Below are 217,881 nucleotides of genomic sequence, written 5' to 3' on the forward strand. Positions count from 1 at the left end.
GTATATTCCCCTTTCAGTCGCTTTAATTAAGAACCCCTATAAAGTTTTAGTTTTGTATGGTTGCATGAAAACACATCTGAAGTTCTAGTTTTGCAAACTATTTCTCTGTCAACACGCTCTTAAAGACTCCATCTTTACCCTACGCAAGCTCAAGACCCGGAAATACTTAACACTTGTAACCAGAGAAGACACCACGCCATTGTTGGTAACAAATTAAATGCACCTTATACTACACGACTACGCAAACGCATATCTAGACAGCTATACACACTCTGTCACTTTGTAGCTATAAAAAAGCGTCCAACTGCATGGGCCAAACTTAACTAGGCTACCAGTTGCCCCAAGATAGTTCGTGCTGAGCCTGTTGTAGGCAAACATACTTTGCCAAATACTGTCATGCATGTTAATCTCATTATCTTTCGGGAGATTTCGTTATTTTGAAATTGAGCTTGCTCCAACTCTCCATGCTGCTGATTCGCCTCCTGAATTTGCACCTGAAACAAAGGATCCTGAGGGGGAAAAATATTACTCCAACATTCTGGGATGCCGATTCGCACGGAATTAATATTATCAGATACAGTGAGGATGAAAGCGTAATTTATTTATAATATGATGTTGAATACACGCGGTCATCAGATATGACAAACTACTGAAAATAGTATTGCAAAGAGAGGCTTTCAATCATCGATTAGACCAGGGGTCGGCAACCCTGGTCCTGGAGAGCCGCAGGGTGTGCTGGTTTTTATTTTCGCCTTAATACCAGCAACCGATTCAGACCCAAGAAACCAGGTGAGGGGAGTTAACTGTGTAATCGATTCTATTAATCGATCAATTAAGTGCAGAGTAACAACGAAAGCCAGCACACCCTGCGGCTCTCCAGGAACACGGTTGCCGACCCCTGGATTAGACTAAAGAGCCTTGTTTTCCGTTATAGAATGGATTGGCGACAACTGGTGGATCTTGATAGAAATTCAGTTATACAATATTACATTCAAATTTCATCCTGCAGGAGGCAATGCAATTACCAACAAACATTGCGTTGTGAATTGTGAATATAATTATTGAAAACTCAAATCATTTTTAATTTAGGATAACTTTTGTTTTAGGCGGCACGGATGGTGCAGTGGGTAGCACCTCACAGCAAGGAGGTCCTGGGTTCGTAATCGCCGTCGGCCGGGGCCTCTCTGTGCGAAGTTTGCATGTTCTCCCCGTGTCTGCGTGGGTTTCCGCCCACAGTCCAAAGACATGCAGTTTAGGCTGATTGGAGAGTCTAAATTGCCCGTAGGTATGAGTATGTGAGTGAATGGTGTGTGTGTGCCTGTCCAGGGTATATTCCTGCCTTTCGCCCAATGTATCCTGGGATAGGCTCCAGCCCCCCTGCGACCCTGTTCAGGATAAGCGGGTTCAGATAGTGGATGGATGGACGGATGTTTTGTTTTAATTATAACGTTAATGGAAACAAAAATGTCAAAAGGCTGTGTTTCACTGTATTGCTCGGGCTGCACCATCGTACGTTTTCCGATCACTATGTCACTATGATCGGTGTCTGAGGGAATTCATCGGTCTTCCTCGGACCCCGGGAACGACACCGCCATAGCACATGGAGATCGAAGAAATCACGATGTGCTGACTGAGCTCACGCAATCCTCCAGCCTCAGCCTCCCGGCAACTTGGATTACAGGCGCACGCCACCCGCGCCCGGCGAAAGACAAGGAAGTATTTTAATAATTGTACTTCAACACATGTGTGACGTCACACAAGTCTTTCTTCTTCTTTATTTATATTTAACGGCGATTTGCAAACGATTTGTGCATTACCTCCACCTACTGAATATATTACGTGATCTCTAATTTATTATACAGTGTTCTCCATAACGTTTGGGACAAAGATTCATTACGTCATGATTTGCCTCTGATTGCCACAATTTATAATTTGGAATCACGTGTTATCATGTGATTAAAGTGCACATTCTCAGATTTCATTGAAGGGTTTTTAAAAAAAATAGATTTTGGATTCACCATGTAGAAATTACAGTAGTGTTCATATGTACAGTCCTTTCCAAAAGTATTGTTTTTCCTGTACTCTGAAGACAATTGAGTTTGAGGTCAAAAGATGTGCATGAGATGACAGATCCAAATTTCAGCTTTTATTTTTATCTAGATTTGTGAAACAACTTGGAACATATCACATTTTGTATCAGACCACCCAATTTTTAGATCAGCAAAAGTATTGGAACATGTGACTGACAGGAGTTTCTTGTTGACCAGATGTGTCCTGTTCGATTGGTTGGTTAAACAATAAATAGTTCTGTATGGCAACTCTTGGTTTTAGCCTTGGGGTTTGCCTGTGAAGTCTGCATTTGTGTTAGAAAAGATAAACCAACATGATCCAATACCATGAACAATACACTTGTCTCATAGCCATCTTTTTTTCTCAACCCCAAATGTAGGAATTGGCCTAGCTGTTCCAATACTTCTGGAGGGAACTGTAGTCCCTCCATTTCAGGGCACCATACCGTTTGGGACACATGGCTTCACAGGTGCTTGTAATTGCTCAGGTGTGTTTAATTGTCTCCTTAATGCAGGTATTACAGAGCTCTCAGCACTAGTCTTTCGATCACCTTAACATTAACATGAGGACCAAAGTTGTGCTCATGAAAGTCAAAGCAGCCATTATGAGACTGGGAAACAGGAATAAAACGGCTAGAGACATCGGCCAAATCTTAGGCTTACCAAAATGAGCTGTTTGGAACATAGTTAAGAAGAACGAGAGCAAAGAAAAATCCCTAAACACCTGTCCCTCTACTGCTGCACAGTCTAGTCTAATAATCATTGCTACATTAGGGTGGACAGAGATCAGTGCCAGTTTTTAGTGGTGTTTCCACTGCTGTATTTATATTTTATTTTTTTATTCTAGAAACAGTACAACAACGCCCTTACGCACACAAGGTGCATCATAGAGCGGACCATTAGACAGCTCAAGCTTCTGCTGTCCACCGTGAGCTGTGTATGGAACCTGCAAGGGCTAGTGTGAGTTATTCTTTTCAATCTGTCTCAGAACAATCCTGCCACTGAAGAAGAGTATGTGTTGGAGGAAGAAGGGCATGGACGTGCCGTGAGAGATGCAATAGTTACCTTCACCTTGTGGTTATTTGGTACGCCAGACCACCTTGCAAGTAAAATAAGCATAACCCAGTCAGCCATGTGATAGTAAGCTATCATTTATTTTATGTTAAATCAAATGCATTTACAATAAATAACATACAGTTTGCCAGGCAGTTACATAGCCTTAATGAATAACACATTAGTCTATGTAACTTTACACTAGCTTTCCCTTTTGATAGCTAACGTTAGCTAGCTAGCTAACGATAAGCATTCCTATAAGCATATTCCAATAAGCAAGCTAGCTAACATTAGTAGCCTAACATTGGCTAACATAAACCTGTTAGCTAGCTAGGTCACTAACAAGTGTATATATCTAGCTAAGTATCTTGTCTGAAAAGTCACAGAAATATAAATTATGATTTTGGTTGACTAGTTATATGATAATGGAGGGATAGTTATATGAGCAGTTTAAGATTTATTTAGCTGATTAACATTGCTTACCATACTTTCAGGTTCTGTTCTGTTACTAAAACCGTGCCAATTGAAATGTCTCTCATAGCTTGTGTGGTGGCTTGCTCTAGAGCAGTCCTTCTCAAATAGTGGGGCGCGCGGTGCGATGCCAGGGGAGGCGCGTGTGACCCTGGGGAACATGCTTTTTTTTTGCCGTACTAGAATAAAGTGTAATTGCACATCCACTACAATAGTTGGCAGTGGCGCTCTCATTGTCAGAGTGTGCGTAGGGAGTATTAGCTCTATGGTGTAGGGTTTTTTTTTTAACTTGCCTAACTGTGTTCCGTCTACAGTCTCCGTTATTCAACATAACAAAACCCTCAAGAGACAGCATGAAAAAAATGTTAACAGGGATGAAAAGAAAGGCGGAGAGAGACGAAGATAATGAGACCAAAGAAAGTCACCCGAAAGCTAAGACGAGGAAATATGAAGAAGCGTATGTAGCGCTTGGCATCACTGTGACTACAGTGGGAGAAGAGGAAAGACCGGTGTGTTTACTGTGTCTAAAAATGCTGGCAGCGGACAGCATGAAGCCAAATAAATTAAGGCGCCACTTAAAGACATTACACCCCAATCACGCTGAAAAGCCGCTGGAGTTTTTTCAGCGAAAACGTGCCGAATATTGCCAACAATCATCCCGCTTTGTGAATGCTACTTCAGTAAACCATCGAGCACTGTTAGCATCATATAAGGTGGCGTACCAAATTGCTCAGTGCAAAAAAATCTTTTCTGTTACAGACTAAAAAACAATGTTAATAAAGTTATTCTTTGTTGTAAGTTGAACTATATTTCTTTCTTTTTTCTTTTCTTTAATGTTAATAAGGATACAATGTTATGCAGAGGTGTACTTATAACAATTTTATAGACAAATGATATTATTTATAGTCGCGGCGGGGAGTGGGGGGCGCGAATTGTTTTCCTCTTGCTAGGGGGGGCGTAACAGAAAATAATTGAGAAGCACTGCTCTAGAGTAACTGAAAATGTCTATATCTATGTCTAGGCTTATAGTTTATATCTCAATGATCAGAAATACAGTATATTATTGTTGCAATAAATATTATAACGTGCAAACATTTTTACCAAACATACTCTCTCATGTGTTTCTTAGGTTTTTATATTTTAGTCTTGATGGTACACATATGCCCTTCAAATTCAGCCATTATCCATGTCCCTGCTATGTGTTGCCACACAGTGAAACAGCTTTATGAGTTTTGAAAACAGCCCTGGGGGTAAAGGGTTAACTTCATGTGTAAGAAGAATTGTTTTTCAAAAACTATAAGCACATATTATTTACACAGATTTCAGTCTCAATTTACACTTCCAAAAATATTTTAAATATAAATCTAGATCTCCATCAATTGAACCCAGGTCATAGTTGCTTGAATTATTCAATCAGCACAAATAAAAGGGCAAAAATGAGCTCTGCTGTATTGGAGAACACTGGCTGATGTTGTTGCAAGAAACAGGGAAGGGGGTGCAAGAGAAGGAAGTGGATGCAAGAACAAGGAGGGCAAATATCTGACGAAACCTGGGTGCCTTTTGGTTGACCATGTGATCAACATTGGTTTATCCCTAGGTACACTGGGGTCAAAGCAATGGGTAAAGTTCAGCTGGATCTCAGCCACTTCACAGTTGCCTCTATCATACATTTAGAAATGATAAATTAATTTATTTGGCAATTTACTCTAACATATCATTACAATCATTGATTATAATACTACAGACTACCTAATGTATACTACTACAAAGGGACCAAAGTCAAATTTCCTTGACACACTCTCCAATACTCTCATATCACCTGATCTGGAGGACCAAGATGGGCCAGGGCAAACCATGCATGTTGTCATAAGTTCACAACTGGTATGATGAAAACTCAAAAACCCAAACCTTACTGCCTTTCCTTAAACAAATAGAGATGATCATACTGCCCTACTCCCAGCAACGGAGATACTGGGGAGATACTGGCAGAGTCATGCTGATTTCTCCCTCTGCTTGGCCAGGGAAAATATCTCTTGTGATCTAGATTTAATTATTTGGCCTAGTCAAGTGCAGAAATGAGACCTTGAATTTTTTTTTGCTTTTGTATTTTGACTTTGTGTTTTTCATCCCTACTTCACTGTAAATTGGAAAACAAAAAACAATCTCACTATTCTTTTTATAATTGATGTCTGTTTACTTAAATAATAATTTGGACTGATGTGGTTACTGTGCTGCGTTACACATTACAAAAACAAAAAAACAAAACAAATACTGACAAAAATTTTCATAATCATTTGATGGTTGTGTGAATGAATTGGTTGCAAAGTGCAGTTGAAATTGTATTTCCCTCTAGGGTCTTTCAGCGCACTTATCCCTTGTTATGGGTATGCACTTTGCACTTTGATAAGACTGTCTGCCAAATGCCATTAATTTAATGTAATATCCTATTCATTTTTGTGGTCAGACACAGGGGTTAAACTAGGCCTAGATGAGATTGCATCCATTAAAAATGATGATGGTGCCCAGTCAATATCAGTTTTCAAATAACAGTGGGATGGCTGACCTGTAACAGAAAAACAATATCTGGGGAACCCTTTGTGTGTTCTCTGTAGGACTCAACATAGCCAACGTAGCACAGTAACCTTCTGGCAGCCACTGGTTTCCATTCATTTCCATATGGTATCTACTCACAGAGTTGCTTGAGATTAGTTATTTATTTTTGTCGATGTTATGTAATTGTTGCATTTTAAAGTGTGGATTAACAAGGCAATAAGTTCCACCCAATATTTACATTATCAAATTGAGGACGTTGTCTGCGCTCTGTCAGCCACCACAATATCATTATCAATATCAATATATGTTAGTTCAGGGAGAAAAGATATATTGGTAAATTTTCCCTGCAAATCCACACCCACTTCAGTTTTATCCAAGTACACACAAATAAGTTTGCAGTCTCAACACATACAGTTGTGTTCAAATAAATAGCAATCCGTAAAAAAAAAAAAGTCCAAATATTTGTCAATAGCTTTTATTTGCATATTTCAAATGTAGTGGAAACATTACACATTCAGTTCCAAATCAAAGCATTAACAAATTTTATCAAGTCTGCGTTATTCTTTTACAGGAAGCAAAGAAAAGGAATATTAATAAAAGTTTTAAAAATGGCAGTGTCAACATTTTTCAATTCAAACTCAAACATTACTGTATACACTGAAGACATTTTTAATGATTTAACTTCACTTTAATTTACTGAACTAATATTTACTTGCATAACCATTGTTTTTGATAACTACTGCACATCTGCGTTGCATCGAGTCAATCAACTTCTGGCACCTAGAAACTGGTATTTCAGCCCTGGATGAACAAGCTACATTCCACATTTCCTGTGAATTTTTAGGTTTTGCTTCAGAAACTGCATTTTTAATGTCACTCCACAAGTTTTCAATGGGGTTGAGGTCGGGGGATTGAGTTGACCACTCCATTACCTCAATCCTTTTTGTCTGGAACCAAGATATTGCTCGCTTATTCGTGTGTTTTTGGTCGTTGTCTTGTTGACATCCATTTCAGGGGCATGTCCTCTTCGGCATATGGCAACAAAATCTCTTCCACTATTTTGGTGTATTCAAACTGATCCATGATCCATGGTATACGAACCCAACACATACCATGATTTTTGCACCACCATGCTTCACTGTCTTCACAGTGTACTGTGGCTTGAATTTAGTACCTGGGGGTCATCTGATGTACTGTCAACGACCACGAACCCGAAAACAACAATTTTGCTCTCATCTGTCCACAGATAGTGACACCATTTCTCTTTGGACCAATCGATGTGTTCCTTGGGAAATTTGAACTGATTCTGCACAGCGATGGTGCTTTACTATCTTGCTGATAGCTTCGCTTCGATCAAACGTCTTCTGACTCTAACAGTACTTACAGGTAATTGTAGATCATCTTTGATCTTTCTGGAGCTGATGAATGGCTGAATCTTTGCCATTTTGACTATTCTTTGATCCGTTTTAACAGTAGTTGCTTGTTTTCTTTCACGTGTTCCAGGTTTTTGTTGCCATTTTAAAGCATGAAAGCATGAAGCATAAAACATTTTAGCTGATCCTGTAATTTGCTTCACTTCTTCATATATTTTCCTCTCTCAACCTCTGAACAATGTTTGGAATGGCCCATTTTACTTAGCAATTTAGAAGGAAATATATTTTATAACAATGTGTGAAACATTTGCTTCAATTCTTCCTGAATAAAGGACAATTAATGACACCTGTTTTTTTCACAGAATGAATGTATTCTCTAATTAAACTCCACACTGCTATTATTTTGAAAATGCCCCTTTCAATGAATGAGTCAGTTACTCAGAACAAGCAGTGTGCATATCATGACTGTTGGGTCTGTTGTTTTTCTATTACACTGCTACATCTACAAGTAAATTATTTGCCATGCAGAAATATCACTACTAATAAAAACAGTGGTTCATCAGGTCACTGATGTTGTACTGCTATTTTCTTGAACACAACTGTGCAAATTATGGGATCACCCTTAATTGGCACATATTTTTGACCACTTGCTGAGTGTTGTTAAGCCAGCTCAGTGCTGACACTGAATAACACTACCATAGTGAAAGCTACTCTAAAGGTTTGTCAGGCTTCAGAACAACAAACCCAATTGTGAGACCACAGAAGTTCAGGTTTATTAACCTTAGTGCAAGAACCAGCAAATGGGTGTAATGCAGATCAGATAGTTTGTAATCGATAATCCAAGGTCCAGTAGCCAGGCAAACTGGGGAAATAATGAGAGGAAACAAGAATCAGGTGAGGATAACAATCAGGACGTGGAACACAGGTAAAACGAATGAGAATGAATGAACTGACCCAGACTATGAAAGAACAGAGGGTGATAAGAGGCGAAAATGCTGGGGACCAAAATACAGATAACAGAAAACAACGATCATGACAAATTTGATATACTGGAATTTACAGTAAGAAAATAAGACATACAGTACTGTGCAAAAGTTTTAGGCAGGTGTGAAAAAATAAAGTAAGAATGCTTTCAAAATGAGAAATGTTAATAGTTTATTTTTATGAATTAACAAAATGCAAAGTGAGTGAACAGAAGAAAAATCTAAATCAAATCAATATTTGGTGTGACCACCATTTGTCTTCAAACCAGCATCAATTCTTCTTGGTACACTTGCACAAAGTCAGGGATTTTGTACGCATATAGTCATGTGTGATTCACCAATTATACCAAACAGGAGCTAATGATCACCAATTTACTATGTAGGTTGAAACACAATCATTAACTGAAACAGAAACAGTTATGTAGGAGGGTTAAAACTGGGTGAGGAACAGCCAAACTCTGCTTCCAAGGTGAGGTTGCTGAAGACAGTTTAATGTCTGAAGTCATACACCATGGCAAGACTGAGCACAGCAACAAGACACAGGGTAGTTATACTATATTAGCAAGGTCTCTCCCAGGCAGACAGGGGTTTCCAGATGTGCTGTCCAAGCTCTGTTGAAGAAGCACGAAGAAACAAGCAACTTTGAGGACTGTAGACACAGTGGTCGGCCAAGGAAACTTAGTGCAGCAGATGAAAGACACATCATGCTTACTTCCTTTCGTAATCAGAAGATGTCAAGCAGTGCCATCAGCTCAGAATTGGCAGAAACCAGTGGTACCCAGGTACACTCATCTACTGTGCGGAGAGGTCTGGTCAGAAGTAGTCTTCATGGAAGAATTGCGGGCAAAATGCCATACCTCTGACGTGGAAAAAAAGGCAAAGTGACTCAACTATGCACGAAAACACAGGAGGTGCAGAAAAATGGCAGCAGATTCTCTGGACTGATGAGTCAAAATGTGAAATATTTGGCTGTAGCAGAAGGCAGTTTGTTTGTCGAAGGGCTGGAGAGCAGTATAAGAATGAGCATCTGCAGGCAAATGTGAAGCATGGTGGAGTTGGGGATTTAGTCAGAATTAATGATCTCCTCAATGATGAGAAGTACCGGCAGATACTTATCCATCGTGCAATACCATCAGGGAGGCATCTGATTGGCCCCAAATTTATTCTGCAGCAGGACAATGACCCCAAACATTCAGCCAATATCATTAAGAACTATCTTCAGCGTAAAGAAGAACAAGGAGTCCTGGAAGTGATGGTATGGCCCCCACAGAGCCCTGACCTCAACATCATTGAGTCTGTCTGGGATTACATGAAGAGACATAAGCATTTGAGGCTGCCTAAATCCACAGAAGAACTGTGGCTAGTTCTCCAAGATGTTTGGAACCACCTACCTGCCAGGTTCCTTCAAAAACTATGTGCTAGTATACCTAGAAGAATTGATGTTGTTTTGAAGGCAAAGGGTGGTCACACCAAATATTGATTTGATTTAGATTTTTCATCTGTTCATTTCTTCTGTTCATGCATTTTGTTAATTGATAAAAATAAACATTTCTATTTTTGAAAGCATTCTTATTTTACAGCATTTTTTCACACCTGCCTAAAACCTTTACACAGTACTGTATATCTATTTGGTAACCACACAAATATTGCATTGAAATATCCTCAGGCAGACTGCAATAGAATAATAAGAGTTAGTATAATTTGTATAGTTCTTGAAAGAGTATGAATAAAATCCATGGTACATAGAGAAACCAATCACATGGCCACAGCCAAGAAATATAAACAGACTCACAGTGCCCAAATAATTGATTAACTGGACAAAAACAGACTACAGTCCCCTCACTCTGCACTGGGAGTAGTGACACAACTCAAACAATAATACTGCCATAGGTATAAAGATGAAAGATTCGGCAATATATACAGAGAATAAGTCTGAGGATGCGTATAATCAACTAATCAGTGAGGATGATAATGAGCTTAGAATAGAGGAACATCCTCACCTTGGCCACCCAGATACAAGACACAAGGGTAAGGACAATTTTGTATTTGTGGATTAATTTATACCACATGTAAAATATATAGAAGTATACTAACTAGACCAGGATTTATTTCTGTTCATTTCCAACTATCAGATTGAGATTAATTCAGTTTGTGTACTACAACTTCATGAATCTCCCCATTCATGGAAAAACCCAGAAATAAATACCAAGGAAGCATATTTTTGAAAGTTTGAAAGCTGCAGAATTTTGCTTCTGGTTATATTGCATTTTATTTCACATTTTATTTGGGTTTCAGTTTTTTAGTTTGATTATGGGCAAACCACAGTTAGGAAATCCGTCAAATAGCACAGAATACTAAAACAATTTAGAAAATTATGAATGTTATTTTCTACAAGTTAAGGATTTTGTTGCCAAATTACACTAATTTGTTATCTTTGCAGTTACCTCAGTGTTTGTTTTTAATGGACTTTGACTACCATTCTGAAAAAGAACACAACGTTCATTTTCGCAGAATATGGAGTTCTTCTGAAAAAGATTGACAGAAGTAAAACATTTCCCTCCTAAAAATGTATGAATGGAGGACAATTTCCTTTTAAGTGAAATATTTCTGAACAGAAGAACTATAAGACTGCAAGACATAGACAGGGGGTGTGTTCCTTCAGTAATTAACAGCTTTTGATATACTTTTTCCCTACAGGTCTGGAATGTGTTTTGTTTTTTGTTTCAACCAATTACCCTGTCTTCTTTAATTAGCAGTAAACAGCAACACTCATTCATCACATAAATAGACAGTTCCTTTCTGGCACCCTTCATTAACCACTTAAGTATCACCCCTTTCATGACATACCCAAAATAAAATGGTGAGAAATTACGTTATGAATATGACAACTGTCCATTGTGTTGTGGGAAAAATAATTGCAGCCAATTTTGACATTGGGGGGGGGGTGTTCATGATTTACTAACCCTTACAAAGAGTCCCAGGACCATTTGATGCAAAACCCTGTCATCAACCACCAGATTTTACTATACGTATGATGTCCTTGTTTCCACAAATCTTGTATTAGCTCAGGCAACATTAGCTCAAGTGGTAAGAGTGGGTGTCTGGCAGTCGGAGAGTTGGAGGTTAGTCCTGGGAAAGAAATCTAACCCCCCAATTGCTCCCAACAAGCTGATTTGTGCTTTGGCAGCCTTTCGCCATTGGTGTGTGTGTGTGTGAAAATGGGTGAATGAGAGGCATTAATTAAGTAATAATCTTCAGAGTAAAAGAATGAGCCCAATATTAATTTGCTTTCCATTTTTGCAGTTGTAAACGAACCCAGCTCTCAAACTTACAGGTTGACTGCAGTGATCCTTGGGATACTGTGCACTGTATTGATGAGCACCATCATTGGCCTGTGCATCAGCTGTGAGTATGAATCTGCCCTAAAAGGATGTACAAGCTCTTTATCAGTCACAGAGTAACATATATGAAATGTATTTCCCTCACAGACAAAGGACTCAGTGAGAAGCATATTGTTATGTCACAAAATTCATCAGAGACAAACAGGAACCTAGAGCAACTGAAAGCCAACTATGACCTGCTGACTGCAGCCCTGGTGAAGGTACAGAAAAACTTCCAGGAAGAGGTCAGTGCCAAGGACAGCATGCAGATTGAGAGAGACAGGGAGAGGAAGAGGAAGGAGCTCCTGCAGACACAGACGGAGGCCCTGATGAATGAGCAAAAAAACCTGCAGGCTGATATCACTATGAAAGGTAATATGGAATGTGGGTCAGGAAGGATAAGTCTAATATTTTACCAAAAATTAGAAATATGAAGTACACAAGCACCATCATTGATATCTGTCATGTACTGTCCTTCCATGTGCTTTGAATACAGAAAAAAGCTGTTCACGTTGTCCAGTGGGATGGGTGCTGCTGCAATCCTCCTGTTATGTCTTCTCTGACACTGATAAAGTACTGTCTTGGAATCTGGGTCGTGAGGAATGCAAAAAAGCTGGAGCTGACCTGGCAGTGATAGACAGCCAAGAAAAGCAGGTTCAACTCTCTTCATGTTGATCTTCGCACTATATTTAAGGCTAGCTGGAGGAATTAAATATATAATTTATGCTGCCCATAAACTCCATTCACAGTGCTATTATTTTGTAGTTAGATAGTTATAGTTAGAAATCGTATTCATTCTTTCATTGATTTGAGTTATTTTATCAAATTTGTAAATGAGGAAAATTAACATAACATTTTTTGATATCTTTCTGGTGCCTCAAATGCTAATGTATATTGTTGGACCATGTGAGCACTGTGAATGAGTTTGGATACAGTTTTGAAAGGAATGCAATAGAAGGTAAATGCTGTTCTCATTCTTTGTCTGCATATCCAGGAGTTTATCTAGAGCATCTTAAAGGGAAAGAGACAAAGTTCGACATCCTGGCATTTGAATGGATACTGGATAGGACTACGCGATGTTCATACAGAAGGAGAGTGGAAATGGGTGGATGGAACAGAGCTTACCAAGGGGTAAGGGCTGTTAAGACAACAGCAAACATGTCCAAACATGCTGGCCTCACATAACAACATCACCTGACAACACCGCCACTCCCGCTGCCCTCTCATCCTCCTTCTCCTTCTCGCACACTCCCCGACCTTCCGGCCGTGGCGGTGGTACTGGTCTTTTAATTTCCCCCTCGTGGAAATTCTCTGTTCTCCCCCTCTCTGACCTGTCCATATCCACTTTTGAATTCCATTCTGTTGCAGTATCCTACCCTACTAACCTTTTCATTGCAGTTATCTACCGCCCTCCAGGGCCCCTGGGAAACTTCCTTGATGAGCTAGACACCCTTCTCAGCTCCTTCCCTGAGGATGGCACCCCACTGATTCTCCTTGGAGACTTCAACATCCACCTAGAAGCCTCCCAGGCTGCTGCCTTCCTACCGCTAATCCACTCCTTCGGCCTCTCCCTGCAACACTCTCCTCCAACCCACAAGGCGGGCAATGTCCTAGACCTTGTCTTTGTGAGGAACTGCTCATGCTCCGATTTCACGGTTACCCCTCTGCACACATCTGATCACCACTTCATCTCATTCTCCCTCCCTCTTCCTCCCCATCCTCCTCCCCCTCCTCCCACCCACACTTCCTCAGCCCGCCGAAACCTCCGCTCCCTCTCACCCTCTTCCTTCGCCAGCACCGTCATCGCCTCACTCCCCCCTCTTGAATCCTTTTTCAGACTCCCCACTAACTCTGCATCTGCCACCCTCCTTTCATCTCTCTCCTCCTTTGCTGCTGATGACTTTGCTGATTTCTTCGATGAGAAGGTCACAGTCATCCGTAGATCCTTTACAACCACCGCCCCCCTCACTGTGCCCTTCCCCCCCTCGAGGCCCATCCCTTCCTTTTCCACTTTCTCCCCCCTTACAGACTCTGATGTTTCTCAACTCCTGCTCTGCCACCGCCCTACAACCTGTGCCCTTGACCCTATCCCCTCTTCTCTTCTCCAAACTATCACACCTGACATTCTCCCATTTGTCAACTCCTCCCTGTCTTCCGGCTGTTTTCCGGCATCCTCCAAGAGGGCCCACATCACTCCGCTGCTAAAAAAGCCTACTCTGGATCCCTCCATCATCCAGAACTACCGCCCGGTATCTCTTCTTCCTTTTCTTTCTAAAACTATAGAACGAGCCGCTTCTACTCAACTTTCTTCTTTCTTTTCTAACAACAACCTGCTCGACCCCCATCAGTCTGGCTTCAGATCGGGCCACTCGACAGAGACTGCGCTCCTCTCCGTCAGTGAGTCACTCCATGCCGCACGAGCAGCCTCCCTCTCCTCTGTCCTCATTCTTCTAGATCTCTCTGCTGCCTTCGACACTGTGGATCACTCCATCCTCCTGTCTGCCCTGTCAGCAACGGACATCTGTGGCACAGCCCTGGACTGGATTGAGACCTACCTCTCTGGTTGCTCCTTCCATGTTGCCTGGGCTGGTTCGGTATCGACACCTCGGCCCCTCGCCACAGGAGTTCCCCAGGGCTCAGTCCTAGGCCCGCTTCTTTTTTCTCTTTACACTCGCTCCCTTGGCCCTGTGATCACTGCACATGGGCTATCCTACCACTGCTACGCGGATGATACCCAACTCTTCGTCTCGTTCACGCCGTCTGATACGCAGGTTTCAGCCCGTATCTCTGCTTGCCTGAGGGACATCCAGAGCTGGATGGACAACCACCATCTAAAGCTCAACCCAGGCAAGACTGAAATGATATTCATCCCTGCTAAAACCTCTCCCCATCTGGATCTCTCCATTTCCCTCGGGGATACCACACTCACACCGTCACCCAGTGCAAGGAACCTCGGTGTGGTGATGGACAGCAGACTGTCCCTCTCCGAGAACATTGTGGCGGTGACCCGGTCATGCAGGTTCTTCCTATACAACATACGGAGAATCCGCCCCTTTCTCACCCCCTACTCGACCCAGCTCCTGGTCCAAGCGATGGTTCTGTCCCGCCTGGACTACTGCAATTCCCTCTTGGCTGGCCTCCCAGCATCTGCCATCAGACCCCTCCAACTCATCCAGAATGCAGCAGCTCGTCTGGTCTTCAACCTTCCCAAATACTCACACGTCACCCCCCTGCTTACTTCCCTCCACTGGCTGCCTGTCATGGCTCGCATCAAATTCAAAACATTGGTGCTAGCTTTCCAAGCAGTTAAAGGGTCTTCCCCAGCTTATCTACAAAAAATCATCAGACCCTACACCCCTGCCAGACCTCTTCGTTCAGCCTCCACAGGCCGCTTGGCACCTCCCCCTCTCCGAACCTCCACATCACGCTCACGACTACTGTCTGTTCTGGCTTCACGGTGGTGGAACGAACTCCCCGTTGAGGTCAGAACTGTAGAATCTCTCCCCACCTTCAAGCGCAAGCTGAAGACACACTTCTTCAAGCAGCACCTCTCCCCATCCCTCCCTACCTCCCTGTGAACCTTAATTGTTGTCTCTGTGACTTGCTTTGTGTATCGGTATTTTTAGTTGGCTAGGTAAGCAGTGTTTGGATAGTTAACTTTGGTCACTTTTGCTCTGTTTGTTTGTTTGTTTGTTCTCAAAAAAAGAAAAGGTAAAAAAAGGGCCCTCGTCCTTATCTTTGTTGTACAGGTAGCAGTTGAAATTGTACTTCCCTCTAGGGTCTTTCAGCGAACTTATCCCTGGTTATGGGTATGCACTTTGTTGTACGTCGCTCTGGATAAGAGCGTCTGCCAAATGCCAATAATGTAATGTAATGTAATAACCATGATACCTTTATCATTGTATGTGCCATCCCCAGAGTTTTGAAAGAATCCTAGGCCATGTAACACTCCTGATGGGTGGCTCTACTGTTACAGCTGACGATTTAAATCACAGTTGGTCGATTGACAAGGAGACATGTTTCACTCATTGCTCCATTCATTTTGAAGGTGTCAGGATAATTTCAAAGTTCAACTTGACTCAGATGTTTATTGATTACTTATTACATTATGTCTCTATATACCTCCCAGCAACACCAATTAATTTTTGAATATTATAATTGTTGTTGATAGGAAGAGAAGCTTTGCAAATTCTGATTCTACTCTGGTTTAAAGGTTCTGGTTTGATGGGGAACCTAATGACAATTACTCGGCAGAAGATTGTGCAGCTACCTACCCAAAAGAAACTCCCTTAAAAACCTGGAATGATGCTCCATGTGACTTCCCATTGAAATGGATATGTGAGATAAAGTTACAGGAGCCCTAGACATCACTACATATTGTATAATAATAATAATAATAATAATAATAATAATAATAATAATAATAATAATAATGACTACAATGAGCTCCATAAGCTTTGGTACAAGGACTGTTTTTCTAGATTTGTAATCTTTCCCATTTCTCAGTCTCATAATGGCTTCATTGACTGTCATTGGTACAACTCTGGTCCTCATGTTAACAAACTCCTATAACAGACTCAGAAGTCATTTAAAAGCCTGGAATTAAGACTAGAAACTTGCTTTCTTATACTTGCATTTTGGAAGCAATTTAATACATCTGACTAATCAGAAAGGGCTGAGAAGTCAATTACTTTTGGAGTCCTGACTGGAACACAATGAGACTATGAGACCCTACAATATGAGAAATAATGTGAAGTTAATAGAAAAGACCAAGTTATAATAAGGTATCATATAAATTACATCACATGGGCCTATTATAGGAAATGGTACCTATAGCATATCATATATAAATTATGGCTGATAGCCTAATATTTAACAGTAGAATTGCAAAATATAAAAGCTTGAAATATATTGTAGGTTATTCTATTCAATACATATGACTTACTTCCATAACCTTGTCTACTTTTATAGCTGAGTTAATTAAAGGAAGGTTCAAATGAATGGTAAAAGGACTGCATTTATGTTTATTATGCTTTTGTCCAAAGCGATTGTCTTGCTCAGGAATACTTTGACACACCCAGGGCAGGGGATTGAACCAGCGATCCAGACAACCACCTCAAAAGGCCTATTTTCCCAAAAAAAATTTCCACTCATATTTTGATGTTCAATCTATGCTATATATTGTTTTTCATAATATTTTCTGCGTTTCATTTTATTTTATTTTTTTAGCAAAGAAAAATCAAAGATGTAAATGTTTCTATTGCCTCAACAATGCTCTGATATACTGCACCCTCATTTGGCAACTGCCCAAACATTTATCATTGGTTAATCCACTGTGGAATGTACACTCAGTGATCACTTCATTAGGTAGACCTGTACACCAGCTTGTATATGATTGATGTATTTAATCAGCCAATCATATGGCAGCAACTAAATGCATGAAAGCATGCAGACGTGGTGAAGAGGTTCAGCCGTTTTTCAGACCAAATGTCAGAGTGGGGAGGAAATGTAATCTAAGTGACTTTGACTGTGGAATAATTGTTGGTGCCAGACAGGGTGGTTTCAATATCTCAGAACAGAACACACACAACAATTTCAAGAGTTTGCAAAGAAAGGTGTGAAAAAAAACATCCAGTGAGCAGCAGTTCTGCTGGCAGAAACGGAAATGAGAGGGGTCAGAGGAGAAGGTCCAGACTGGTCAAAGCTGATAGGAAGGTGACAGCAACATAGATATCCACGCATTACAACAGCGGTATGCAGAAGAGCATCTCTGAACAAGCAATGTGTCAAATCTCTGTGAGGATAGGCTACAGCAGCAGAAAACGTAAAAAGTATAAAAAATAAGTCTAATGAATACCTAATAAAGTGCTCACTGAGAGTATATCGCCCTGTGTTTTCTTTGTTGTGTTGTACTCTTCCTGGTGCCCTGTATGGCAGAGTTTTCCCCCATATATCAAGGATATCGGTCCTGGGGGACCCCTGTGTAAGCTGGTTTTTGTTCCAACCACAATTGCAAGATATGACTTACTCTGAAAGACGTATGTGACAAACAAGCAGTCAAACCAACATTATCTATTTGTAGCTAATATTAAATAAGCACTGTCCAACCTTAAATAAATCATTTTGTTTCAATGTGTGTGGCTGTAACATGTTACATTAATGTGATGCGATGAGTGAGTGTCAGATTATGAATGTTCATGACGTTTGCTTGTGTGACGCAATACGCCATCCTGCAAACCGATTTATTCAAAGGCCAACTGAAAAATAAGCGTTTAGAAAGAGCCCAAAGATTGCCAGCTGCCTGTTGGAACCTACACAGCCAAGAAAATGTAAACAGACTCAGCTCCCACTCACCTAGTGCCAACATTATTGATTAACTGGGCAAACACAGACTACAGGCCCACTCCACACACAGTTGTGCCACAAACAGAACAATAATACTGACATAGACAGACACAAAAACACAGGATCCATTGGTAGATACAAAGAATAAGCCTGAGCATATGGATAAGAAAGTGACCACTGAAGATGTTAATGAGCTCAGATTTTCCCACTGCTACTCCAAAACAAGGGACAAAGGTAAGGGACATTTTTGGTTTGTTGGTTCATTTGTGCTCATGAATGGAATGTTGTGAGGTTTGTAGTAGATATTTACCGTTAACAGTCCTCTGTGAAATTTCAGTGTTTATGAGGCTGAAAAGAATCAGAGGTAATGGTGGATGATTTTGCGATTGGTTAGATTTTTTAATGTGAATCCATTGTCTATTTATTTATTAATTAGATTGCCTGCAATCCTCAATTATGGCATCTCAATAATATGGCATATTTGTAATAATAATACAAACCATGCCATATGCCAATACCAAGGAAGAGAAGAATATTAACAAACTATATTCTGTAACTGTTGGGATCATTTTGATACAGCCTTTTAGATGTAGTCTTATGTTAATATTTGTTTGTAGTGGACTTTTAACACTGCCACAATGTCAAAAAAGGATATTGGTAGAAAGATTGAGTTTGCCAGATTGAGGAGGCGCTATTCTGTAGAAATTTTGCATGGATGGATTTGAAGAAAATGTCAAAGACACATTATTGAAAGAAAAAAAAAAACTTGATTCTGGAAAAAGTTGTAGATCTGTTGGAACAGGATAGCAAAAAATAAAGTTGAATTATGGGATCTCCTGGGCCTTATTGTTGTCTAAACAACAGTTAATCCAGAGCAAAGTATAAAAATACCTTAAACGTCCAACTCTAAAATCTGCCAATCATCCATACAAGTCAGTATTCTGATCCCAGTAAGTCTCAATGGAGCCAGACCCACCTCCACATGCAGATAGTTGACCCAATTGACTCGAAAAGAACTCTAGCAAATACCACGACAGGCGAAGTGGAGAATTTCTTGTGAGCGGTATAAATGCATGCATGGAAAAAAATTTCTGCTGAAGGGGAAAGGCAGCTATGTTAGCTATGTTATCTACATGGTGGTAGAGACATTTGCCATTTGTTGCAACCAATACACAAAGCGATGTAAAGCTGAAAACAAATAATTAAAAATAAAAGCGACAAAGAATGTGTGAGTATGTCTGCTTATGTGACATAATTTTGCTGGGCAGTAGGCTAGAGCAACCTGAAGCCCACTGGTGGGCCAAGGCCCTTCACTTCACATTGCTCAAGGGGGGAATTGGCCCCTGCCTGGCCCCTGCCGAGTCAACTGCCTTGCTTTGGATAAAGGCATCAGCTAAATAACTTCAACTGAAAAAGACATGATTCCATGATTATTGTAAACACAATGAAAGGAATGAAATCCTGCGTAGTATGCCTTTAAGTCAGAGGGCCTGCTCGCCAAAGCCATGGAATGACAACACACCTGAATGTACTGGCAGCAATTGCCCTGACACAGAATAGAGGAAGTGGTCCCCTTCTCTAGCTCTTTCCCCTTTTCTTAAATAAGCTCAGCTTGGTCACCTGTGAGAACATAGGAGACATTGAGAGTTCTGACAGCAAGGGCCCAAATCCCAGAAGGAAGCCTGGTGAATGGAGGCTGTGAAGTGGACTGGAGCCCTCTCTGAGTGGGGTTCATTTGTCAAACTGTGGAGGGTTCAATTGCTGGGGATTTCTTATTTTTGAGGAAATGTCTTTGACTTCTAGGCTGGAGAAGCCGTCTTGAAGTCAAGCAGGTCATTGCGATGGTGTTTCCTATGCTTATCACAGGCAGGAGGGACTGACTGGGGAAAGCTGTTTTCTAGAGCCTCGGGGAGGGCCCAGGAATTTCCCATCGTAAATGTCCCTCTCATCAGCAGGCTTCTGGAGGGCTGGCCATTACATTTTGAGACCTGTTCACAGCCCACTTGTACACCTCTAAAAGCACTGTGTGGGCTAGGGTGCTTGCCATTATAGCAAGTGTTATTTGGGCTGGAGGAATAAAGTCCTCCACACCTGAATCATTTAACATGACACACATTGTTCTCTGTCATCTCTGTCTCTACAAACTGTTCCCTAAAGAAAAATGGAATTTTGGAATACCAATATTACTATTTGTACAGTCCAGTAGATGGTGCTATATGTTTTTTTATTGGTTTATATGAAGGAAAAATAAGTTTAGGAGACAGAAGTGCTCTGTGTGCCTTATTTTCCACCTTAAACACTGCTTCATATTTCATACTGAATTGCTTTTATTTTGATACACAAAAACCCTGGCCAAGAGGACAAAATTGCTGTGCTGGGATACTGGTGTTCTGCTTGGTCCTCAGGGGTGGATTCCTCCACTGAGCCTACTTCCTTTTTCCTACAGTCATTTAGCTCTCATTGTAGAATGTGCACAGTAAATAAATCAACCTAATACTATTTGACATCTTCCTGCATCCAGTTTTCATGGTTAGAGCCACAAACGGACCCAGCTCTCAAATTTTCAGGGTGACTACAGTGATCCTTGGGATACTGTGTGCTGTATTGATGGCCACTGTAATCGGTCTGTGCATCAGCTGTGAGTATGACCCTGCCCTTTTCATAAAAAAGTTGTTCCTTCCTATTGTAGGGTAATCTTAAAGAAATCTGTTTGAATAATCGATGTCTGTCCCTCACAGTTAAAGGACTCACCGAGAAGCACATTTTACTGTCACAGAATTCAGTGGCAAACAACAACCTGACGCTACTGATGACCAACTATGCCCACCTGACCTCAAGCCTCATGACGTTGCAGACAAACTATCAGGAAGTCATCAGTTTCAAGGACAGCATGCAGAGAGAAAGAGATAGGGACAGGCAGGTGCAGAACCTTCTGCAAGAACAGAAGGAGTCCCTGCTGAGCAAACAAGCAGAACTTCGTTCACGTGTCACTGAACTGGGTGAGATGGATTGTAGGCCAGAATTTCTCATTTTTGAACAAATGTTCAAAATACAAAGCACACAAGCATTGTCATAGATCTATCTCTATTGTCTCTATTAGAGCTGCTTGACTATGGCAAAAATCATAATCACGATTATTTTGTGTCAATATTGAGATCACTTATTTAAACTTTATTTACACACTTTATTCAGCTTCTTAGAAAACATTTTTTTTAAACAGTGGATTTCCTTTAAGGTGAAATATAATTGAACTGAGTTAAAAGTAAAAAATATGATGAATATAAAATATGACTGTGGGTGATGTTTAGCACTGTGTGGTCTTTGGGAAAAAAACTGTTTGGAGAACTGTCATCTTCATTTTGAAATCTACATTGATGTAAGGAACTGAGAGGCCATGTAAGGCCCGAATCACACCAGATGCGCCGCATAAGCGTAGCAGAATCGAAATGACAAGTCGCAGGCATTCTGTAACACAGTAAACGTTCGTCAATGCACAGTCCACCTGTGTATTCTCGAGGACAGCTCAGAAACTGTTTCCAAAATTCAAGGGCCTCAATTTAGCTAGGGGCAGCCCTGGAAAGATACCATTCATTTATTGGGGCTATGCATTGACATTGAAATGCGTTGGCTCTCTGGAGTTGTTCTCCACTACATATGCCACAGTATGTGTGGCCTTGGGGGAGGGGTGCAGCTCAAACAAATCTTCGATATTGATTTTCTTGTTTTCATAATTGTGGGAAGCCTAAATTGCAATTGGAAATCAAATTTAAATAATCACCCAGCCCCTAGTCTCTATCATCTACTTTATCATTTATTTACATTTGGTTTGAATACAGAACAAAGCTGTTCACGTTGTCCAGCGGGATGGGAGCTTCTGCAGTCCTCCTGTTATTTCTTCTCTCCGGTTGATACTCGTGAAAGGCTATCATGGTATCAGAGTCGTGAGAGATGCAACACATCTGGAGCTGACCTGGTGGTGATAGACAGCCAAGGAGAGCAGGTCTGGTTCTGGATTATTTTATCAACATGAAAGTCATATGAAATGTTCATCTTCACTTCAAATAAATGTAAGACAAGGTGGGGGAATTAAAGATTTAATTTCTGCGGCTCATCAACTACATTCCCAGCACTATACATTACATTTACATAATTTATGTCAATGTTTGTCCTAAGAGACACTGAGAAGTTTGGAAATTTAAATATAATATATATATACAGTCAGGTTCATAAATATTGGGACATCGACACAATTCTCATCTTTTTGGCTCTATACACCACCACAATGGATTTGAAATGAAACGAACAAAATGTGCTTTAACTGCAGACTTTCAGCTTTAATTTGGGGGTATTTACATCCAAATCAGGTGAACGGTGTAGGAATTACAACAGTTTGTATATGTGCCTCCCACTTTTTAAGGGACCAAAAGTAATGGGACAAACTAACAATCATAAATCAAACTTTCACTTTTTAATACTTGGTTGCAAATCCTTTGCAGTCAATTACAGCCTGAAGCAGTCTGGAACGCATAGACGTTGGGTTTCATTCCTGGTGATGCTCTGCCAGGCCTCTACTGCAACTGTCTTCAGTTCCTGCTTGTTCTTGGGGCATTTTCCCTTCAGTTTTGTCTTCCATCCATTATCTTAACCCGCTTATCCTGAACAGGGTCGCAGGGGGGCTGGAGCCTATCCCAGCATACATTGGGCGAAAGGCAGGAATACACCCTGGACAGGTCGCCAGTCCATCGCAAGGCATACACACCATTCACTCACACACTCACACACTCATACACTCACACACTCATACACTCACACACTCACACCTATGGGCAATTTAGACTCTCCAATCAGCCTAACCTGCATGTCTTTGGACTGTGGGAGGAAACCGGAGTACTCGGAGGAAACCCACACAGACATGGGGAGAACATGCAAACTCTGCACAGAGAGGCCCCGGCCGACGGGGATTCGAACCCAGGACCTCCTTGCTGTGAGGCGGCAGTGCTACCCACTGCACCATCCGTGCCACCCGCAGTTTTGTCTTCAGCAAGTGAAATGCATGTTTAATCGGATTCAGGTCAGATGATTGACTTGGCCAGTGCATAACATTCCACTTCTTTGCCTTAAAAAACTCTTTGGTTGCTTTCGCATTGTCCATCTGCACTGTGAAGCGCGGTCCAATGAGTTCTGAAGCATTTCCCTATTGCCCGAAACACTTCAGAATTCATCCTGCTGCTTTTGTCAGCAGTCACATCATCAATAAATACAAGGGAGCCAGTTCCATTGGCAGCCATACATGCCCACGCCATGACACTACCACCACCATGCTTCACTGATGAGGTGGTATGTTTTGGATCATGAGCAGTTCCTTTCCTTCTCCATACTCGTCTCTTCCCATCATTCTGGTACAAGTTGATCTTTGTCTCATCTGTCCATAGGATGTTGTTCCAGAACTGTAAAGGCTTTTTTAGATGTTGTTTGGCAAACTCTAATCTTCCTGTTCTTCCTGTTTTTGAGGTCTTCCTGTTTTTGAGGCTCACCAATGGTTTACATCTTGTGGTGAACCCTCTGTATTCACTCTGGTGAAGTCTTCTCTTGATTGTTGACTTTGACACACATACACCTACCTCCTGGAGAGTGTTCTTGATCTGGCCAACTGTTGTGAAGGGGTTTTTCTTCACCAGGGAAAGAATTCTTCTGTCATCCACCACAGTTGTTTTCCGTGGTCTTCCAGGTCTTTTGGTGTTGCTGAGCTCACCTTTCTTTTTAGGAATGTTCCAAACAGTTGATTTGGCCACACCTAATGTTTCTGCTATCTCTCTGGTGGGTTTGTTTTGATTTTTCAGCCTAATGATGGCTTGCTTCACTGATAGTGACAGCTCTTTGGATCTCATATTGAGTGTTGACAGCAACAGATTCCAAATGCAAATAGCACACTTGAAATGAACTCTAGACCTTTTATCTGCTCCTTGTAAATGAGATAATGAAGGAATAACACACACCTGGCCATGGAACAGCTGAGCAGCCAATTGTCCCATTAGTTTTGGTCCCTTAAAAAGTTGGAGGCACATATAGAAACTGTTGTAATTCCTACACCGTTCACCTGATTTGGATGTAAATACCCTCAAATAAAAGCTGAAAGTCTGCAGGTAAAGCATATCTTGTTCGTTTCATTTCAAATCCATTGTGGTGGTGTATAGAGCCAAAAAAAGGAGAATTGTGTCGATGTCCCAATATTTATGCACCTGACTGTATATATATATATATATATAAATATATGTATATATATATATATATATATATATATATATATATATATATATATATATATAAATTGTGAATAAAGAAAATTAATTGCCCAAATGATAAATCATTTTGGGTATCCTTGTGGTGCCTCAAATGCTAACGTATCTTGTTGGACTATGTGAGTACTGTGAATGAGTTTGGATACAGTGTTGAAAGGAATGCAATAGAAGGTGAATGCTGTTCTCCTGTTTTGTGCTGCACATCCAGGAGTTTATCCAGAGAATCTTAAAGGGAAAGAGGGTAAGCCCTGGCGATTGGTTCTCAGCAGGATACTGGATAGGAGTGAGCGATGTCCAAACAGAAGGAGTGTGGAAATGGTTGGATGGAACAGAGCTGACCCAAGGGTAAGAGCTGTGACGATGACAAATATGTAGTGACAAGTTTCATGTTATTTAAAAATAATCAAAAGCATTTTCAAGAGTGGGCCCTGTGCTCAGTGTTGCAACAGTCATTGAAGCTGATTGTCCTGTCAGACACTTGATTGTCTCGCAGACAAGTAAATTATTTATTTGAATGTTTATTGAGTGCAGATCAGCTCTGCAATTACCTCTTGCAAGTGACCTCATTGATGAATTGCTAAACATTGTTTTTGCAAGGAAGAGAATGTATTCTTATACCCATTCTGCACTGGATTGAAGGTTCTGGTTGGACGGGGAACCGAATGATCAGCAGTCTAGAGAAGATTGTGCTGGTACCCACAAAAAAGAAAACCCCTTAAAGACCTGGAATGATGCTCCATGTAGCTACCCATTGAAATGGATATGTGAGATGAAGATGAATGAGCCCTAGACATCATACACAAAATAATAGTGGCTGGGGTTCTATATCTGGAGAAACATTAAAATATATCACCTTAATCCCCAAAACCCAGCAGTTTTTCAGAAACTGCTGAAGAATACAGGACACTAAATATACACATCGAACAGCTTTTAGGATGAGTAAAATGTCAATGCTATGATTTATTGAGCAAATTAATCCATACAAACACGCACAAAGAAACATCTGAATTTGCAATTACAAAAAATGCAGTGCTCTCAACCCAGAATTCAGAACTGATTCAGAACTGGAATGCAAGTATACCGCCCACAGTAGGGCCACCAAAAACACCATTTATTAATAAGAATATTAAATATATAATATATATTAATATCAATGTAACACCACAATTGCAGAAATCACCATGCCTACCAGGAGACTGTTGAGCAGTTAACAGTAGCTGAATGTTTCATTAGGCTTCCCTTCAGTGCCATCCAAAGAAAACTCCCACATTTCACACTACCCTCCAGTCTACCAGTAAGTCCTGGTCAGAACATCCACTGTTCAGCCATCACCATGAGAACCACCCTCCCCAGCACACACAGTGGCAGGAGTATTATTTCTTAGCGCAATTGCAAGTGGGCATGCCCTAATGATTGTACTCGTCATTTCCGCAAATAGGTCTCATGTAATGGTCCTTTTTAAGCAATATTAAAGAAATAAGGTCCTGCTGTAATTAGTCCTCTCTAAAAAAAAATATGGTTGAAATCAAATCAGTGCTGTCATCATGATATGTAACTTAATTTTGTATTCCCTAATTTAGTCTAATTTTGTTGTTTTTGTCCTGCATAATTGTATTCATTATTCATAAGAATCTGGATCACTTGCCAATGGGACTGCAACAGAAAATTAGCTCTGGAGCTAAATCTGGCCCTCCATGCATTGATGTGACTACTGATATGTTGATTGCTGTGCACGGTCTCATATATATAAATAAAGACGGTTATCTTTAATTTGAGGGTATTTACATTTATTTCCACGGTTCTATCTGTATAACTTATTTTAAGATGGCATTGCTTAGTTCCTTATTTGGTAACACGTAGGCGGTAAAACAAGTGTGCGGGTCCTCACCTTCTCTGCATTTTGGAAATCCACACACTATAAGAAATATGGTAATGTCAATGTCCTTTTCACAACAAGTGTCCAGCAGACCAAATGCATAATAGTTTCTCATTCTAAAAATGTGCCAACTCAGAGAAATGTTGATAGAATGTCCATTGTTTTGCAATGATCATTGTTGTCCATGTAGCCGATGTATATTTCTACAAGAGTACTAGTTCTAGAAATTATATTATCTATGTTTTGTATAGGCTCTTTCGAACATGATAAGCCCTAAGTACACCGGTCTCTGACCAGTATTTGGCAGAGAAAATGTGCCACCCCGATCCGTGTGTAATAAAATTCAGTATAAGTATTGAAGTGACAACTAAAAAACTTCTATCAGTGGACTTCAATTCATATATTAGTATTCAAGATGGTATTATTGTGATTATTGTACTTATTTCTTATTATCTGCTCGACCTGTTGTTGTCTGAGGATAGTTGCAAAAAGAGGGAGTTCGGGACAGAGAGGTTGGGGAGGGCGACAGACAGGGGGAAGTGCAAACCCTTTTTTTCAGGATAAAAAGTGTTGTATAGTTTAGTATGCACAATGTATTTTACACTTTATAAGATCCATAATATCATTTCATTTCCATCTGTCCTTTTGGAGTCTCCAAATGTCCTTTTTGGGAAACTGCCAAGACATCGACTCGAAAAAACAATGCAGAATGCTAATTTTTAGTGATATTGTCCTCAAATTTAAAAGGGGATTTGTCCAGTGTTGTGACTTGGCTCCATTGTGTTTCTAAGTGCACCAGCTACAATTGAATACAAAAACCCCAAGACACAAAACATTTACTTGTGTCAAGGAAAGGGGCAATACTTTAGGAGTTAAAGATCTGGGATTACAATTGTGATTGGAACGAAAACCAGCAAACAGCAAACCCAGAACTGAGTTTGGAAACCACTGGTCTAAAATATGAAACATGGAACAAATAACATTATTTCACCTGGAAGCGGAATATTCCTTAGGCCATTTGGGAATGAATAACCCTTAAGAATTCAAGCTTTCTGTACAGTATAATGTTTTTTGAAGTATTCACTGTTGAAGGACAGTGTTAGTTTTCACACAATACCAAATATACTATAAGAATAATATTAAAACACAGTAAATATACAGCAATACACATACATTTAATATTGAAAATATATTAAATGCGAAGCATATGACATCCATGTACATTTAATGTCAGTACTGACAAGCATCATTACCTTTTCTGCTATCGTGTATCCAACATTCAATTCAAATATATTTTAACTCTACTAATAACAATATACATTTTCTAGAATGAAAACCAGAATACCACTAAGCAATAAAGGACAAAATGCTGTTAAGTAGACATGTAAACTACATTCTGAAATACTTTCTGTACAGTAGGCTAGCAGACCATGTCTATGATGTCATATAGCACAGTACTAAATCAATCTCATACAGGTGGTTATAGCTCTCTGTGATATCAACAGTCCCACTGACAAACTCTGTAACATTATACATACATACATACATATAGCTGCCTCTGTGAGGCGATCTATGTGGTCAGAGTACAGAAAAGTGCTGCCGCAAGTTTTTGAGGATCTGCTGAGTGTCCACATGCTCTGGGAAGGCATCCTCCGACTTCTGGGCGGCCACGTAGCTGCTCTGAAGGTCTCCCAGCTGCAAACGTTATAGGGACAAATGTATGCATCAATATCTCCCAGCCCCAGTGTGAATGATCTCATTTCCTCAATATATTTTACTTCAGATTTACATCATTCAATGCACATGCCTTACGTGCAAAATGTTCAAAATCAGATGATATCCTACTTTACCTAGCAATGCTAGCAATAGGGCAGTTGTGGATTAAGCAATAAAAGCATCCTTTTACCGTGTCCGAGAGAGTTGACAAGTTGAAGTGTGGTTCATACATGTGAGGAGCCAGAGAGGCTGCAGTCTGCAAGAAAGCTTTTGCCTGTAAAAAAAAAGGAAAATATAACGTCAACATACCCAATAGCTTAATGAATGAAATTACATTTGTTTGCAAGGTGCACTCTGTGAGTTCTTAGTATCCCAACCGACGTATTCTCACCAGTTGCAGTTTTATGGACAGAGAGATTTCTTGAACAGACCTGCTCGATTCGTTGCTTGCGGAATTCCAGGACAGCCAGGTTATTATACGCTTCAGCGTGGTCGTTGTTGTTGGCCAAAGCCAACTTAAAACACTGGTATGCCAAAGTTAACTCCCCTATTCCCTAAGGAATTAAAATAAACACACGTGCAGGTTTGTAAACCGTTGGTGTGCACCATATAAAGTACAACAACAAAAGTAAACTTAGGACCGGTCTTGGGGTGTTTAGATTTTTCCCTAATACCCACTATGTCAAGACAGAGTTTTGCTCCAGTTTTAAGAGCTGTGGCTTCAGTCCACAAAGTGAGCATAAAGTTTGGTTGTGGAATTGGTGCAGGCACCCAGTCAAACAGAGTCAGTAGCACTGATGATACTAGAACAAACTAGGAACTCTCCTTTTCTGTACAATCTGTGGCAAAAGATGTTCTGCCCTGCGGTGATGCTGTCTACGGGAAACATTTTTGTTGTCTAAAAAGTACACAAAATAAAGGTGCTCTTGTGTATGCATATTTGGGGTTGCCAGATCTTGATGCAATTGGGTCATAAACCAGAACTGATAAGAGTAGATCACATGACAAATCCATAATTAGTTAGCCTAGACAACGGTTATAAGCACATGAAGACAAATCATGAAAACATGAGGGAAATCACCCACCACAGCCACATGTCCCAAATTGTACCAAACATCAGCCAGCTCCTCATCATTGGCCACCAGGGAAAGGGCCCTTTCAAAGGAGGACAGGGTCATGTCATACTGCTGAGCATAGAAGCAGCACAGACCCAGGTTATTGTACAGCTGGCAGTTGTACACCCCCATTTGCAGCAGCCGTCTGGAGAGAGAGAATGAGGGATAAAGATCTGGATTAAAGATGGATAGATACAGATTCCTTTATTTGTCGGTTCGGAAATCCTTTTTGTACGATACAGTCATCCGAGAACATGACACAAACAAGGCAACATATCCCCTTGAATGGCATACTATGCAGGATTTATTTCTGTGCTTCCCTCCTGTGTTTACCATAAAAAGCGTCTATGCCCCCATGCTCAACCCCGCCTAGATCCCAAAGATGACAAAGCTGACCCACCTATACATTTAATTCTGGCTTGCAGGCGGTAGCTTTGTAACACCGTATTGCAGGCTACCATGTGATAGTTGTGATGAGCTAAAAAAACCATTGTCTAATATGATTCGAAAACATCTGCTTAATTTAGTTGTGGCTTTCCACACAAGCCATTGAGCTAGCTATTTAAGTGACGTAACCCGCATTTGTATTTAGTTAGTAGCAAGCAAAGTTACTGCAATCGTTTCTCAGAATTACAACAATAGCGCATTCATACTGTACCAGTCAATCGGTCACTCGCATAAGTACACATGCTCACATCATAAATACATGCAAGGTATTGGACAAAACTGAACACAGATACAGGTTGCCAGTGTATCATAGTAATGACTGGGCATGTTTGTTTCAAAATATTTTAGGTGAAAATACTGCATATTATGCCTTTAATGTACCTATAAGCTACATCAACTGCAGCACAACTAATGTACACAACACAATAGAGAAACACAATAGAGAAAAAATTTGGACACATGACTTGGATGTTACCGCAGTGTAAGGAATTTGATTTAGTCGCGGGGAGGAAAGACTTTATTATTATTTTTATCTGACTTAATTTCTAATCCGGTCATGTGAAGATTTGTGTGAATACAAGTTAGCATACTGTATATGTGCATTGGCTGGGGTGTGCTGAAATAATGGGTGGCATGTTACAAAAGAAAGCAGAGATCAAGAGTTGTTTCCCTTCATGTGGGTAGCTCACTTACGGGTAAAAGCTGGGCAGTGGCTGGGCGTTGGGGGAGATGTTTTCCAGTTGGGCCACTGTTTCATATACAGTACGATACATGTGGCAGCCTTTGTGTTAGCACAAGGACAAATATATACTACAGTCATAAATATCTGGCAATATGTGCTGGCCATATTTTTTCATTCATGGCCTTCTCCCCTTTCCCCTGGTAGATGTACTGTATCACCCTCAGTGTAGTGGCGTGGTGATGCTCTCTCATGAGAACCGTAATGACTCACTATAAAAGATCTGCCAAGTCTCCAGCTAGATCAGAGAGAAAGCGGCACAGGAAGTGTTCATATCTCATCTACATATAATATATCTCAAAGGGACCCTAAAATTACAACCCACATCTGGCTGTGCCCTGAGTAGGAGCAGGTCATTCCCCTACCTGTAAAAGCGCAACGCGATCTCGGGCTGATCTGTGTAGAAGTGGTTGCTTCCGATGCAGGCAATGGCCTCCACATGCGTGTTGTCCTGCTTCAGGACGTCTTTGTAGTACTCTGTGGCTGAGGGGATGTTGTTCATCTCCTGCTCAAACAGGCCAAAGCACGACAGTGACAGTGACAATCATCCACGTTAAATAGGAGTTGTAATATATTCCACAGAACATACAAAGGGGCATTTTGTAGGACTTTACTGTTATACATACCTCATGAATCCGAGCAATTCCAGTCAACAGGGTGACTTCTCCCGGAAAGTAATCCAGGCCTTGCTTGAAGAGGTTCAGAGCAGTTATTGGCTGATCCAGACGCTGATAGACCTGTTTCAGAGCACACATACTGGAATGTACTGATTCTGAGCAAATTATATCACAAGAGATTATAAAATTATGAAAAAACATTTTCATAAATAAATCATTTCAATTTAGCACTTGTGCCCAGTTGTCTCCATGAAACACCACTGTCACCTTCTTTCACATCAAACTCCAATGCGACAAATTACAGCTCAGCAGGGGAAATTTGCTCGGACTGAATGTTACCTTGGCCAGGTAGAGGTATGTGTCCACAAACTCCTGGTGATTGAGTGCAGACCTGAACTGTTTTTCAGCTTCACGGTGTAACCCCAGTCTGTTTATAAAGACAGCCCATAATTGTGACACAGCAGTGTGACAGATTCACTCATTTTCATTTTCCAGGCAGCATGACCGTCATTGTAATTTTACCTATAGTAACACTTTCCCAGCTGAACTTTCCACCACCAGTCCTTGAACTGAGCATGCTCAGTGGCCAGGGCAGCTAGATCCAAGGCCTGCATTAAAAAGAAAAGACTGTGTGTCGGTACATCTTAACAGAGCGATTTCTCTCATGTAATATCCAGTCATTTGAATTACTTAGGAGTGTCAGGGCTGTAGCCAGTGGTTAAAGTAGATAGGAGTTTTTATCAGTCTGGTGCCATTCTCCTGGAGCACCCACTCTGAGAATCTGTGCTTTGACATTCATTTGCAACTTACGTTTTTAACATCATTTTCATGATGGAAGATGTATTCAAACAGGGTCTGAAATAAAAACATACGGTGAAATGATAGATTAAGGTACCTCTGTAAAACAATGTGATATATTACATATATTATATAAAAAAATATTTAAAAAGAAATTCAGGCTAACAGCACAAGGAAGAATCTGAACAAAGAGTGAGTTAACTGTTATTCCTTAATCAGCCTCACAGATCCATTGTAAATCTGCTAGTACCTTGGATAGATTGGGCTTCTGGGCATACTTTGCCAAGTTTAACCTGGACAGGTTTATAAACGGTCCTTCTGGGTTCGTAAGCATGGAAGCCTGCGGAAACAGAAATGGGGGTGCTGAGTACGGGACATCCATCTCTCACCATAATCACTGAAGATAGTTAGTGCTCGCAGAACAGCAAGCTTCCTTAAAATCCCAAAGAAAAGAAAAGGAGTATCTGAAGACAGAATACACACAACAGATAAAGCTCTCGTGTCGGTTAACTGGCATACACATTTGAACAAGGCTTTCATCCTGGAAGGATGATATACATTCATGGCAAATGGTAAAATTGAAATAAATGTGATGCCCTCTAGGCCAAGTAATGGCAATTCACTGTTTTACAGTCACTGTAAGGGCCTAGACTGAGCAGCTGTGGACCGGTACCGTTCCCAGACGGACAAATCTCCCAGAGGCGCTGGTGACTGGCCGGGCAGTGTGCGCGGTGCGGGGTGTCTTGATGGCCTGCTCCATGGTACCTGGTCTCCCAGACTGTGTGCTGGGCCTCACGAATCCTGTGATGGGCCGTCCTGAGTGAGTCGTGGGCCTATGGCAACAATCAAACATCGGAGCGCTAACTGGGCAACATGATATTCACAGCCTATATTCACATGCATGCATACAAATATGTGAAAAGATTTCATGGCCAAATTATTATCAACTATGATGTCTCATTAAATATAAGACTGATGAGTGTGACAAACTGAGTAGAATACCAGTGAGCTGCATGAAAGAGATACAGTGCAAATATATAACATTGCAATACATTACAAGCGCAACAACAGATTTCATATCGGGATGGAGTGACTGATCGGATGAAGGAAGCTGAGCACATCCCCAAATGCTAGGTACCAAGTCAAAGATAGACCAAGTGTGTTTCAAATGAGACATTTTAGTGAGACATACCTGACTGCCGGTGTAGGTCCACCTCCGTGGCTTGTCCCTGGCAGCCTGAGGGAGGTTCCAGGGCCTGAAAATCAGGGGCAGGACATATCTACCTGGAGCAGTTATGGAGAAGAACTCTATCCAGCTTGGTGGGGAACCAGTTGGAGGTTCTCCACACACAGAGATGCAGATGATGTTTTGAAGAAGATGAAGGAGAGATCATATGGTGGGTACAGCACTTACGGGCGACCTGGGCGATGGAGCTCTCGTCCAGCATCATCTCGGCGATACCCTCCTGATCCACGTCCACCTCATCGATGTACACCATCTCCGTCAGAGCGCGCGTCTTCAGGCTCCAGGCGGCCTATCCACAGCCATTACAAATTAGATTTCAACCTGCCACTCGCCCAACATCACCAACATTCCTGTCCTCTGGCAGTGGGATTACTGTGATATTCACATTTTGGAGACTCAACTGTCTAATTCCCACAGTCAGCTCAATGCGTAGTCCACCTTGCTTTGAAGAACTGTCAACATGAAATAAAAGGAGAGGCGCCCTCTTCACGATCATTGCAAAGTTCTAGCTCACATACTCAGCAATCAACAAGGAAAGGCAACACTAATATACTGAATTTGTTGTTCTTTATAACCGAGACTTGTGATGCATCTCACCGCACAGCTTCACTAAGTACAGTATCCCCAGGGGTCTTTCGCCCTGGATATCAAGGAAACCACCTGGAAAGAAGATTCCTTGTACAATTAGGCATAGGTTTAAGAGTTGGACCAACAGGTGTATTTCATCCTCTGTGAGGTTTAGTACCTTTTTAGTATAAAAAAAGATAACCTGTTGCCTGAAATACATTATATTCCACTATTTGTAATTTCACATAGCATTTTTTCCCATCATTTTTCTATGATGCTTAAATGTTAATATGAATTTCTCAAACTAAATTCATCCATCCTGATGTTGGCAAGAGAAAGCAATGTGATTTTGGCATGATTCACAAAGTCTTCCAAGGAATTTCAAAAGACAAAATGCTCTAAAAATAAGAGCCTTTTTATTTAGCAGTTAAAACTAAAAACCCTAATAAAATACCATTCCCTTTTGTTAAAGCAGGTGATTATCCATTACAAAAATTGCCATTGGTTGTATTTAAAATCCTCTCCCATTGTCATCTTGTGAGAATCTCCAACATATTTTATTCAGAGTAAAGACTCGAACTGCAGGAGCGAGTTCAGCTCTGCTGTATCTTGCTGTTGTTGTGATACTGCAGATGTAAGAATCTCATTATGTTCCACTCAGGAAACCAAGGGAAGCAGCATTATTGAATTATACTCAGTTCGTCTTGTCTAATCACATCTTTCCAATTAAATTAGATTAATAAAAGCTCATTTTCAGGACCATATATGCATTCAACCTACAATAAATAATCTAATAACGCATCAACTGACAAAGCACAACCAAAACGAAGGCACCACGAAGATGTATTGCAGATTTTAAAAAAATCTGTCCCATTAAAAATGTACACGGGTTGTCATCACCTTGATGCACTTACAAATGAATGCTCGCACAAGGAAAGTCACAGTGATTCACACAGTACACAAGACTAACACAGGGAAAGAGGACTAGAAAGACCATTACCTCAGAAATAAGTGACAGAGTATCCATCTCCTTTGAATGAAAGCAGTGAATGGAATGGCGAAAGTACAAGAATAAAGATATGGAGGATAGAAATGAAGGAAAATACCTTATTTCAAATAACAAACGTGGACAATGTAAAGGAAAGCAAAAGATGTCAAAATGATTAAGATGGGAATATATTGTTTACTGGATACATAAGCAAAATACATTGTCTGGCTAAAACGTTAATGAATAGACGAGTTTTTCTATGGCATATGGAGTTTAACCAATTAAAATGAGCTAACTAAGTTCGCTAGTTTGTTTGTTGTCTTAGAAAATGAACAGTTAAGATACCTAGCTAAAGCGAACATTCTGTGTTGAAAAAATCCAGTTATCAGACAGTCATTAGCTAACGCGTCACATCATACAGGTGGACGCGAGCTACCAAAAGATAGCTAGCTAGACAGGTTGTAAAAGTACTGCGCTAGTTTATTTACATACTCAACTAAGGTTAGTCAGTTATTTGAACACCAAACGTTAATATACCTGGTCATATGGAGTATCCTCTAGCATCTTGGTACAGACCTCGGAACACTGCTGAAACTTACGTCTCCTAAAATAGCTCCATGCCAGAAAAAGTGGATCCATAGGTACTTCCATTGCGCTCATTTCAATTGCTGTTTTTTTTTTTTTTTTTTAACACTTTGTTTATTGTACGATACAGTCTACGGATACAGTACAGGCTGTAGGTTAGTTGTTATTTTTTCACTGCCGTGCATTAAGCACTAAGCACAGATAGCGTCATATCACTCCCAGCAACGGAGAATGAGGTCCTTGCGCAGAATAGCAATCCACAGATTTGCCTGACCAAAGAAGATAATATAAATATACATTTTACTTCGCCACTACACAAAATGATTTAATACTGATAGAAATATTATATTTTAAGTGTTCGCAAGATATATGTTTCAACATTTATGGTGTCAAACGATGATGATTTGACACCAGAATTCTACATTTGAAGGTGGCAAATTAGCAGCATCATCATCACCCTTGTTTCGAGGGAAGCTAAGATCCTTAGAAAGATCCTCTTAGGGTTTACGTACTATTCGTTTTCCTTCAGCTGTAACGTTTGTATTTACTTTTTTCGGTGGAAATGTCGTAGGCCTACATGAGAAGTTACATGACACTAAAAAAGCGGTTTAAAGTGGTTTATCGAAGATATCTCGCTAATTTAGCTCGCTAAAGGATATTGGTTAAAATGAAAAGAAAGGGGTTTGTAATCTTGGATGTCATGACATTACTGAATTAAGTATTATAACGTCACCTTATATAAGCAGTGAATTGTGTGGATTTAAGTTTATTCATTCGTTTACGTTATAATTATTGGCGACTGAAATCTGATTTCCATTACTTTTCCGAGTTTCTGCACAAGAAAGAAGGCATTTTTTAAGTGGGCTATGTACCCGTCAGCAGTAGGCCTACATCACTCACTAAGCTGATCTATGGTAGTGGTTCCCTCAAATACCCCAGCTGGTCCAGGTGTTTTATGTGTTCCACCTCAGACACCTGATGCAACTAATTAAAGCCTTGATTAGTTGCAGCAGGTGTGCTTGAGATATAACGCATGAAATACCAAGTTAGATGCCTTTCTTATTAATTTCATTCTGTACCAGCATGCTGTACGATAACAATGGTACTGATTAACAAACAGTCTCGGGCCACTTTAACTGAAATTAGTCCAGCACTAAGATTAATCTGTCTGTGATACTGGCCGTTCCTGTCTCGAAAAAATATTCACAAAGGAAAATGGTGTAATAATTCCCATTGTCAGCTCAGTCCTTAGTCCCTTTCTGTACCTGCTTTGAGGAACATCTAACATGCAACAAAAAGACTGGCATGCCTACAATACAGCTCATATAATGTATTCAGCAATCCACAAGGCAAGATGATAATAATGTTCCAAATTTACCATTGGGTATTCAAAAGATTTTGGATGAAAATCTCAAAGTGTCTCAGAGTGACTTGAAGAATTATAAAAAATTACCCTGCGGTCTCTTGACCTTAATTAGTAGACCCTTATTAGTAGTCGTGTTGATCTGAACCTGAATATAATTGGTAAAACAATTTTGCAGTGTTTCCACTGGACCCACACAAATTCGTTGCTTTCCACAAAACTACAAATAGTAGGCTACCACTGGCAAATTCACAGCTCCCGTATGCCTAGCATCCATTAGAAGCAAGATAAAGAAAACATCAGCAATATGCCCTTAGCAACAGCGATTACCAAGTGAACCAAGACTTGAATTAATTTATTTAGACAAACGAAATAACTGCTAAAATGCAAAAAGAGAAAATAAAACTATTCTCGCAACTAATTTGTTTACACAAAACGTTGATGAACACATTAACTCGAATGACAAACTTTATATCGACTAACAGTTGTTCAGCCTTATAGATAGGGTGAGGGAAGTACCATAGACTGACAGCCGTCATAGCATCCCCGCCGCAAATTATTCGTGAGAGAAACCGATTTCAGCTTGCAAGAGGACTCCGCCCGCCTGGGATTGTTATTGGGCAGCGAACTTTCTTTCATTTGACTTGGGAATCTCTGGGGATTTGATTGGACAGATTGTTAATCGGTCACCAGTGATTCCTATATTTTGGGCGGTGCTTGTAAACTAATGCGAAAACTCCATGTTTATAGGATTTGACAGGGGCAGGAGTCTGTCTTGAGCGGAGCTGCTCGCGCGGGGCTGGAGTGGGCAGAAGTACAGCGGTGCTCGGTAGCTGTAAAATAAGTGCTAGGTGGACGATTTTAAAAGACAAGCCGCCCCTGGAAACGCGGCAATATGCATTAAGACTATTTTCAAAAAACATACTGCACTTTGGACTAATTTAAATGCCGTTTAAGCGAAATATTGAGTGTTCATTTAGCCTAAGTGCAAGATGCACTGATATTAGAGGCAACATATGAGGGATTGAATGAAAGGTAGTGTCGTGAATGATCAAATATCAAATACTCGCGTTGGAGAGAATTAATAACGGACATGGCTGACAGAACAGCACCGAATTGTCACCTGCGGTTGGAGTGGGTCTACGGTTACCGGGGGCACCAGTGCCGCAACAACCTGTACTACACAGCGGCGAAGGAAATAGTCTATTTTGTCGCCGGTGTGGGAGTAGTTTACAACACCAGAGAACACAAGCAGAAATTCTACTTGGGACACAATGATGACATAATCAGGTAACCCGGCATCTAGAATTTTAAACCGTTCTCGTCCGTATGCTACTGTACAAATTTCGATTTCACATTTCGATGCAATTTCACAGATTCTGATGCAACCGGGGATCGCAGGGTTAGCTATAGCGAGCTAGCTAGTGTTTTTAGCTGTCAAGTAGCTAGCTATAGACATACTAACACTGTGACCACTTTTTATCGACTAATTTTTCAGTATAGGAAAGGAAGCTATAACACTACCGCTTTTTCGACCAAGTTAACAGGATAGCTGGCACGATGGTAGTTATAGTTAACCTTCAGGAACTACAGAAGCTGGACAGCAACACGGAGGTTTCAAGTTTTTTCTGGTAGCGTACAGCATCAGCAGTCGTTCGGACACAGTGACGGACCATGTTTCCTAATCACTGATGGTTTTAGGTTTTTTTATTTATACTTTGTGAGGTGATTTTAAAGATGCTTTTACTGTGATAATTTATTGATTGCAAATGGTCCGTTCCATAATGTTATATTTAAGTGATCTATCTACCGTTATTTGCCAAGAGAATAAGCTGCGTGCTGCATGAGTTTAAACATTTATTGCATTAATTCCATTCACAGTTGTTTACGTTGAAAAGACTGACTTAGCAAGTTTGGCCGCCTTTGAGAAGTGAATTCTAAGTATTCTAGCACGTTCTGGGAGTTTCCCACGAATTAGCCTTCAGACCTGCTTCAATACCTGCTTCCGTGGTGCCACTGGAACGTGTTTGATTGTGGTTTAAGAGCTTGTTTGTCAGAGATATGGACAGATAATCTGAGTGAGAGTGTGACAGCCTGGTTGAACAGAGGAACAAGGGTCATTGGGGGGCAGTGGAACAGGAGCTGAAGGAGCTCTTTGCAAGGGACAGGCAGCCTGGACCAGGATTGAACCCTGGGCTATGGACTTGCATTTTCTGTATGGGATGCACACACTGGACATTCAGGCTCTCCAGCATTTCTGACTCAGGAATAAGGTTAAAATGGAACGATGCACCAGGTAGTATCTGAACTGCTCCATCAATCTCCCTTATATGAATGACTATTGAAGAATATGGTTGTGCATGGTCAATGACACTTAAACCAATAGTTGTGCTTGTGGTAAGCCCCTATCAGTTGAGGCTTTGTGTGACCCCTGACATGGTCAGTCAGAGTGAACCAAAGCCTCTTGTCACTCATTTACCACTTGGTACTCTGTCATCCATGCTGCCATGAACTGCTTCTAGGACTGAAACAATAGTGACCTCAGTGTTGTTTCCCCCTGCTGTACAGTTATTGAATTCACTTGCAATATAAATTGTTTTTATGACTATGACTATCTTCATTGTTGTTAGAATATGTCCAACTATCTGGGCAGCCCCCATTACAGTTGCTTAAATATGAACAGCATGACAATTTCTGAATTATTCAAGGTGATGTTTCTCATTCATGGGTTTATGAGCCTGGGATTTGAAACCACAACCTTCAGATCACATAACAGGATGCTTTTTTGAAGTAGAATTCTTTCAGTATTCATCATTCAATACAGCCTGATGTTAAATGTTACTCTGCTGTTAAGCAGTTTGTTGAAATGTATCTGTAATGGGCCCTTGAACTTAAAGGATGCTAGACATATGAAAGTACATTTGCATCTTTGTTTAGCTGTAAAAGTGATCAGCAATGTGATTTACATTTATGTACACTTGATTTAGCGTGGAATATTGTACTGTTTTGCCAACTCTGGCCTGAACACTGTGGTGCAAACATGCCAGCCAATGTGCTTTCTGCCTGGTTTGGTCTTAAAATGTGAAGAAATACCCTGTCATCTTATTAACATTTATCAAAATTGAAAGGCATGGTGATGAGTAGGCTTTTACCACCCACATATTCATGATATATTCATCAATCAGCAGTTGTTAAAAGTAATTTCTGTTTTAGCAGTCCATTGCATGTGTAATTTAAGCCAGTGTGTGATCCAACATTTAAAATGACTACATTCAACATATTCATCATGGTTTTTGTAAGACTGAACAATTACAAAAGCCTGTTTTTGACACTTCGTGTCAAGCTGTAGTGTTAATAAATCATAGATAAAACTATTGACATTTGTTTTCATAATTGGCAAATTTACTTGTTCATCCATACACATTATGAATATAGTTTGATTTGACATACTGACTCCAAAATGTATTAAAAGGAACTATATAAAAATGTTGAACAAGGCAGTCTATTCACGAACAATGATTGTAGTTACCAATGTGTTTCATCACCATTATGATGAAATATTCTGATATATAATATATCAGATATATATATATATATATGATATATATATATTCTGATATATTAAAGGGTGCGTAAAAGCACAAAGACACAAACACAATACTGCAACGCGAGCTATATAGCCTAGCTCCGTGAAGCCGGCCACCTGCTCGTGTTATAAAGGCCCCCATTCACCTCGTGTGAGTGCGGCCGGTGTATTTCATTGCACAAGCCTACGATGATTTACAGTGACCTCCCTCCACTCATTGTACAGGTCACCTGGGAGATGGCTGGGGTTATATACCTTGTCGTTAGTCAGCTGGCTCCTCCTCTGCATTATTCAGTGGGCGAGAGAGCGTAACCCGGGATTGCCTTGCGTGCGGAATGCTCTGTTCAAAATGGCATGTATGAGGTGACGCGTCTCTGATTACATCGGCCAAATAAACGCATCCCTCCACCCATGGGAAGAGCGTTCAGTCTTCATGCATATTGCACGTGTGTGAATGCGGCACATCTAGCCTACATGGCACCGGCTGCTATGCAGTGTTTCTCAAGCTGTGGCGTTTAGGGTTTGAGGTTGGTTTCAGCACGCACATCCTGTGTATGGTTTGTGTTGGGCTATCTTCACATCTCCAAAGTATGAAAAAGCTTCTCATCTGTCTCGTTCATTTAGGGGTCCTAAAGCGTGTACCCAAATTACAAGGCTGGACATTGAACTGGATGTTAATGTAGAGGATACTGTAGCTACAGATTCCCTCTGAACTGCGTACTCTACATCCATCAATGTTGAATTTCTAGATTACCGGCTAGTTTAATACCTGAACTGCTACCATCTCAACATATAGGCCAGCGGAGGATGGGCATCCGCCTATAGCCGGGTTCCTTTCAGGATTCCTTCCCATCAGGGAGTTTCTCGCCACTGTTTGAGGTTTTTTCTCCCACTAGGGAGTCATTTGCCTCATATGCTGTTTGGCTTAGGGCTGGTATTTCCCATTTTCTTCCCTGCTGTTACCATGTAAAGTGTCTTTGGGACAGTCTGTTGTGAAATAAAATTCAATAAAATTGAATTGAATGGAATGTTTTGTATGAGTATAACATAAACATCTCTATACACTGGACCAGGAAGCTTCAAACTCAAATGTAGCTGTGTTCCCATTTCTGCTGGCAGTTGGGTTACAGTAATACCACTGCAAATGAAATGGCTTTTCATCTTGCATCAGTACAGTATGTATTATGATATGGCATGCAGCCTTTTCCCATCGATTCGGACTACTTAAGAAGGCATTAGTGCAGACCTCCGTTACTTAGAGCTTTATGCATTGCCCATGCTTCAGGAAACAAGCCAGTAATGTGTTTTGACAGGCAAAGTGATCAATCCCAAACTCAACTGAGATCAATAGCAGAGTTGGAACTAAAGCCTTGGATAAAAAGAGGTCTGTAGTTGAGATTTCCCAATTGCATCGCCGAAGCATAAGTACAGTATATTACAGCAACAGCGTCTCTCATAATGAATACTGAGTGTCATCTTCGGCAGTGCTCCCTCTAAAGGGAATCTACGGCCCTCCGTGGTGACCCTTACTCAGAACTCATATTAATGCTTATCCTACATGTTCATGGTGTTTGCAAAGCTGGTGCCGTGCTGCTGGTCTGTGCTTTGGGTTTTCATCAGATGATGTATAGAAATGGCGCACATCATTCCCTGCTAATCGCGGCACGCCGACTCCAGGTCCAGGCAGGGCGGTGACCATGACGCTCCGCCGGCGTTCCGCTTGTTGCTCTGGAGACGGAGGCTCCGCGGGCGGAGCGGCGGGGCCTCCAGATGTCGGGACAGGCGGCTCACGTTGCGCCCGCTGACGTGGAAGCGATGGGGCCCTCAGAACAGCGCCGTTTCTGCTGCCTTCCTATGCCGACGCGACAATAAGTAGCTACGCCGGTATTGAGTGGTCTGGGTCCAGCACCTCAAATAGTTTGCATTGACTGTAATGCTCCTGTGTGTGTGGGAGCATTTTCCCAAGTATGTACAGTATGTATATGAGTGTGTGTGTGTGTGTGTGTGTGTGTGTGTGTGTGTATGTGTTTTTGTGACATCCCGTTTTGGGTGTTATCGGTTAACTTGCCCCCCCCCCCCCCCCCACAGCACTGATAGCTGTGTGAATCTCTTAACTCTTCCATCTCAGTCTCAGTGTTCATGTTTGCAGAGCCGCCTTTGATGAATAGATCCATATGTGTTCCCTAAACTCCAGGAAACCTGATGAAATGTGCCCACCGCATGACAGCATCTGTAGCAGGTTGAATTGCAAGTCGATGTATTTTTGGACTCTAGAGGGAGAAGCAGCAACACCCAGGCGCCCTGTAAGTGTAGTGCCATCCGTCAGTGAGGATGTAAGGAGAGAAAGGGAGGGAGAGAGAGAGAGTTCATTGCTAGCTGGATTAGATGGAATCAGCTGGATGCTTCAGAGCCATTTGTTTTGTTACATCTTTTACGAGGGTGGGTCAGGGGGGTAGGGGCAGGGGCAGGGGGAGGATTGAGGGAGAGGGAATAAGGGGCTGGTGTGGCCTTTTTTCTTGTCAACCATGGGGCTCTAATCTGAGGAGCCAGCTCACCGTTTCCCTGTTTGGTGTCTGCTCCACACCTTGTAAGCCACATGCATTTGCATGCACTCACTTCTAATGTAATCCTTAATCTGCACTGACCCCTGATACACTTTAATGTAATACTGTCATTGAGGGAGGGCTGTGCTTCTGCTCTGCTCTAATGGCACAACCGCGGTCCCCATCCGATTTCACTTTTATTTCCTTGTCTGCTTTATCTCATTTCCAAGCTTCTCTGGAAATATTTTCCGATGGTGCATTTTGCGGTTTTTAAGATATCGGATGGCAAACCTGAATTGATTCATGTTAGTTGTGGCCCTCTGGTGTGGTTTCAAATTTTTGACTGTTGTGCTTTCTGCTCGCTATGCCTGTAGGCTGTGTCTTCACCATGCTACTCTGCTGCCCCATATAGCATATAATGCATATAACAATGCCTGGAGAATGCCAAGACCAGTGTCACTGTTAAATGCAGGACTCTACCCTGAAAACAGGAGCATGTACAGTATATTCACAGAAATGATGCATCATAGCCGCTACACTATGCGGCCTGAGTCTGTTCCTGTGATACTAATGGTGGGGGACAGGTATTCTGTCTCGGCTGGTTCAACATTTATTTATGCGGTCGAGACCTTGAATCTGTGCCCTTTTTGGCCCTTTGAGTCTGGGATCCCTCTACGTATGCCACAATCATCCATTCATTCATTATCCCAAAGCTGCTTATCTTGGCTGGGGTCAGCACAAAGCCTGGACCAAGCCCCATCCCCCCAGGCTAGAACACTGACTCTCCTGCATATTCAAGTTTGTTTTTTTGTTTTGCTATGAAATGTTGTCTGGAAGGGCTGCATCAGGATCACGTAAAATCCCGGGGCAGGATTTGAAGGATGTCACAACAAAGATGAAGCCTTTGACGTGGATGTCCCAACAAAAGTGCCTTTGCTCAGAAAAAACCCCCCCAAAAAAACGCACTGTCTGTGTCCTTATGACTGTCTGCGTTTGTGTCCAAACTCAATAAGGACCTCCTACCAGCCAGAAGTAGGACCATCTCAAAGTTATTATCAAACTGCTTGATTCGACATCTTGTTATGTGTCACAGAAAATATTTTAACATATTTTTAAAGTTTTGAAAAATATTTTATATTTTTATTCATAGTGGATTTAGTCAAATGTTTTATGAGCTCTAATCCTGTTGAGCTCTTACTGCATCATGGGGTGGAGCCTGGTATCTGCCCGTTTATTTTATTGAGGCTACAAGGATTTGGATAGGCTGTTGTTTTGATATCAGTCTTTAAGCAGGACTATACATAAAACATGCTGCAAGTAATAGCCCCTTCACCCCCTACCCACAGTGTTTTTTTAAACCAGATCAGGATGCGCCACAGTTGTATGGGTAATGCCCAAATCGTGAAGGTGCAACTCAATGTTTTCCCCCACCCCTTGTGCAGCAATATGTCTTAGCATACAAAACAGCCTTGGCCTGAGGACAGGATGTCTGATGAGGAAGAAGGGAGATCAAAGAAGCGTCTAGAGGCTGTCTGAGGCCTCTTTTTTTTGCAGTGGAGAGCATCAAAGTTTAAAATAGATCAGTGATGGGGCCTTTCTATTCTTCAAGCACTCTAGCTTAGCAGACATGCAGGAAAATTTCTCATTGGTTCAGATGAAAAAATTCAAACATAGCATTTGTACTGTTGTCAGTTACATTGTTGTCTGTAAGAACAACAGGCCTTGGAGTACACAGCCGTTTGTGTGAAGTCCTAGTTTTGTGAAAGGACTAATTTGTCCATGGAAATGTGCTCCCACCCAGTGAAACTGAAGACAGAATTGCTCAGACATGCTTTTGGTTTAGGCTGTCTGCTGAACCTGCTACACACTGTCATTCAGTCTTTTGGTCTCATCTGTCATTGACCTAGCTGAGGACAGCCTGGACACTGTTTGGGAAATATAATATAGTTATTACATTAATATAATTATATATAATAATTATAATTGTATAAATATATAGAATTTTTGTTTGAAAGAATGTTTTCTCCTAAAGGTGTCCCTTTTCACTCCATATACAGCTGTCTCCAGACTTCAATATCAACTTCAGTGGAAACAAATGTCATATTGTGAATTGTAAAATGGAGGAAATGTTTGTCATATTATGCAGTGGTGATAGAGTAGTGTTGTTTTCTCCATGTCACATCTTCTCTGAAGAATTTGATGATGACATTGTTATCATAGGAAATGACAAATAGAAACTTCTGTGACAAACTGTTGCAAAAGTACACTTCTGATATGTATGCTTACTTTTTAACCTCTTAAATATCGCCCCTTTTCTTGACTCAAGCTTGAAAATGTCACCCAAAATAAAATGGTTACTATTCTTGAACCCTTTTGACTACAGGCATAAGGTAATGAATTGGGATTTGTTATCCAAGACTCAGAATTACTCTAAATACCACTAAAGCAAAGTTGCAGAAACACAGTGAAAGAGGAAGCTTTTATCACTGAAAAGATTTTCTGTATTTGAATGGATACATATTATTGTGGCTGTAACTGATGTGGTTAGAAGCAGAATGGAGCCATAGCCACAACAATGGACAAATATCCTTTGATGACAATATAATCAGAAATGAGCATTCTGTATTTGTTTTTTCTAAGCTGTGTCTAGGTAGTTTTCCAAAAAGGACATTTGGAGACTCCAAAAGGACACAATGAAAGTAAATGATATTATGGATCTTATGAGGCGTAAAATACTGCATTTTGCATCCTAAACTATACAGCAAAAAAGGGTTTGCACTTCCCCCTGCCTGTCACCCTCCCCGTACCTCTCTGTCTCAACTTTCCTCTCCTTGCACTCTTATCAGACAGCAACAGGTGCAATACTGTCAATAATAACATGTTGGATACTAATATATTCATTGAGGTCCAGTGATTGAAGTTTTTGTAAAGTACCTAATCCCCATCAACAAGTCAGACACATTCCTCAGTTTCACATGTTATTTATGTCAATAAAAAGTACCTAATCCCCATCAACAAGTCAGACACATTCCTCAGTTTTACATGCTATTTATTACTCAAAAGCAGGCTGGCTCCTTATCTACAAGCTTACTGAATAATACTAAAATATTTTGAGAATGTATTTACATGCTCACCCTATTTAAAATGGGGTCACGTCACTGAAAATGCCCTCTATTGTGGAGTCAAATGTGTTTTCACTGTCTCGAGAGATTCCTTGGAAGTCCTCCAAAGGAAGTCTTCTATTTAGACCTAGGCATTGCAAAATATATTTTTTTGTTGTAAAACGTCAACCTTTTTGCCATAAATGTCGGGAACTGTTTTTGCCGAAGTGTAATAGTCTCCTAGTACATATTGAAAATGCTACTGTTTTGTTATGCAGGCGAAAATTGCCCAATTGTTGTTTTATGCAAGCCTAACAAACTATACACCGCTGGGAACGTAATGTCATTAGCTAAAATGCTTTTCAGTCTTCACTTCAATAACATGCACACATTCTTTGCTGAACAGAAGTTACACAGTAGTTGATTGCGCACGGGTAGGGGGAATGCCTATACTTAACTGCATTTGGGTTACTGGTCAGGGAAGATCTACGTGAGCTCACGGTGTTCCAGAGCACCTATATAAAATGTAGGTACAAGTACTGTACTATGCAAGTACTTTTGTAGTACAACACTGATAATCCCTCCAAAGAGGTCCCCCCCATGTTTGTTTTGCCATGTTACGAAGTAAGGTACTGTTGTCTGTAAAGGAATGGAATCTTAAAATAGGTTACACAGATGGAACCGTGAGTTTTAACACTTTCAAATGGTATATCCTGTTACCATAGTGATTGAAAATTGCACCGTGAAAAAAGGAATGAACGCAACAAAAAAAAACGTGAGGTTAAACATATAAGGGGTTAAATGCATAATTTAATTATTTAAATTGCACCTAAATATAGCCACCAGTTCACATTTGTAAGCAGTGAAGTGTCATCATCATGATCATTATCATCATATGGCATCATTTTCATGGAAGCAAATAAGTGAGTAGTACACAGCTGTGATTTGGTCCATATCATAGCACTCCAGCCCCTGCAGCAGTTGTCTCATGTTCAGTCGTCCAAAAATATTTTTCATTAGATGCTTGTAATATCAACATAGAATATATTAATTCATAGCAGGGATCCTTAACTCACAGTTCTCGAGAGAGGAGAACTGTTGGTTTTCCACCCTCCCTTTACCTCGAGTCAGGTGTGAAGACTGGCCAATCAGTAGCACCAGAGAAAAGAGAACCAGGACTGAATTTGGATTTGAGAGCCAGATGACCCCTGATTTATAGCCTTCATAAGCATCATTAATGTAACAACACATTGAGATCATCACAGGACCTGACTTGCCCTGTCACCCTTAGAAGTGCTGGTCTGTTTTCTCCAGTATGTTTGTGTTTATTTGGCCATTTTCTAGCACTTCAGTTTGATGACCTTTTAAGCAGTTGGGGAATACTAATGCAGTCTCTCTTGGATATATAAATTATATTACACTATATGTACCATTCTGTATATAAATTGTGCAATGCAAAAATTAAGATTGATTGATTATGTTGCATTATGAAAAAGTAGGCTTATTTGAATTCTGTATAACCAGAGAGGATATTTGTGCGACATCAGCTCCAAGTCACTTTTCGATTCAGTTTAACAGGCTACTGATCATTGTATCAATTATTTAAATGGCATTTTCTAGATGTATAGCCTAGTTTTTGTGTTGGGAGTGTGGAGCAGGTTAAATAGCCACTGTGTTCAGAGGCTGTTCAGATTTTGGCTGATCTCGGTGAGGATCTGGGATTATTGGGTGGTCATGGGGGTCTGCCATTGTAAGATGAGCTGTTGTGTTGTGAGTGATTGGCAGAGGGATGGATGCTAAGCTTGACAACCAGAACAAGATGCTGGGCCTGTGTTCCACTAACTTACTGTTAGGGAGCAGGATCGCATTTGCTGTGTGGTGTTACCTAGAGTCCTATAACAGAGGATTTGTTGTTTCATATCAGTGGCAAATCCCGAGTGCCCTTACTCTTTAACTGTTGGGTTGAGGACAGTGAAATATAGAGTAACTGAGACCGAATTGCATCAGTGACTCCTGACTCTTAAAATCGCAGTCTTACTGCATTGCAGCTGTACCGCAAAACCATAAAGTGAGATGGTACATTTTTTCCAGCGGGTCCCATCACAGACAAGAAGTTTTTGGGGGAATATCCAGTATAATTCTGAGTAGCTTTCTCACTGATAGATGCTATATATGATGCGTTATTGGCGAGTGGATTAGGCGTGCTTTATCGAAGCCAAGGAAGATAAACTGACTTTTATAAATGTCCTCACCTTCCTTATAATCCCAAGCAAGAGCAGACTGCTGCTATAGTATGGATCAAACAAGTCCTGGAGACCAGCCATAGACAAAGGAGAAGAGTGTGTGTATGCGTGTGATAGACCATGGTTTTCTGTTTGTCAGTGTTTGTGCATACCAGTGTGTGCATGTGTGCGTTTGTGTACGCGTACACACATACATGCGCATGTGAGGAACTGGCCCGAGAGTGATTCATAGCTCATCTCTTGATATGACAGTTGTCTTCCTTCCACATACTGCCAAACCAGAACAGCAATCACTGTAGAACCATGATGCAGGGCCTTTGGGAGAAAGATCTGTATTCAGTGGATGTGGGATGGTCGTGACAGCATTTGCTGTGGAGAATTGCAAGCTTATTTTTAATTCAAGGTTTTTTTTGTTGTTGTTGTTGTTGCTGAAAATTAACATTTGGAGCGTATGACTGCCAGCATAAGGGTATAGATCCATTAGAAATCAAGAAGTGCTATAAATATTCCTTCAGTTTAAATCTGCCAGTCAAATTGATCTTGTCCATGTGGTAGAAATCAATTGAAAAGACCAATAAAGTAATGTGGTGTACATTTGCATTTTGGACAGACCATATAAATAACAAATTTCGGGCAAACTGAGAGGCACCATCCATAAAGTGCTTGAATCAGCCAATAAGAAATATGAACCAAAAGGGCATTGGTTGATGTGTTAATGTCATGCAGAAACAGACCAGTAGAAAAGAAGAGGAGACCACCCTATCTCCAGTCATTGTATAGCTCTCAATATGGCCGCATCCTCTCCGGTGACTGCTGGTTACAGTGTAACTGCTGTTACATTGATGGATAGTGTGTTTTCCCTTGATGTGTGTGACCCTTGACCCGAGGTCACGGCGCTGTGGTTTCACTGCGATACGCTGATACCCATGCGAAATACCTCTTCCTGGAGTTAAGATCTTTACTCCGGAGTCCTCCTCCTCCCCGACACACTCCCTCTCCCAGTCCCGTTCCGGTCGAGCTGCCGAATCGGGTGACCCGCCCGTGCAGGACTCACGGAGCTTGGCAGGCGGACCGCCGAACGGCCGTATTTCAACGAGGGAGACGGCGCTCTGCAGTGCACCACTGCTCTGTTCATTTGTTAAAAGGGATTGCCCAATTTCATTAGCTAATAGAAATGTAATTGAAACGGTGATGTTATTGCGCCAGAGGGACGGAGAAGCCAGACCCTGGCCATTAATAAAAAAGTGTACCGTGCAGGGAGGGGGGGAAGAAGGACAGAAAGATGTGATTTTTTTTCCTGCTCTAAAAGGCTGGGAAGACTCATTAAAAAAGCCCCCCTCACAGATCTGCGGGAAACAGGAAAGCTATTTTCTGAGCCCACTTATTGCAACCAAGTGATACCGCTGCCTGCAATATGGTGCAGCAATCAGCCACAGTCCAGGAGACCTTACAGGTACTGCACTTAACAGTACTTGCTATGCCTCTTGATGTGATTTTTGCATTTTACAAAACCAAAAGAGCACCCACTGTTTGAGAGGTTTGTGTATATTTTTGTACAAATGGTCGGCGGAGAATTAACCGTTGATTTGTAATCCGTAAATCTATAAATGGTCATTAAAATTCAGCTTGGTCTGAGTGAACTCAGACATGGCTGTTCTCGATGATGAGGAGAGGCTACTGGAGCACTGTGGCGAGAGCACAACCCCCCCCCCCCCCCACCCACCAAGTCCCAACGGCACATGTCATTCGATGGCTAAAAGAGGCAGACACATAAAATATTTCTATCTCCGCATTTGCATAACTCCGGTTTCAATCCCCACAATGGAATCCAGCTCCGGAGTATGACTCCTGTGTGATGTGATTTCCTTTCAACAGTGGCACGGCAAAGCCTGCATCTCTCTCTCACACGCACTCTCTCTCCCTCTCTCTCTCTCTCTCCCTCTCTCCCCCACTCATTTGTCTCTTTCATTTTGGAGGCAACTGCCTTTTGTCTGGCTACGGACAGGATTAATGTTTATACGTGCATATGTGTGAAAGAACATGTGCGGAGGTTTATTGGATTTTGTAATTAATGTCCATAGGATGCAGTGCCGCAAGCTGTTTGGTGGATGCTTCTCAGTGCCGGGGTGTTGCACAATCCACTCATGGGTTCTGCAGTGGTTATCCCTCTGATTTAACAAGTCCGTTCGGGGGCCCGCTAATAGGGATGTTGAAAAGCAAGATCCAGACAGCCGTAGAACGTAGGGCATTCCGCTTTTCAGTATCCATTAGCATCCGCGGAGAAAGCATTACTGCACTTGCACACAAACGTCGGCAGACAGACGACAACACGGACCTGGTTTTAATTCACAGTTTAATTGTGGTACTGGTCGTAATTTACACGGGCCGTTTTCAGTTAGAATGCACAGGTGTTATTTCCGTCAGTGTGTCGCAGTGCCCATTCAGCCCGGATGTATTTCAGTGCACAGTGACTGAGCTGAAGGAAAAGGCGGCATAATGTCCTGCTCTCAGCCCGGGAAATGCAAGGCAGAAGGCTGGGTGGAAAGAAGAGTGCCTCCTACACAGCCCACTCAGTCAACTGCATTAGCTACTGCAGAAGGGGTTTCTGAGAGGGACAGTGGTGATTTCTACATGCAGATACCCTCAGTGAGCACTTTATTAGGTGTTTATTAGAATTATCTTTTAGATTTATTGGTCTTCTGCTGCTCTAGCCTATCTACTTAGAGATTTGACGTGTTTGTGTGTTCACAGATGCTCTTCTGCATACCACTGTTGTAATGAGTTTTTATTTGCGTTACTATCACCTTCTGGCCCTTCTCCTATGACCTCTCATTAACAACACATTTTTGCCTGCAGAACTGCTGCTCACTTGATGTTTTTCATTTTTCATACCACTCTCTGCAAATTCTATTGACTGTTGTGCGTGAAAATCACAATTTCTGAGATACTCAAACCACCCTGTCTGGCATCAACAATCATTCCACGGTCAAAGTCACTTCGATCACATTTCTTCCCCGTTGGTCTAAACAACAGCTGAACCTCTTGACCATGTCTGCATTCTTTTATGCATTTAGTTGCTGCCACATGATTGGCTGATTAAATAGTTGCATTAACAAGCTGGTGTACAGGTCTACCTAATAAATTGCTCACGGAGTGTATGTTCCAGTGGTTTAGTGCAGTGCTCAGACTTACGAGCCTTACGTTTTCAGTTATCTGCGGATGGACGGCTCTGACAATACAGTAAGACTGCCTAAATTCACATCACAGCATACCGATTATCAGAGCACTCCGTTAAAATGAGGTGACACTCTAAACTGAGTTTAGGCAAAGTTGAAAAAAAAAGACAGCTGGATTTTTAGGTTATTGTTTTTTTATAGCATGTTGTCCCCTGTGTGGGTCTACACAAGCGGGAGAGAGATAATTGGTTAATTGTGATGGCACAGTTCTGTCAGCGCAGCCAGAAGAACAATAGTTGCCGTTCTGTCTCATATTTCTGAGAAAGCAGGATGATGAACCCCGAACAAAAGGAAGCTCTGAGAGGGATGCACTCCATTGAGCTCACACTGTACTGAATGGATATCTTTTGTCTGAATAAAACATGCCTCACTCTCATTGTGTACAGTGTGTGAGCTTCATATCTGGGGAGGGCAGTGGATTGCTGTCTTTTTGAATCCCACTGCACTCCACCCATCCCCCTTGAGTAGAAGATTCGCTATAGCCCATCTGTCCTCTGCCACACTCATTATGTTTTAAGGAGCTGTTTCATTTGGATCCCTCCTTCAACCACACATCCATGCAAGTTGCCACTGGTAACACAAAGCTTGAGAGGACCGGTGGACCCAATGGTGGCCCAACCAATCAGAGCGGCCAGTCTTGCCTGGAGCAGCACTGACATTTTCTCCCCAGCAGGATATGCAGAGGTTACGGGTGAATTTAACTGTAGAAGTGGGGATAATCACCTACACCCCCAAACTGAAGTAGAGGAGTATGACGTGGCCATTGGGACTGTATCTTATGCTTTATATGGAGTAGACGGGAGGGACGAGGATGGATTATGCTCCTGTATTTTGTAAATAAATGTGCATAAATGCTTCCTGAGCTTTTCCTGTCTGCTATTGCTCTGCAGGCTAACCGCATTAGTGGCATGGCTGTACTTATAAGTAGAGTGTGTGGATGGTGGTGGAGGGGATTATAAAAAAATAACATGTGCGAAGCAAAAAAATCTGAAGCCGCAGAGGCTATTTCTGTAGCAGTGTATGTCGCTTTGTGTGTAGTCGTCAGTGCGGCAGGGCTTAGATGTACACACACGACAGCGGGCCCAGCATGGTTTTGGCGTGTTAAAGGAATGGGAAACACAAACAAACAGAAGACAAAAACCTTGTGCCTGTGAACATAGTGAACAAGAAGAGTCCTGCACACTGGACCAGACTTGCGGCTTAATGATGTGAATCCTATGAGCTTTGGTTCCAAAAGCCATAAATTGTAAGACAAGTGGCTGATAAACAGGCAGGGTGCACTCATTGACAGGCACATTTCAGGGCTTCATATCGTCCTAGTGATACAAACAGTGGTTAAATAAGAGTAGTTTGATGCACTTTATCTCACATCCTTGCCATGCCAGTGCAATGCAGCGTATATGGAAAAGAGATGAATGTCTAATGCCTTCAGGATGTGGACTTTTAAGGTAGCACTTCAAGGTTGCCAGATTGTAATTTTGATGTACAATTATTTAGCAAATTACAATTTATTTTATAAAAAATAATAGTCTCTCATATCTGCCTTCCATAATGCAAATCAGTCAATAATTTTGGGGCCCTGTAAACATTTCCTGTTACTTGTTTTACTTGTTTTAGCTTCAGATATTTTATGGGAAAGGAGGAATTTAGCTCCCTGAGACAATATGGGCCTAGCAGAATGATACAGAGTAATGAGCTTATTCATGCATGACTAGAGCAGCCCATTTCGTGCTGTTTTTAGCAAGAAGTAGTTTTTAAAGCCTGCTTTAAATTTTATGGCAAGCAATTAAAGGACATATTTGAAACTTACAAGGCATTCATTTTCAAAGACTGTTAATATGAAAAGGGCTACTCTAGTTAAACTGATGCAAGAAATTCCAAGCTGATACCAGGGTCTGATGTCAACCTACACTTGTTTCCTTACCTCTGCGTTTACAGTTAAAGTACAAAATCTCTGTTTTACAAGAGTTCAGTAACATTTTTAACATTGCTATTTGTTGCTTCACTGGGAGAAATGTATCTGGTTTCATGGATGTGCATCATCTGTTTAGTAATGACATAATGTTCCTAAACAGTCTGACCTTGGATGAAACATGTATTTTGGGAAAAGCTGAGACCCAGGAACAGGTCCTTGTGGGACTCCATATTTCATGCTAGTAAACATTTGACGGAACCTGTTTGATCTCTATGTTTGATTGAGCACATGACCCGCTATGCCAACAAGACTGGCTGATAAAGTAGCACTCACTTTAATTGTGTAACCTATATGACTTACGTCCAAAAGGGCCAGTACAAGAAACATATTCTATCACAGGACAAATCCTGTACACCTTATAAGAGCAGTTATGTACATGATAATATAATTGGAACTCAAATAAATCAGTGAGTGTTTCGCTATTGTCTCTAGGAAGATTAGAGTTTGGCCTATTTGGACTTTACCTCATTCCTGGAGGAATAAAATAAGAATATGAATATGAAAAGTGCATCATGGAATAGACAAAGAAAGACAAAAAGGGTTATATCACATTACATTGTTAATCATGTTATCCAAGATGCATTAGCTAACAAGTATAAAAAGTCAAAAAGTAAATGGCATTTATAAAGTAGGAATAATTGCTATTCTCAGACATTGTTGTATTGGTTGTTTTAAAAGTAAAACAACCAATTTTAAATCCTTAAACCATAATGTGTGAAGTTTTATTTATTGTTGTCTCACTAACTGTGTGCTATGCTCCAGTGTGTCAATAAAATGCCGTCCACCAATTATCTGACACAACAGAGTCTGGCCCATTAAGATCACGCTATTTCCAATGTTATCACCGTACAATAACCAGAACATTGCTCTGTTTGTAAATGGTGTCAACTTGTAATTACCATGTTTTGAAGGACACTGCAGGTCATGATGTGAAACACTTGCTAGTCAACTGACATAAAGAGTCCTGCCATCCAGTCCTTCCATCCAGGAGTGTCTAGAACCTGAAGATATCTGGCTCTAAATCTTGTTACTGCTCAATACAGCTGCCCATATTGATGAATGTGTCGTATCACACCACAGAAAAGCCCTCACAGCAGAAGGTTGTAACTCTAAAGGGGGGATTGAGCTGTTGATCTTGCAGCATGTCTACTTGTGCTAACATAGGGAATGAATCTGTGGCATGGTGACAGGTGAAACAAGTGAGTAGAGGATGAGACAAAAAAGGCAGTTAAATGGTCCACTGATGTTTTATTGCTCCTCCTCCAGGGGTTTGAAAACAAAAGCCAAACACAACATACTGTCTTTGTCACACAAAAGAGGGCTGATAGATTAGAAGACACCAACGCACACAATCATAACAATGTGGCTTTATCCATCCCAGTCTGTCCCCCAAAGTGATAGCCAGCTGTGCGTTTCTGCCTGGCCTTACAAAAGCCATGAGACACACCCGTGCTGATTATCATCCTCAGGTGTGCGCCTGCAGGTGAGACTACCTCTGTCCAATGTCCTGAAGCCATCCCCAGCTCTGGGATTCAACAGGGCGGCAGCCGAAGAGGAGGAACAACACCTCAGCTCCTCCCCCACACCACTCCAGCATCACAAGCTCATTTTCCTTTGGTGCTGCGGGCCAGTTGCCAGGCTGCCAATCGGTGACTGGCTTTTAGTCTGTCGCCTTCCTCTTCCTGTGCACGTTCTGCTCGTCCCCTCAGTGGAACGGAACCGTACGGAAAGCAGAGCACCAGGGAAGGAGCAGCGTGTGGCAAGCGAGCGTTATTTTGCTGTGGCGCAACAACATTTCTCAGGGATCAGCATGCGTGCGTCTGAGATTACGATCGTTCTGCAGCGCGCAATCTCTGCTGACCAATAATCCCCACAACCCAGGCTGGCTGTGCATTGTACTGTGAAACCACACGCCTGCTATGTTCACACAGCCCCTGAGGGGAGGAGGCACAGCAGTTATGTTTGTTAAATATGGCCTATATGCTGAGCAGATTGCACACAGTGCCATAGAGGGTATCTCAACTGCATGCAGGACTCTTCTATCTTTATGTATAGAGCCTAGATCTTTTTCTCTGCCTCCAAATATAATTTTTTAAGTGCTTAGATATGGTTATGTAAGTCAGTGGCGATGTCTGGTCGGAGCACCTATGCTACAGAGAAGTGAAGAGATAAGATTAAACCCGGCTCCTATTAGAAGAGGCCTTGCCTCTGATCGGTGCTGTTCTTCAAGTCTATATTCCAGCACTGCTATCAGCTCTCTGAAGCCTCATCACTGAATAGGGGAATTACAGCACCAGAGTAAAGAGCCATTTGTGATCCATGGTAGTGTGGGAAAAGCAATCTCTGATAAAATGCAAATGAGACTCGCTGTACAAATTCCCGTTACAGAAGATGAGAAACACCCCCGAAAAAGAAGCAGCCTTCCGTCCGTGACCTGCTCCCTGAAAACTCATCGCCAGTTATAATCTCTGTGAACTGCCTGAAAGCTTATAACCAGTTATAACCTCTGTGACCTGCTGCCTGAAAGTGTATGACAACTATTATAACCTTTGTGGCCTGCTGCCTGAAAGCTCATGACCATAGTCGTAACCTTTGTGAACCCCTGCCTGAAAGCTCATGACCACAGTTATAACCTATGACCATTGACCCAAATATACACTGCAATTAGAATGCCTTTTGCCAGTGTTACATTTGTGGTCCAGTTGGCAGTGCTGGCTCTCCTACTGCTCTTGTATGTGCTGGAGAGAGCTGAGGCGCAGTGTGAAATGCATAACAGGACAAGGCAGGGGGAAGAATTGCCCAGTGAATCGTTCAGCCCTGCCTATGACTTAGCCCGCTGCCGCTGTGAGGGGCTGCGTGTGTGAGACTGCCGGCTGTCGCTCAGCCGAGGAGCGCGCCTGGATCTGGAGAGAGGGGGGAGGCACATGGCGGGGGGGTTACGCAACCCGCTGACACCTCGGGGGTTCCTGCGAGCTCGGTGCAGAGCAGAAGACGCGATGCTATGGTTGCGATAATGGAGGCAGCGTGCCCTGTGATCACGTCGTGACACGTGATGATCATGTCCCCGCAGCCATGGAGGGAAGGGGGGGTTTGCAGAGCTTTGTGTTCCCCTGGGGGGAAGCGGCCCTGTTCAGACTCACTTGGCACCTTTTTATGTGCACCATGCCCCCCCCCCCTCACCATGGTTTGTGGCTTTCTAAAAATTGGTCGCCATCCTGGTTCAGTTCAGCTTGCAGTACAGTTCCTGTTACAGTCACATGAGGTTAGGAGAGCCAGTGGAGGTTAGGAGATGAGGTCAATGCTGCTCCCCACTCTAAAACCTGCAGGGACTGACCTCTCACACCATCACATCTGGTACCATTCACCCGGCCCGCCAGTGAACCAGGCAGTGATGGGCGGGCAGGGCCTGCCCTGGGTTTCGCTGCAACTCCCGTGTCAGTGTTGTGGGACGCTGCATAGGGGATGTCAGTCCTAACACCCCCCCAAACGCCCCTCCCCCCCAAAGCCTGTCTCTGTCACAGCTGATGGTTTCCTTAGCGCCACGGGCTCCTCGTGCAGATGGAGGAAGCTGCTGAAAAACCCGCCAGAGTTCCTCTCATCCGGCTGGCAGATGGATGGAATCGCAGCGAGAAACACGACTGCTTGTTTGTTGCTTTATGTAATACCAGAACAAAGCCGCGCGGTTCATATCCCAAACTGAAATAAGCAATAAGAACAGGGACATGAACAGCAGCGTCGGTGAAAAGCACAACAGTCTCCTGATAGGAGCTTATAAGTCACAAGTGCGTATGTAGTCTTTTTTATTGTTATTTTTTTCATTTGTTCTCATGCCTCCACACTCTATAATTTAGCAGTCCTGTGGTTAAGGAGTTGGAATTTTCCCTTTGATGAAATGTTTTTTATTCAGAAAAATTTTCATACAGAATATTATGTATCTTTTTTTTTTTATTTAGCTGCAGCGAAGCCAGCCAACCACTCATTTTTGAGCTAGAGATAAATCAAGTTTTGAATTGTCATTCAAAATTAGTACCCTGGGACAGCATGGAATATCTCTGTTAACAATATTGGATAAAGTTACAGCCACTTGGTTCCAAAACTGATTTGCAATAGGGAAATCCCAAAACATATCCCTGTGGGCACAACTCACGCAAGCTTCTTGATGTGACGTTTTCTAGCTGTTATGTACACCATTGAGCCAAAACATTACAACATTGCCTAATATGCTGTTGGTCCTCCGCAAGCCACCAAACCAGCTCTGACCCACCGAGGCATTGACTCTATCAGACCTCTGAGGATGCCCTGTGGTATCTGGCACCAAGACGTTAGCAGTAGATTCTTTAAGTCCAGTCGGTTGCGAGGTGGAGCCAGCACATTGCACATACAGTTTTCTGTGACTGCCACAGTAACCCTTCTGACCAGATAGGATAGCTTAGTTGCCCTTGCGCAACGATGAGCCTTGTGTACCCAACACCCTATCATCAGTTTGTGGTTTGTCCCTCTTTGGACCACTGTCAGTAGGTGCTCACCAAAGTTGACTGGGAGCACCTTACAAGCCTTGCTGTTGCAAACATGCTCCAACCCAGTTGTCTTGCCATAACAATTTGGCCCTTGTTGAAGTCACTCTGGTGTTTATGTCTGCCCATTTCTCCGACGTTGACTACGGGAGCCAACAATTTGCCTACCGTCTAATATATCCCAGACCTTGACATGCATTGTTGTTATGAGATAATCAATGTTATTCACTTCATCTGTGAGTGGTCATAATGCTTTGGCTCATCAGTGTATATTCTGTGAACAAAGTTGATGTAGTGTATGAGCTGATGATCAGGATTGTTAGATGCACATGAAAGATTGCTTCAAATGATATCCCAAGGAATTACATCATTACTAGTAGATAGATCTTTATTCCAAATTGATTGGATTGCAAGGGGTTTGTAAGAGGCTCTAAGGAGAAAGAGCCAATATTAAAGCCGTTGTTCTGTTTCTCCCATCCAGCATGGTATGTATTGCATGTGTGGGAAGCTCTGTTCTCCAGGGCTTTCAGTTTCAATGCCAAATGCAAATGTAGGTAAAAGTAAAATGATGTACCAGGTAGGATGTATTGTGATTTTAAATCCTGGAACGTACAGAGGCCATTTTACTCAGAGAATGTAAGAAAATAATTCCCCGTGTTCTCCGTTTAGGAAAGGAGAAACAATGGGAGTCTGTTAACAGTGTATAGCTATGAAAAATTGGAAAGGAGTTGGAATTTAATGCTGAAAGTTCTTGTCAGACTTTGGGATTCTACTGCATGTGCAAGCTGAACTGAAAAAATACTGCAAGCTGTAAAAGATGGAAACTGGAGAGAAGTGCCAGTATACTTAAAGCTTTGAAGAAATTCAGTGTTATAGGTGTCTACTATGTTGCATTACAGTTCTCTGACCTCAAGAGCAAGATAAATAAATTTGGGAGGCAAAGCAGCTCAAAGAGTCAGTTTCTAGCCAAGAAATGTAATTCTGTGCAAAATAAATCCCAATAACCAAGACCAGTGTTGCAGGCTAAAATAAAACACAAAACACAGCTATTTTGTTTGCAAATGTGAACAATGTTCAATTTAATCAATGCGTGATTAAGGGATTATAAGGGACTATATTTTTCAACATGTATCAATTTGTCCTGTGTACATACCTACTCTGATCTACAAGCCCAATTCCAAAAAAGTTGGGATGCTTTGTAAAATGTAAATAAAAACAGAATGCAATGATTTGCAAATCTCATGAACCCATATTTCATTCAGATTAGATCATAGAAAACATGTCAAATATTTAAATTGAGAAAATGTACCATTTTAAGGAAAAAAGTAATTTTGAATTTGATGGCAGCAACACGTCTCAAAAAAGTTGGGACAGGGGGCAATAAAAGGCTGGAAAAGTAAGGAGTACTAAAAAGAAAGGAACATTTTGCAATTAGGTTAATTGGCAACAGGCCAGTAACATGATTGGGTATAAAAAGAGCATCTTAGAGAGGCAGAGTCTCTCAGAAGTAAAGATGGGCAGAGGATCACCAATCTGTGAAAGACTGTGTCTACTAATTGTGGAAAGATTTCAGAATAATATTCCTCAATGTAAAATTGTGAAGACTTCTACAGTACATAATATAATCAAAAGATGAAGAGAATCTGGAGAAATCTCTGTGCGCAAGGGACAAGGCCGAAAACCAATACTGGATGCCTGTGATCTTCGGGCCCTCACAAAAGCCTGCATCTCTGATGGTATGTGGGTGCATTAGTGCCTATGGAATGGGCAGCTTGCACATCTGGAAAGGCACCATCAATTCTGAAAGGTATATAGAGGTTTTAGAGCAACACATGCTCCCATCTAGACAACGTCTTTTTCAGGTAAGGCCTTGCATATTCCAGCAAGACAATGCTAAACCACATACTGCATCTATTACAACAGCATGGCTTCGGAGAAGAAGAGTCCGGGTGCTGAACTGACCTGCCTGCAGTCCAGGCCTTTCACCAACTGAAAACATTTGGCGCATCATGAAACGAAAAATAAGACAAAGAAGACCCTGGACTGTTGAGCAGCTAGAATCCTATATCAGACAAGAATGGGACAACATTCCTCTCCCAAAACTCCAGCAACTGGTCTCCTCAGTTCCCAGACGTTTACGGACTGTTGTTAAAAGAAGAGGGGATGCTACACAGTGGTAAACATGGCCCTGTCCCAAGTTTTTTGAGACGTGTTGCGGCCATCAAATTCAAAATTACCATATTTTTTCCTTAAAATGGTACAATTTCTCAGTTTAAATATTTGATATGTTTTCTATGTTCTATTCTGAATAAAATATGGGTTTATGAGATTTGCAAATCATTGCATTCTGTTTTTATTTACATCTTACAAAGCGTCCCAACTGTTTTGGAATTGGGCTTGTAATACCTAGATATTTATACCTTTTTCAGATTCTCAACTACTGCTCTATTGTTTCTATTGTGTGTTTCTAACCTGTCTTCCACTCATTTGCCATAGATGTGCTTCTAACATATGGAGAAGCAGTAAGTAATCATTTAGTGCAAAATTGAAGGGGGCCTGCTTTGTGTTTTCATCCTTTCTTTTTATGAAGGGTCTGACAGACCGGTAGGCAGATCTGATTAACCAATCAGCAGCAGCTGTTGGGCTGGTCAGTGTGGGAGCAGCTGTGGAACAGAGAGAGGATTATTTTTGAACAATGACACAACTGTCACTGTGCTGTGCCACTGTGCTGTGCCTCTGACATACTGTATCACTGTTACTCTGTGATGTGACACTGTGCTGTCACCCTGTGCCGTGACTCTACAATGATAAAACAGACACTGTCCATTTCTTTCTTACTCCCTTTCTTTCTATCTCCCTCTAACTTTCTATCTGCCCTCTCCATCTATTCTCTCCCCCTTTTAGTATTCATCAGTTTGTATATCTTTCTCTGTATTCAGAGAAGGGTCATGAAAACCACAAAGGCCTATGGGTACATTAATGGAAAGTGATGGGGCTGGAAGCTGGCAGCTATTCCCAACTGGCCTATAATGTGCATTTCCAATTACAAACTTTGAGTTGCACTGCTTCCAACACTGAGCACCAATGTGGCGTATGGACAGTCTAGGGCCATTTTCCCGTAGACCAATCACAGCCAGCATCTCTAATTTAATGCCCAGTCTGAAGAGGGGCACGGAAAGCACAAGGCCATGACCTTGTCTTTGCAGAAGTATGTGTATAGCGTGACTTACCTGACCCTGCCCCAGGCTCACCTCTTGCTGCAGCTCAAAGCTAGCAAATTCCCACCCCTGTACTCATTATCTCACCAGTAGCCTGAGGCTGCTCACATCATCTGAATTCCAGTGCTGGGTTCATTACATCATTCCTTCTGCATGGAGCTGGGGAAGCAAAATGAGCGATGATGACAACACTGTGGTGAGGAGGAGGACAGGAGCATTGCCTGTTGTGTTGGTGTGCTTCCAAAGGAATCTGAGTCTGCGAATCACTTAACCACCTACTGGCTTGACTTGTTCAGGCTTTTGAACTGCTTTTCTACTGAAGCAAATCTCGTGATGCTTTCAATGAATTCTATTTGAACTTGGAGTGCCCATCGGCCATTGCCTTTTGATACGGCCGCGGTGAAAGCTCTCTGATGATGAGCATATAAGGGTCATATAAGGGCACAACCTGTGATGGAGTCTGTGTCTCTCCCTCTCTCTGACTGTAGTTTATCAAGTGAGATTTGTAAATAAAGAAATCACACAGAATATTAAATACATGGCATTTCATGACTGATCTGTTGTCATGAATTCTGTTCAGGTACTCATTGTATGTTTGTGGCGTGGGCTAATTTTTGCAATGAGCGGGAGGAAGTGACGAACTGGAGACGATGGAGAGCTGGCCTGCACTCCCCTGCTTGTTGCATTTTGTATGAGGGTTAAATGTCGTCTACCTCAGTATCTCTCCCTTTCGTTCTCCTTACTGTCTGTTTCTCTCTCTCTCCCTCTCTCTCTCTCCAGTTTAGCCCTGCATCCGGAACGTGTGCTGGTGGCCACCGGTCAAGTGGGCAAGGAGCCCTACATTTGTGTGTGGGACTCCTACACAGTGCAGACGGTGTCCATTCTCAAGGACGTGCACACGCATGGAATCGCCTGCCTGGCCTTTGACCTCGAGGGACAGGTACTCTCATACATTCAACATAAAATGCATGTCTGTACATGTTACTGAGCGACGAGATTCTTAATCTGTTCTTGGTTGTACATTTACACAATCAATATGAAGATACATTTTCACAGCTGCACTGAATTTGTAAGATCTCATGCATTGCTTGTGGTGCAGACTTGGCTGTTTATGGATGTTTCTGGTACTAGAGATATTATGTTGAAAACTGCAACAAAGTGCTGGAGTACAATTGTCTGTGTGTACACACACCCACACGCGCACACACACATGCAAACACGCACACACACACAAAACTGTTCACCAAAGCACCCCTCCAAATAATCAATCAAATGGATGCCTTTTATTTTTTAGCAGCTTTCTGCTGGTCTCAGCTGGTGTAGTCCAATTATGCTGCAAGTCCAACAAAACACATTTTCTGGTGGCTCACCTGGTGGCTTTCAGCTGGGATGAGAGGATCCTAAGAAAACTGCAGTTTAAGAGTGCCACCATCTCTATACTGATTGGAATGCTAATTATGGTGTTGGGCTCCCAAGTTCAATCAGGCTATCAATAGACCGGGGCAGTGGAAACAGCTGAATGGTGAATGGAGAAACTCTTCCCCCTATCTTCCTGTCTGGAGCTTCAGCGCCCAACAGAAGAAAGTGTTTAAACTCTTTATACACTTGCTTCGGCATTGAGCAGTGCAGCCTGGCTATTGCCAACTCTCCAAGGGACCCTTGCCAGGGTTGACGTGCCCTCTGTTGTTGCTACAAAATTCACATTTCAAAAATCAATATTTCATGGACGTGAAGCACTCTGTTTATCTCGGTGAATACCTACCTCTGCCCATTGGCTTTGCCTCCTACATAAGGATTATGTACCATGAGTGTTTACAAATCATGACTGGAAAATTTGCATATGCTCTGAAAACATATGGAGAGTGCAAGGTTCTGGGGGAATTATGAGTCATTTTGACTGCAGCACTGGCTGTGCACCTCTGGCTTTATTTGACTTATGTGTTAAGAGTCTCAGTAGCCTGAGATAAAGAAACAGGTTCAGGTCTCCTCCATTAAGCCATTTTAACCAGTTCATTTAAAAGTAACCTTTTTCTTTATTTTTGTTTAATTTTATGTGACATGAAAATGTGTTATCAGTGTACAGTGGACTCAGAATTATTGGCACCACTGGCCGGCAATGCACCAAAAATGATTAAATATAAACAATAGAATTATTGAGATAAACTAAAATACTATACTTTATTCATGTTTCAGGGGAACCAACCAAAATCAAACATTAATTGATTAGATAAATTTAATTCATTTCATCCAAATCACGGTTGTATATTTATTGCCCCCCCCCGGTTTAGTACTTGGTGAATCCACCTCTGGCAATGATAACAGCATGGAGTCTGTTACTGTAATGTTTGACTAGGTTAAGGAACACATTTGGAGGGATTTTAGACCATTTCAGACCATGACCAGACCATGCAGATCCTTGGAAGATGGGTTTGTGCTTATGAACTGCCCTCTTTAGTTCAGCCCACAGGTTTTTAATTGGATTGAGGTCCGGCACCTGAGGTAGCCATTACAAAACATTTTGTTATCATGGAACCATTTCTGTTTGCATGCTATGGGCCATTGTCTTGTTGGAAAGTCCACCTAAAGCCAAATGTCAGTTGGTCATTTAAATTATGATTGAATGAAGGTGCTGTGGTCAAATTAGACCAAATATCTTAATAAATATCCCTTTTTTTGTGCATTGCCATTTAGAGCCTGTATTTGAACTTGGATTTGTGGGATGTCAATTTTGTCTGGAGATTCAGAATGCCCTTGCTGTACTTGAAAATAAACTAGAATGGAGAGTCTCAGTTATCCCATTTTATTTAACTTCTTTGTATATTATGTACAATAATGTATTCTGACCTAGGTCAGGTTCATTTACCTGGACCCAGAAAGATGAATAACTGGTCCATTCTCGGCATTAAATATAATATACAGTGCCTTTGATCTTCAGCACACAGGAAACACAGATTCCTCAAGCACTGTTTGCCTAGGCTGTTTATTTTCCCCAGCAGAGGGGAAGATTTGCAAATATATTGACTCCAGAGCAGATCCACACAGAATGCAGTGAATGGTGAAGGGCGCTGGATTAACTTTATTGTCAATATCCGAAACAAATAATTACTTTGTGCAATGGGAGTGAGAATAGCTACCAGAGGACATGCAGAAACACATCCTTTACAAAAAAAAAAGACAATTAGCACACATCTCTTTGTACACAGCTAATGATTCTTAGTGAACAACAGGCATATTCAGACTTCTCCTTGGTGATGTAATCCTAAAGGAGGCTTAGGAGGCTCTTTAAAATAACTTTTCCACTCCATAATGGTGACGGAAGAACAACCGCACACAACAACCACAGGCGCTTTAGAGGAAGTAACCAGAAAGGCAACAAGAAATGGAAAAATAATAGAGGATACAGAAGAACACCGGATAAAATAACGGATTCCTTCTCGCAGAGAGTTATTAATTCATGAAACAACATAGCCATTCCTCTGTGGGATGGGAATTATGTATACAGTATGGGCTATATGACCTGCTATTGTCATATACTATCTTATGTACATTGCCTGTGCTTTGCAGTGTCTGGTGTCAGTGGGTTTGGACTCGAAGAACACGATCTGTGTATGGGACTGGAGGAGAGGAAAGGTGCTTGCTGTGGCCCCTGGCCACACAGACAGGGTAACATAACACTCCCTGTTTTGTTCACGCACTCGGTATTGATTACATGTCGCACCCTAAATTGTTTTCATGCTTCTCCAAACAAAACACATACTCACAGGAGACATAAATGTGATAGGGTTTATTGATTATGGACACTCAAGGCCAACTGTGTGGAAGCACTAAATTAATAGGAATAAATAAAAAAAAGATAATATTCGATGCTGACTGAAAACTGCACAAAATTGAAAAAGGAATCATTAGAATGCCCACCAATGGTGTAAATGCATGGGGAATAATAGTTTTTTTTTTTTTTTAACTGGAACATTGCTACCAAAAACAATCTCATGGTAGAACATGGGGCTCTGGCCTGCTGTTACATATATTTTAACATAAGCAAAGTCATAGAAAATAATCGCCTGTTTGTTCCACATATGATTCTAATAGAATAGGAGTTATTACACTGAATGAGACCATATGGTGATACCCGCTGGTTGTCTCATTGCTGCATTGCTTTGTTGAGGAGCGATCTTTTTAAATACATATGTTGCACTTAAGCAATAAATATATTTATGGAGGTATCTTTTGTAAAATACATGTCTATTGAAAAGCACTGGGTACCTAGTCAAAAAATACTAGGCAAGATATTCCCAAAAAAGGGTAGCCTGTAGCCTAGTGGTTAAGGTACATGACTAAGGCCTGGAAGGTTGGTGGTTCAAGCCCTGGTGCAGCCATGATAAGATCCGCACAGCTGTTGAGTCCTTGAGCAAGGCCCTTAACCCCACATTGCTACAGGAGGACTTGGCCCCGTCAGCTAAATAACAAACAAATCTGTTCAGTATTTCACCCGAGGGTAGGTTACATTTACAGTAAAATGTGAGGGCTTAAAGAGATGCAGATTTATTCATTAATTTGCGTTTATTGAATATTTTGTTCATTGAATATTGTCTAACTTTCTATAACACGTCAATGCGGAGTGTTTTTTGGTAACTGAGTTCATCAATCTCCAACTTTTCTGATCTATAAGATATGAAAACAGTCTAATTACATTGAGATTGAATTGTCCATTATTGTTTAGGCCTATATTTAGTTGACAAAACATTTCTTCATATAACGCATTTTCATATATGTATATGTGTTTTGTAATTCTTTTGGCAGATATTTGACATATCATGGGATCTGTACCAGCCAAGCAAGCTTGTGAGCTGTGGAGTCAAACATATCAAGGTACAGTTTGTTAAGTTTAATCAACTACTGAAAAATATAAAGCAAGGAATGCTCTTTATATGCAAGAAATGGTGTGAATTCAATAGGATAGATTGGTCTTTGACCAGACTGGTGTAATGGTGGAGCTTTTTGCATGGTGTCTGAATAACATGTAATTTATGGTCAATATGGTTGTTATTCAACACATTACATAGAATAGATCATAGCCCACTACAAAATGAATTTTTGCTAAGGGCCTACTTTAACACATTAAGGTTTTTTTTTAACAATCCTTTGTTATATTTGCAGGCTCCTTGCCTTGTATTTCAGGTGTAATGCATTTCATAGGGCTGGATAAAGCAATGCAGATTGATTCCTGTGCTCAACTTTGCAATAAAAATGCCCTACCGGAGACATTATGACAGACCTTGGGACCTGTCTTCTTCTTCAGCGTATAACCAAGAGACGAATGTTCAAATTCACTTTTCATAGTGCCTGTGGATACTCAGGCTGCAATATACGCAGAGAAACCGAAGTCGATGACTCAAATGGGGGAAATTTTCTTCTGAAAGGATCTATTCAAGTGAAATATGGAGAGTGAGGAAAAATAGTTCTCCTCCACTGAATCCAAAGTTTGAAGTGTTATTCTCTTTTTCATAGATTCTGTGGATTCGGCAGAATGCTGATAGTTTTGTAAGCATACTTGCAGATGTTTTTTCTTTTAGTTATTATAATTCAGCTATTCATAACTTCCTGACAAGTGATGCTGCATTGAGCAGTCTGCCTTTTCAATACATGCCGAGAATGCAGGAATGTTCAGTGGAGTAGGCCGAACTGGCTATTGCATCTGCAATGCAAGATTCAGTAAGGCCTTACTGGGTGTTTTTTTTGTTTTTGTTTTTCAAAAAAGGTTTATCACCTCTGAATAATACATCTCACCTCAGGGGTTTATGAGACCGATGCTAATGTTTTTGTATGAAATATAATCAATTTGAGAATGGAAACAGTGGAACTGTTTATCTTTGGTCTGACCTATTTTTCCTTGAAAGTGTTTTTTTTTTTTCTGGTGAGATAATGTCTTCCATTAGCTCTCTTAATGGTCGAATGTGAGGTTCCATATACTGAATCTCAAGCTGGGACACGAGTTTATTTTGCTGTTGTTTTTCTGTGCTGGGAAGCCTGACATTGTCTCACTTCGATCTGTAATGTCTTTCCCCCTGCCCATCTGACTGCATACACAAAATACTTGCAGCCCCTCTACCCCACACTGCCACCCCCTCCCCCCCCACCCTTTTGCTGGCTTTTGCGGTGAACCCATTCCTGTGGCCCAGGGTTTGGGCCACATAATTCCACAGTCATTACCCTGCGGACCATGTGACATCTGCTCCCCAGCCCAGCGCCAGGATGACGATTACGATGCCCCACGCATCCAGGAGATTTAGCGGCATTAATCCCCCTTGCAGCCACAGACGAGGAGAGCTCACTGTGGCGGCTTGCTGATTTCCCCACTCAAATGAAAAACAATAACTGCCAGAACGAATAATGGACTATAACTTTGACCGGAGTTTTTCCTACTGCGGCATAGCCGGGCTTCTGCACTTACAGAAATGTGTTTGGCGCTCGCCTGGGTCGTTTATCACGGGGTTGATTAAGGGGATGGCCTCTGGGTTTACTGCCCCCTTTGTCAGTAATCTGTCGGGTCTTTGTCTAGCGGCAATCTCGGGTCTTTGTCTCGCGACAGTGGAGATATTGCCGTCCCGACTTTTGTTTCCATGGTAGATAAGCCAGTGCAGGGTGCAAATTGGGCCAGGGCTACTTGGAAGGATGGTGTCAAAATAGACTGGTGCTTTCAAAGAATACCTTTTTGCAGAAGCTGTAGGTTAGTAGCCAGGCCCGTTCGGAGGGCCCCACTCCCGTGCGTAGCGGCCGGTTGTGCCAGCAGTAATCTGGGGAGAACAAGGGAGGCCGATGATGAATTGCACCCACTCTGCGTTGATTAAATTAAAAGGTTTTTTCCCCCCGGAGCGGAGCCATTGAAAAGGGTCGTGATTCACGGTGGCGTGTGACCAGGCCTGCCGCAGATCCTGGGCCGGGTTCCCACTTCCCAGAAGCGGTGCCTGCTCCGCTCCTTGGGAAAAATCGGGATTTCGGCGTTCACAAACATTACAAATATCAAGCTCATCAGTGTGCCTCGTCGGTCGACGTCACGAATGTTAAGTCTTTATACGGTGCTATTTAGCTTTCATTCACTTTACCGCAGAGGCTGACTACACTTACTAAGCCTGCAACCCAATTATTCAGCAGCTGCATCGTCTCTGACTCACCCCGTATTAAAATGCGGCCCGCAAGAAAAGGTCATTTTTTACGTGCGTCAAAATATGAGTTTGCTGAGCAGACTGTGAGGTGTTCAGATTTATGTGTGCAGATGGGACTTGCGTGTGCTTTGGCCCCATGATCCATTTCCGGCCCTCGCGGTTCGGATACGCCTCTGTCGTCATTCTGTAGTCACACTCGAGCTGCTGTTGAATATGTACCAGCAGCCTTGGCCATTCTGCTGCACAGACTTCCTGTGTCATTTTAGCAGATTGCTGTAGGTCTTTGCTTGTTCACTGTGAGATACGCTGAAGAAAGGCGGGGAGAACCAGAGGCATGTAATGCTTTTCTTCTCCTGTGTGATTAGCGGGGTGTCCCCTGGGCCTGTCTTGCGGAGCTGTTTAAACTTCGTTATCTCTGTAATGGATTTAGGCCAGAGGGATGTTGCTCCAGCCCCTCGGAGAGTGGGTTTTTATAGGGATGCTGCCAGCTAGACCTCCTTTTCCTGTCTGTTTGCAAACCCGGCGGTTCATCCCCCATCTGTACTGCAGTGTCGGAGGGGATTAGGTCTCTCTCTCTCTCTCTCTCTCTCTCTGCAAAAGAAAGTGTTCAGACTGATTGAAGTGCATGACTATGGATGGGCTTGCATATACATCTCTCTCTCTCTCTCTCTCTCTCTCTCTCTCCTTATCTACCATACCCAGAGACCCCTGTCCTGCAGTGACTTATCCATTCTCCACGCAATCTGGGACACCCCTGCTGCACCCCTCCCCGATACCCAGAGTCAGCGGTGTTGCAGCAGTGGCCACCCCAGAACTTTAAAAGCTGTTGGACACGCGCACGTCCGCCAAATAAAATCAGCAGCGACAATTGATAGCTGGCGATAGCGCTGTCATCGCCGCGACACTGGGCCTTTTACCTTGATTTCCCATCAGGGAGATGTGCCTCACCTCTGGCTTCCACAGACACACCATGGCTGAAAAAAGAAAACCACACCGTCTCTCTCACAGCGTTACATTGCCTAGACCCGCGCCGGGTCACGTTCTTTGCACACCCACACTATTTTCCAGATTTTATGGCAAGCTGCTGTAGTTATCTATCTGGGATGCTAAAGGTGGCTCTGTTTCACACAGATCGGTGTGACTGAGTGCCACCAATGCTGTTCAGAAGCACGACACCTTTCCGTTCCTGTGAGTGTGAGCGCGTGATTTGGGTGGCGGTAGTCCCTGTTCTCTGGCATGCCCATGTATTCTTCGTGCTTAGCTGATGTTGGAGGGCTTTATGGGTAAAAAAGGTGGGGGTGTCCTCTTTGTGAAGAGCTGCCTAGCTGCAGGCACCAGTGCAGCTGCCTTCAATCAGGAGACAATTACGAGCAGAACCAGATCACTGTGGTGCTGGCCTGTTCTGTGCTCATGTCATGCCTGATCGCCCCAACAGATACCAGCCGAATACAAAGCACATGGATTGCGTGCTAATGTTTTTCGCCATTATCGTGACCTTTTACATTATTTATTATTTAGCTATTAGTCGGACACCTTTTTCCAGAGCTCTGGGACACACATTCGATTTGGACTCACAGACGGGCCGGGCCGTTTAGAACCGGAATTCACCACATGCCACCGCGTGTTACTTCACTGGATTTGTGAAGTCTGGTTCTAACATTTCAATGATTGATAGAAAAGTGGAGTAGCAAGGCAGAATGTATTGTATTTTGTTGTATGATTGCTGCGATTCTCGGTTGCCTCAGGAACCTACAGTGGTGCTTTATTGATCCCGCACATCTTTTCTTGCTGGTTCGGGAGTGTATTTTTATGTACAAAAAAGGCTGTTTTACATCCATTATTAAAAGTGACTAACAACTGTTTTCAAAGACAAAGTACAGTATTTCATGTTTACAGCTATGTTATTATACTGTGTGATTTATGGCTTCTATTTTTTCTATGGGTCTCAATAGGTGTGCAAGTGTACAGTGAGCTCCATAATGTTTGGGACGAAGATGTTTTTGTTTTTGTTGTTATTCGGCTTTGCGCTCCACAATTTTTGATGTGTCATCAGACAATTCCCATGTGGTTTAAGTGTACATATCTCATCTTTTATTTTAGAGTATTCTCACACACTTTAGTTTCACCATGTCGAAATTACAGCACTTTTTGTGCATAGCATCCCTATTTCAGGGCACTTCAATGTTTGGGAAATAGTAATGCTATCATGCATTAGTAATGCTATCATAATACAAGTAATCAAATAACACGTTGTCACTTCTCCTTTCTATGCAATTTTTGCTTTAAGCCTATACTGAATGCCTCAATGACTGCTTGAAGATCCCTGGGTGTGACCAATAGACATCTCCAGGTGCTGAGTATCTCAGTGGTGATTCTCTGGCAGGCCTGTAATACCGCTTCAGCTCCTGTTAGCTTTGCGTGAAAGTTTTCTCCTCAGCATATGAAATGCATGTTCAATTAGATTCAGATCAGGTAAATGACTTAAATTGACTTGGTAAATGGTTGGCATTTATATAGCGCCGTTATCTGAAGCGCTGTACAATTGATGCTTCTCATTCACCCATTCATACACACACTCACACACCGACGGCGATTGGCTGCCATGCAAGGCACCGACCAGCTCGTCAGGAGCATTTGGGGATTAGGTATCTTGCTCAGGGACACTTTGACATAGCCCGGGCGGGGGATTGAACCGGCAACCCTCCGACTGCCAGACGACTGCTCTTACTGCCTGAGCCATGTCGCCATGTCGACTTAATGACTTAACTTGAAATGTTGTTTGTTGCTTTAGCAGTATGTTGTGGATCATTGTCTTGCTGGAGGATGAGGTGCCATCCAATAAGTTTGGAGGCATTTGGCAGATTTACACTTCAGAAATGTAAGGGGGAAGCCTGTTTTCTCAAATGGTATGAGTGGCTCACCTTTTATTTAAAGTAACAAAGCAATTGGGTTTCAGTTGGATCCTGGTAAATGGCCAAGCCTCTTTGTCATTTCCCACCATTAAAATAGCCTTCACATGTCTTATATTTTAAAAACCTGGTTAGTATCACTGTTCCTTGAAGGGCATTCATGCTCGTTTAATGAAAAAATGCCGACACTTCATCTTTTTTTTTATTCTTTAATGTGGATATGACATTGATATGTTGTTCACTGTACAGGTATATCATGGCTTGACAGGTTAAACCAAGGGGAAAATGTCCCTTTCCTCACGTCGAATATAAATCTCAAGCATAAAATTCCCGAGATAATGTCATTTGCTTTGTCCTGACTGCACTTGAATAGTTTCATTTTTATAATATGATCAGGGTATGAATTCACTTGTACTTGAGGGACATTAAAGATTTCCTCTGCTGCCATGTTAAATGTATGGTTTACTATATGATAATAGAGTATAATCATACATTAACACGGGGATTTGCAATTAATATTATTTATTAATAATAGAGAGAGTGGCTGAGAGTTGCGAGACTGGTGCTGGGTGAAAAACATTAGGCTTTGAAAGATGTCTCATTTTCACATGGTTACTGGCAGTGTGCGTTAACACTCACAAAGGTTAACCTGCATCATTATTGATGGTGTGGCATTAGGCGGTGTGATTAATCCCTCACAGCATGATTAATTGAGGATTAGAGACCGCATTAAATTTCATTGATTTCTTTTGTCCCTCCCTCGCTTTCAGTTTTGGAGCTTGTGCGGCAACGCTCTGACCCCGAAGCGTGGCGTTTTCGGCAAAACCGGGGATCTCCAAACAATCCTCTGCCTGGCCTGCGCTCGAGATGAGGTCACTTACTCGGGCGCGTTGAACGGCGACATTTACGTCTGGAAGGGGATTAATCTGGTGCGGACTGTGCAAGCTGCCCACGGGGTAAGTACACCTTTTGTTTGTCAAGCTGCCATGTTTCCAGTCGCTTTATTGCGGTTCCACACCACAGATATGCCTGCGGTTGATTACATTTGCACAGCAAGGCAAGTTAACTGCAGTTCATTTGCAGTCGCATTAAGAATGAAAGATTAAGATTAAGAATTAATTAAGAGTTAATTATCTTTGGGTGTATTGCATCACTGGACTGAAATTAGGCCTGGCCGTAGACTCTCGTCCTGGTTTAACACTGCTGGAGTCCTCAACATGACCGAGCGACTCTTCACAGCATCAGCCATCTTGTTTAAAGGTCAGAAATGGTGCAAATGCACACAGACTAGAGCTGTCTGAAATGTCCCAGGTGGCCACTGGGCACCCCTCTCAGTGTCCCGTGAATGGAGGCTGCGAGACCGCGCTTAGCGACGAGGAGCAGGTTTTTCGGACTGCGAGATGTCATCCCACAGTTAATGCCGGCTTTCGTTTTGTACTCCAGCCCACACACATCCACAACAGGCAGGCACACACACACACACGCATTCACAGACGCACACACCGCACTTGTGCGCTACTGTACGCCCACATCATCGCGGAGGCCGCGGTGTGCGCACGCCTACTCGCGTCTAGCTCGCCTGTTCACGGCGGTTATGTAACCTGCACATGTATTGTGTTTGTGTAAAATCATAGCCATGTGCAAACAGGAGCTCATCACTGGACAAAGCCAAGCAGTCAGACAGAAGCTTTTGAAGCTCGTAGGGGGGGGGGGAAAGGCTTCTGTCGGGGAGATGCAGCGTCCGCAACATCTGCCCCCTTAATACTTGTGACGGGTGGGGATCAGCATTTACTACATGGGATTAAAGTGTGTCTATGAGCTCAACAGCTGGATGCTGGGCGGTGGGGGAAGGGACTGTGTGTAGCTCCTGTCTGTTCCCTTTGTGTACAAGGCCTTGTTCCAGGCGACCTTCATTTCTACTACATTCACAGCTTCCCCTGCGCGTCCAAACGCACACTGTCATTCCTACAACATCCAGTACTGTGCCGCTTTTATGCAGTGACACTGTCATTCCTACACCATCCAGCACTGTGTCGCTTTTATGCAGTGACACTGTCATTCCTACACCATCCAGTACTGTGTCGCTTTTATGCAGTGACACTGTCATTCCTACAACATCCAGCACTGTGTCGCTTTTATGCAGTGACACTGTCATTCCTACAACATCCAGCACTGTGTCGCTTTTATGCAGTGACACTGTCATTCCTACACCATCCAGTGCTGTGCTACCTTTATGCAGCAGCTCCTTTTTTTTAGATTTAAAAGAGGGAGGTTTGTGCCGTGGTCTCAGTAATTCAGCGTTGCACGTTTGCTGAGGCTAACGCGTTGTCCTTCTCCGCAGTCGGGTATTTTCAGCATGAACGGCTGCGAGGAGGGTTTCGCCACGGGGGGCCGGGACGGCTGCGTCCGGCTCTGGGACCTCAACTTCAAGCCCATCACAGTGATCGATCTCAGGGAAACGGACCAGGGATATAAAGGTGACGTGTTTTTCCTCCGCTCCCCTTCTCCGACCAAGCTTTCTGCCCTTCTCCCCTGCCGCGGGGAGCTGGCCTAAACCACCGGCGGGAGACGAAGGGAAGGGAACGCGCCGATGCGAATGAGAGATCGTACCCAGCCGCCTTCCTCTCGCTGTTTTCTCAATTGAGTGAGGAAGGAGATGAGTCCAGCTTGTTTTTACGTGACCTCTTAAACAATGGGAAATGAAATGGAAATAATGAATTGGTGATTAACTGATTACGTAAAAGCTTGTTCTGAATCCCTAATTAGCAATCTGTCTTTCTTCCCCTCTCTCACACTGTTTGACCACAGTAACTAGAGGTGAAAATTGCAGAGGTGGGTAACAGCTCTGAGAGCACGTTAAAAGGCTCTGTCCCCATTACTCTGTGCATAATAGTCCCTATTGTTATTTATGTCTGTTATTCAGTCAAAAACATCAATGTATCTTTGTACATATAAATATATCCTGTGTAACGTAAACTCACTGTGTTACGAACAGAACAGTGGCCGCTTCCACCAGAAGCTAATGTCCTTTCAATAGTTTTTCTTCCGAAGAATGTGGTTTATGATTATGGTTGCTTATTGACTATCTCAGACACTAAAACACTTTGGTTGATGTAAATTGGACCGCTAATTATAGAGAAAACGAGAAATAACTGCACAACGTCCCTGTGTTCAGAAGACCGTGTTAGCTCACGATGGTCCAAACACTGCCGTATAAGCCTGCTTAGTTCATAGTCTTCTGTTAGCAACAGCTTCCCCACCACAGTGTCACAGTGGAGCAGTGTTATCATGTCACTGTATGCTGAAGTGGATCATGTGTGTGACTTGTACCAAGTTTTTATGAAAACAGAAAGAATTATACTTTACACACACAAAAACCAAAGCTGAGCTGGAAGTATTTTTTTTTGTTATTCGTCATGAAAGTTGCACTGCTTGGAACATGGTGAGCTAACTTGGTGTTCGGAACACGGTGAGTTTACGTTATATGCATTAGCTATATGTTTATATGTATATGCATATCTCATCCCCTGTTTTCCCACGGTACACCTCCAGCAGAGTAAAGACTGTGTCATGCTGTTTTCCTCCTGTCGTCTGAAAATCCCTGCAATGTGCCTTTGAGTGGCTTCTCTCCGGTCCGTTCTGACTGGCCCCCCTCTGTGTGTGTGTGTGTGGGTGTGTGTATGTGTGTGTGCGCGTATGTGTGCGTGTGTGTGTGTGTGTGTGTGTTGGTGCGTGCATGTGTCTGTGCACTGGCAGGGCTATCTGTACGCAGCGTGTGTTGGAGGGGAGACCACATCCTGGTAGGTACCCAGGACAGCGAGATTTTTGAAGTGGTGGTCCACGATCGCACCAAGCCCTTCCTCATCATGCAGGGCCACTGTGAGGGGGAGCTGTGGGCACTGGCCGTGCACCCCACCAAGCCCCTGGCCATGACGGGCAGTGACGACCGCTCTGTCAGGTGGGTACCACAGCGCCCTCTACTGATCCCTGACAGGCACTGTTCCCTCTGTAACAAAGCCCTGAGTTATAGCCCTTCAGCTAGAGCCCAATTAAAGAATGATACCATTCAGTCAATGTCAACAGAGCTTCACTGTATCTCCCATATAGCTATGCTGAATTATTCTCTGCCCTATTGCTGGTGCAAGATGTCACCCTCACAAAAAGCGCAGAGTGGAGGTTAGGGTACTTGGCAACAGGACACAGGCTAATCGAGTTTAGCCCTTCTTTTGAATCCAGGCAGGGTCAGTGTGTCTCGCACAGCGAGCGTTTGGCAGTGAGCACAGCAGCAAGGTTGTCTGAAGAGAAATGAGCAGTAACAGCCAGGCGAGAATAAAATGGTAAATAGTTGGCATTTATATAGCTCCTTTATCCAAGGGCTGTACAATTAATCCTTCTCATTCACCCATTCATACACACACTCACACACCAACTGTGATTGTTTGCCATGCCAGGCACCAACCAGCTTGTCAGGAGCATTTGGGGGTTAGGTGTCTAGCTCAAGGACCCTTCGACACACCAGCAACCGCCAGGCGACTGCTCTTTCCGCCTGAGCCAATGCTGCCCCTTATAGTCACATAGGAATCCGCTGGCCTTGACGTCCCGTGTAAAAGCGTCGCTCTGTCTCTGCAGGATATGGAGCCTCATTGACCACGCCCTCATCGCGCGCTGCAACATGGAGGAGCCAATCCGCTGCGCCGCAGTCAGCACCGACGGCATCCACCTGGCTCTGGGCATGAAGGACGGCTCCTTCACCGTCCTCAGGGTCAGGTAAGGCTCGACCGGACCTTGAGGGAGGGACTTCCGGACTCCTGCCGGCCTGCACTGCACATGAAGGTCGTGCTTCTATCCGCTCTGAGTCCGGGTCTGTGTGACTCAGAGCGGTGCGCTCAGCCCAGCATTGGTAAACGAAATGCCAGGTTGTCAGAGCCTGGATTCATCATCGCACAAAGAGGCCAATGACTCATTGCCTGTGTCACAGTATCACTGCCGAGCAGGAGATTCACATCAAATAAATATGCTGTCCGTGAGGTCTCCACCTACTCCAAAAAAGACTTGCGTGAAACACTATGTATATTCATCAAGTAATATGTTTGTATCTGCTTTGGCCTGAAAAACAGATTTGTGTTGGTTGGCACGATTATTTAAAAACTAAAATGTCCTCCACCCATGCCTCTCTCTCTTCCAGGGACATGACTGAGGTGGTGCACATCAAGGATCGCAAAGAGGCCATCCACGAGCTGAAGTACTCCCCCGACGGGGGGCACTTGGCCGTGGGCTCCAACGACAACTCGGTGGACATCTACGGCGTGGTGCAGCGCTACAAGAAGGTGGGCGAGTGCATGGGCTCCACCAGCTTCATCACGCACATGGACTGGTCCACCGACAGCAAGTATCTGCACACCAATGACGGCAGCGGCAAGAGGCTGTTCTACAGAATGCCAAGTAAGAACTTCACTTCACCTAGCAGGGGCAAAATACCTCAAATTGCATCTTACGAAGGCTATAGCTGCCTGTTTTCTAATCATGTGCCTAGTGCAGTGGCGTGGCTGCTATATACAGCAACAGGATCCGGACCATTGTTTCTTGTTTCTTGTGCATTTCTTGATTATTCTTATTAGGTGTACTTGGGTTATTCTCGTTACAGGCAGAAGCTTGAATACAAATTGGTACATTACTTATAGATTTTTGTACTGTTGCGGCAAGGAAAGTGCAACCATGTTATATTTAATGATGCCACCCATAGGCTTACAATTTACACTGGTCTGCCATGCACAAGCTTTAACCTTTAACATCTCAATTTTTATATACTTTATATCACAACAATAAACAGTAAACATAGCTTCCCATGAATGGTAGCATTGGAATATAGTAACATCCATATAGTGAGATCTCCAAGGTCTTTTTTTAACCATCGTAAGGTGACTTTGCTCAGTGCTCAGGAGGCCACTAGATAAACAATTCCTTTCCTCCTTGCCTGCAGCTATTCATGGTGTGGCCTCGGCCTCCCTCAGATGGCCAGCTTATTGATTCAGTTGTTCCCAGTAATCACATTTCCTTCCACCGCTCATTTCTTTCTGCCCTCGCTCCTCTTTCTCAGGTGGTAAGGAGGTCACCAGCAGAGAGGAGCTGAAGATGATGCAGTGGTCCACCTGGACATGTGTGCTGGGGCCTGAAGTCAACGGGATATGGCCCAAGTACTCCGACATCAATGATATCAACTCGGTGGACGCCAACTTTAGTAGTCAAGTATTAGTAACAGCCGACGATTATGGATTGGTTAAACTGCTACGATATCCTTGCGTGAGGAAAGGTAAGTGTCTTTTTGCCTTTTTATTTTATCCATGTCTGTATGTTGCTTACTACTACTTCTACTACTATGCTTTTATGTACATTGTTGTCCTTTCTCTTAGGTGCAAAGTTTAAAAAGTATTTAGGTCATTCTGCCCATATAACCAATGCCAGATGGTCACATGACTATCAATGGGTGATCACTATTGGTGGAGCTGACCACTCAGTGTTCCAGTGGAAGTTTATCCCTGAAAGGAAATCTAAAGAAGCCCTTCATATAGCACCTCAAGGTACAGCTTTGTCCCATCCCACCTCCTGCTCTGCACTGACTGTCTGGATATCTGGAGATGGGTGCTCCACAGCACTACAAGCATGGCACTGATTTACACATATCTGCTGTCACCGGCATGCCCTTTCACTCCCATCATACGACCTACATACATACTAAACATACCATCCACATAAGTGGGTGAATTTTTATGGTTTACTTAAAAAAGGTCCCAATATATTAAAGCCAATGAATGATCTTTTACCTCATCACCCGGTTGCCATGCAACCCATGGCCTGCTGGGATTACCCAAGTTGGTTTGATTTGTACTGTCGCCTCCTTTGACAACCCATACAGTGGCCCCAGAATGTAATATGGTAAGAGTTCATGGTATGGACTCACCGTTCGTCATTTGTGGCAACAGTCAGCAGTGATATAAGCAAATTAAATGAAAGAAAATGTCTTTCATTAGTATTAAAAGCTCATGGTGTTGAGCATACTGTCAATGGCAGGATGAAGAGCAGAATTGGGGAAACCCATCAGCTGAAGATAGCTCAGTTTAATTTTCCTAATGGTATAAATATTTAATGCTACTGGTTGCGTACCCACTCTTGTTATTCTCCATATCAGCACTTCCCCATGTCAGTTTGAATAATAGCTCTGTGAGATTGAGTGCCGGTTGCTCGCAGAAGACTGATGGTCCACTTGATGGATCGGAGACGCCACCTACAGACAGTTCCCTTCTGTCCTGCTTGGCTTTTACATAATGAGAAATGATAGTCCCTGACTTTCTAATGGAAGTCTGCATTTTTTGCACTGATACTTAAGGAGTATAACATTTTTTTAATTGGGCAAATGGAGGTAGTGGGACGTTCGGCCTTCAGTTTGAAATCTGTGGCTTTGCTCTCCCCTTGCAGAAACGCTGGCGGACTCCAACAGCGAGGAATCAGACTCGGACCAATCAGACGTGCCGGAGATGGACTCGGAGATTGAGCAGGAGACACAGCATACTTACAGACGCCAGGTTTGTGTTACAACGCTCCTCTTTCTCTCAAAACAATGGTAGGCCTATTGTAGATAGGATTATACCAAACGCGTCTATTGGAATTTCACACATTCATCCACATTGCATTTTTTTGTATTTGTGACTGGTGCTTGTACAAATTTGTGTGTATTTGTTGAAATTGTGCTTTCCATCTCTATCCATATTTATATGCTATAAATATCTTATCTGCCAGTGTAGCACTCTGGGAAGACCCCATGTTTGAAATATGGAATACAAAAACATTCTCACTTCACCCCAGAGGTCAGCTTGTTATGGTAGAAAGACAAAGAGAACAGACCAAGACAGTATCCTGACTGCACCCCAATGTGAACCAGTAGCACTCTTCTCAAATTTTAATGAGCCTCAGGAAGATCTCTGGAGGCCCAAGAGGAGAAGATAGCAGAGAGGCTCTGTTCTCCAAGAAGTTACAGCTTATGATACTTTGATTTGCACACCCATGGTACAATGTCAAGGATTAAGACGGGAGTGGCAATCCCACTTCAGGCTGTCAAGGTTAAAAATGGCTCCTTAGTGCATAGCGAAGAAAATAGTTTGATAGAGTTAATCAGCCCGCAGGTGTTATATAATATTCTTTCATCTGAAAAGATGTGTGCGAGACTGGAAAAACTATGAGGAAATCAATCCATTCCTATGTGTTCAAATTCAATTCAGATCCAGTCACAAGATGTGGTTGTGAATTAAATGCTTTTATATCAAAGAGTAGAAAAAAAATCACGTGCCGTACGTCACCAGTTTATTGATTTTGAAAGAAACTCACTACAGAAATGTTTGCCCAGGAATGTAGATGTAGAAGATTACTTTTGAAAGTCTGGTGCCTGCCTACTTTTAAGAGTTGCCAAAATTGTGTAAAAAATGTTTGTACAAATTAGGATAAAGGGATAAAAGCCCTTAATTTGTGACCTTGCACTTGAAGACTCATTACCAATTGTATTGAGAGTGGTTTCCTTCCATGAGCAGGTCTATAAAGAAGATCTACCTCAGCTCAAAGAGCAGTGCAAGGAGAAACATCGGATGATGGCCACCAAGAAGCGGGAGAGGGCACCTACAAGTGGCGTGAGGCTCCACTTCATCCACGGGTAAGAACACTGCACCACCCTCTTTAAACAAAAGAAAATAGTCATACCAACAATGGATAGCCTGAATGTGTAGCCAAGCATATTCAATGAGACAGAACATCAATACACACACATAAACAAACCAGGAGGAAAATATTCTTGAAGCCATTCTCTGATCACACAGCAGAACATTAGCAGGCCAAGTATACAATCAATATCCAATAAAAAGTTTTAAGCACTTTTGTGCTTGAGTAGGCAGCCCCTGATCCTGAGGTTTTACGTATTTTTTTGTGTTTTGTGTTTTGGATGGAACATGTTGCAGTACTCTGGTCTTAATCTCAAATTTGGTGACAATTACGCCTCCTACAAGGGACAAAAATGAAGTACATTTGAGGATGTAGCAGAGTCCAATGTGTGCAGCACTACATGCTGTTCTCCTGGTCTGCTCCAGTTACAGAGGATACGATTGCAGGAGCAACCTGTTCTACACCCAGACGGGGGAGATTGTGTACCACGTCGCAGCGGTTGGGGTTGTGTACAACCGGCAGCAGAACACACAACGTTTCTACCTGGGCCACGACGATGACATTCTCTGTCTGGCAATCCACCCCCTGAAGGACTATGTAGCAACAGGCCAGGTATGGATAGAGACAACCAGTGATTCTGTGAAACTAAGCAGATCAATACATTTGTAGTAACAAAGAAGACCTAAGTATCAGCTATGAAATGGTATTTTCTATTATTTCTCTAGCAGCATGCCAGTAGATTCTGGTCTCCGACTCTGTTGTTCAATGATAAACATTTTTTACAAGGTTGTATGAGGCGACTATGGCCACAGTGTTCTCATATAAACTCTGTGTTGAATTTATACTGGACATTTTACTGTGTAGTAAAGTTCAAAAGGTCTGATCAAGTTTGATTCCTCTGCAGTTACTGGGCTGGAAATCATTTAGGGGAGAAAGTTGTTAGTCACTGTGTGTTTGAAAAAATTTTCACCCATTGGTTGACCAGGTGGGCCGAGATTCCTCCATCCACGTATGGGACACGGAGACACTGAAGCCCATGTCGGTGCTGAAAGGGTATCATCAGTACGGAGTGTGCGCTGTGGATTTTTCTGGTACGTGCTCCTGCACTGAACTTGCTTTGGCCATGGTGTGTACCTGAGCTTGTCATCTGTTCATGGGGGTAACATAGCTACCATAGTTAGCATAGCATATCTGCTTGAGGGGAACCAGACATGGCTAAATCCCTGCAGTCTGACTCAGCCTGATTTAAACTGAAGACAGGGGCTGTGAGCAGAATTCCTCCCAGCGCCTCAGTCTCTACAGAGGATTAGAGAGCGTGGCGGCTTCTGCCAATTAGATGCCAACACTTAATGCTGTCTCCTTGCAGAGCTCTCCTTGTGCCCACCCTGACATCAGTGGTGCAGTCGTACTCATCTTCTGGGCTTGTAATTGGCTCTGAGCATTGTCAAGTTCTGCCCGTCGTATCAAACCGTCTTTGAAACCAGTATGCCTTAGTGACAACACACTTGGTTGTTGCCGGGCATGTTGAATGGCCTGTTTCTGTGTTCACGACAGCGGATGGCAAGCGCTTGGCATCAGTTGGGCTGGACGACAATCACACCATTGTGCTCTGGGACTGGAGGAAGGGAGAACGGCTGTCCGCCATCAGGTGAGCACAGTTGGTGTTCAGTGGCAGTTGAATCTGTTTATTTTCTGGGTAGTCATTTTACATTTAACAACAAATGACCGTTATTGAGGGGGGGTAGGTGAAGAAACACAAGGTTTTCAAACACGAGGTTAGTCTTTAATTGTGCCTCAGATTGGCAGAGTCAAGAATTCTCTAAAGTAGGATATGTCCTACACATTAGCTGAGTGTATTGTCTGAAATGTGGGATTGTATTAACCAGTGGGAGATGATGTGGTCACTACAGGCTTTCTAATCCTTTAGCACAGCTCGTGTTTACTGCTGTTATATGGCAGGCTCTCTTCTAAGCCTTACCTCCTCTGTGCTATCCAAATTTTTTATCATTGGTGTGGGTGGAGCCTCATTGAGTATCAAGAGTTATCGTCATTCAGTGCTCATTTGCATTTTTACAAATACGTGAATCTGTCACACTTTTTATATCACTGCTCACAGAGTGTGTCCGGCTAACAAATGGATTTTGAAAAGCAGACGCTAAAAGCACTCGGGTGGTCTATTGTGCACAATTTTCACTGAATCCCCTGGAAAGGCTGAACACAGAGCTCCTCCACTTTTAGCGTGATCATTTATGCATGAGGCCACAAATTGAACCTGCTGCACCACGCTAGGCCTTTGCAGTGATTGATTAACAGAGCGGAGGGGGGAAGCTCGTCTGTAATTCTCAAGCTTTTCATCTTTGAACATCGCCCACTTAGCCCTGCCATAATAAAAGAGAAAGATCGTCTTTGGACTGGAGTAACAGGGTGGCGGCTAATTGTCCAAAGGGACACCGCCATTAAGACCCCGCTGTGTCCCAGATCACTTAACCGCAGCCCTGTTTAACTCTCCATGTCTGGCTATCACATGCTGTGCCCTGAGATGCTGTTTCACCCTGAGGCCCATAAGGGCACACAAACAGCTTGCCCTAAGCTCCTTTGCAGGCTCTCTGGAGCAGTGTGCTGAGGCAGGTGGGTTAAATGGACTAGGCAGGGCCTGTCTTGCACAGAGCAGCCTGGTCTCTCCGCTGGGAGAGAGAGGCAGCTCTGCCTTGCCCTGCCACAGACTCCCATCACTTCAATTACACCTGCACCATATTCTAGCATGTTCCATTTGAGGATATGTTGGCCATAGATCTTACATTTTGAGAAATAATATCATCACAGTTATTTAAGTTTAAGTTACTTAACTCCTGTTTGTCTTTCTCTTCTGGAATGTGTGCAATGAAGGTTAGGGGACAGGGCTGTGTAGGTGTAGGCTACAGTGCGTGGAAGTTTAATATGAGCATATGCTATTGCTGAATGTATAACTTATAGAAAAGAGAAAGAAGAAGCGAAAAAAAGAACTGCCCTTTAGATGAACTAGAGCATACATGACTGAAAACGTGTGTATAAGATGTTGTTGGTTTTTTTTTGCTGACAAGCGGAACATCTGTGGTTTAGCCACCTGCACTAACAACAAGTGCCCTTTTGAACTGCCTATAACAGGCATGTTTTTCTCATCTCAACTCAGGGGGATTTTTTCATATACTCATAAGTGCTATAAAGAGCTTGCGGTTGCCTTGTCCCCAGAGATGTTTTGTACTCCTAAGCGGAGAGATCTCTCCTTGCTTCATGTAAAAAAGAAGCCGTACAGCCCTAAATAGAGAGCGATTTTTCCAACTGTGCTTTTACATTTACACATTTATTCTACAGTGATTTATAATTTATGCTACACCATGTCCCTGACTATGTGTTTGATAAATCATTGTGATGCAAACTGAACAAAACCTGTTCAGTGACAATTTTTTAAAACTCTTGAGAAAAGATAGAAGGTAATATATTATTGCTGTTCTTTCTTGAAGGGGAAGCAAGGATAAGATTTTTGTCGTCAAAATTAACCCATACATGCCTGACAAGCTCATCACGGCTGGGGTGAAACATATGAAGTTCTGGCACAAAGCAGGTAGGATCACATCTAAATTCTTTGTTTTATTGTACATTTTTAATGCTACAATGGTACAGTACATGACTGGGACCTGGAAGGTTGGCAGTCCCAGCAGGAAGATTCGCACAGCTGTTGGGACCTTGAGCAAGGCCCATAACCTTGCATTGCTCCAGGGGAGATTGTCCCCTGCTTAGTCTAATCAACTGTCCCTTTGGATAAAAGCATCAGCAAAATAACAAATTATAATTATAATTATAATGTAACTAATGCATGATAGACACATTTGGCAGCAGTGGAACTGAACTACTTTGGTAAATCTATAGAGAAAACACAATATGCTCCACCAGGGAATATACTGTGGGATCGGGTTTCAGTATTTTGAATAAGATACTGGAGAGTACTATTACTATTACTATTGGTAGGTTTCAGTGAAGTGTAAAGATTTGAACTGACAATACGAGGGGTGATAGATAATGTGGATAATGGAGGCTGGCTAGTGCAAAATGTGGGGAACATTTTAGACGTTTTGTAGCTTAGAGCACCTGGAGTTCCCAGGCAGTCTCACCAACCCAAGTACTGTTCTAGCAAGGATAATCGCACCTTAGCTTCTCAAGCTTGGGATGGTGTGCCCACAAGCCAAGCCAGGTGAGCCACCTGCATGCAGTGTTTTGTAGGACACCCTTGAAGAGATACTGCCCCCTACAGGAGGGGGTCTGATCGGGCGGAAGGGAAACATGGGGAAGACGGAGACCATGATGTGTGCAGTGTACGGTTGGACGGAGGAGATGGTGTTCTCAGGGACCTGCACGGGGGACATCTGCATCTGGAGGGACATGTTCCTCATCAAGACGGTTAAGGCACATGACGGACCTGTCTTCAGCATGCATGCCCTGGAGAAGGTAGGGAGTTAACCAGGGCTCTGTCCCCTTAGTAGAGATTAACAAAGCTCATGCTGCATTGAATCATTCCTGGCCCAGCTCTTAGTGCTGCTTACAGAATATCTTTCACTTACAACTCAAAGTGTCTCAGTGCCTTCAAAGTGTTATTGAGATGGGTCATTCATTCATATGCAGTGGAGATGTTGCATCCCTTGAGCCAGGTTGGACGCTAGAAGAACACATCTTTTCCTCTGTTCAGTGTTCACTTGTGTTTCCCCCAGGGCTTTGTAACGGGAGGAAAAGACGGTGTGGTCGCTCTGTGGGATGACACCTTCGAGAGGTGCCTGAAGACCTACGCCATCAAGCGGGCAGTCCTGGCCCCTGGCTCCAAAGGCAAGGCTCTCAGTTTTCATTCCAATTTGCGTGGGTTAGATTAAATTGGATTGTCGATCAATAACTTTGAAAGCCAATTAGAGGTTTAATGTTAGAGCACTAAAATGATGAAACTAATGGGCTTGCCTTTAAGGGAGACTGTTCTTATATGGACTTTAATTTGCAGGAATTTATGTGGCTTCTGTCTGGCTCCTTAGGCTTGCTGCTGGAAGACAACCCATCTATACGTGCCATATCGCTGGGTCATGGTCATATATTAGTGGGTACGAAGAACGGTGAAATCCTAGAAGTGGACAAAAGTGGTCCCATTACTCTGTTAGTTCAGGTAAGGAGTTTGTGAAAATGGTTTGATGCAGTTGCACAGCGAGGGCCGGGATTCGCGCCCCGGTCCTGCCTGATCCGAGTATGGCCGGCACATGAGGGGGCCGCAGAATTGGCCCGAGGGTGGGGGAGGGACTCCGCAGGGAGAATCACCACATACAAGCACCCCTGATAGCCCTGGAATCACGGTCTGGGGCTTGAGGCAACGCGGCTTGAAGAAGGCGTGACGATCTCCTTTCGGCTGCTGGGTGGCAGGGTTGTAGCAGAGTTTCCTCAGCAGTACATGGACAATTGAAAATAAACAGGGTACAATTGGCCACCAAATTAGGAGAAAATGGGAAAAACAAAAAACATTCTGGCTCCACAGCACACCTGTCCCATGATAAAGTTAAAATCTACTTTACATAGTTTATAAAGTGCTCAGAAAACAAATTGTACTAAATTTAAATGCACATGTAATATCATGTATATTCTATATTAAATGGATGTGCATACAAATTTAAAGCTCATTTAAATCACATGTTATGATGTTATAGAAACATCTCACAGATGCAGATTATAATTTTGAAATTTGGTCCGCGTGGAACCAAGATATGAACAATGAATACACACAAATACAAACACGATCTTACAGTTTCTTTCTTGTGAGTAATTTCTGTCCTGGACTTGTCAAACAAACCCTCCCTTGGTTGTGAAATTCATGGATTTTTGCCAGTGGCCTGCCCTTGTTTGGCAGTGTCCAAGTTCACCTTAAAGTCCCTCTGGAAAAAAGCACGGGTGACACCATTGCGACAGGGACTCTGCTGATGTCATCTTTAATTTTACAGCTAGCTGGCAAGCTTCCTTCCCTCTGCCAAAGTGCTTTTTCCAATAGAATGTGCATAATTGCCAGTCCACTACTACATAACTGGTGGCAGTGTAGAATTTACAAATCAGTTTGATCCTGCCTGGCTAGCTCTGGTGTTGCTGAATAACATATTTACTCTCATCTAGAACTGGAATCTGACAGAACACCAGCACTCTCTATCCTTGTAGCAGGGCCATATGCAGATGGTTTTCTATTTAGCTAGTATCCCAAATCTGCATCCCTGGAAAAGAAAATCATGATTGGATGCCTTGAGTGGTCTAATTTTGGTCCAGAGACTGATGTTCCCATTCAATATATTGCTGGAACATTGTGTAAGTCATCAGGTAAGAGCCTCCGAGTGGCCCATTTCATTGAGTTTTTAATGAATGACAGGCAGCAGCTGCCTGTGACTGAAGCACTTATGAAGCCGGTTCAGGTTAGGCCAGGCTATTTTGGTCTGAATAGAAGACAGGCATTCTGTAAGGTCAAGTTCCGTGCCTATTTGTCTTGCCTAGCTGAGACTAACTGTTCTCCCAGATTATTGTGATGATTGTTGCAGAAACTGTTACAACTGAAACTGTTACAACTTTTTAAAAAATGCAGTCATGCATTAAATGAGCAGATGACCACACGAGCAAACAATTCCTGCTCAGCATTCCTGTCATGTGGAAAATCGCCTCTGGGGGAAACTGTCTTTCCCTGTGGATCTCCTGGAGACCTCCTGCATGGAAAATGGAATGATGCTGCCTTTCTCCTGATATCGTCCTTGACCCATAGAAAACCCCTGCCTGCTAATGTAATTGACTGCCTCGCAGAATGCTCAGAGGCAAATGCCCTACTTCATGTGAGTCACTGGAATGGTAGCGAGGAGGCGTATTGAGGAGGGGGAGAGGACGGGACTGGGGGAGGAGGGGGGGAGGCACTCCCAGAGGCCCCATTAGTTTTCCTCCTTTGCAGGTTTTTATTATGTGCTTGAGAATGGCAGGTTGAGCGCCCCTGGCAGTGCGCCTGGCGGGTGGGGCGGGAGCATATGGTGTATCGCGGTAAGCTGACCAGCGTGCCCTCTGTCCTGCGCCCTCAGGGCCACATGGAGGGCGAAGTGTGGGGCATGGCCACCCACCCCCACCTCCCCCTCTGCGCCACCGTCAGCGACGACAAGACCCTGCGGATATGGGACCTCTCCCCCAGCCACTGCATGCTAGCCGTGCGGAAGCTCAAGAAAGGTAACTTTAAGCAGCCCTCCGGGATTCTTATATTTTCTTTTTCTTCATGTTTTGATTTGTCCTTTTCCCTGGATTCACTTCATGTTATCCATTTCTTCCTGAGCCAGCAACCTTACCATCCCTCTCCTGCCAAATGGCTGTTGCTCTGCTTGGGCTTGTGTGGGCTTGGTTAGTACTTGATGGGTGGACTCCTGGGGAAAATCTTCTGTCTAGTCTAATATGCCCCAGTGCAGTGATAAAAACACTGCTGTAGGAGATACCATCTTTCAAATGAGATGTTAAACCGAGATCCTGACTCACTGTGGTCATTAAAGGTCCCATGATGCTCAATCACAGAGTTGGGGGTTTTCCAATATCCTGGCCAAATTCCCAACCTGGCTTTCACAAATTGCCACCAGATCATCCCCCAGATTCCTCTCCACCTTAGCTGATATGTGGTGAGTGTTCTGGTGCAAAATTGGTGATGGCATCATCCCCCTAAAAAGCGCTTTGAGTTTTGAAAAAAGCACTATATGAATGTAAGGAATTATTTTGATGATTCATAAGTCATGAGTCAGGCCCATTGGCTGTTTAAGCATGAATGGGACCTGTAGATTTTCTCCCTTCATTCCTCCATCATTGTGTCTCTTAAAATCCATAATCTGCACTCATTTTGACTTTGTAAAATATATGCCCACAGCATTTATATTATATATAGAAATATAATATACAGTATATCATTTAGGCACACTTGCATAGTTAAGGGCCTATAGACACACTACATCTTCATTGAACTTCATAATCATTGTGCTGTCTTTGGCACACTGCATTTCTGCATTTTCTCTGCCTATATCTCCATAAGTATAATTTCAAAACAACCTCTGAGACAGGTTTAGCTGTAGCATTGTTAAAAACATTTAAAGGTCAGGGGCCCAGTTTTTATAGAGACATGACTTCATCTCATGAAGTAAGCACCCAACTGTGAGGTAGTGGCTCTCACAAAGAGGTCCCCTGTGATAGTGGCAGCCCCTCAGCCGGGCCTATTTTTACTCTGTGCCTCAGAGAGGAAGTGATGAAACCCCTCATTTGTAAAGGACTTCCTTTTAAAGCTGAAATGCATGAGAGCCAGTGTCTGTAAAAAGAGAAATACAATTGTAATTGAATACAGCTGAATTGAATGGATACATATGTAGTCTTTAGGTAAGGGTTTGTGTTACAAGATGCCATATCTTCTGTCTTTGTGAGAGACACATAGAGTAAATAAGAGAAAATAATGTATTTGGTATTTGCAGTTTTTGTCAGTGCTGTCATGATGTGCACTTTATATTCAACCAAATGCCACCAGTCCCATTGGTCTTATGCTCTTGATCAAAATGCTTCACTTGGGTTGGTTGGAGCTCTTCTAACTTCATGAAAGCCTTTATGTGGTTTTAGTGTGGTGTTGTTTTACAGCAGGTTTGGGCCATTTCAGTCCTCAAGAGCTGTAAAACTTCTGGTGTTGCTTATTTGAAAAGGTATTCAAATTCAATTAATTTGTCTGGACGGCAACACAAAATTAAAGTTGATTCTCAGCACTTGCTGAATAGAGAACCAGCCCAACTCTGAAGGCCCGAGAAGTGCGTGCTTGGTCACTAGGCTGAAGTGTGCTGCTCCCTCTCCCTAGGGGGTCGCTGCTGTTGTTTCTCTCCGGATGGCAAGGCGCTGGCAGTTGGCTTGAACGATGGCAGCTTCATCATCGTCAACGCTGACACCCTGGAGGACCTGGTCTCTTTCCACCACCGCAAGGACGTCATCTCCGACATTCGCTTCTCGCCAGGTCAGCTGAGGGAGGGTCACCAAGCAGGCACAGCGTGCCATTGGCTACTGTTCTGATGCCAAAGTAGCTTCCCCTGTCCCCTTTCATTGGTCTCATCTCAGACATTTTTTTGTTAAAAAGAGGCGGTTCCATGTTTTTCCCCTGCTGTTAGGAGAGCAGACTTCACTGAGAGGTGACCCAAATTCTGCCAGCGTCTGTTAAAACAAGGCCAGAAAACAGTGCCGTCTAGGATTGAAGGAGGGGCGGGGGGGAGGGGGGTTGTTTAAAAGCGAGTGAGGGGAGCAAATGAAGGAGTGCCAAAAATAGCCCATCTTAACCCTCGTCCTCTAGAGTAGTTAACCTTAATCCCTGACACAAAAGGATCTGAGTATTATAGCTGATACCAGGCTCCACACTGCTGATTTCACTGTGGAATAAATCTGTGCTCTGCAAATTGCATTTCCAATATTCAGAGTAGGCATTATAGTTCCTTGTGGAAATGGTGCAGTGCCATTTCATGGTTCAGAGGGAGCATGCAGCAAGTTTGCATTTAGAAAATGTGCATTACCATGGGAAGAGGAACGCTCTTTCATATCACTTTGTTTTTGCACTTTGGTTTTTAATCTGTCTTTTTTCAATCTATTTCAATTTGGTGAAAAGACTTACAATAGTAGCCTACTATTTGCACCAGTGTTTCTCTGCAGACTTGCTCATTTGCAGCTGCAATGTCTATGTAGAAAGTGGAGGAATTAGGCTACAATATCAGCTTCTCTCATGTATAAAATTGTATCATTTTTGCTCCTTGTGGGATTAGTGCAGACTTTCACAGTTGCTCTCATTTTCTGATCATTTTTCACTAGGTTTTGTGGAATTACAACTAAAACAGTATGTCTGCTTTCTATATAGGTGCTGGGAAATACCTGGCGGTGGCCTCAGCAGACAGCTTTGTGGACATCTACAATGTGATGAGCAGCAAGAGGGTGGGAGTCTGCAAGGGGTCACTGAACTACATCACGCATCTGGACTGGGACAAGAGAGGTACATGCAACAATCTGAGCACAGCAGAGCAGTACTAGCACTGCCAAGAATGTACCACAAATGCCTCGGAGCCTTGGATAGTGATGCTGGCATTGGGCGGCCAGGTTGTAGGCATGAAACAAAATAACCTTTTATCAAATTTCACAGTGAAAGAACCTGGGGCTTGAAAAGGTGTCCCTTTATCGTGCATCCCAAAATTCCATTATTTTCAAAACAGCCTGCTCCATAATTAACCTACCGGATTATCTGACACCCTCAGTTAAATGTCAGCATCTAATCGAGATGTAAAGTTTAACTTCAGCACAGTACACCAACAGTATGTCCGGGACACAGCTGCAGACTGCTTCATTTCCCCCCCATACATCTCTATCCTATAGACTAACGCCCAACATGGTCTTACTCGGACCTATTGATACATACGTACAAGGAGAAAAGGAGAAAATTTAGCTTATAGTACATCAAGGCCCACTGAGCCCCGCTGCTTATATAACTGTACTTGTGGGCTGATCGGCTCCATGGGAAAGCTGTATGACAGTCTTCTGTATTCCCAAGAAGAAAAACACATCAATTAAATTTATTATGAAAATCTTTGAAATATGGCAGTGATTTGAATGTAGTTTTTGTTTCTTGTGCTCAATAATTAGGGAAACTTGACTTGTATTTATATTCATCAGCATACAAATCATAATTGCATTGAGTGTGTCATCTTATGCCTACCTAGTTGGCGGAAAGCATTCTCACAATTTTGCCACAAACTTCTAACTTAACATTATCTGGATGCTATATGCAGATGAACAAGTCTGCTTGAAGCCGGTACTTTCGCATGCATTATCTCTGTAAGATTGCCCATGAAAATTGATCACAGGATCTGTGTATGGTGTAATTTTGGCCCTCCCAGTCACCCTTGATGAATTGGTAATGCTAATTTAGTATATCACTGACGTCATGTAATTTAATGTCATTTGTATGCTGCAAACGCCCAGGAACACAATCTCTCCTGTCTGTTTTCCCCGGCCTTGCTTTAACAGGGAAGCTGCTGCAGGTTAACACGGGGGCCAAGGAGCAGTTATTTTTCGAAGCTCCCCGGGGCAAAAGGCAGACGATTCCCGTCGCTGAGGTAAGCGCAGGTGCCGGGAGGCGGCAGAGCAGCACAGTGGCTACCGTTGTCCTACTTTTCCTTCCCCAGGACCCGAGGACGGTGCGGGAAGGGCACTCCAGTATTAACATGTCCCACTTTTCACATCTCTCTGTCGTTCTAATTTTGGCACTTACGGAGGGGGTAGGTTCTGGGGGACAATCGCAGGGGCGGTTGGGGGGTTTGGAGTGGGGTGATCCTTCTAAAATTGGAGCAGATGTGGGCTTTTGGAGTAGAGGTGTGACGTCAAAGACTATCAAACTGCTAGGACCGGTTTTGAAGAAGAACGTCCCATCTGCCCTTTGCTTCTCTCTCCCAGGTGGAGAAGATCGACTGGAGCACCTGGACCTGTGTGCTGGGGACACACTGTGAGGGCATTTGGCCAGTGGTCAGCGAGGTCACGGAGGTCACTGCAGCCTGTTTGAGCAACAGCAGAAAGGTTCTGGCGACCGGCGATGACTTGGGTTACGTCAAGCTGTTCAGGTATCCTGTCAAGGTGAGATCATATGTTTTATTACCTGTTACCCGTGAGGATTTTCATTACTAGCAGGCAGAGGCCGTGAATCATTTAGACTGCGTTTCACCCTCAGGGCAAGTTCGCAAAGTTCAAGCGCTACGTGGCACACAGCACCCACGTGTCCAACGTCCGGTGGAGCCATGACGATGCGCTGCTGGTGACGGTGGGTGGTGGGGACACGTCCCTCATGATCTGGACCCATGAGCCCGAAGGCCACCGAGAGGCTCGCCAGTGTGACAGCGAGGAGTCGGACATCGAGAGCGAGGACGACGGGGGTGAGCGAGAGGGACACACTCACATTTCCACTGCCGCCATCTTGTAACCGTTACTGCCGTTAAGGGCTCTAAGGGCTGCAGCACTAAGAAATAAGAAATAATGAAAAATGCTTGGGCATTGACTGTCAGTAATATTGGCCCATGTATCAATTTCCAAAGCCTTTCACAGCTTCAACTTGTGTTCGTCAGTTGGTCTATTGAGGCAGATTGCAAAGCCTGACACTGCTCTCGATGATTGAAGTCCTTGATCTAGTGGAAAGATCTAACGGAGTGTCTCTGACAAGCCTTCTGCTCATTGCTGAGGCTCAAATCCCAGATGTTCACTCGCTCTGTGACGCAAGAATGAAAAATACCGTTGGCTTCAATGTTCCTGTGCAGGGTATGACAGCGATGTGATGAGGGAGAATGAGATTAACTACACCATCAAGGCCTTATCCACCAACGTGCGCCCGATGTCCGGGATAAAGCCCCACCTGCAGCAGAAGGAGCCCTCAGTGGATGAGAGGTAGCTTCCCCCTCGGGCAAACGCACTGAACACTAGTTGCTACACTCAGGCAAACGCACTGAACACTGGTTTCTACACTCAGGCAAATGCACTGAACACTGGTTGCTACACTCAGGCAAATGCACTGAACACTAGTTTCTACACTCAGGCAAACACACTGAACACTGATCTCTACACTCAGGCAAACACACTGAACACTGATTTCTACACCCAGGCAAACACACTGAACACTGGTTGCTACACTCAGACAAATGCACTGAATTCTGGTGCCTAATGTTCTGTGGGAGAGTAGCGATGTTCGTTCTGCGCCCACTAGCTGGCTTTAAACTGACACTTAATCCGTCTCCTTTTAAAACTAAACCCTTGTGCTGCTGTTCCTTTGAAAATATCCTCATCTCTCTTTCCTCTCCTTTTCTGTTCTTCCCTTCTTCTCCTCTTTCCTCCGACCTGCCTTCCTGCATTGTCCTTTGCTTCCATTTGAAGGCAGGGGGTAGTAAGGTAAGGTTATAAGTAAGGAAGCAGAGCAGCATGCAAATTAGTGTTGTTCAGTCTTCAGATCAAACGGCTTTGTTTTATTAGTGTAGGACATAGGCCTATTATTAGACCTGTGTCCTCAGTTGAACAAGCACTTTGAAGTTGCTAAGCCCAAAAGCCTAAGCAAATGAATTTTGCGCAAAGAATACTAAATTAATTAATTACATTCAAATGCATCCAGCCTTTTAACATAACAACATATTTCAAAAGATCACCTATTTTTTTCAGATCACAATTTATCTCTCTAACCTCAGCTTCAAGAAGGCCATAGTGATTGTATGCTATACTCCTGCTGTCACATTTAAAAACTCAGTGTAAGCCTTCCATCAGTGGTCAGGTTCCAGACATATCAAGTGATAAATGCCACGATCATGTGACAGACGTCTACAGCAGTTATAGTGACAGTTTTGTGCGTCTGTGACTAGCCCTGCTGAGATCTGGGTGTATGTATGTGTGTATTCTGTGTCCCCAGTGACGTGCATGTTGTATTGACCCCGGGGGCAGTGGTGCAGACTGAATGAATCCCCTGATTTAATGTTCCTCTCTCTGTCTGTTTCCTGCTGCCATGAAGGGGGTCCAGGTAAGCTCCTTCAACCTTCTCAGTATCTCCATTTGTTCACTTAGAACTGTCATTGTCCAAGCCTTTACATCTGTGTTTTCAGGCCCAAGAAGAGACCCCGGGTTGTATTTTCATATCATAAATTTGATAATGTGATGACAACCACTTTCATTACTGAGAAACTAACCAAGATTTACCAAAAACTGAACTAGAAGATGGCACTCAGTAGAGCGCATACCTCCGCCAAAACTATTGAATTGTCAAGATATGCCAGTATAATATAATATTCATCCATGTCACATTGCCACCTTGTTTCACTTTTTATGAATGTGCCTAAAACGGGGCATGAGAGTTTCCTGTTCTAGCCACTATTAAGGATTTTAGCTGGTTATCACTCCACCACGTAGCCAATTAGCGCTATATTTGTTCAGTGGCCATAAATGAGCTCTCCAGCACCTCCATTTTGTTGGATTGGGCCAATAATGTTGGCTTTGTGTGCTAATAGGCACGCTCTTTCTTTGTGTGTGAATCAGCACTCAAAGTTTTATGGAAAGTTAATTTGTTCTTCTTTGGCCCACGGTCAACCAAAATGTAATGCAAAACACTTCATAACCTTTGGCGATATCCTGCAGACGGGCAGACGGGATGGTATGAAAACACTACTCCCATCAAACCCATTTGGCAGAGGTAACAATCCAAACAAGCCAAAGGTGACAGTGGCAAAGAAAACCAACTCCCTGGCTGGCATGTGTCTGAGAGAAGAAACCTTAGCAGGAGCCAGACACAAGCTGGGGAGCGCATCAGGGTGGATTCAAATCAGTTTTCAGTGCTTCAGATCAGCCCAGGACAGGTTGCCCCGAGTGTCTCAACAAGTGGGGCAGGGGTCCCAATGGTGGAAATATCTGCTCACGGCTTCTCCAGAAGGTTCATTCATGAGGGAGAAGCTGCGTCTCCAGGAAACAGGTGGTCAATGTAGGACGGCGTCTGTGTTTTTGAGAACAAGGCGCCCTGTGTGCCCTGAATCAGCTATTCAAATTGAACAGGCCTTTAAAATGGTGCTCCGTGTGTACTTTAGTTAATTAAGTGTGGGAAAGGGTGTGCTTATGTTTGCTTTAACCAAGAGACTGCCTGTTTCCTGAAGGGAATGAGCTGTTTGCACTGTCTTCTGCATGGTAACATGGCGTCCTGTGCTGCAGAGATTTGATTTAGTTCATTAGCAGTCACTGAACATGCAGGGCATCAGTCAGCTCTGAGCCTTCATGTTCACTCCGGGGTTCTGTCTGTGATGAATAAAACCCAGGGGGGCATTTGAACTTTCAATAAGAGCTTGTCAGTGTCTGACTTCAAACTGGGCCCCGGGGCCACGGCATTGCCTTAAAACAGATGGGCTTCACGTCTTCGTAACCACAAGCCCAATAAATACAAAACTGTGACTCTGACTGTGAGTTCGTTATCAGCACGCAACGCTGCGATCAAATATTAACGGTGGGATTACGGGGCACAGCTCGGCGATAAACACAGCTTTCAGCATGAGAGGGAGAGCTGGTTACATCATGATGCACCACACTCCCACAGAGACCCTGAGTTTATAGTACAAGATGCACAAGAGCAGTGCACAAAGCATTAACATGCACGCTTTATGGAACCGTTTATGCTATTACATAAAACCGGTATAGCTTTACAACTGGAAGATGGAATGAAGTCTCTTTATGGTGTAAATTTAAGTTAATACAAAATGAAAATGTTTATGTATTCCTCTTTCTGTTGTCTTTTAATCGATTTTCCGTATTTTTCTGTTCTGGGCTGGTAAACATACTGGGGATCAATTTAAAATGACATTAATCCTGTAATGTTTTTTTGATGAATGGGTGGTATATTGTGTTGGAGGCCAGTCATGTATACGGAAAGAGCAATGGACATTTGAGTGTGTCACAGAGTGTGGGCTTGTTTTTCTGCTTTTGCTGAAGGTGCTGCTCAGTGGTTGAACTGGGCCCCTCCCAGTAGGGCTACTAGTGGTAGAGAGTACAGAGAGTTGTGATGTACATTACTGTAAGCAATGCACAGAACAAGAGTAATGGGGGTGGGTGGTTGAGATAATGATAGAATAAAATGGTTAACACTATGCTTACTACCTGTTTAGGATATTTAACAAAGGATATTAGAAACAGGAACCAAAAGAAAAAACTTACAAATTGCCCAGTCAACCCAAACATAACTCAATCACCTTTACATTTACTGCACAAACATTGCCCCGCAATACACCGCATTCTCTCGAACTGCGCCACATGATGCATCATACTCATACTCTACCCTAAGGTGAGAGAGAGAGAGAGAATGAGAGAGAGACAGAGAGAGGGAGGGGGAGAGAGAGAGAGAGAGAGAGAGAGAGAGGGAGGGAGGTTCACAGTCTGACCCTTGCCTGTTTGTGATGGGTGACAGCAGACCAGCTCTTCTTATTCCCAGCTCTGTGTTGCAGACCGCCGGTCAGTAGGGCCCTGCCACAGCCAGAGAAGCTGCAGACCAACAACGTGGGCAAGAAGAAGAGGCCCATCGAGGTGTGGGCCCTGTCTCTCTACACCAAAGTACCTTCTCATTAACCATGAATCATACAGTGGTGAATAATATTCTAAGAATCTAAGGAACAAAAGCAAAAATACACATTTTGGAGCTCTTTTTTTATCTCCCTCCCTATGAAGTTGACTTCATGTTCAAAACCACAACCTGGAGCTACCTGGAGACAAACTGGCCTTTCTCAAGTCATACAGCCAATTGATTCTGATTTCATTGATTAGTTTACCCTTCACTAATTTTCATCACCATTTGGTTAACGAGTCATAGTTGTTAGTATTCTAGGGGGCACTGTTTACTTGGCATCGGTCCCACAGTAGCACAACAGGGGCTTTTATCTTACTTGACTTAAATTAAATTGTGATGCAGTAGCTTTCACTGACAGCCGCTGCTTTCATCCCGCTTCGCCTCCGTTATTAGGTCTGACCCTGTACGGTCTCTCCCACAGGACCTGGTTCTGGAGCTGGTGTTTGGTTACCGTGGCAACGACTGCCGCAACAACGTCCACTACCTTAACGACGGCGCAGACATCATCTATCACACGGCCTCGATCGGTGTGGTCCTCAATCTGGCAACAGGTGCGCAGCACAAAGTCGGCCCTGTGCGTCGCGGGGGGGGCGGGGTTTTGGAGGCAAAATCCCACCGCCTGTTTGCTCACAACTCACCTGTTTTGCTGAACCAGAAGAGTTCACGTGAAGGCAGTCGTTGAATATTCATGAGGCTGTGACATTGGTATTCTGATGGCATGTCTGTATGTAGGATCATTTTAGCTGACATGCATTCTGAATTAAAAATTGATCTAGGCCTGCCTTCACTGTGAGAGAGTATTATCCTCATGGGAACTCTTAAACAGACACAGGAGACAGGGGAGAGTGCTCAGGCTTGTTAAGGGAAATTAGCTGTCTGTCTGAGCGAGCTGTGATTAGTCTTTGTTTTTGAGAATGGCACAATTCGTCTTTGTACTGCTTTTGAAAACTGGTTTTGTGTATGTGTGTGTGTGTGTTTACACTCATATGCATATGCATGGGTTTCTGTACGTGTGTGCACTGGAATGTATATATGCATATGCATTCACTGAGCACTTTATTAGGTATTTATTAGACTTCTACTGCTGTAGCCTATCCAGTTATGATGCGTGTGTCTTCAGAGATGCTCTTCTGCATACCACTGCCACCAACAATAATTCTATGGTCAAAGTCACTGAGATCACATGTTTTCCCCATTCTGATGGTTGATGTGAGCATTAACTGAAGCTCCTGACCCGTATCTACATAATTGTATGCATTGCACTGCTGCCACACAATTGGCTGATTAGATAATCACATGAATGAGTAGGTGTAATAAAGTAAAAATGTTCCTAATAAAGTTCTTGGTGAGTATATGTGCATATATGCGTTTGTGTGTTTGCGTGTAAGTGTGCACTGGAATGTTTATGTGTATATGTGTGTGTTTGTGTCCATGTGTGTACACTACACGTGTTTTCTCTCAGCCTGCCAGAGTTTCTACATGGAGCACAGCGACGACATCCTCTGTCTGACCATCAACCAGCACCCAAAATTCCCCAACGTGGTGGCAACTGGCCAAGTAGGTATGTTTGTGAGAAGTTTACCATACCTGACACTGACCTCCCTTACAGAGTAATTCTTCAATAGCTCCCCTGCCCTCTTTGAGTGCGCTGGGGCAACTAATGTGCATTATCACAATCTCCCTGCGGTTGAGTGTGCATTCTGAGGCACATCCCTCAGTGCCTGCAGAAAAACAGCAATGCGTGTTCAATATGTGCTCGTCTGCTGTTGTTATTTAACTTACACAACCGTGCACTGATCCGAAGAACAGCACAGGCATCGGACGTCACGTAAAAAAGTAGTGTCATAACTAGTTCAATGTATTTGTCCCCAATGCAGTGTTATTTAGCACACCCCCCTGGACAATATCATTTTTTTACAAGAGCAATTAACTCTTCAGCATTCTCACCCTCAGGCTTATTTGCTTTGTTAAAAATGGTATAATTGAACTTGTCTTAGAATGGACAGTTGTCTGTCTACCTGCCTGTGTCCACTCACTGGTGCTTTCTTTGCTTACAGGTGATTCTGGTGATATGTCAGGTAAGGACACCCTGAATACTCAAGTGCAAATCCACCACTGAACCAGTCAGGTCCAGAACGTGCTAACTGTGTCCCAGACTCAACTGATTACTCTGCATTGCAACTCAATTGTTACTTTATTCATACTCATTTGACCACAGTACAATACATGCATATTACTTGCAAGCGCTGGGCCTCGCAGTTGCCCTGTTATGAGTGTCTCTGCTGTAAACAGACATCAGTTGGCCGCGTCTCCAGCTCTCCATACTCCTTTAATGTCCAAATGATGAGAACAGCTGGCTTCACTTGGACGTTTTGCAAGGATCATGTTTTAGCTGTGCTTGGCAGGATATCCAGGTAGGGTGCAGGAGTGTGCCTCAAAACATTGCTTTCATCTTTCTGGATGTGTTAGTTTCCATCCACTGCCACCTAGTGGAGCACTGGCTTCAACCATGTGTATTTTACACTACCTTGAAGTGACCTGCAGATGCAAGGTCAGTAAGCCCACAAAATAGGAGGTATTGTACATTTACCATAAAATGAGTATTCGTAATTATAATAGACAGCAAATCTGTATACTGTGCTTAGGACATTGGATATGCCCTGGGTAGAGTTCGGAAATAATATCTTGGTAACACTAAAGTTACATGAATTGGTCTTAGATATGGGCCCTTTTTTTAGTGTATTCTTTGTCTTCTTACTGACTGTATTTCTCCTCTTACTATATGTTAATACTGTTACATGGCATAACGAGCAGGACAGTTTTTGAATTTATATAGTGATTACTAGTTGCTCTCTATTTTTACTATCGTTTATAGCAGTTCTATGTATTGTGTCGTGAGCCACGGACCCCTTGCCGAGCTCAGACCTCACGTTCCCACGAGCAGTACCTCACCATGAGGTGTCTCGGGGACAAACTCAAGTACTCCGAACGTTCTGGAGCCCTGGTAAGTTCTACTGAACTTCCAGCCCAGTCTCGAAGTGAAGGGTGTGATGCAAATCTGGTATTCGATGTCCTGTATTCAATGTATTCCTCTAAAGAATCTTTATCACATATGAGTTATACAGATTACAGTGTAAATATCATTTTTCAGTTTGCTGATCACATGCAAGTTACATATACCCCTTTAGCTCTTTCTAATTTACCTTTCCACCATGATGTTTAAAAATCAAGGTACACCCCTCAAATACCCATCCTCTTTGGCCTTAGCCTTATCCTATAGCTCCCCCTTCATGGAGATAGAAGCTACTGAACTTCCATTAATACAATGGGTACGAACACCCCTAAAGTCTACTACTTATTTATATCGTATATAGTATCTTACTAAAAAATAAAAGACATAAAAATGAAAGGAAACATATAACGTTGAGCTTCTATGTACTACTTTTCCTACTTTTACAAGTAATATAGATTATAATTACCACCCATGCCCTAAATATAGCCATCTCGTTTTCTGCGGGATTTGATCCCTCCGCCTTGCTGTTGATGAGCTCTTTGAACAGCTGCATTGGTTTGGGAATCTGGGGCAGGATCAGGACCCAGACTTTCGAAAGACGTGACTTTGCATTTCGTACTTCTCCTGCCTGTTGTATGGGATGTGCACTGGTATGTCTTCGAACACGTCGGGGGGGTTTTGCAGTGCAGCCGCAGCATATGCCTCTCCTCACTGACACTGAGGTTAGGGGGGGGAGGCTTCAGGTTCTTGCGTGGGTCCAGCAGGAAGGTGTTCTGTAGCGTGGAGGAACCCCGCGTCCCGTCTGTTGGCCTCCAGGTGCAGTTCACAGCTCCAAGCATGTCGTAAAAGCCCTTTAACTCTTTCACCAGCTTTTCTATATGATGAGGGATGCGCATGAACACCTCTTCGACATCAGTCCCGCTGCCACAACTCTTGGGCTGAGTCCGCACCGCGTACGTCACTCCTCTCTCCATATCCATATCCTGGAGTGGCGCGCAGAGGGAGCGCGCCACTCCAGCTTGACTACAGCTGTCCTGCGTTGCTCTCTCTTCAACAGCCCATAGATATCTTCTGAAGCAAAATTCTAAGATGCTATCCTAAGGTCTAAAAGCTTATTCCTTATATATCCTTTTGCATACAAAAGTGTACCTTTTTGATAAGAAATGTCCCCAATATATCAAGCGGGAAGACATTTATCTCTTATGCAACTTGTTTTTTAATGACCATATTCATCATTTCTGTTTTTCCCACTGTCATTTTCTCATACCTCAAAAGAAATTTCCCCAATACTTTATCTCATGTGCCCCTCCGGTTGGGAATTTCCACCATCTTAATATACGAGCTTTTTTGTATTTTTTTAAGGAACCTATTCATCACTGGTGTCTGTGTCAATTTCATAGTCTCTCCTTGACTTCCTCCACACCTTGATCTCATGCAAGCCAGAAGTTAGTGCCTGCCACCATCTCAATACACTCTTCAAGTGCCCCTTTTTGTGGCGCCTTAAGGGATCTACAAAGGACATCCAGCTAATAGCTGAGTGTAATTCATCATTTAACTCCTCCACTGTTAGTCCTTTGACTCTATCCGATAAATTATTTGTGCTATAATCAGGAAGGCCCTTGAAGCTTCTTAATCTTCTTTCGGTATTGACATCCCTTCCGTTTTCCTTATTTTTTTGCTTTAGCCAGGCATTGTGCCCCTCCCCTGTAGGGTTGGGGTATTCTCAGTCAGAACTTTAACCTTGCTCCTTAAAACCCTAAATCTAAGTCCCCCGACTTCAGACTCCTCCGCTGACAAGTATGGCTGCTCATTATCTCTGAACCACATATTTTTCCTCTTACGGGCGTTCTTACTACCACCTCGATAGCGTGTGCGAGGGGTTAAAAATGCATTCCTTCCTAACCCATCCCCCGTCAATCTCTCATCAGGGGGGCCTAGGGCTGGGTCCTCGACAATTGTACAGCAGTTCTATATATTGTTTGTTTACTGACCTCTAGTGTTTTCTGTTTTTCTTGCATTCAGATTTATCCCTGAGCCCTCCCACTTTGCACAGCTGTGGTCAATCACCTTAATGACACCCTTAGGTGTATATATACTACTGTTGTTTGTTTCTCTTTTCATGTCTGCCCTGATGAAGGCCACTATTTGGCCGAAACATGTTGGCATTTTTTAGTGTTCAACTATGAACTAGCCTTTTATAATAAAGCTGTTTTTTACTTCATTGGAAGAGTGCCTTGGATCCACTTCTTTCGCTCTTTTAACTGGATGGTTTCCCCATGTTTTGGACCAAAGAGCACCTTCCATTATACTTTTGACTTGAACGCCGTAGCCCTCCTCCTCTTCTGTTTTTACATGAATTGGTATTAACTAATGTAGTTGTTAACTAACTAACTACTGATAAGTCTGTACAGCTTTGTTAATGTATTTGTAATGTCGTTGCTAAGGAAACGGCTTTGTTTGTTGAAAAATAACTTCAGGAAGGAAAAGATACCACGGCAGCAAGCTCTTCAGAAAAATCAGACTTTATTGGCACGTGCACAACAGCCGGTTCGAATCCGCAGACTCCAACCTTGAATATCAAACTTAGACCCATTTTATGCACTGTTCTTATCTCAACTCCTCCTATAACATTCCAAAAAGCATCAGCTGACTTGGCTGCTTTACAAGGATTTAGAACTTCTCGGTCCTGAAACCATGGTGGCGAATCGCCCCATTGACTTCCTAAAAAATAAAGGCTTTTATTACATACATCTTGCTTTGTGAGCTGTTTTTTTTAACAAAAAGGAATCTTTAAAATAGGAATAATGTAAAACACGGTGTTATTCAATACATGGTGCTTTCCAGTACTTTCTACGGCCTATAAATCATTTTTTGTACTTTCCACAGCATATTAATCATTTTTGGTACTCTCCACATCATGTGAATAATTTTGCTCAACTTCAGATTACACATGGGTCACTTATGCACTTCTAACAAAAATTTATCAGCAGTAAATCATAGAAAATATAAAGACATACTAAACAGCAGTGAATCATTGAAAATATACGATATACTAAACATTTGATTTATACTCTCTTCTGAGTAAATGTACTTCTTTAGCCTGATGCATTTTTTGCACTCGTTTACACTGTGTTTTCTTGCGTTTTCATAAGCTCAGCTGTAATTAAATGTTCTAGGTTCATTTGATTTGATAACAAGCAGCATACATGTGATATATTGATTACAGGCCGTATATATATATATATATATATATATATATATATATATATATATATATACTTTTAGCATAAATCATCGAGAATTCTGGAGGAACCAGCTTGCTCATTAGGGCAGAGTCTGATTTTGACTTTGCAAGTAATGAATCACAATAAGGAGGGAGATCTCTTGTTCCGTGAATTTTCCCTACAGTACATCATTAGTTCATGTTAACAGCTACATTACTTAATGCATATGATATTGGAATGACAAAAACTGTTAATGTATTTGTTAATGGTTAACTAATTATAGGTTTATATAATGATTTGCTAATGTATGAATATTAATATAACTAATACATCAGTCAGTACTTAACAAATACATTATCTAATGAAAAGTTAATGTCATGCTTAATTAACCCCATAAGTCTAATACGAGCCAGATTGGATTTTATTTGCATTCATTCCTTTTTCCACGGTGAAATTGTCAATCGATATGGTCGCAGATATACTGTTTGCAAGCATTAAAACTCACAGCAATAACTCACGAAAGGTAGTGTGAAGAAGCGCTGGTCCGCTTTCTCCACCGAGTTTCGGTCACCCTAGAGCTCTCGCACTTCTGCCTGCTTACAGACACAAATCTCTCCCGCAAATCAAGACTCGCATCGGATTTTTAAATCACGTGAGGGAGACAGTGTATAGCTCTGCGTCCCTGCTTGCTTCTGGACAATATTGTTCACTCAAATGGCAGCTTCGCCGCGGAGTGATACTTCAAATAGAACGTAAACAAGCATTAGAACGCACATCCGTGGTATATAGAAAATGTATCACTGCTATGAACCAATCAGTTTGCGAGATATCTCTGTCCTACCCGTTTTATAATCATATGTTTGCCCTCTGACGATAACAGTGAAAAACGGCATTTTCAGTGACTTGACACCGTTTTATATAGGCGAGCATCTAAGTACGTTTTCTAAATATTGTATTATGAATCAGTATGCTTGTAATAATACTAATAATAAGGTGCAGGCTTGCTTTTTAAAAAATGGCATGTGAAATTGAGGGATGTTTGACTTGATGGGGGTTGGACAAAACGTTCAATCAATGTATTTGTATACTAAATGTTATTGTAGTTATTACATTATTGGCAGACACTCTTATCCAGAGCGAAGTACAGTTGATTAGACTAAGCAGGAGACAATCCTCCCCTGGAGCAATGCATGGTTAAGGGCCCAACGGCTGTGCGGATCTTATTGCGGCTTCACTGGGTTTAGAACCACCAACCTTGTGTGTCCCAGTCATTTACCTTAACCACTATGCTACAGGCCACCAATTCGTTATTTTTAACAATATCCTGGACCTGTTGTTTCCTGAGGGCAGAGCAAGGAGAGGAAGGTTGAGAGGGAGAGGTAGGGGGAGGGTGATGGGCAGGGGGGAAGTGAGAACACTTTTTTTCAGGAGCATTTCAGGAAACTTCTTCTAGGCTAAATTTAGTTTGCAACAGTATTTTACACCTCATACACTCATAATTTCATTTGGTCTGGTGCTGTTGCTCTATTTTTAAGCCCACCAGGCACAGCCACAAGAGTCTGTATAGACCTGAATTCTTCTGAACTGAATTATTCCGCGACAGGTTACCTTTCAGAAGAGAACATTGTGCCTGTAGTCAAAGGGTTCAAGAATAATAACCATTTTATTTTGGGCATGTCATTTCCAAGCTTGTGTTGAGAAAAGAGGGTGACTCTTAAATGTAATTTTACATCATTAATTCATGAATAAGAGCTACATTAGGTAATGCCACTTCGTGGACCTTAGTCTGACCACTTTCTCTGCTGACTAAGAGATTTCAACAGGAAATGAATGTCACCATTGGTCACCTTTTTTTTAACTGGTGAATGACAGTAGCTTGTCTCCTTAGCTACCGTTGTTCTTAACTGGTGAATGACAGTAGCTTGTCTCCTTATCTGGCCTTGTTTTTAACTGGTGAATGACAGTAACTTTTCCCCTTATCTGGCCTTGTTCTTAACTGGTGAATGACAGTGGCTTGTCTCCTTAGCTACCCTTGTTCTTAACTGGTGAATGACAGTGGCTTGTCTGCTTATCTGGCCTTGTTCTTAACTGGTGAATGACAGTGGCTTGTTTCCTCCCTCAGCTACATCACCGTCCATCCATGTGTGGGACGCCATGAACAAGCAGACTCTCTCCGTGCTTCGCTGCTTCCATTCGCGGGGCGTCTGCTCCGTCAGCTTCAGTGCCACTGGGAAGCTCCTCCTGTCTGTGGGGTTGGACCCCGAACACACCATCACCATCTGGAAGTGGCAAGAAGGTGCAGTATGCATATGTATTTTTTATGTATTTTATTTAAATTAAGCCACTATTTAACTGGTGATTGATCAGTTCTTGGGAAAAGAGTCAAAGTCCGGGGCTGGTGAATAATTTGTTTTCTTTATTGCAATGATACTCTGGTCCAGAAGAGCAATGCATAAAACAAAGCTAAAAATCTCTTGGTCATACAAATGTTTTATACCATTTCAAAACTCGTCATAGGAAGGAGGGGGAGAGAAGGGCCAAGTCCAGTCCTTCCTCTTTCATTCAGCAGCAGCCCCTCCCAGACTGCTGAGCTCAGCTTTCTGGAAAGGACAATATGTATCCTGTTGTTCTGTGCACATATGTGCAAATGCACACTTCTTAATAAATGTGAAATAAATATATATTTGTAATCAATGAAATGCAACAACACACTTAAATCAAAGGAATAATACATCGGTTAAACATTTTCTTTAAGCACCATAGACATATGGTGATTAGCGCAAGAAGTCCTTTGTTCACAGCCCCTCAACTGGATAGGCCAATTAAGAACAAAGTCTTACTTAAATTGACAGCCTGGCAAATGCCCACAAATGGAAGGGAAGATCCTTGAAATTCCAATCAGCACCATACATTGAAGTGAAAACCCATGTGATAGTACAATACAGGATTAATGATACAAGAGATGTTATGAATCTCTTTCTATGTGGAACAGCATTTACTATCATTCACATTTATATTAATCTGTTTCACTATTAATATGTACAACACTACAGAATTTAAGATGTAGGGTTTTCTCAGTTTGTGATGATGATGTAGAGATGTGAATAAACACACAACCAGCTAGATTGCATGTACACCAAAACTTTAATTGCGGCTCAGTAAACCCTTAAGGCTGGGAAACTGCTGCACACTGCTTCGAAGTTTCCTCTCAACGGCTTGGTCCTTTATAGTTTAAACAACTCACTCCTCCTCACTCCCTCCCACACATTCCTACCCAGACTTTCTTATCCAAACATAGAAAAGGAGAAGCGGACACTGACCCCCTTGAGGAACTGTATAACAGTACTTGTGGCCTGTTAGGCTCCAGTGGAAAGTAGTATGACAGTCACCTGAATTCCCAAGAAGAAGAACACAGCAATGAAAGTCCTTTCGTAAAATTGCTCAAGATTATCTCAGGCATGCAGAGTGGAATGTATCGTAAAATCCATACATACCCATCACTGTAACAGTTCATGTAAGCCTTGTCATTTGAGGATTTAAGTTGAACCTGCTTAGGGGCTGCTGGGAGGCTCATGGGGTTTTAAAGCACTGTTATAGTGCATGGATGGGCCTCGCGGTCTGCCATCAAATCCTATCCATGCCCGTGCCAGCAGCACAGGTTTAAGGTAGGCTGGGATTTTCATCTCGTCACTCCGGTGATCCACATCTGTCCATATTGCTTGGAAAGGAATGGACCACTCAAAGAAAGTATTACCCTTTCTAAATTGTGCAGTTCAAAAACATTCCATGCATGGATGGATTGCCATCCTGGTGGTATGATTACCTGTTATCAGTGTCAGTGCAGATGAGGATTACACCCATGAAAGGACCGATGAAGATTAGATGAATATAGGGTGCATGTGGCAATAGATGAACATCAGGACTAAATTAGTACAGTGTACATTTAGCAACAGAGGTACAGAGAACACTAGTGGCCTGTCTTTCCCAGGTGCCAAAATCGCTAGCCGGGCCGGGCACTCTCAGCGCATCTTCGTGGCAGAGTTCCGCCCGGACTCCGACACCCAGTTTGTGTCGGTCGGGATCAAGCACGTTCGGTTCTGGACGCTGGCCGGCCGGGCCCTGCTCAGCAAGAAGGGCGTGATCAGCTCCATCGAGGAGGCCCGCATGCAGACCATGCTGTCTGTGGCGTTCGGCGCTGTAAGTCCAACACTCTTTTACAGCACTTCCAGAATTAGGGTGCAGAACATCAGAGGATGGGCTCAATTTACCATTCTCTTGTCGACTATTCAGAATCCTCCTTTAGGTATTAATATTCACCATCAAGCCATTGCAAGTAGTGAATTATATTTTTGCACCAGCTTTAGAAGAAATGAAATGTCACTCGGTAAGATTTGCATAAATTCCTGATTTCAAACTGTACCTAAACATAAATTAGCTGTACTGGCATTTATGTCAATTTAGTGCTTATGCATAAACTGCAGATAATGATTTGTTTCAATCTGATGAAGTCAAAACCAATTAGCATAAATATTTAATCGCTGCACCCATGGAAGGAGCGCCTAATTTGACAAACTAGCCTGGAAGCAAATAGAAATGCCTGTTGAATATTCATCATGCCTCTTTGCCTCTTTGATCTTCTGATTGACATAATTTGATAATTAGTCGGTTCTCATAACTGTCAACTTTGTTTTTGCAATGCTTCTCTGCTCTCTCTTAGGTCACTAGATTAGTGCAGGTTTGTTTTCTTTTCAGAATAACTTGACATTTACAGGTACCATAAGTGGGGATGTGTGTGTGTGGAAGGAGCACGTTCTAGTGAGAATCGTGGCCAAAGCGCACACAGGTCCCGTTTTTACCATGTACACCACACTGAGAGACGGGCTCATTGTTACCGGAGGCAAGGAGCGACCGTGAGTACTGCGCTCTCCCCGTCTCTGCTCTTTCGTCCAGGCTTGCCTGCGGGCAGGGTCTGAAAAATGTATATACTTTTGAAGTAGCCACTTGAAATGCTGTTGTTTTTAAGACCACAGGAATTCACGACTTTGCAACCAGCCGGCACCTAAAAAAGTGACCACATAAATGTACTGTCAGTTCCAGAACCAAGACCAAAAACCATATTATTTTACTGAAGTTGTTCATGCTAAATTAAATATTATTATGAATATGAAAGCATTATGACTATTTGAGTATTAACAATTTTCTCAAATTTACCGAAGGTACTGCATGCTTCACGTTCAAGCGTGACACCAAAGCTTGCCCCCTAAAATCTCTGGCTTTGTTTCAAAAGTACAAAATGCTGTGTGACGATATGCAAATGAGAAAATGGTTCACCGGTTTAAGTGCACTTTGTAATAAGACAGTGGGAATGGTGGTCAGGAGCTTGGAATGGATGAGGTCGAGTGATGGGAGGGGTGCCAGATGATGAGTTTGCTGGTCCTTTGCAGGTCAAAGGAGGGAGGTGCCCTCAAGCTGTGGGACCAGGAGCTGAAGCGCTGCCGGGCCTTCCGCCTGGAGACGGGTCAGGTCATAGACTGCGTGCGCTCTGTGTGCAGGGGGAAGGTAGGTCTGCCTGCTGGGGTAGAGCCCAAAGGGGATGAGGGGGTCCGAGCACCACCGCACACACTCACAAACCTGCCTGTTTGTTTTTGCAAATGACTCGGCATGCTAGTCTGAATTCTGGTCACATTTCCCACTGGGTTACCCCAAAATGGACTTGTGTCTTTCTGGCAGAAAGAACACTTGGCTGCTCTCAGTCTTGCTTGGCACATAGTTGAGTAGCTGGTACAGAACCAGGAGGCTAGGATCTGTGCCGGGAATTTGCGAAGAACAAAATAGACAATTAATGAATGAATGGTGAATGGGGACTTCTGTGTTAGGCTGCATCAACTGCATTCAGTACTGTCCATAAACTGGTTGGGACAAAGTTTTTTGAATGTTTTTTGTCTGTTCTAGAACTCAATTGCTTCCTGATTACTGATAGTGATTATTACAGTAGCCTACATCAGCAGCATTATAATGCTCAGTTAAGAATTGATTCTGTGTAAGATATTTGAGATCTTAAATGGTCAAAGGGTTAATGGGTCTGCCCATTGCCTGACTGTTATTTCTGCTCGTGGCCCTTATTGCCTGTACAGGGTAAAATCCTGGTGGGGACACGGAATGCAGAGATCATTGAGGTGGGGGAGAAGAACGCGGCCTGCAACATCCTGGTGAACGGCCACATGGACGGACCCATCTGGGGCGTGGGAACCCACCCCACCCGAGACGTCTTCCTGTCCGCTGCCGAAGATGGCACGGTGCGACTGTGGGACATCCCTGAGAAGGTCCGTGCCCTCCAGTCTGCCCCCTGGGCTCACAGCGAAAGGATAAGATCGTATATATACTCTACATACCTTAATAATATGGTTGTTGATTGGCATATGCAAATTAAGCACTAGCCCTTGATTCAGCCATGTATTTCACAGCATTGAATCATGTCTGTGTCAGCCAGTGTCAGTTGACAGAAACCCAAAGTAAAGGCAGCACAACTCTCTAGGAAGGTTCCAGAATTTGTGACCTGCTCCCTGATATCCATGAGCAGGCAGGCATCTCCTGGAATGCTCAGTGGAGGTCTTCTGCAGATGACATGATGCATTACCTTCTTATAGACCTGTACAAACTATTCCTAGCAGCCCCCTCACCAGTCTGCGCAACCCATGACTATTCTCTATTTCTAGAGGAGTTCCTGATGTTTCAAAAGAGCAAGCTCTTGTTTCGATCGAAACTATTGTTGGCCGGGTTTGACGGGCTTTCTGCGGTCTTCGAAATAGGGTCAAAGTTTTGGCGTATCTGCTTGAACTAACTTTAAAGCTCTGTTGTGTTTGTCAGTACAGGTCTAAATACTTTTCTATGAGCATATACGATATTATGACATTCTTCCACACTCTCCTTTCTGCTTTTGGTTTGGGGGAAACAGAAGATGCTCAACAAGGTGAACCTGGGCCATCCGGCACGCACAGTCAGCTATAGCCCCGAGGGCGACATGGTGGCCATTGGCATGAAGAACGGGGAGTTCATCATCCTGCTGGTCACCTCGCTCAAGATCTGGGGCAAGAAGAGGGATCGCAGATCCGCAATCCAGGATATCAGGTTATACATTCAGACTATAATAATAATATTTCATACATAGCCTGCAGGTGAGGTGACACAGACCTTGCTGTCCTCACCCCCAGGTTCAGTCCAGACTCACGCTACCTGGCGGTGGGCTCCAGTGAGAACGCTGTGGACTTTTATGACCTGACTCTGGGTCCAGCACTTAACCGCATCAACTGCTGCAGGGATGTCCCCAGCTTCGTCATGCAAATGGACTTCTCTGCAGACAGCAGCTTTGTCCAGGTATGTGTATGAGTGTGGGCTCAGAAATGCACATTACACCTCCATTTAATATAAAGGTTCAACCTCACCCACAATGGAGACAATCTGCTTCCAGAAAAAGTAAGGGTGGGTCTACTGAAGGTGTGGTGATGGTCACCAAATCTCAGGTGGGAGGTTAACAGGATTATTGCCCAATTCCTTTGCATGTTCAGAAGATTTGATAAACAAGTTTTCTTACATCAGAAAATGTTTCTGCATTGTAAGCAAGACAAGTCAACATATCTCCAGTAATAATGAATGTATGGCTTCTATGAGTGAGATTTCTAAACTGCATTCCTTCAAACAGTTGTCCACTGGTGCATACAAGCGGCTGGTATACGAGGTGCCTTCAGGAAAACAGGTCACTGAACAGGCAGTTATTGACAGGATCACCTGGGCCACATGGACTAGGTAAGTAAATGGCCCTTATTGCCAAATCCCTGGGCTACACACGCTGCATTAATTATTTCTTATTATGGTGATGATGGAAATATATCATAATCTCAGGCAATCATGCCATCACCTATTTAATATTTCTAAATTTCCAACACTCCTTTTGACTTGACTTTCCCAAGAGCATGTATTTAAATGTCTTAATTGTTTCTTTAAAAATGTAATACAATTTATAAGTGACACCCCAATCCAGTCTTATTTCGCCATGTCCTTATTTCAACATTTCCTTGCCTATCGCAACAGAAGAGGAAAAAAACAGACATTGGTGTGGCTTAACTGTTTGTTAGCTGAGTTCCTGCCGTTCATCCAGTGTCCTAGGTGATGAGGTGGTGGGGATCTGGTCTCGCAATGCTGACAAAGCAGATGTGACCTGTGCCTGTGTCTCCCACTCTGGACTCAACATCGTCACAGGCGATGACTTTGGAATGGTAAAGCTGTTTGACTTTCCATGTCCAGAAAAGTTTGTAAGTATAATCTGTGTTTATGATACGCTGGTTGTGTTTTGTGTGAATCATGCATATTACCCCATGTGAAAAAATAGTATACCCAGCATACTTGAAATTAACTTTTAATTATACTTCATGTACTCTGAAGTATAAAATAGTACACTTCAGGTATACTTCAACATACTATTTTTTCACATGGCAATGTACTGCAGTAAAAATAAAACGTTTAACTGTAAAATGATAATGACAAGTTCTGTTAGCATTGTATTTGTTACTTTTTATACTTGGGAAATTCGGTTAACAAACCTATCTAAGGTTAATTATTTTATTTAGACATGCTAAGGGTAATTATACATGCATATTTTTACTTGAAGGGTTTTAGTCATGCTAATGTCTACCTTTGATACTTTGCTTGTGCCATTCTAGTTATTTTATTTTTGTGCTTTAACTTTTATTGTAAGGTTAGTTATTTATTTACTCAGCTACGCATTTACACATGAGTATTTGTTTCACTGATGAACTATGACAATGCAAGTTTAAAGTGTTGATTTCTGTTGAAGCAGTTTGCATTTTCTCCATTGCCCTTTCTGTCTCTGTACCGAGTGTATTAATAACACGGCTTACACACACAACTGTATCAACAGCCGCTACATCCCATCTATCCTTTCCATTCTTCTCCATCCTTACAGACTTTATTTGTTGTTTTTTGTGGTCTAGCTGGGGTGGTCAGTTGCAAATGAGCTCTCATGTTCCTGCAGGCTAAACACAAGCGCTTTCTGGGGCATTCTGCTCATTTGACAAACATTCGATTTACAAGTGGAGACCGTTATGTTATCAGCGCCGGTGGCGATGATCGAAGGTAATCCGCTGATTTTCTTATGCACTTCAAACCTAAGACCAGTGTATGTGTCCCTGGACACCCCTTCATGGAACTGCCACTTGTTAGGTACTCTGTGGCCTTCAACAATGCTGGATGTGTATGAAAGAATAAGACACTAGTGTTCAGTGTCTTTGTTTGGCATTTTTGCAATGTCAGTGATTATCTGCCGTTTACTCCCGTTTTACTCCCACAGCCTGTTTGTCTGGAGGTGTATCCATGCCCCTCACTGAGGCACACTCTGAGTACAGAGGGGCTGCATGGGCTATTCCAGCATGGCTGAAGAGCAAGAACCCACAGCTGGACAACTGCATGTAAAAGGGACGTCAAACCTGGCAGCTAGCACCTACAACAGTGACTTAAATTTACTGCGCAAGACTGGGCATGTGCACACAAGTGTCATTTTTGCGAATGTACTGTCTATTGTAGTGTTCTTTCCGGGGAATCAACACTGCAGTCTGGTGGAAAGCAGTCTGCTTGGGGGAAAAAACTACAAAATCAGACACAAGACCTCAAGAGTCACCATCCGTCTCCATCCTGTACCCTGAAGAACATTCACAACCCTTCACTAACTTATAATTTGTTTAAGTTTAAGTTTTGTGGTTTATCTTGTATTTGGCAAGTGTGTGTATCCTTTTCTTTGGGTCTCACCATTTTAGTGGCACAATGGTGCTGGTTGGTCTGATTCAGTAAGAACAATGAACATGCCATTTTTTTTTTAACAACGTAGCAAATATGATTAGCCTTAAACTTCACCTTTTGTGTGTGAAACAGATGGTTGCTTGCGTGACATTTGTTTTGATGTAAGTTCACCTGTTCTTTTTGTTCAGGAGTGTTTTGAGGGTTTTTTTTAATTATTATTGTTGTTATTATTATTATTAACAAACTCCTGTGGCCTTCTTCCTGAATGTACCATCCGAGTTCTATTTTGGATGTTAGCATGCCAAAGCATACTATGCACTGTACACCTGACCCTGTCACTGTGGTAACCCCAATGGTTTGTTCATGTAACTGTGCTATTTACCTGTTGAACCCAAAACCCTGATGTATCTGAATCTAAAAAATATGTGAACTGAAATGTAGCATTTTTGGCTTGTGCAGTAACCCTTCATGATGTACGTATGCGAGTTTGTATGCGAGTGTGTTCTGCGTACATGTGCATGGCTTACCGGAAGACAATCCCTAACCAACCAAAATCCTCATAAATTAAAAAAAGAAAAGAAAAAAAAATAGTTTAAAAGGAAGAAAGTTTGACATTTTTAATGCAATGTTGATTTTTTTCCCCCTTGGATCACTACTGTAAGTGTGCTGCTATACCTTTTTTTTTTTTTTAAGTTCACCCATTTTAAATCAGACTTGAATTAAAGGGGGGCAGCATTGGTATTGTTTTATGGCTAATAATATATTCTACTTTTAAATATCTGCCCATATGATATCCATTCCTTGAGCTGTTCTTTGGAAATTCTGGAGTAAGCAGGGAGGCTTGATCCATACGAGGTTGCGGAGCGCAAAACCACAAAAAAAGACTAGACATGCTGGAGACGAGACAGAATCTTAGACACTAAATTCGAGTAACCAAAATTATCTTTCACCAAATTAAATGGTCATCAGTGTCCACTGACATAAAAAGACAAATCAGAAGAAACTGTACAGCAACCCCCCATAAAGCATAGCCAAATCATTCAAGACAATGTTCTGATTGACTACTCCTCCAACATAACATCCAAGTCACAACCCTAGTCCATGAAAAAGCAATCATCTCAATTGGATCTTTTACAGAACAGTGTAATATTACAGGCATTTGTATTCCATTCCATTATTTCAGACCTGGCTTAAAATGGTTGAATTTTATTATACACATATTAATGTGAAACTGAAGTATTGTATTGTAGCTATTTTTGAAAAAGTTAAAAGTTTCATTTTTTCATGAACAGATACAACATTGTTCAACAGGAATGTTTTATTGAGGAACAGTGAAAAGCAACTTGAAAAAGTGCAAAAGTTCTTTATTTTGCAATTATGTATACAAGTTAATGTGTTCAATTTTAATTTTCCTGAGATCAATGTACATATCATTTGTAAAGACATTCTTTTGTATATTTTTGTGAAATGTTTCCTAAATCAATCTTTAATAAAAAAAGAGGAAACTTTGATTTCTAGTCTTTATTCTTCATTGTGGAGTACATAAAGCTGATTTTAAAAATAATACCAGTGTACATACAGTATTGTACACTTAATACATTCTGTCATATGGTTATGAACATACAAATGTCTGTAAGATATCTGGCTGGTGGGTGGCTCATCCTCTTCAGATGTTGTGGTCATCAGTGCATGGATGGGCTCCATATTCTGCATTAAATCTGGACTCCACCAGTGACAGCTGTTAGCGGCAGCCTTGACCAGGGATGGGAGGGTTTCAGCCCGCGCATAAGTCTCATTGTGCAAAAGCAGTCCCTGCTGGTTGATCTGGTGCTCAAAAGTTTGCAGTCTTCCTCCGACTTGATGTCTGAGCAAGCCTGACTTTCGAAAAGCGCTGTGATAAGACGTGGCAGCTGACATCATGTGCTTCGAAGGAGAGCGCATTTTGAATGGCCAATCATGTGATGTGGGCACGATTGGCCATTCCATTTTGGAGAGAAAAAACATTAATAAAAAGCGTTGAAAATATTTATTCCAGTCAAAAAGAAAAAAGAGCTAGCCATATTCACATTTTTGTCCAGTTCAGCCATTTAACTAAAAGAGAGAAAGAAAACAGTAATTAGCAAATGCAAAGCATCCTCACTCATAAATGGCTAAATTCAAAGCCAAAACTGGTATGCAAATCTTAGGACACCTGTATGTGAGAAATGAGTATGCCATACACTGCAGTACATTTACATGACAACATTGTTGAACGTGGATTCAAGTGACTTGCACACCATTTGTGTTTGGTACCCCTTGGGCATTTACAACTGAGCACATACCTGTTTTGTGACGTGTATCCTGGTAGCACAGGCGGATGGTAAAAGTAACAGTCGGCCCGTTTACACCTGGTTGCAAACCGGCAAGGCTGGGGAGATTGAGCATTTTAATAAAAAAAATACAGACAATGCTTAGTTATGAAGTAGCCCACTGCACCTGCCAAAAACACCACCTGTTCTCATCATACAAAACTTTGCACTAAGTTTTCATATTAACAGGCACTCTACAATCCTTTCACAAGATTAAGCCCTCCACAATAAACCGTTTATGGATTTGCAGGCACACAAATCAAAAACGACTCTTACTTTTGGGTGATAAAATGGGCAGTCCATCTTCTTGCACTCTGGGAAGAAGTGACACAAGTCAGGAGGCATCTTTGCGTCTAAAGAATAAATTGGTCAATAAATATCCGAAGAAGCGCGCAATAAAAACAAGCATGTGCGAAGATAAATCAATTAAATATTTTTTTATTGTGTAAATATGACCTACCCAGCTTGGATGAAGAGGTGACACTTCTCTTACTGTTGTGTGTGTAGGGGCAATCCACTCTGGTGCACTGACCATTGTACTTGCAGTTTGGGTGAATGAAGAGACATTTGTCCCCAAAACTGCAGTGAGGGAAGGTTCTAAATTTGAAAAGATAGGCACGATTGTATTAAATGATTGAATGATGACATTGCATGATTGAGTATGTAAGCCTGACTCATTGCTGTAAATGTGGTATAGCAGTATGCAGCAGGGCTCCTGGTGCACTCACTTGCACTGCGTAGTGGGGTGGTGGTACGAGCACTTGTCCCTGCTCTCACACGCAGGCCAGAACCTGCAGCGCTCTAGAACCTTCCGCCGTTTCACTCCCACTGAACCGTTCTCCTCTACAGAAAAGACCACACCGTAGGAGGTACAAATAGTTATGCAAAGTGTGACATTTCTCTTTCGTTTCAAACGAACAACCATTATATTTTGAACGGCCATTACATCAACCAGTAAATTTTCAGGAAATCCATGTGAACAAAAACTATTTCTAGAAAAGCTGTCCGTGCTGGGCAGGGGGGTAGGAAGATGGACGGAGATGACCTTATTCCCAAGGTTAACTTTTCACTACTATAGAAGTGTGAGATCATGCACAAAAAGCCTTGTAAAATAAAATGTCTGCTTGATAAGCCAGACATTTTGTTGATTTAACATTCTCTTTTGCCGCTGTTGACCACAGCTGTGAGAGAACCCAAAAATGTCAAGGACACACTGCAAGGGAGGTTGTCCCCCCCCCCCCAGCACAGTGCTGGAACAGAAGCCGCTCCACAAGATTCATCTATCCCCGCTGTGACTGCTGGCATGTAGAGAGCTATCCTCCTGCGTTTTAGCTCATTTCAGTTGAACTTTGGCCGCTGTGACATAAAAGCGCTCTCTCTGCCTCCAATTTCATTATGCACAGCTGACGTCATAGCGCTCCGACCGCAAACACCTTTAGCTGAACACACTATACAATACAATTCATACTGTTCTCAAAAGTGTGAACAGTATGACTCACCGTCAGAGCAGTATAACTCCCTCTCACCTCCTCCCCCATCATCCTTTAAGTTCCTCAGAGGACTGGGAGCCCCTTCTAGTGTCACAATGAACCTGGGACTGAGACTCAGAGAGTCTCTCTCATCCAACCTGCAAAGAGGGGAATATATCCAAAGACAGGTTATACAGTCATATAGTCTATAAGTAATATAGTTATATTATTTACTCAGAATCTTGTTCTAGGTTCAGGCTCAACTTTACACATGCATTTTGGGAACAAGAGAAAATATGTGAAATGAAGTTCAAGTGATTTCAAGTAAAACTTCAAGAAAGAGCAGAATTTCACATTAGAATTTCACTCAAGTGAAGGTTTCAGTTTGTAAAAGCTTCACAGTAGATATGAAATGGCAGCAAACGTGTACCTGCACTGGACTATTCGTTGGGGGGAGACCAGGACTTCCTCCCCCACTCTTGTGGATAATTTGCTTCTGATTGAGCCTCCTACTGGTGGCTTCCTTGGGATGAAGTCATGGGCATCATTGGGTCCTCCCATCTCAGACTCTAATGATTTCAATAATGTAGTATTATACATCAGAATATGCTACAGACCACAGGGCACATACAGCAGTGAACATGGCATGACATGGTTAGATATGATTTGCATACAGATACCTTTTTAACCACTGTGCATTACTTTAACATGTCAAAATAGCTGCTTCTTGAGTGAGTAAATGGAAGGAGAACTGGAACTTTTGTCCCTGGTGGGCTGTGGCTCTCTAGGGGCCAACACAAGCCCCCCCCAGGCTTGAGGCAGGTGGTGCCCTTAAATCAGCTGGAGGGCAACAGCACAACAGCACATTCCAAGTCAAGGCCACAGCACAGGCAAACAACCCAACAGCACCTAGATGAATGCTGCACACAGTCTGAGATGATATGCCCTCATAGAAATGCTAAGATATACCCTTGTAGATATGATAGATATACCCTTTTAACCTATCATTCAGTGAAGAAATGGTGACCGTACGGTTCCTAAATTATGAAGCGGGAATGTGACAGTAAAGCTCCAGTCATCCTCAAATTCTTCTTCGCTCTTCTTGCGGTTGTGTTGATCCCTCACCTGTGTTGCTCTGCAGGTACTCCATGGAGCCCAACATTCGGAGCTCCCTCCTCCTGGGCATCACTTCCTGAAGTCACATTCAAATGGACCGAGCGTGAAATGTCAAATTAAATTAAATAAACACTCATTTTCATAGTCTGTCATATAGTCAACAGAGGGTAAAACGTGTATAAAGGGTAACCTCAGTCATACAGCTCCAGAGAAGACCTATTTCACATCTAGGTAACCTTATGCCTAGAGCGAGGCAATGCCCTCAAAAGACTTTCTCCCCTGCCCTTATGTATTTACATGAAAAGGACAAACAGGACTTAGGTCTACAGGACACTGCACCACACAGCACTCACCTCTCTGGCACCCCTGTCCTTTCTCGCTCTGGAGACCTTCTCCCCGGTAGGGCAGCCATCCCGCAGCCTTCTGTAGCCGTGCCGCGGTCGATCTACCCCCCGGAGCACTTCAGAAGCTCCGTAGCCGTGGATACAGTCTGGGACCTGACAGGGGCTGCCCTGGTGTCCTGAACCCTGTGAGCGCCAGTCCAAAGCACAGGGGACCGGGACTCCCGGCCTCAGGTCAGGCCTGCCCGTGAAGTCAGCAGCAAAGTCCTTGTCTGCCTCTGGCTCAATGTGAGAGCCGAAATGGCGGTACAGACGCTCCATCGGAGGCTCAAGTGCAGGCAGGCCCTTCTCTGTGAAGCTCTTCCTGAAACAAACCATTCAAAACATTTCAACATGTCTTTTATAGCTGTTGGGAGACCATACCTGAGCATATCTGTTTAGCAACTGTGTGTGTGTGTATACTCCAGAATATGTTTAGGTGTTGTATTGTATATGAGTTTATGGATTATGGATTCATGTGTATGTATTGTATGTATTATATTGTCCTTTTATTCAGTGTATCCTTTATTTTGGGCACTAGAGGCAAAACAAATTTCAGTGTCAACAGAACAATCAACTCACAATCTAATTAATTGACTACTGGCATAATAACCACTGTAAGGGTAATTTTCTTAATTGACAATGTGTGTGTTAACATGGAGACAATCACGTGATTAAAAATAACCTTTTATTATAATCATTATTGCAAATTAGACCATGTATGCTGGATTAAGTGCTTAGGAAATATGGTTTATAATACATATGGATTTAGACTAAGAATCTTCCCGTCTCTCTCAAGCAGACAGACAGCCGGTGCTTGCACATTCCAATTTTATGGCAAGGTCGGAGTTTATCTGGAGACTAAACACAGATAATCCTAGGTTGTCAGCTGCATGTCGTCCTACTCTATGTGTTTCGGTAAGCCCTCTCACTTTCTGTGTCTATTTGCAAATAAATAAAAAAGTCTTACTCCAAAAAAATGTTTGTTTTGCTGTGGATCTGTTTGATCAGACGATTCTCACCGAGATGTGAAAAGGGGATTTTCCTAACACCATACATATACATTTGTATTCCATGGCATGCCTGATCTACCCAGATTCACATTGGTAAAATAGTCAGAGCAGGATCAATTTTCATGCATATTTCAGTGTAGTGCCTTGCAAATTCGGGTGGAAACTAGTGCTTACAACCCCTTTACTGTTTCTCTCCAAGATAACTAAATTCATCTTTCTTATTAAACTACACATATCATTTAATTCAAGTGTATTAGGTGATCATCCATTAACACAGAGGCAGAAGCAGGACTACACATGGTAACCTGGATAGTAATATTCCACTATACTGCAAAATGACAATTTACAGCACCTGAGCTGGGCATCCATACTGTTGAAGTACATGCTGGATAGGGAGGGGGCCTGCAGCTCTTCCCTTCTCCTGTCGGCCTGGCCCAGCTCCTGTCCATTTCCAGTGGAAAAACTGGAATCTGCCTGGAGGTAATGGGGTCTCAACAAACCTGGCTCTGTAGATACCAGCACACCATTCAGTAACACACACACACACACATACACACGCATGCATGCACTTCCATCACTTAGACATTTCACATGAACACATTATCTGATTAAAAACAGCTCTCTGTGTGCTCTCAGGCCGGGTTTCTGGACATCAGAGGGAGTTACAGCAAACTATCCCCCTGCCCTTTCTTGTTCTGACATGCAAAGCATACTGGAGAGGAACAGTTCAAATGACTACCTTAAACCAGCATGCAGGTGTAAACAACGCGTAGTCACACTTTCATTTCACTAGCGCACATACAACCATAGTTCAATTTCATTGTATATGTTGTGTAATATTAATGTGGTTTAGTAGTATTAGACCATTGGCTCCTGCATCTTCTTTCTTTCAGCACAAGCAACTCTCCTGTACTCTTATCTGAATACCAGGAGAGGGGTCAAGGATGTGATCTCTGCATCTGGTGCTCTCCTCTCCAGAGTTTGTAATGAAAATATCTGACCTTCTCCCTCAGGTGCTCCCAGACAGTGCTCTCCCCAATCCCTTCACAATTTCATTTCCTTTATCAAGCAAGACTATTTCACCAGACAAGCTACTTACCAATAGCCACTGAATAAAGTTTTTCTAAGACTCCATGTAGCCTGCAAGGCAATCACATAGATTAAACTTGATTCTAAAGTATTATTTTACTACAGTTTGAGAAAGAGAGGATTGATGACTGATTTCATTTTGATTACCAATGAGTGAACTTGACAGAGTCGCGGCCAAGGAACAGAGAAAGGTCTTCTGCCATCTGGTGGACATCCTTCTTGTTGGCCACCAAAACCATGATGTAATCAGTAAGCTCTTCGTCTGTACAGAAAACAACAATTAGCCTAACGTGATGTTAAGAACACAAACATAAACGATTATCTATGGAGCATTGTTTCTGACTTACCAACATTAGGGCCAAGTTCCTGTAGTTTTCTCTTTATTGTAGCCTGAAATAATTAAATTATTTTTGATTGGATACACAGCGGAAACCACCCGTTTGGTAACTTAGTACTAAGTTAGCTAGTTTTCTTATTGCCGCTACTTACTTGAGCTAACATGACCAGTTAGTATAGCAAGGTAGCTGTCAAACATGAGCAAGCAGCACATCTTAACCATTCTAGATGTTAACAGGCACCCAGATAACAAACTCGCGAAATACAATGTCCAATGAAGCTTGATAGACGTAACTGTAGCTAAGTTAGTTGCAAATACATTCAAACTCTCGGACCTTATAGGCTAACTAGTTGCTTCGCGATATTACAGTTTTTATTTAAGTTAAATTAGCTAGCTAGGCTATCTGGAAAGAACAAACTCAATACATTCACTTACCCGTATACACTTCCTTAAATCCGTGCCAGTCTCCATAATTTTCGTCACCTCGCTATGACTTCCAAAATTAAGCTATAATTTAAAATGTAACTATAACGCTTAACTTTACGTCGGCAAAGCGCTTATCTAGCTACATATTTATTCATCACGTCGTCGAACTTGCCAAACTACGTCGTAAAAAGGAATCGAAGTGCATACTGGGTAGGCGTTTACCTTGGTCGCTGGAGGAGTCCGTATTAAAATTATACCAGAGATTACGTTACATTGATTCTACTGTCAGTCTATCGTAGAATCTAGGTTATTGTCTGCAAATGGATAAGGGTCTTAATAGTTTTTTTTTTGGTTTTGTTTTTTTGTGACCATGCTTTATATTAATTGTATGTCAGCTGAAATACAGAATATTAATTTTATTTTCATGTTGCTATTCTAGCCAACCTCAATTGTGTGTGTGGGCGTGTGAAGACTTTTTTTCCGCAGTTGTGTCAAATCCACTCTTTGGTATTGAAATCTAAAATTAAACGAATCGTCATCAATTCTTCCGATGCATGAATTTGAACAAGAAGTTAAACTGTAGCATTTTGTCTTTTAGTATCAAGGTTAATCTATACGATTGCCTTGCAAGCTATGTCGTGTCTAGGAATTGACAGAATTCAAAGTCCAATCTCGAATTTATAGAAAACAACTCCATGAGGGAAAAGACACCACGGCAACAAGCTCTTCAGAAAAGTCAGACTTTATTCGCACAAGTGCACAAAGCCGGATCAACTCTGCAGAATTGAACCTCGATTGTCAGTTTTGCACCCATTTTATACACTATGTTCAACATCACTCCTCCTAAAACATTCTTAAAAACACCAGCCGGTCTCCGTTGCGCCACAATGATTTAGCACTCTTAGGTGCTAACATCATTGTGGCAATCGCTCAAAGACTTTTGCTTTGTAAGCTGTTTTTTAACAAAGAGGAATGCAAGCCATGGTGTTATTCTGTACTTTCCAATTGTCCTTGACATATATGATATATTGATTATAGGCCACATATATATTGGTATACTTTTGGCATTAAGCATTAAGAGTTTGGAGGAACCAGCTTGCTCAACTCTAACAGTTTGACGGTTTCGTCTGATTTTGACTTGTGACTGATTATCATGAAAAGGAGGAAGAGCGTCTTGTTCTGTGAATTTTTCCTACAGTCTTAGAAATACTTTTTTCAACAACTTTGTTGTTTGTTTTCATTTCTGGGCCTCATAAAGGCTTCCTTCACTGTCATTGGCAAAACTCTCATCCTCATGTTGACACGCACCAATAACAGACTACAAAGGCAATCAAAAGCCTAGAATCAATAGAATATACTGAAAGCTTATGTGTACTAAGGAAGTGAATGAATACACCAGACTAATCAGAAACAGCTGAGAAGCCAACTGTCCAATTACATTTGGTCACCTAAAATGGGGGGGGCGACTATGTATAGAAACGGATGTAATTTCCACAAGGACCCCCCCACATATTCTGAGTGATCACCTGTCCCAATGACTCCCCATACCATTACAGATCCACCATGTTTAACAGTTGGAAATAGACATTCTGGGTTGAAGGCTTTCGTTGGCCTTTTCCACATATAAACTCACCCAGAGGTGGGGAAAAGAGTGAAAGACAAGACATCATCACAACTAGCATCAATTTACATTTAATTACATATCATAGCAAGAAATGCAGGATTTTTTTTGGTCAAAATTACCACACAAAATGTATGAAAATAAGGTTACAAAAATGTGGGAGTGAATAGTAAATCTGGGAAATATCAAAACATAGTGTCTGATTGCACATAGTGAAAGGAGTTGTAGACAATACTTCCGCAATATTTAGGTGAAAAGCACTATTTTATTTTTTGTTTCAATGATCCAGTCAGTGAACACTGTATTACGTATTTATTAGACTTCTGCTGCTATGGCCTATCATTGACTAGCTTCATTGTCCTTTAAAATGTACAGCCCAAACAAGTGTTAGAATTCAGGTTAGTAAGCAGACATCCTTCAGTTTACCACTCCTTTAAATATTTTAATTTACTTTGAGAAAACTTTGAAAAGCAATATAGCCTATTTACATTCTTGAATCACATATTACACAACAACACCATCAGGTCAAACGTATCATCTGTAATTTTATATGATAACTGTCCACTGAAATTGTTATTACAGAAATTGTGTACAATGTATATATACAATGTTTATATTACCTGAAATAGATACTGGCACAATGTCAGTATTTGGAGTAAGGTTGACTTCAACCTACCATCCTAGAATCAAATTTTTAGGTCGTAATTCTGAAGTCATTGTTTGGACAGAAGATTAAATGATATGCTCTTCAGGCCCTTATCACTTGAAATTGGCAAATTCCTCAAAAACATGCAGCCACTTCACATGGAAAACAACCAATGACCATTGGTTGAACCCATGTCTGGTCTGCTTAATCACCACACCTTTGGGTGGAAATGTTACAATAGAGAATATTCAAGTTTCACACAAGGCAAGTGAGAATGACCTATGTCCTGGACCCCTGCATTTGTGCACATGTTGGAAAAACTGCGGACAGGGCATTGACAGAGGGGGCAGGGAAGCCCAAAGCCCTCACACTTTGATGGAGAAGGAGGTGCCGCAGGAGCAACCGTGGTCAGCCTGGGGGTTGCGGGCGATGTGAAAGGCGGAGCGGATTAGCTCTGCGGTGTAGTCCAGTGTGGACCCCTTCACAAACTCCAAACTATCCTGATCCACAACGACTCCAACACCATCCTGCTCAAACACCCTGGGAGGGAGAGACAGAGGGGTACATTACATTACATTCTTAGCATTAATCAACTGACACAATTTACATACTATCCATTTCTACTGAAGTTAGATAGTAGGCACAAGAATGCTCGAGGGTAGAACGGTAGTTCCCTTCCTGGGAATTGAATGTACAAACTCACAGTTACGAGCTCATCTATCATGCGACACTACCAAGCCACTGTGGATGTTAACAAGCTAAAAACAAGCCCTGCTCCTTAAGCATTATTTCATATACCATCTCATCAATAAGGATGTCTTCCTACATGTAATTGCTAATTATTGTAAAAGTGTTAATCAAGCAAAGACATGGAATAATTGGGGAAATTAAAATGGCATAATTACCTATCATCCTCACTTATCTCTTTCTCAACGAAGAACTTGTACTGGAACCCAGAGCAGCCGCCACCTTCCACCTGTATTCTCAGGTACTCCCCTTTCTCCATGACTTCTTTCAGCCTCTGTAAAATCAAGAAGCATCAAGCTGTTAATATAACACATTATTCTTGTTGCCACCCCCTCATTCACGTGATGAATGATGTCGATAGGCCGCAGCAAGACTCTGCTGAGGTATCTGGGAGGGAACTCAGCTCTGAGGGTCCTTGTGTCACTAGCATTTTGCATAAAGTTTTAGGAACCATTGCTGTTCCTGATGGTTCTTGCTGCAGTGTCCACTACCATTTCCACCATCACTGGCTTCCCAGTTGTTGAGGTCAATCCCAAAGGCCAACATGTCTTTTCTGACCACATCTCAAAAGCATAGCTTTGGACAGACAAGGGATATATGCATCTCAAAAGCATAGCTTTGGACAGACAAGGGATATATGTGTGCCCCCATAGAGGATGTATTTTAAGAGACAACCATTCTGTCCAAAAAGGCAGCTCTGTTTCAGGATGAAGAGGATGTTGGCCAGGTTGTTACATTACATTACATTATTGGCATTTGGCAGACGCTCTTATCCAGAGCGACGTACAACAAAGTGCATACCCATAACCAGGGATAAGTTCGCTGAAAGACCCTAGAGGTAAGTACAATTTCAACTGCTACCTGTACAACAAAGATAAGGACAAGGGCCATTTTTTTTTTTTTTTTTTTTTTTTTTTTTTTTTTTTAACAAACAAACAAACAAACAGAGCAAAAGTTACCAAAGTTAACTATCCAAACACTGCTTACCTAGCCAACTAAAAATACCGATACACAAAGCAAGTCACAGAGACAACAATTAAGGTTCACAGGGAGGTAGGGAGGGATGGGGAGAGGTGCTGCTTGAAGAGGTGTGTCTTCAGCTTGCGCTTGAAGGTGGGGAGAGATTCTATAGTTCTGACCTCAACGGGGAGTTCGTTCCACCACCGTGGAGCCAGAACAGACAGTAGTCGTGAGCGTGAGGTGGAGGTTCTGAGAGGGGGAGGTGCCAAGCGGCCTGTGGAGGCTGAACGAAGAGGTCTGGCAGGGGTGTAGGGTCTGATGATTTTTTGCAGATAAGCTGGGGAAGACCCTTTAACTGCTTGGAAGGCTAGCACCAATGTTTTGAATTTGATGCGAGCCATGACAGGCAGCCAGTGGAGGGAAGTAAGCAGGGGGGTGACGTGTGAGTATTTGGGAAGGTTGAAGACCAGACGAGCTGCTGCATTCTGGATGAGTTGGAGGGGTCTGATGGCGGACGCTGGGAGGCCAGCCAAGAGGGAATTGCAGTAGTCCAGGCGGGACAGAACCATCGCTTGGACCAGGAGCTGGGTCGAGTAGGGGGTGAGAAAGGGGCGGATTCTCCGTATGTTGTATAGGAAGAACCTGCAAGACCGGGTCACCGCCGCAATGTTCTCGGAAAGGGACAGTCTGCTGTCCATCACCACGCCGAGGTTCCTTGCACTGGGTGACGGCGTGAGTGTGGTATCCCCGAGGGAAATGGAGAGATCCAGATGGGGAGAGGTATTAGCAGGGCAGAACTGCTTAATTCTGATCTTGTAGATGGAAGCTGTTGAGTTTCTTATCTTGATAATTATCAGGTGTCCACATTTCTCTGCCATACAAGCATATGCTCAGGATACAGTGGGCTCAAGAATTATTGGCACCCCTCACCAGCAATCCACAAACAAGGCTTTAAAAAAAAGAATAATATAATTATCGAGAAAGGTAATACACCAACATGTGCCAAATACTGTACTTTATTAATGTTTCAATGGAAACAACCAAAATCATAACAATCATTTAATAAAAAATAAATTTCAACAAAATCAAGGTTTCAGAATTATTGGCACCCTTCACCTAGTACTTAGTGCAACCACTTCTGGCAAGGATAACAGCATGAAGTCTCTTCCTGTAATTTTTGACAAGATTAAGGAACACATTTGGAGGGATTTTGGACCATTCCTCTTTGCATATCCTTTCAAGATCCTTCACGTTCTTGGGTTTGTGCTTATCAACTGACCTCTTCAACTCAGCCCACAGGTTTTCGATTGGATTGCGGTCTGGTGACTGAGATGGCCATTGCAGAACGTTGATTTTGTTGTCACGGAACCATTTCTGTGTGGATCTTGAGGTGTGTTTTGGGTCATTGTCTTGTTGGAAAGTCCACCTACGACCAAGTCCCAGACTTCTGGCAGAGGGAACCAGATTTTCAGCCAAAATTGCCTGATACTTGCTGGAATTCATTATGCCATCAATCCTAACCAGTGCCCCTGGACCTCTGGAATTATAACAGCCCCAAAACATGACTGACCCACCACCATATTTCACTGTGGGTATGAGGTGCTTCTCCTTGTATGCATTTCTGTTCCTACGCCAAACATACCGATGCTGTGTCTGACCAAAACATTCAATTTTGGTCTCATCTGGCCAGAGAACCTTGTTCCAGTCATAATGTAAATTACATCTGGCAAACTCCAAGCGCTTTCTTCTGTGTCTTGTGGTCAGAAAAGGCTTTCTTCTGGCAACCCTTCCAATGAGGCTGTGGTTATGGAGGTGGCGTCTGATGGTGCTTGAAACCTGGTGACGCCAAGATGCCACCAAGGCCTGCAATTCTTTCACTGTGATCCTTGGGGATTTTGTTGCTTCTCTCACCATTCTCCTCAGTATCCCGAGGGGCAAGATGCAGTTGCGTCCTCTACCCATGAGATTTTCAACAGTTCCATATCTTTTGAGCTTTTTTATAATTGCTCTGACAGTGCTCAGTGGTATATTCAATCGTTTGTGAATTTTCTTGTAGCCATTACCACGTTTATGAAGGTCTACGACCATCTGCCTCTTTTGAACTGCCAATTATTTTGTTTTCTTCATGGTGTTGGATGACAAAGGGATATTGCATGTGTGTTACCTCATTTTTATACCCTAGTGAAACAGGAAGTGATGTAATCACTCAATACAGTTCCTTAACACATAGATAAACTTAAATAAGTGGAATTTAATACCTGGTTTAATTTTGGTAGGTGTTATTTACAATAATCTTTAAGGGTGCCAATAATTCTGAAACATTGATTTGGAGGAAATTGATTTTTAATTTTGGTATTTCGAGTTTGTCTATAAATATATTGTTTGTTCATTTTCTGTCAGGGGTGCCAATAATTTTTGAGCCCACTGTATATCATAATAGCACCCATTTTACCATGTGTCCATGGTTTAGCTTTGTTAAAACTTTGCGAAAAAGATAAGATAAAAATAAATTGAGAGATGCATGTTGTATGTTGGCATTGTGATTGTTGGCACAGTACCGACCTTCACACATGATTCACTGAGCAATACTTTATCTTGGGATGTGCTGCTTTCCACTTGCTTCTCCTGAACCGAGGAGCTGCTCCAGCGCAGTTTTGAAGATATAAGATTTTGCGGATGTTGCGTACCTCGAGCCAGCACAGACTGGCTTGGACTAATCATCCGAGAATACACCCTGTGAATATTTAAAAAGGAAAACGCATTATGAATCACATTCTCTATGAATGACTACCCATATAGTTAATTCACTACAGGTATTTACTCTTGTATTGTTAAAATGCAGAAAAATGACTAAATTAATATTTGAAAAGGTTATCCAGCTAGAATAATAAAATAGATAAATACGTAACGTCAGCGAATATTAGCTACTTTCCCTAATTTAGGGTGCTCTTTCCAAAACGAACCAGAAGTTAGCTGGCTAGCTGCTGTTTTATGCAAGTCAACGATGTCAGTCGGACGATGATATAACAACGACTGGGGAAATCAATCACTAACCGTTACCTTCCACGAATTCTGAAATACAAAAGTAGCCCTATAATTGGACGACGATTAAAACGACAATGTATAGTAAGCTAAGAAATTAAACCTCAAGGTTGTGTAACAGCTTGCTAGCTTGGCGGATACACTGCTAGTATTTATATTTCTGGTTAGCTAGCTACCTTAACCATCAACCAACTAATTTCTTATGAAAGCATTTCGATAGCCAATATCTTACATCCCGCTATTTTAGGAAATTCCACACAAATACCAATTTTATTTACCTTCCTATACAACATGAAGTCCTTGCTAAATTGAACATAGCTCCTCGAATTAATGACATCTTCCATAACAATCAACGTCAACCCGTACCGACGCAGCTAACTTCACTCCGGGGGCGTAGCTAGCTAATAATTGGCTTTGTAAGATGCCAGTCTTATCGCAGAGTAACTTCTTTGGTTTATGCTGAACAAACTAAACAACAATGGCTAGGATTGGTTAGTTTTCTGTCGGTGGGTACAGCCCATTCAATGTAAATAGATTTCATCCAGACTCGTGATCAGAACAGGAAGTAGGGAGTGTTTGTTGCGAAGCCACGAGAAACTGAGGTCAGTGCAACTAGTTTGGCTACATAAAGTTAAACGCCTTTAAATGTATGCCTTTGTACGGGTAAATTTCGGTTAAATTAATTAATTTTTGTTGGGCACGGTTTTGTTTACATTCAAAGGTGTGAGTTGTTAGAGTAAAGCTACCTCAACGTTACTAAGTTAAATCTGCTTCGGTTTCTGATTATTATTATTAGTATTATTTATTTATTTTATTTTTTTAAGTTGTAACTAGTTGGGATTCGGAACTAATTCTTGTCATTTAAATTAATTTACTAACGTTACTTGAAACGGGCGAAAACTTGTTGATGTATCCAAGTGATTATCCAGTGCTATTTTAGTCTCTACTTTAAAGCCCAAGAACTTTGCTATGATTCACCCACAATGTGATTTTTCATTTACTTCTGCCTGGCAACATTTTTTCCTTTTTGCAATCGTACATGGGTGATTGGTTAAATGTGTCGTAACCTTTGCTTTTTCGAAGTTTGCTGGATGTTTTGTCAAAATATAACTGTCTCTTTGAAGCCTCCACCGATAAAATGGAATTTCGTGTCGTCTTCATCTGCCTCTCCCTCTTCGTGCTCACCTATGCGGAACCTGTAAAGTACCACGATTGTGGTAAGTACTGCTACACTGGTCAATTTTACTTCAACTCAGTTTATCGAAACTACCAGGCTTTTAAGAGCGCCTGACTCGTTAAATGACCGAATGTGGCTATTCTGGCTACATCAACAACAAAAAATCCTGGCTTGACACATTCGTCCTGAAGTTAAGCTATCTGCACATTCACTTCCTCAGTTTATGAAAGGCTGTATTTTGCTCAGTCCACCTTGTGGTAGAACGCAAAGATTATAAGACTTTTGATCAGCCCATTTGTTTATGTGGATCGTTCCTGTCCCACCATTTGAAGTTTTAAAGTAATTTTTATTTTAACTATTGCATTTCTTAAAATGCAGACTCGAGATGAACATGGAACAGATTTTTTGTATAAGCTGCTGTTTGCTTTGGTATCACTTTGAATTAGGATAGTCACTGCCTAGAAATGTTTCACAGCTATTTGAAGCCTTTTTGTATGTTCAAACATCATTTCCTCTCGCCAGGGTCTACTGAGGGAAAGGTCTCCATTGTTGACATTGACCCATGTCCAACACAACCTTGTGAGCTCAAAAAAGGAGAGTCCTACTCCGTCAATGTGACTTTCATCAGCGGTAAGGCATTATGTTACATTACAAGACATTTAGCAGATGCTCTTATCCAGAGCGATGTACAACGAAGTGCAGATCAAACACAAGTACAAGTGGGAGGAGGACCCGAGAGGACAGTACGGTTCTGAGTCCTAAGACCAATTGGCATCTACAATTTAATGGGTTATGTAGTATTCATTCTCCTGTAAAACCTGAATTGCTTGCAATTGACATGGCTCAGGCAGTAAGAGTCGTCTGGCAGTCGGAGGGTTACCGGTTCGATCCCCCGCCCGGGCTGTGTCCCTGAGCAAGATACCTAACCCCCAAATGCTCCTGACGAGCTGGTCGGGGCCTTGCATGGCAGCCAATCGCCGTCGGTGTGTGAGTGTGTATGAATGGGCGAATGGAGAAGCCTCAATTGTACAGCGCTTTGGGTAAAGGTGCTATATAAATGCCTGCCATTTATCATTTAACTTCTGCAGATGATGAAAGCCAGAAAAGTACCGCAGTGGTCCATGGTGTGATTGCTGGTCTACCTATACCTTTCCCTATCCCTGTTGCTGATGGCTGCAAGTCGGGGATTACCTGCCCCATTCAGAAGGGAACAACCTACAGCTATGTGAATCAGCTGCCAGTCAAGGCTGAATACCCTTCAGTAAGTATAACTTGTGCTCAATAGAAGTTGCTTGTCTTCAGAATAGGAACAAAAATGAGAATTTGATCTTGTTCCACTTCCTTATAATATATACTGAAAATAGTTGTCTGCTCTGTATGTTAATAGCTGCCAAAGTTTAGTTCTGTTTAGTTTTGACTAAACTGTCAAATTTGTATTTTTTTTTATAGATCCGGCTGGTTGTGAAGTGGGAACTGATGGATGATTTGAAGCGAGACCTATTCTGCATATTGTTCCCAGTCAAAATCACAAGCTAAGGGCCATTGTCTTTTCTGTACTAAGAGGGAAATTCTATGTTGTAGTCCTGGATGTCCACTAAGAAAATGATGTTTCCTTTCTATTGATTTTAATTACTACTAGGGTAGAGTCATTTTACCTTTCTTGTGATCTGTACATGTCACAATTTAAATTGAGGGAGGATTTTAACTGATTATGATAGTCTTGAGAATGTGGCTTCATAAATCTCGAAATGAATTGGGGCTATTCTATTCTCAATGGCATTCATTTAAACTGTTTACTGTTCTCCCTGTGAATGATTTGGTGAATTAAATCAAATATTAACAGTGCATTATAATTCTGTCTGTCTGGAGCCTGACTGCACTGTTCTTAAATCTGTTCTGTTGCTGCAATGTGCTATCACTGATGTCAATGATACTGGTTTTTTTATTTTGTTTCTTTTTTTTTCTCTTTATTATTATTTGTTTTTTTTTCTCTTCATAGGGCTGTTCAGTAAGCAAAGCAGCAGTTCAACCACTCATTCTAGAAGACTGTTAATGGCCAATTTTAAACAGACCGACAAGCCAATGAACCTTTAAATGCATTTTGAGTACATTCATTGTACACTGAAGTATTAATGTAAAATTTTTAACTGCAGATTTGTATAAAACTATAATAAAGAATGTTTGCTTGATTACTGAAAAGTAAACTTTAGATGGAATTTCCAAGTCATAATGTTTACTAATTCCTTTGTTTTGCTTAAATTAATTTACTTGAGCAGGAAAGGGCAAATAGAAGCCCATAGATTGGCTTCACAAAGTATTCAGACCCCTTCACTTTTTGCACACTGTGTTGTAGATTAATGACAAATGTGGGAACCTTTTTAGAATTTTTTTGTAAATTTATTAAACAACTGAAATCTCATGAGTTCAGACCCTTCATTCCACAGGTGTCAAACTCCAGTCCTGGAGGGCCACAGTGTTGACTGGTTTTTGGGATGTTCTCGGCACCTGTGGTTCATTCAAGTCATTGATTGGCTAAAGCAGGGCTGTCCAATCCTTTTCCTGGAGATCTACCATCCTGTAGGTTTGCATTTCATCCCTAATTATCACACCTGACTCTACTGATTAGCATATCAACAAAATCCCTTGCTGTTGAATGAGGTGTGCTTTGTTAGGATTAACAAAATATTGTATCCCCGGTTTTTTTTTTTTTCTTCTTCCCCAACCCCAAACTGAACGTGCCAGTAACCCCTCCTGTCGTCACACACGACACAATGTGACACCTACGTGTAGTCTGTTGTGCGTTTAGCAGACTCGAAGCTTCATATTTTCAGGATACGGTAGTTCCGTGTACGCCCACACTTTGCCCACCTGCAAATACGTATATCGTCAAAACTGCATTTCGAGAAACCTTTCGTCTGCTTAATGACCGTCTTATTCAGTTTACTTAAGTAGTATGCGGTTTCAGACACCGCCCTATTCTCGCCTTTTGCCACAATGCAGATGCACCACCAATAATCTCTACTGCCACTTGATTACGCATTTAATAGACTTACTGGTCTTCTACTGGTCCGCTATAGCCCATCGTCTTCAACGTTCGACGCGCTTCGTGTTCAGATGCTTTTCTGCATACCATTGTTGGTTGTGCGTGGTTATTGGAGTTGCTGTCGCCTTCCTGTCAGCTTGAACCAGTGTGGCCATTCTCCTCTGACCTCATTTACATTACGTTTTTGCCCACAGATTTGCCACTCACTGAATGTTTTTTGTGTGTGTGCCATTCCCTGTAAGTATGAGAATCCAGAGAAATGAAATTTGTTCTGCTAATGCAACAGTCACCCAAATAAAATTGATTTATTGGATATGAAGTAAAATATTGGATATTAATAGTAAAAACTTCACAAGCGACTTGTATAATGGTACATGCAAATAGATTTAATGTTACCAAGCAATCTTCCATTTTCCAGCATATGATGCAGGCTCAGGTATAAAGGATGCCTGGTAGGAAAATCAAATGATAAAAGACGACTACTTAATATTAATATTAAAATGATTTCAGATACAATATGACATTTGCCTCAACTTGAGAAATGGAAAATCAGGTTTTGTATGGAAGCGGCCAATTGCCAAAACAGGCTACAGCACTCCTTGAAACACCACATGTCATTTCACCAGCTTTCCCTTTTACATCCAGCTTTACCAGATTAATAAAATAATACGCCCATCTGTTTTTGGAATAAAGCATGTTCAAAAAGTTTAGTATGGGCATGGTAGAAATGAAACGCATGCGTTTCATGTAAATGGAAGCAAACACATTGAAGGAACAGATATGTTTATATGAACATAGTAAAGTTAATATGATCAAGGTCAATATTTAAGGCAGTTGTAAAACCATATCAGTATATATTTAGGGGACATTTGACATTTTAACTTTACAAAGCTCTTCCTGCCCTCTCTCTTTGGCCGATTGATGCTAAACAGCATTATGGTTTATCTAGGTGATCTAGATAAATGCTAAGCACTTAAGCAGAGGGCACAAGACCATTTAAAACATAGAACAAGTATTTAGTGCAATCTAAAATCAGCAGACAATAAGTAAAGAAGGGTTGTTGTTAATGAGGTTGTCTTCAGTAAATGTCTATTTTTTATACATATTAAGCCATGCTTTTTTGTTGCAATAGCTTTAAATTTCAGAAGAAATAAACATACTTATTGTAATGTAGGCTAACACTACAATACATTATAAATACATTTACAAAAATATTTGGGTGAGGAGGACCTTGTGAAACTACTTAACGCAAAACAGGGATAAAGTCATAATTTTATAAGCTTCAGAAAATGCTTCTTGAATTACAAATGGAAAATGCAACAACAACCATGGCTTCACTAATTGTTTTTTTCTATTTGTGCGTCATATCAGCTACTGTCCGTTTTGTTTCAACCTCTCCAGTCGCTGCAGCAGGGCATTCCCAAAGGCCTCTCTGTAGCCGGGACTGAGAGAGTCAAGTAGGGAGTAAACAGTCTCATGATACTGTGTGCTCAAACTGTCGTCCACTTGGTCAAAGGCGTAGCCGACCACCTGCAGACAGAGAAACCACACACTGATTATCGGAGATTATCGGTGGAAACTGATTGGCTAAATAAGTGACAGGCATTTTAAACCGTACCCTCAGCCCCGCTTCAGTAAGCTCTAAGCAATAGCGGTTTCCCTCTCTCGTCTCCACGTTTATGTATGCCACGTCCAAGGCGTTGGCCAACTTCTGGGAAACGAACATTTCAGCCACTGCAAAGAGGACGTCATTCACCACGGCTTCAGCTTCCAATCTCATATCCTTCACGTCTCCGAGTTCGACACAGTCTTCTTCAAACGGGGCTATTGTTGATTCACCTTGGTTGCAGTCTACTTCCATCATCTTTAACACAGTACGTAAGAACACATCATTACATTCGACAGATATTAATTTCCCTTAATGTATTAATATATGGGCCCTTGTTCATGAAGAAAAAAAAATTACAGAAAACCCACGACATAAAAAGGCAATTTAACGTTGTACGTTATCCAAAGCGTCTGCTAAATGCCTCTAATGTAATGCAACTATTAACATGTCGTGTCTTCGGTCTATGATTTCAGCTAACGGCACAACACAACTAGCTAACGAGCCATCTAACCAGCTGGTAATGCAGGAAACTTGATAGGCAATTTGCGAAATATGTCCAAATGGGTTGCGAGACTTCATTGCTGCTAGCTAGCCAACTACCTTGTTTACGAGAACATCAGTTTGAGGATATATTAATACCTAATAGGATAGCGAGCAAGATACATTTCCATTTCGTGATCAAAAAATGATCCGTTGCTGTTGTCCTATTATTTATAGGCAGAAATATATTCCATATTCGTTTTAATCAACTACTGTAATGGTGCGACACAAGAATGAATTTTCGAGCCACTCACCCCCAGAGATAAATCAACACTACACTTCCAGCTCATGTGAGAAGAGGCTTCCGGACCAAAAAAAAAAAGTTCGCGCATAAAGATGACGTAACTTAAAAAAAAAAACCTTCTTTTCTTCTTTTGGTGTTTTATGGCGGTTGTAAACGGGAAATTAGTGCCTTACAGCCACCTACTGTGTATTATCATGCACCGTTTCTCTTCCATTCCTAATGCCACATTCTTTTCTTTTGCATTATCATATTTCCCCGGTATCTGACTCCCCCCAAACCATTTGTCCAAAATTCCCTTTATCTCATCTCATTTTACTTGCATAGTTCATTACCATTGTTATAAAGGCCAAAACACCTATACGATCCATGTTTATAGTCTCTCTGTCACACCCCCCTTGTTTTCCATTGTCCCTACTTTGTCCTGTTCTTTATTCCTCCCAATTCCCATCTCTACCCTTACTCTCTTTGTTCTGCAAATTATATTTTTGTTCTTTGCTCTCGTCTCACTCTCCATCTTCCTTCTGTCACAATCACTTTGTGATTTCCCCCACAGTGAAAACATACAGCCTGGTTTTTAGACAACCTACACTCTTCTGAACACCCCTCCTTTGTACACCTTCTACGCCTGTGCCACCTCCAGGAAACAATCAGCCTCTACTCCCTTCAATGGCACCCTTTCCCTCATTGGAAAGCATTTCATCCTTATAGTGTCACATCCTCTGATGTTTTATGCTTTGTCTCTTTGTCTTTTAGTTTGACACTCACAATTAGATTCCCCCCCCCCCACACACACCTTGTTATCCTCACTGCCTTTACTTCCCCAATCTGTGATTTGACTAATTTCCAGACTTCATGGCCATTCCTAAAAATGCCAATTTGTTTCCAATTCAATTCCACCCCCCTTCATTCCTATTACCAATCTTTCTTCCTCATGATCTTCGGTTTCATTTCCCTTCAATTTTCTTTTTACCCCCCTCCACCTCATACTACAAGACATCCAATATCAGTTCCAAAAACCATACAATTTAATCAAAAATCAAATCCGCTGAACAATTATAATTTGCTCCTTTCCCTGATCAGCTGACTCTCCTGGCACCTCCCTTGGAAGCCTTGTCAACCAGGGCTTGATTTTTGTAGAAATACTTTAATCTCTTAGGACATAAACGCATTTATTGCCTCGCCTTTAAAAAAACAAACAATATAATTATTGAAAAACTTAAAAATGCCATTATAAATACTTTGTAAATGTTTCAATGAAACCAACCAAAATCAAACATTACAGATAGATTTCACCAAAATCAAGGTTCAGTAATTATTGGAATCCGTGGTTTAGTACATCCACCTCTGATAAGGGGAACAGCATGGAGTCTTTTCCAGTAATGCTTGACACGGTTAAGGAACACATTTGGAGAGTGTAAGGGGGCACTGGCGGATGGAGGCTTAAACAAAGCAGCCAGGTCAAAGTTGAGAAAACATGTATTTACAGGTGGTTCCCAAATCCAGTGCAGAACATATACAGTGCCCTCATATCCAACAAAGGAAATATCAACAAAAATAAGCAAAAAATACTCAGGAGGTAAGAGCAGTCTTTTGGCAGTTGGAGGGTTGCCAGTTCGATCCTGCCCTGGGTGTGTTGAAGTATCCCTGAGCAAGACACCTCACCCCCAATTGCTCCTGACAAGCTGGTTGCATTGAACTTGTATATCTCTTCAAGGAATTGGGCATACCACACCTGCTATGCAGTTTGGAGGCATTGCAGTGTGAACAAGTAAGGAAAATGTAGGTAAGAGCATATATTTTGCATACATTCTATTATGTTTGCCCATTGGACTAGGACTGCAGTACACACATTTATTTAATTTAAAAAAAATTATTTTCTGAGATCAATCTGTCCGAATAGCTTTGCTGAAAGAGTTACATTTTCTGTAAAATTGTGCAATGTTATAAAACGTAGTTTAGATGCCATAGGACAAAGAACAATTAATTTACATTGAGGCAATACATTTTCTCAGGACTTTCGAGGTCAGCACTTTCGAAAAAGCCAAAAAGCCCTTGCTCATGAAATGTAGACAATTTCGTGCAAAGACTTATCAGAGAGGAGCACGTTATCAAGCGGTCAAGCACAGTATTTATAGATTAAAACAGATAAACGTTTGACTTCCTTTTAACAGTTATACTACCTCATTGAACCGCGACACTTGCGAGGCGCAGTAGGACCATTTTTAGAAGAGGGCGGAGCTTCATCATTGCGCTAGAAGAGCGGCCTGGCACTGTGGGCGCGTGCAGAGTCATGAATCTGTTTGTAAACACGAGAGGAAAAAGGTGAGAAATATAGGGAAGGAAAAAGAAGCCGGGCCTGGTCGCTGTACCGTTACTGCTGATATTTCGCATGTCTCTGAGTGAAGGGAATGGAAATTAAGATAGACGCACTCGGTAAGCGTTTTGTCATATAGCAAAACGGCTAGCTAGATGGGATTTAGTTAGCCTGTTAGCTGTACTTAGCTAGCGTTATCCAACTCCGCTTTCTAGACCAGGCATCTGAAACAAAACACAGCTTTAGCTACCAGCTAGGTAGCAGGGAAGTTGGCTAGCTTGCTAATTCAACTAGCTGGGACAATCTACCTATATGTCAGTAGGACATTTACAGCAGAAATTAATGTCTATATGCCCACGTAATATTTTGCATTCAAGCAGGTGTAATCCATCCTTCTAATCCCGAATCGGAAGTCTAGTTCGTTAGATAACTATTGAAATATCTGGCTGTCAAATACTGATCTATCGTTCGTCAGATATCTAGCGGTAGAGTAACGTTAAGTAAGTTACAAGTTAGCTAATGTTAGTGGCAGCGAAATTGACTGTTGACAACATCATAGCTATATTCCTGGAATAATTTACCACAGTATTATGCAGTACTATTATGGTATTGGATTTATTTTCAATAACTAAACTCCACTGGACATGATTCCGTAGAAATAAACATAACGGTTAGCTAGTTAGCAAATAAATGGGCAAATGACGGAAATGCTGTACAGTAACAGGTTTGGTCTTAAGTCTGTAGGTGTCAACAAAGCGGTTACAGTAACGGCAATTCTTCAGTTTTGAGAAGCTAATATTAGAAAACGGATTACTATAGTGCTCTAGTAAGCTAATATCTGGACACTAGCTATGCCGGATAACTATAACGTTAATGCGCTAGCAAGCTAATATCTGGACAATAGGTATGCCGTGCATGTAGAATCTGGCTAAATACAGCAGTAATCTCGTGTAGTAGGCCAGTTTGGAGTAGCGTTGATTACGAATTCGTGCATTATATTGGACAGTTCCTGATCGGTCACTTTACTTGCAGGAGCGAACTGGATTCGGATCCCAACGGGCACCGTCACGCAGAAGGAAATTTTGCAACAGCTACACATGTTTCTATTTCACGAAGTGTGCTCGTGTATTTATGAACGCCGCACTTCATGGTAACAGTCCTGCCCACGCTTCCCAAGAACTCATGTTTTGTTATTGTACAAGCCAGCAAATCTATCTTGTGCGCAGTGTCAGCCATTAGACACGGCCGACAGAATGACTGAACAATCTCAAAACACTAGTTTTGCCGAAATATTCCTTACCAAATTGCAAGAAATTGTATTTTTTGGTAACTGCAACAAATTGTAGTATACGTTGATTAACACATTTAGGCATTATTGTATTCTCACCCTACTAAACTGAGATGCCTTGGCCTTTTTCGGAGTCGATTAAGAAGCGGGCATGTAGATACCTGCTGCACCGGTACCTGGGCAACTTTTTGCAGGAGAAGCTGAGCTTGGACCAGCTCAGCCTAGATCTCTATCAAGGAACTGGATCGTTGGCGCAAGTTCCTTTGGACAAATGGGTAGGTAACTGTTTACTGTTGCCTGGATATTTATGTCAAAATATGGGTGGAGAACAGGTTAACATTGGACAGGGATAAAAACGTGTTTAGCAGTTCCCAATCTCAGAACTTTGGTTAAAAAAAGAAAAAAAAAAAGAAAAGAAAAATGTAAAAAAAAAAAATTGGAATTACAAAATGCAAGAGATCATCAGATCGTTGAGCATAATTATTTTTTTATGTTCACAAAGCATAAAATGAATGTAACGGGACTTTTCCAGCATCTGTTATGGCCGTGATTGTAACAACTAACAGAAATGGAAATGCTGCAGCTCTACAGTCTGTGTGTGTTGAACGCGTATGCTTGCTCACTTGCAGTCCTTGAATGAGATCCTTGAGTCAGTGGATGCTCCCTTTGAGGTCACTGAGGGCTTCATCCAGACTATCTCCTTGACGGTGCCATGGGCATCCCTGCTGCAGGAGAACTGTGCCCTCGAGGTCAAAGGGCTGGAGATGGTGTTTCGGCCCCGACCACGCATGGGTGAGGGTGCTTCCACATTGAGCCGAGATGTGACTGATTCTCCCCAGCAGCGAGACCAGCATTACCTTTATCTCTACATTCAGTTATTGATGGTTAATGAGGATTTTTTTGGAGCAGTTTCACTGGTGTGATATAAACAGTTTGAAATGTAATGTGAAGGGTTGTATTCAGGTAACCCCAGTAATTGTAGTTTGGTTTGGTGACTTGAATAGTGTATTTAATGTATGCTCAGGTGCACAGTTAGACATTGGCACACGACCGTGTTCAGGGATTCAGACTGTTGATCGCCCGGGATTTGTTGTGTCCACAGCATCAGGGACCGAGCCCATGTACTGGTCCAGCTTCATGACCAGCAGTATGCAGCTAGCCAAGGAGTGCCTGAGCCAAAGGCTGACCGATGAGATGGGCGAGGGCTTCCAGCCGCTGGAGGGCCTGGAGACGTTTGCAGAAACCATAGAGACTGGTACGTTCTCTTGCTTGCCTTCTGTTAGTTACAGTTGGCTGTCAGGCAACACACAGAGCTTACCTTTCCTGCTTCTACCATGCCATCACAGCATAACACAACATTTTATTTTATTTATTTATTTATTTTATTTAGATTTGCTATCTTGATATTTAGTTCCTGCATTGTGTTTCTGAGGATGTTTTTCCCTTCATGTTGGAGGATCAACATGAACATTTTTTCATTTTTTTATTTTTTTACATTCTGTAAACTACTAATTGCATGAAAAACAAGGGCAAAGTTGTGACGTGTGATTTTATTAGCCCTATGGGATAAGTCTTGGATGGGTTGTCTGCTGTTGCAATCCGTGTTGTATTACCAGTGTATTGATCCCCTTGAGTTATTTGGCTGTTAAAGGTACAATAGGACTTCTCACAGTCAAGAGAGGAATTGCAGCAACAAACACGCTCAAACCACAGCACTGTTTATCCCACCCCTTCTCTGTGAATGAGCTGAAGTTGAAATGCCATTGGCTGTGGCAATTAGAACCAATTTCAACCAATCAGCTTGAATTATTGTACAGCTATACAATGTTTTGGTACAGAGTGCTGGCCTGCCAACTGCATATTTTGAAACACAAATTTAAGGACTATAAACATAGGCAGAGGTTGAGTCAGCATGTCAGTGAGCCTTTTTTCAATGATGGGAAGGGATTTACAGTGATCTTGTAACAATGGTTTAGCACAAAAATCTTACCTATTGTACCTTTTAAGTGCTAATTTCTGAGATGTCAAGATCGTCATTATGTACATGTATATTGGTTATTGTCAGGTCCCACTGGCTGATTTACATTTTGCGTTCTGTCACTTCTGCCTTTCCTTTAGTTTTGAGAAGAGTCAAGGTCACGTTTCTGAACACTGTTCTCAGGATCGAGCATGTTCCAGAAAATTCCAAAACAGGAATCGCTCTGGAGATACGAATCAATAAGTATGTTTTAACTGGAGCACTTACGATATTCGAAAGCAATCCAAGTCTGGATTGAATTAAATTGCCTTAATGGATGCTTGCATGTAACAGTTCATTTATCAAAACTACTAGGGCTGCAAGATATGTTGTATATTTCTCATCGCAAAAGACTGCTTGAAGTTACAATTTGTTCCATAAAAGCAACATTTTTATTCAGTGAGCATAGGCGATTCATTGTATGGAGTCTATGTTAGCAGTGTACCTAAAGCAGATAGGCATTAGGACTGCGCAGACTGCAATATTTGTTTATTTATCGCAAATCATATCGTCATCGAAATATTCAACAAAGTTATCACGTGTCGCATATCTTCCTCATATCTACTTAATCCACTTCTTAAATTGCTGCATTTGCAGATCGAGGCTTTAACGTGATTTCTCTCTTGCCTTGGAGGATCGTGTACTGTGACGAGACTGGAGAAGAGTGTTCGGGCATGGACGTGCACCAGCCAACCACCTTTGCACATAAAAACCTGCAGCTCACCGGGGTCACCATCTTCTGGGATGAGTTCTCCGAGTCGGCTCGGGCTTGCCACAGGTCTCCGTCCGCCCAAGTGGTGAGTGCCCCGCTCCCGTCTCTGCTGGTCCCCTGCGGGAGGAGCCTAACTCTGACCCTCTCTCCTGCGGGAGCAGCCTGGCTCTGACCCTCTCTCCTCTCCGCTGAGGCCTTCAGGAGACGGAGGCCAAGCTGTCCCCCAGCTGGAACCCCAAGATCATCTGCGAGCCGCACCCCCAGTTCACAGAGCCGGTGTGCGCGGCGACGGCCTTCGAACCTGTGCAGATCGGCAGCCTGAGTGGCAGAGTGGAGCTGTCTCTCCTCCTGAAACAGAACGAAGCCCTGCCCGGAGCAAAGGTTGGATTATATCCGTGTGGAATTTTAATGGGTCCTCGTGTTGCTCTGGAAATGCTGCATTGTCTTAAAGCAATAGTTTGCACCAAACCTGAATGTTATTCATGCATTTTCCTACCTTGAGACTTGTGCATTGACTTAACAGTGGAGGCTCATTGCAGCATATTTTTTTCAAATTTGACTAATCCATCAAAAAGGCTTTGCAAAGCCTTATTTAAAAGTTTTTGCTTTAAAAATAATATACATGACAGTTCCTTTCACTTCAGCGCTGTCTCTCTGTCCATTCTATTTATCTTATTTTTCTCATTATCTTGCAGCTCGATGTTGACGGGCAGATCGATTTTATGAGCGTGCTGCTGTCTCCACGACAAGTCCATCTGCTGCTGGACATGTTTGGGGTCTTTTCTGGCTCCGGTGAGTTCCCCTGCCACCACAGTGCAACTTTGAGACGGTGTAAGCTTTCGCTCCTCTTGCTCAACAGCTTTTGGCACGCTTCCACCGCAGTTAGTATCTTGTGTCAGAGCACCCACCGCTGAATCGGCCGGTGAATAAAACATCACAGCGTTCTGTTTGCGCAGCAGGGCAGGATCGAGCAGGCCTGGGCAAGGACAGGAAGAGCAGGCCCATGCAGCAGGAGGATGAGTACCGGCTCCACTTGGAGCTCAACCGCTGCTTAAAGAGGGACCCCCTGGCCCCGGGGGCGCTGGGAGACCCTGACCTCTTCGAGAGCCAGACCACCAGAACCACATCTAGCCGAGGTGGGGATACACGGACGTGGGTCATCACTGCTCCGTTTGGTGTACTGTTTTTGGAATTTGGTTCACTGTGCTGTTAAAATGGTTGATAGCTTTTAAAAACAAATATAATGGGGATGAGATGTTGCCGGTAAGCCTGCTTTTGAAGGACATAAACCATGACATACTTTTTATCTATTGTGCGCCAGTTTTTAATTGCCTTCAAAACTGTTGTCATTTCTTCAGATTGATTGCGAGAGTGATTTTGGATCTTGGTTTGTGTGTGTTTTCTTTTTCTTTGTTTTCTTTCTTCCCCCCCATCGAAGAAGATGTGTTTTTCTCCATGGCAGAGATGGACATGTCTCACAGCCTGTCTTCCCTCCCTCCCCTGGGAGACCCACCCACTGTGGACCTAGACTTGTCACTCAATAGCAATTTCACCTCTTCCCCTGGGGAGTCCCCCACTGGCAATGTTGCAGTAAGTATCTGTGCCCTTTCCACCAGCCCCTTTGGGGTGGTGCACAACCCAAGGACTGCATTTCAAAATGTTTTATTTTGCTTTTGATAGCTCCGTTATTTGAAGAGAAAACAAAATGGAAGAGAGCCACTGAAGGGGCTTGGTTGTGGAGCTGTATCTTGCTGCTGTTGTGTTAATCCTGGACGCTGTCCAGCCATTCAGGCCTGACATTGTGTAATCCTGGCGATTGAGGACACAAGTTTCCATCAGTTGCCATCGTACAGAAATACATTTTTAGATCAGAGGGCACACTGGCTGGTAGATTAATGGTGCTAATTTTAGAATCTTTACTCCGGACTGTATCCAGTGGTGTTTTGTGTATAATTTCCGTCCCTTTAGACGGTTTGGGATGAGTACCTGGATGCCCCGAGACAAAGGGATAAGCAGGCACAAGAGCCTTCCTTCCTGTCCCGGGACCCCCAGCCCCCACAGAAGTTGCCGCGACAGACGTGTAAGTCCCAGCATGCATCAGTGCTCTGATTCCAGTCGTGCGTGCATCACAGCTGTTGAAACAAAGGAAGCGAAATTCACACATGTCTTACAGAAGATCATTTTAACAAGCTCACCTCTATAAAAAGCAGGCCACAATGATATGCTCGGTATCAGTTCAGTTTTCACTGCAACAGTACATAAGTAACCCAGCAGTGTCATCTTGTTCCTAAAATTAGCTGTTTTTGTGATCCTGCCTTCTTGTTCCATTCATAACTTGTATATACAGTGGACTCGGAAAGTATTCACACGTTTCTGCACACGTTGTGTTGTAGATAGAATTTTAAATGGATAAAATTGCCATTTCTACCCATCAAGCGACACTCAATAACCCATGACAATGTCAAAACATGTTTTTTGAAATTTCTGCAAATGTATTAAAAATCTAAAACTTAAATCTGCAACAGAAATTAAATCTACAATGCAATTAAATGTGCAAAAAGTGAAGGGGTCGGAATACGTTCTGAAGCTACTGTATCATTTATATATTCTGGAAACATGCCTCTGGCATAGCTTTGTCGATCCTGTTCTTGCCCCTCAGCGCACCCCTCGAAGCCCCACTGTGACGAGTCTCGCCCTGAGCTGGTGTTCAGGCTGACGCTGGGGAGCGTGGCCCTGTCCGTGCTGCACATAGACCGGCTGCCCCCGCCCGACACTGCCGTCAGCCCCCTGGCCCTCCTGGCCTCCCACTTCTTCCGCCGGCTGGGCGCCGCAGACCCCGAGCAGCTCCAAGGAGGGCTCCTGTTCTCACGGCCCGTGCTCGACGAGGCCTGCCCTCAGGACCACCTCAGGTGAACATCTCCCAGTCCCAGTGGCCTCATCTACCACAATAATACTTTCAGACTACTCGTCTGCATGCTGAAATTTGAGATTTGCTCGAATAGAGACCATACTTCTTTGCCAATGTGTTTTCGGTTTGCATTCTTAGTTCTGTAGACATAACAATATAAAAAATTATGTGAACATCACAGGAAACCGGTTTTCAGTTCCCACATCAATGTGAATGTGCTAATGAGCTCATTTTCATGTGTAGTCCCTAACCTGAATGTCTTTGGATAATTTGGTAATTATGATTAATGTTCCTTGAGGTTAGCACAAGTTCATGGTGGCCCTCTGTGTGTTTTCGTTTTATTCTGGCAATGCCTCAGCACACTTTTGTTTTTCCCTTCTCATCATTTGACTGTGAAATTGCGGGAGGGGTCTGTGTGCTTGTGTCTAACTCGTTTAGCGCTGCAGCGTTTAGGACTGAGCTGTTGGTGTCTGAATAGGAATTTGGTTTGACGTCAGTAAAAGCAGACTGCATTACGGGGAAGCAGTGCATGATGGGTGCTCTGTTCCTCTCTCTCTCCGTGCAGGTTTCTGGGCACTGGGATGAAGGTGGTCTATGAGCAGAGGCAGGGCTCTGGTCTACGTAGCGTTAGCACTGACGTCTCTCTGGGCCAGATGGAGCTGCTTGAATGCCTCTTAACTACCGATGCACACTCTAGCACCCCTCAGTACACCGAGGTGAGCGCAACCCTTACCCTCACCAACTGGCATCCTGCTACCCTTTCCACTTCTGACCGCCTGGAGATACTGCCTACAGCTGCAATTACTTTGACTGTAGTACAAATAAAGATGTCATAATAAACTCTCACGTTACTAACTTGTGCTCATTGTGTTTCACTAAAGCTGGTGAAATTTGATGCTGTTGCCAACACGGAGGCTCAGCCTTCCCCATGCCTGCACCTGCTGTACAAATTCACCGAACGCAGAGGCCCGCAGGTAAAAGAGAAGTTCTTGTGAAAATCGCTAGACCCTGTGTTTTGCGATTGGCCCCAGGCGAGAAATGTTTAAGAGCGCTGGGGTGCGTCTTTGCTCATTGGCCGTTTGCCCCCTCCGTGTAGGGTGGACAGGTGCGCTTGAGCACCATGCCCCGGAAGGAGTTCCAGGTGGAGCTGGGCCCCGTGCGGTCTGAACTGGACGTCAGCATCGTGGACCGGCTCAACTCCCTGCTGCAGCCGCAGAAACTGGTCACCACGGAGGCCATGGCTTCTCACATGTACACGTCCTACAACAAACACGTCAGCCTGGTGGGTCCTCATCTTCGAATATCATTCTACCATTTTCAAAATGGTGGAAATACTTCATTTTGGTGCCTCCTTCACAAATGAATGGAGCAATTATTGAGTTAACTTTAATTATTGTTGAGTTCCTGAACTACAGTGGAAACGAAACTCACTTTAACATTCAAGTTCAATTCGAGTTTCAGGCATATTTACGTACTTCCCTCTAGGGTCTTCAGCGCACTTCTCCCTGGTTATGATTTGCACTTTATTTTACTTTTTATTTTATTTTATTTTTGCTCTGGATAAGGGCGTATGCTAAAGAACTATAATGCAATGTAATGTAATATTTGAGATGATGTTGTGCGAGTACTTGGGTAAAGTGGCATAATTACTGTGCATTCTCAGCACAAGGCCTTTGCTGAGGTGTTTCTGGATGACTCTCGCTCTCCCGCCAACTGCCACGTGTCGGTGATGGTGAACGCCCCCGTGCTGAGCCTGGCCGTGCGCTTCCCCATCCCGGACCTGCGCTCCGACCAAGAGAGGGGTCCCTGGTTCAAAAAGTCGCTCCAAAAGGAGGCTCTCCACCTGGAGTTCCAGGACCTGGAGCTGAAGACGGAATTCACCGGCGGGAGCTCCTCGGAGCAGACCAAGATGGAACTGACGTTCAGAGAGCTCAGCGGTGAGCTTGGTCCCCGTCCACCATGTCCATCACGGAACATTTCTGTCTTCCTCATTGATCCTCCCGTCTCTAAAGTGTAGTTCACATTCTGGTTTTAGCCCTGACTTCTTGTTTTTATAGCTTTTACAAGTTTGCTGTGTTGCTTCCTCAAGCTATTTAGCCACAGCTTAAGTTGTGTTTCTTGAGCAATGAGAGCTACTGCTGCAAGCTCCACCTGTGTGTGACCTTTACTGCGTTGTTCTCTAATGGGTTTCTCAAGCCACGGGGGACTGCCGTGAGCTAATGGAAAACAAGCAGCGAAAGCGCCGTGGAGTAGAACTGAAAATGCATTGGATAGAAGTAGAAGAGGAAGAATTTATTGGCCGTTAATTTGTTCTGTCTGCAGATGTCTGCCAAAACAAACGAGGCTAACAGTTTCTTTCCACTTCAGTGGAAGTGTATTAGCCAGGTTGGTAGGAATGGGCAGCCATTTTGTGTTTTGTTGTTCAGTGCTTTATCGTAATCTTAATCAATTACATGGCAACACTATAGATGCACTGATTTAATTTTCCCTTGGTGAAGTTTCAGAGCGAGGTACTGTCTAACAGAAAGCGGATGCCAAATATTGGAGAAATAGGCAGTTTTATAAAATGTTGAATGAAGTTTCACAGTCAGTTCTTTTATGGGTTGTGCAGAAGGTGTGCACAACATGAGTAGAAGATTTTGTTTGAGAAATTTCCTTCACACATCAACTTATTCCTCCTGTCATCCACAATATGTGAGGCTGCACTGAAGAGTTGTTTGCTTTTAGCACTGCTACATTGTGCAGAAAAGAATGTGTGTGCCATAGTAGCCAGGATATTGATATTGAAATTAGCCTGATACAGACTTGAGTCGTCATTTAAAGGCGTTGAGGTGTCATTTAGTGGTTTCAAATGGTCTTCTTCCGTAGTTTGCCTTTATGGAGTTAAAACTGTACATTTACATTAATTCCCCCCGTGGTGTGAGTTTTTGGCCACTACTTGATTGGTTCGGTGTGGCGGCAGTGACAAAACCCCAGCATCAGCAAAACCGAGCATCATGGATGTAATTTCTAATACACAAAGGCGAAAATCATCTGGGCACTCTCAGGCCAATGTATAACACGTTTCTGTCATATACTAAAATTGATATTCTTATGCAGGGAAGTTCCAGGATGACAGCTCGCAGCCTGCTGCCAGGTTCCTCCGGGTGTCACATGACATGGATGGGGATATGGCCACATCAGACAGCGGCAAATTTGATTGGCCGAGGTGAGTTGCTGTCCATCGCGCCTGCCTGCGGCCGTGCTGTGGAGAGCTAGCCCCTAAGCCTTGTCTATGCTTTGCAGGGTCGTGCTGAGGGTCAACCCCACGACCGTGCACTCTATCCTGGAGCGGGTGACCGCTGAGGAGGACGAGGAGGCCGGGGGGCGCTCCCCTGAGGAAGACGAGGGCGGAGCACATTCCCTGAAGGACGTCTGCGATTTCGGGAAGCCGGACCCATCGCCTTTCTCCTCACGCAGAGTGATGTATGAGAACGAAGAGGTGGGAAACGCCGGGGGTTCTTTTCTTTATGGTTACCCAAATCACCCCCTTGTACATCCATCCAGACGGTCTTCATACATGTAGTTCTTGAGCTATTTTGTGTTTATGAGTGTGTCTTTGTGCTAAAAGCACTGATAATCCGGTTCAGGAGAGAAAGGAGCGGTGAGATTTCATTTCGGTTTCACCAGTCTGCTCTTGGTCAAATTCAGGAATGTACTCTCACAGATAAATATCTGGATGAAGGAAATTGAAAGTTTTCTCTCAATATATCAATAATTCACCAGTTACAAAGTCTGTAGAGACATAGAGAGAAAAGGTGAGCATTACTGGGCTGAATGGCCTGTTCTCACCATTACCTTATGTTACATCTACTCCGAGACCATTTATCATATTGACATTCCACTGGGATATTCTTCAGATGCTCATCCTTGACCGTCTCTCTGGTAGCAAGTCAGTTGAATTAAACTTTCTTCTTCCTCAGCTAATGTTGAATACTGCGCCCCTCTCTGTCCCCATTAGATGGTCATGCCAGGTGATGTAGGTGAGATGACCGAGTTTCAGGAGAAGACCATGAACAACTCCCGCTACATCCTCGAGCTGACATTGCCTAATGTGCAGTTGTCGCTGCCAAACAAAGCCTTCTATGAGAAACTGCATAACAGGTAGGCTGGCTGTTCGGAAGAGGCAAACCCGGACCATTGTCCTGCCCTGGGGATATTAGTGTCAAGTTCTTGCCCAGACATGTAACATAGATTTTCTTTCTCTCTCCCTCACCAGAATAAATAATGATCTGTTGCTATGGGAGCCAACTGCCCCTTCCCCGGTGGAAACGGTGGAGAATGTGTCCTATGGGGTGGGGCTGTCAGTGGCCAGCCAGCTGATTAACACCTACAACAAGGACAGTTTCAGCCAATTCCGGTCCTCCGCCCCTGAAGGTAAGGGGCTTCCGACTGCCTTTTGCCGTCTTCACCAACCTATGACTGCTGGCTTGTGCAAGAGCACTTTCACAACTTTCTAAAGTTTATAGGCAGATAATTAAAGGTGCTATTTATTTCCCCTTTTTTCAGTTGCAAGTTATATTCACACTTATTAAATTAGAAGGAATTGAAGCATGATCAAAATCACACCTTGTTTCATCTTTGGCCTCACAAGGGTCGTGTTTAGAAAGGGATTAAAATGAAGACAGTGAATGGGCTAGGCTTTCATGAAACTTGGAAGTTCATTTTCTCTGGCAGTTGAGAACAATTGTATGCTTTGGAATCATTTTCACCTTCAGGATAAATAGTTGAGTAATTAAATTAAATTAAATTAAATAAGATTAATGTTCATGCTGTAGTATCTTTGGCTTCTTGCAGAGGAGGAGAGTGGGTCTGAAGATGATACCATGCAGTACTACTCCTCGGCTGACTTGGGCCTCAAAACCCGGAGGAAGAAGAAGTTTGAGACACAGAACAAGACTTCACAGAGTTTGTTCTCAGTCATTCTGAGTATCAGCCATGGGCTGGTGGCCCTGCAGACCAACGCCAAGGTAACCAGAGCCGCCATGGAGTCAGGAGGGGGTATTTTTTCTGAGACTGTCCATTTGTAATCAAATGGCCTGTATGTTGTCGTTTATGCTCTACTCCTTTATAGCAAGAAGATAAGACACTATTGAAAAACAGACATGGAGAGTTCTGGATGGAAGTAGAAAATGGAGTTCTTTTCAGCGTGACCCAGTATGAGGGCTATAAGGATCAACACTTTGTCTGCCTGCACACCAGTAGCCTCTGTCTCTATCATCAAGGTAGGGGTTTAAATCCAATTTAACATGAAGGATTTATATTCATAAATGAGTTGTTAAAGAGGTATTGGCAAGTTGTTTTATTTTACAGGACTGATTACATAGACGTGCTTTGCATGTACTCCCTTGATAGGACAATTCTGCTATGCCTTAATGCTATGTTTGTTTTTGAAGTGAAATGTTCATCTGTGTCTGCTCACGTGTGTGTGCATATCTGTGTATTTGTGTGTGTGTGTGTGTGTGTGTGTGTGTGTGTGTGTGTGTGTGTGTGTGTGTGTGTGCGCGCGCTTGTGTGTGTACGCGCACATGTCTGTTCAGGAGTTGTGGATGGAGATGTGGCTGTGTCAGACATTAAGCTGCCCAACCAGACGCGCCCTCACTGGCTGGAGCCGGCCATCTACCGCTCAGAAGAGATGTCCCCAGGCAAGGCCTCCCCCTCCGAGGGCATCGGCCTGGAGGCCCACAGCATGCTGTCTGTTGCCGTCAAGATCAGCTCCCAGAACATGGAGCGTAACGTCAAGGTAGGTCCAGGCGTGCGGTCCGTGAGTGCACTGTCATGGAAGATGACAAAGAAAGGTTATTGTTGTCCTGTCTTGGGCAGGTGTGACTCGAAGGACCTGCTTCATTGGTTGTGCTATATTAGAGTAATAACTGGCTTATGACCGGGTATGGGCAGTCATGGAAATGTGATGGATGGCTAACAAAGCTTGCCTTTGCCTGCAGGAGTTCCTGGTGGCGGTGGGGGTGAGAGGAGCCACACTGCAGCACCGTGTGGTCCCCTCTAGCCTGGGCTGGTATGACCAGGTAAACCCCCCTCTCAAAGTCTCTTATCTGCAGACCATCTCATCAAGGCAGAAACTACTGCCAGAGTACAAGACACAGTTTTGGAAGTGTACTACACTCCGAAATGCCAGTTGGCATGCTGCTTTTTTAATATTGAAATGATGGCCTCACAATTTGTTTTTGTTTGGGTGACAGCTGGTGGATTTTTTGAATGTGTCAGATGAGCCAGTACTAGGTTACATCCCTCCTACCTCCGTCACCACTCTCCATCTGCACCTGTGGAGCTGCGCTTTGGACTACAGGTACCAGCTGTCAACATACAATGTTCAGGTCTTTGGCACCTTTCCTTTGGCATGTGGTTTTTAGAACAGATTCCAAGTCAAGTGAACAGTAACTTAAAAAAAGTGATGTTCTCTACTTGAGAGTCACTACACGATTTCTGTAGTGCTGCTTGAAATTTATATGCAGTAGGTACTTGTGAATGCGAAATTTTGAGCACAATAATAACTTTTGAGTCTACGTAAGGTCCTTTCTGTTTTCCTGTATTGTTTTATGTATTCTACTTAGTATTGTGTTCTGTCCTTCATGTCCACTCTTTTAAATTATTTATTCATTGAAGTTTTACAGCACCGTGGTCAATGTCTGTAGTCATAAATAAGGTTGACTTGACTTCCACGGTCACCCTGATGAATGGCATCTCTCCTCTCGCCTCTCTCCTCTCCCTGTGCAGACCTCTGTACCTCCCCATCCGGTCTCTGCTGACAGTGGAGACCTTCAGCATTTCCAGCAGCGTCTCACTGGACCATTCCTCCTCTACTCTCAGGTAGGAGCCACAGAAGTTCCAGTGATAAGGCCCTAAAGCTCCAGGCCGGAACTTGCCAATAGTCTCAGCCTGGAAAATGGCTTCAATCCCATACACCTTTTTATATTCTGTATTCATTTGGGGAAAGTGTGTAAAGGTATATTGTTTCTCATGGGTAATGATGGAAAGATACAAGCTGTCATAAATGTATGTTTCAGGATCATTTTGGATGAAGCAGCACTGTTTTTGTCGGACAAGTGCAACGCGGTTTCTGTGAACCTTACCCGAGGTGAGGACGTCAGATGAATATGACATATGAATATAATATGACAATGTAGAAATTTGCATTTACAGTGTACAGACACTTAAAGCTTTGAATCTTATCTGTCCTGTACCACAGATTATGTGCAGGTAGTGGACATGGGAATGCTGGAACTGAGGATCACAGCTGTAAAACCTGGAGCAGACGGGGCAAGGGTATGTGCTGCCAAATGCTGATTATAGATGTCCCACCCTCTTATTTTGGAGTTCATATTGCACTTATCTGATTATGTGTTTGTTGTTCTGGCTCATAGACTGAGCCCAGGTTTGAGCTGCGCTGCTCCAGTGATGTCATCCACATCAGGACGTGCTCAGACTCCTGCGCTGCGCTTATGAACCTCATCCAGTACATCGCCAGTTATGGGGATCTGCTGCCCCCTCCTGGCCCAGAGGTCAAGAGCACCAGCTCCAAACAGAGAGCCAAGGTCAGTCCTCCCTCTGATGTCTTATGGGGGCTCTCCTTTTGCCTTTGCGTGCTTACACTGCATTCTATATATCAGCAATCATCAAATCTGAACCTCAAATCCAAATCCAGCCTTGGTTTCTTTTCTCCCAGGTAATTAACTGTAGGATTAGTGCAATCGATTGGTCAGGCTGTCTTCACACCTGACTCCCAGGTAAATGGAGGGTGGAAAACCAGCAGTGCTCAGACGTCGAGGACCACGATTTGATGATCCCTGCTATAGATTGTAGCGCAGTGTGTACGTTCAGCTGTGGTGGTAGCGCGATGGGGGTTTATCGGGTTGGTGATTGGGTTTATTCAGCCTTGTACAGCCGTCTCCCTCCTGTGTCTCTCTGCAGCCTGACCCCGCCAGCAGGCCCCCTTCCCAGATCCCCCTGCTTCCAGAGGCCGAGCAGCGGATGCTGCAGGACCTGATGAGCGAGGCCATGGAGGAGACGGACAGCCAGCACGCCCTGTCCCCACAGCCCAACGGTGAGGTCCTGACAGCACTGTTAACCTGTATGTATAGAAATTCAACTCAATTCAATTTTATTGTACAGTGCTTTTTACAATACAAGATCATCACAACACAGCTTTACAAAGAGCCCAGACCTGAGCCCCCCTCAGTGCAAGCCTTGGGCGACAGTGGCAAGGGAAGAACTCTGTGACTAACAGGAAATCTGTGAAATCTGGTCATTCTCAAGGGGAGAAATTACCCTCTCCTCACTCTCAAATAACATTCGGTCCTCGAGGGCCGGTCTGCATACTGGTTTGCCTTGTTTTTAATTTGCTGACAGCTCTATAAATTACCCTGGTTCAAGCCTATACTTGAGCACAGTGAGATCATTAGGTTACACTTGCAGTCTGCAGCTGTAGCCGTGCACATGTCAGATAAGATATGATTGAGTCAATTAAATAATTAAGACCAGAAGTTTGCACATAATCCTGAAACCGATCGGCCCATGTTGTGCACCCCTGGTATAATAGCAGTCTCTTTCTCCCTCTGTACGTACAGTAGCCGTGTGTATGGCTGATCCCGTATGAAGTGATTTCCTTGGTGGCCCAGCAACAGCTTGAACTGTAATTATCGCTCTCTCTGTCACACTGTCTCACTCTCTGACATTCTCCTTCTTTCTCTCTCCATCTCCCTTCCCCCCTCCTATCCTGTAGGACTCCACCAGGAGCTGAGACGGGACCTGGAGCCTCCTCGCTCCGACCTCTTCCTGTTCCCGGACGAAAGCGGGAACGTCTCCCAGGAGCCCAGCCCCACCTTCCCCACGTACCACACGCCCCTCATCTACACCGCCACCACCGCCCCCGCCCAGGAAAACGACGACTTCTGCATCCTGGAGACCCCGGGCTCCGGAGCTGCTGTAAGGCGGACACTACCCCCAGCAGCTGCTTTGTACATCCCTTAACGTTTAGACCATTCTGCTCCATCCTAGCTTCTGTTACCTGTGGACTGTGAGTGACCCTGCATACAGCTGTGGGCACTGAAGAGAATGCCTTTGCCTTTGTCTCTTCTGTTGTCTGGTGCAGGATCGTGATGAAGAGCCAGTGGTAAACAAACTAACTCCGGACTCCATCCAGATCAAAGACAACCACTTCAGCCTACCGCTGGGCCCCACAGACTCCAATAGGGGCCCCCTGAACTTCCCTGTCCCGGAGGTGCGCTACCTGGTGAAGGAGATCTCCATCGTCTGGCACCTCTACGGGGGGAAGGACTTTGGGAGTGGGACTTTCATCTCCTCTCCTGCCAGGAGCCGTGGGTCAGTATGGGCACAGGGTATCTGCTCATCTGCCTCAGAATTTTTTTCTTTTTTTTTTTTTTTTTAGAAATATTCGAATTATGATTCAGAATACAGAAAAATGTATGCAAGTAATGCCAGTTATGGCATGAATTTTGTCCAGTAAAAGCGTAACTTTAAAGTAACTTAATGTAAAGTAACTTTGTGGGGAAACTGCATCCTATGTTGGAGTGTGCATGCATGCGTGTGAGCGTGCGAGCAAGACGATGTATGTGCTTTGTATTTCTCTGACTTTATTTGCCCTGTTCATTTCAGCTGCACCCCTCACAGCTCCCCCTCTCAGACGCCCGTGAGACAGAGCAGACCTGGCGGGCGTTCAGTCGGTGGGCGAGGGAGGAACCCGGATGTGCTGATGGAGATCCAGCTCACCAAGGTACAGTCACGCTGCCTTGACCCCATGTTCTATTGTTGATCGTTTTAAATATCTCAAGTGGCTTTCACATGATCAGCATCAAAGCGCTTGATATGGCGTCAAGCCATTAAATTCCTATGGAGGGAGCGCTGATACCTGACTTGGCAGCAACGCTAAGCCTGGCATAGCTCAAAATAAAGCCAAGTTAAGAGCCTTCAGGGTTCAAATCGTTTAAGCATTGAGGTCGCCTACCGCTACTAGCAACATAGAGCCCAGACAGAGCCATTGTATGTAGGCTACATGGCTAACCGGTTACTTTCGGGGTGAACCCAAGGATTTTGGTTGAACAAAGCAAGTTCACAATTTAGCCTTTTATAACCACAGACAACCTACTACTATCACATATTGTTACAGTTTAACAAACCAATGGCTTCCTGGATGGATGACCAGTTCCAACTACTGTCAGCACTCAATTCTTCCCACGTGTAGTCACTGCCTTACTTGGCATGAATGCAGCATTTTATTCTTGTCATGTGCAAGCAGCTTCACTGCCATGCTGAGTTTCTATCACATGCATCCACTCTGGGTAAAACTCAGGCTTTTTGGCCATATAACTACATTATGTACGTGGCTTTACTTCAGGGAGAAGTAGCTCTTCTGAAAACAGGATGGCCTTCTCTTCTAGGTGAAGTTCCAGCACGAGGTGTACCCCCACATCCCTACGGACTCCGGCTCCACGACGACGGACCTGCCCGTGTCCCGCCAGGTCTTCACCGTCCAGGACCTGGAGATCCGCGACCGGCTGGCCACTTCCCAGATGAACAAGTTCCTTTACCTCTACTCCAGCAAGGAGATGCCACGCAAGGCCCACTCCAACATGGTGAGGGGGAGACGCACCCTCCTCGTTTGCGTGTAGTTGTAGTTGATGTTGTGACACCGAGCAGTTGCTGAGGATGTGCGCTTCTTCCCGGCAGTTGACGGTGAAGGCGGTGCACATGTGTCCGGAGGCAGGCCACGCCCCTCAGGAGTGCTGCCTCCGTGTCTCCCTCATGCCTCTCCGCCTCAACATCGATCAGGTGAGGCAGATGGAACTAAAGCAACACAGTTCTGTCCCTGCAACTGCTCCCATCCACCAGCCAGCTGCTCCAATGTTATGACACATTACTCTTAATGCTATCTTCATTAGCTTATAAGTAGCAGCTGGCGAAAATGTTTGCATGTAAGCATTTGTATTAATTCCTGAATCAATACATGAACAGCCTGTGTCTTGAGTGTTGAGTTTCCAGTTTTTCTCTCCATTGTATTTATACTCCATGATGCTGTGATGAAAGCAGCTTGTTTCATAATAATTTGGGTCAATATCAGCATGTCACAGAAAAATCAGGCCGTGTGTTTATTTAAACCACCTTCTTTCTGCCCACAGGATGCCCTGTTTTTCTTGAAGGATTTCTTTGCCAGTCTTGCTGCTGATGTTGAACTGTTCGCTCCTCCGGACCAGGAAGGTACATTTTCTCCTCTGTCCAGGCCCAATCAAACGATCATTAAAACCCACTCAGAAAGCAGAATCCGTGAAACTGGCGTTTCCTCATAAACAAGCAATTTATTGTGTTTGTTTATATGAAATTTGCAGAAGAACATGAACAGTGCCAGCAAATCGGTTATTAAACATGGATTATGTTTATTCAAGTTTATTCTAAACTAAAGTGGTAAAGTGCATTCTTCCAAAATTTCAGGTTCTGTGGTTCAAGAGTGGACTTTCCAAAAATGAGATCTGAGGCCCAAGTGATTATAGAGCAGAAAGTCCAACAGAGCATAGCTCATGTTAATTATGTGCCCCGGTCCTGGCAAGACAACACAGGCAATCTTCTATGAAATCAAGTTCCAAGTGCATACATAGGTTCAAAGCTTGTAATGCAAGATGATGCTTTGATTGCTTTGCTGGGTTTAGAATCAGTCCTTTGTTATCAGTGGTGTTTTCCACACTGCCCCCACTATTTCCAGTTGGCTTTCTCCCCTGCTATGTCATTACCCATTTTGGTTTCAACTCTGCTCCATTGCTGTCCTACTCCGGATAAATATCTACTTCATCCAAAATATCCAGATCATCCCAGTGTCATAGGCCAACCCCAGACCCCGGGACTTTCACAATGCAATTATGGTATGGGGATACCCAAGAAAAGAATACCAGCAGTTGTACAAAAATTAGCAGAGGTTTGGTGTCGGAACATTCCGGAATTCCTGTTCAAGCAGCCCTAAGGCGCAACTGCAATAGGAGTTTTTATTGTAGCGCTGTGTGTTTCAGTGAAAAAGCCCCCTGCCCCAGACCTCTCCTGCAGCTTCCCCAAGCACGGGGGTGGACCCCAGGACCCAGCGCCCATCATCTCCGTGCCAGGGCAGGCGCGGCCCAGCCAGAATGGCATGACCCTGTCGGGAAGCAGCGATGCGATGGATCCAGAGGCCTCCGCCGCATCCTTCACTGACCAGCCCATTTTCTTCAGGTCAGTCGAACATAGACCAAGACCTACGCAACCAGAGTTGACACTGACACATGACCGTGAATGCAACGTCTGACCAGATTTTATTTGTTGAACTTTGTCTTGGTGGCTCATACAAAATAGTTTGCTGGTCTACATTTTAATACAGTAGATGCCAAATGCATAATAAAACAACCTGAAACCAGCTAAATATTTTGTATGAGCCAAATGATCTTGATTCTTGACTCTGGTGGCACATTACATTGGCAGGATTGAACTGGATATTATGGTTGCTATTTGTCTTTTACTTTTGCATGAGCTACTCTTGTGGCAGTTCTCACTGGGTGAAGAATAACATGCATTTGTTACAGTTCAAAATGTGTACAACGTACAAATACATTTTGTTTTTCAGAGAGTTTCGGTTTACATCGGAGGTTCCCATCCGTTTGGATTACCATGGGAAACATATGGCAATGGAACAGGTGTGTTGTGGAATGGGAATATGAGGAAATGATTGTGAGGTGATGTAATTGCTGCGGTCTGATTTAATTTATACAGAAACTCCTCATGGTGTGTACTTCTGTCCTTATTCTGAGATTGTTCATCTTGGACATTTGTTTTCTGCCCTTGGTTCCACCTTCAATAAAACTAGACTGCTCCAGCCTTTAACAAAATCCAGGCACTTTCTGTTGCTCTGATGACGCATTTTTCAACTGTGACTGAAGAATGGTAGAGCTCGAGTAGCAGATAGCCATGTAGCTCAGCTGGCAGCAGGTGTGTAAATGGACATGCCCCTGTCTGTGCTGGACGCAGGGCACGTTTGCTGGCATCGTGATCGGACTTACCCAGCTGAACTGCTCCGAGCTCAAACTGCGGCAGCTGTGCTACAGACAAGGGTACGTTTGTTCCTCTGCGGTCGGGCGACCTGCCTGGCACAAATCGCCTGCCTGCCAAACGGCCCTCTATTCTGTCTTCTATATGCTATTCTTCCCCACTCCTCAGTCAGACATATTTGTCTGTAAGGGTTTGGATACTTAAATATGATTGTCTGAATTGGCTACTTATTTATCAATGATATACATTGGACTAGATATAGTATAGTATAGATATAGTAATTGACATAAGCTTTATTTTCCAACTTATTGGAAAAATAGGTTCCGCTTATTGGCACCCCCGGCTTAATACTTTGTATTGGTCAATTGCCATCTGAATTGACAGTGCTTTGGCTTTTCCCATGCTGATGGTTTACTAAAGGATTTTGTCATGCTTGTTACCTCATTTTTATACTCTAGTGAAACAGGAAATGATGGAATGACACAATATAGTTAATTTAGTTACTCAGTCTAAAGGAAGTAAAATTGTATTGCCAATTTCACTTTGTTTGATTTTATTTACAATCATTCTTTGGGGGTGCGAATAATTTTGTCATCTGTGGTTTTCAAAAAATTTGATTACTAGATCAGGGATCATCAAATCAGGGTCCTCAACGTCTGAGAACTGCTGGTTTTCCACCCTTCCTTTACATGGGAGTCAGGTGTGAAGACAGTCTGGCTAATCAGTAGCAGAAAAGAAAACCAGGGCTGAATTTGGATTAGAGGTCCAGATTTGAAGATTGCTGGTAATAGCACATTGTCCAGCAGAAGAAGTGTTACATGTGTATATTGAACCAGAAAAGGAGGCTATACACATTAGGAAGGCCACATCAGTCATGTTAGTAACATCAGCATTTTCAGCACTGGGAGTCTTGTAACACAAGCCTTTGTTATTTATTTCCATAACCCACGAGACGGGGGTTATCATCCCGGTGTTTACCATGAGCTGAAGGACAGGGTGTTCTCGGTTTTCCTCCAGACTGCTGGGCGTGGACAAGCTCTTCTCTTATGCAATAACCGAGTGGCTGAATGACATCAAGAAGAACCAGCTGCCAGGGCTTCTGGGTGGAGTGGGGCCCATACACTCTCTGGTGCAGCTGGGTGAGTCAGTGGCGTGCATTGTCCAGATATGTTCAAGAGGGAATCCTTAGTTCTGCATCAGCATTGTATGTTATATTATTAATAGTTGCTGTTCTCCTTTTTTTTCTGTGAGTAGGGGTGAGTTTCGTAGCAATCGTGACAACCTCGCTCAATGAGCGATATTTCATGAGCGAGATCCTGTTCCAGTTTTTGTTTTTTAAACAGAACAAAAATCTTTGCTGATTGCTGTCATATGCTGTCATTATTTTAGCATAGTGGTTAAATGGTGCATATGCTATTGGAGTGTTGAATAGCTTGCGGCCGCTCATATGCTGCTCCTCAGTCCAGGGATTCCGGGACCTGGTGTGGCTGCCCATTGAACAGTACCGCAAGGACGGGCGAATCGTGCGGGGGTTCCAGCGTGGTGCCGCCTCCTTCGGCACGTCCACAGCCATGGCCGCGCTGGAACTAACCAACCGGATGGTGCGGACCATACAGGTAATGGACCGGACCCTTACCCAATTCTGAACCGAACAATGGAGACGGCAACAAGGATTGGCCTTTGATCAGTTTCTTCTGCTAATATGGTTGGCTTATGGTTAGGCTACCTACTATAGCCAATGTTGAAGCTATCATGCACAGACCTGGGTCAAATTCATATTGTTTAGGATTCAATTATTATTATTATTATTTTAATTGTTTTTCCTGCTCTTGATTGATCTTGCCTGCTGCAATTGAGTCAATCAAGTGGACCAGAAGGTTTGCCATTTTTGAGAATATTTCATAGGTTGCAATCCACCAAACAAGCTCAGTTAAAGCGTGCAAAATCTTGGAGTCCAAAATAACATATTCCACCCAGGTCTAATCATGCTTTGATGTATTGACTAGTAAAAAGCTTTAAGTCCTTGCATACAGAAGTTGTGCCTCTCTATGTGCCTTCTGCAGGCTGCGGCAGAGACTGCCTACGACATGGTATCACCAGGACCTGACGAGTGTGAACTGAAGAAGATAAAGCGCTTTTCTCATTACCGATTGGCTCACCAGCCGGTGGACCTCCGGGAGGGAGTGGCCAAAGCATACAGTGTTGTTAAAGAGGTATTTAAATCCAGTCTAATCAGACTTACCTTTCCTCTACAAGTTGAAATTAAGTTTTGGTGAAGACTTGCGTAACTGAACTTGCTTTGGGACTCAAAATGTAAAGTAATGAGATTTTTTGGTTGATGACTCAGTAAGGACAGCTTTAAGAGCCTTCCTCATTTCTGCACGCAGGGAATAGCGGACACAGCGCTGACCATCTACGACACGGCGACACGGGAGCACGAGCAGCGCGGGGTGACGGGCGCTGTGGGCGGGGTTCTGCGGCAGCTGCCCCCAGCGGTGGTCAAGCCGCTCATTGTGGCCACGGAGGCCACTTCCAACGTGCTCGGAGGCATGAGGAACCAGATCCACCCCGACGCTCGCCAGGAAGAGTCCCAGAAATGGCGGCAAGGGGAGGAGTGATTCACTGCCCCCTCTCCCATTGTTTCATGGGAATGCTACATAGCCAATTCACAGTGATATCATTTCATTACCAGGATTCACAGAAGTCTCTTAACACTTCCTGGATGACGCACCCCCCCCCCCTTCCACCCACCCACTCAAACAAACGCATCTGTCTCAACTTGATGTAACTCGCTCTGCTCTGTACCACACCCACAAATGCAATGGTAGTACAAAAATGAAAGTCAGTGCAGGTGTAAATAAATCACACGCTTCGCATAGACTTCAGCATTCATACTCGTGATGCCCTTTCCACAGTCCGCTGCAGTGCCTTCATTGGAGTGATGTACTGTATTCTGCTGCAAGTCGTCTGTAACTAAAGCAGGCTCAGAGACTGGAAATGTCAAGTGTCCATGGCTTATACTATTCCTGTGCCATTTGTCCCTTGCAGCAAAAATAATCCTTTCATTGAATAACGTAATTATTAGGACTGACGTCAGCTAGCGACTGCTAGTATGTCGCACGGCTTTGTCATTGGTACAGGTCTGAATTACACCTGCCACCTAGTTTTTTTGTTCGTTTCATCCCCTCTAATTAATTCACCTCTATGGTTTTGGTAGGAAAATGGTTTCAAAGATTCCGCCTTCACACTCGGATCATGAAGGGAGGCTGGTAGTTGGTGGGACTGCCCCTGTGTTTTTAACCGCTTTTGTAAGCATTGTTGTGAATATAAGAACCGTGTGGCTTTTGTATCACCTGTTATAGCCATGTGGTTACATAAAGTGGCTGGAATTCTCAAAGCATCTCATATTGTACTGGCAGTAAAAAAATCTCATTTGCATAGGATATATTGCATTTGCAGTTTTTTTTTTTTAAACTAAGCAATGATGTATTTCTGTCAGAGTAAGCGGTTGTGAGAGAGCTATCCCATTCCTGGTCTGTACCGTTTGTACTTATACTCATAAAATGGCATTTCCCCCCTTTCATCAGCCCACATAGGAGGGAGAAACTGCTTACTTGGGCAACCTTGCAGGTTGTTGGATGTTTTTCCTCAAGAGTTGGATTTTCAGCTATTCTCCGGCTGTTTTGCAGTATAGAGGTTAGTTTCACTGCTGTGTGTGCTGTCAGTGACTAAGGAGTGTTACAATGACAGGTCTTAGTGAAAGGTAGCCTACATATTTCATTGTTCCTTTTCAACAGAATGGGACGATTCTCTCACTAATAGTGATGTGTTTTTAGTCATTGATATTTTCATTTTGGCTGCTGGCCAGTAAACAATATTGTTTAATAACTTTTTGTTTTTTTGTTTTTTAAGCATTGTTGAAAAGGAGAAGGACATTGTTAAATACTCTCAGAGACTGTTGTTGATGTAAATTGCTTTCAAATATTGTTATTAGTGCAATATAAATGCCTAAATGTGTTATTTTCCCCTTTCTCAAACTCACATCTAGATTATACAGCTATTACTGCCTGATGTGTAACCAGAAGTCTTAATTATCATTTACTCTGCTTTGTTTACTAGCTTTTCTAGTTTGTGGGGGGCTAACACTTAAGTTTCCCTGATTTTATTTTTACACTACTTAATTTGATTGGACCGGGAAAAGACGTTTGCCCCTGTATATTTGTTCATATGTCCTGTGTAATAGGAGTGATATTTGTGAGCATTTTAGGGAATATTATATTGCTTGTATATATTGTAGTTGGTGTACAGACTGGATAAGGTTAATTTGTGCAAATTATATTAAAGCATGAAATATCGAAAAAGGGAAATAAACTATTTAAATTCTCTCGATATAAACAACAAGATTTGATCAGTTGTTTGAAAAAGGTTCAAAAGTTGCTAAAAGGTTGTGTTCATCGTACCTATGTGAGAAGGGTTACCGACAACGGATGACCACGGAGAGGCGATCGTGCACTAGCGACTGTTACGTAAACGGGGGAAACTTGAAGTGTGCGTCTCCTTCTAAAAGTGTAGGGCAGCAAGTGCCACCGGATGTTTTGGCACTTTAGTGCAGTTTCGTTATTTATATGACTTCAAAATGTCAAGTGTTCCAAATTACCTGACTTTTACCCTACAGTTAACGTTTAGTTCAAACGTTCCATTGTGATATTTTACGCAGGCCACATACTGTAATAAATTGCATAAAGTTTTACAATTTATAGCCCATTCAGCTCAACATGTCTCATCGTTAAAAAAAATGTCTTAAAAAAAAAAAAAAAAATTCTCATTAGAACTTCAACAAACGATAGAAACAAACCATAAAATAAAACGATCAATAAAATACAAAACTCGTGACAACAATAAAACCGAGATCAACAGGAACAATAAAATAATTCGAGGTATATAAAGCATACATCTACCCGAAACCAAAATGTACAAAAAATACCCTCCAACAAAAGTTAAACGGTTTACCTAAAACTAAATAATATCCAGGTCTTGAACACCCCCATAGTTTCTGCCTCCACTAAAAGGAGACTGTTCCATACCTTGACCACATTCTGTGCTTAAAAATTGTTTTTAAACTTATTTTTTATACCAGGAATCAACGGTAGCCTAAGGTCCTTAACTGCATACAATAGGCCTTCCCTTCTGTGGTCTGACAATGGCATTGTATAAGGTAAAAATGAGTTCCTTTTATTTATACTCAATACTTTTATAATACTGGCTTATGACTTTGCTTATTATTTTTCGAGAGAAGGTTCTCATAACTGCAAGATCAGCTTCCAATCATACATTTGAGGTGTTATGCTGCCGGTCAAGCACGACCATCACATTGCCAACTTGACTAAAGTGGCCTTACCTGCTCAGCTATTTTCATTATCAAATTGCTTAAAAACCAGTACCAGCTTGCAGATCTACCCTGCTGAAGATGTGATTCTTCACTAGTGTCATCTCAGTGATCTGGGTGGGGGCTGCTGCCATCTTGACTATATGTGTGCTGCTACCTATTTTCAAAGAGCCTGCTACCATAGCAACCTGTTAGAACATCAAGTAGTTGTCGGAGTACTGTTTAAATAACGTAGCTAGAAAGTACATTGGTGCTGCTAGGCGATGTATTGCTGGTCAGTTTGATATAACGCGGAGATCACTGCGGAAGATATTTTTAAGATACCCTAATATTGCATTGGCTTTAAAGCTCTGATTTCGGCAGCTCCAGTAATCTGCATCAATTTAGTTTTTTGTGGCGTTATTGTACTGAAAGGACGAGACTTGCTTATTGCATCGTCAAATTCCGCCCACTTTCGTTTCGGTACGGAATTAACGTCAGCTTGCAGATTACTGGGATCATCGCAGAATGTAGCTGTGTAGACCGTTTCTTAGCTAGTAGTTTATACAGATGTTTATGTAGCGTTTGCTAAAACGCCTTGAGTGCAGCGTGTGTCGAATTCCGATTTCCTCTTGTCGCTTCTGGGTAGTGTTTCCGGACAGTGAGCTCTTCGGTCACGATAATCATCGCAACATTAACCCAGGTAAGCATGTGTAGTACTTCAGTACATGAGGACGTCGTAATTAATACCTGTTGTCAATTTCCGGTGAACAAATTACGGGGGAAATTGTGCACCTCGATTTAACAAAAGTTGACGGTACCGTTTTTTCGTTAGCACAACAGCTAATGGTTGCATAGCTAGCTAAATGTTGGCTGGATACATTTGTAATGTGTAGCTAGTTAATACATTGTATGATTGACACAGTAAAAAAGTCCTTAAATTGTTATTTTGTTACGTTTACCATTATCGGGGTCGACAGACGTTTAATGTCCAATGGAGCAAGGAGGGTTTTATCCCAAAGCGTGGCTTTCTTATGGAACTTAGCTTGGAAGCTAACTTGGACTGGCAGCTGGGTATCTGAAGTAAAATTTTAACGTCAAAAGCTCATTCCTGGCTAGTGTTAGCTAGCGTGGATAAATGCTCTTGATGCAAGATTTGTTAGCTGTAAGGTTAGTCACACATCAAAAATATTTGAATTGACGTAGTCTAGCCTTGTGTCGGTTGGCTAGTGTTATTTTCCCAGACTCTGATTTGGCTTTAGGGTAGCTAGCTAAAATTAGTTAACAAAATACACATTTAAATATGGATTCAGTTTTTTGCAATACAACGTAAGGTAAACCTTATCCTGTTTCACAAGTTTAGTTAGCTAATGTAGCTAGCTTGTATTTCCTCGCAACAGCACTGTTGATTTGTAACGATGCCGCCTTTAATTGTGCAATATATGGGTTGTTTTAATGTTAGTCTAACTAAACGTTAGTTTATCTTGGAAATTACTAATTCAACGGTATAGCGAAATAACGCAGCAATATTGTAAGCAAAGGGAGGGACCTACAGAAATAACAGAAAATCCAAGGCGCGCGCTTGTGAAATGGCGAGAGAGCGTTTATCTAAAGACCCGAAGTTACTGTACAAGCTTGTTAGGCAAAAAGGCAACTAGCAAGTGCTAACTAGGACTGGTTGTAAACGCAAATGTCTCATTTTGGTAAGTCTGTGTGTCTCGTTAGGAACAGCAGCCAACTTTCCTTGAACTGAACAGTATTCAGGCGTGACAGTGATGACGGAAAACTTCGAAGCAACTTCTGAACTTCAGTCCAGATTGTCTTCCCTCTCTGTGTCGTCTTTTCCTGGAATAACGTCGAAGAATTGCCCAACTAATGCTGAAGATGGGTAAATTAAGTAACGTTAATTGTTTACATCTTTTTCTAGTGGTGGAGGCGGGCGTCAGACTTTTTATATAATACCATTTATGCTCCAACATCCACTTCTTCTAATGTTGAACCATATTTTTTGTGGATGGTTGTGAAGTTGGGACATTCATTTTTCGAAATCTAGGCCTAACCTTTGCATTTCTTTTAACGTTTTAAACGATTGGCAAATGTAATCTTTAAATGTTGATATTCTCTTATGCCATATAGCCTACCATGTAGCCTAGCTAAACATCTAAATTAGTTTCCTTTCGGAAATCTGATCCGTGCCCAGTCTTGGTTTCTAAGCAATTGCTCTGATATGCAAATTAAGCTTTAATGTGATTTTGAGATAAGGTGTGCACAAAGCTCAGTGTTCCTGTATTTTCTTGTTTGCCGAAAGGCTTCAGAGCACAGACCTGTCCCAGCATCCACAGAACACTGAAAACCTTCCCCAGATTAATGACAGCGAAGGGCTTCCACAGCCCACAAAGGTAAACCTGGGATATACCAAGCTTTCCTGCTTTTGTCCTCATTGTTTTGGTTGTTGGTCAGAACAGTCTTTAGAACCGGCCCTTTACAACATGCACCAGTTGTACTTAAAAGTAGCTAAAAATTACAAGAATAAACATTTTTTTTTTTGGCATTGAAGTCAATGGTTGATGTGAACATTAACTGAAGCTTCTGACCTGTCTCTACATGATTGTATGCATTGCACCGCTGACACACAATTGGCTGATAAAATAATGGCATCAATAAGTAGGTTTAATAAAGTAAAAATGTTCCTAATAGTGCTCAGTGAGTGTATATTGTATGCTAGGTGGATTACTATTGGAGTTTCAGTGTGAAATGAAAAGTGAAACTACAAGTGCTCCAGCATGGCCTTTTGGTGCCTTTAGCACCAGTTTGCATTTAAAAACTCAACTGTACCCTTCTCTTGATGCTGCCGTTCTGTGCCGCTGTGGGGAGTTTATCTAATAATAGGTAGGCTGTTTGTTGGTCTCCAGACTCTGACAAATGAGGGTATTTGTAGTAAGAGAACCGAAATCCAGCAGGAATTCACCGCAAATCAGCAAGTGATAAAATGATGTGTCCAGTTTTATTCTCTTCTCCATCTGGGGAACAGTCCAGTCCTAATATTTATTAAGCAATTAAAGCCTTGCATATTTTAACCAAATGTCTTCTTCAGAGCATTGTGATCAGCTTGTGTGTTGTGTGTTGTGTGTGTGTGTCAGTTCATTTTTATTTTGTAAAAGGTGCACACAATCGCCTGTTTTCACCTGTATTGAGTGTCTGGGTGTGGCTGTTTGCAGAGTAACCAGGCTGAGCCCACTGGTCAGGCTATAGATGGGGACTCTGAGATGAATCAGACCAATGAGAATGAGAAGGGGCTGCACCCTGGAGACAGAAAAGGTGAGCTGTCCTCTGTGATGAGGCCTCTGGATAGCCCCTCCCACTCTATATTACCAGTAGCAATATGTCATTCATGTCAGTCTTATTTCAGTTAGAAATGTTACTGTTAAATCAAGCAGTAAGGCATCTAATCATGTACGTTGATCAGAGGTTATTCGGTATGGATTTCTGTGTGCTTACGTTTTGGGTTGCACTGTTGCACATGTCCTGTCTGATGGTCAGTTCCCACAATCGTTGTTTCAGCATCATTGCCCCCACTCAAACCGCCCTCCTCCTGGACATCCCCTGCGCTGAAGGAGCTGAAGACCAAGCTGCGACAGGAAAAGGACAGCGTGGTGACGGTGTACAGGGGCGACGTCATGACCGTACACGTTCCCACGGTCCCCGAGGCCAAGCAGGTGTGCTGGGAGTTCGCCACCGATGGCTATGACATTGGCTTTGGCATCTACTTTGACTGGACGCCAGTCACCAACCGGGCCATTACTGTGCACATCAGTGAGTCTAGCGATGATGAGGACGAGGATGAAGAGCCGGAAGGTTAGTGGGCACCCAGTCATCCTGTTAGTTGTGGAAAGATTTTGACATCTGTGTAATTAAGCACCATGACCCCTAGCCACCTAGGTGAAGTGGTTAAATCTCACAATCCATCATTGACTTGAAATGGATATGGAGAAGAATTATAGTTTTGGTAGAGGCATTATCAATAAAATAAAAACGCAACAATAGAAATGCGCCTTTTCATTTTGGACCGAGTGAAGCTATAAACCCAGAGAAGAAAGCAGTTGGAAGCAATCCAGAAGGGCCTATTGCAGATTATTGCATCAGTGCTATCAAAGCACTTGGTTAGCTAAGCTAATTAAGATATACTCTTGGATGTCCTGTGAACGATACAATAACCTACCTTTGCTAGGTTAATATTAGCTAAGTGTTATCTAATAGCATAGCATTAGAACTCGTGAGAACTAGCTAGGTCTTTTGTTTGATACTGTGACATATTGTTTGCTACACAACTAGGTTAGTTAGCCAAGTAGCTACTGTTGCTGGATAGCATCAATAGTTGAGGTGCTAAAAAATTCTATTTCAAAGCTTCATTGAATCCATGCATGTTTGTCTTCACTGTATATGTCTTTCTTCAGCATTTGTTGCAATTTTGTGGCAGTACTGAACATGTAACAAAATGACAGCTTCCAGAAATCTGCATTTTTAAAAAATGTTTGTGTTTTTACCAATATCACCTGTATCTGAAGCAGATTTACATTAGTAGTTAATACAAAACTAATTTTGCTTGGCCAGAAAGTTTGAATATTAAGGAAGCTTGGCAGTGCATTTCTCTGATGCCTTTTATTTGTAAAGCTTTACATTCTCAAGACTTTAATCTGAGATGAACAGATTTACATTACTTACTCAATATTATACAAATAGAAATTTACTGGCTAAAAACTCTTGAAAGCATGTGATCTCTTCAAATCTGATTATTGTATGGGGATTGTTCATATACATTAAGCTTTGTCTCAATTATTTTTCACTCATATTCTGTTTATCACTTGCAGGGCCTGTGAATCCTGGGGATGTAGAGAAGGGCTCAAAATCAGCAGCCAGTTCAAACCTGGGTGAGATTCTACCGGTGTATCGCCAAGACAGTCACCTGGCAGTCCAGGCAGGCAGCCACGAGTTTCCAGGCGAGGGAACTTACCACCTGAAGTTTGACAACTCCTACTCTCTGTGGCGGAATAAAACTCTGTACTACAGAGTGTACTACAGTGCCTGAGAACCAAGTCTTGTGACTACAGTTGAATGTTTGAACTGAAGGACTTCAGAGATCTCTATTTTTGATTCTATATAGTATATGCTTGGGCTTATCAATTATGTAAAAGCAACTGATGTCTCTCCTGGATCGTTGTTTGTGCTATATTTGTGAAAATGGGGAGAAAACATTTGCAAAAAGTCAGGCGAGATGTTTAATCAAGACAGATTCTATGGCTTTGTGTGTGTTCGTGGTTCCAGTGTCTTATGTGGTTTGTGTACACTGTCCATGTTTATGAATTCGATTTTCTTGTTTTATCAAAAGTGCGGTCATCTTGATAGGTAAGATGCGAGAGAACTCTAGTTCAGGTGCATATCGAGGATATGAAATTAAATAGTCGAATGTGTCTTCATAAAGGCATTTTTCGTGGCTGTGCGAGGGTAGACACTGAGAAGGAAGTTGGAGTTACCCAGCACTAAAGGCAAAAAAAAATCTGTAAAATCTCGATGTGCTAATTTAAAAAGTGTCTGGTCAACATTTCAGGCCTCTGTTTCTTTTTGAAGTGACTTCCAGTGTAGATCAGCTGTAAGCACAAATCCCGTTAAGAAAGGATTCAGGAAGTGAATTTTGTTTGTATTTGACAAAACGCAGAATGGAACATGATATGCTGTAGAATATTACACTTTGTCCTTAGAAGGCAAACAAATTATATTCCATATTTGAGCCTTTCATAAATCATCCTGAGAATCCCGTTTCTGTGCCAAGAGCAGAGACATGGCCAAGAGCAGAGACATACTGTATGTTCATTCTAATGTTTTCAGTTTTTTATAACACTTTGCAAATTACCTTCTATTACATTCAGGAATCTTAAGCATTGCATATCCCAGTCAGATTGCATGGCCCTGAAATGGCATGACCCATAGTGATTTTATTTTGATTATAATCCAATGTTTTCTGTAATTTATTGACATTTAAAGATATGTTTTAAAATGTATAATACTTAAAATGTTGTCCCTCCAAAGAAAACAAAATATAGTAAAGGGAAGGGGAAATGTCTCTGAGTAAAATGTTTTTGTGATACGGAAAGGCATCATAGAGAAAAGGCTTATCTTGCTATGGTGGATTGACTTCATATTTAGTCTGCCTGTAGCCATTTTGTTTGGAAACAGGTTGTTTGACAAAATAGCCAACAGCTTGAAAGATTTGACAATCAAGGAAGTGAACACTGGCAAGAGAAAATCATGTTATTTCTATATTACGAATTAAAATTCCAGTGTAATGTGTGTAATGTGTGTTGCCTTGTACGGAGCCCTGAAAGTGGAATAATTTTAAATTTGTCTGTTGATGACATAGTGTGTACAGAGGTGATTGTGTTACATTGTGTTGATTATAATTTGATGCCAGCGAAAGGGAAAAGTTATGTGCATCACTTTCATTCCGAAGCCCCTTGAAACCATTGCACCAGTACCTCAGTAAATTGTGCTTGTTCCAAAGAAATCATTCATGTTGTGCTGCTAGTCGGTGGGGAAAAACACCCCAAATGAAGCTTTCTTTGTTCACTGTGCAATGTATTTCTGACACACTTCATTATGTACTTTGAGAATACTGCTCATTAAATAAAGGCATTTGATTTTAGCATCTTCGTTTCATTCTGCTGTGTGCTGTGACTTTCCTGTGTAATGTAAGGAGAAACAATGTTCACTGACCGATATGCAAATCCCTTGAGCTCAACATTTTTGTCAGTTACCACAAGGGTATATAGTGGCGCTACTCAAGTCCACGTCCTGCGGAGTTGCTACAACCATATGTGCTCCCACCTGATTTCACTCAATATCTTATCAGAACCAAGCAAGTAAAATAATTAGTGATGGTGGTGTAGCACACAGTAGGAGAAAATACCTGCAGACAGTGTGGCCCACAGGACGTAGAGTTGAGTAGCGGTGGTATGTAGGATGGGCTTTATGCAAAAGATTGCAGATATTGAGTAGTTATTAATAATTGGGTGTAGTACAATTCTGTGGCACAGTTTTGTCTGCGGAAGGATTATATGATTGGAACAGGGCTTCATTTTTACTATGGTCTGTATTGATTGGATAATCTTTCTGGATATCATATCAGACTCCTTTTAGATGTTCTCTGAAATCTAACTTGAATATTCTCATTAGCTGTTTGAGTAGAAGGCACAATGCATTTAGCTGTCATTGTGTTTACACAGAGTAGATTCGATCTCAGCACAGTGAAAGTAAACCAGAGGACACACCTTTTATAAATATATTAAAGTAGATCTTGCAGCTTATGTATGCCTGAGGGATGATTATAAAAACCTTTCATAAGGTTATGAAATGAAAAGCCAAACATGGAGATGCTGTATAAATATTAAACTAGACCCAACGAGACGGCATTTGATTAGTATGGTATTAGTTTCCTTTGTAACAGCAGGGGCCTATATCACAAAGCAGGATAAACAGGATTACAGAATTGGCTGGATAACTGCACTGAATAAAACCCAGAACAGGTCTTTTTATTTCAGTCCATGTTTCAAATTTGGGATGGTACTAAGGTTTTAGTCTGTGCAGTTATCCAGCTAATTACGTAATCCTGCTTTCTGATACAGGCCCCTGATCTAAACTCAATGCAATTCATCTGCTAACATTTTCAGTCTTAGAAATATGTTCTGATGCCTACAAATAAATTAATGATTGCATTTATATTTATATTGTACCATTAATCCCCTTTTAATCATACAATTTTGAGGCTCTTCAATATAACAGCTACCTCGGTGATGCAAAGCAACAGCTACTGTGCCAGAAATGTACAACCGTATATGAGCTGAGGTAGGTAGAGTGGCCTTTATTTCCCACATTGATCAGGGGCACAGGCTGATGACCAGATTTATATGGGCCATGATCTTTCCTGACTACAGTCAACCAGCACAACTCTTGAACATACTGCGAGCTCCAGAATTATTGGCATCTGATTGGTCATGATGATCTGTGGCCTCTGAATTGATAGTTCTTTGGCTTTTCCCATGCTGATGATTGACAAAGGGATTTGCATGCTTGTTCCCTCATTTTTTATGCTCTAGTGAAACAGAAGTGATGGAATGACACAATTTAGTTCCTTTAGACTGCGATTAACTAAATTCAAGTAAAATTGTATTGCTAATTTCACTTTTTTGATATTATCTACAACAAGTGTTAGGAGTGCCAATAATTTTAGCACCAGTCGTTTTCATAAAAAATTAGATTACAAAAAAAAACCACATTGAAACAAGAGAGTAAATGTATTGAAATAAAAGTATATCGTTTTCTGTATGTTTGAACAAAATATAGATCACTATCCATGTTGTTTATCATATGCAGCCTTCTTTTAAAATTCTTTAGAAAGGGTGGCAATAATTATGGAGCCCACTGTAACTAGCTGGAATTTAATAATGTAAAATTGTTCCACGCAAATGCGCTTCAAAGTTGCATCCTGTTCAGACTAACAATGTGTAAATTGCGCTGTTTGTGTTAGGCATTTATTATGTCATGCTGTCACTGCATGCAGTGTAATTGTGTGATATAATTAAGGTGAGATGGGAATGAATCACAGGCTGCAGTTCTGCGTGATGTGGGTGAGCTGTTTCTACTACCTGACACCCAAAGGCTTTTGCTCTCTAGAGAAGAAATTCTGTCCCATAGCTCTCCATTAAAGAGTTTTCTCTGATGAAAGGATTGCTGTTCTGATGAAACTACAGCTGGGATTCTATTTTGATCACATCTCCAGCATCACAGGTAATTACAGTCCTTTATGTGAGAAGAACATGAATAGAGTCAGGTCAATTAGGCTACGGTGCCCTCCAAACGCATGATAATAGAGTGGGAAATTTGTTATTCTTGCTATATACTGAAAGTCATTTGGATTTGCTATAAGAAGATGAATATGAGAAAAACCATACAGATAATCAGGTTTTCATTTCATGGCATTTACATGCATACTGTATACTGTATATATGTCTTTTTAATTTGCAGAAATGGCTGTTTTTGGGTTGAGACCACCCATTTTCAGCTGAGCAAAAATGAGTTAATGGACCACTGGTTGCAGTGAATACCTGTCCAAAGAAGATAGCAAATGTTTAATGAAGTCAACAGGTGTAGACTTGATGCAGTTATTGCATTTAAATATAACCAAATATTTTTGTGCTTTGATTTACTTTTGAGTTCACTAGTCAACTAACTTTTGTACAGCTGAAAATGGGGGGCGGGATTCAACACAAAAACTCAGGCACTGGGTAATATGAGGGTAATATAGAGGAGGCTTGGGGGAGGGAAACCCTTTTTCAAAGTCTGGTTGGTTGCATTTGGGCCACAGTTGGCCCAGAATCCAAAGTCATGGTGATCCTTAAATGTGGCAGGTCGCAGTTAGGCCATTTTTGGCCCACAATAAACTTGCCATCGCCGCAACTGAATGTGCGGAAACTCAACCATATGTGACCCAGAAATGTCTGAAATCCGGGAGCTATTTCTGGGAAATGATAAAAACATATATGCATGTAAATACCATGAAATAAAAAATTGTCTGTACAATTCATATGGTTATTTTGATCTCAACTCCAAATGCCTGGGGGATTAATTTGCTGATTTGTATTTAAATGCTATTTTCTCACATCATTGGCAGATACATTCTGAAATTATGATTCTGAAACATTATTCTATAGCTATGGCTGCCCATTAGCCTACCCACGTCACAATGTTGATGACGATTCTGATTACCACTGTTAAAATTCCCAAGTAGGCTATATTATGTACCGTATATATGTATCATGTGTCTAATTTAACGTTTTAATGTTCGTATGTAACTAATTTTACCTTTTAATCGAAGCCGAAAAACTTTGTTTAACTCTAATGCGTTTTGAATTTAGATTTTGTCCGAATTGTCACGAACCAAATCTCTCGAAAGGCAGGGGCCCATTAATGCTAGTTTTGGAATTTCACCTGTTAAAATCAATTATAAAAGACACGCCCACCATTTGCATCTAGGTCTGCTTACCCAAGACGTCGGGAGGGCACCGGGGAGCTTGAAATAAGTTATAGCCTACCTCCATAAGGAAAAGCTTGTAGTCATAAATCTCGTAGCAAAGTAGGCTATTCCCATTAAAACAACGAAATGGGTAAGATTAATTTCTATGTTCTCTGGTCCTTACGTGAAGCATCCCGACAGTTTATCAGGTAAGACTAGTTCGTGATTACTAAATGTTCCCCATTTAACACCGAAACAATGGCGTGACACTAATGCTGTTTTTATTCTGTTCCCAGTAAGTCCAACCGTCTTCACTACCAGGTACAGCTACCGCTGCCATTGCCCAAAGAGCTTATTATTTTCAGTCTCGGAGACTGGAAGTCCTTCTCTAGCGAGACAACCATTTCGGTTGAAGTTTCAATAAGCCAGGATCTGAAGCCACAGAAAATTGGAACCCTTTCTTCTAAACAAAGGTACTGCAAACCCATTTGACAATTTTAATGTTTTTCATACAAACAAAACCATCTGTGATTTAACTGAGGTTAAGTGTACAGTGTAACTGAATATAGCTCCTATGTTGATGTAATTGCTAATGGCCTTTGAATATGAATACCTGAAGGTGTCTCATCTGGGAGGGAGACTGGAGAATGGATCTTCTTACAGAAACAATGGAGAAAGCAAGGAAAGGGATGTATGGGAAAATTCTGCTTAATGTCTGTGGTGAGGTAAGATGCATCAGCATGCATTTCAATAGAACGAACGCACTTGTAGATCACTGACATTTTAGAATTGAAAACCTTTTGCAGTCTTGTCTACTGTGTAGTGCTTGGTTTAATCCATTCAGAGGACACTCCACAGTTCAGGGTATCATGCAGCATTGAGAACCCAGACTCTGTCCTCCAATAGGTTAAGGCCAGCTTTACAAGCAGCACTCCAGTGTTGTCACGGAAACGCCTGGCCTCAGACTGGCTCCACGGTCAACAAGATGGCTTCCCTAGGACATGCCACAGTGAGGGGAGTCAGGTACTAAGAACAGTCAAGAGAAGAATCAGGATTTAATTAAGTTAACTCGGTCCTGTGGTTCACACTGATTTCATAGAAGCAATGTGTTCTGGCTTCTTCCAATGCTTGATGTTTTATGAATTATTGTGTTAAACAAAAATAATTACTGTCTGACTGGTGAGACTGGCGGTTAGCCAGTGGACAGGCAGTATTTAATGGCTTCTATGGAAATGGCTTGAAATGGCTCCATAATTTTTTTTTTTTTTTTTTTTTTCTAAAAACACATGATTATAGATGAAGACCCCCAACTCCTCAGCCTCAGAAAAGCATGTTACCTATGCAGACTTCAAATGCTGCAAGGGTTCAACAATATCATCCCCTTTGCCAAAGAAGGCGTGTATGTGGCCAACGGTAAGAAGCCATTTTTAAAAGCCTTTGTAGTAAATGGGACATTTGGGGGTCTACACTCCACTACACGCGTGGAGCCTACACTTTCCCTGTCTGTGCAGGACAAGACTCCCAGGCGGACGGTGATTGGGAAGAGAGGCCAGCTGACGTGGAGCTCAGAGGAGCTGGGCAGCTCTCAGGACTCCACCCGTGCATCCAGCTCCAGGAAGAGAAAGATCAGTATGCTGACTGACGTGTTGAGTGATGAGGACACAGTAGTCCTGAAGCTGAAGAAAAAGTACAGAGCAGGTGAAAACACTCCAATCTGTGTCTACCTTCAGATTGCAGCCTGGTGTATTGGGGGTTATTGGTTACACTCTGTATCCAAAGGTTGTTTTTTTCAGATGTCTCTACCTGTTGTGGCCAAGTTTAATATAATCTCCAGTTCCAACCTCACCTATAAAAAGGTCTGCATGTTGGTGAAGTTTAAATTTGGAAGCATTGAAAGGATATCTAGATCTACTCTCTATATTATGATATTCCTTTTAGTTTTTGATAAAGTGGTCCAGGGCAGTTTATTACCTTGCATGTATGTACACTCAGTGAGCACTTTATTAGATATTTATTTGACTTATTTAGACTTTTACTGCTGTACCCTATCCACTTAGAGTTATGATGCGTTGTGTGTTCAGAGATGCTGAACACACACTGTTGTAATGTGTGGTTATTTGCGTTACTGTCAGCTTTGACCAGTCTGGCCATTCTCCTCTGACGCAGTTTCATTAACATTTCATTCTGTCTGCAGAACTGCTGCTCACTGGATTTAAAAAAAAAAAAATTGTTGCACCTTCTTTCCAAACTCTAGAGCAGGGGTCTCCAACCCTGGTCCTGGAGGGCTACTGGGTCTGCTGGTTTTTCTTGTTACCCTGCACTTAACTGTGATCAACTGCTCTAATTGATTAATTAACTCACCTCACCTGGTTACCTGCTGATTTTAAGGTGAAAACAAAAACCAGCAGACCCAGTAGCCCTCCAGGACCAGGGTTGGAGACCCCTGCTCTAGAGACTAGTGATGGTTGATGTAAACATTAACTGAAGCTCCTGACCCATATCTCCATGATTGTATGCATTGCACTGCTGCCACATAATTGGCTGATTAGATAATCGCATGAATAGGTAGGTGTATTAAAGTAAAAATGTTCCTTATAAAGTGCTCGGTGAGTGTATGCATCTTGTTGGGGGTATCCCACATTGTATTCCATTGTATTTGGGATTGAGACAGGACAGATTGTATTCGTTGCAGTCTGTCCTTCAAAGCGCTGGAGTCAAACCATGTGTCTGAGTGACCCGGAAACGGCCATCCTGATTGGAGGAGAGGCCAAGGGACATTCACGCTGCAAGGACTCGCTCTGGAAACTGGAGATAGGTGTTGAACCTCAACATTTATGCACTTTGTTTTATGAGATGGATTCATTGGCCCAATTGCATATAGTATTTATTTGTTAACATTACAGGACTCTATGCTGTTATTGTTGCTGTTATCCAAGTGGATACACCAAGTACTAAATCAAGGGTACCAATAATTATGGAACCTTGATTTTGGTGAAATCTATTTTTTATTAAATTAATGTTTGAGTTTTGTGCATTGCCAGTTAGGGGTGCCAATAATTCTGGAGCCCACTGTATGTAGCAAACAATCTTAAACTGTGTATTGTCATCATCCAAAGGGTTTGAGGAATGCTGTAAAATTATTTTCAAGCCATACTGCCCTCTCAAAATAGTCATAAAGGACTCAAATCCTCTTTTGACCGAGAGTAAATTTGTAAATTTATAAAGTCATTGGCAATGTTACAGGAAAAGGAGCTCTATCAGGATTAGATTTTGGTTTTCAAATATTATTCTTGAGCTTTGTCTGTTCAGAAAACAATTTCTGGTTCCCGATGGACTCGTCTACCTCTGGACCTGCTCCGCCCTGTGCCCGTGGCCACTCCGCGACCTATGACCCCGAGTCCAAGGCCATCTATGTGTATGGTGGCCTGGCCGAGGGCCAGCGCTATGGCGATGTCTATATCCTCAACACCCTGACATGGAAGTGGAAGCTTATTGCTGTGAGTTCAGTCATGCTTTGTGCCCTCTTTGCCAGTCTTTGCCTTGTGGAATAAGTCACTGGAAACAAGAATAGTTTTCTTCAGGGGAGAGACTGGGATAACATTTTAAGAAGTAGTCTTTTACTCATTTGTTAAACCAAGATAAACAATATGTTTAGTACTGGATTGGTGACCTGAAGTGCAGTTATGAATCCTGGGCAGTATTAATGATTAGGTTAATGATGGTGATGTGGAAGCAGGACAGGCACTCATTTAACAACAGCTAAAGAACCTGCTCTGTATAGTGGAGTCCGACTGATTCATGTCAGTTAAGCAGATGCTCTCCGCTTAAATCAGGGGTGCACAACTCCTTGAGGGCCGGTCTGTGCACTGGTTTTTGTTCCAACAAATTGCCTTGCTTTTAATTTGCTGACAGCTCTATAAATTACCCTGGTTCAAGCCTGTACTTGAGCACAGTAAAATCATTAGGATGCTCTCGCAGTCTGCAGCTGTAGCTGGTACTCGTACACATGTCAGATAACATATGATTGAGTGAATTAAATAACTAAGAACAGAAGTTGGCACAAAATCCTGAAATGGATCGGTCCTTGTTGTGCACCCCTGGTTAAATTTGCTTTGTGACTAGCATGAGAGGAATGAGTTGAGTGGAAAATCATTTTGAGGCAGTGTCCCACAGTATACCTTTTGATTAAAAAATTCTCACTTTGAAAATTGGATTGTAAAATGGCTTAGGACTACCTATGCACAGTAGTCTAATTGTCACTGGTCATTATTCTGTGAAAACCCCTCCAGGCAAGAGGCAGTGTCCCAACATTGGCTAATCACAGTGCCACTATCTACAGAAAAGAGCTCTTTGTCTTTGGTGGTGTCCAACCCAGCAGTGCACCTGGGGGAAAGACTTGCAGCAACACCCTGTACATCTTCAACCCTGAATTTGAACTGTGGTACCAGCCCATTGTGGAAGGGGACAGACCTTTACCCAGGTTTGGGTCAGTATTTCCACGTGATTGCATTGAATGAAAAATTAAGACAACACCAGTATAACAAGGCAAACTTGTGTTATGTCAAGAAGACTCTAAAACGTCTTCAGAAACCACAGTTAAATTCAGTTGTTTATTATTGTATATTAATTTGATTGTTATAGGATGTAGGTATCCCCAAATATGACCAAATTACACTAAATATTTACAAAATTACAAATGCAATTTGGAAAAATATTAGAGGCTTGAATGTCCTTTTGTTCATATTTGAAAGCTACTGTATAATTCAAAACATTGAGACATTTCTGTGTAAAATCATCTAAAGCAGAATCCCTTTCGGAACCTCTAGTATCCCGAGTGTATGCCTGTCTAGGCAAGGTCAATTTAGTAATTGAGGAAAAAAAAACAAAAAACACTTAACAGTTCATTTTCAGGTGAACTAGGATACATGCTGCTATTGAGCACCAATGGGAGGGGATATTTATTTTTGACAGCCACTCCACTGTACTGCTGTCAAACACACTGATGATTTTTGGTGGAAGAAAGACTGCGGCCTACCTGAACGACCTGCATATTCTAGACCTGGGTAATATCTTCTTAAGAATTTCCTTCCAGTATGCTGATTTTTTAGATTGGGCTGTAAAAGCATTATGCACGGATTAATGACCCACCCCCTGTCTTACCTGGGCCTGAAGGATTCATGGAGTACACGGCTGTGAAATACGAGAACATGCCACCACTGCCCCGAGGGTGAGACTGCTCAGTCATGGGAACTGCAGAAACTGCAGCCTGTTGTGTTAACCGTTGAGTTAAAATAGAACTTGCTCTAGACTGTAGTTAACGGTGCTTTTAAAAACAATTTTTTATCAATATTAAATTGGAATGAAATCACTGAAAATGAATTGAAAAAAATCATTCAGTTTGATTTTCATGACACTAGGGTATTGTGGTAGTACTAATCAATTCTGCAACTCTCCTAAGGGATACACACTTTTGAAAATAATTAAATGCCACCGTGTTTCTGATGTCTGGGAAGGCTTCTGTTGACTTACCATACGTTGTCAGTGGACCAGTATTGATTTGTAATGTTACATCCGTTTCGTCAGGTTCCATGCAGCTGTTCCAGTGTCAGACAACAGGATGTTGATCAGTGGGGGCTGCAGTGCTATTGGTGCCCTGCAGGACCTTCATGTCTTCCATCTGGGTGTGTTTTTCACACGCTCAGTGTCCTGGTCAAGCATTAACCTGTAGTGCTGGTTGGGGGTCACCCAGTGCAAGCTAGGGTGGCTCCAATGCATTCATACTTCACCTGTGTCTTGAATACATTTGGTTTGTCATTCTTCTTGTCATCTCATTGAAAGTCTGTTAATTGTTTAGTGTAGGATGAGTTTTGGGTTTAGTACCTGGTAAGTATTTTTGGTTATACATTTCTTTGGTCAGTTTTAAGTCCTGTAACTGGTTGGCAGGTATAGTCCAAGAAAGTTGTCTTAATGAAAATGAATGAAATATGACACTTGGCATTTTGAGCTCAATCAGTGCACATGTCCATGAAAAATCTCCCAGGAGCAAGGAGTGATATTCTGATTCACAACCTCTCATAATTGTAGAATGTAACAGTTTAATTTTTCTTTTCAAAATTGGGGAACAGTTAAAAGTTCAGCTGCACCAGAACATAAGCTGGGTTCCCAACAAGAGGGGGATGGGAGGTGAGATTTAACACTAGATACTGAGTAAACTGTGTCTATGCTCCACTCTGCAGAAACCAGCTCCTGGAGCTCAATAGCCTCCCCTGTTCTCTGCTCCAAGCCCCGTGCTGGTCACAGCCTTCTCCTGCTCACAGTCAATGACGAGAAGGAGGTTCCTGGCCAGGTAGGCTGCACTGTCCTGGTGTTTGGGGGCTCTGACTGTGCCGGAACCTTCTACAATGACACCACCGAGTGCACAGTTGAAATCCCTGGGGAGAAGGGTCTGGACTGCAAGAGAAAGCTATGAAGGGAAGCTTAAGGAACTCGAAGGGGACAAGCCTAGATTGCTTTGAGCTTCTGAAGGCTATGAAAGGACTAGGCTATCCAGTGCAGGGATGTGTCTGGATGAAAAATACAGAACGCAATCCAGTGGAATTGGCTGACCCTTGGCAGGGTGCATGTAGCTTTATCAGACTGTATTTTTATAGTGAGCAAAGTGTTGTAACTTTGGCCATTACAGGCCAATTCTGTTCAGTGCTCCAGGAGAGAGGTGTTATTGATACAAGTTGGACACCAGAGACCTTTTATTTGTCTGTCGTATTTGTTTTATTTTGTGCGCGTGTGGGGTGGGGGAGGGTTGTTTTATCTCAGGCCAGGGAAAAACCTACTTTGCACTATGGAACTTGTAACCATGACACTACCTATCAGTTCAGCTGTCAATCAAACTGGATTTTAGCTGCAGCTAGTAATGCAACACGATGGGCAACAAAAAGCACATCAAGTGCTATTTTAATTTCGCTTTTAACTTTTTGACACTGGTTAATTGTGTTTTCATAACTGTAAAAGCCAACACGTTTGTTTCTACAAGAGCATTAGCATGCCTTGCTGCAGGATTTTTAAGTGTCCTCCACCAGTTAAATTATGAAGACTGTCATAAGAACTGAACGGATCCCATAATTTCTCTGGCGTGTTGGAGAACCTTTCATGTTTTGTCATAACCGTGCCCTCCAGTGGATAATATGTGTAATGACACCTTTGGTTGGGTTTTTCACAATTTGTACAATAAATTGTTTCGAATGTATATGCATGTATTAATTGTTCATGTTTTCGTTGGAGAATTTAGTCACAAATCCAGTGGTGTTACTGGTACTGTTATGAACAATGTTTTGACTGATTTCTGAAAAGCAGCACTTATGCCATGGGATGTACTTGACTTCAAACCACAGAAATAAACTGCATTAACCCTTAGGTTCTGGGTTTTTTTATTTTTATTTTTTTTATTTTTTTATACAGACAACAGGACAAGAAACTCACGTCTTCTCATCAAAGCAGTTTTAATTGTTCAAGCATCCTGCCTTTGGTCACATGCCTCTTGGGTGATCCTATGATCTCAGATCAAAGGGTGTATCTGGTTGGCAGGAAGGATGACTCCCTTTGAATGCTTCGATCTCCATTAAGGTCTGATTCAACCTCTTTATAGTGGGGAACTGACTGACATCAACTTTGAACCTAATGGACACAGTGCAAAGATAATCTCATTTATACACATGAATGCAACATTGTATTGAAAGTTTGATAACTAGGTGTTGATGTATAATTCTGTATGTAACAATAAGAAGAGGATTTTACATTTTTGCTGCAGTTCACGAAAGTCTCACCTCTCCGCATTGTAGACCTGGGGCACCAGACAAATATCTGCCATTGAGATCTAAAGGGAAAAAACAAGCATGGTTTACTGACTATGGCTGGGGCTGTAGCAATTCCAATTACAAGTATGTGTAGGTACTTGTAATAAGACCAGGTCCAAATAATGAGACATTATGAATTACTTGTATAAATAAAGCCATACATAAAGCTGGGTTTTTACCCGGATAATTTCAGTAATTTGCTTCACCTCAATTGCCCAAAATATACAACCTGAGCAACTGGTATTTAAATCCATATTTCATTAACCCCAGACTCATAAAGGACATGGGCATATATCTTTGGCTCAACAGGGCATTGGTTCTGCACTCATGTTTCGCCAATACGGTGTATGGATTGGCCAATAATGAGGGAGTGTGGTGTAATGATTTCTGACTTCAAAAACAGTCTAAAATTCTGGATGTAATGAACAGGCCTCATTACCTCATCTCCCACGCAGTACTTTCCAGCGGTTTGTTTCAGGAGAGGCTCCAGAGCTATCAGAGAGAAAAACAAAGTAACCTGGAGAGGTAGTAAAGGAAGCTAGAATGGGGTACAAATTATCACTGAAAGATGTGCCTCCTGTCAGTGCTAGTTCACAATTATGTGAACTACAGGATGTAACATAGTCACTGGCTTGCAGGCAAATGCATTGCACCACTGCTAGTGTACTGGTGTAAAGAGATTAATTTTTCTATAGTCTATGAAAGTTGTCAGTCACCCATATGACCCATGTGAAAAGGTAATTTCCCCCCTTAATCAACTAATGTACTGGATTTAATTCATAATTAGATTCAGCTGATTGAACATAACCAAGCTTGACCGCAGCCAGCAGAACGTAAAGCTCACTTATCTTGAACTTTACGATCAGAGTGAAGTAGTCACTGCACTGAAAGCTTATACAAAAACACACTATGCCACAATCAAAGGAAATTCCAGAAGAGATTCGAATTTTTAAAAATAATTAGCTCTGGAAAGGGTTACGAAACCATTTCTAAGGCTCTCCGAAGGACTCCACCGGACCACAGTGAGACTGTGGGCTCATTCCAACCCCTTATTTTCATATTTTTCCTCTTTTTCCTTTTCTTTTCTCCTTTTCTCCATTGGGAGAGGCTATGAAAAGATAAAAGAAAACGAAGACAGGGAAGTTGAGAACGTGAATTTGGAATGCCCTTGCTCCTTCAAACGTCAGTTTGAAGCCACGTCAGTTATGTAGCAGATGCATGGCAGATGGGGAGAGGTGGATCCAGAGGTCAATCATTTATACGTCAGACATTCCGAAAAAAAGATAAAGTAAAAGATAAAAGAGGAGAAAAATAAGCTATCAGAATGAACCCCAAGTGTTCTCCAAGTGTCCTCCAAATTCCTCCACAATGATGTGAAAGACTGACTATTGGAAGTGTTTGGTTGCAATAATTGCTGCAAAAGGTGGGGCAACCAGTTATGACGTTTAAGGGAGAAAACACTTTTAAACTTTAAAAAAAAGAAAAAAGTTTTGTTTACTCAGGTTCCCTTTATCTAACATATTGCATTTAATATTGCATCCGGATTAAATACCAAACCACTGGTGAGTGCATTCACTCTCTGGAACAGTTTCCTCCCATGGAATATAGTTTTAGTTATGAATATTAGTAGGCAGGAACACACCTTCAAAACCACGGATGATGAAATGCTGGGCCCACGGCACTTTTTCTGCTCCGATCTTCTGCAGCACATAGAGATTCTGTAAATCCAACAAGGTGAAAGGAGATTGTTGCCACCACTTTAGTGCTGATGGGGTTGTATATAGCATATGTGATCTGCTCAATTCACTTACTACATCATGACAGTGTCTTAAGGTGCTATAATGCACTTCTAAGTACACAGCACAGAATTAGTCCACTTAAAGTACTGCACCTTAAAAGTTCTATCTAGTTATTATCTTGCAGTATCTCTTAGATGTCACCCACTTGCACAGGTTGGATCCCAGACGCAATGACGTCGGAAATCATTCGCACTTGTGCGCGTTTTTTGGGGTCGGTGGGGAGCAGGCGACGGCCTGGCCTGGTCTCTTCAATATACTGGATAATGGCCAGCTAAAGAAAAAGGGCAAATGGCTTGACTGTTCTGTTCAGACCCCGTTACATAATATATACAAGTTCTGACTATAACAACGCAAGAATAACAACAGTTTAACCATTCAACTGAATGCTAAACTGGTAAATGATATATGGAAATGGTTTATGAATTCCTATGTCATCAACGGGTTAATTATATAACAAATACTTATTATAGCCAAAAACGGCAAACATTACAGTCTTACCGATTGCGATAGGGTAATGCCATCAATTATAACCGCTGGCACTTGTTGCATTGGGTTTATTTCCTTGTATTGTCCAGTTAGCTAAAAAAAAAAAAAAAATTAAGAAGAGATTTCCTATGGGCATAACTGAATCCAACTATTTTTAGATAACCCGCTAACATTCCATGCACATTAGCAGAATGTTACCTGTTGGCCTCCATCCTTGATCAGATTGACGGGAACTTGGTCGTATTCGATGCCTTTTAGAGCAAAAGCTGAGGAGTACGAAAAGATGTCCAACAAAGAAAACGTGGAAACCAATGCAATAAGCATATATACATATATATAGTGAACACAGTCTAACTGTACATTTCATATATAGCATCTATAAAGTTACATTATATGAGGTCCACATTCAGAAGAAAACCTACCAATTCTAACTCTCCAAGAACATGAACTTCTGAAATATCCATGGAGAACGGGCTGTAAAACAAACAATAAAACATATTAAATACTGTTTTTTAAGTAGCTGCAGTTACATTTCAACCGGATTATGATCACCTTAGTTTGAGAATCCATTGTGACTAAATGCAAAACATCAGAGCAACTGTGTGCTGGATCCCCCCAAAAAAAGAAAACAATTCTGGCAGCCAATGAGATGTTTCTCCAAAAATCCTCCTCCTCGATAATGCAATGTCATATGACAAAGCAATAGTGGCTAATCCTTTGATCATAACCAGAATTTGAACATCGATGTATGCATCTAGCTGTAAGTGAGTAGTTTATTCCGGTTGAATTTAATTCCATTCAAAATACGTTTATCGGGGAAAAGTAGACGAACTCCCTTATCTCACGTAAAATAGTCCAGATGTGGCTCGTGTTGCAGTATAGGCACGTCATTATAAGCCAACTATAGCAAAACACAAAATATTAGGTAATCACACTGATGTTACCTTCATTAGGCAAGAGAGTGTAACATGCATCGCGAAGTGCTACTTGAAGTTGAAACGTCAGTATTGTTCCCCCCTTTATTCAGGCGAATTCAAAACAAAACAGCTATTACTGATTTTACAGTCACCCCATTGTACCCCCAGGGTACACATTTAGGTGGCTTGTGGAGACATTTAGTCGTAGCAAGCAGTCCGAATTGCAATAGCACGAAACAAGACTATCCTAACATGGAACGTCCATGCAGGCTATGAAATACAAACACGTTTCAATTCGACGGATACGTTTAGGGATAGTTTGTCACGTGATAAAACATGTGATCATAGTCCGTTCAGCTGTAGGTGAATAAAACCTGAATAAAACCATTTGTTCATTTATTAAGTCGTTTAATGTACATAGCTACAAAACATGCATATATATAAACTTTAAAATAGCATGCATTGACATTTTTATTTATTTAATTATTTGTTAACTTCGACCTTTATCAGTTAAAGGTTGTTCAAGTGAAGGACGTTACCTAAACCAATACATTTAGAAGAAATGGCAAAAGGTTTACCCAATGGCAGATCATAGTATATTTTTTTCTTTCCAATGGATTTTTAGCAGAGGCGGGATTAACAGCTATATTAATTCTGATAGGCCAACAGTGATTAAACATTGACCAATTGCTTTCATGTGTTTGTGGGAGTTTTTCTTCTTGCTGAATAATTGGTTAGTTTTCTGTTGGTTGACTCCCACTGTGGAGTGAGAAAGTAGTTTCGTGGAGTGCTGTGGTTCCTGGCCAAATTCCTAGGCGGTGGTGATTGGGATTTCTGTGTGACTGAAATTGAAATAAAAAAAAATAAACAAAACAAAACAAAACAAAAACCGTAAACAGTCATGGCTGCCGGAATCGTGAGATCGCTTTGGAAGAACAAGGTAACTTAAGATATATTGATATATTTATATATAGGTATATATGACTAGCACGCTCCTCATGTTTGCAGCAACGCGATCTTGCATGCTTCGCTTCAAGATTTAAGCTAACATTAGCTAGCTAAGTTGAAGACTGATATCAAATAGTTGCACGGTGTGGATGTCCTAATATTCTGGGTACAGATTTGCTTCCATTGTTCTTTAAAAGTACATTTTAGCTAGCATGCGATTTGCCAGAAAGTTGGCAAGCATTTCCATTTAGTTAAGTTACCACGACCCATTCCTGTCCTTATAGGTCCATAGGTTCAAATGGCTATTCATTAGCTTGCAGACACTGTTCACATGAGGTTATTCTTTCAATAGCCTACCCTTGACGCAGTTTCACTAACTTTCACAAATGTATGCCGTTATACTAGCTGCCTAAACACTTACTGTGTTACTGTAACAACAATCTAGTGGCAAACAATTTGACCATATAGCCATTTAAAAAGAATATGGCTTTCCCATATAGTAGCCTATGTTGATTGCATCCACTATGGATGCTCATGGGAGTGCAACGACTTTTAAATTATTCAGATGTTCCTTTCACACTATTAGACCTGTCTTTACGGAGAAGAACCGTTTCTTGACCTTATCTTCCCTCGCTCGTCTTTCTGGTCCACTAACCTATTGATGTTTGTAACATTTGTGTGAACACTGATTCTTATCAAAGGATCGAAATACCGCAACGAGTGGATTTAGTCTTTATGCAGTGTGAAACGAGTGTGTGGGATTATTTTCGAGTTGTTACTTTGTATGATATATGATTTCCATATTTTCCAGATGCCCCTTCAAGTTGGGCGCATGTGTTACTCCTCGTCGGTGGTGAGTTGGTTCAGTGTTTTTAAGTTTTTATGAATGTTATTTGTGTATATTAATGCCACAGGGAGCGAGGCATTCACTGCATAAAAACAAACAAACTAAAAAACTAAAAAAATTAAAAAGATGGCTGAAAAATCCAGCTAAGATCAACTGGTTTAACCTTTTTTTAACACTTCTAGCTGGTCATAGCTGGGTTGTGGCTGATTAAAGCTGGAAAAAAAGCTGTCAACTATAGTGGACTATATTAGCTGTTCAGCTGGTGAACACCTGCTCTGCTTGAGCCAGTTGTTGCATCCCTAAAATGACCCAAGCTACTTAGAATTTAGGTGCCTTATCAGAATGAAAAGAAGGAAGCCCGCTCACTGATATGCTTTTTGCACCCGTTTTTAGACCTGAAGATCCACTGGGGTCAAATCATTGTCTGTAATAGCTGTGTGTGAAGAGCATATCATGTGCGGGCTTCCTTCTTTCAATTTATTTCAGTCTAGCACCTTACTAAACTGTATGTGCGTATGCTGGCGGTCATTTAACAATTACTTTTTTTTTCTTTAGATGACAAACTTCACCTCCCCTGTTCCAGCCATTGTAAATCTGGCAGTGTTGCTTCCCAGAAATCCCCCAATATTATAATGACAATGGAAACGTCAGTGGTCTTAACACTAAGCCACATCCAAAATTACCGTAGGCCAGTTGTGCAAACGATAAAGAAAAATACAAAAAGGCAAAAGGTCTATTTAGAGCACAAATTATGAAATGACATGAAATTCATAAACATACATACATACACAGGTTGCTGGATGAGTTTGGCTAGGGTATAGCAAAATGATAAATAAAATCTCCATAAAAATTTTTTTAAAGAACGCTAATCTAACATGTCATGTCCTAACCCAAGTCTGTTTAAAAGACTGTGTACTTTTTTAGGGCTGTTTTCAAGTGTATCACAGGTTTCAAGGTTTTATGCTATGTTTAACCTTTTTCTTGCAGCCCACAACTAAGCTTTTTATCGATGGGAAATTTGTTGAATCCAAGAGTTCAGAATGGCTGGATATTCACAACCCTGTAAGTACTCATTCACAGAGCTTCACACACTAGCACATGCATGAACACTCCTGTCCTCTTGATCTTTTCTTATGCGCACACTACTGCACCATATCTTGAGTGTGCTTCACAGACGTTTAGGTGGCGTACTTGGCCTTTGAATTTCCTGTTTCACTAGCCTGTAGATTTGACCACAAAGTTGTGATTGGAGAATGAGAGTTCATTAGCACTGCATTGAGCTTCTATGCTCCATAAATGAACATCCTGCTTGATCCAGTAAAGACAGTGCTGCCCACTGCAGAAAAACACAAGCATTAAAACGTTCATTATAGCAAATAACTTTAATATCTTTCATTGTATTCTGAACACTGCCCTCTCCTTCAAACGGTAGCATTTAAGGCTACCAGGAACAGGTTTGAATGATATAGTGGGCAAACCTGTTTTTCTGGGAAAACATTTAAAATTCTGTAGGCCCTCCGGCCCCAAGGCTCTCTTCCTGGTGCCCTGCTTGTGGTTACCTCATACCTTTCCAATTATTAGTCAGTAAATGTCTCTATTTAGTGCAATGTGTTGAGCTGGGTAATTTCAAGTGAAGCACAACTCTTTGAGCCATGTTGAAAATTACTTTTTTTCATTTTGCCTTAACAAGATGGAAAATCCTCCTTGGAAGTTTAGCATTTCACTAAACTTCCAATTTAATATAAGGGTCTAATGGCTTGAACAAATTTAAACGTTAAATGCAGCAACTAACTTAATCACATCCGTTGTTTGCTTAGTAGATGCCCTTATCCAAGGAGAAAGTGTAGTGTTCCTGTTATTTTATATGTAGACATTTGGCTCATATTATTTATTTAATAATTTATGTGACGATGGTCTGCCTCAGTTACTAAAACGGAATGAAGTAGTTTATTGTTTGAAAAATGCAGTTTGAGAACTTGAGTTCAGAGTTCAGTTGCTTTAAAGGTCACTATTTCACATGTCAGGTGTTGTATTGTCAATGTGTTTAGTATGGTAGTGTGGGTAATCAGACTACCGGTATCTGCTCATATCAGAATACCACATGTGGTTAACTGCAAATTCAAGTCGTTTTTCGTAATAAAACACTGGGCACAAATTGCATATGTTCTACCGTCTCAGCAGAATTTCTGATTTCAGCAAGATGCCAGTATTTGTCTATTCATGAGCCTACGTGTTCATTAACCAGTAACCGTTGGTTAACCATTTTATATAGAAATATTTGGATTAATGTGCCAGCATTACATGAGTGTTTACCAGAATGATATTGGTCAACTTGTGATTGTTGGAATTTTTTCTTAAAATAAATATTGAATTGTAGGGTGCCTCTGTTGTTGAAATTCTATTTTAAAAATATATATATCTAGCTATAAAATGCATTAAAATAAATTCAAATGGAGCAACTGGATATATAATGATTATATTTGGCCTCTAAATTAATAAAGAAAGCAAATAACATTGAATTGAATTTAGTTTGCATTTGGGTTTTCCTGTCTTCTACACCACTTGTTTGCTTTCCAATCAAAGGCAATTGTTTAAAAATTAGATAAAATGTAATGATACTGCAAAAATTAACAGGAACAATTGACTCTTGGAAAAGTTTCCTGTTATATGCTTTACATAGCCACAGTTTTGACATTGCCAACGCCTACTGTGCAGACATTTTAAATGGTGACAGTGGGTGTCTGCTGTGCTGCTCTGTACTGCCATGTTGTGACTGTTCCTATCTGCTGTATCACTCAGCCTTGTTTGACTTTGGTCACCCCCTTACTGGGGTAGAATTGCATTTGTCACTCCTGGACCTGCTCCAAAGTTAGCTTGAGCTGCACCACTTGGGTATGGGCACACACTGTGACTTTGGCAGCTGTCACAGTCTCACGTGAACTTTGATGATTTGGGCGCCCGGTAATGGAATTATATGATAGGAACTCTTTCTAAAATCTCAATTTTTTTCTTTTTACCCTTCAGGCCACCAACGAGGTGATTGCCAGAGTCCCCAAAGCCACTCAGGAGGAGATGCTGGCCGCTGTAGACTCCTGTTCACAAGCCTATCACTCCTGGTCTGAGACCTCCATTTTGGCTCGGCAGCAGATCTTCTTACGCTATCAGCAGCTCATCAAGGATAACATTGTAAGACTGGGCAGATTATGCGGGGGAGCAGTTGCTTGGTGATAATGCTGTGGGATAGCGAACCTTTTTTAAAATTTTCAAAACCAAACAAAGTTTTGTTATTGATATATTTGAAGAATTAGTCAGATTTTGGATACTTGTGTGTTTTTGCTCATGTTTTTAAAGTTTCAGTGAAAGCATAATGGTGGTAAGCTAGCATTCCATATCCGTTGCTTATCATGTTTCACCTTTAAACACATGGATTTACCATTTAATACCTTTGTAACCATTGAGGTAAATTACTAACCTTTTCTCAAGGGTGGCCTCATAACAGTCCAGAGTTCAGTGGCTAATTGGTAAAGCATGCAATGCTTTTACAAGGTGGTCATAGCTTAAACATTTTTTCCCAATGCCACTATGCCTATGAAAGTTAGTGATGTGCACCCTTGGTAACTTTGGACATTACTTTTCAGAAAGAACTAGCAAAATCCATTACATTGGAGCAGGGCAAGACCTTGGCAGATGCAGAGGGAGATGTATTCCGAGGATTGCGTAAGTCCTGCTGACACTGCATTAGTGTAACCGGCTGTGTTAGTTGTTCCATGGCACTGGTGAAAATGTCAGTTGGATTTTTTCTGTGTTTGCTGAGTGCATTGTGTAAGAAAAGTCCGGAGTACCCGGAGGAAACCCACGCAAACATAGGGAGAACATGCAAACTCTGCACAGAGAGGCCCCGGCCGACCGGGATTCGAACCCAGGACCTCCTTGCTGTGAGGCGGCAGTGCTACCCACTGCAACATCCGTGCTGCCCTACTCCAGCCCATTGCATATGAAATTAAATAATGACTATGAGGTTAAAGTGTAGACTGTCGTCTTTAATTTGAGGGTATTTACATCCATATCGGAAGATCCTTGTAGGAATTGCATTCCTTTTTATACATAGTCTCCCCATTTTAGGGGACCAAAAGTAATTGGACTGCTGGCTTCTCAGCTGTTTCTGATTAGTCGGACGTATTCAATTGCTTCCATTCTGCAGTTATAATAAAACATTTAGTATCTAGTCTTGATTCTAGGCTTTTGGTTCCCGTTAGAGTCTGCTATTGGCGTTAGTCAGCATTAGGGGGGGCAAAAAGCAGAGATATTGGCCAAACAGTAGGCTTACCAAAATCTATTTGGAACCTCATTCAGAAGAAAGAGAACACTGGTGAGCTCACTGGGACTGGTAAGGAAGGAAGACCTTTACAGTTGATGACCCGAAGAATTCTCGCCACAATGAAAACAAACCCAACCACCTGTCCTGAGAAACGCTCTTTGGGAGGCAGATGTGGATGTATCAGTGAATACCTTCCGCAGGGGACTTCGCAAACTGTTCTGCAGAGGCTGCACAATAAGGTGCAAAGCAATAGTTACATTCAAAAACAGGATAACCAGGTTAGTGTTTGTTAGGTATTACCTAGAAGAGCCTGCCGAGTTCTGGGTGTTGTAGATAGATAAGACCGATTTGGACAGATTTACTTGTATCAGTGTGATGGTAAGCGCAAAGTGTAGACGTTAAAAGGAACTCCCCAAGAAGCAAAACACCCCCCCACATATGGCATGTATGCTCACTGAGCACTTTATTAGGAACACTATACGACTACTGGGTAGAGCCTCGCTTTGCTCTCAAAACAGCCTCAATTCTGGCAGTTTCCACAAAATGTTGAAAACATTCCTTTGAGATTCAGTTCCATGTTCCAGTTCCATGTTCACATCACATCACAGTGAGAGGTCGATTGTTGGAGAGGACTTAGCAGGGATGTAGAGAAGCTCAGTCTTGGCAAGGTTAAGCTTCAGGTGGTGGGAAGTCATCCATGCAGAGTTATCAGCCAAGCAGGCAGAGATCTGTGTGGTGACTTGGGTATTGGGGGGGAAGGAAAGAAAGAGTTGGGTGTCATCAGCGTAAGAATGGTAAGAAAAGCCATGGGAAGAGATGACGGAACCAAGAGACATGATGTATTGAGAGAAGAGGAGAGGACCAAGAACTGAGCCCTGCGGGACTCCAGTTTGTAGGGGGTGGGAGTCAGAGACTGAGCCCCTCTTAAGTCATCTGGTAGGAATGACCAGAGAGGTAGGAGGAAAACCATGCCAGTACAGATCCTGTGACACCCATCCCAGTCAGCGATGAATCTCATGACTGTATCGAAGGTGGCCGACAGGTCGAGGAAGATGAGGACAGGGGAGAGGGATTTGGCTTTAGCAGAGTGGAGTGCCTCAGAGACCGCGAGCAGGGCGGTCTCAGTGGAGTGGCTACTCTTGAAGCCGGACTGGTTGGAATCGTGGAGATTGTTCTGGAGAAGATAGTTGGGAGCAGACCGCCCGTTCCAGAGTTTTAGCGAGAAAGGGAAGAAGTGAGAGTTGTTCAGAGCAGAGGGGTGGTTGTTCAGAGCAGAGGGTTTTTTTTGAGCATGGGAGTGACTCTGGCCCTTTCAGCGAAGAGGGCATGGTGTCGAAAGAGAGGGAGGTGTTGATTAGAGAGGAGAGAAAAGGGAAAATGTCATTAGAAATAGATTGTAGAAGGGGAGAGGGGATGGGGTCAATAGGACAGGTGGTTGGGTGGTGGGATGTGAGGAGTTTCAAAGTGTCGGAATCAGACACATTTTCCATTTTCTCTCAGCTGCCCGCAGTTTGGTTCGGACAGCTCGTAGAGCATCAGGAAGCCAAGGACTGGGGGGGTGAGGGGGACACAGAGTCAAAGGAAGATGAGCGGGAGGACATGAGGGTTGTAGCAGCATCGTTGGGAGATAGTCGAGAGAAAGACTCCGCAGATGGTTGGGAGGAGAGGATTGTAGACGAGAGGGTGGAGGTAGACAGGTGGTGTAGGTTACGCCGACAGGTGACAGTGGATGCTGGGAGAGATGGATGGGTGTTAGAGGTGAGTGGAAGAGAAAAAGAGATGAAGGAGTGGTCAGATATATGGAGTGGTGTTACAGAGAGGTTGGTTGTTGTGCAGCTCCTTGTGAGGATCAGTTCAAGAAGGTTGCCTGCTTTGTGGGTGGGAGGGGAAAGTATGAGGGTAAGGTCAAAAGAAGAAAGGAGGGAGAGAAAGGTAGACTGGGTGGACTCTGAGTTCAGGTTGAAGTCACCCAAGAGGATCAGGGGAGTGCCTGGTGAGGAGCTAAGGAGGATGTCCATCTCATGCAAGAAGCTCCCCAGAAGACCCGGGGGGCGATAAACAACAATTATAAAGAGTTTGCATGGGAAAGTAACAGAAACCGCATGAAATTCAAAAGAGGACATTAGATCTCCATGAGGATGAGATTAGGAGACCTGTGCCACCCCCTCTGCCAGAGGTTCTGGGTGTGTGGGAACAAGAGAAGGCAGAGGAAAGGGCAGCTGGGGTGGCTGTGTTCTCTTGAAGTGATGGTGATGGTGTTGGTGCTCACTCTAAATGCCCTCCAATCAAAGGTGAGAGTATGCACTTTAAACTCAAATGCATTATTTGATTTGAAATCCAGTGTGCTGGGGCAACAGTAGCCAAAAGAACAGATATGTACCACTGTCCAAATACTTATGGACTTCACTGTAACAGTAGGTCTGCTTGGTAAAGTGGAGGACCTGTGTTCACTGAGCGTCCGATCCTCCCGCAGAGGTGGTGGAGCACACCTGCAGTATCACGTCCCTCATGCTGGGCGAGACCCTGCCCTCCATCACCCGCGACATGGACACCTACACCTACCGCCTCCCCATCGGCGTGTGCGCCGGCATCACCCCCTTCAACTTCCCGGCCATGATCCCGCTCTGGATGTTCCCCATGGGCATGGTGTGCGGGAACACCTACCTGCTGAAGCCCTCCGAGCGCGTGCCGGGCTGCGCCATGCTGCTGGCCAAGCTGCTGCAGGACGCTGGTGCTCCTGACGGCACCCTCAACATCATCCATGGCCAGCACGACGGTGAGGGGCCCTGCAGCGCTCAAACTGACCTTCCCTAGTGACCGGTTAGGGCCAGTATTCAGTGAGAATTTGTTTCGCAATAGCATAGTGATAATAAAATAAAATGTTTTTGTAGCTGTGCAGTAAAAATAATGATAACCCCAGCCTAAACACCTGAAACTGTCAAGGTGGGAAACTGGTATGGCTGTATGATACGTTATCTATTCTTTTTCCAGAAGAAAAATGTTCTAAATGTGTTATAATACTGTGTTGCATTTTGGATTGGATGTGTTACATTTTTTCCTGTCTGTTCTCTCACCCATTTTTGTTAATAAGGAATACTGGTTTTGACCTGTGGAATTGAAATAATCTGGAAACATGCTTGAAAGAAAGCATGCAATAAGTCTTCTGCATGTTCCTTGCACAAGAAAATATTTGCGAGCTAGTCTTAGCGAGTTATTAGCGAGCAAGATTTGTTGTTTAACTTGAAATTTTTCTGATTTTTAATACCTGCGGCTTACTCAGTAGGACGGAGCTGACAAAATTATTGTATTACTTTTGTTCAAAGTGTTGGTGGCTCATTGTAAAAAGAAGTTTGTCTTTCATGCATTTCTTGTCTTCTCAGCTGTGAACTTTGTCTGTGACCACCCTGCCATTAAGGCCATCAGCTTTGTGGGCTCCAACCAGGCTGGAGAGTACATCTACGAGAGGGGCTCCAAGAACGGCAAAAGAGTGCAGTCCAACATGGTATGAGCCCCCATACAATCACCATTATTAGTCAGTGCTGTGTGATTGCAGGTTCATCACCCTCGTGTACTTGCATAACCTACTTCCAAAGCCTACATTTGCAACATAATGCTCAGAGTAATAACCAGGGAGTTCACCCTATGTGACCAATAGTCAGCTGTGAACTGTGAATGTAACCACATGGCCCGAGCACAGAGGGAAAACGTCAGAAGGAAGGTTTACTATTCATTAACAAACATAGAGGACAGCAAAGCAAAACTGGAGATATGCAATCCAAAGGAGACAAAATATCAAATGGTTATGTCATGAGAGGAGAGTGTGAGAGTGTGAGAGTGTGAGAGTGTGAGAGTGTGAGAGTGTGAGAGTGTGAGAGTGTGAAACATGGAAGTACTGATCAAAGAAATAAAATTCACGGGATTAGGGGAGAGAGGAGTGTAGAGCTACTTTAGAGGAGGGGGAGAGGGGGCTTAACTGTGTTTGGCTCCCATGTGTTCCAACACAGACAGCACTGTATACATTATTTCCTGTGTTATAGCATAAGAGTAGAAATTATATGAGTAGAAATTCCTTAGATCTGCTTATACCATGCACATCCCCAGCAAGTGTTGTTATGAACTGTTATGTTAACTGTTGAGAAGCTACTTGTAGCAATGGCATTGTCTAAAATCACACTACCAAACTTGTCCAAAATCTTCAAATCAAGTACAAATCTTCTGTGAATATAAGGAAACAGTGCACAATTTTGTTCCTCCAAAATTATTATACACCAATATTTCCTGTAATTATGTTCTTCTCTAAAACTGCATTACTGCCCCCTGCTGTAGGCATAGGTGACAAAGTCCATCTGAGGGGATTGGGTGCCAAATGAAGGACAATTATTTTTATTTATTTATTATTTTTTCAATTTGCAATCACTATCTCTGCCTCCGCCCCCCATCTCTCATGGGTGGCGGAAAGGCTACAGCTGGGCCTGGTGTTAATACAACTACTTTTGGTAAATGTAATTCCTGTAATTTGTAGGTAAAGAGATGCAAAGTGTCCACGATGTGTCTTCATTTAATAAAGAACACTATTTGATGAAGGAAATCCCATGAGGGCACCCTTAATACCAGGAAATGTCAGCACTTGGAGTAATTCACATGATATCTATCACTTACCAATTTTCTTTTTTTCTAATGTAGTAGTTTCATATTTGACCAGATGATGGCAGTATAGTCCTATTTAAAAAAAAAAGTGAGGTTTTCTCTTTTGAATTAAGAGTTGCATCAACCTGTTTTTTACTGTCTGGGACAGATTTAATTCTAAGAATTATGTTTTCAAAATTCAGTTTTCATTTAGAATACTCTGAAATGGTGTAGAAAATAATTGCCATACATTAGTGCATGTGTTCTAATTGAGCTTTTTAAATTCAATATATCGTGCTATTTTCACTTGAACCTGCACAGAACGAAATTTTAATCAAAGTCAGATTAAACTCCTGTCTTCAAGCAAGACTTTTAAAATGAAGCATTACAGCATGCACCATAGAAATTTGGAGAGAAAGCTTTGTTTGATATTTATATGCTACAGCCTCAAGGGCAGATTATAATTTGCAACACTCCTACAAACGTTTCGAATGTGAATAGGACTGCTACATTTTCTGGCCTTAAATGAAGCTCTAAATTAGCTATGTGGAAGCATTTCACTTTTAGTTCCATGAACTTTCAGAAATATTCTGTGTAAAACATGTTTTCATTTTATTTTAGGTTTTATTTTTATTTAGAAATGACTTTCAACAGCAGATTTTGATGTTGACTTCAACGTTCAATCTGTTTACAATCAAAATAAACAATCGTATGTTTACAACTGTGTGGTATGTTCAACCGCAGATTGTTTTTGTTTTTGTTTATAGAGTAGACTGAAGGAACAGCTTTCAAAGAAAATTAAAAATGAAACTGGGGAGGCTTGCAATGTGTATTGCATCTTTTCCCATAAACCGAGCCGGTCTTCAAAAAGGCCTGTTCTCCAGCCTGCCTTTAGCTCTCCATATAGTGAGCCTTTTAAATGTTCACGACCAGGGCCTCCAAGAACAGGGTTGGCCACCCTTGATCTGGACCACATCAGACCGCGCAGCTTTGTCCCAGAGCTCCGACCTTGGCAGAGCTGGACCGCTCGCTCTGCAGTGTTTTCTTTGGGTCCCGTGCGAACGTGGCCGTCGGGCGCTGCCCTCTGATCCCGGCTCCCGTTTCGTTTGCGCTTCCAGGGAGCGAAGAACCACGGAGTGGTGATGCCCGACGCCAACAAGGAGAACACGCTGAACCAGCTTGTGGGCGCGGCCTTCGGCGCGGCGGGCCAGCGCTGCATGGCACTCTCCACCGCCATCCTGGTGGGCGAGGCTCGCAGCTGGCTGCCCGAGCTGGTGGAGCGCGCCAAGGCGCTGCGCGTCAACGCAGGTGCGTCCCCCTCGCCCGGCCCCGCCCCGTTTCCCAGAGGGCCACACACGTTTACGAGTCTCAGCCCCTCTCAACTCCCATTTAATATCAACTTGCTCGGTGGAGTGATTTGCGGTCCTGGTTAAGTATTAGATGACTTTATGTTGCATTTTATTTGGCAGACACTTTTACTTCCTTGGAAAAAGTGCATGTCGAGGTCATTAGGACAAACTACAGAACTGGTTGGATAAGCTACAATTTACTATTCATCCATAAATACCAAATCACTAAACGCCTATCTCTTTAAAAAGGACGGCTGTTAATTAAACCCCTTAGAGGCGGATGCGTCCAGCACGTTACATCTCCCTTAACAGATGGATGAGACACCAGCATTGCATTTGATCATATGACTGTTGAAATCCATTGTGATTTCTAGGCCTTTCTATGGTTTTTCTATAGGACACCTTAGTCCATAATGGGTTAAGAGGTCAGTCTAATGAGCAGGGTTGGGAGTGGTGCCCAGGGACCTGATGGGAGACTGGTGTTTTTTTGGGGTCCCCTCCCAGGTGACCAGCCGGGGGCGGACGTGGGGCCGCTCATCTCCCCGCAGGCCAAGCAGCGCGTGGGCAGCCTCATCCAGAGCGGCGTGGACGAGGGAGCCAGCCTGCTGCTGGACGGCCGGTCGGTCCACGTCAAGGGCTACGAGAACGGAAACTTTGTGGGACCCACCATACTCGGCAACGTCACGGTGAGAGGGGGGCTCCGCTTCTTTTTTTTTACAGACGCATCTCAAGATCAGGAACGGTTATCGCTTAAGATACTTTCTTAAGTGGGGCCTTCTCAAATGAGTCCTGTCAGTCCAACTTGGTTTCCAGAATATTCCAGTGATGATGAGACCATTTGACCTGCATTTCACACTGTATCCACTGTGAGGCAGGTAATACATTTGCATAGGACTTCTGCACAATGCCCTTTGTATCAAGTGTCCTTTGACATTTGAGTTTGAGGTTCAGATGAAACCAATTTACAGTATTTTCACTATTGTGCAGGGGAAGTTTAAAATAGTAAAAGCAGCATTAAATTCATAGTAATTATATAGCAATCTATATGGCATTTGGTTTATTGTGGGTAGTGAGAGACTAATGGAGTATATAATAATGTGAAGATGGCATGTTCATTTTTATGGCATTTGTGCATTGTATGTTTACCAGCAACCCTCATTATTGACCTTTAATTTTACTAAAGGTTATTTATTTTATTAATTGTTCACTTGCTTTGGCCCCTAGCCCGAAATGAAGTGCTACACAGAGGAGATCTTCGGACCGGTTCTGGTGGTGCTGGAGGCAGACAGCTTAGACCAGGCCATTGAAATGGTCAACAAGAACCCCTACGGCAATGGCACTGCCATCTTCACTACGAACGGAGCCACAGCGCGCAAATACACCCATGAAGTGGATGTAGGACAGGTGAGAGACGGCCTCGCTACCGTCTCTGTTTTGAGAAAAATGGACACATTCATTCCCACAAACCACACCGCATGTTTCCATGTCTTCTACAAGGGACACTTGAGAGCCCCTGTTCTAAAATGTACCTCAGTGCTAAAAACCCTTGTGCTAAAATGTACATGCAAAGCTATTATTTTTGGTGGCAAATATTGCCTTGTTTGCTTCTCTTCTAAAAGGCTCCCCCAGAACACGGCAATTTTTAAAATAGCCACAGCAAATATGTGCCTTTTCTGTCAAAACAGGAGAAAGTTTCCCGTAATTTTGATGGAGGAAATCTTAAAATGAAACCAAAAAGGGATTCCTTCTGAGCTGCTGAAGGTTTCATGTGTAAAAATGGCCTGCCTTTACCATGTTTGTGTATTTGTGGTGGACGGCTTTGCCCTGTGTTTTCGATTCACATGTTGGAGAATGCTGCTCAGGCCATGTGCCTCGGCCTCCTCCAAACCTCCGTGCAGCAGAAACCACCTTCTCCTTCCCTGTTCCACCAAAGGTCCAGGATAACTCCCACGTTTTCTAACGTTCCAGATGAGCCCGGCCAGTTTCCACTCCCGAAAAAGAAAACAAATTCTTAAAAAAAAGTTTCATTTGTACTGCCTTGCAGTTTTTCCCACACCAAAGATGCGAAATTACTGCTTTCGACAGCCGTGCCCTCAAATTTTCTACGTTGCTGTGGAGGTGACAAGCTTTCCATCAACACCCATCCCCCCTCACAGACCCCAAAACTAAAACAATATTGACACAGATGCATGCTGGTTTTGTGATGAGATGCATGAGTAAGAGTGTGAGTGTTCAGTGGTGCCGTCTGTCTTTGCAGGTTGGAGTGAACGTACCCATCCCTGTCCCTCTGCCAATGTTCTCCTTCACTGGCTCTCGGGCTTCCTTCAGGGGGGACACCAACTTCTACGGCAAACAAGTGAGTATTCCCTTCCTCCAGGACACACTCATTTTGATTAGGCTTCATACTATACCAGGTAGCATTTGCAGCAGTCCAGGGCTTGCTCACAGGGTCCCAGGGGATGTTTTGTTTACCATGATTACTGTTTGGTCCCAAAGGTTCTCAATGGGATTTAGGTCATAAGTGACTGATGGCCAACCCATAACATCAGTTCCCTCCTCTGCAAACCACAATGCTGGCGCTGTGACAAGTAGCATTATCCTGTTAGCCTCTGTCTCCAGAATGTTCCGCCTACGCTAATCCCAAGAAAGGGCTTCAGATCCAAAAGCGTTGCTCAGTATAGGTGGGCTGTTTTATAAGTGCACAGTGCAATTTGACTTCCAGTTTACAGTGTGTACTTTGGCATAAGACAGTTTGGTGCCCCACTCTAAGTGGAGAAATGTGTACAGGAGAAAAGTAGGGGACAGGGTGAATATTTATTCACATTTAAAAGATTGATTGAACTGTAACTGTGGTAATTTAACTGTTCATTTAAAAGGTTCATTTGCAGGATTCCAGTTTGCAGGAGCAGGTTTATGTCCTGAATAGTGATTCTACTGTGACTTGTTGGTTGCAGTATACAGGTTACTCACCATTGAGCCCATCTGCTTCTCTTGCCTCTACAGGGAATCCAGTTCTACACTCAAATCAAGACCGTGACCTCTCAATGGAAGGCAGAAGACGCCACTCTGAAGACCCCTGCTGTCACCATGCCAACCATGGGACGCTAAGAAGCCTTGCACAACTAGTTTTTATCCCACCACCACAAAAAAACAAATTCTAAAATGTAGCAAGGAATTTACTGTATATGTACCATATCACAAAACCAACTGACCCATTGTCACAATTTGCAAGCCTTAATGGATAATACAACGAGGTGGTTTTTTTGCATACGTTTTTAAACTTTTTGAATAGGTCCATCTTGTTAAAATGCTCTATGCAGGCTTATACTGGTGATGGCAATGCTGCTGCTGTAAAGGATGTATTGTATCTTGTGTATGGTAAAGTACTGTAATGGCACAACAGCAGTAGATATGCAAAGATTTAAGGGAACCCTTAGTTACCCCTAGTGCACATATGTCCGGTACATAATGCGTTTCAGTTTAAGCCGCCCATCCAGCATTCCCCCTCATTGTTTTAAGTTGCTCAGTGAGGTGGCTCTTATTGGTGACTGTGTCATATACAGTTTGAGAGATAGTGTGCTTGAGTTCATGCTTTGTTGTTCCTCTGATGACACCAGGATAAGCATTTAGTGTAAATTTAAATAAAGATTGTAAAGTAAATCTTTATCCGGAGGGGTGCCTTTTCAATTAGGGCGGTTACGATGATCATTTTGGAGATTTGCAAAGAGTGACCTGTTGCATGTGGCTGAGTGAGTGTTTTTATTTTTATAAGGCCGTATCTTTATTTGCCATTGGAGACTGATGGCTGATTCTGTGATGGTTGATCCAGTTCAGCTGGGTTTGGTAATGATGAGATGGGTTGGTGCAACGCCCTTCTTTATATCACACGATCTTAATATCTGGCAGCCCTCTTGGTTCAGGGGGTTGGCTGTAGATGGGTGCCTGGGTAATGAAAGTCATGTGGAACGGCTCATCTGCAACCCTAAGCGACACACAAAACAAAATTACACTTCTGGAAAATTCTCTCCTCACTCAAATCAAACCCTCGCAACAATGTGCTTAGTCTGCTGAACATGGTAATGGATGGTGGACAAATCAATTTATGAACATCGTAATTTTAAAGTCAAGCATTTGTTGGTGTCTTACCCAGGATCTCTGCCTTTTAGGGTTCTTTCAGGAGATTCGCACAAGGCTGCAGGTTGGGTGGCTTTCCTTTTAAAAGAGAAGGAAAAGGAAGAAAACTGCTGAAAAATGTTTAGCAATGAGGCACTTGACAGTTACTCTAGCTCTGCAGTAGAGGTTCAAATCAGCATGGCCTGCAGAAGAAGAGCACCTCATGCTTGAGCACAAAGCAGCTTCAAGCTCATCCATTTCACCGCCTGAATGCCCCGGTGTGACAACATATCTGAATGCATTTGACAGGGATGCACTTGCGCCCCTTCCCACCCTCCCCCAAAATGGATCTGTTTTTCAGCTGTTGACCACAGGCGCTCAAAGAACTAAATAAACCTCCACTGCACGTGAAGCAGGGCAGCGAGGCCAGAGCCAGATGTTTGTTTCCAAGCACACGACTCTGCGGCCGCCTATTTTTACTATTGTGCCCGATGCTCCCTTTCTTCGTTCTCTCAAAGCAGCTGGTGGAAAAGAAAATTGGTTCTAAACCTAACTACTGTTTTATGGCATCCTCTCACTGCTCAGGAAGAGCTGTTTAAGACATTAAGGAGAAGGAGGAGTCTTGAATAAAGATCCTCTGCAGTTCACACCGCAGTACCGTTTGTACTTGTTTGGTGCGATGTGCTTAAGTCACATGGCTTTGTTGTGTCAGTGTTCTCATTCTCTTTTTTTATAATCGCTCTTGATTGTATCATCTGTGCTGAATGCATCATAAAACAAAAAGTTGAAAGGTCTGTGGGAAGCTAACCGCAACAGTTCTGGGCACAGGATTGGATCTACTGGTACTGGACGTTCAGTGGCCTTGTTGTTAATGCACCCAGCATTAAAAGGGATAAGTTTGGATGGGAATATTGACACTGCAATAGACTTGTGCAATAGTAAATTGGGCTTAGCTCTGAGCTTGCAATGGTTTGGACTTTTTGATATTTTTGGTTCTGTCACTGATACATGAGGGGCAGCCTCTAGCCTAGTGGCTCAGGTGCTTGAGTAAGATCTGTGCCTCTGTTGGGCCTTTAAACCCACATTTCTCCGGGGGGGGGGATTGGCCCCTGCTTGGTCTAATCAACTATAAGTTGCTTTGGATAAAAGTGTTGGCTAAATTATTATTATTTTATTTATTTTGTTAATTTATTTTTTTACACAATGCTGACGGCAATTAAGTGGCTTTGTCATGGGAGGTACCTTGTTTTGAGGCCATTCATTTTCGCAAAGAGCAGCCTCAGAACCTTCTCCTTCTCTTCCCATGTAAGTTCAGATATGTCCACCTTGGCGCTGTGCAAATTTGCCCTGAAACAGATGGTAAGAAACCAGATCCTAAATAATTTAACCCATAAAAATGACATTATAGATTACATGATGGATGTTTATTACACACACCGACTACGCTACCCTGATCCTAGAACACTGAAACCAAGTGGGCATTGCTGCTGTCTAAATGGCACTGTTAAACCTATTTGACCAGTCTTCCTCCAGCTCATGTCCGTGCAAGCCCTACTTGTGATGCAAAGCGGATGCTGACAGGCTACAGGAATGAGGGCTGATAATTATGAATGGGTGGCCCAAATTGGGGAAAAGCATTTAAAAAGACCAAAAAACTAAAGATGAATGTTACTTATGTTGAAGGTTATATGCTTAAATGACCATAAAAACCATAATCACTGCAACTTTCTTGAACTCAGGCTAAGGAGGCCCTACTATTTGAAATGAGCAGGTCGAACCAGTTTTCCACGTCGTCTGGGCCAGTGGTGCTCTTGCCGAATGTGCGGAAGCGGGGGTCCTGCTGCCCGCCCCGGCCTGGGCTCCTGTGCTGCGGGCTGGCCTGTTTGTGCTGCTGCCGGCTCGCCTGGATCTCCTGCTTCACTTGGGCCAGCGCCTCCTGGAAGAAGACCTCCAGCTCCGTCCGCTGCTCCACCACGCTGCGGGCGAGCCGCTTTACCCTGTTCATCTCCCGCTCCCGCATGGCCAGCACCTTCTGCAGCTTATCCAACTCCAGCCGCCCGGCCTCCGTGCTGACCAGCACCCGCTGCTCCACGTCCTGCGTCTCCCTCTCGAACTCCCCCGCCATGCGGCCCAGGGCCTGCTCCAGCACCGCCACCTTCCCCTTCAGCTCCACCACCTTATCCCTTTGCTCCTTCACCTGCGAAACGCTGTCCTTCAGCATCAGCTCACAAGTCTCCTAGAGACGGGAGAGGGGTTACCAAAACATCGAGAACGTGTGAGCTGCACTGTGAGGTAGACAAATGGTCAAGTGAGATTTCTTGTCATGTGTCCCTGGAGAATGATTGATCTGACCCAGTTTTGGCAGTCCAAGAAAGCACAAAATTGGTTCTAGTCAAGCCTGTCAACAGTCAACCACTGATGGATGCATGAAGGTGAGTGTATTTGCCTAAGGTAGTGGTGCCTAAGGAAACTGAGACTAAGGCACTGAAATGAGACCAGGGCCGGTGGAAACTTCAGACCACAGCTACTAGCTGCAGAGACTGGCTGGCAGGGGAAGGGGAAAATGAGGCCACTGGGAAAACAAGCACAAATAAATAAAAGTGGGGAAGCACCATCTGAAATATCCTCACCAGAGATCTTGCGGTAAGCTAAACATAACCAGCATAAACACCTTTTTGAGGTGAGCCCTCCTTGGCCTGGGCTTCCCGCGGCGCAGTTAGCTGGTCTCTGCATGAGCAGCGGCATACCTTGTGCTCTGTGAGGGAATGGTTCTCCTCTGCAAGTGCGACTGTCACCGTCCTCAGCTCCTCCACCTCTTTCATGTGGTAGCGCAGTGCCTCGTTCAGACGGATGTTCTCTTTAAAGACTGAGCGTGATGCCTCATCCAGCTGCCTGTTTCGAGGGGACACGCCAAGTTCTCTTCTACCATTCATACTTACACCACTTTGTCACCTAGAAAGCCCTCGTGTTGGGTTGTGTGATGTATTGCAAAAGCTTACATCATTTTCCCTCTATTTTGGCCCTGGAGTGCCCTAAAGGTCTCTGGTTTTTGTTCCACCTTGAACCCATAATTGAGTTAGCTAATTTGTTTTGTGAGTTCTTACACTTCAAAGAAGAAATTATCTACAACAGTCCATTCCGTCAGTATTCGGAGAGAGGCACAATTTTTGTAGTTTTCGTTCTGTACTCCCACACATTGGATTTGAAATGACACGATGCATATGAGGTTAAAGTGCAGACATTTATGGAAAGATGCAAGATGCAAACCACTGATAAGCCTTAAGAACATTACATTACATCATCGGCATTTGGCAGATGCTCTTATCCAGAGCGACGTACAGTTGATTAGACTAAGCAGGAGACAATCCTCCCCAGGAGCAATGCAGGGTTAAGGGCCTTGCTCAAGGGCCCAATGGTGCGGCTCTTACTGTGGCTATATTGGGATTAGAACCACGGACCTTGCGTGTCCCAGTCATTTACCTTAACCACTACGCTACAGGCCACCCCAGGCTAACAGGTTAAAGAGAGAAAGGAATGGCTTATGATCCAAAGCACCTCCTTCATCTTTCAAGTATTTAGTGTTTAGGCTTGGGCATGTATGGCTGCCATTGGAATGGGCTGCCTTGTCTTTATTGCTGCTGTGATTGCTGATGGCAGTAGTAGGATGAATTCTCAATGTACAGAAACATCTGCTCAGAGCCAATAAAAGGCCTCAAAAGTCATTAGATGGTGCTTCACCTTGTAGCAAGACAATGACCCCAAACACCCAGTTCTAAAGTTTTTCAGGGCTAAGGAGGAGAATGTTCTTGACTGGCCAAGTCAACCACCAAATTCAAGTGTTTCAATTGCTGATGACAAACAAATCCCCCAAAACAAACATGAACTAAAGACTTCAGTCAGTCATCGAATGTAAAGGACATTAGAACCTAGTGCTAATGACTTAATGTTCACTTGTCCAGTTACCTTTGGTCTCCTAAAATTGAGGGGAGTAGTTCCATCTTGGATCACTGGATATGGATGTAAATACTCTTAAAGCTAACAGTCTGAACTTTAACCTCATATTCATTGTCAAATTTAAAATTCAATGTTCTGGAGTAGAGCCAACATAAATGTTGTCACTGACTGAATAATTACAGAGTGCACTGTAAATAACCCACATATACTGTGTGTGCGTGTGTGTGTGGAACTTGACCCCACAAATTCCACAGGACTATGGCCCTTGTGGAATTTAAAAAAACATTATGTATGAATTATGTGAACTATACCATAAAAATTATTTCCAAATCAGTTAAATAGTGAGATTATGCTGACTAACATTCGCAAACGATCGTGTGCTAATATTTCATTGTTGGACACCTACATTTTAATTCAGTGACTTATTCTCACATGTCTATGAAACCTCCATTACTCATCTTATGCTCACACAGGTCTGTGAAACTGCTGGGCACCCCACCGCTGTTCCCTAAGCTTCAGTTACAACGTGTAAACACTAGGGGTCTCTTCACTGCAGAACAACCTCACCTACTGAGAGTGTAATCATTGGCTTAAGTGATGTACACTATCTGCTGAAAGACAAACTAGAGTGGTCAAGATAATAACCTTGTTTTCTATAAATATTATTTATTTTCCTTCACGTTTTTCCTCAGGAAGGTTGGCCCTGCAGGTTGAAATATAAAATTAGCCTGTAATTTGCCTGTGGACTCACACAATGGCCTCGTTGTGGGCTCTCTCTGCCAGTTGGGCGATTCTCTGCTCTGCCTCCTTCTCCAGGCGAAGCTGTGGGGAACATAGCACTTAGTGTCCCTGTCTCTAAATCCTCTTCTTTTTAGGGTCTGGATTATTTCTCCACTTGAAAGCGACATGCCTCAGAAGGTTCTTGGAACAGTGTAGAAATGCTATGAAGCTACTACAACATCACAGCAGCATTACTGTGGGCTGTGTATCTGCGACTGGGTCTCACACCATTCACACTTCGAGCAGCATTGCATTCGATTGACAGTGTTTCTTAAATTCTGCTTCAAAATTGCAGAACATTTGGCTGTGTTCTCACCTTTTCAGTTTGCTACAGCACAAATTTCTTGTCTTGGGGCAAGACACTAGCCTCTAGACTGTAACCATTGCTAGAGCAATATTTAGTACTTGTAGTTACATTTTAAGAAAAAAAAATTGTTAATATTGGTTTAAGTTTTGCAAACCTCATGGATTTCTCTGCAGAATAGACACGCATGGCTCTAACTGCTTAGGGAAGAGCTGTACACTTGAAGTCCAGGGTAATGTGCAAGCACATGCCTGGATGGATGACTTCCATACCTTCTCTTTGAAGAACTTGTGCTCCATTCTTGATAGACTTTCTTGATGACCCCTGTCTGCAAGATGCATACTGTCTTTTATCTAGGTTGAAGAAAAATTATTATTATTAATTCCCAATTTCAGCAATTTTGAATGTATGGACAGATCTTATGTATCTTACATCACTTAGCTCCTGTTCCATGTGCACTTTCTTCTTCCGGAACTCTTTGATCATCTTGAGTTCTCCCTGAATCATGCGGAACTCGCCAGATCTCTCGCTGAAGGTCTCTTCTAACTCATTTATCCTGAGTTTGTATTCAGCAACCTGAAACGGCCAATCACAAGTAGACCACACTTACCCAGTACTACAAGATGTCGACCCATAATGCCCATGAGCACCGAACCCTGTCTCAACATTTCTGTCCAGTAAATCACCCACTAAAATGGTCAAACCTCCCATCTCAGTCCTCTTTATTCCAATATACATTTTCAAGTATTAGTCATTGTACATTGTACATTGCTAGAACATACAATAGCACAGTAAACATAAAGGACAGGTCATGACTCACCCCCCCCAAACAATGCATAAAAAAGGCATTGTTTTTGTTAGAATTTAAAACAATATACACCCATTGTCTTCATAAAAGGGGGAAATTAAGGAACTAGAAATAGAAAGGAAGCTGGTACTCTTGGAAAAGAGTATGACCTAATCTTCCAGGAACTGAGGAGTACCACTTATAACTGGTGGCAAAAGCTAACAGAGCTCAGCAACATGACGATTGGTCTTGCACAGTCCACCGCTGTGAGAGCGGGGATCTGTGCATTTAAGCAGCACAGAACATGGTGCAGGTCACCTCAGGGCTTCTGTTGTATTTTGAGCAAATACTGAAAGACACTACTCTTGCATTGCTGTGCAAAGGCACAATCATAAAAATCAAATAACTGTTTTAAGAGACTAAATCATCATAAACATGATTTATACATTCAGCACAAACAGCCAATCAAAATTCTAATCCTATTATTTAATTTATACTGTATACTATACTTATAATTCCTTCTTCATGCTATACTTAGTTTATACTTTAGTATCATACTGTTGGAAAACCTTCTACTTTGTATATTAAAACTTGTCTTTAATATTTTTAAAGGAAAACAAAAGTGTAAACCACTAGTGCCTCATAGGTTAAGGCAACATTATGTGAAATTTCACTTAAATTGCAGCAATTTACCCCTTTGACACATCATTACAATTAACAGCAGCATCTCATAGCAGATTCCAAAGCACAGTGCTCATTGTTCATAGTATTCGACTGAAGAAAACACTTCTTTAAAAGTAATTTGTGCTGTGGTTGCAAAGCTTTCTTCGCTTTGATGTATTTTGACTTCACCCTGTGGACTAGTGGAAAACCCCGGTGAAATAATTGTTTGGCAGACTGACTTTCTCACCCTTTGGGGACATATGGTTGACTTCTTAAGACAAGTGAGCATGACCATTGGTGTTTCACAGTCCACCCCTGTGAGAGTGGGGATCTGTGAATATAAGCACCAAAAACCTCTGTCGCACAGAACATGGTGCAGGTCAGCTCAGGGCTTCTGTTGCATCTTGAGGAAATACTGAAAGACACTACTCTTGCATTGCTGTGCAATGGTAAAGTAATACAAATCTAATAACTGTTTTAAGAGACTAAATCCTCATAAACATGACATATATTCATCACAAACAGCCAACAGAAAATTCTGATCCTATTATTTCATTTATACTGTATACCAGGCCCAGCACCACAAGGGGCAAAGGGGGGCAATATTGTGCCCCCTTAGTTTTGTATCCATATTCTGTCACACAATTTGTAGGGTAAATGCAGAAATGCATGCTCACCCGATTTGTTGTGTCTGAGCGTTTCATTCACACAACTCTATTGCATGCATCAAAGGTAGATTAAATTGTACACATTTTACCAGCTGAAAAAAAACCGAATTGTGATTGGCCTTCCCAATAGAAGGGCGGGGTCAATTTGACCGTTTGAGTTTCAAAGTTATGTAGCTGAATCGAATATCAAGTTAACGGTTTAGCTAGCTAGCTGATGATAGATATTAGAAAGTGGCTTCGCCAGAGGACAACCACAATGGCAGCACCTAGTCAAACCAGCGGGGGAAGTGGGAGAAGCCAGCGACAGAGGCCAAAGCCACTGAGTCAATGCTGTACACGACCAAGGCAGAACCCGCTGAGATACAGAGAGACAGAGATAACCACAGCAAAGAGGGGCTGTAGCCACCGAGACACAGAGATACAGATATAACCATAGTGAAGAGGGCCTGTAGCCACCAAGATACAGAGAGACAAAGATAGCCACAGCAAAGAGGGGCTTGTAGCCACCGAGATACAGAGAGACAGAGATAACCACAGTGAAGAGGGCCTGTAGCCACCGTGACCAAGCCTAGCAGCGACACCGCCAGGGTTTTAAAAAGGTGAAACCACTGCAGGACTTAATCTCGGAAGTAGAGTTTACTGCCGCATGCCAGTATTACAGACTGAAATTGCCCGATCTAGAGAAGAAAAATTTACTATACAGAACATTTTGGATAGATACTCCGGGCCTCTAACAGCAACACCTACTGTGATGATGACGTTGAAGCTGGGATTAACATTTGGAGCATCCACAGCAACTTGTGAGAACTCTTTTTCAACATTGAAAAATGTATTCAGTGAGCACAGATGGAGCCTGCTGCACAGGTGGAAAGCACAGCTGATTCAGCTGGCATTCAAGAAGGACCTTACAAGCAAATTCCGTAGGGAGTGGAACAAGAGACTGCTGAGGAGGTTCAAGATGGCTGCAAGTCTTTTGAATCAGGGTAACGGTGAAGACACACTGTTTAGCAGGCGGTGGCACCACCTCCATTCATTTTCAATGGGAGGCGGAGGGCCGCCCCTGCAAGGCAAGTCGCCCGGCTTCTACCCCTTTCCATAGTCTCACGGAACACACAGACAATATAATATGGCCAGCTCAAACCACATACAAAATGAAATTTTTGTGTTTTTTTAGGTTTTATTAAAACTAGACAATGAAAACATAGTGTTGATCCCAGTTGAAATTTGTCGAACACCACACCAAAAAATGCATTGTACTCCCACATGCGGGTGTGGTGCCAGGTGGTTTTGCCGCAATCAGTGAGTCTTCACCGTAAGAAGAGGCAGCCTGGTTGGGCTTGTATTATTTCGTAGCTTTTTGGAAATGCGTGGGAAATCAGTAATAAGCATAGACATTATTTCATCATTGGCATTGCTGCCAAGAAGGGGATGTGATGTTAATGTTGCTTTATATGGTAGAATAGGTGCTTTGGATTACATCGATGAGGGTGGGAAGACCTTGACTAATCTCTGTTGTTCTCATCCCCACCATATTACGGCACTCTTGTGGTGAGACAGCTTGGTAGCTACGTCCAAGCTACATTCTTCTGGCTGCAAATACTGCAAATAATGTTTGTGTAATAGATTATGATCATCCTGTGTTATCAGAAAGTGAAAAAAAGTTGTGCCCCCTCATTTATGATGCCCCCTTGCCTAGTCTTAATCCTGCTGCCGGGCCTGCTGTATACTATACTTACACTTTCTTCTTCATGCTGTACTTATTTTATACTTTAGTATCATACTGTTGACAAACCATTTTCTAGTTTTTACATAAAAACTTGTCTTAATATTTTTTAAAGGAAAACAAAAGGGTAAACCACTAGTGCCTCATAGGTTAAGGCAACATTATGTGAACTTTACCTTAAATTGCAGCAATTTATCATTACATTAACAGCAGCATATCAGATTCCAAAGCACAGCACTCATTGTTCATACTATTCAACTGAAGAAAATCCTTCTTTAAAAATAATTTGTGCTGTGGTTGCAAAGCTTTCTTCACTTTGATGTATTTTAACTTAACAACTCACCCTGTGGACTAGTGGAAAACCCCAGTAAAATCATTGTTTGGTTTCAGACTGACTTTCTCACCCTTTGGTGACATATGGTTGACTTCTTAAGACAAGTAGCGGGTTTCAAGCGAGCATGACATTCTCTTGCATTTTTTTTTAGGTCAAATAGTTTCCATTATGCAAGCCTCTTTTCCAGCGCCCTTTCATCATTTCACACGTAAGAAATGAGAACAAGGGCTTGGGTGTGCGGGGGCCTCTTTAAGGACAACCACAACAATATTTTTCCTAATTAGACCTACTGTATACAGGCTAATGTGACAATGCCATGGTTTTCTAAACTGGGGATGTTACACGCTGGCTCAAACCTCCTTTTTTCAAAGCTTACTGGATACCATGAATGGTAAATGGTTGGCATTTATATAGCGCCTTTATCCAAAGTGCTGTACAATTGATGCTTCTCATTCACCCATTCATACACACACTCACACACCAACAGCGATTGGCTGCCATGCAAGGTGCCGACCAGCTCGTCAGGAGCTTTTGGGGGGTAGGGGTCTTGCTCAGCCCGGGCGGGGGATCGAACCGGCAACCCTCCGACTGCCAGACAACTGCTCTTACTGCCTGAGCCATGTCGCCCTTACCATACCAGTATAAAGTAATGTTTCTTCAAAACAACCAATTCTCTTCATATCAGGAACACGTGGATCGCAGATCTCAGAGGAGTTATGGGCGGAAGGGTTAAAGAGGATTAGAACTTGTTCCATTAATGCTAGACTCCAACTCATCGAGTTTAAAGTCACCCACCGGTTACAGTTCTCAAAAACCAAACTGAACAAAACTTCCCCTCAGTGTCTCCAACCTGTGATTGGTGTAAGACAGGTGATGGGACCCTAGCTCACCTCTTCTGGTATTGCCCCAAGCTTAGGAGCTTTTGGAATAACATCTTTCGTGTGTACAGTGATATATACAGCATGCAACTGGACCCTGACTGTCTCTTTTCTCACTCTTGCTTCTGCATTACAGCAAGTCCTTACTTTTGGCATGGTCACAGCAAAAAGGGTTATCCTGAGAGAGTCAAAATCTGTACCTCCCTCTTGCTTTCAAAAGTTGTTAAAGGACACGGTGTCATGCATATACCTTGAATTCGGTACACTCTATCTATTTATTGCTGGATGTGCAATAAAAATGAGCTAAACAACAACAACATTTATTCATGCAACTTCTGCATTGTATATTATTATTCTTGTATTGGAACATTGGTATCAAGAATAGTTACAATATGCCTTTTATTGTCTGAGTGTGTGGCGAGGTGAGGGTTGCCAATCGTGAGCGTGGAATGGGGGAGTTTTATTGCCCTGCTTTGCAAATAAGAGGCTGATAAGCATCTAAACTGCTGTTCTCGCTAGCGGAGAGTCTTTTTAAGAATGTGGTATCGCCGTTTTGCGGTTTCATTACATCAAAGTTTTTTTAAATTATATAGATATGAACACAACAATCATTTTGGATGTCGACGACTCAACCGCAAGGGGGTAAAGTTGATAAGGTTAACCAAAGCTGCAACACTGATCAAGAACAACACTGCAACACTGATCAAGTCTTGTGACCTCAAACTATAGTGAACTACATGAAAAATTCCTAAAGTGCTCTAAAGTTCAGTCTTCAAAAAGCACGCCTCCAAATCAAAAAAGCTCAAGGCACACTAGCAATTTAGAACAAACAATCCATATGACACGTGAGAGACACAGAGCTTATAACAAAATTTGTATGCATGTTCCAAGCCCGATGCAGGTTTTAATTATGTGTTTTTAAAGACACAGGAGGAGATTTACGTAATTTTAGAGTGTATGTATGAAAATGTAGGGTTTTTGGCTTTTTTGTTTTCATTTTTTGTTTGTTTTGTTTTTAAATGAAAGCAGTATGTGTATAATTAAAAAGAACATTTTGGGTAAGGCACAACTGTGTTTTTTCTATCTGCATGTTGGCTGGCATATAACAAACAACATACACCCACGATTTAAGAAGGACAATGAATATGATTTATTAGACGTTATGTTTGGCAGAGTGTAGAATGATGCACATGCACAGTGCCAGCAGGTTTGGTCAAACATGCATAAATTTCTTGCCCGTTTCTGACCTGTTTGCTCTGAACTGTCGAGTCACACCCTGTTCTTAGAATGTGGTATAATGTTTATGTAAAGAAAGAAATTTGCCTTTTATTATTGTTGGAAACTATACATAAATGTTCTCAAAGCCATACCTTATGCCCATAATTTATTTAAGCAAACAATTACTTATAAAGCTGTGAAGCATCAAAATATTGTATTTACAGTATGACTTACCAATTGCTCGCTTTCTTCTGCGGCTTTATTTTTTTGCTCTCTTAATTGTTCTTCCAGCTCGGCAATCTGCAAAAGTGACACGAAGAAAGGTGAACAGAGAGCAGTTGCATTAACTCGAGGGAGGTTAGCATTTGTGTATTTGTAATAATTGTTCTAACCTTTTCCTCTTTTTCAACATCCTTCCTCTTCAGGAAAGCAATGATGTCCAGTGTGTCCTTCTCCGTACGGTACTGCAGATTAGTCATCTCCTCGTTGGCCCGTGCAAGCTTGTGTGTTGCATCGCGGTAGTCTGTGCGGGAGCGTTCGACGGCCTCAAGCTTGGCTTCCCAAAGGGCCGCATTGGCCTTAGCCTTTTCAGTGTCCGACTCTTTATCGTTTTTGGGCTCCTGCTTTCCATCTTTCTTTCCTTTTCTAAATACAAAATATGAATTCAGCGCAACAACTGGTCATCAAACACGTTAATGTCACGGTTATTATTTGATTGTATGTGAGAATTGAGAGTTCTCAGTTGAACTTGTGCAGGAAACGACAAACTCAAAGCATCTTACAAAGTTATGTCTAATAACTGGTCAGAGCAAGTAACTTAATATTCAAACAGAAACACGCGTTACTGTTTCAGACTAATAAAACAGAAAATAGTGGAAATGCACAACTTTTTCCACAACAGCCTAGCCTACTACTCGAGTAACATTTGCTAGCACGGCAGAGTGAGATAAAACTTTAAATTCACATTTTCTAAAAAATATTTTCGACTGTTAACAAAACTAACAACCATGAATTGATAACTAGACTACTAACTTACCCCTTCCCTTTCTTTCCCTTCTTTCCTTTCTTCTTTGGCATTGTTTACAGATGTGCCGTATTTATTTAACAGACATGAATAGTATCCCTCCCTTCTTTCTAAAGCGTCATGTTTACCTAATGGTCGCCATAGAAATGCTATCAAGCGCGCTGACGTTATACCCCACTTGAGTAGGCTACTTGGCTGGTCAGACCATAGAGCGCGTTTACGTTGTGTGCATAGGCTAGGTGTTGAGTTGGTCAGACGTGGGCTAATAAGCGCATTAGCTTTTGAATGTATTCACTCTGCAAAGTAAAAAGAACGCGCGTTAACTGGAAAGCTACAAAGTTGATAACACCACGGGACGTTCTACGCATTATAAGCCAGTCTCTGTTGGGAAATAGACTTTATTTGACGTGATGTGAAAAGTGTTTTTTTTTTGAAGCCCTGAAATACGGAAGCCCTAAGGGGCGATGTATTCATACTTTTTTATTTGCTCTGTTTTCTTTCTTTTTTCTCGAGATAACGAGATACATTTTCTCCAGATCTCAAGAAAACAAATCTTTTTTATGTCGAGATAATTACAAAAATTATTCGAGGATAATTGAATTTATACAGCTCACTACATGCTTTGTGATAACCCTCTGCTCCCCTGACATTGTTACACATCCATCCATCCATCCATCCATTATCTGAACCCGCTTATCCTGATCAGGGTCGCGGGGGGGGCTGGAGCCTATCCCAGCATGCATTGGGCGAAAGGCAGGAATACACCCTGGACAGGTCGCCAGTCCTTCACAGGGCACACGCACCATTCACTCACACACTCATGCCTACGGGCAATTTAGACTCTCCAATCGGCCTAACCTGCATGTCTTTGGACTGTGGGAGGAAACCGGAGTACCCGGAGGAAACCCACGCAGACACGGGGAGAACATGCAAACTCCGCACAGAGAGGCCCCGGCCGACGGGGATTCGAACCCAGGACCTCCTTGCTGTGAGGCGGCAGTGCTACCCACTGCACCATCCGTGCCGCCATTGTTACACATGCATACACAATTATATGTTTGAAGCAATTATTTTAAAAGCAATCATCTAGTTAACTTGGGAACAGCTTTCTCTAGGACCATGCCATTCATTTGTTGTTTTGGGAGAGGCAATATGCATGGGATTGCCAATAAATGGAAGATTTAATTCAAAGGTGTGCACTACTGTCTTGAAAGAAGAGACCAAACTGGATCTAACCAGGACAGAAAGAGAAGTGGAAGGCCCAGATGCACAACTGCACAAGAGGATAAGTACACCAGAGTCTCAATTTTTAGGAACTGATACCCTTCAAACATCAGTTTCATCTACAACAGTGAAGATACAACTCTGGGATGTTGACCTTATACTGTCCGGCCTTTGTGTTCTTTTTGCCTGTTTAAACCTTTTCTTCTTTGCCAGTTTCAGAAGTGGCTTTTTCTTTGAAACTCTTCCAGCATCCCAGAGGCGTCTCTTCACTTCATTAAACAGCACTTTGTTGGGTTGTTTCTCCAGTTCTAAATTAGAACATTAGCATGATTGCTTAAGGATGAGGTACCACAGTGTGTTGCTGAAAATGGGGCTTTGCAATAATATGTAAAGATTGAATAAAAAAAACTATTTCAAACAGTAATAGTAATTTGTAACATTATCAATGTCTTGGCTGGTTGTTTTTTGATTATTGTAATGCTACCCTGGTGAATAAAATAATACTTGAGCATTTTTAGCCATTCCAAACATGAACAGTAGCGTACATTTTTTGCAATACAGTCATCATATTTTGCACATGGTGTCAGCCATCTGTGGTTTTTCTCAACAGTAAAAATTATAGTAATTATATAGCTAATCTTTTGCAACTGGTCATCTTTTGGAACTGATCTTATTGCTCTCAAATAAAAAAAAACATGAGGATACACAATCAATGGATCAATAAGCTGACAGCATGCTGCAATGAAAGCAAGTCCCTGTATATTTTATGCAAAGCTTGTAGAAAAATGTTCCCGTTTTAGGACCTCTGCACAGCAGTCCCCATGTCTATGATGTGGAAGGGTGTGGATGGTACGGAAAATGATCGGTATTTTTAGGTTTGTCTGTTGCTTTTGCTGGCCACAAGAAGGTTCTGTACAAATGCCAGTTTGGCTGCATTTTGTAGTTACTTATTGATAAATTGCCTTTAGGCAGTAGAGAGTGCTTGATGTTTTAATTTTATTTATTTACCAGGGACAGTGCACATGATTCTACGTTTTCAGTCTCCACATCAATGTAAATGTGCCAGAGTTAGCTAATAACTAATTTTCATCTGTAGTCCCTAACCTGCATGTCTTTGGATTGTGGAGGGAAAGCAGGGTACTCGGAGGGAACCCACGCAGAGAACATGCAAACTCCACACAGAGGGGTCTGGGCGGGCTCGAACCCAGGACCTTCTTGTTGTGAGGCAACAGTGCTACTCTCATCTTCAGCACCTGATTACTCATGCTTTGCACAGAAATATGAGGCTTTCAGCTGCCCAAACAGACACCTTGCCTTTAGTGCTTAACTTTACTTAAGCCTTAAGATTGAGCAGATGACCTCTTGGATTAAGGTAAACTTTTATAATTGCCACAGTGACATATTCAAGATGTTTGGATGGAACAAAATCACTTAACCACTGGTGCCTGAGTTCCAGAATTGCCTGCAGCATGATGTGCAACAGTCAGAGCACACTTACTGTAATTGCACCTATGAACAATTCAGAGGTTTTGCATGTCAGGTAAATGTATGTAGCATTTTGTTTTCGGCTATGTAACACCAAACATAAAGTGGCAGAGCTGCAAAGTTGCATGACCGCACGAAAGGTGTAACCATGTGTTTTTTCACCGAACTTGGGTTTCAGAACCCAGAGAAAAGTATGGGCATGAGCTGGTATCATCCTTCACTTAGGGCTGGTTTCACGGACATAGATTAAGCTTAGTACTGGACTAAATTGAGTTTTGTGTGGAGAATCTGTATTCAAAATCAAATTTAATCTTGAACTAGGCTTAATCTGCAGTAACCCAAATCAACAAAGAAGTTTTAAATCTTTCAGATTTCTTTATTTACTTGCTGGATGTCAGGACATAATGAAAATATAAAGTACATTGACATCCATGTAAGGGTTGGGAAGAGGTGGGTAAAAACAAGTAAACTGGAATACTGCAAGGCTGTCCTGAGAAGAACCTCTGGCAGCTTTCAGAATGAGAAGCCATAAAGGAAAATCTCCTCATCAGCTATATGCATGGATTACATAAGTCGTGGAGAAACCACAAAAGTTAGACAAATTGCAACTGACTTGGCAGATTCCAAGAAACCTAGACGTCTGCAATAAACATAGTGTAGTTAGAGTTGCGTTTTGATCCAGGGTCATCACAACCTGTCGCTCAATCATACTGCTCGCTAAGTGCTGTACTAGTTCATAAAAACTGGATGTTGCTGAAAGAGCATTCCACAGATAGCAAAACAGAAAAAAAATCTCTTAAAATGTCAGGGTGTAGCTTCTGTAAACCTAAGCGTATAGATGATAGCACTGGCAGCGTATAGTGAGCCTGGCTACTAAATTTAAAGCTAATTGCTATGAAAGGGAGCAAAAAACTGAAATAACCCCATGCTTGTCTAAGCTGTGATTATCATTGGCACCGTAATGACATGGTTTGGGTCCCTTCAATGCACGTCTTGGGTAGGACACCCACAAACTAATTCCTGAGGGTACCAAATGTTGGATATTAATAATAGATGCAAAGGGGGGATTTTAAGCACGATGCGCACATTGCAAAGCCATTTTAGGGGTCAATTGTGTCTGAAGACCTCCCTTCTTGGTACGTTAACATGGGTACATGAACACATTCCTTACAAGGATTTCACTGGTCCTCAGTTGCCAACTTATGGTCTTTCACAGTTTAAGCTCATGCTTAACCAAAACTAGACAACCAGTTTTTATCATGTCAGGATATTTTTTTTATTCATGGAATTTTGTTTTTGTGACAAATTTATACTGTATCCCCCCATTGCTTTTTTGCAATCCAAAATATATTGTTGGCCTATCCCGCGACTACCAAAATCCTTCAAGATTTGGTAGAGCACACACAAACAAGTACATCCTCTGAAACATGTAGGCTACAGCCAGCCGATGCTTCCTTTCATCCTTTTCCACCAGGCGAAGTTGCACAGTCAGCGTGCCACTTAAACACTTGGCACAGGTAGACTTTAGTTGCCTGATAAACGAGAGGAGCCAACTGCTGCATGATGAGGCAGGAAATATCCCCAGTGCCCCCTCCCCGAGTGAGATAATATTCACTTATGTATTTCTGTGTGAGACTGCTGGCTATAGTCATCAGCACTGGCATGGTCACGATTCAAGGTTTGCATCACTACACCAAGGACTAGAGCTTTAACTGGACCTGCTGTCTCTGTCTCTGAAGTGCCAAAACATTGTGCTTTATGTCATGGTCAATATGTTACGTTCATATTTCATGTTTGCACTCTCGGTGTCAGATTAGTCGACATATTTTCAGCTGTCTGGCAGCTGTGTGTGAGCAATTCTGAGCTGAATACCCCCTCCCTTATTTTCATTGAAATGGCAATAGAATGAAGCTTGCCAGTCTTAGGGTTTGGCAATAAAAGTTGACAAATTGCTTTTGTTTCATTTTGTTCAGCTCAGCATGTAGTAGTCATCTCTGTCCATCTGAATTGAACATATTTGCTTCTCTTTCAAAAACAGTAGCAGTATTTACACCGGAGATTTTATAAGAAATGTAAAGATTCAATGAACAGCATGTCATATCATACAATCATTGGTGATGGCCGGGTAGTCGGGTAGTCTTAAAGTAATTATACGCAAATGCATTGCTATTTGTTTGCTCAGCTAACTACAATTGCAACTGAAAACAAGGCATGTGACAGATTTTAGGCCACTAATGTTAACCCTTGGATAAAGTGTTAATCACATCTTACATAACAAAATGCCAAAACCTCAACATTATCCACTAACGGTTCCCCTCTGCCCTATGATGTTTGTTTAGTGAGTATATATTTTAAAATGACAGAATTTGCAAAAAAGGCATAAGATTCAGCTTGTCAGACATGACCAGTTGGTTGTGTATTTAATATGTATGTATCTGGTATGATTTATTTTTTTCCTGTCTGCAAAAATATGGCTGAGAAGATTTTGTCCCCTTAACCATATTAGTGTAGGAAAACAATAACGAATGTCGATAGCCCTTTGTGCGGTTAAATCAATTTGTGTGCTGAAGGAACATGCTCATGGAGCGAGCCATTTTTCATCACCTCTTCTCATTGTAAAAGCCAGCTACCTATGAAATGTGCTTATAGACACCAACCAAGGGTGCAGCACCGTTGCCATGGTAAGATAAATTATCCCTAAACTGACAGAAGTCACTAAAAGGTCCTGCACACGCATGCTTGGAAAGGGAGAAAAAGACCATGATGGTTTACCACAGGATTGGAAAAAAGGCCGCAGTATTCGGAAAAAAATGAAGGGGGTGCAATATTTTTAGTACAAATTACAGCGTGGATTACTGCGCCGAGCAAGCGGACGGACCTAGGCCTGGAATGGCGTGAGCCGTAAGCGACTGAGCCAAGCGCCTCCCTTTCCACTCTGCCCTTTCCGTGGACCTCCACTTAGCCCTGTGATAATTCCGGTTGGGGGGGACCTCCGCCCCCTCATTTTCCAGCGGGGTTAGCACGGCCGTCGTCAGTCTGCCACACTTATGCCTGTGTGGTAAACCAGGTTCATTTGCAGCGGGGAGCGGGGGAATTCTGACCAAGCAGAGTGGCAAGCCTTCGGGCCTCTCGTTTAAAAAACGAACTATCGGGGTCGCAACCTGCCCTTTGCTGGGTGCCTGTGCCGGCGTTACAGTGCGGGAATATGACAGGCTTGGGAAAAGCCCACTTTGGCTTTGAGCTCGGTTCAGTCGAGGTCCTTCGGTCAGCTGCAGGTTTGCGCTGAACCGCTGCTCTGCGTACTCTGCTAGCTCTCAATATCGCAGTGCAAAATTCAAATAGATTATATTTGAGTGTCATCAAGTAAGTGCATCGCTCTTACATTGTTAAAGCCATGCCAGCCACCCACCTAAAACTGAGAAGGTCACCACTAATGCTTTTCCTTCTGAAACCTGCCTTAAAATACTTTTTTTCTTGGAAATCCTGTGGTTTGCAAAGAGTCGAGTGGGAGTAAGATGATCGCACACATTTTTTTGTTGTTCCTGCCAGTTGGAAAACAGCCTGTGCTTGTGCATATGCAGAGCTTTTGAAGCATGGAATTAAGTGTAAATGGGTGTGTGTGCATATGTTTGGGGCGGTGTTGCGTTGCTGTGGGGGTAGTTTTTTTTTTCTTTCAAATTCCTCTGAAACTGTGATTAATCTAATCAAATTAATCTCTTGATTAAACTGTGTATGATTTTTTATGGAAAACTGCACCTAGTTTTTCACCTTTGGTGCTAGTCGGGCAGTTGCAATGCATAATGCAGCTTGCAACTCAGCTGCATCACAATGATTTTATTCATTTTCTTTGAACTTGTTTCATGACTTATCCTTATTCTGTCTTGTTTAAAGATTGTCAGGGTGTTTCATGCCTTCACCACAATGTCCCACTGTAAATGAAAATGAGTCTACTTTTGCTTTATACCATTTTTTAAACAGTTTTTAAACAAAGTGGTAGGATAAACTTTAAATACTTTTGAAATCGCTCATAATGGTTG

The 217,881-nt window shown here is 42.4% G+C and overlaps 14 protein-coding genes across 33 annotated transcripts; 8 read left to right on the forward strand and 6 right to left on the reverse strand.

Moving 5' to 3' along the window:
- Positions 1 to 10,382: 10,382 nt before the first annotated feature.
- Positions 10,383 to 17,769, forward strand: LOC133121545 (C-type lectin domain family 4 member A-like). Of its 3 annotated transcripts, XR_009708016.1 has the most exons (6): positions 10,383 to 10,530; positions 11,806 to 11,907; positions 11,991 to 12,254; positions 12,379 to 12,536; positions 12,877 to 13,013; positions 16,096 to 17,769. XR_009708016.1 is itself a non-coding variant. In XM_061230795.1 (5 exons), exons 1-5 carry the CDS (start codon positions 10,401 to 10,403, stop codon positions 12,886 to 12,888), a joined length of 666 nt encoding a protein of 221 aa, XP_061086779.1. In that variant the 5' UTR covers positions 10,383 to 10,400; the 3' UTR covers positions 12,889 to 13,533. The 3 variants fall into 3 exon arrangements, 2 of the variants coding, with proteins under 2 accessions (XP_061086779.1, XP_061086792.1); XM_061230795.1 differs by lacking the exon at positions 16,096 to 17,769 and having other exon boundaries at positions 12,877 to 13,533; XM_061230808.1 differs by lacking the exon at positions 16,096 to 17,769 and having other exon boundaries at positions 11,837 to 11,907; positions 12,877 to 13,533.
- Positions 17,770 to 18,305: 536 nt separating this feature from the next.
- On the forward strand, positions 18,306 to 26,386 carry LOC133121536 (C-type lectin domain family 4 member E-like). 2 transcript variants are annotated; one of them, XM_061230783.1, is made up of 6 exons: positions 18,306 to 18,461; positions 20,795 to 20,865; positions 20,966 to 21,226; positions 22,064 to 22,227; positions 24,735 to 24,871; positions 25,166 to 26,386. In XM_061230783.1, exons 2-6 carry the CDS (start codon positions 20,835 to 20,837, stop codon positions 25,314 to 25,316), a joined length of 744 nt encoding a protein of 247 aa, XP_061086767.1. In that variant the 5' UTR covers positions 18,306 to 18,461; positions 20,795 to 20,834; the 3' UTR covers positions 25,317 to 26,386. The 2 variants fall into 2 exon arrangements, with proteins under 2 accessions (XP_061086767.1, XP_061086757.1); XM_061230773.1 differs by having other exon boundaries at positions 20,749 to 20,865; positions 25,166 to 26,383.
- A 1,172-nt stretch (positions 26,387 to 27,558) lies between these two features.
- ttc8 (tetratricopeptide repeat domain 8) lies at positions 27,559 to 36,119 on the reverse strand. 2 transcript variants are annotated; one of them, XM_061252070.1, is made up of 15 exons: positions 35,954 to 36,119; positions 35,173 to 35,303; positions 33,249 to 33,369; positions 33,027 to 33,090; positions 32,508 to 32,667; positions 32,085 to 32,174; positions 31,847 to 31,891; positions 31,559 to 31,644; positions 31,376 to 31,463; positions 31,046 to 31,156; positions 30,785 to 30,924; positions 29,204 to 29,378; positions 28,550 to 28,672; positions 28,309 to 28,392; positions 27,559 to 28,097 (listed from the first exon to the last, which is right to left on the reverse strand). In XM_061252070.1, exons 2-15 carry the CDS (start codon positions 35,293 to 35,295, stop codon positions 27,981 to 27,983), a joined length of 1,527 nt encoding a protein of 508 aa, XP_061108054.1. In that variant the 5' UTR covers positions 35,296 to 35,303; positions 35,954 to 36,119; the 3' UTR covers positions 27,559 to 27,980. The 2 variants fall into 2 exon arrangements, with proteins under 2 accessions (XP_061108054.1, XP_061108063.1); XM_061252079.1 differs by having other exon boundaries at positions 36,093 to 36,109.
- Positions 36,120 to 37,376: 1,257 nt separating this feature from the next.
- Positions 37,377 to 113,509, forward strand: eml5 (EMAP like 5). The gene is made up of 42 exons (XM_061235737.1): positions 37,377 to 37,873; positions 61,780 to 61,939; positions 64,564 to 64,662; positions 65,800 to 65,868; positions 71,842 to 72,027; positions 73,413 to 73,548; positions 74,828 to 75,029; positions 75,701 to 75,838; positions 76,257 to 76,513; positions 77,169 to 77,381; positions 77,482 to 77,649; positions 78,545 to 78,651; positions 79,651 to 79,769; positions 80,200 to 80,386; positions 80,760 to 80,865; positions 81,329 to 81,422; positions 83,275 to 83,375; positions 84,063 to 84,256; positions 84,517 to 84,628; positions 84,826 to 84,953; positions 86,878 to 87,019; positions 88,662 to 88,814; positions 89,700 to 89,831; positions 90,860 to 90,948; positions 91,286 to 91,462; positions 91,557 to 91,758; positions 92,137 to 92,263; positions 95,833 to 95,911; positions 96,373 to 96,502; positions 97,414 to 97,512; positions 98,009 to 98,029; positions 104,311 to 104,484; positions 106,177 to 106,385; positions 106,941 to 107,098; positions 107,633 to 107,747; positions 108,323 to 108,511; positions 109,144 to 109,316; positions 109,400 to 109,562; positions 109,888 to 109,991; positions 110,344 to 110,497; positions 111,238 to 111,338; positions 111,553 to 113,509. Exons 1-42 carry the CDS (start codon positions 37,677 to 37,679, stop codon positions 111,587 to 111,589), a joined length of 5,901 nt encoding a protein of 1,966 aa, XP_061091721.1. The 5' UTR covers positions 37,377 to 37,676; the 3' UTR covers positions 111,590 to 113,509.
- On the reverse strand, positions 113,342 to 120,393 carry LOC133124473 (zinc finger CCCH domain-containing protein 14-like). 2 transcript variants are annotated; one of them, XM_061235723.1, is made up of 14 exons: positions 120,186 to 120,393; positions 119,761 to 119,803; positions 119,561 to 119,675; positions 119,424 to 119,464; positions 118,677 to 118,830; positions 117,285 to 117,636; positions 116,941 to 117,007; positions 116,246 to 116,384; positions 115,873 to 115,973; positions 115,075 to 115,189; positions 114,807 to 114,943; positions 114,623 to 114,699; positions 114,320 to 114,405; positions 113,342 to 114,089 (listed from the first exon to the last, which is right to left on the reverse strand). In XM_061235723.1, exons 1-14 carry the CDS (start codon positions 120,219 to 120,221, stop codon positions 114,086 to 114,088), a joined length of 1,467 nt encoding a protein of 488 aa, XP_061091707.1. In that variant the 5' UTR covers positions 120,222 to 120,393; the 3' UTR covers positions 113,342 to 114,085. The 2 variants fall into 2 exon arrangements, with proteins under 2 accessions (XP_061091707.1, XP_061091699.1); XM_061235715.1 differs by having other exon boundaries at positions 115,846 to 115,973.
- A 509-nt stretch (positions 120,394 to 120,902) lies between these two features.
- Positions 120,903 to 127,576, reverse strand: isca2 (iron-sulfur cluster assembly 2). Its single transcript, XM_061253026.1, has 4 exons — positions 127,471 to 127,576; positions 126,713 to 126,884; positions 123,349 to 123,464; positions 120,903 to 122,983 (listed from the first exon to the last, which is right to left on the reverse strand). Exons 1-4 carry the CDS (start codon positions 127,527 to 127,529, stop codon positions 122,809 to 122,811), a joined length of 522 nt encoding a protein of 173 aa, XP_061109010.1. The 5' UTR covers positions 127,530 to 127,576; the 3' UTR covers positions 120,903 to 122,808.
- A 152-nt stretch (positions 127,577 to 127,728) lies between these two features.
- On the forward strand, positions 127,729 to 130,788 carry LOC133135780 (NPC intracellular cholesterol transporter 2-like). The gene is made up of 5 exons (XM_061253059.1): positions 127,729 to 127,794; positions 128,317 to 128,409; positions 128,892 to 128,999; positions 129,458 to 129,630; positions 129,819 to 130,788. The coding sequence occupies exons 2-5, from the start codon at positions 128,331 to 128,333 to the stop codon at positions 129,903 to 129,905; spliced, it is 447 nt and encodes a 148-aa protein (XP_061109043.1). The 5' UTR covers positions 127,729 to 127,794; positions 128,317 to 128,330; the 3' UTR covers positions 129,906 to 130,788.
- A 984-nt stretch (positions 130,789 to 131,772) lies between these two features.
- Positions 131,773 to 133,913, reverse strand: gskip (gsk3b interacting protein). 2 transcript variants are annotated; one of them, XM_061253038.1, is made up of 3 exons: positions 133,816 to 133,913; positions 133,031 to 133,276; positions 131,773 to 132,942 (listed from the first exon to the last, which is right to left on the reverse strand). In XM_061253038.1, the coding sequence occupies exons 1-3, from the start codon at positions 133,891 to 133,893 to the stop codon at positions 132,784 to 132,786; spliced, it is 483 nt and encodes a 160-aa protein (XP_061109022.1). In that variant the 5' UTR covers positions 133,894 to 133,913; the 3' UTR covers positions 131,773 to 132,783. The 2 variants fall into 2 exon arrangements, with proteins under 2 accessions (XP_061109022.1, XP_061109032.1); XM_061253048.1 differs by lacking the exon at positions 133,816 to 133,913 and adding an exon at positions 133,661 to 133,789.
- Positions 133,914 to 136,046: 2,133 nt separating this feature from the next.
- On the forward strand, positions 136,047 to 160,522 carry atg2b (autophagy related 2B). Of its 6 annotated transcripts, none has more exons than XM_061252971.1 (43): positions 136,047 to 136,127; positions 137,152 to 137,682; positions 138,037 to 138,199; positions 138,510 to 138,662; positions 139,526 to 139,628; positions 140,059 to 140,221; positions 140,338 to 140,517; positions 140,832 to 140,928; positions 141,093 to 141,272; positions 141,575 to 141,726; positions 142,105 to 142,216; positions 142,796 to 143,045; positions 143,610 to 143,760; positions 143,926 to 144,018; positions 144,141 to 144,326; positions 144,708 to 144,981; positions 146,144 to 146,252; positions 146,330 to 146,525; positions 147,045 to 147,187; positions 147,303 to 147,460; positions 147,881 to 148,053; positions 148,158 to 148,308; positions 148,624 to 148,826; positions 149,029 to 149,109; positions 149,284 to 149,390; positions 149,819 to 149,911; positions 150,109 to 150,179; positions 150,291 to 150,367; positions 150,466 to 150,636; positions 151,013 to 151,145; positions 151,824 to 152,026; positions 152,193 to 152,422; positions 152,717 to 152,834; positions 153,499 to 153,693; positions 153,788 to 153,889; positions 154,237 to 154,315; positions 155,101 to 155,311; positions 155,700 to 155,769; positions 156,101 to 156,183; positions 157,139 to 157,260; positions 157,583 to 157,737; positions 158,185 to 158,334; positions 158,509 to 160,522. In XM_061252971.1, the coding sequence occupies exons 2-43, from the start codon at positions 137,521 to 137,523 to the stop codon at positions 158,737 to 158,739; spliced, it is 6,234 nt and encodes a 2,077-aa protein (XP_061108955.1). In that variant the 5' UTR covers positions 136,047 to 136,127; positions 137,152 to 137,520; the 3' UTR covers positions 158,740 to 160,522. The 6 variants fall into 6 exon arrangements, with proteins under 6 accessions (XP_061108955.1, XP_061108989.1, XP_061108974.1 ...); XM_061253005.1 differs by having other exon boundaries at positions 155,116 to 155,311; XM_061252990.1 differs by having other exon boundaries at positions 141,578 to 141,726.
- Positions 160,523 to 161,670: 1,148 nt separating this feature from the next.
- Positions 161,671 to 168,183, forward strand: tmed8 (transmembrane p24 trafficking protein 8). Of its 6 annotated transcripts, none has more exons than XM_061248220.1 (6): positions 161,671 to 162,189; positions 163,195 to 163,374; positions 163,795 to 163,885; positions 164,705 to 164,804; positions 165,048 to 165,341; positions 166,355 to 168,183. In XM_061248220.1, the coding sequence occupies exons 2-6, from the start codon at positions 163,262 to 163,264 to the stop codon at positions 166,570 to 166,572; spliced, it is 816 nt and encodes a 271-aa protein (XP_061104204.1). In that variant the 5' UTR covers positions 161,671 to 162,189; positions 163,195 to 163,261; the 3' UTR covers positions 166,573 to 168,183. The 6 variants fall into 6 exon arrangements, with proteins under 6 accessions (XP_061104204.1, XP_061104157.1, XP_061104194.1 ...); XM_061248173.1 differs by having other exon boundaries at positions 161,673 to 162,189; positions 163,212 to 163,374; XM_061248210.1 differs by lacking the exon at positions 161,671 to 162,189 and adding an exon at positions 162,195 to 162,303 and having other exon boundaries at positions 163,212 to 163,374.
- A 3,392-nt stretch (positions 168,184 to 171,575) lies between these two features.
- Positions 171,576 to 178,959, forward strand: zgc:163014 (uncharacterized protein LOC100038766 homolog). 3 transcript variants are annotated; one of them, XM_061232068.1, is made up of 13 exons: positions 171,576 to 171,758; positions 171,846 to 172,022; positions 172,169 to 172,274; positions 172,456 to 172,572; positions 172,846 to 172,962; positions 173,061 to 173,247; positions 174,242 to 174,364; positions 174,859 to 175,046; positions 175,839 to 176,035; positions 176,521 to 176,612; positions 176,722 to 176,776; positions 177,133 to 177,230; positions 177,786 to 178,959. In XM_061232068.1, the coding sequence occupies exons 1-13, from the start codon at positions 171,697 to 171,699 to the stop codon at positions 178,016 to 178,018; spliced, it is 1,752 nt and encodes a 583-aa protein (XP_061088052.1). In that variant the 5' UTR covers positions 171,576 to 171,696; the 3' UTR covers positions 178,019 to 178,959. The 3 variants fall into 3 exon arrangements, with proteins under 3 accessions (XP_061088052.1, XP_061088061.1, XP_061088069.1); XM_061232077.1 differs by having other exon boundaries at positions 175,839 to 176,029; XM_061232085.1 differs by lacking the exon at positions 172,456 to 172,572.
- A 10-nt stretch (positions 178,960 to 178,969) lies between these two features.
- gstz1 (glutathione S-transferase zeta 1) lies at positions 178,970 to 182,919 on the reverse strand. Of its 2 annotated transcripts, none has more exons than XM_061232122.1 (9): positions 182,629 to 182,919; positions 182,107 to 182,158; positions 181,883 to 181,950; positions 181,697 to 181,777; positions 181,344 to 181,469; positions 181,042 to 181,117; positions 179,839 to 179,891; positions 179,370 to 179,419; positions 178,970 to 179,220 (listed from the first exon to the last, which is right to left on the reverse strand). In XM_061232122.1, the coding sequence occupies exons 1-9, from the start codon at positions 182,656 to 182,658 to the stop codon at positions 179,094 to 179,096; spliced, it is 663 nt and encodes a 220-aa protein (XP_061088106.1). In that variant the 5' UTR covers positions 182,659 to 182,919; the 3' UTR covers positions 178,970 to 179,093. The 2 variants fall into 2 exon arrangements, with proteins under 2 accessions (XP_061088106.1, XP_061088114.1); XM_061232130.1 differs by lacking the exon at positions 182,629 to 182,919 and adding an exon at positions 182,237 to 182,622.
- Positions 182,920 to 183,371: 452 nt separating this feature from the next.
- Positions 183,372 to 198,355, forward strand: aldh6a1 (aldehyde dehydrogenase 6 family, member A1). The gene is made up of 12 exons (XM_061232097.1): positions 183,372 to 183,541; positions 184,361 to 184,402; positions 185,384 to 185,458; positions 187,421 to 187,582; positions 188,035 to 188,113; positions 191,188 to 191,490; positions 192,095 to 192,216; positions 194,459 to 194,648; positions 195,194 to 195,375; positions 195,914 to 196,093; positions 196,947 to 197,045; positions 197,693 to 198,355. Exons 1-12 carry the CDS (start codon positions 183,503 to 183,505, stop codon positions 197,795 to 197,797), a joined length of 1,578 nt encoding a protein of 525 aa, XP_061088081.1. The 5' UTR covers positions 183,372 to 183,502; the 3' UTR covers positions 197,798 to 198,355.
- Positions 198,044 to 211,243, reverse strand: LOC133122240 (basal body-orientation factor 1-like). Its single transcript, XM_061232109.1, has 11 exons — positions 211,148 to 211,243; positions 210,504 to 210,756; positions 210,346 to 210,411; positions 204,273 to 204,416; positions 204,113 to 204,193; positions 203,508 to 203,578; positions 201,550 to 201,694; positions 200,581 to 201,038; positions 200,045 to 200,149; positions 198,836 to 198,901; positions 198,044 to 198,671 (listed from the first exon to the last, which is right to left on the reverse strand). Exons 1-11 carry the CDS (start codon positions 211,186 to 211,188, stop codon positions 198,572 to 198,574), a joined length of 1,530 nt encoding a protein of 509 aa, XP_061088093.1. The 5' UTR covers positions 211,189 to 211,243; the 3' UTR covers positions 198,044 to 198,571.
- Positions 211,244 to 217,881: the final 6,638 nt, after the last annotated feature.

This window comes from Conger conger, chromosome 1, assembly GCF_963514075.1.
Source record: "Conger conger chromosome 1, fConCon1.1, whole genome shotgun sequence".
Classification (NCBI taxonomy): domain Eukaryota; kingdom Metazoa; phylum Chordata; class Actinopteri; order Anguilliformes; family Congridae; genus Conger; species Conger conger.

What these genes read in the sequence shown, in the direction of transcription:
- isca2 (XM_061253026.1), bottom strand. Translation starts at nt 127,529, where the DNA reads ATGTCATTAATTCGAGGAGCTATGTTCAATTTAGCAAGGACTTCATGT. An exon ending in TCAGTGAATCATGTGTGAAG is followed by an intron (nt 123,465 to 126,712) that starts GTCGGTACTGTG and finishes TTGATTTTACAG; the next exon opens with AGGCTGAAAGAAGTCATGGA. An exon ending in GAGATAAGTGAGGATGATAG is followed by an intron (nt 122,984 to 123,348) that starts GTAATTATGCCA and finishes TCTCCCTCCCAG; the next exon opens with GGTGTTTGAGCAGGATGGTG.
- aldh6a1 (XM_061232097.1), top strand. Translation starts at nt 183,503, where the DNA reads ATGGCTGCCGGAATCGTGAGATCGCTTTGGAAGAACAAG. An exon ending in GGCTGGATATTCACAACCCT is followed by an intron (nt 185,459 to 187,420) that starts GTAAGTACTCAT and finishes TTTACCCTTCAG; the next exon opens with GCCACCAACGAGGTGATTGC. An exon ending in CATCCATGGCCAGCACGACG is followed by an intron (nt 191,491 to 192,094) that starts GTGAGGGGCCCT and finishes TTGTCTTCTCAG; the next exon opens with CTGTGAACTTTGTCTGTGAC.
- gstz1 (XM_061232122.1), bottom strand. Translation starts at nt 182,658, where the DNA reads ATGCATGTTACACTCTCTTGCCTAATGAAG. An exon ending in GCATTACCCTATCGCAATCG is followed by an intron (nt 181,470 to 181,696) that starts GTAAGACTGTAA and finishes CTTTTTCTTTAG; the next exon opens with CTGGCCATTATCCAGTATAT. An exon ending in AGTACTGCGTGGGAGATGAG is followed by an intron (nt 179,420 to 179,838) that starts GTAATGAGGCCT and finishes TTTTCCCTTTAG; the next exon opens with ATCTCAATGGCAGATATTTG.
- LOC133121545 (XM_061230795.1), top strand. Translation starts at nt 10,401, where the DNA reads ATGAAAGATTCGGCAATATATACAGAGAATAAGTCTGAGGATGCGTAT. An exon ending in CCCAGATACAAGACACAAGG is followed by an intron (nt 10,531 to 11,805) that starts GTAAGGACAATT and finishes CCATTTTTGCAG; the next exon opens with TTGTAAACGAACCCAGCTCT. An exon ending in CATTGGCCTGTGCATCAGCT is followed by an intron (nt 11,908 to 11,990) that starts GTGAGTATGAAT and finishes TTTCCCTCACAG; the next exon opens with ACAAAGGACTCAGTGAGAAG.
- ttc8 (XM_061252070.1), bottom strand. Translation starts at nt 35,295, where the DNA reads ATGAGCGCAATGGAAGTACCTATGGATCCACTTTTTCTGGCATGGAGC. An exon ending in AGAAGCCCAATCTATCCAAG is followed by an intron (nt 31,892 to 32,084) that starts GTACTAGCAGAT and finishes TTTTTATTTCAG; the next exon opens with ACCCTGTTTGAATACATCTT. An exon ending in CTGGGAAAGTGTTACTATAG is followed by an intron (nt 31,464 to 31,558) that starts GTAAAATTACAA and finishes CTTTATAAACAG; the next exon opens with ACTGGGGTTACACCGTGAAG.
- atg2b (XM_061252971.1), top strand. Translation starts at nt 137,521, where the DNA reads ATGCCTTGGCCTTTTTCGGAGTCGATTAAGAAGCGGGCATGTAGATAC. An exon ending in CCCTGCAGACCAACGCCAAG is followed by an intron (nt 148,054 to 148,157) that starts GTAACCAGAGCC and finishes ACTCCTTTATAG; the next exon opens with CAAGAAGATAAGACACTATT. An exon ending in CATTCCTCCTCTACTCTCAG is followed by an intron (nt 149,912 to 150,108) that starts GTAGGAGCCACA and finishes TGTATGTTTCAG; the next exon opens with GATCATTTTGGATGAAGCAG.
- gskip (XM_061253038.1), bottom strand. Translation starts at nt 133,893, where the DNA reads ATGCGCGAACTTTTTTTTTTTGGTCCGGAAGCCTCTTCTCACATGAGC. An exon ending in GTGTTGATTTATCTCTGGGG is followed by an intron (nt 133,277 to 133,815) that starts GTGAGTGGCTCG and finishes ACTGTGTTAAAG; the next exon opens with ATGATGGAAGTAGACTGCAA. An exon ending in TTACTGAAGCGGGGCTGAGG is followed by an intron (nt 132,943 to 133,030) that starts GTACGGTTTAAA and finishes CTCTGTCTGCAG; the next exon opens with GTGGTCGGCTACGCCTTTGA.
- LOC133122240 (XM_061232109.1), bottom strand. Translation starts at nt 211,188, where the DNA reads ATGCCAAAGAAGAAAGGAAAGAAGGGAAAGAAAGGGAAGGG. An exon ending in ATGTTGAAAAAGAGGAAAAG is followed by an intron (nt 210,412 to 210,503) that starts GTTAGAACAATT and finishes TCACTTTTGCAG; the next exon opens with ATTGCCGAGCTGGAAGAACA. An exon ending in ATGAATGGCCTCAAAACAAG is followed by an intron (nt 198,902 to 200,044) that starts GTACCTCCCATG and finishes CTCTTTTAAAAG; the next exon opens with GAAAGCCACCCAACCTGCAG.
- tmed8 (XM_061248220.1), top strand. Translation starts at nt 163,262, where the DNA reads ATGACGGAAAACTTCGAAGCAACTTCTGAACTTCAGTCCAGATTGTCT. An exon ending in CCAACTAATGCTGAAGATGG is followed by an intron (nt 163,375 to 163,794) that starts GTAAATTAAGTA and finishes GTTTGCCGAAAG; the next exon opens with GCTTCAGAGCACAGACCTGT. An exon ending in GGCTTCCACAGCCCACAAAG is followed by an intron (nt 163,886 to 164,704) that starts GTAAACCTGGGA and finishes GGCTGTTTGCAG; the next exon opens with AGTAACCAGGCTGAGCCCAC.
- LOC133124473 (XM_061235715.1), bottom strand. Translation starts at nt 120,221, where the DNA reads ATGGAGACTGGCACGGATTTAAGGAAGTGTATACGG. An exon ending in ATTTAAGGAAGTGTATACGG is followed by an intron (nt 119,804 to 120,185) that starts GTAAGTGAATGT and finishes TAATTATTTCAG; the next exon opens with GCTACAATAAAGAGAAAACT. An exon ending in TCTGTCAAGTTCACTCATTG is followed by an intron (nt 119,465 to 119,560) that starts GTAATCAAAATG and finishes ATTGCCTTGCAG; the next exon opens with GCTACATGGAGTCTTAGAAA.
- LOC133121536 (XM_061230773.1), top strand. Translation starts at nt 18,386, where the DNA reads ATGGATAAGAAAGTGACCACTGAAGATGTTAATGAGCTCAGATTTTCC. An exon ending in CTCCAAAACAAGGGACAAAG is followed by an intron (nt 18,462 to 20,748) that starts GTAAGGGACATT and finishes TCCTGCATCCAG; the next exon opens with TTTTCATGGTTAGAGCCACA. An exon ending in TTCACGTGTCACTGAACTGG is followed by an intron (nt 21,227 to 22,063) that starts GTGAGATGGATT and finishes GTTTGAATACAG; the next exon opens with AACAAAGCTGTTCACGTTGT.
- LOC133135780 (XM_061253059.1), top strand. Translation starts at nt 128,331, where the DNA reads ATGGAATTTCGTGTCGTCTTCATCTGCCTCTCCCTCTTCGTGCTCACC. An exon ending in TGTAAAGTACCACGATTGTG is followed by an intron (nt 128,410 to 128,891) that starts GTAAGTACTGCT and finishes TCCTCTCGCCAG; the next exon opens with GGTCTACTGAGGGAAAGGTC. An exon ending in CAATGTGACTTTCATCAGCG is followed by an intron (nt 129,000 to 129,457) that starts GTAAGGCATTAT and finishes TAACTTCTGCAG; the next exon opens with ATGATGAAAGCCAGAAAAGT.
- eml5 (XM_061235737.1), top strand. Translation starts at nt 37,677, where the DNA reads ATGGCTGACAGAACAGCACCGAATTGTCACCTGCGGTTGGAGTGGGTC. An exon ending in GTGGAGTCAAACATATCAAG is followed by an intron (nt 65,869 to 71,841) that starts GTACAGTTTGTT and finishes CCTCGCTTTCAG; the next exon opens with TTTTGGAGCTTGTGCGGCAA. An exon ending in AGTGACGACCGCTCTGTCAG is followed by an intron (nt 75,030 to 75,700) that starts GTGGGTACCACA and finishes CTGTCTCTGCAG; the next exon opens with GATATGGAGCCTCATTGACC.
- zgc:163014 (XM_061232068.1), top strand. Translation starts at nt 171,697, where the DNA reads ATGGGTAAGATTAATTTCTATGTTCTCTGGTCCTTACGTGAAGCATCC. An exon ending in GCATCCCGACAGTTTATCAG is followed by an intron (nt 171,759 to 171,845) that starts GTAAGACTAGTT and finishes TTCTGTTCCCAG; the next exon opens with TAAGTCCAACCGTCTTCACT. An exon ending in ATGCCACCACTGCCCCGAGG is followed by an intron (nt 176,777 to 177,132) that starts GTGAGACTGCTC and finishes CCGTTTCGTCAG; the next exon opens with GTTCCATGCAGCTGTTCCAG.